Below are 283,144 nucleotides of genomic sequence, written 5' to 3'. Positions count from 1 at the left end.
TGGAAATAAAGCAAAGAAGAACTTCACAAGTTAGATCAATACCTTCTCCCTGATGACTGGCAGAGCAAGCCAAGCTTTTAATGGGAAGAGATGACACTCGGCACACAACGGTACAACAGTTGCGTACAAGCCACGAGTAGACAGAGCTACTCTCATCTCCAACGAGTTTGCAAGTAAAGCGTGGCTTCCACGCAGACTCCAAGACTCCAGCTTCATTCCAGAAACCCAGAATATTTTGGGCATCTTCTCAGGATATGCAAGATGTACTGAATCCCTGCTGTGTTTTGAGTAGCTTGTTAGCATTGTGAATCTACAAAAAAAAAAAGGTATGGGAAAAGGAACAGAAGAAAACAGACATGGGAAGGACAGAAGGAAGAACATATTTGTTCTTGCTGCTGGTAAAAATCCAAATGATTTGATTTTTACTTCAGTTGCAGAAAAACAATTTTCATGATTGTTGTGTTATTAAAATGGGGTGGCACGTCATTTTCCTTGAGTTGTACAAGCTGGTTTCCTGATATCATGGCTTGACTCTATTAAACAACTCTTCACATACACAAAGAAAGAAGCAGTTTCAGAGAGGGTACCAAGAGGACATTCACATTTGTATTCATAAAGATAAAAAAAAGTTTGGAAAGAGAATCAGCCCTAGCTGGAAAGGCTAAGCTGCAGGAAGACTTTCAAAATCTGTGAAATTTACCCAGAAACACCCATTCACAGGCAGTTTTTTAGCTGTAGCAAGTAAACTACAGTCAAGTGAAATTGTTTCAATTCTTGACCAGGACAAAAGAATAAAGCACAACACAATAAATTGCTTTTTTGACAAGTTTCGGGAGACTGAATTCACATTTCTAGGGCTCAAGGGAAATGATTGCACTCAAATCTCCACATTACCGTTGGATTTTATATCAATATACCCTTTGCAACAATCTCTTGTTCTAGTGACGATGGCAGCTGGTATATAAGATAACACCTTAAGAAAAGGATCAAAACAGTATGTAGTTTTAGAAGAGTTATTTTAAACCACCCCAAAAAGTTCTAGCTTAAGTTCTAGCTTAACTATCTACCTTTTCCCACACACCTACGATACAAGGACAAGGGTGGAAGAAAATACCAAAAGGTTTCATTTCAATTATTCCTGCTTTGCTTTCGGGGTTTCTTTGTGCACTCAGCAGAGCCCGTGTTTTTGCTGAAGCTGTTTCTTGAGGGTTAAGTGAGGGGTTACAGCAGCCTACTGAAGGCAATGGGATTTGCCCAAAAAGCTCTCGTGGAATTAAAATACAGCCACATTGTGAACCAGCTCCCCAGGCTGCTTTTCTACCTTCAAGCTTGGCTTTATGGTTTAAAGGTGTACGTTACCCCACACTTTGGCTCCACACTGTTCAACCAGCCAGGCGCTATCAGCAGCCTTTGTAGCTGGGATCATGGCTCCTGCATGATGGATCTAGCAAGAAAGATGTGGCGTCCTGCTCCTGCTATGTTGTAGGTCACCACTCTGGGTGAGTTTTGCCGGTCAGTGCAAAGCCAGATTACACCTGTGATGGACAACTTGGTTCTGCTGGTTAATACTAAAGAGAAACTGTTTCCTGTTCAGTTTTCCTTGGCTGTGCAGTTCTTGCATTGGGTCAGCTTTGCCTGCTGGAAGGGAATTAAGTAGCAGGTTTTGGCTTCTACGTTTTAACCAGATAAGAGAAATTGAGATGACTAAGGGTATGCTTGCATTTTTTTCCTTTGAGAACAAGCTATGCATGTTAATTACATTACAGGTATTCACAGAAAAATCAACAACAGAACTCTGTGGTTGCAAGAGAGTGCTCAGCAGCACACAAATTTAACTCCAGAAGCACTGCCAAGGAAGAGGCTACTTCTTGGCACATGAAAAACACTAAGAAAGCAGCAATAATAAAAGACTTCTGCTGAATCGCTCCTCTGCTGTCCAGAGAAACATTTTGATTTGATCACACCAAGTCCCAGGTGGCCCCTGCTCTTCATTGGCTCATCTCCATTGGAGACTGTCTGCTGGAGGCAGAGCTCTTACTGGCTCCCTACTTCTTCCCCATCCACATGCCAAAAATCTACAGCGCAAGTTAAGTGACACTTTAAGCTTATGGTGTGCTGGCCAGCTGTAAAATAGGGTGAAACTGCCATGATGTTAATGCAGAAGGAATTTGACAGCTTGAATTACAGCTCAGCTGCAACCCACGTCTCTATGCAGTGACCAGGAATCATTCTAGCCAGGCAAAACTGGCATGTACAAGTGGTGTTCATCATTGATCCAATGGCATTTGGGTCTTGGATGACAGATCAGACTGGTCCAATTTAGCTGGATAAAGCAGACAATGGTATCAGACACAAGGGTAGCAGCCCCTGCTTTGGGTGCTCAGGAGTGAGACGATGCTCAGGCAGCTGAAGCTGGCCAGCTTCTGCACGCCAGACCATGGTGGGACAATCTGGGTGGCATTTCTGGCAGCACAACCCTACGTGCCATCCCCCAGCTGCACTGAGACCTGCTTGCAAAGCCATGGGTGTAGCTTGGCCCCACAAACGCTCATGCTGGTCCTACTGGGAGGGCGGCTTGATAGCAGGAACGCTTTGTGCTGCCATCAAAGCTGCTTTAGCATCAGTGCAGGACCCAACAGGAGGACCGATTAAAAAGCCACAAGATGGACATTTGCTCCTGCAATAGCATCAAGCTAGTAAGTGATGGATGCTGAGACTCAAACACATGTAAGCTCTCCACAACAAGTCAAGAGATTGGCAGGGAAGTGTTACCCACACGGTCCTTCCAGCCTGAAGGAAAACCTCCCATCCCCTATTACAGGACAACCTCCTGCGAAACAGAGATGGTAAATAAGATACTACCTTCGGATATCATCTCTGTTTCACCTTAAAATAGCTGAGTACAAGCAGGTAGGAACAGAGTTCCAAAGGAAAAAACTGTGCCACATTCAGAGAGGAAAATTGTTACTAAACTGCAAGTCTCCACCCAGGGCAGAGCTTGTGGAAAAGTTCTCCTGGCATAGCTGGATCCATTACAGATTTGGGGCAGAGTCTATGGCTTATCTTTTAGAGATGGGAGGAAGTTTTTGAATAGCTGGCAGGGCACAGCTCATAAATGCAAACTCCAAACCCATTTAATAGCCAGTCTGGGAGGTGAGCAGCCCTACATACCAGAACTTCACTTGCATCAAACCTCCCTGGCATGGCTCAAACGTTTCTCTCTTTAAGGTGTAGAGCACCTTAAAACCTTCAGCATGCATAGGATGCTTCTAGTGCTTAGGAAGCACAAACACGTGAAAGGGATCCCACTAAATCAGGCACCCACCTTCCAAAAGGGAAGCAGCTTTGTTTCAATCGAGGCAGTACTCAACACCAGACACATCAGCTATCCAGAAAATGAATCGACTTTTATAGCTCTAGACCTCAATTAGTTTCTACGTGCAGCATCCCAACAGCTTGAAAAATTTTCATAGAAGGGCTAGGAAAGGGGGACAAACAGAACAGCAAGGCTAACCGGTTGCTGCAGCCTTATTAATTATCGGGGCCCTAATCGTCAAACTGAGTTTTTCATTCAACATATACACCCCAAATCTGAATTCCAAAGGTTATCTTCAAACATTCAGCATTTTCATTTCCTCGCTCAGATGGCTCAGGCACTCAAAGTCCCATGTACAACCTGGGCTGCTAGCAAGCACGAGATATTTCAGCTCAGGGTTTGCTAGAAAGCACCAGAAGCAGCACAGAGACCTTCATGATTAAATGGCCCATCCCTCTCCTCAAGCCCAGCTGGATCCTTACAGTAGTTGGGCCAGTGGCACATCACACAACCCACTCATAGTAGACATTGCCATCTATCAGAAGAACCCAACGAGGCATCTGGGATGACTCAGATGAGTGAGTCTGACTGCTACAGATTTATGACCACTGTTATGGGACATGTCAGGCTTCAAGGAAAAGCGTCTGCAGGAAAGGCATTTTTCAGCTTCCTAGCATCCTGCCGTTCCCCTCCACACACTGCCTAGTGTTGGTGGATTTTGATTTGTGATTACTGCAATGAATACCGGAAGAGTAAGAGATGCATGAGGAGTTCTTGAAATATAAAAAGGGAACTGCCCTAATCTCATATTCAAATATTAATGGCCTTGCTTTAAAAGCACCTGATAGGTTCCAGTTGACAAAGCCTAAATTTAGCCCAAGGAAGTCAAAACTTCTGATGTTAAAAGAGATGCTGAAATGTGCACATTCAGGAAAGTCCTTCCTAACAAGGGAACTGCCACATTAAAAAAAACCAAATATTTTTAGGTAGTAAAATATTGTTCCCCAGAGATTAACAGCAAACCACCTTTGAAAGCAGGCAGTCTTTAACTGGGTGTCTTACAGTATTCCACTACATTTTATTTTGCAGTTCAAAAGCTCTGAAGTCAGAAATCCGTCAAATTCTAAAGTTCGTTGGACTACCCTGAGGCTGCTGATCACCATTCTTGAAGGGTGCAGCTAAGTGTGAGGGACCTCCGGGAGTTGCACTTTTTGTTTAAAAAGGCCATTTTCAGAGGAATGAAACCACACCTCCTCGCTGAGGCATCTCAAACCTATCTCCAATGACGCATTTCTTTGCAAGATTTGAGAATGAAAGTAGAAGAGTTTTTCCTCACTGTTAGAAAATTAACCCAATAGCTTAAAATGAGTGCTAGTATCTATCGCAGGGATCTGAAGTAGGGAAATGATTAAACACGACATGTGACCCAAAGGCGCAAGTTGCTTTCTGTGCAAACAGATCTTAGTTTTGTATCATCTTGCACAGATTAATAAGTCACTTATTAAATACTTATAGTAACTGAAGACTCACATTCTAAAATATTTCCAAATATTTCAAAGGAGGAGGCTGCAGTGCTCATCCGGAGTGTTGCAGTGTGACAGCTATGAGCAAACCTTTCCATACAATGAAGCAGGACAAAAATGTGCCTCAGGCAATGGCCACGTGTCGCTCCACACCAGCACAAATCCACTTTGGGGTGCTGAGGGGCAATCCCCACCCAGCACCTCATGCCCCAAACCAGCACCTTGCTGTAGGTGACCTGCTGGCTCAACCTCCTGGCCATGGCAGTGTTTCCATCAAGGTGGTAAATATGAGTGGGATTTCTGAAGATTAAAGCAACCACAGCAACAGCTAATGCGTATGTTCACACTCCTTAATTTAATAAGGGTGTAGACATCTTGCATTAACCCTCACTTACGTGGCCTTGAGTTACTCCAGCTCTCTTGGGGAAAAGCATTGCACACAGGGAGTTCCCCATGAAATAGCTGGTATTGGCAGCATGCTCCACCACGGTGACTTGTTTACATCCATCCATATAACAAATCTTAGTGAAATGACCCCTACCTAATTGCTACGTGAATGACAGCATTGTGCAACTGGCATGGAAAGAATTTCTTCATAAAGGACACTGGTACGTACAAAGCATGCAGCAGGTCATGAGTAAAGCAAGAGCAACGCAGAATGAGAAAAACATGCTCAACGTAGGCAATCCCGAAAAGCTAACTTAATACACAGTATGGAGTAGCAGACAGCTCAGCTACATTGAAAAATATATATGCAAATATTGACTAGACTATGTAAAAGGCTTGGTTATTTATATCACCTTCATTTTCCTTGGTCCTACTTCCTGACAAGTAAACAGACTGCTTCGCTCCAGCAAGTTGTGAAACAGAAAGAGGTCCAAAAGTAAACACACAGACTCCATACTTCATTAGAGGTGAACTTGTTTACAGAGCAAGAATTAAAACAAAACCACAGAATCCATCAATATTCTATATGTAACGACATACCCCTCCCTGACTCAGTATATTCTGCTCGTACGCTGTGACTCATCTGTTGTGTGGGTGGGGAGAGCAGAGATCTTCTCCAGCGTATCAGACTCCTCTCCTGATTTCCACCATGACACTGTAGAGGCTCATTACGTTTGACATCCACTTGCCAATGTCACCTACCCATCCTGGGGATGAGCGCTGGCTACAGAGCTATCGCATGAAGCTCAATGCATGTTGACATCGGACTGTTTATGAATCACATGTGCCAAGGTGGGATTGCAAAGGAGTGGGGGAAGGTGTGACTCATCTGCCAGCTGATATAAAAATAAAATACTACTGAATCAAAAATGCATGACTTCTTCACACTATGTGCATAGGCAGAAGCTGTCACTATGCGGGAACTCAATCATCAGCTCAGCGCAGCCAAATGAAACCTGAAAATAAGCAGTACTCCATTTTACCTTCCAAAGGCAAAGCTTACAGGGAAGGCATTACGTATGGCATTAACAACCACAGGGGAGAGATGCCAGAGACACTTTGAAATGTAGTCACAAAAAAAAAAAAAAAAAAAAAAAAAATCATTCCTGTACATCTGGTCACTGCTGGAAAGTCAATACTTCCCAGGACCACGGTGAATTATTTATTTATGTGGAAGCACAAGATTAAAGAGCAGTTTCCTGATTGTGTGGAGATGTTTTTCAGCCATGGTCACATCCTGAGAGAGAGGAACTGGGCTCAGAGTGATACAGTAAGTCATGCAGCAGTGGGCTCCCTGTCATCAAGAAAAGGCTTAGAGTTCAGGGGACAAACATACTTGGGAAAAAAAAAAAATAGTTAAAGCTTTGCAAGTATACATCAACGCAGCAGACACGTTTGCCTCAACTTCTCAGCAAAGCAAGGCTTATAGAAAGAGCTAAGTCTTTTTTTTCCCCTCCAACCAGCATAGGTGGAGAAAAAAAAAAAAAAGCTTTTGGACCAAGCTCATCTTAAAGTCTCAGCATTTGGCTTCCATTTCCATTGGGAGGCTCTGCAGACACAGATACGTGAGCTCCATTGAATATGACAGAAGCTGGATGAGGAGAGGCATCAGCCATCCTCCTGCAGCGTGTTAAGTGACACGAAGCAGCTCCCTGGGCTCTGCTGCCGCGTCCAGGAGACAGGGCAGCCCAGTGCCCTGGCGTGCAGACAGCTTTGTCGTGCTTCTTTTCTGTGGAACACAACAGCTTTCTAGAAGTGTTCATGAATGGCATCTTCAGCTTCCCTTTGGCAAAGGGATGTTAAACACTTAGCAGATGAGAGACGTGCTTATGGCACTGAGTAAGGATACAGAGGGGTTCCTACAGCAGGAAACATAGCAGTGTCTTAAGTTTAAAAGGCTTCACAAATTTAAAACTCATTTAAAGTGTTTTCTACTGGAGCTCAGAGCAGTAGGATCCACCTTTCACACTACAGGCTCCAGCAGCACTGCACACAACCCCCATTGCCAGCCCAAATCCTGATCAGAGCAGTTAGTCAACAGAAGAGGCCGGTATCTCCATGTGTAACTCAAACTAGCTGGTTGGAAATACCAGTGTATGCAAAAAGATGTGTAGGAGCTGCAGCGGATTGCAGCCAAAACTCGAAATGATAGGATGAGCAGAGATAAAAGCGTGGCCGTGTACTCCTGTATGTCCACATTGTGCATGGGAAAGAGCAGCTCAAGCCAAAGGCTGCTGAAGAGAGAAACAGAGATTGGGAAATACGGGCACTGCTTGCTGATAAAATATGAGTTTCCAATAAAAACTTTGGAAGAGATGTTTCCCCTGTGAAGTCTGTAAGACAGTTTAACTTGAAGGAAAGGTGAGAATACGGAATAACCTTAAAACAAAAAGACCATTCCTGCCTCAAACCAGGTCAACAAACAAAAAGAGCCCACAAGACAAAGCCAATGCAATTGCTAAGACCTTAATGTGCCACCAGCAGGACCCAGCTGCTGAAGGTGGCCCAACGGGCCTGGCAGGGCTCCTGCAAGCTATGTGAACTGCTTTATTCACCCTAAACCAAGCAGGAGGGTCCTGGGATGCTACTGGGTGAGCAGGGGGCAGTTTGAGCACTGCCCAGGAAATGCAACCACCTCAGGAGCTAGGAGCTGAGTCTGTATGACTACAGCCAAAGTAACTCAGTTTTGCTCTGCCAACACCAGCTTCCACACCCCAATACTTATAGGGAACCAGACGCTCAAACATCAGCCAGCGGTGAGGATGGAGCTTCTCCACTAGTCATCCTGCAAGCTCTAGGGCATGATTATTCAAGATTTTTTTATGAATGATAAGAAGCCAAGCCTTTACTCCACAAACTTCAAGTACAGGGGATAAATGACATGCTCAAGTGACTGATCCAACACTGGAAACATGCTGGAGACTTGAACTGCTTCTGGCAGCCCTAGGAGATGTAAAAGCATCTAGTGAAGTCAGAGGGGGAGCTCCTCTTGTCCCCAACGTATGGAAGCAGCAGATTTAAGTAGCTGTACGAAGCCTCAGAGCAAGGGGAAGCCCAACAGCCGAGGAACCAGTCTTGAGGAGGAGGGGAACACCTGGAACAGCCAGTCCTCAAAGAGAATCATAAAGCAAGAGCCTAATTTTGTGGAATATCAATCACACTTGGATTTCTTGTGGATAGCTGTGCTATGTTCATACACAGGTAGGTACTATCCAGCAAGAAAAAAAAAAATCAGGACTGACTGTGCCACTACCAGTAAAGCGAGATCCTGGGGATAGCCCAGGCCAGGATGAATCTTCTATGTCAGGATGTTCATGTATGCTTAGATGGATTTTATGACAAAGAGCAACCATGAAACAGTTCATTATGACACCGGCATCTTACAGGATTGATGAGAGTAACACAACTAGTTTGCACAGAGATTGTTAAAACTACTCCAATTATCTTGGTTCAGCAAACAGACTGCATCCCAGACTACCTAAAACCTAAAGGAATTCTTGTCCTTCCTGAGACACCCTACAGACTGACCATCAGGTCTTTGACTCCATGCCTGTGGTTTGCTTTTTTTTGTTTCACTGCCTACATTAAGGTAAAGCAGTCATACACTATTTTAGGTTATTAAATATTTAATTCCACAGTGAGACAGAAGAAAGCAGCAGATGGTCACTGTGTAGCAGGCCCTTGCCTCTTCTTTTGGGGGGGTAGAAAAAAATCAAGGAAAAATCATGAAAACTCATTTCTATAAGCAAACATCCCTCCATTTAGAGGGGCAAGGCAGGAAATTATAGGGGAGCTATCAGTTTCTCTTACTACAGCGAGGCACTGAAACATCAGAGATAGCATCAATTACCTGCGGAAGTGCATCAGAGATGTCTGTTAGTTGGTTACCCAGGTCTATCTCTGTTAGCTACTTCTGAATCCATCTGATATATCCACCGGTATTGAGCTATTCTGAGAAGCACCAAAAAGAGCTACATTCATATACTTTAGATTCCTTTATAAACTTTTCACTGCTCCAGTATATCTTAAGCTAGTGCGAAATATGTCTTAAGATGTATGAGACACAAGAAATCCAGTCTTCTCCTCAGCTAATCCAAGCTGACTAGTGATCTTCATCTGAGTCACGTGGCAGATGAAGAAGCTGGTGCTGATGGGAGATAGCAGATGCAACTTCGGCGCCTTGTCAGAAAGTCTTTAAACATTGATGCTGATGGAGCATGTGGCACAGGACGCCACAGAGTAGCTGCAAAAGGAAGAGGCAGCTATCACACAACTGCACTGCTTCCTCTGTTCACGCGGAAACACCTCACGTGGAAGCTCATCCCAGGAATTAACTTCTGACAGAGCCCTGAATTATCAGGCTACTTGCTACTGTTTAACTACACCAAGGAAAATGCAAAACTAGACTGAATAGCTTAAAAAAAAGACTACTTTCACTAGTTTTTGATGATGGCAAAAAGTGAAGCAGGTAACTGATACCGACATACATCCTTCAGGCATTGAACTGTAGAACTGTTCTAAAACTTTGGGGCAAAAGCCCCCCCAAATTATTCTGTGCAATATACTGCAGGACCAGACTCTAAAGTCAGCATTACAGAGCTAGTGGCAAATTTCTCTCCAGAAGTAGCACTTGTCCTACCAGGGTGATCCTTAACAACACCGGCTGGGCTTCTGCAGGGGTTTTGATGCACAAAACCTTTAAGCTCCTGAGTTTGGAGGTTGCGCTTCTCAATCTGGTATGTTGCAAGCAAATCGTGACCAAGTTTTCTGCAGTCTTTAGCAGAAAGAATGGTGTCTTTATCTGAGACCATTCTCTTGGAAGGCTGACTGCCACAAAACGCTTCCCTCCAGCCTAGTCCCAACTTCATGTGGACACATCCAGTCACATGCCAGAGATGAAATATTTTTATCGACACTCACAAAGCTATCCTACAAGAAGGTTCCTACTTGATCGATGGCCAAGTAGGCTCGTCCCTTCCAACCTAAGTTTTCCTATGATTACTATCCAAGAGCAATTTACTTAAAAAAAAGTTTATTCTGAACATCCAGGAAAAAGGAAATCACCATTAAAATTCTTCTCATTAGGAAAAAAAACATTTTTCTCCAAATGCTGCAGGTGATGACAATTTTGACTTCTCATAGAGACACTGCTCACTGAGACCATCTGGTTATACATGCAGTTGAACGCAGCAGTTGCACTAACAAGAGGACCGTGCTGCTACTGCGGCATTACAGAAATGCTTTTACTAGTCTTACTTTTTAGGCTAACAGTGGGAGGTTTGCAGTCAGCCACATTATTTGGCAAGATTAATTGGCTAATTTATTGAACAGTATGTCACATGTAACACTACTGTTGTTCTCCTCTGAGTCATACACACCATGGGTTTCGACACTTTTAGTCTTCATTTGGCAAGTCTACGATAATTTCAAGTAACCAGTCCTGCTTACTGGAAGTTCAAGGCTGTCTGTTTGAGCAGTTGAAGTTTTTAAGCAAGGAACATTAAGGGGAGCCTGGCATTAACAACATCACCGAGAACAGACCCATCTATTTCCCCGAAGCTGGCATGTATTTAGCACCAATCTGTTTTTACAAACAGACGGGTCTTCCCCTAATTCTCAGTGTGGTGTGCAGACACCAAGTTAAGGCTCCCTGGTCCTGTTAGTCTGACTCCAACAAAATTTATTTTGTTCAGCTTCCAAGTTTCATGGAGAGACCAGAGATGCAGCTCACATCCTCCACCTGAGCATCTGGCCTGCTTCTAGTTGTTTTAGCAAAACTGCAGCACAAGAGCTTCTAATGGCATTCACCAGATTATCAGAGCTGGGGTTGCGATGCCCGTGGGACAACACAGAGATACAAATAAAAGTCATGTTGTTCATGAGGCTTCTCAACAGTCTCTTGACAAATACTGGCAAAAAGGCTTGAGATGACAGTCAGCACCGCCCTCCCCCCCCCCCCCCCCCCCCCCGAATGAAGGGAAGAGAGATCTTGAAGGCAGGATCTCCATGTCTGATGGCAGCATACACAGAAATACTTCCATTAGCGTGCACAGCATCATATAGGGCAGAAATGCCCTGCGTGGGTAAGTGTTGTAGGATGAAAAGTTTAGATTCATTAGGAACAGGAGAAAACCCATTAAAAATACTTAATCTAACCAAAATAAAGCCAAGCCTCCAATATTTGATCAGTTTTAAAATTCCCCAACAACTTCTTTAAAGAGCGGTTGAAAGCTGACAGGTGTAGAAAAAGCAGACTGGAATTCATTTATGTGTCATGAGACACATGCACTGGGGTATCACAGACATGGCAAGCATCAACAGAACTGAAGCAGGGAGCGAAAAGCAGAATTAAGTGTCTCACTTATTCTGTGAACCTACATTTGTTTTATTTACTACACAGGCTTCAGCAGAAATGCCCTAAGTCTCAAAAGCATAGGTAACTGGAATTAAGTAACAACATTAACCTATCAGGAGCTTTGCGCACAGTACCAGATGCTACCACCAAAATATGAAATACATAGAAAAGAGCACCTTATTTCAGTAGATAAGTCCTGTTTAAAAAAAATAATATTTTAGTGTTTCCAATAGTGACAACTTGGTTCCCACATCCCAGATTTTGCATACTATAAGGAGGAAAGCCGCCACAAAACGTTGAGTGCAACAGCACCCAATCTGCAGAGGATGTGCTACACAAAATGAAGGAAACTGATTAGAAAAATTAATTGGAACAAGCAGAAAGGAAAAAATGCAAGACAACTGCTCAGGCACTGCACATTATGAGCTCAGAGCAGATATATCTTTCATTCTGTTCAACTTAGTACTTTGGTTATGTGAGAGCACATCCTCTGCAGTGGAAGCTAGGTCCATCCAGGGAAAACAGGAAAAATAAAATCAGAAGAAAGTGTAAAAACATTACAGTAATGTAGGACACTTGTCAATATATGATCAAGGCACAGAAGAAGCAGAGAAGGTCTTTGCTTCAGAGAGAGTTCCTCGTGCAGTGGGTAGTCAAGGCTGTGGAAATCCTTGGCATGAGAAACAGCACAAGCTAAAATTCTATATACATTTAAAAAGGAACCATAAATTCAGGGAAGAAAAATCCAAACACTATTAGACACAAGCTCAAGTCTTATATTAGGGAAATCAGAGAGCTTGCCAGGGGGAAAAAAAAAAAATTAAAAAACACCTTTGGCTTATTCTGTGATATTCTTCTCATATTTGCTGTAGACTACTGTCACACAGAGGATACTGAGATCGTGGGCTTTTGGACACTCTTATGATTTAGTAAATACCAATGAAAACAGTATTTCAGGTTTTTATTAGAAAAGCTCTATGCTTTTTACAGTGTCCTAGATTTTAAGACTTTATGTCACCTTTTTGAAATCTGTCATTCTATACATAAATAGCTTTCCTTTCATCAAAGGTTCCTATGTTTTACAAACACATGAATACATGGGTATTTCCCATATCAATCAATCCTCACTAACTCCAGTTTCTAAGTCTGCATAATTACCCAATATCATGATGTTATCCTGACCAAATCTCTTCCTAAACTTGTGTGAGGCTAAAAGAATTTGCCCAGATCAGTAAGTTCAAGTCAGAGTTACACAACAAATATGATGGTGATGTTTGATTTAATAAAGAAATCACAAACTTCCTATAAGCTTAAGGTAGGTTCACTTACCTGCACTTCCGAGTTGTTTATAAAACCTGTATTCTAAATGAAGCTGTGGTGCACGTGATTTTATTGGTTCCTAAAACAGAAAAAAAATTTGGTTAAAATCAGTTTGACTGAAAAAAGTTCTATCCTTTATTTGAAGATTTGTGACTGTACATAATGCTTCAAGTTTCAAGATAAATCACTCTAGACTGAAAGTCTAACAACAGACTTCACCATTAGATGTTATTTAAATAAGTAGAGAACAAAAAGCAAAAAGACTTGCAATATGCACTCTGAAGGAGCTCATTTAAATACAAAGCTCATTCATGGCAGTGAAATTCAAGAATCGTTCAGCAAAGCTCCTGGTTCTTGAAGAATGACCCTGGACATTGGCAGGAAGAAAGTCAAAGCTGCAAAACATCAAGTCCCAAGTTTAGTTTGTGGACTGTGGTTGCCCACAGTACTTTTGTTCGTTACTAGCCTATATTTTTGAAAAATGTTGAGTCATATATCTGTGTTTTAAGTCAGACCACAGTTGTATAAACCTACAATCTTGTTTGCAGCAAGCGCTACAGTGCAGCCAGATATCTGGTAAAAACACAGGAAGAAGTCTCCTCCTTCATTAACACGTGTCAGTCAAACATCTCAAAGCACTCAAGAATATTCTATTTTTATACACGGAATAAAAAAAAAAAAAAAAAGGATAAATCTGCAATGCACCCAAAACATTCTCAACTGTTACTCATCTGCACTTTACACACAAAACTTAATGCCTATGATCCATAAAGGCATTAACATGCAAGATTACAAAGCTTCTAAAAATATAAAGTTAACATGGAGAGGATTAAGAGACTTGAGTAATTACATTTTCAGTAAAACCGTGCACTTGGGATAGGCAGTAATGTGGATTCACCTACTGCTCAGACATCCTTGAAACGGAAGTTAATACTGGCCTCAATTTTTGTTTGGATGTTGCTTATTTTCTTGCATTTCAGAAAAGAGATGAACTCATCATGTAGAAGTTTGCCTATAAAGGAGCCCCCTAAGACAAACACACACAAAAAAATCCTTTCGTGTTTCACATCAGCTCCTATGAGTTAGAGCAAGAACATCCAAAACAGGTTGAACGTAGACAAAAGTGAGCTAACATCTTCAATACAGTGGAATAACTCTTCTGTCTGCATAGGAGGACACAAAGGCTTTAGATGATCCACTTATCTTGTTTCACCTGTGGTCTGTACTGTAAGACTAATGACCACATTTGGCATGAACTCCCCATTAAAGACTTCCCTTTAAGTCAGAAGAATGATTTTTATGCAGGAATTCAGGCAATTCAACTTCCAGCCAAGCTGTTCATCACCAGCCCAATTAATCCCCTCCGTTTGCCAGCAAGGGGAGAAAATGGTCCTGGTTGCTTCTCAACTTCCTGATATTTAAAAGCTTCAGAAGTCAAATATGACTTAGAAAACAATGGTGAAAAATATTCTGAAGGCAAAACTGAACCTGTACTGAAGGCAAACATAAAGCAATGTAAAAACAAGTTTGTCATATAAGTTGCATTTAAATTAAGATAATTGTTGGTGGTGGCTTGAGGAAGAGTCTATAGACACCTGCACAGCAAAGGGATTTAGGGCAACAGGAACTCAGCCTGTTCAGTGAATAGTTGATTTATCCAAATAAACTATTTGGATAAAGGTAGAAGGATTAATGTATCAGGATGTGAGGCTGCTTGTGACAAAATCAGGGAAAGTAAGCCCAAGCCACTTCTGCATCAGGAGCTGCTGGAGCCTGAGCTCTGGATGCTTGCCAGAGTCGTGGCAGCTTCTGAGAAGATCATACCAGAACAGATGGTTGTCCTGTAGGCCAAGGGCTTAAGGATGCTGGCAGATGTTGCATTTGTAGCAAAAATAACTGAATTGCTCCTGCCTAACGTACAAAATCCACAACTCAAACCAACGGCATCGTGATCACTATGAGAGGGTACAGCTTTGTACCTGTGCTCAGACTACATCTGTATGTTCACGGGCTGGTTACATGCAGGGAAGAAATTCCTACTATGTGCAATTTACCATTAAAAACCCTCAGAAGATTAAACCAGTAAATACGGCTAAGGCATTTCAGAAGACAAACTCCTCTGTGAACTAGATGCCCTTAACCAAATAATGTTCAGCTGAAGAGCAGGATGAGAAGCTATGTGGTGACACCACACAAGTCAGAACACAGGCACTGCCAGCAGTTTTCCAAGACGCAGCACAATCCCCACCCCCAAAGAGAAACCGTGAGACATTAGCACTGAATTTCACAGCACTTTCTGATCAGCTCTTTGGCATCCATCACACAATTTTCTAATTTTCCAGCTTTAACATCAGGACAGGAGGCACGAATAGCTGAGACAGCAGGGCTGCAGTTGCAGAAGATGATCTCACACAGCTAGAAGGACTTGGAGCAGAGTTTTGACTTGGTCCAACAATGTAGATAAAAGAAAAAGTTGCCTTCAAGTACACTGAAAGCAGCTACTCTACCACTAGTCAGCAAACTATTTGAAGGATAAAGAAAACTACAGTTAAGTACACATGTAAGAGCAGCATATTTGTTGCTGAGGAAGCTGAGTAATTCTTACTCCTGGGGAATATGGTCTAAGACGAGGACACAAAAAAAAAACCATCTCTTCTACTGTTCCCTTATTAATCTGCTCAAAAACGAAGCAGGTATGCGAATGCCTGCATGGCTGCTGGATGGCAATTCCAGTTCTTCAAACATGAAGGACCAGAGATTTTTAAGCATGAATCACAACAGGGCAAATAAAACTGGAGTGTGTTGCAGAGTAACTGCTTTAACACTCAGATATTTTTGAGACAGGGGAAGAAAGAATGCTACTGGAAAAAACAGGTAAGATTAAGGTAGCAATAAAGGTAATGTCATTCAGCTCTGCCATATGGCTATTGAAAGGTTTCAGGTTACTGGGAGGTGTCACTGCAGGCACTGTTTTGAGAGAAACAAGCATCCTTTGGACTAATATCGCTGTGTTTTTCCTGTATTATTACTTCCTTATGCCTGCAATGCTGTAACTTTGTGGGATTATCTTTGAAAGCAAATTAGAAGCATTATTGATTCAATAAAACACCTCATCTGTCTATACAGCGCATTTTCTATTATCAGATCTGCCTAAAAAGTGAGCTACTCAGCAAGCACCAGTCCTCCTTCCTGATGCAGATCCATATCAAGGACATCCTAAGCTCCACTGAAGGTGTTTATTTATTTATTTTTTTTAGGGAATATCTTCTGAAATTTGCCAACAGGCTTGAAAACAAGTCCCTCCTGCAAAGCCCTAATTATTTTTCATCTGCTATGCATCATATAAGGAGAATGCTAGAGATATAAAATCTGTGGCACTTGAACGTGATCAGAATTAATGCACCAAGTTCATCTTGATCTTCCGTAACCTGAATGACTCCTGCCATTTTGCCAGACAACATCGGTTGGGCCAACAGGCATGTTTGCTGTTAATATCAAATTAGTGTTATAACTTTAACTTCAGATTCTAGGGTTTGAATCTGTGATCAAAGGCCATACAGATGACAAAAGAGCACATCAGATAAAGACATCAACTTTGAAAACCCCCAGAGACTAATGAAAGCCTTAGTTTACAGGTAAGAAAAGTTAAGGCATAAACACAAACTACTGGGCTACGATTTCATATAATGCGGCAGAGCTACGAGTTAGAGACTTTCCCCATCCCCTAGACTCCTGCTTCAAACCACCATTAACCACTGTGCCTTCATGCCCTGAAGCAGTCTTCAGAAGATGACTTTTTACCTAGGCCACTCACTGGTCCAGGTATAAGAAACGTGGAAGCTGCCATTGCATGCAACTGGGGAGGGCTACATCGACTGCAGGGCAGAAAATAACTTGGTAACTGGTACTGAGGCTTGTAATACTGGATGAGAAGAGAGCTGAGAACAAAACTCCTTGCAGAAGTTCTGGAGTTCACTACCGTTGGGACTTGTTTTTTTTAATGCAACTCCGGCAATGCTTTGGTGAGCCAATTCAATTCACTTTTACCATCCTATGATGTAAAAGGAGAAAATCATGCTGAAGATGCTGTGGCTATATATCCTCGGCCATCCAAATCAGCTAGAGGAAAGACGGACCTTCACTGAATCGGATCTTGTTTTGCCTGTTGCATCTGCAGTTTCTCCCCCAAGTGAATTTTAACCATTGAAACCCCCCCTTTACTGCCTCTCGACTCCAAAAACGTGGAGCAGCAGGTTGCACAGTGCCACACTCCTAAGCAAACTCTCTGACAACACCCCATCTAGAGAGAGATAAGGATCTGGAGAATCGATGGAGTCCAGAACAGAAAGGCCCAACCCAGGGAGTAGGAAGAGGTGGCAAACCCTCAATCAGTGTCATTCACCGGGACCTGGCAGCCAGCCTGGGAAGAGGGACAACGCTCTCAGTGGAATAAGACAGCTACAGACCATTTAGGTACCAAAAATATTCAGCAGGTGGAGGGATGGGTTCTTTCCTTGTTTTTAGTGTTCTCAAGAATTTATCTTAGTTTAAGTAAGTTATTCTGAGGGTGAGAGCAGCATTAAGCCCAAATTTAGAAAGTTGCTTTTTGTCTGAATTTTTAACATTAAGTACAAGACATTTAAGAACACCTGAAGCTTCTACTTACCAGTTTGATCGCTACATATTCATTGGTGTAGAGATTTTTACCTGCAAAGGAAAAAGAAAAAAATCTTTTAGTTCCACATTCGACACTTGGAGCTAGAGACACAATACAGCAAAGTGTCACTGATGGCAAAGAGCTGTCTTCTCAATTCCCTGCTGAAGTTCATGCCTTTAACAAAGTGTAAGCCTCAAAATAGTAAGTTGCAGCAATTCACCAGGGCAGGCAAACACTATCTTCCATTCAGCATAAGGTAATCATGTTTTATGGTACCACTCATGTTCGACGCAAGCATTTGAGGAGATATCCCAGACATATTACGTTTTATTATCCATATCATGTCAAAAAAGTCTGGGGAACAAAAAATGAAGAGTCAGAGCATTATTTCTTTCAGAAATGTCTTGAATCTGCTGGACACTGAACAATTTTATCTTACGATCTATAGGGAGTTTCACTAGCTTAATCGTGCTACACATCAAAGCGACTACTGCAAGGAAGCATATGAAAATAACCTTTGTACCAACACACAGCTTTTATTTCTTCCTCTACAAACAGGCAGGCAGCGTGTATAAAATGCCTTCTGTATGCCAACGGCACAAAGGCAATCCTTGTAATCTAGTAAGGCCAATAGCTCTCCGTTGCAATATGGTACCAATGATGTTAAAAAATATACTAAAAGAACAAAACCCATTCTCAGGACCCCAAAACACAGAGCAGTGTCTAGTCTGATACTAGGTCTGGCAAGCATGAAGGGCAAGAGCCTAGGACAAGTATAACCAGGCAGGAACACAGCCAGCTGCCAATATATTGTGGCTCCACGACTCTGAGACAGAGTTGGTACCCATATGTGCTACAGCTGGAGGTGAATTTTTCCTCCAGGAACCTGTCTGGTGTTTGAACCAAGCCCTTGGCCTCCTTAGTGATCTGTGGCAGAGATGCACAGCTACATGCATCAAGGAGCATCTCTCTGTGTGTTCTGAAGCTGCCAGTTATCATATCATTCAACGCCCTCCAGTTCCTCTGCTAGGTAGTCTGAGCAATCATTCCCCCTTCACCTTCTCCATGTTGCTCATGATTGACAGCAAACTCTCCTGGAAGAGATATCACTGGGGAAGAATGCTCAGGCAGTCCTTGTACCTGATCTGTCCCATCATCCTGACATCTCTCCTACCTTTCTGACCTCCTCTAGTTCCACCATATCCTTTGAGGAGGGCAGCCTCCACCGCACAAAGCTCCCCATGGTTTTACACAGGGGAGTACTGATGTTCTTAGCTCATCATTGCTAGTGCCACTACAGCCCAAGTCATGCTTTCATTGAGAGACTGTCTAGCTCCAAAATTCAACAGCAATCTATACTGGAAGTTATCAGTGCTTGTTTGTAGCACCAGCTTTGCCCAGCTCTATTACACATTTACTTTCCAATTCCGGTAACAGATATCAATGCTTAGAACAGACCAGGTACTGTGAAAGTCCAGGACAGGGAATTACATACTTCAGAGCAGGTAGGAGTTTGGGGAGCTCTAGCATATCTACATGACACCATTAAAAACCATGCCATGTCATCCCTTGCATACAGATACTCTTTGCATGCAGGAATAGCATTGGAAGACTCAATAAAATTAAAGACATTATGAACATAAGAGAAGACAAATAGTCATCTTTAAATCCTGAAATATTTATCAGGGGAAATTCCCCATTTATTTTACTTTGTAACAGCTTCATATTTTCTGCATTCAACTTCTTTTGATACCATTCCCACTATACTGTCGGTGTAGTTCTGGCCTCCGAATTTCAAATCAGGTACTCCCAGTCCAGGTCCAGCACCAAGCAGGTTGCTTTAACATTCATTGGGAAGCCAAAAAGATTTATGGAAAGCTTCAACCTGTTACGGTAACTGGCAATGCTGTTTAACACAGGGCAGGCATTTGAATGTGAGGTTAAACATCCTTAGAGGAAGTGTTTTATGCAAGCAGATGTGCAAGTTGAGCTCCAGCATTAACCCTTGCAACACAGGGTTGTTTGAATTTATTTCTTTAGATTTTTTAATAAAAACTATTATGTCCAGGCTGGAAAAGAAGGGTAGAAAGTAGGTTTTGCAGTCGCATCAGGAACACTCGGACATTAGAAAGTGGCTTCAAAGCACTGAAAGAGCTGGAAGGCCAAATCAGCAGAAAAGCAGGTCGCAGGATAAACTGTTTCACCCTTTGAGACAGATAAGGGCTCCAGCCTCATGCTATCTGACAGCTGGTGGGGGGAGAACATGCAAGGACATTAAAAGAAGGCAGCCTAAATACACTTAAATTATCTGCTCCGTATTAGCTACCAGCAAATGAGTCATATCAGCAGCTCCAGCTGTAGCTCGCCCACTGACACTTCCTCCTCCCCTCCTCTTGATAGGGATTGAACTCCTATCAAGATGCTCAACTTGAGGACACTGAGCCAAATGAAGGGAAGCTCCAGCCCAAATATGTGAGAAAGATACTTTAAACAGCAAGAAAACCAAGGAGGGAGGCATGGGAATGCCGTCCCCTACAGATCCCACAACCTTCATCACAATCTTGTAGATGCACCATTTCAAGGTAGTTTTTGCACTTAACGTGCAGGGGTGTAAGTCCATCCAGGGACTGATGACCCACAGACCTTCTAGCAACACTTGTGCTCTCCCCATCGACACAGGATAACGATATTGGGGAAACAGTGCTCTTCCAAGCTCATTTCAAGGCAGAGGACATTGCCAACACCCTCCATGTATATGGAGCCATAATCCATCCTATTATGGTCTGGTTCATAAGGCTGAGGACTAGATAAAAGATAATTCTAGTAATGAAATTCCTCAGTTAAAAAACTGGGATTAGCAAAACACTAGCCTGAGATATCAGGCCAGCAGCCAAAGGTAAATGAACTAATTAATCCTCCAGTTCATCCCCTTCAGAGCAGGCACTATGGGGAGACTGAACATAAGGGAGTGCCAATGGGTCCAGCTTCTGAACTCCAAACCCTTCCTAAAGCTGCAGCACGAGATACTTGCTCTGCCAGCTACGATGCCAAAGCAAATCCCCAAAATCTCTCCGTTAGCTTGCTCCAGACTGAGATCTACCCCTCAGTTTTGCTATCACACTGTCCAAGGTGTAATGGCTTCTTCTTCCTCCTTCTACAAGGCAGCACTGGTATTAAAATGGAAGAGTAAAGGCAGTACTGCTTACAGAAGAAAGTGAATCTGCACAGTAAAATAAGCCATGAATAGAAGCTGCATCTTATCTTAGTAAGACAAAAGATCTGTAATACAGCTGAGACGATATAGCTGTGCTAACAAAAGCCTTTCAAGTTCAGGCAAAGCTTTTGATGGAGCAGCAATTAAATTCATGCCTCAGTTTTGGGTAGTTCCACTGACAATTATGAACTACATATTCTAAACAAGAAGTGATGCACTAAGTCACTGACATTCACGTGGGAAACCTAACAGAGTGGATTTCTCAAGCCCTGGCAGTAAGATATGTCGAATATATGGACAGATTGGAGACTGGTTGAAGAGCCCAAAGTGATCAATCTCTCGTGTGCACCATTCCCACAGGTCAAAGTTAACAGCCACAAATACAAACGTTTCATGAACAACAAATTAAAAATGCTTTGACCCTTCCTTCTAGCTTGTCGCTATACGGACAATACATTCTGATGACAGGTCAGGGCTAGGTAATGGAGCAAACATCCAAACAGTCATCCTAAAGACCAAGGAGAGCTCACCCCAGGCAGCACGGCATGTGCAGAGAGACCAGATCCCATGGGCAGCTGGAACAAGTTCACATCAATTTTGTAGTGCCAGATTTGATGTCCCTTCTAGAGCACGTGCCTCCAAATAACAGCTCCTGGTGTGGATCCTACACCAGATCTACTCTTACCCATGCCTTCCACACCTGGCATTATTCTAGCCCTATATTCACATGATTATTTCGTTATTTGGGAAAAAGAGACAAAACCAACCGCAATATCAGATGCTATTATCATCCTCTTTATTTTTTTTATTGTTTTATTTGTTTTAAAGCAGAGCTCCTGGCTTCAAACTGCAGCCTAGGAGTCACCTGGGCAGTTCTTGCTTTTGGGGGGGACACCTTCCCAGATTGGATCGACCTGCTTTGACTTGGCAACATACAAATAAGCAGCTTTTCTTCTAGTTTGGGGCTTGCTGCTCGCTGCTGAGATGTGCTGAATCTTCATGAGACCTCTGCATGAATCATGCTGACATCTGACTTCTGGACACTATGCAATTTTTTTGGGTAGCACATGAAAACAGATTTCTCCAAAAATCCCTTCGGTGCAGCAGCCTATCAAGGGAGGATACAAGCAACATACAGGATCTAGCCCTCCTAGCATTTTTTTCTCCTCCAAACAGAGAGAAAACCTGTGTAATTGTCATTTTTAAATGATAATTGAAAGCACTGTTTTGAAAATACCAGATAATGTTTGCATTAGAGCAAAAAGATTTGGGCTCCAGTCTACAGGTCTGCTAAAATAAGACCCTGCTCCATCCAGAACTTAATGCTTATTTTAGAAAACTCTCCAACCTACTGAAACTGGAATAATTTTACATTAGTACCTATTTAATTGCTTTACTAAATAAGGGTGCCAAACTCTGGGAAAAATGAGACATTTGAAGAGGCTTATTTATCCCTAACATGGCTCATGGTTCAGGATTTCAGGCAAATACAAGAAATACCCACTGTGAAAGTCCATGAGTCAATATAAGGAGTCAGTTTGTAGGCTCAGCTGGTGATAATCTTTTCTATGGTGAAGTTTACAGCCGTGCCTTATCGTGGCACTAGATTTTAACAGGTTAAATCCCATTTTTCCTGAGCAGTGAGTACCTACTGACATCACACGATTTTACAGCCCAGTGAGCCTGTTCTCAGGCTGTTTTACGTAATGCCGCTTCTCCTGTCAGCTTGGGGTGGAGATAGAGGACCTCATAACAGCAGAAGTCACACTATAAAACTTCAGGCATGCTCCAGCTCCCAAGGCAGCACAAGAATTAACTTGACAGACAACCGGGAGCTGCACGACAGGACTTGGCATAGCACAAAAGGTAATGAATCCCCATAAGCGCGCAGAGTCCGTCCCAGGGACAGCAAGCAAGATCCCCTGCTCTTTGCTAGCACCATTCCCCTGCTAGTAGGTTGAGCTGCTTCGGAAACCAAAGCTCTTACAGACCACCTATCTGCAGCCTGTCCGAAGAAAGAGCATCCAGGCAACCCCATCTCATCTTATGACTCTGGGCCAGACCCTGAATTTTGCATTCATCTTCCCATTTCAGCTCGTCTGCGGGATGGAATCCAACTGTGCTGTTCCCACATGCTTCAAAAAAACAATATGCCCGGGGCTATCTGTATTTGCAGCAAGAAAGATCAACCCTAAGCAGCAAGCTTGATATTCACAGAAAACAGCTTTCGTACGTATATGCCATCCCCTCCCTGAACAATCAGTCCTCTGTCCGGTGCTGGAGTGCTATACAAGGGCAGCTTAGAATGAAAACACAACACCTGAAAAAGAAATTCTTCAGGGAACTGGAAAAATATATTTTCCCCTTGTTTATCACTGTGTGACTTTGTTCTTCCTGCATTACTAAAAGCATTCACTGGTGCTTAACTTCTCCAAAACAATGTAAAAAAAGCCAAAAAACAGAGGGCATACCATTCATCTCTGCAGGACAAAACTGCTATCAGAGACTTGTTCACTCATGTTTGAGATGCGCTGCTTCTCCTTTCCCCCAGCACAATTCAGCAATAATTAGCATCACATCTGTGCAATAGAAATATCTGATGTTTGAGCAAACAGGAGTTCTTAAAGCTATAGTAACTGGCAAAAAGCAATAGAAGTTTAAAAAAAAGTAAAGTAATACAGTTTCTATAAGGACATTACACCTAATTGCTGTTATCGGTCTGTACGGCCCATTGCCCAAATACAGCATGCTACTTAGTTAACCAGTATTAGCAAAACATTTACCAGTGTACTGGGAAAAAACAAGAGCCACTCAATTAACAGGTGTTGCTTTTTCCGCAGTTAAAATTGAATTTCTCTGTAAACCAACTTTTTCAGAAGCAAAATCTCTTGTGTAGCATCTGTGCTTTCAAACAATACATTAGTCAGAAATCCAATACCGCTAAAATTGAGAAACGTGAAAAGGAAGAACCATGGAAACAGGATCAGCATTTCAGCACCAGCTGAATAAACGCCAGGAACCATCTACCTGGAGGGATCCACTAGAGCTGCTGAATCTCAAAGCAGAGCTTGGATTACAAAGCAATTCAACATCTCCCTGGGGATCCTGCTATCGTGACATTTGCTGTTGCGGGCGGGGCTTTGAAAATGCAATACAGCTATTCATGTTATGTTACTGTAAGGATCCAAACTTATCTTCAGCTGCCAATTATGGTCATGTGCTCATGTTCATGAAGGTGTGAGTTTTTGTCCCTGCCCTTGGTTTCTCTCCACCTTTGGAGCATTATCTCTGTTCCTGCAAATCAATAAAACTTCTCTAATATAATGCTGAAACCAAACTACCTGTTTACTGAGACAGACCGTAAGCAAGCTGGTTAATCTTCACACTGTGGAGAAGTGGCACATCATATAGATGCAATAACCAAACCTTAGAACAAAAGATTAATTTATGTAATCTAAGATTACGTAGATCCTGAGCAGGAATCTACAAAGATACTATCAGTAGTTGTGTGTTATAACCCTTTGGTTACCTGAAGCGACTTCCTGATTGATTTATCATCCCTTGTGCCTGAATGCACAAATGATTTTAATTTCAATTCTAAATAGATACTGAATTTTGGGGAAATTATTTATGTCAGCCAGCCTGTCTTGAGCACCCTCAAGTTCACTACCACAGCAAACCAATTCATTCAGCAGAAGAGGAGAAATGCAACTGTTTTAAGTCAGGATCAAGACGATCACAAGGTGCTGCTTCTGATCTACAGCAACTACCCCAAAACTACGTATTGGGAGCTCAGGGACATGTAATTAAAAACACCGGCTGCTTCCCCCACCTCATTTAAAAAAACAACCATTGTTTGTTTAGGATGACTTAAGAGCCCAATGCACTGCGCAGTCCATTGGGCTCTTAAGTCATCCTATACAAACAATGCATTAGCATAGCCATCTGTTTGGGTGACCAGCTGCAAGACATGTGGTTAGAAGACCAACGGACCACGAAAAATCACGGGCTGCTGGGCCAGTTCAGCAGCTGAGAGGCAGCAGCCAGATGGCCAGTCGGCACACCCCACTCTTCGCCAGCCAGTGAGTCAAACACATGGGACACATCAGGGAGTGGGTGATGGGACTGAAACTAGGGCACTGAGGTTAGTGAGGGACATGGAATAGAGAAGATGTGGCCGAGTACTGGGAAAGAGTCTCACCCATTACTTTAATAGGGTGCCCTAGCTTATGAACAAGAAATTGAGAGCAAGATTTAGCAATCCAGGCAGTTAAGAAGATTTTTTTTTCACCTTAGGCAAGACATTCAGCACTGAGAACAGTCTTCATTGTTGAGGTTGTTCAAAATTTACATCTTTGGCCTCTCCAGTGTATTCACTTTGACTTTATGCAAATAAAAATAACTCTAACAGTTACATCTTCTGAGTCAGAAGCTTCAAGTAAGGCAGCTCGATGCTTGGGAAACAAGACAAGCACATGCATTTCTCTAGCCAGGGTTTTTATGTATTTAATACTCCAGTGGTGAAACGCTAATCTGGAAAATGCAGGCCACTAAAACTGTTACTTCTTACCTAGTCTGAGTTCTCCGAAGTTACCACACCCAATCTTCTTGCCCACTCTGAAGTTGGGTCCCACCATAAGAACGCCAGAAGATGCCGATGAGCTTGGTCGAGAACCATGCCCACTCCTTCCTGGCATTCCTTTCGTCGTCCGCTGCCTTTCATCCTTTTCCCTATTAGGATGGTCCATGATCTTAGTGAAATACCTCTGCCAGCAAGCTGGCAGAAAGGAATTGGAGTACGCACTCTTCTCCTTAGAATAGAAATATATATCCGAAAGTGTCTGAGTCAGGGTCCAAGAGAGTCATGGAAACACATGGAGTTCTTTTGGCACTGTATCCAGTTTCCTAATGCATCTTGATAATGTACCAAGGGGTCGATTATGTTCTTGAGAACTCAATAAAGGCAGGTTGCTTTTGGTCTCTTACCTGGGGAAAAGAAAAAGGATATATGAAATAAAAATCATTATTTTAAAATACCAAGCAAGAAAGGTACAACAGGACCAATGTCCAGAACTCTCCCAGCCTCGAGGAAATTAACAGCTATATGGGAACTTCACCATTTTCTTAACAATTTTCTGATAAAAAGCCCCAACGTCACAAAGAGATATAAGTGCTGCCCATCCACTGCTTGCTACTGGAGTTATCAGGACTCATGCCGCACACACTAACAAAAGCAATTTCAATTACACCAGCATGTCAGGTGGAAACTGCAAGAAGATCACATCCCATCTTTAAAGCAACTCTGAAGTGTAAAGTTTGTTTTCTTCTCACTTCATACATTTATAAAAGTATTACACTAAAGCCAGACAAAAAATAAAAAGTGGCAAATGAAAGGTGCCAAGAGAAGAAAATACTGAAACACTTAGGAAGTCAAATTCTCCTTCATTTTACATCTTTTAAAGTTGACCTCAGATATATTTGCTAGTTGAAACTGTTGTCTTACAGAGATGACCAAAATTAGTAGCCAAAGCAAGATTTATTATTTTAAAAAAGCTAGAAATTTCCTGAAAGCTGCATCAACATACAGTTCATGTTACTAACATGATTTAGTTGCCAAAAAAAGGAGGTTTTGGAAAAACAGATGTTCTAATGGAATTGGGTGAGGAATGCAAGGGCCAAGATCTTCTCCAGCAGCCTGCATTCATGACTGGCAAACAAAAGCCTGACAATTCTCCCAGAGAAACTGCAGTGCACCTTCCTCCTGCTTGTCCAAAATTGTCACCACCATAACCCCAAGGGCAGGCAACTCTGGACTACTCCAGACAGCACACTGGCGCATCTCATGAGCATCAGTCTGCTAATTCTGTCAAAAAAAGACAAGAAATAGATGTTTCTCAATGCATGTGACACTCTGGAGATGCTTGTGGTGCAGTTCTTCAGCAAGAACTAGAATAAACATACCTGGAGCTATCTCCCACATCCTAGGACCTATACGTACTGCATTGTACTCCTTTAGGGGACACTGTTGCATTCATGATTTTCCATATGCGACTGGACAAGTGCCTGAATAATTTTACCTACTTCAGCTGCAGGCATCCACACAGAAGTTTCAATGTTTGCACAGAAGTTAGCAAATACCTCCAAAGTCAGCAGAGAAGTGCTAATGAAACCATCTAAACAAGAGTCAATGTGGAAGGACATCAGCAATTGAACACTATCAGATACGCCCAGAAACATAACCATATTTACGAGGGTTCAAAAGTTACTAAGGCAATTGGCTCAGTCCTCCTGTAGCAATACATTTGTAGAAGATTTAGCAAGGGTTTCTTCTGTTCATTTCATGAGATGAAGCTAACCTACCCTACTTCCAGTTATCCAAAAAGAAAAGAGAAGCAGTGTTACCCATCCACAAAACAGTGGCATGGAACAAAAGCATTAGCCCTTGAGTAATATGAGTATGCTTTCCCTAGCCTTCAACTGTGGTGTACTTTTATTTCTGGAAACTTTTATTTTGATCTAAGGCATCGGTATATAAGGCAGAAGTCATTCACACTAGATCCAGAAAATACAGGTAGCTACCAGCTGGAAATTCCAGTTTCTGAATATTAAACTAGTCTTTAGCACAACTCTGCCCTTTTCTATCCATTTCCATTTGCAGTTCTGTGTGTTTGCACTAAAGAGGGCGCAGTACTCCCCAGCTTGATCTTCCTCCCTAGATTTTTTTTTTTAAATACTTCCGCAAAAAAAGCAAAGATTAAATGCAGAGAATGCACAACTTCAACACCACTTTGCAATTACTTTCCACTGCTTTTGTTCATATATTATTGCAGGCCTTTATGTCAGACAGGGAGTTTGCAGGACTCTAAACAGGCTCCATCTTCATAGGAAGGATGCTGTGTCCCTCCACAGTGTATTAGAAAGACCTTGAGGAACTAATAACAGCATAAAGAAACGTTCATACACATGAATGGATGCTTCATGCAATGTAACAATCCCACGAAACCACGCATCTTTAACAGTTTATACTAATGCTTAGAACCTAGCTCAGGTTGCACAGGTTACAACCCACAGGATATTTCATCTAGCCCGTGACTCAGCAGCCCTCTTTTCTAGAGTGAAAAGGAAATGAATTCTCATTGTCGCTCTGCACAAAGGTGGATCTCTGCAGAAAACATCATACAGCATGTTAGCAGCAAATCCAGGAGGTCTGAAAATCATCAGGTCATCTGAGAACCAATGTATCACATCCATACTACCACTTGGCCATCCTGACCCAGAAGCTGCAGCGTCAAGCTCCCAACGTGGTACTAAGTAATGTGTAAAACTCAGTTCATGATTAAGCACTGCTGGCCTAGCTAGAGACAGAAGGGCTGGAGATGTTCACATACAAGAAATTCAGTGTTTAGTATTACCAAGCTTTACTTGTACCTCAAATTAATTCAAAATTTAATACTTAAAACTGAATATGGATAAGCAGGAAGCATCCGTTACAGGCAAACAGGATGAACTGGTTTTTCATTTTAGACATCCCAACATACTTTCAGCTGCAGCGTTCATTTTGAGAGGGTGAGTTAGCATGGCTTCTCAAAGCTGTTTGCATAGACGCAAGCACAGTTGTATTTACTTTGTGAAACCAGCTTGCAGAAGCAATGACGATGCTCTATCAGATATCAGAAAAGCACTTTGATTGGACCCAACCCCAACCTGTCCTGGAAGGAGAGACTTGCTTCAAAACAAACAACATTAAAAAAAAAAAAGGACAGTCATTGAAACTAAAGGAAGTTTATTGCTGAACAGAAATCAAATGCAAGGATGATGATGGAGTGCTTCTAGGGCTGGATCACTAAGAAAGATGACCAGAACAGAGGAATTCTATGAATAAAAAAAGTAGCACTTTGGAAAACACGCTTGATCCCACCAAAGCCAGAGAGGACGATTTGTTTCCCCTGAAGACCAAAGTCATTATTTTCATCAAGGTTGGGTAATCCATGGGCAACAACTACAGACCTCACAAAAGGGTAAACAGAAAGAAGTCTCTAGCAAGAGAACAAACCCTGCACAGTTTATGCTTGGAAAAACCAATGCGTGGCATTGTGTGAGACACGAAGTGCAGCACAGCTCTGTAGACTGAGGAGATACTACTACAAAGGACTACATGGAGAGGGGCTAAAAACCCTGAAAGAAGGAGGCAAAATCTGCATGATGGGGATGGATTACAGCACAGGAAGGAGAAATGATACAATTCTTATAAAGTTGCAACCATTTTTTTTCCCCTTGCTCATTCAGCTAATAGTTACAGGGCCAGTAGAGAGCATAAGAAAAGTCAATATAAGCTAAAACCACCGGAAAGGGCTTCTAAACAACCCTGACGAACATGAGGTGGGCTGAGAAGAGACAGGCTGTTTAAGAATGCACTACAATGTTTTCCTGCATGATGCCAGAAGCCATTTAACCTTCCTTCTGCCATGAAGTACTACCAGCTTTCGACCTGCAGAGTAGATGGATCCAGATAGTGAGGCTGCTTTGCAGCAGAACCTGATGCCCAGGCACAGATCTTTTCAAAGCTGTTTGGCCACCTGCTGGCACAAGACAGCATCATTAATAGAAAAGCGTTTTACCAGCTATGATAAAATGGGGCTGAAAGCCACCAAAATGTAAAGGTGCATAATTTAACGTTTCAAATGGTTGACGTGAGTTGGCCTTGATCTTCAGTGATTGTAGGACAGGCAGTGCTCCATCAGTGCTCGATGACACAAGCACATCATTCCTCTAAGGGCTGCTCAAGCCTCTTGCGAGCACAAGCCCTCCTGAGCCTTGATACAGCTTCCCCCTCCTCCAGACTAAAGTCTGAACTCTGCTCAAGCCCTGTGTGCCAAGTTTCAGATCCAACATCAGAAATATACTGCTTGGTATGACACTTGCACCATCTTGCTCAGTGCATCTCAGATGGGACAAGCAACTCCACTCTTCTCAGGCAGATTAAGTACAGAGCTCCACTACACATTTTCTGGCTAGTGGAATAAGATGTTAATGGTTATAAGCTACTACGCCTCCATCCTTCCCCCGTTCCCCATCTGTATAAGGTCTCCCCAGGGAGAAAGATGAAAAGGTCACACCTGACAGTCTGCAAACACGGAACATCCGCTCTCTCAGCTGAAAGACTCCTGCAAACAGGAATTCAGATCAGCAGTGAATGAGTGAACCAAGCATTTGATAACCTCTTTATTACAGTCAACCCTACGAGCAGATCCCAGCTGCCGGTACACCAAATCACACAAAGATCTTTAGTATGTAGTAACAATACCAAAAAACAACTGTAGTAAAAATGGCATCAAATATGGCTTTTGAGGACTAACAAAGCGCTTGGCTTTGGAAGAGGAGTGGCAGAAGAATGAAGACTAGACTGTAATTTGAAGTCAGTCACATTAATATTTAAAGACTACTCAGAATGCCAGGACTATTTCCTGCCATGATTCAAACTTTTTCATAACGATTTTCCTTCCTACCTTTCCACCCACTCAGCAAGATTGCTCTTGAAAGTTACTTGCATTTAAACAAAACTGCATGAAGATATTTCCCTAATGGTGACTCAGTCCAATTCCAGTATTCATTTCACTACAATATAGTTGGAAGCACAGGAACAGTTATTTAATGAAAGATACAGGCTTGAAAGGAAATTATTTAAAGCACAGTTAGCAAAATAAAAAAAAACCACCTTGTGTCCTACACACTTCAAAACACCTAGGACCTGAGATCTAAATCACCACCTCACCTCCCTCAATAAACCCACAGTGCTAGAGCTACAAACCAGCTTCTAGGCAGCGTCGAAGGCCAGTGTCTTTCATATTGTGATCTGTAGCACAGTCCAGCATGAAGGAAGGCTTATCACTTACTGAGCACTCGTTACAGCACAGAGACATTGCTCACAGACATCCAAGTTTTCTCAATTAAGTCCTTATGTTTGAAAGCAGCAGTAGTAAAGGACAATGCAAACAAGAAACTGGTGTGAAGAAGCCAGAGCAATCCTTATTCCCACCCTTCAAAGGAAAAGCTTGCTTCACCTGCACTGAAAATTTCTTTGACCTACTTGAGATACTCTGGAGACCCTTCCAAGATAAGAATAAGAGCTGTGAAAGTCTTGTTTTGTGGCACAATTTCAGAGAATCTGTCCAAACTGAAGTTGCAAATGAATCCCCCTTTCTTCAAATCAAATCAAGCAGACCTGATCCAGGTCTGTGTGCATTTCTGATTCACGAAGGAGTCAAAAAGTGCTAGAAATCAAACTGCAAGCGCTTGGCAGATGGATCACCACCCTAACAAGCAGAAGTAGTTCAGCCCTACAATTCCTTTATCCTTCTTAAAAGACGAGACCTTCAATAAAGTCCCATTTTCTTTTGAGATGGGTGATCTCATCCTGCTCTCTACAGAAACAGGAACTCAATTTCTCAAAGCAACTCCAAGATTGTTGCTTTAGGACAAGGCACATGCCTTCTCACTGTATTTTCCAACATCCACCCCAGGTGCCTGTGTAATACTTTTGGTAAATCTCTTGATCTGGGGAGTGCTTTCCAGACAAGATCTGCTACTTCCCACATGACTTCAAAGACTATAAAATCCTCCAGGGCTCTCAACTGACATGTTATAAGCATACGGATATGAGATCACCAGCTTCCACCCTCATTCTGTGTAAAAAGTAGAGCCGTCAGCAGCAGAAAACTTTGCTTGCTTTGCCACTGATTGGGACAAACGGTTCACCGTCTAGAAAAGGTGTAACAGCCAAGATGCAGGTAATGAGGAATATTTTGAAACCAGGACATGTGATGTGTTCACTCACGTTCTCAGCATCTGCCAACTAGTGTTATTAGCTTACATCCTTAAGTCTAGAGGAACAAGCTGGCTTTGTGTCCTCTGCATCACTGCATGCATTAACAGCTTCCTAGGCATCAATGCTCTTTCTATATTAAAACACAATTAGTAAACCTTTCACTTATAGCTTTGCTCTGTTCTATGTGGACACACATCTCCATTGGCTTCAGGTCCCTTTGTGCCTTCTCATCCCACCACATCATCTCTTCCCTTCCATGACTTTCTACTTCTTGTCCTGCTTCTGCCCAATGCTACTTTCCAAGTGGCCCCAACAAAAATTTCTTTTTCCAAAGTCACCCCATTACTCGCTTCTGGTAAAGCTGCTGATCTACTAATGTGAAAACAACAGAGTTATGAGATCTGCCCTGTTCCCAAGCAGAAAAATTAACAGATAAGCAAATATCCTATCTTGGTCTGACCTAGAAGAGGGTCCTGCTCTGGTGCTTGGCTATCTACACAAATAGAAAGGGAGGATGCAGAGGCTGAATGCTCTCTCCACTCAGCCATGAGAAATATACTTCCCCCCCCCCCCCCCCCCCCCCCGCCTTTTTCTCTCCCACTCAATATGTTTCTGGTTACCTAGAGAGCGGTCTACTAGGAGATACTCGCCCAATAAGCTTCCTATTATGGGAGTGTATTTCAACTACCTACCTGTATCCCAGTAGCACCTCCACACAGAGGAGATCAGCATTTATCTGTGCTTTCCCAAACAGCACTAGACTGACCTGGTTTCAGTGTCCTCAATGTTGTGCAAAACAACAGAAAAACTGAAAAAGTAGGTCAAAATTCTCTGTTGCAGTTTAAAGCTGGTAGCAGCATCGACAAAGCTGGCTGCAGACTATGGCAAGCAGGTGCACGTCACATCAGATGTCCCATACTTGGGAGGTTCTTTTGAACCTTGAAGACTACAGATGCCTTTTAAACACTATGAGTTGGTTCTGTCGAATCATTTGACCCAACAATTTAATCTTCAGCTTGTGCAGTTAGTTTTGTTCAGCGTTTCACAGGCGGAAAAAATTGCCTTACAAGATGAGGCATACAAACAGTATTTAAGTCTAAATTGCTGGGAAGGGAGAAGGATGGACAACTGCGGATCACTACACTCATTTGTTACTCATGAGTGCACAGGACTGTCAAGCTGACATCCTGCAATTACACAGTTTTTACAGAAAGGGATGAACCCAAACGAACTTACACAATTTTCCATCCCAGGGAGGTGAACTTCCATGAAGTCTTTTCCTTGAAAACCTTGTGAACCTGCTAACACACATTAATTGTATAATCCTCAACTAAATGTGTTGGCAAGTTACTTTTCCAAATAAGTCTTGGTTGATTGCTTCACCAAGAGCAATCCAAGCACCCATTCTGTAAGTTCATTCCTGAACTTTGTTCTCGATACCCTTTACACAAGCTCAGCATGAAAGTCAGGAATGTTAGGGAAGGAAAAAGTAATTTAGTTAGTAATTTAGTTCTTCCACACGAAGAGAGTCAAAACAAAAAATAGACCATTCTTCAGGGAAATGGTTGGTGCGATACAAGCTAGATTCATTGACTTCTCTTCCCCATTCAAGTTCAAGCCAAACGTATGCCATCAGCCACGTACACATATTCGTATATGTTTAACAAAGCACTACAGATCATAACCTGCCAGAAAAAGAGGGTTAGTGTTCTTTATGAAGAGTTGCATTATACTGGAACAGCTTAAGTTGAACACTTAAATGAAATTAAAAATCCCCTAATGAAACCTGAGCTCTGCATATTTTAATTTTTTTTTAGGCTGGGAAAAGAAAAGACTGAAGAGCAACAGCCAGATCAGCTCCCCTCTATCTTCTGATGCTTGCTGCAGAAGTCAGACACACATCCCTCTGCATAAAAGCCTGACAGAGTGCCAAATCCCTGTTTGTCAGCAGCAAGCACCTCCAAATGATGCAGGTGTTCAGCCCACACACAGCTGTCTGCACACCACCAGCCCCAACGCTACATCCTCAGCAGCCCCAGGATCCTGCAGCCCTTGCTGCGCTGCTGCCCCGGGATGTAACTGTCACAAAGTTTTTAAGATCTACCTCTTGATATTACAGTAACCGACCCCAGCTTTAAAATCCAGCATTTGAAAGGCTTCTCAAAGACTAGCAAAAAGCATGACGTTTAGGATACCATCTCTGTTTGCAAAAATAGGCTGTGTAAGGCCATGTAAGATCAGGTTCCAGCAGAAACAGATATTTATGAGGATGCTACAGAGGAAATGAGAAAAAAACCTTGCAGTAGCAAAGGGTCTGCAACAGACCCAAGGCAGGATGAGAACCTTGCAGATGTTCTCTTCTCTGATATCGAGGCATCACATATGCCTGTATTTTTTCATCTTAAAATACTAGATACCTATACCACCCCCTTCCTTTCAGGCAATGGATTTGAAGAAGAAAGGGGCAAAGCCTACCGGAGAAGAGATGACTTCTAGACAGCCATGTGCATCTTCAAGGAATAAGGTACATTAGGCAGGTTCAGGCGCTTCCATGGTGGTTGATGGATGCAGTTTGCAGTTACTGGTATCAACAATGAGCAAAGTCCTCGACAAGACCACCGCTGTGGCTTAGGCTCTGGAGCAGGCTTGGATCACTGGAAGCAACATCACTTTTGCAGATTTATAGCATAATTTAACACAGATGCACCTCAATAGTCTACAACTGTTTTATCTGCACACCGCCTGGCAAGGAAAAGAAGCCTGGAGGATGAATTGCAGACAGGCTCAGAGAGCTTGAAAAGACTGGTAAATTTGGTGGTTAAACACAAAAAATCCCTTTGCACTATCCAAACCATGAAGTGCTTTTTTCTGCTTTCAGAAAGGAATGCAAGTATCAAGTTCAGAGCCAACTCAGTTTTCACGGTGTGTGCACGTGGGGCAGGGGAAAAGCCTCTTACTAGAAGAAGAGTCCTTGTGAACTTAGACAGGGTCAAAGAAAACTGAAGACCCCTTGATAACAAGGGGTAGGCAGAAGCTGCGTTAGTGAAACCCAGCTCGAGCTGACAGGCAGCCCTCACTAATTCAAAGAGATGCTGAGAAGCATTTGGCCATGTGGCAAGATGAACACAAGCACTCATCAGGTTCCTATTTCCCCTGTGGAAGAACACATTCATGTTGAGTGCCAGCCAGTATCAATAAAAACATTGTCATTACAAAACAGTAATCAAGTGGGATTCAGCTGTAGGCTCTCTGTACCCCAACTTGAGAAGAGAGCTCCAGGTTGCCAAACTTGGCTTCTGACTGCCTGATGGGAACAGGTTGCCTCTCCTCTGTCCCACCAATCCCCAGGACGCCTCAAAAAGCTGAGGACAAACAAGCAGAACAGTTTCTTGGTTACCTCAGATCAGGACACCAAACCTCTGCCAAGGCTCATGTCAGCTCCTAAAAAGAGCTTCAGACACGGCTGGTCAGATTCAGGATTCTCAGCCCCTGAAACCAGGTTAAGTAGAGACTTGGATGATGCTTGTTAGTGGTCTGAAGCAACAGTGCACCCTCTGCATGGTAATAATCAGCATGTAGATAATATTATGTCCAAAGCATAGCTGCAAAGATCAAAAGACTGTGTGTGCTGTGTCTTATCACTGTAAAACATCACGGTGATGCTGCTGAGCATTTGCACCTGATGGCTCAGGAGACAGAGGAAAGCTGGCCTCTCACAGCACTGAGACCTAAATAAGGATGCAAGGGCTCTCTCAGTGTCCAAGTGTCCACTACACAAAGCAGCAAAGCCTTAGAGAAAATACCACTTCCACGCAAACAAAATGAAGTTATGAAGGTGCATCAGAAATGGGTGCCTTCACAAAGAGAGCTTTATGCAAGTACCTAACTCAGTGCAAAGATTTAGGCATTGAGCTGCAAGGATTTAGGCCCTGAGTGCCAACACACACTATAAATCAGGCAAGATTGATCCCAGCTTAGGTGTGTCCTCCAGGGATGAATACCAGCAATCAGCCAAAGCAAATTTGGCTGTAAGAGAGACTACATGCTTTCATGTCCTACCGTGGGGCAATATTCAGCCAAAGCAAATTTGGCTGTAAGAGAGACTACATGCTTTCATGTCCTACCGTGGGGCAATATTCAGCCAAAGCAAATTTGGCTGTAAGAGAGACTACATGCTTTCATGTCCTACCGTGGGGCAATATTCAGCATCACAGACGCTGAAGAAGTTGTTCTTCACCACTGCACAGCCTCATATGAAGAGAGGACAAAACCAGAAACCTATAAAGGGGACATGACCAAACCCAACAGTTTAGGTGGGTAAAAGTCACAAGTATACTCTGTGCAGCCTGTATAGCTAAACTTTAAGACCTGGACTGGCAGGCAAAGCCCGTACTCCCAATAGAAAATGGTGAAGCAGACATCCCTGCCAAGTTTGCATGACTCCATCCCACAGACTCTCGCTGTTGCCCAACAGACTTGATTTGTCCCCTGTCTCCAGGTTGCTCATCACCAGAAACTCCTGGTAAGAGCTGGTTAATAAATTGGAAACACAGTGATGTAAGAGATGGTGAGCTGGAATATTAGCATCTCTTGAAAAAAAAAATAGTAATGGTGATGCCAGAAGGAGAGACAAGTAGTATATTAAGAGGAAACACAAGAAAACTTGATACTTAATGATTTAATGTATACGTCTTTTCATTTTAATGCCTGAACTTCACCTTCTCCGTACTTGAAGATACTGCCTTTTCCAGCAGTCATGGGACAGAAGATCAGACCATGCTGTCGCTTCATATAATTAGATGTTTGGCAGGAATTCAACTGACATTACCTACATATTTTGCTTGCAACTAAACTATGTCTCAAAGAGGAAATTATGCACCCGAGACCTATATCCAGAGAGAAATCTCCCTCAGCCTTTAATGTGCTGTTTATTTGGAGACAAATTGCTGTCAAACAGGGGTGACAAACCTTGCAACCACGTGCAGAGGTTAAAGAGCACAAGGTAGTTGAAAAGGTAAGAACCAAGACTCCTGGATAATAGATCCTGCTCGTTTGGGCTTAATAAATACATTGCTTCAGCCTAAGTAAACAAATCTCAAAGCTGCTACCAAGAAGGGGCAGCAGCTGCCAGCACCCCCAATTCCCTGCCATTGCCTCATTCTCTCCCACCCCACTATTTTTTGCAGGATAAGGTTTTTCTGGCATAGCTCACTTCCGTTAAAAACTGACGGAGCTTAATATTTAAGGCACCGTTACACTAAAAGCCTGAAACATGCTGCAACACTTTGTCTTCCCTTCCTATTACGGGATTATAAAAACTCCATGAAGTCAGCACTGCAGCTGTGCTACAGACCCAAAACTGGCTGTCAAACAACCCCCACCTATCCTACAGGGTAGCATCCTTACAGCATATGAAGGACAACCTTTTCCTTTCTCTGAGATTTATGACTCCCCTTTTTCAGAGCTCCCAACTGTGTATCCTTATGAAGTAGTTCAGCTGTCAGAAGAGATTGATCCGGATAGTCTACATGATTGAAAGATGCCAAGAATTACATGCAGACCAAGCAAAACACCCACTGGAGAATTACAGCCCCCTTGCAGGAGGGTTAAAAGATGCTTAGGAGCTCTGTGATAGCTTTGTGAAATAACCCTGTCTCTTGCTTTTTTTAATTTTTATTTAATTTATTTTATTTATTTATTTCTAAACAAAGCAAAGGTCACTCCGTTTGCTGGCAGCTATGAGCTGCCTCCTCCCCGGTGCAAGGTACAGGCTTGGTTACCAGTTTCGTTCTGTGCCCGCAAGTGGGAAGATAGGCTACACCCACACAAACATCATAAGCTCCATAAAACCTGCACTTCCTCAGCACAGCAATTAGGCATAATAATCCCAAGATACACAGTTAGATAGTTGCGTTTGTTCACAGAAAGTAAATGTTTGTGCCTAGTTATTTCCTCGATATGGCAAGGAAGCAGCCTGTATCACCAGCCCACAGTGGTAAGCCAAGCAGAAGCCATTGATACTCCAGAGAACAAGCTACACTGCTTTAAAAAATTGTAATACTTGAAGGTTTCTGTTGTTGGTTGGTTTTGTGGGTTTTTCTTCCTCAAATCTGAAGGTAGCAAGTTGACAGTGGCTTAAAAGTCTTCACATGCTGGATGGGTGTTTTAGCTTCTTCCAGACCTATTAGCAAGCACCGCCCTACGCCTGTAATTTTTCTACCTGTGCTTCACAAGATGCAGTTTCTTTGTAAAAAAATCACCTGCACCACTTGCCGAGATGAGGTCCATGCGCTACATCAGGTAGCACAGCATTGGGAGAGGCAGCTTCTCCACATTGCCATCCCATGTAAAACCATACAGCACACTGGGACATGTTCAGATGGCATGAGCAGCATAAGAGATGGCAACAAATACTCTCCAGTTTCTCACAGTGACAGTCTTGAGATGAGCTCTGGACGTTTCTTTTGACTGTACCCATCCAGCTGACAGCGCTTGCCTTCATGCACCATCAAGCTCATAAAAATTTCCCCCCTTAAGTACAAAGCAATTGGACAAATTTAAGTTTGCAAAGGATCAGCCTGGTTAGGAGACATCACCATCCCTTCCTCGTTCACACTCTTATCCTGAACACAGGTTCACAAATACAGGTGGCCAGACATCACCCCGCCTGTGTGCCAGGTGATGGAGAACGTGCCCAAGATGCGAGAGGGTGTTAATGCCAGCAAGGATATCTGGCAGTCCACAAAATCCTGCATACCAAGGAAAAACAGATAGTCATCCACCTCCACAAAAAGGCAGTCTGAACACAGGCAGTGACAGTGTCTCCCCACTGAGTGCCCAGTCCCACACAACAGGGCCACTTGGTGACCCTGCACACACAAAGCAGTCCGATTTTTCAGCTGCAAACAATAGTTCCAAAGCGACATCCAGCTTCTGCAGTGCGTTTATTTTCATCATCAAAGCCAGATGTATTCAGCAACGCTGCTGTGCTAACATCATGACAGTGGATTTAATTTGTGCCAACCTCTGCTGCTGCTACCAATAACCCTCTATCTACATCTCAGCACCATCCCACCACCTGACACTTATTTTTCAGATCAAGAAACAGTACTTAGGTAGTAAGTGAACATCTCGGCTACCTTTTTTCCAGGTCATCTTGCCATTTTGGTTACTTCCATTCAGATTCAAACTCCCCAGTGCCAGAAGAGGATCACCGCTGGTTATTCAACACCCAAACCGAAGATACTGGATGCCCACCTACAGCACGTTTCGGTTTGGCTGCAAGCAGCAGGAACAAACAGCACCAACACAAGCGTTCAAGCTCACATTGCATTTAATGGAGCAATGTCAGCTCAAGGAAACAGCATGCAAGTTCATAGGGAAATAAACTAAGAGAGATGTTTCAGTTTTGGAGACGTAATTTTACACGACAGCTTTTGCTAGCTCTCTCCTTTCCCTCATGTTAAGGACTTTGCACAGTTCACAGCCTGGCTCCTCTGTTTGCTGTAAACTTGAGACATGCCTATGTAAAGTGAATATTGTGCCAAAACAAACAAATCTTCCACCCACTTGCAGTCCAGCAATCTATTAGGAAGGGAAGGCAAGGCACATACCATTAAAACTACAAATACCACCTAGTATGAACAAGAGTAAAGTCTTGCAGCTAACAAAAAGAAATATTTTGCTCCATTTCTCAAGGATTAGATTTATATGTTGGCCTTAGACATGACAGTATCCTTGTTTTGCAAGCTTCTAACCCATTCATGTTTCAACACCATTTGACAAAGAATTCAAAGACCTTAAATTTCTCCAGCTATTATGATAAAGCCAGAGGAGAGCGATCCATATGTGATCCCTCACTGAGGAAAATAATGAAGCACAAGCTCAGTTATGCAGTGTAACACAAAGGAATGCACATGAGAGAGAAGTCGCTCATCCCTGTCCACAAGAAAAGCTTCACAACTTGAGTCTTCTTAGTTACTGGATTATCCAAACACTGAAACCACATTTCCTAAGCTGTTCTCAAAGTCATTTATTCTCTCTGTTACAGGATCAGCATTCAAGAGACATTAGGGCAAAGCACAGGTATTTATGTCTCTGCTAAGGTGTCCTGATGGGTGCAACCTCCCTCCCAAAGCACACAGTACCAGCGCTAGCTTTGCTGTTTTTCTTCATATAAAAAATGAACACACTGGTAACCATATAAGCTTGCTTGCTATTCAACAAGTAAGTGAGAGTGAGCATTTGACAGATATTTTAAACTGAAGCTGGCTAGCAAGAACATAAATGAAGGTTTAAGGACACACAGAAACAGAAGAAGCTACAGTAAGTGCAGCTCCATGCTACTGTATTTCCCATCCTAGCATGACTTAAAAATTAGTGACACTGCAGAGAGAAGCCTAAAGTTTTCTCAAGAACCAAATCCAGTCCCTGTGATAAGATTAAGGCAACTCAGATGAGTTTGGTGCAAAGAAATTAGAAGATACCTTATGGCTTCCCCTGGGTTAGCAAAGGGGAGCAATTGAAGCCAACACCCAGCAAAGAAATAAACAGTAAGCAAGGAGCGACTACCAGAGGAAGTCCTTGGTTCCTGAAGTTGGAGGAGAAAGCTATTTGTTCTACCCTTTCACGCTCATCTAGACTTAAGAGTTAAGTTTATCTTTTAAAATGAAGCAGACATGCAACACAGGTGCTAACAGAGATTTGTAGCCAAGGAAAGCACATCCTGATGATAACATTCCTTTGCCTTGCAACACACAGCCTTGGACTAGTTATGGCTGGCAGTTTTCTTCACTTTGAGCTATAGCATTTATTTCACAAGCACCAATCTTCTTGAGCAGAGAGATGACACCTTATTCCACCCTATTAGCTTTAATATCATGATCTAAAACAAGAAGTGTTGGGGTTTTTTTTGTCCCATGCAGAGACTTACCTCCTAACCATGGGAGAAATCAGAGTACTTACGTTACCAAGTGTCTTTGTGTCCTCTGAAAGGCACCAACCTCCCATCCAAATCCATCCCCACCCCCAGATCTTCAGTTAAATAAAGAAACAGATGAGCCTCTAAGAATTCATTGCTGAAACCCTGCCTCCCACAACTACAGATCACCTTTAGGCACTATCTTTAAACTGTATTTTCAAGATTAATTACTTCATTACAGTGCCTGTTCCCCTTTCACGCAAACAATATAACCTTGAGAAAGCTGAAAAAACAAGCCCAATTCTTCAGCCTACAAGGCAGTTCTTCCACAAGGAAAGACAGCACCTCTTGATAGCATCTATATACAATGCCCAGTAGTTGCCTGTGCATCAGGCACTTTTCAAAAGTAATCTTTTGTGGTTTGAAACCTGAAAATGGCTTTGTACTTAGCTACAAAATACCCCTTTGAATCACTGCATGCAAAAGAAAATTCATGCCATTTACAGCTTAGTCTTCTCAGTCAGATCGTGAAATCCAGCTGGTGGCGCAAGGACATTTGAGATTTTTCAGAAGATTCATGCCATGAAAGTGCAGGTGCAATCAGAGCATGAGCAAACACACCAAGACGCACAAAGGGTGAGTTTGGCACAATACCCCATCTTAGGTGGCCAGTAGCAACATCTAGCCAAGACGACAGGAGTATGGGAAATACACGGCAACCTATACTGGAGCTAAAGACTTGAAGATCATTTCACAACCTGCAGTGATACTACCGCAATGATGCTGGACTGATTTTCCCCACTTGAATGAACTTGTCCTGCTTCTTTCTGAATCTGTGTAGCCTTCTGGTACCCACAGGTCACAGAACAGTGCTCTGCATCTTGCATCAAGTGAGGTATCACCTCTTCTTTTTGAGCCTGCAACCACCAGAGTTCATTGGAGGTGAACTAGCGTCCTCATTCACAGGACCAGCACTACGTTCCCAAAGAGAGCATCCCAAAAGAAGTGAAACTCGATACACTTTCAGTGTGGCCAACTTAAACATCTACATCAGAAAAGTCTTTTCTTTTTCAAAGTGACATTTGCATTGATACATGAGAACAGGAAGTGGAAGAATACTGCTTTGTCACAAAACTGCACCAATTTGATTCTCATTCAGCTGGAGAAGAAAGTTTAGGAGAAAAGGACACTGAGGACAACTGACATCTCCTGCCTTTTAAAGGAAATGCTGAAAATTGAACTTCCCAGCATCTGAAGACCCAACATTAAAATGGAAAAAAAACCCAAAACCTCTCAACCATGGTGGTCTGGCCACCATCCCTCTACAGGACGTATCTCAGGACAAGGTGAAGGTACACATGTAAGAGGGAACAGCCTACCTAAATATAGTCAAACCCTTGTTTGTGATGGATCATTGCTTGACCATGTCTATAAAGTACCAGCCAGATGTCCAACAGCTGCCACAACCTCCCCAGGGGACCTCGCTTCATTACCTGCCCTCTCTAAAGCGACTTACTGCAACACTGCAATCTCTGCTGCTGCTTGAGGAAGAGAAGATGACAGTAACCATGTATTTGCCTTTAGAAATCGCTTACTGTTACCTGTCAGCTGGCTAGGAAGCAAGTAGGATAGTCCCTATCTGAAGCTTATCTGCTCCACAGGGTACACCTGCAAATACAGCAGAGTACAACCTGGGCCCTCTCATACCAAAGGACTTCTGAAAGGAAACGGAAGATGCCACTTCCAGGAACAGTTTATCTGAGCACAGCTGAGTTACAGCAGCCAGCAAACCAGTGCTTGTTAGTGGGGCTGTTCATCACTGATTCACCCACATAGGAGTCAGCTTTATTACTGCTCAGATTCTTCACGTTTCCCCTGAAATGGTACCAAATACAGGTGACAATGCCCACATACCCTCTGACCTCTCTTACACACTCGCGTGCTGAGAAAATAAAAGGATTTTACAGCCTTTTACAGGAATCATTTCCTGGATTACTGTGGTAGGTGCATGTTAGCAGTGGGGCTTTGGTTGTTTTAAGGAAAGGTCAGTTATACTGTACGACAATTTTTCCAATTAATGTATACATATAAGAAAGCAGCTAATACCTGATCTATGTGGTGATCAGATACATATCATATCAATTAGTAAGCTTTAGTTTTCCTGGTGGTGGGTTTTTTTCCAGGAAAGCAATCAGTGAGACTAAGCATCCATGTACCACCCAAAAACAGCTTTCACAGATCTATTTACGACAGCGCAACTACAGAATTTGGGTGCGAGTCAAAGCTCCATATGTACTCTGCTTCTGGTTTTGATCTTATAGTAGCTCAGATATATGGTGACATGTTTAATATTCAATCAGCCACAAGTGCTGAAGCACAGTAAGAGGGTTCAAGGTGATGAAAAAAACTTCCAAAACCTTAGAAGTGAAACAAATAAGCATTTACCTCCAGATTTCTCATGACCTGAGGGAAGTAAACAGCAGGCAAACCTTTCTCAGACAGCCATCGGTTTATCCCAGCAACATTTGTTAGCCACTTTCCATGCTCTTCCTAGTGGCTACCTTCAGGTGAATCCCCAAACGGCTCCACAAGTCCTCTACAGCACCCCACGAGTCCGAAACACTGCTTCCACATCACAGAGAGGTTCAGACTCCTCCACCCCATCCCCAGGGATGTAACAGACCATGATTAGTCTAGACCGCAGCAGCCTTAGTAGCTTAGTGGCTAGGCTGAGACAGGCTAAAAACTGAAATTAAGCAGAGACAAGGCAACTCCAGTCCAAAGGAGCCTCCCAGAGTCAGCAGCCATAGGTCAGGGTCATGGCTCTTCAACTACAGGCCAACACCCTGCCTGTAAGGTATAGGACAGCTTCACAAACAGTACCAGCAGCACACTGGCATGCTACAACCCAGGGAGCACAGGACACACAAGCAATGGGAAGCACCAAGTCCAAGTGCTCCCAAGCCTGGTGCTGGGTAGGAGGAAAAGATTTATGTCCTGTATCCCCAGAGATGGGCCAGGCAGATCAGAGCAGTGCCTGAGTGTACCACCACCTCCCTACTCCCACATGCCTCATCCTGATCTTGCCTGGTCCCAGCTTCCTACTCTGCCCATGTCCTAGGTACAGTGAAGGATGGTGGGAGTCTAAGCCAGGCTTTAGGTGTCTCCTGGGGGTTGAAGGAGACAGAGATGAGCTGGTTAGAAGAGCTGAGTAGTCCCCAGGTTACTAGAACAGCCATGGCTGGTACATATGCATCAGATGGCTTATCCTGTTTAAGATCTAGCTACCCTAAAAGGCATCTTCCTGCTCCTTCATCCACAAAATGCTCTCACGTCTCTCCAGCTCCAGCAGTTGTTTGACCTATAATTGAGCCAACTCCAGAACTGGTTCTGATGGCTTTCCATCGGGTTCCTGAGCTGAATCCCTACTGAGAGGTTAAAAAAAGGCTCAGAGACAGTCCAAGGAAAAGTACAGGTAGATGGTATCAGCCTTTTCAGCTGCACCAGGTTGTCACACACTGTTGTTCCATTAAATGGACGGCTAAGGAACTTGCTGACAATTGGACATTTATGATTCTTTTAACACCTCAAAATAAATGTTTGGTAATTTTCAGTAGCTCTTTTCATATTCTGTATAATAACAGAATGCCAAGAACATAAAGGCTTTCATTTTTGTTAACTGCAGTAGCAACAGCTTTCACTGAAACTGCAGCCACATCTTCCACCCTCACATGTTTTTGAAACACTGGGATGTTGCATAGCCTCCCTCCCCCATCCCACCAGGAGAAAACAGGATAGGAAATGCTGAATTTCAAAACTGGCAGATATTTAGTAAGCAAAATAATTTGGTAGCATTTTGAAAAGCAGTTATCTAGCATATACTTAAAGGAGAAACAAACGCAACTTGTTGTGCAAGGATGACAACAGCCGGTGACCACAGTAAAACCCAGCTAGTAGCCAGTGAGCACGTGGCCCATGAGCTCATTTCAGCAAGGCCTTACTGTAAGTATCCCCATGTGCTACTTTTGAAAATTATTGAAAACAAGAACATAATGCAAGCAGCACAAGGGAAAGGAGTTTGAGGCACTACTTCAAGTACCAGTCTCACATCTTAGTAGAAAAGGATATTCAAGTTACGTCCCGCTTAAGCGATGTCGAAATTTTGTGGTAGGCACCCAGAACTTCTGAAAAAGCACCAAAACAAAGTCTAACATACCAAAATCCCTAATTGTGAAGACTGGGGCATCCACACTGTGTCCTGAAGCATTTCCAGCACTAGGTAAGTATTATTTCCAGCAGATGCTTCTCTAACCTAAACCAGCAGATGCTTCTCTAACCTAAACCAGCAGATGCTTCTCTAACCTAAACCAGCAGATGCTTCTCTAACCTAAACCAGCAGATGCTTCTCTAACCTAAACCAGCAGATGCTTCTCTAACCTAAACCAGCAGATGCTTCTCTAACCTAAACCAGCAGATGCTTCTCTAACCTAAACCAGCAGATACTTTGACCTCTGAAACCTTGAAGCCATTTGCAGAGCCGCACCTCTCTACCCAATTCATACTTCTCAGGTATGGACTCGTCACCAGTGCCCCCAGTGAAAGACCAATAAATTTATTCTTGAAGACTACCTGTGCAGCTTTTCATGCATTCAGATTTTTAAAAGCTGCATCGTACCAGCGAACAACCACGCTGTTCACAGACTGACTGAAGGCCCAGCAAGGAGACCACCATTACAGCCACCTTGGCTGTCCAGTACACACACCTTCATGCCCAAACTGCACAACAAGGGGAAGCACAATGGGACCTGGAGCAAGGTATCCTTGTGGGGAAGGGAAGGGAAATGGCACAGCTCTGCTTTGATTATCTAGTCTCTGCAGACCCAGAGGAGAAAACAGACCCAAAAATCCAGGTACCAGATCATTCACCCCCAGCAGAAGAGTCCCTGCGCAGTCTTGGAAGGACAGTGCTACTTGAAACCCTAGAATGGGGATGTTTCAGAGACAAGAACTACTTGGACCTCCTAGCAGTCACCATCAGGACTACTCACCCCACGTCTCCCAGTCAAACATTGGGACATTCTTTTCATCCAGCTGTAAAACCGAGATAGGAGTTGGTTTCCCATGGAAATATGAAATAGAGTCAGTCTAGCAAAGCACAAGAGTTGATCACAGAAGACCTACAAGTAGGCAAGAAGCCTAGCTGAGAACCAGAATCCATAGCAGGATCACCATAGTGGCATATCCACCAGATAGACTTAGCCCATACCATGCTAATTGCCCAAGTAATGCTAATTCTCATAAGACAGCTTGATCCCATCCCCCCCTCCCAACAGTACATTTATGGAAACATTAAAAACCATGGAAAAGGCCTCATAGCATACCATAAAAAATAAGGCTCCATCGTTGGTCAAATGAAACTGCAAGGCTTGCACTGGGTTTTTAGCGAGAAAATGGAAATCATGCTGACATACAATTGTTCCACCCCCGTGTTCGCCTTCACACATTTCTTACAGGTCAATTTTAAAGAATTAAGTCTTGTTCAGCTAAACATCTGGTGGCTGTTGCTACAGGAAACAGACTATCTGCAACATTTGAGCAAAAATAATGAGTTACATAAAAGCCAGACTGCATAAGCAAGAACAAGCGTTTTGCCAGTTTATGAATCTCAAACATTACGTCCCATTATCTCAAACATTAAATCCCATGTTTAATTTTTGGGTTAGAATACAACAAAGTGAACCTGTATGCACTACAACAGCCACGAAGATTTGAGTTTTCTCTAAGTTTATGGAATATAATCATGCTGTATTGTAGTTAACCTTCTAGCTAGCAGCTGTGCTAAAGATTTTCCATAAACAGCAGAGACAGATGAACTACAGCTTAAAAACGGACCAGTTCAGCTCTAGGCATTTTCAGACTTAAGTCAGTACAAGTGAAGAGTTAGAGAAGATGGTTTTGGTTGTTAACTATTTGAGTTAGGGGCTCCCCCATGCTTAGTGGCAGAATATTTTTACTTAATGCTACAAAGCACCTTTTTGGTCACTGTCCCCTTTTCCCCAGGGTTTATCAGTGTTTGCAGACCAACATCCAACAGTTGGAGCTATGCTGCCCTGAACAGCAGGCATGATTTTGTGGAAAAAGTTGAGAAGGAGCTCTAATGGCATCACCATTCGAGACCCTAAGACGAACTAGAAGCTTTGCAAGATTACAAATTTTTGATTCGGGCTTTACAGATCATGAAGTCCCACAACAGGAGATGCAGCATTCCCGAGAACATCTTAAGCAGCGTAACTCTAATATACTGGAATTGCACTTCACATTATGTACCTTTCTACAAATAGATATTGCTGTTCTTTGAGGAGAGCTTCAGGCACTTAAATAATCTAGAAGCCTGATGGATGACTAATACAACTAGAAAGCTTCGCGTACAGAAGGATATTTTAGCTACCACACATCATTAGGACTGTTCTCAATACACAGCCAAAGAACAGCAGAGGCACCTATGGCTTTCATTGCTGTCTCCCTCTTTTTGACATAGACTCCAAGACTGGTTGCAGCTAGCTTCCTCCAGCACCGCCTGGAGAAGTCCACTCTGCAGTCAACCCCAATCACTTAGACAGCACAGAGTTCTCCTCTGCAAGCTGCCATTGGTCCAGGTCTACCACAATACCGCTATGTACTGTATCTACTACTATGCAGAAAGCCCCTCCAACACACCACTTAGTGAGCACAGTGGAGATGTACCACATGAGCAACCGTTTAAGACAAGAATTTAACCATTTAACCAGCAGCCACTGCTGCTCTTGTTCATTTATACCATCCAGGAAAAAATCTGCTCCTAAAGCCAGATTCTTCAAGCTGGACGTGGTTCACCAAGCACACTAGAGGACAACGTGGCAGAGTCGAGAGCTGACTCTTCACTCGCATGGACAATGCCTGTTTCTAGAGCACAAATGCAGGAGTGGAAGCGCCTGGCACTGGTTTCACCGGAGCTGGGAAAAAAGTCAGGCCAGCACACCTCTGCTTGAGGATCCTGAGGCAGGGAACACGCAGATGAAGACACAAATGCTCCTTGAATGAGTAATGACATGAGTTGGGGTGCTAGCTTATAGAGGAGTACAGGCAAGTAGAAGTCATGAAATGGGACAACCAGAGCTTCTTTAAATATTAAATATAAAGAAAGATAAAAGCAGGCAGGAACAGGATACAAGTGTAGGCAGCTTGGGAGGAAGATCCATGGCTGAGACAGCAGCACTTTTCAGTGTCTTGGAATTGATAAAAAATATCAGTAATGCATTATCAACTTCTTCTGTATTAAAAAAAAAAGACAAGATTGGTCTCCCCGCTGTATCATTTAGCATTCATGCTGCCTAGCAGTCTGTGCTAAGAATCCTCATCCTTGGGTGTAACTAGTTGAACAGAAAGCAAGAGGGGGAACAAATTAGACATTGTGAACCAGGTAGAAGTTTGCCCAAGTGAAAAAGCACGCTACGATCCCAAACCCCATAGAAATAGGTTGATTTGATAAAAAAAAAGTTCCCAAGATCCCAGACATCTTACAGGCAGGATAAAGAAAAACAAGCCAGTGACTTCAGGAACAAAAGAAACCCTCCACAACATCAATAAAGCTTTAGACTTCAGGGGCTTATCTTTAAGACAAAACAATATAAAATGAAGCATAGTCAGATGACTACAGTCTCCATTGGACTCATACGAAGATGTTAAAAGCACTGTACTGCACCAGTCTGAACTGCTCAAACGAAAGAGTTTTTGAACAATTAATGGCACTCCTACTACTGGCACCAAAAAAAGATAAATTGGTTTTAAGGGATGAAACTGCAAAATAATTTGAGATACCATAGCAAGCAAAATTGAAAACAGATTTCTCCTCCAGGTTGGAAGCTACTGAAAGCATGAAACTGTTGTCCATTCATCTGCCCCCCCTCAGCTGAAATTATCAAAAGGCAAGAGCTCATTAAGCTTTCTACATACAAAATGCAAAATGGAAATTAAAATTTTGAAAAAATGTTTTGTCACATCATTTTGTCCAAAAGTAGAAACAATATTCCCAAAGGACGATACAAAACCATGGCCCTAAACAAAATGCCCCAACTACTTAATCAGTATCATGTAGTCTGTACTGGCTTATGTTTGAACAGCAATATAGTTTGTAACTATATATATGTTTTTTTCAGAAGTCCAGAAAGGGAAATGTAGTGCCAGTTTCACTCCTGCAGTACTCATTATGTACACCCAAAAAAACCTCCTGCCAAGCAGAGACTTGCACTGCTCTCAAGGTCATCACTTCTATGAAATCAGAACACTTGCTTTTTTGTTTACTTTCATCACTATTGCTTGTTTCATGAAATCAAGGTAGCTATCCACACTGGAGTCAGTTAAACATTCTCACCTACAAATGTTATTCCCTTTGATTTCTCCTTTCCAGAACGGAATATTTTCCCAACACCTTCAGTTTTGAGTTGTCTGCTCATTTCATAGGTCAGTTGTAATAGAATAGGCAATCTAGCCCATATTTTACTTGTCACACTGGAACAAACACTTACATACAGAGCACATCAACTCTCCTCCTGGTAACAAAGTTAAAGCACTTTTAGGGAAGCTTCAGTTCACCACAAAAGACTTTGGACTCTCCCTGACTTTAATCCTACCCAGTTTCCTTGTTGAAGATATTCATCACTGACAAGCAGCATTGCAGCTACCTACTTCTCAGCTCAACACTTCTGTAAAAATAAAGCCAGGGAGCATAGATCAGGGATGCAAGTTCCCAGACAAGTTACTTCAGGTGAAAAATGCTGACAAAATTGAAAGGAAAAAAAATATTAAAATGGAAATAAGAATTCAACTTGCATTAGGCTCTCTAAGGATACTTCCACAGGCTTGACAGATACTTCACATACCCTGGTTATAAGTTACTGGATTTTATAGTGTCTTCCCTTATATATGGTTGATTTGGGTTTTTTTAGGAAGGAATATTTGAATTGCATGCTAAGATGCTCCAGAATATCAAAGGCACATGATACTCACCACACGTTTTGTAACTCAGTTCTTACATTTGTTATCTGAAATCACAGGGTAGCAAGTGCTGGGGCACAGGAGCAGCAGAGCAGCCAGCCAGTCATATCTGTAGCAAATCTGGAAAAGAAGAAAAAACATTTTTAGAAAGTCTTAATGCAACAGTTTATACCAGCAACTTCCAATCTTGCTTTATTCTGCTAAAAAAAAAAAAAGGCATTGTTTGCAGTTTTTGGTTTAATATACTGGCTTCCAAGTATACTATGGATGAAACAGAGCCGAACACCACTTCTTATAGTAAAATCTAGTATTTCTGCTCACCTCATGTCAGGGCAAACTAATAGCTTTCTGTGCAATAATATGAATTTTAGTTCAGAAGATGACAGTGTTTTCTTAAAATATAGATGTTTCTGGCTCTTCAGCAATTTTGGGTTTTGTTTTTGGTAAACTGTGCTTCCCCACCTTGGGAAACAGGTTCCCAAACCTCAACTCCCATGACACAGTATCCCTGGGCTGGCTCTGTCTCCTGCAATGCTCCAGGCACTTTGGTCAGAAGGAAACACAAGGGGTTTTTTTGTTTCTGCCTTTTTCCCCTTAAATAACACCCTCCAGAGCACATAGCTCATAGGGCAGAACAGGGCCCAAACAGCAATTTCCAAGGGGAAGTGCACTGTAACAGGGATGTGAAGGTTGAACCAAAATGAAACTATTTCTGGAAAACTCTGCCCAGGGTGACCAGAGACAGGCTATTCTGCATTCAAACTTGGGCATTTAACTTCCTTTGGAAGAAAACACATGGATTGTTCTAACAAAAATTAAAATTTTATAAAGCAACTTTAAGTTCTGAGAAACTCTGATCATCATCTATAAGTTCTTCTGACACGCTGAAATACCACATTAGACTCCTGCTCTGATGTGGGCTATAAGCCACCAGGCTCCCCAGTGCCTAACAGGCATTCAAAGTCTATGCCTAAGCTAGCACCTTTATCCTTATTTTCCTAACTATTACAGCAAGGGTAGAAGTTTAAGTGTCCATATTAACCTCTCAAACTGCTTGTTCTGTAAATGCATGGGGGGAAAAAATAGTCACTCTTTACCCTGACCACAGCAGAAGGAAACCCTGTAGAAGAGAGCATTTTTGCTTTCTCCAACATCAGGTGCAAGATAGACCAAAGTTGCCACCACCATGCTGCCAAAAGACACAACTCTGACTGAAGCATGCAGGAATTTGGTCTAGCTCTGCCCTGTACTTTCATAAGCTTGTTGCCGGTCCAGTCCAAGTCACATACGTGCTCTTCCAAAGTCGTTCATGATTTCTGTCCTCAAGAAGCTAGGATTGCTCAATGGCATTGTATGAGACTTCAAAAGTCCCCACGAGCTCACAACAGCTGTCATTACTTAATCCTTGTCTACAATTATCCAGCATCAGCTCCTGAATGAAACCAACCACCGGGGCGAGGAACACATCACTGCTTCACAGCTTCAGTGTACAAGCTGTGAGTGACACCCATTCCTCTAAAATGAAAAGGCACTAGGTAGTTGACTATATCCCCCAATAATAAGTTTATTGCAAAGCATTTAAAGCAAGCTTTTGTTCTACTTGATGTTAAAGTTGTTCCAAGTTATTCGACCAGGTCAAAGGCTGCAGCAAGGAGTAACCAGCCAAACTTGTACCAAACTAAGCCCTACAAGAAAGGGAAAACACAAGTGCCTATATTCACAGGGAAAGAGAGACTGCAGCTTTATTTAGTAGTATTAGTAGTATAGTTAGTATTTAGCTTTATTTAATAGGACATTGCAATCCTAACACCACTCTTGGGCAAAGAATAGGAGTATCCTATTAACATGACACTCCACATATTTAAATGCTGAACACCCTTTAATCTGGTGAAGTTTGCTCTTTTGCCACCTTGAACTTCCCAGTTAAACTTAGAAGGAAAAACAAAAGTTGTGCATAAAAATTCCAAATAGGGTTCATTGGCCAGAAACCGCATCAGTTTCTTTACATAAATACCAACCTCTACTAAGAAGTGGCATCTCCAAACAAAAAAGCTAAACAGAAGACTATTTATAACCCGCTCCATGGTACAATGATTTACTTTAGGAATAAAAGTAAATAAATCATCTCATGCTACCCTAAGGTTCAGGTTCAAACCAGGGGTTAGATATTACTCATAATCTGCTCAAAGAACAAGATGACAGGCGTGTTACAGAGGAGTCAAAGTGTAATGTGAGAAAATCCTCCACACCAGTCAGCCTCTGCCACTTCCTACTGGCAAGGCCAGGTGACAAAAACCCATCCTCACCTCATACAAAACATTTACTAATAGATCTTTCGACCTGCAGCACAGCAAACGCAACTCCTCCCATGTTCACATGGATGGGACTCCAGCATCTTGAGAGCACCTGAGATTCAAAAGGTAAAGCTCATTTTCCATCCTTTCCCTGGCCGTACACTGATGGTGCTGGGCTCACCCAGAAATCCTGCCCGGTAGCAAGATAGCTCAAGCAAAGCACAGGGGAGCCCAAAGTAATAAAAGGATTCAGCTCATGACTGCAGCACACGTTAAACCCGGCCGAGAAGCCAGGAACCTTATTTAGCTGCAAGCATGGCATGAAACAGAAAGCCACCTCTTGCAGCAAGAAAAAGCAACGGTTAACAAGTGAGAATATGTGGACAAACCGGTTGGAGCACTAGTTTATCATGATAACGAGCTCCAGTCTTTCCTTTTCCAGAAAGCCTCCCTGCCCAAAGCCTAACATTATGTAGAACCCAGGGGACCACGTCCCTTCTTGAAGGGAAGACGAAGGCAGCTGAAAGACCTGCTATGGAAAGAAAAATGACAATGAAAGAGGCAGTCTGAAATCAGCAAGAGGGACTCCTTCTAGCTTTTGACAGATAATTAAACTTTTCTTGTGTTTAATTAGCACCTCCAGACACCGAGCCCATTTCCTGTGACATCTCCTTGATAGCACTAGGCAGGCCTTAGGCTTGGAGACACACATCTCAGCTTGAACTCAACAGGCCTTGGCTTCATACGACCATGCAGACGTAATGCAGAACCCTTCAATGAGGATGCTCTGCTTCCCACCAGGCAACTTGCTTCAGGAAGAAGAGTTATTTATTTTACAGAGTGCCAAAACCAGAAGGATATGAAGCATTCAGGCATGTGGAGCCAGGCATGGGTCCTATGCACCTGTATTCCGGATGTGCTCCTCTGCATCGCTTGGCATAACCACGGCAAAGCCACCTCTTCTCAGCACACTGCCAACAAGCAGACTTTCCATTTCAGCCTTCAAAGGCCACCATAGTCAGATAAACACCATCACATTGGCTGGAGAAGCCCCACAGACCCCAAAACCTCTTCCAGTTGTCAGTGAGAGAGAACAAGGCTACACTAGAAGCTTTAAGCCTTGCTACATGTTTTTCCCCATTACTTTTCAAAGCAAGGAGCAGATGAGAAGCTTGTTTCAGTTTCAGAGTAAAAACTAACATCCCTGAATGCAGCTCGTGAAGAGATAATATTTGCTGCCTTAGAGTACACAACCAGGTCTTTCACCTCCTCTGGAGGCCAGAGAAATCTGTGCCAGCCTGAACCAAGAGACACAATTTCTGAGGCACAGCACTTGAAAGTTCGGGGTATACCACAGACACATTTTGGCTCCCGGAGGAAGACATCGCTTCTGCCGCAGCGAGGAAGATGACTCTACCAACCCGTTTCTTATTAGTTCTGTTGGGAAGCTGATACACAGATAGATTTTGAATCTTTTGTACTTCAGCTCATTATTATTTTATTATGAGTCAGCAGCACAAAACTCTGTGTAATAGTTAAAAAAGCTTGTCATCCTTCGGCTTGAGGCCTTCATAGTGTTACCAAATTCAAGCAGGGGAACAGTATTAACATTCCAACCTAATGGACACTGCCCCACTCCAAAGTCTTCACACTGTCCAGCATGGCAAAAAAAGTAAGACAGTTCCCAATGGCATTAGATGATGGAACAAAACCTCAAGAGCATCAAGAGCAAACACAATGCTCCAGCACTCACATCAAGCTCGAACAATGAGAACTTTGCTTAGCAGTGCACAGAATGTTTCTGGAGAACTATAGAAGTGCCTTATTTGAAAAGCGACCCATCAGACCTGAATCAACATATGTTTAGGTGAGCAGATTTTCAATCAAAGAGTTCCACACCCATATGGAAAAATAAAGTCTCTGTAAACAATTTCTGGTGCACAGGAAAGCCTTTTCGGGAGACCTCAAAACTGCCAGACAGTTTCTGTTCGAAGTCAAATATATAAGCATTCAAAAGCCTTGTCTAGAAAAAGGCTTGCCTTCCCTCTTAGGGGGCATCATTCTTCTGCATGATAAAAACCACGCAAACTATCTCAGAGTAAACACCATGTTCTCTAGTTTCATTTCACAGCTCAGTATTTTGTTCTCCCCTCATACAGACCTGTAGCCAGAGCTATTAAAAGAAAGCCTAAAACACTTAAAACAGCAAAAACAAACCCCAAAATATTAAGACAGTTTCAAAATTTCAAGAGGTACTAACATTTTTAGAGACTTCACAGGTAATACCTTCAGCGGCTGGGGGAAAACTAGCAAGAGCATCTTAATGTACTAAAGCCTCACCTCAAACAAGCAAACTCCCAAAGAAAATGGTTAAATGGTTTAATGGTTAAAACCATTAAATAGATGAGTTTGTAGCATGAAACATCCCTCTCCTATCCCGCCAATGCATAAGGAACAGCTCTTCAGGACTAATGAAGATATGAGTATGACAATTCAGGAAATCCAGCAAATTTATGCTGCATGTTGTCTGAAAGTAAACGGAAGGACCAAGTCCCCGTTTTTAAGTTCAATCAGACAAGAGTAGCTAGAACATATCACCTGCACCTCCGTCCACACAGTGCTCTGGTTGCTGAACAGTTACAGAAATTATGAACGGATACAGCTCAGAGGACAGCAGCAAAACACCTAAAGCTGCGTCCTTTGAGAGCCAAAGAGGTGAACCGAAGAATACGGCCCATCTAGCTTAACCTCCTGCTTGAAATAGCAGCCGTAAGCAGATGTCTGGGAAAGGGAAAGGAGAGGGTAAGCATACATAACTTCTCCATGCACTCTTCCACCTCCAGTGGTTTTTATTTCCAGGCCTTCCCAAGTCAGTCTGGGCTTCTGGGTGTTCAGGAACATTCAGTGCAGCCTCTTCAGGAGCATGTCCAGTTCATCTCTGAACTTGCCCAAACTTTTTGTAGCCACAATAGCCCCTGGCTAGTTCAACAAGTCTACTATTTGCTGCCTCAAAAAGAACATCCTCCTGCTTCTTCCGAACTCACCTCTTGTTAGCTCCATCTGATCCTCCCCGAATCTCATGGCAGAAGTGGACCAGCCTCCCACATCTACCACTGATGATTTTGTTGACCTGACCTAACCCATTGCTGACCCTTTAATGTTAGCTAGATATAAATAACCACTTCTTGTCAGAAGAGAAAGAATAAGACACTAACTTTGACTGCATAGAATAAATAAGCAGCATTATGTGCCAACTAGCTGGGAATAAATAAGCAGTATTATTTGCTAATTATCAGTAGATATTAAAACCTATGCCTAGTGGACAGCAGAGCAGCAGCACTGAGTAACAGTCTGGGTGCCACAAGTTCAGAGAGGACTGAAACGGAGCATCCACCCTGATTAAACATTGAGTTATGATAGATATTTAAAAGTGGGATTTTTGAACTCCCACTATCTTATAGAAAGAGGCTTTAAGGAACACTCTGATCACAATCTGTCTTAAGTGCCTCTACACAGCACTCGCTCACCTTGCATCTTCCTCCGAAACACACAGTACCTGGATCACACGCTGCGTGTTACTATTATCACAGTGCACTTTGCTATTTTTTTTTTTTTCTTCTTTTCCAAGGACCCCTTTATGGGTTACATGAGTCACACAGTCGATATTCTTGTAGCGTCTGCACAAGGAACGTTTCCACTCCCAGTCCCTCTGGGAGAAGAGGTAAACCCCTCCTAAGTCAAGTCTAAAAGAAGTCATCGCAAATGGCATTTCTCTTATTACACATGGTCAAGTTCACACTCCCAGGTTTCAATCCCAGCCTGGATCATGCAATAACACTTTAAAAAAAATATCACCTAGTCCAAGAGTTTTCTTGCAAGATCCCTTTGATTCTCATCTGAAGATGAGTTTCTTCAGTTCTTCATATGCTTTTGAAAAGGGTAACCAAGCTCTCTTATAGAGCATTCACCTCTCCCAGCCTTCACAGCAAAGATGATTTGCTTGGCCTTCCTTCTCTTTCTACATTGGTTTACTAAATCATTAACAAGACTCTTAATTTAATGCTTTTTAGAATAGCCTGCTCAGCTGATACTCCTCCTCAAACCCAAGCACAAGCCAGTAACCCAAATGCAGATATTTGAGAGCCTTTTTCCCTACCTGACAGATTCAGAAAGCTTGCCATAGAATCATTAAGGTTGGAAGAGACCTCCAAAATGCCAGGTCCACCTCTAAACCATGTCCCTAAGCACCACATCCACACATTTTTTTTTTAACACTTCCAGGGACTGTGATTGCATGTACTCAGGTGGCACCACTGGCCCTCTAAAGAGAAGAGGTGACACTTTCCAAGAAAAGCCCACTCATCTCCATTTGTCAAGGCCTCTGCTGCTCCTCAAGAGTTTTTGTAGACTTTAGCTTCTTTGCAGATTCTGGTTATCCCTTGTGGTTCTCCTTCTCTATGTGTGAACCCCATTTAGGAGAGACCAACAATCCACACGTACCCCAAAAGGTGGGAAGATGCTTACAGTCTGGAACTTGCACCAGGATGAAAGAGATCTTTGAAGGAAAACCCAAGAGTGTTCTCCGTAAGATGGAACAACCGAAGAGCTGCAGCAACCCCCAGCAGGAATTCCTGCCAGTTTCTCCCCTGCCTGTGCTTATCAGACCCATTCGTGAACAAGTCTAACTCATTATAGCAACAGGAGAAAACCAACCCAACAATACCTGGAAAGCTTTGTGCCAGGTTAGAGAGTCAGGGCAGCTCAGGAACAGGTTTGACGAGCACCAGCAGCAGTACATGGGAAAGGCAGGACCAAAACCTCCCCTTCTGGGCACAGAAGTTACCACCACAGCCTTGCAAGCTTTTAACACTCCACAACACAACATTTCAATACCAAGCAAGGTATTGAAACACCAGGTTTCACGTTGATGTAGTTTTGTACCTAAACAGCTCCTCAAACATGCTAAAAAGACTACTGGCTTAATAGTCTGACTTCTGATTAAAACTAGATTTTTAGCAGGCATGGGTCAGCAAGCTAAGAAACTAAAAGAAGCAATCCAAAGCTCGTCAGCCATGACAGGAACACAAACCAAGCACCAGGGAAGCATTGCTGTCATAACTATATAAACTTCATGTAATTAGTATGACACAGAGCAGGACATTAATATGTGCATGCTTTACTCATTGTCCCTGCCCCATCCTGGGCTATCTGCCAATCACCACCTGGAAGGAATGCCTGGCTGCCTGCTGCTCATGATCCCACACTAGGAAAGCTGAAGAGAAACATTATTAACACCTCCTCCCACTTTCTGCATAAAAAGGTGGAATTTCAAGAATTTTTTCCCTTTTAAAGGGACTGAGAACTTCATGTTCAATTACTATCTTCATCCCTTATTTCTATTTTTTTTTTTTTTTTTTGCCTGGTTTCAGTTTCTACTTATCCTACCTTGAAATGCTTTTACATATAAGCCACAGCATGTTGTACAGCAAATCTCTTTGAATACACACAGCATGGAAGACCTGTAGGTACGTACAATATGCTGAGAAACACTGAGATTTTTCTTCGAGTAAGTATCTGTAAGCCATCTTCCAGAGCTTGTCAGAAACATTGCCTCCCTACCCTGCTCAAATAGTCCAGAAAGGCAAGGGGTTCATAAAGTCAGAATAATTGAAACAAGAAATGCCCTCCTGCTATTCTGTCTCCATCCACAATGATCGCAGGTGCTACAGGGAGCAGTAAGCTTCTGCAGTCTGCTCCAGCATCTACAACTGCTGGATTACAGATGCTAGTATGGACGTGCCTGCCCAGTCCAACCAGCATTCGTTTTATGGACCTGCTGACCACAGGTTTGTCTAACCACTTTTTGAATCCATCTAAGCCATCAGCTTCCGCAAACTCCTAGAACAAGATCCAGAAGTTTGTTGTCTGCTTTTTAAAGAAATGCTTCCAATCCTAAGAGTCTCAGACATTTTAGAGTCCCCAGGACAGGCAGCTGCTCCTCTGCCTTCAACTCAACTGCCCTTCTCTGTACGTTTTCCAGCTCCGCTGAAGATGCAATGACCAGAAACACACAACGCAATACACATAGTCACACACTCACCTACTGAAATTCACTCAGCATATTACTCAACAACACTAGTCCTTGGTCAGATTAATATTTCCGCCCTCCAAAAAATAAAACAATGTGTATTACCTGTAGCAAACAAGAGACCAGCGTGCCAAGAATAACCAAGTCAATGCCAGGGAGATAAATCCTGACAGTCCCAACTGGCAAGCCGTGCCAAACAATAAGGGTTTTGCCCACTCACCTGCAAAAGAGTTTCTTTCACAAGCCAAAAAAAACCATACCACTCACTGCACTCCTAAACATAAGCAAGCATGACAGACACTTGAAAATCCTGTTTGACTTCCCAGCAACTTTTCCCATTCAGCTGGCAGCGTGCTACCAACTTCAGAGAAGTCTGGCATTTTTTGAGGATGGCAGAAGAGCTCCAGAAGCCTGATTACCCACTGAAGGCATCTTCTTCATTACACTTGTAGGATGAATGATGTATTTAATTAGAAGCAGCCTTAACGAAAAGCTGCTAAAGTTGAAGACGGAGGATAAGTCTCACTTCACACAAGGAGGCAAACCCACGCAATAAAGCAGATGCCAGAAACCGTCCACCTCTGTGCACTGTCTCACACACTCTAAGAATTTCTCTCAGAAGCTGGAGTAAAGCGCTATTTTGTACAGTAAACTTAACCTTACCTTGAAGGCAAACATTACCATTCACACGGTTAGGAAATTGCATCTGTATGAAGCCACTCTGATTCAAGTTCCGCTTTCAATCCCTAATCTTCAGTGTAGCTGTCAGTTAGAAATGTTCATTACCAAGTAATCTGCTCTACGCACCAAGTTGCATCTGTCTTCTTTGAAGCCTTAATACCCACCGGTGAAGACTGCTTTGCACCAGTAGGTCACTTGTGGACCCTCTGAACTACCTCCAGGTACGGAGTTAATCACTGCCAACAGCAGCACTGGAAGTGGCAGCCAATGATCCAACACAAAAAGCTTTTTGGCGTCATCGAGCCCCAAAGCTCCATTCACCACAGAAAATCAGCCTTTACATTTTGATATAGATACAAGTAGAAAAAGTCCTTGTAACATGAGGTCATACCAAGCTTGCTAGAAGACTAAATTTAGCCACCTGTGCCTCAGGCAAGTCTATTAGTTGAAGCTCAGATACTGGTGTTGAGCACTGGTCCAAGGGTCCCTTGGAAGACTTGACTCCATTTAATTGCAAATGATCTCAAACCTATTAACAGGGAGCCCAATCTCAATTCGTCAAAGAGGAGATGTATTTGAATACCACACAAAATTAGCATCAGGACTGCGATACTGTTTTAAGGTTGGTTTGCTCGAGTGGTGCAAACTACTACTACGTTCAATGTTAGAGTAAGTAACAGAAGAGCTCAAGAAGATTTAACAGATGAGGTTTCAGCACAAGTGTATTTCAGAACACCTCCTTAGCAAGCATATTTCCTACTCTAACGTGCCTCGCACTACAGTTATAACACGCTATAGAAGAGCGGATCAACGAGAACACAGGGATTATTCCAAGCTTTTGTAAATGTTAGCAGAGATTGATTGAACAGTTTGTGAAGACAAGCCCCATTTTACCAAAAGGTGTCACAGCAAACAGCCTTGTCAAACATTTAATAATTTTCCAAGCCAAAAAGATAGTGATGACTCAGATTCTTCAGCTGTGTTAGGTCTTAGGATCAGTATCAGCCATGAGCCCACAGAAGGACCACAGCACTCAACTGAGGTTCAACACCCAGGATCCCTGCAAGCATTCAACAGAATCTACCCGTAGGGGAAAAAAAAGTGTTATAGAATTTGGTTTCAAGACACCGCTGGGGAATATCTACACTACCTACCTCAGCCTTGCAGGCCTTCAGAGACCCCGGAGAACCTATTTTGGGGCAAGAAACTCCAGTAGGAGTATTAGCTCAATCACACACACAAAACCAGGATTACTGAGATCACTGCACCAAGTCCAAATGAGCACAAGGTTTCTTACAGCAGATGTTGAGTATATATGGTCCAACTAGACACCTGTAAGTCACACTCCATCCCCTCAGGTCTCTGCAAACAGATGGTAACACAGAAGGCTGCCTGAACATCTGACACTCACCCCACGCATCTTACATCCGAACCTGACCCTGCAGCATCCCCAGCCAGGAGGATGCAGATACCCTCAAGTCCCCCAGCCTATATGCTGCAAGCCAAAACCCTATCACCACAGCAGCCAACAAGTTACCCCCAAAGCCCTGTCTTTGATCACGTTGCCTCCTTAATGTCGAAGCACTCATTTTTCTGTGGAGACCAGAAAGAACAGAACAAGTGGTTCCAAAACACCATGCTCCCAATCATAGATCTTGACAAGTGAAGGCACTCTGGCACACGCAATAACTACTAACATTTAGAAACGATAAAAAACAGCGAGAACCAGTGCTGTATCCAGTAAATCTAGACAAAACCAAAGGACTGCGTATTGGTTTGAAGCCTAATACCGGTTTTGGATCTTAACCACTGAATAACAAATTTCAGCAGAGATATTCTTCCTGCAGAAGCAGAGCACAGTCTAACTATGATTTACCATCACTGGTGTTGCATCTATCACCAGTAAAACTGAAGCCGTAGCGCTGCCAACACTGCACAGAGCTTTTTCAGAATTAGAAACCTGTCAAAACCTTTCCAAACAGAGGACAGGTGGGAAGCAGTATCAGATGCTGAAGTGGCTGCAGGCCTGATCTCAGCTGCAGGATGATCATCCAGAGAACCCAAGGACCTCCAAACCATCTAACCTGGCACTGCTGCTAAGCTAGCTGAGGTAGTCCATGGCTAGCAAAATGGGACTGCAAGCATGGAACAAACATTTTTCAGGGTGGGCAAGAACCTCACTACCTGGTGGATGCACACATAGCACGTATTTTGGAAACGCTTATTTCCATCTAAGAAGTTACTTAATGCATGTGTTGCCTCAATCCCTCGCTCCCAGTGCAAATCTGTGTGTGGTTACCTGCTACTGCAGCCCTGCCAAAAAGTGACAGCAAGAATGAGTCTTCATCAGCCTCCTCAAGGTGAGACCTTTGAAGTCTAACTTGGACTTGAAAAGAAACAACTACAAAGTATGTGGTCTCTGCTTCATTAAAATGTTACAGGATCTTAAGTTTCATTTGTTCATTGAAACTTGTTCTTTTAAGATCTAGGAAATAAAAACAAGCTGTAGAGACTAGCCTTGCACATTACAAAGGAAGACAGTTCCAAGGTACCTAAGGACAGCCAGACTAGCCAAAGCCAGGGTTGCTACAGAACTTACAAATAAGCAACTTGTACCAAACTTCATAAAAGCTGAATTGTTTCATTACACTTACCAGAATTGGCTCTGTCAATGGAACAATATTATAAGCCATATTTTAGAGGACTCCCTCTTATTTGTTTTTAATGGATCTAAATAAGCAGAAGTCACATCTACAAGAATTTCAAGTCACAAGGAATGAAAGCTTGAAGACCCAGTAAGTCTGAGATGCTTGAGACTGCTACATTTCAGAAACCCACCTAAAGAATTTCATCCGAGAGTAGTACTAACTCAATTCATATGCCCTTCCTTGCTATGAGGAAGACTAGACAGATACAGACAGATTTCCTTCAAGTCAGTTTTTTCTGTAGTGTGCTCTCCATCAACGTGAAGGAAGAAAAACGACAGCATCTGAATCTACATTCTGATTTATAACTCAAGAGTGAACATGCAGCAGCTAGCAAAGGAACACTGAGTTTGGTTTGTTTTTTCTATGAACAAGATGTTATCCTAATTACAGGTGCAACAAAGATAAGCGTTTAAGAAAAAACACATGCAAATTTCAACCTCCTAAGCACACAAGATTTTCTGCTACACTGGATGAGTTAAATTATGAACTGAGCTCCATAGCAAATTGCTAAGATGGAAGTGATCATATTTTGCAACATAAAATAAATAGCTTCAAGAAACACATACTTCAGACTGGTTGGCTTCACAGAGTTCAAATAGGTTTCTCTTACAACTTAATACAACCTAGCTTCAGCACTGAAGCACAGCGATTCCTTGTGGGTTGGAAAAAAGGAGTAGCTACAGAGAGCAGGTATTCCAGAGTCGTCTTAGCCTCATCACGAACTGCATGAACTCATCAAGCTTTATCAATAGACATTAAAACACATATATAGGACAGCAACTACTCAGGATATTTAATAAATGATGTGGCCTTCTCTAATGTACCATGCACAATATGGTCAGCTCATCTTAGAAGACTACAGAAACGCAACGGCTTCAGAAAAATGCCAGCAGATTCAGGACTGCAAAGAAGCCTTCACTTCTTTGTAAACACCTGCAATTTTCCCAGCCTAAAGGAATGTCATAATATAATCATAAGAAGAGGAAAAAGGGAAAAAAAAAAAAGAAAAAAAGAAAAGAGGAGCAGGATAGCAGAGGCAGACAGGAAAACAGTTTTCCCATGTCACCACTGAATGTCCCCAGTTCTCGCATTAAATGCTAGGAGTAGCAAATCCAAGCTACTCAATTGTCTTCCACAAAGCAGAAACTGTCAGGCTCATCTTCAGGGTAGAATTGCTGTCAACTCTTCAGGCTATTAAGTTATTATCCAGAAGAGATTTACTCACAGACGAGCAAACTAAAACAGAAGATTCAGACAGGTAAGAGACACCTATCCATTTCGGAAGATGAGCTGCTCTAAATAGATCTTACAGGAAGGAATAACATATGAAAAGCCAGGAGAAAACGGTGGTAATCTCACACTGATTGCGCTTCATTGTTGGTTTTGCCAACTTCTAGAAATAAGCTGTCTTTTAAAAGGCAGGTAGTGTCTGGTGGACCAGAAATCAAACAGGTGTTTTAGCAAGGAGTTAAAATACCTCCTCCCTCTATAAAAAAAAAGAAAGGTCTAGGGGGATTTAATATGGAATATAGTGATGGAGCAGGCACAACAAGCCTGAGATTTTACATCTCCATAGAATCACAGAATGGTTTGGGTTGGAAGGGACCTGTAAAGATCACCTAGTCCAACCCACCTGCCATGGGCAGGAGCATCTTTCACTAGATCAGTTGCTCAAAGCCCTGTCCAACCTGACTTTGAACACTTGCAGGGATGGGGCATCCACAACTTCTCTGGATGACCTGTTCCAGTGTCTCACCACTCTCGTCATAAAAAGTTTCTTATGTCCAATTTAAACGTACCCTCTTTCAGTTTAAAGCCATTGCGCCTTGCCCTGTCACTACAGGCCCTGGTAAAAAGTCTCTCTCCATCTTTCTTATAAGCCCCCTTCATATATCGAAAGGCCACCACAACAAGGTCTCCCCAGAGCCTTCTCTTCTCCAGGCTGCACAGCTCCAACTTTCTCAGCCTTTTTCCATAGCAGAGGTGTTCCAGCCCTCTGACCATTTCCACGGCCTCCTCTGGACCCGCTCTAACAGGTCCATGTATTTCTTGTACTGGGGACCCCAGAGCTGGATGCAATGCTCCAGGTGTGGTCTCACAATAGCAGGGGGAGAGTCATCTCCTTTGAGGTGATTCCTTTACATCCTGCAGACCGTGCTTTCCACGCTGGCATTTCTGCCACTGTAGACTGAAGCCTTCAGCTGTCTCAGCCCTCTGCAGGTCAAGGTGACCACTGCCATAATTTCATCAAAACCAGGAATTTTGCAGGACTCCAAAGGGTGTATCTTCAGTGACTACCTGTTTGTGCAGGAAAACACTACTAAATAACATCAGGAAGGAGCTGCTGATTGTAGTCCATAAGGGTACAGCTAGCATATGATGGAGGGAAGTTTCTGGAGGCAAAATTCAGGCTGAGAATAGGAAGGCAATGACCAAGAGTTGTGTGACAGCATCTCAAAGAGTTGCCCCCACACTCAGGCTTGGATTCATTAGGAATTGAGAAGGTTTTTGGACAACTGCAAGCCTGTACAAGAATGAGGACTGAGTTAACCAAAATAGCACCAGGACACTGGCACTTACAATGAAGATTGAAGGCTCCTCTGACACTTCAGAAGAGGAGCAGAGAAAGCCAGCAGATACAGAGGAGCATATATTTGAGGACGATGCAGCTTTTGGGGGAAGGAAGCTGATTCATAAGAACTTCATCTCCTCAAAACCCCCTACAGATGGAACAAGAATTAGCCATGTTAAAATCAGAAGCTAGAAAAATCAGTACAGTACAAGTAAAGTAAGATGGGAAGACAAACCCAAGGTACAAGTGTGTTTCTACACAAACACTGGAAGTCTAGAAGTAAGATGGAGAAACTCAGATGTCTGTTTTTAAAGTGATAATATGGATGTAGCGGGTTCATTCAAAACACAGTGGAGGGCAGACAAGTCAATGGGACATTCAAAGCATACAAGGACTAAGCAAGCTTTTAGAGGATCTAAGCACCACCATTCCAGTAATCTAAGCTTACTGTGTCAGCAAGAAATATACCCTGTAAATCAGAATTCCAAGCTTAAACTAGAAAGCTATAGTCTCAGCCACCCAAGCAGTGATAGCAGCTGTCATGCTATCACCAGGCAGTTGTACAAGCAGGAAACATGGCATTAAATAGAGACTTCAAATGCTTCCATGTAAACTGTGCCAGTGTCAGGTCAATATATAATGCCAAGACTAAGTTCTTAAATAGCATAAAGCGACTCCTCCCTGGCAGCAGATGAGAGAAGCAGCAATTCCTGCTTTCACCTTGAACAGCAGCTGAAGTATTGGTGTGAGCCCCTACTGTGCGATCTGACCAGGCCGTAGGAGTAAGGGAAGCCAATCCAGCCAGTATGGCAAGGCTAAAAGTCCAACAAGGAAACTAAATACAAATTAGTAAGGTTTTATTATAAAAAAACCCAACCAACCAAAAAAAAAAAACCCACATCCCACAATTTATTACTGGGTTAAATAATCATTAGACAATATCTCCCAAAAGTTAAAATTGTGTTTTACACTCAATGTACTGAGCTCGGCCATCTCCGCTCTCCCTGCTTGACCCCAGTAAAGCAAGCCAAGCAAATAAGGCTTCAGGTGGCAAAGGACCACTCAGAAGACAAGGCAACAACAACCACCTCACTTTACATACAAAGTCACTCAGGAGGAGGATGGGGAAGTTCCTTGCCTAGTTTCTCAGTTAAAGCTGCACCAGAGGACCCGAAAGACACTTACTTGCTCCAGCTTTCACAGAGCAATTCAGAGGCATCTGGGCAACCACGCCATGCAAATCAGAGTTGTCCTAAGGAACGGACTAAATGGACGCAGGGCTAATTATATTTTACAAAATGAAGTCATGTCTCAGGAGTCAGTTGGAGGTTGTTGTCTTTTATTTTTCTGTTGCAGGAGGCAGAGCATGTGAACAAGGAAAAGGCAGCTGATACACTCCATTGAAAAAACCAAGCATACTACATAACAAGATCCTTCAAAGCTCTTTGGAGAACAAAACTCCATAAGATACAAGGAAAAGTCCTTCACATATGTAAATAACTGGTTAAAAAAAAAGATAAGGAAGAGGGAAGAAAGGCATCACTGGTCAATTTTGTAGTGGAGGGGACTCACCAGAGGATTCTGCTCTGCTCAACTATATTGAGCCGTGGCAAGAGAAGGCAGTACTAAGATGACAACATTTGCTACTCTGAATAATTCAACATGATCAGTAAATAAGAGCAATGACTCTAAGGAATTGCAGTAAAATCTCGTGATACGAGTGGGTGATACAATTCAAAGCGCAGCACATCAGGAACAACCACCCTAACTTAAACTTAAAAAAGATGACAGGCTGAACTCAAGCCAACACTGGGGAACGGGACAACAGGGCTACAGCAGAGTATTCCACAAAAACCGTAGCTCCATGGTTTTTTGATCACTAACGAACAAGCAGAACGTCTGTAATTGCACAGACAATAATACAGAACAAAATACAAAGCCACAGAGTACGGTGTTTTCTAAAGAGGCACCCACACCATAAATATCACCTGCTGATCTGATCAGCACCTCTGCCAACCTGCCCCATTTGCCTGTGCCGCCCCTCCTGTCATCCCTGTCTCAAGGAGGCTGGAGCAGAGCTGGCAATGACATAAGGAGCAAGGAGAAGAGACGTGGAAAGGAAAGCCTAAACAGATGAGGACAATTCAGCCCAGCCAAGACACTGCCAGGAATGGAAGAAGTAGTTTCCTAAAACTGTGAATGTCATGGAGAAACTGAAGAAGTAATTTGTTCCGAATTTGTTTCTTGCTAGTTTTTGTGGACACTCGCAGTTTTTGTTTTCCGTCTCTTCCTCATGTGTAGACCACATCAGAAGTAGCCTACACACTTAGTGCCCAGTTTTGTGTCTCTCTGTGCAAGGTTCAAAGTGAGAGGACAAATCCGTGGAAGAGAAGTGTGAAGGTTACTAAATTCAAACACCTGGCTCAGGGAGCTCATAAACTGCTGGAGAGAGAATAATGAAGCAATATTTCCCCAGATTAGATCTGCTGTATTTGTGTACTCCCCTCCCCAGGCATCTGCTACTAGTTAGTAGTGAGCAGGATACTAGGCCAGATGGATTCCTAGTCTCATCTGGTAGCACTTTTTAAGGCATTATACAGTATTTCATCTGTTAACCTGAAAATACACAGCAGCCGATAGCTTCAGAAGAGCTGGAAATTAGTTTAAAAAACACAAAAAAGGGGGCAATCTCAGTGTAAGGAAGGCAGCAAGTGGCTGTGGACTCGGTTGCACTAATGACCTCACCCAGCTCATAACTCCCCTCGCAATGGAGCTCTGTGAACCTGCCTGCTTGATCAATCCCATCAGAATATTTTCCATCAGCGACTTTGGCATAGAAAGTAAAATTGTTGTCGATACAGAGAACTGGAACAGCATAAAAACTCCTACAGAAGAGTAATATAGATGGGCTGGAATGAAGCAAGCTCAGACTTTGCAAGAAATGCTACTATGAACTGGAAAGCTCTTTAATCCAAGGAAAAAAGAGAGACAGACAGGATATTAGCTTGTCACTGTGACCCCTGAGCCACCAACCTGATTCAGACACAAAGGATACTGGCACAAAGAAATCACCTGCAGCACCACACGGCATCCCAGAGAAACCTCCCCTGCCATTCTGTGCCCCGCTCCAGTCAGGGGCATTCAGGGATTAGCTTTAAGCAAACACGCGCACAGAAGAGATCGACAGAGAACCTGGAAAAGAGCAACTGCAAGGTTGGTGTGCGTGATTTGAACATAAGAAGCCAAGAGTTCTCAAAAGAGAGAAGAGCTGTTTTTATAAGAGGCAACACTGGCACAAACACACACAGATAGGTACATACCGGCCACAAATAAATTTATTGTGAGAATCTGGTTTCCAGCCACCGTGGCCAGAGGATAACGGAAGAGCTTTCCACGTTAAAAAAAACACAGCAAGAGGTCCAGATTGGCCTAAACCAGCATGGACTTTAGGTCAGCAGTCAAAAATATGCTGTTATAGACTTGCAGAGTAAAGCAGAGAGCTGCGCCTTGTCTTCCTTGCCGCCCAACAGCTCTTAAAAAATAAAAAAGGCACCACCTGGGCACTTTTGAGTCCAGAAAAAGCCATTTAAGGGCTGGCAACATTTGAAGAAATACTTGTATCTAAACAAAGTTTAGGTACTTATGCAAGGCGTAAGTGTAAAACACTGATTTTTATCAAGTGGATAGTCTAAAATTTCATTGGAGTCAGCAATATTTATGCCAAAAGGTTGCAATATCAGCTGTACTGGGGTACCACTACACCAGCATCTGGAACTTCAACATGCAGAACAGATATTTGTCTGGCCAGTTCTCACCATGATACTCCATGCTGTACAAGTATATCAGGTTTTTTTAATAAGTATTATTTTTTTTCTACACACCATGATATTTAAATTCCTTTCTTATCTGGTTGCACCTTGCTGGCAGTCACTTTCCCCATACAAGAACTCTTGCTGATATTTATCACTGACAGCATCTCCAGCTCATCCCTGACTCAGAGAGCTCCAGTGTCAGCCCAGCTTCACATGGAGAAGACCACTCTGTGCTTCTCTCTACAACAACAACATAATGAAACCCGAGTTCTCCTATCAGTAACATTTTACCGCATAGGCAACACTTCCAAAACTTCAGCAACTGGCAAGCAGCGAGGAATCCTCCACGGCTTTTGCAGCCTGAAGAAAGCAATCCCCCCCGAACTCGTAACTCAAAGGCGCTCTTTGTATTTTTTGGAATGCATTTGTGGGAAAGCACTGCTAATATTTGATAAGAGCTTCTCAACAGGAACAAAGCTCACGCTTCTCAGTTCACCCATCGTCCCCTCCCAGCAGGTTGGCAGAGACCAAGTTATGAACACAGCATTAAACCGGGGATGTAGAGAAAGTGGTTTATTTAGGTAAATCACAGCCAGTAGCTGGGGAGCTGCAAGAAGGAAAAGGCAAGTTCTGAAGAACTTCGGGAGTGGCAGCACAAGCTGGTTACACATATGCATTAGGTCACTGATAAAAAAAAAAAAATCAAGTCTGAGATCACACCCATGACAGTGTGACTTCAACCAGGCCACTGTGATCCCAATAACGAGAAAGGGGGAAGGTGGAAAACCTCACATGAAGTCGGGCCACAGGAGGCAGCAGGTATTAATGACTGACTGCGAGCTTGGACTCAATACATGACACTTCTTACGAACTGAAAAGTCAAGTCACTGTTGAAAAAGGTAGAAGAGGATGGTCGCCATCAGTGAAACAGATTGGGAAGGGAAGACAACAATCCTATGAGCGATTTGGACAAGACAACAAACCTCAACCCTTAAAGTTTCATGCTGTGCCAAAGAGCACATACGTATAAGTTTCCCAGATATGGGGGGGAATGCACAACTTCTTCACACAAAGAAGTTGTAAATACGCTTACAGTTACATACAGTGCTTTGTTTCCCTTAGCACTAGGAACACGATCAGGTTTAGAGTCCCCGAGCCACCCACAGCTCCTCCCGTGGCAGGTGCCCGGCCCCGCGCTCCCAGCCACGGGGAGAGCCTCAGCCCACCCGAGACGCCTGTCAGCGGGCACCCCTGACGTGCGCCCACCCCTCCTGACCCCCACCCTTCTGAGCAATGAGCCGGTCACAGACAACACCCACACCAGAGAGCCGCCCGTGGCGGGGGTCACGGCACCCCTCACCCGGCCGGTTCCCCTTGCCCACGCGCCGGGGCGCGGTGGGGCCCCCCCGAGGCGCAGCTCGGCCAAGAGCCGGGCTCCCTCGGGAGATTTTACGGAAGCCCCCGCGGCCCTCAGCGCCGGCCCCTGCCCTTCCCCCGCCGCCGGGGCCGGCCCGTCCTCCGCCCGGCAGGAGCCGTTCACGCCGGGAGAACCCGCCGGGGAGGGCTGAAGCGGCGAGCCCCGCCAAGCCTCCTCCGCCACGGCGGGAGGCGCGGCCCCGGGGAGGCGGCCGGGCCCCGCCGCGGAGCGACCGCCCCCGCCCAGGCCTCGCAGCGACGGCGACCCCGCAGCCCCCGTACCTGGTTCCGGCGGCGCTGGGTTCCCTGGGCGGGCAGGGCAGGGCAGGGCAGGGCAGGGCAGGGCTGGGCTGGGCTGGGCTGGGCCGGGCCGAGCCGGGCTGAGCCCCGCCGCTGCTCTCCCCGCGCCCCGCCGCGGCTCCTCCCTCCGCCGCGCTTCAGGGGGAGGGCCCCAACCCGGAAGCGCTCACCCCTTGCCCCACCCCGCGGCCAGCACCGTCCTACGGTAGCAGCGCGCCCGCGCCGTCGGCAACCGCTTCCGGAGCGCCGCGGCGGCGGGCTCGCCCTAGCAACCGCGTTCCGTTGCTAGGCGGAAGTAGCGGCCGGCGCGGCGGCGGGCAGGCCTCGGCGGGTCTGCAGGGAGCCGCCGCGTCTGTGAGAGGGGAGAAACACCGTGAGGAAAACCTTCCTCCCTGGGATGCAGCTCACTGGCCCCCGAGCCCGTGGGCAACCTCGTTAACCAGCCACGCGTGTCACAGCTCAGCGCGTGGCCCCTGCCAAGAATGAGCCATGGGTTAATTTTGAAAAATCACCTGGAAAAATTTGTTTAGATCCAGAATTTAGGCCTTAAAATTAATGTTTTCCTTGCTACCTCATATTCCCAAGGCCGGGCTTGTAAATTTTCCCCTGGTGCCATAATTAAGCTGAAAATAAAGCCCAGTTTTAGTAAAAGTTGCTAATATTTCACTTCTGCTGTTTTGCTTACTCTTTTATTATATATGTGCAGTCTGCTGACTTAGTTACAATATCATACCTTTTAACTCAGCAATATTGATATAAAAAATAAAATGTCTTAATCCATCCAGCCACCTAAACAGCCTGTCCTGGCATCATCATGTCTAATGCTATCCCAAGCCTCTGCTCTGGGATGAGCTTATTTTGCACTTTTTGTCTCTTTGTGATACTACTAATGAAAAAAAAAATTGGTGTCACCCCATCTTTGACAAAAGTAAGAGGCACCGCGAATTAAGCACTTTTGAAACGTCAAGATTCAGCACTCCCATTTTTTAGGTGCCTTAAGGAGAAAATGGTACTAACTCCCTGAAGCAGCTTATGTTATTCTGGAGCAGGATGTGCATCCCCAGAGGGCTCGGGGCAGCCACATCCCTGTTGGCATTTTCAAATAAACTTCATCATTCAGATAGAAATTGCACCATTTTCTGACTTTTCCCCATTTCTGCTCTGAACCATCTGGGAGCTCCCAAGGAGTATCTTAATGCTGAAAAATTGTTTAACATTGAACAATTCTAGTCCAAGTAATTCTTTTGGTAAGTTACATTAACCATGCAGATTCTCGTTAGCCCTGTGATAATCCCTTGGGAGTTTAGCAGAAGAACGACCAGCGTGTTGAAAGATGTATGGGGGTGAAGGGAGCTCGCTGCTGACCCAGAAATGTTTTGGGTGCGTTAGGACCACCCCACCTGATGTTTTACCGGCAGACACTCGCCCAGCTCCTCATCCTCGACCAAGACAGGTGAGAAGCCGGACCAATTCCCATGCGCCTTATTATTAACAGAAATGAAACGTCCTGCTTTTATTCTTGAAACTGCTGCAGTGTCTCTGGTTGGGATGAACCGGTTCGCTGCCGCGGAGTGGCTGGCGGGAGCTGGTGGGCAGGACAATACCCCTTTGTCTGGGGCAGTGGGAAGGACAATGACGGCCCTGTTCAGGATCAGGCACAGGGAGGCACCACCCCGACCGACACAAGCACCGCAGCAGCGTGGGCAGGGGGGACCTCACAGGAGACAAGCGCAAAGAGACCTCGTATCCTTTTGGGTAATGCTGGCCGTGAGCGTGCAAAGAGAAAAAAAAAACAAAGCCAAAGAAAAAAACAAAGACTGAAAGAGCGTATTTGGCAGGAGCATGAGAGCAGAGGAGCAACCACACAGAGCGAGAAGGTACCAGGGTCTCGTCCTTCTCTCTCCTGATGGAAACGGCCCCTGTAATCATTCAATCCAGAGCAGGAATATCCACGAACAGGCTTGGCATTTACCAAAATTAATAGCACTCCTGTGCGAGAGGGCATCCTGTGCAATTCCCTTAGCATGAGCAAGCAGCATCTGAACTCAAAACTGCAGTGTCTGCAGCAGCGAGGCTTTATTTCAAGGACTGGGCAGTAAAAAAGCCAGCGGTATTAAGTGGACATCGTACATGCCACAGTGCAACATAGTCTGGTAACAGCTTTTTTTCAGGAAAAGCCTTGAAAGTCAGAAAAATATGAAAACCCCTCATCTGGGGGGCAAGGTCCCCAAGGTTTCACGCTGGATTTCCCACGGCAGGGCAAGAACGCGGCAGCCCAACAGCGGACGGCCCCTTCCCCCCTCCCCTCTGTCCGCGTCCCCGCAGCAGGGACTTCTGCTCTCCCCACCAAACAGCTGCCCCCCGCACGGCCCCGGAGGAGATTCTTCCAGCCCAGCCTAGCTAGATCCAACAGAATTGTTTGGTCTGCCCTGTTTCGGACACGAAGGCAGAAGGACTGTGCCGGGAAAAAGCTTGAAAATGCTCTGGAGCAGCAGGACTTCGTGGTTATCCCACATTACTTGAAGAGGGAAAAGCCTTAGGCCACAGGGATGGAAAAGGATGGGGTCCATCCCGCCGCTCTCTTTTGCCCAAAAATAATTTTGCCCCCTAAGATTTAAAATTCAACGTATTAGACCCTTAGGATTTCTTATCTTCTGAACATTACCAACATCTCTCCTAAACACCCTGTTTGTGCTCATTTTGCAGATGCTTGATGGGCCAAGAGCCATTGAGGAGCCAGGACTAGCAATGAACTGCTCGCAGCGTAGGTCCCTCCAGCATCCCCCAGGGAAGGTCCGGGTGCCCCCCGAGTGCTCCTGGACCTGCAGGTGTGGGTGGGGGTCCCAGCTGAGGCTGTTCAGGGCAGTTCAATGCTCATCAGTGCTCTCAGGGCTGATGTTCTCGAGGTCAGGGGTCAGAAAAATAATTTGGACTATCTGCAGAAAACTCCACGTGTTAGAGATGGGAAAAAAACATCTGTTGGGGGAGCGGGTTCCCCTCACTGCCCGTCCCTGCCCCTCCAGCGCTGGGTTTGAGCAAGCTGCAGCAACTTCACCAGTGAAACAGCGGGCAATTTTGCTGATGCCATTTTCCTGGGGAGACCATTAATTAGCGAGATGATGCTGACTCTCAGGAAACAATGAGCGATTTCAGCCTCTCATCCACATGCTTATATGTTCCCTGCAAGTTACCTAAATAAATATATTGGAAGAAGGCAAAATGAGTGTTGCCCCGGTCACTCGCACAGTCCAGCGTTTGGTAGCTGAAGGTGCTGCTGACATCTATTGTCAGCTCTGGGTATTTATTTTTTTTTAAGTGGATGCTTATAAGTGTGTTGGTAAGTTGAGATTAATATATTGGTAAGTGCAGGGTCACGGCAGCGGGTCTTACTTTTGCTGGAAGGTCTCAGCTTCCTCCTGTTCTCTATTTGATAAATTAAATTGAAAATCCTAATTACGGAGGACATTCACAAGCACTGGGCTTTAGCTGGTTTTGTATTCTCTTCTTTTATTACCCCATTGAAAAACTGGGGAGTTGTGGTGTTCATGTGGATTTAACCAAAAGAGCATCGTTATCAAATAACGCTTTAAACTTACAAGAAATGAGCTCAAAAGTGAAAACTGCTTTGTAGTAATAATAACTGACTGGATTTCCAGCTGATTGTTCCCTTTACACCTCTTGCATTACGACTCTAGAAATCCCACTGCACGGGGAAAACGTGTTAGGTGGTGTAATATTACACCAAGCACAGTGATCCAGCCAATTTATCCTTGTATTAAATTTATTTTCAACACCATACGTGACCCTGCTTTACCACGTTAAACTTTACTATTAATTATATAGCTGGATGAAAGCATTTATAGTGATAGATAGAAATTGTTCAGCAATATATTTGGGGTGGCACAGGGCAGGTAGAGCTCCCCAAGCAATTGAACACCTACAGACCTGCAAAACGCAGTGCTGTTTTAAGGAGATTTTTTTTTTTAATTAGAGCAATGATAGCTGGAAAAAAAAACAACACAAAGCAGGCAAGCTTTTGACTGTGGAAACCTTCTACAAGTCTTTGGGGTCTTATCTATGAATTTTATTTCTAGTTGTCTGGAGCTCTTTTGCTTTAGCACTCTCTCCCTGTTAGAATTTTCTTTCCTCATTTTCAGAAGAGCTGGGCTCTGTTCCAGTTTCCCCTTCAAAGCCACACTCAAAGGTGACCAGCAGGGGCACAGCTGGAGCTAAATCAGCTGCCCCAGCCACGGCGCAGCATTCCCGCTCGCCGAAGGCTACTCTCCCGTATTCCCAACGGGACCGGGATGCACCCAAGCAAATGCCTTTTCCTGCATTTTGCCCAGAAACTGCTGTTCCATGGAAAAAATTTGGGCCTTGTCTTTAAGACTGCAGCTCCTGATGCATTAGGGTTTTCTCCTACCTGTGTGGAGTCAGCATATTTATTTATTAGAAGCAAAAGTGGTTTTGGCAGCTCCTTAATACCAAGTTTTGCTCTTTTATGAGATTTTATGGCAGGACAGATGTGAACCACGTAAGAAACTCTTTGATCGTAAGCTCCTTGTGTGCACATCGCGTCCTTCCCCAGCCTCTTAGGTTCCTGCTACATCAGATATTAACTTTTTAATGACTTGTATGTCAGAGCAATCCGGAGCCTGTTTGTTAAGGTCTTCACCAGTGTTGTTCCTTGACCATCAGCCTGGGAGAGCAGCCTTGATCTAATTTTGTCAGGACTAGCTGAGACCTTAGACCCTTCCTCAGCTTCCAAACACAATTACCACAGGAGTCGATGCAGGCGAGGTGCAGATCTGATAAGCGTGCAGTGTTTTTTGCTGGCTCCCAGGCAGCTTTAGAGGAGTGACCCTGATTGAGGACTACAGCTGGTTTGGCAAGTCAAATGGCAGAGGAAAGAGCCACCCATGGTGCCTCCGTAGCCACAGGACCTGAAGCAGCTCGGGCACCGCACAGCCATAGCTGGGATTCCCCATTCGGGAATGCCTACCCCAGGTCTCTAAGCGTGAGCATCTGAACTACAGTGGCGCATTTCCTCGTGTGAACAAGCCTTTGGCTGCACCAGGAGTACCACACTCAGGCTAACAAAGGGGTAGGAGAATATTTCTGCAGGCTGAGAATTTGTCCTTTGCCAGAAAGGCTGAGACAACTAACAAAGTCACTAAGATCACGAAGATCTTCCTGGCCTCTCTGCACCAAGAAAGAAAATACCTGCAATCAGAGTGCTAGCCGGCCCATCTCCTGTACGACACAGGTACCGAGCAGTTTGCAACAGGGAACGCAGATAAACATCTTACGCAGGTACTTTACAGAACAGCCTGTTCAGTTTGTTCTCTTACTAGCACTGTGCTTCAGTTCACTAACAAATAATTAGAAAGTAAGGTTTTTTGTTATTTTGTGTGACATCAGGGCAAAGAAGTCTGTAGTTTTTACAGCACATTATCACAAGCTTATTGCACTTAATTTAAATAATCTTTTTTTTTTTAATTTCTATTAAAGAGAAATCTTCACTTGCTACTTCTCATTCAAACAACTTTAACAGCTTTTCCGTAACAACCCTCCTTTTTATTTGTAGAGTTTTTAGGAAAAGGCTTCTAGACAGTGTTAACCACTTTTCCCAGGATAAATATATCAGACTGACCTACTCGAGCTGCCACTAAATTCTCCTCATGTGCAAACACTCATCCTTTCATCAGCTCAACTGCACTCTGATCATTTGTGGTGCTTCTAAGAACCCCTGAGAGTAGGACCCATGGCTTCCTTTCCACAAGACCCCACGCACTCCTTCACATAAAGTACCCCGAAAGTTGTCTGGCAGCCTCAGGCCCTTCACAGTAACAAGTTTTATTTATTTTTAGCAGTTTATTGCTCCCCAAGCTTTTGGGGTTTTGATTCATTAGAACAACCTGGTTTTTTTAATTAAACTTCACCTCGAAATCGTAGCAAGTGACACCTCCCTGTCCACCTCACTGGTGTCTTTTTAAATCCGGCTTTCTCATCTTCAGACAAAGAGGCTGTCATTAACAGTTTTTACTTCAATAAGAACATGACATGGATGTGTTTTCAGAATGTTTCAGTGTATTAGAAAACTGAGGATCTGCTTTCTAAACACAGAACGAGCATGATCATGCAAGTGTCAGGCAAGCACAAGGCAATCAAAAGATAAAAGCTGCACGATCTGCAGGAGTCACCGAGGAACTCAAAGAAACCAAGATAAAAATTAAAACAGTGGCTTATACTGAATGCTAAGCTTCAAAAAGTATATATTAATTTCACCATAATTTTACCACAATGTTCTTGCATTCTCTCATACTTTTAGTTCTGTACAACAGCTGAACACAAGCCATAACAAACTGTAAAAAAACTATACAAATATACCCCAAAAGAGCTCAAGTATAGGAGACGCGGTTTGTCATTACAGTCGGGATCAGATCATGTCTACTCTTCTTCAGAGGACTCACCATCTTCTGCAGGATCTGGTGGCAGGGGGCGAGCTCTGTAAGAAGCATTATCAATTCAAGAGTTAGGAGAACTCAATCAACTCTTGTTTGAAAGGCTAACAAAGCCCTTTTCCTAGAGGCTGGGTGACCTAAATGACTTTAATTAGCCCCAGACTGCACCTTGAGACATTAGGACCAATACAAGCTACTTTATCCTAGGCCCGAGCAGCCCAGATTAAGCAGCACACACCTACCTTTCAAACAGGAGAGCCTACTTCAGTGCAGAGAGCACCGTACACTGATATATCCTCGTCATCTTCTGTGTGTCCTTCTTGACCCAGAGGGCCACATGCAGGTTCCACATCACTTCTAGGAAGCTGAAAATTTAACTCCCATTTCACACCTGAGTTTCAACCTGACTAACTTACCGGTGTGACTGAAAAACAACGTTGCACAGTTAAGCAAGTACAGCTCTTGCTTCCTCCAGAACATATCGGGAAACTGTGAATTGTTTTAGATGGTGACACTGTGTGTTCTCTGCAGGGTTGTCACCACCTGGTCCTTACTCAGCCAAACAAATTTCAAATGAAAGTTTTGCAGCACTACATTGCACATTTTATGTTTCTCCAAGAGGTAGGATGTGCTTAGAAGTCTGTGTTTGTTTGCTTGCCCTTCAAGACAATTCAGGACTCATTCTTATGGGGGGCCCCCAGACAGTTTAGGATTATCTATATTTGGTGAAAAAAAAAAAAAAAGCCAACAACTTGGTCATTGAGAATAGAGCATCTGTAAGACAATGTTTTGCACTGCTACCTTTTTAGTCAGTAACTCAGCCTACAAGTTAATCTTTGAAGTGACAGCTTGGTAGAGCAATTCAATTTCTGATGTAGAGAAGTCGCTAGCAGTCTCCTAAGCTTTTCTGAAACAGAGCTGACAGCTACGGGGAGTCACATTGCTCTCATCTGTATGCAAATGAAGCATGTCTGAGCACAGAGAATTTGCCTGAACTACCAACTATTGCACCCATTTTCAGAAAACCCCCATGAGGTCAGTGGAAATGGATGCTGCACTTTACCAGACTTTGCTGAGAAACATTATTTCAGTGAGGATATGAAGGTTAACAGACATACTGTCTGCTCCTTCAAGAATAAATTGTAGCTTCAAAGCAGTCATGGAGGTAAACTGGTCACAATTTGTTTCATCCTAGGACATGCTGACAGCCCTCAATACACCCCTTGCAGGCAGCCAGGCATGCCGTGCTCAGTATTATTTGAAAGTGCCAGGGATCTTGCTGTTTAATGTCACTCCACAGACCACGCTGACAATACCGGTGCACACTTTAAAGCAGCGCCCCAGAGCGCCAGGTGCAGTGATGGCAGCTGCATGCGTCGCTGCTGCTCTGTAGGCGGTTTCAGTTCTGTCGTTCTTCAGACAGCTTTTTAAAATTTTTTTCAAAGGAAGTGAACATTAAGTTCAAGCAGCGTGTCCCAAGAGCTGGGCTACAGCCGACCACCAAAACTCCTCAAGCGTACAAAACCCTTTCATTATTGCATTTTGCCTGTCTGAGACACCGAGCGCCCCTTCCCTGTTGTACCCCGAGGTACAACAGTTCTGCGCCTTCTTCAGCCCCACCTCGTTGCAATGTCGGTTTGTAGGGACTTACACTGTGGCTTCCCAGGCTGAGAGGAAACCCGCGATTAAACCCTCTCCCGAGAAAGCCCCAGCGCTTCGCGTGATGAGCGGAGGGCGGACAGATGGGGACTGCGGGGGGGCAGACGGGGACTGCCTCCCCCGAGCCCCGGCGGGCCGACACCTACTCTGTGGCGGCTGGCCCCAGGCCGCTGCTCCCCGCCGCCTCTCCGCCGGGCGCCAGGTTCTCCTTCTGCGGCAGCTGTAGGAACTCGCCGATGCCCCTCTGCCAGGCGGGGACGGGCCTCAGGCACACGGGGTTCCCTCCCACACGCCGGCCCTCGCCTGCGGGGAGAGCGGCCGTCAGCCCCGCCGGGGAGGGAGGGAGGGAGGGAGCGAGGGAGGGAGAGGAGCCCCGGCCGCGCCCCGCTCTCACTTCTCTTGGCGGTCGGCGACGGTCCCGCGTTCAGGCTGCTGGAGCCCAGCACCTTCCGGGGAGCCCGGGCGGCCAGCACTGAGGGGAGAGCGGAGCGGGGAGAGCGGAGCGGTGAGCGGCTGCTCCGCGGGGCGCCCCCGCGGCTCCCCCGGCCCGCCCCGGCCCGCACCTTTGCGGTAGGCCCCGCCGCAGCCCGCCTTCGTCCGCGCCATCCGCACCCGCCGCCTCCCGGCCCGCGCGGGAGAGGCCGCCGCCCGCGGGGACGCGCTATTGGCCAGCGCCCGCCAATGGGAGCGCGCCGGGGCGCGCGGGGCCACTCCCCTCCGGGAGGCGCGGATCCCCTCAGCCCCGCTCCCTTCAGGGTCGTTCTCTTCACCCGCTCCCCTCGGACCGCTCCCCTCAGCCCCGTTCCCCGCAGCCCCGTTCCCTTCAGCGCTGCTCCTCAGCCCAGCCCGGTCCCGTCAGCGCGGGTCCCTTGAGCCTGGTCCCCTCAGCCCGCCCCCCTCACCGGGACTCCCCACAGCGCCTCTCCCCTCAGCCGCCACCGAGCGCCAGCAGCCGCGACTCCCGCCCGGGGCCGGGGATCGCTGTCGCGCACGCACAGGGCCGCCGAAGGCTGCAGGGCCGCGGCCCCCGCCCCAGCGCTGCCCCCGGCAAGGAGGTGGCACACAGGTGTCGCGGGCCTCCCCTCCGGGGCAGCAGGGCCCTCGCTGCCCGCTGCTCCCTCCTCGCTGCGGGGGCTGGCACCCACGCCCCACAGCTCAGCGCGGCACTCGTCCTTATAGACAGGGCAGCAGTCCGGGCGGGAGAGGAGGAGGAGGGATATTGCTCCTTCCCGTGACAAATTGCGGTGGCTGTGCTCACCCGCGGGCAGGGTCACCAACACCACCGAGCCTTTCCAAGAGAGGGAAGAGTGCTCCCTTCCCAGACACTTGCGGAGATGAAGCCTTGGCTCCCAACAGTTGCCTGTCTGCCTACAGCATTTTAAAAATCACATCATCGGGCGACAACGGCTGGGAGCACGGAAACACCTGCAACGTGTCACGTTTTTGTCCAGGACCACCGTTAGATGCTTTTTTTTTCAGCACCAGTGTGAGTTCAGGTGGGTTTGGTGCGAGCTCACAGGGAACAGGGCGGGAGAGCTGCTCTGGCTGAAAAATGACATTCCTTCAGGGTCTTTTCCAGCAAGATCTCTTCCTGGATCAAACACGGCGCAGGACCGTGCAAGCGTCATGGTGGCACGGTAACAGACGGGCAGTGCCCGTGGCTGACCCAGGGCCCCGTCAGCAAGGCGGCATGGCGGGAGGGAGGCCGAGGCAGCTCCCAGCCCAGGCGCTGGCCCTGCAGGGACTGGGATGGGACCACCATCATCTCCTGCCTCTAGGCCATGCCTGGAGCTCCCTCTGACGTGCAAGTGAAGCCTTGCTGTGGGAAGATTTAGCTAAGCAGCACATAGGGAGGAAGGCCAGGCACTCCCAATTTCAGCAAAAGGTCGTGTCATGACAAACGAAATCACCGTCTCCCCAGTGTCAGGCTCCTTTGTGGCCGCTGCACCCCGCGAACGTGATGTGAGCTGCGCGGGTGGCTGAGGGTCTCGCTGTGCTTCAGTCCGGTGGTCGCTGGGGCTGGAGGCTTTTGCCTTTGCGGAGGCGATGAACCTTGCTCCCCAATACCCGGCTGGAGCTGTTTTTTCTAAGAAATCACAGTGCCCTTCTCCAGCGTGTCCAGTGTCTCAGTGATGTCGGTCCCAAACACATTCCCTCCCTTTCCGACAGTTATTGCTCCCTTTATCTTTTAATGTTCGTCCCAGCATGTGTTTCCTCAACCAGGATTTTACTCCTGGCTGTTTTTTTTTTTAAATTCTCCATTCACTTCTATCTTGTGGTGCTGGCTCATGTGAAACGTGAGCTAAGAATAACATGTTATTGCTGTTTGGGATGTGGTTTTGTTTGTTTTCTAAAGAGTGGACTACGACACCCTAAGCCTACGCCTAACCCTAAATATTCCCTCCTTGTCCTGCAAGCCTGCATAGAGCAGTGAGCTGCACTTTTTCTTTCATGCAAACTTACACCGCTTTTTTTATGTCATGCAAACTTACACCGCTTCTGCCCTTTGATTTCAGAGGAGTTTCCCGAGCACGGGAAGAGCCGGCTCCGCAGACGTTTCCTAACCGTGAGCAGAGGGAAGGCGCTGGGGTCCACCCCCCAGGGACCCCCTCTCCTTGCTCTGCCGGGCTGGGGAGGATGCTCAGCGAGGGCAGGGGCTGCTGCCGGTCCCCGAGGCTCAGCTCGCCTTCCTGCCCCATCTCCTCAGCAGCCGCGGCGGGACGAGGGCCGCTTTCCCTCGCCTTCAGCCCCGGCGGACGCCCCGTGGGGAGAACCGGAGCCGAGGCCCGGAACCGTGGCGCCGCGGCCGCGTTCCCGGGGGGAGGGGGGTGGGAGGGTGTTGGGGCGGTGCGGCGCTGTTTCCCTTCCCCCGCGCGGAAGATGGCGGCGCCTAGCCCGCTCCTGGCCTGGTGCGTCCAGCACCTGCGCGGAGACTTCGGGCTGGACGTGGGCGAGGAGGTCGTGAGGTGAGCGGGGCCGGGGGCGCCGAGGCGAGCAGGAGCCGGGGCGGGCCCCGCTCGGGGCCGTACTCTCCGCCGGGGCCTAGCGGGTCCCTCCGTCCCGGCCCGCTGTGACAGGTCGCGGTGGCCCCTCGCGTCACCTCCAGGTGTCCCCCACCCCGACCCCATGGGCCGACACAGAGGGAAAATGGTGTTTTCAGAGCCACTCTCGGGAGACCCGAGGATCTGCGCCTTGGGTTGCCCCTCGGGTGGGTGCCCCGTGAGGGAACCGGGCAGTGGGAGGTGGTGGGGTCACTGTGGGCAGGTGAGGAAGGGCACACTGCTGTCTCCTTGTGTTTAAGCAGGAGCTTGTTGGTTTGTGGTTGGATTTTTTTATGTGAGTCGGTGGGAACCGGAGTCTCAGGGTGAATTTTTTAGTGTTTGGCAGAAGGGTCAGGGGGGATGTCACTCTGTGCTGGAGCAGGGGGAGAAAAATAATTTATCTTACTTTTTTTTTTTTTTTCAGTGAAACAGCCACAATGGGTTTCCTAAAGTGTCTGTCTCAATATCCCACAAGGCTTTCCCAAGGTGCCTGTCTCAAAATTTGACTCATAAACCCATTTCTTACCATGGTCTCTACAGAAACGTGGTCTGAAGAGGAGAGATAAATTGCATACGTGTACGATTAGACCATTGGTTTCCTCAGAACAAAAGCTCCCTTACCCATTTTTCTCCTTTCCATGCTTTTGCAGGTACATCTTGTCAATAACAAACGAGGACGAGATCCGGGAGTACGTCGTTGACCTCATTCAGGGGACTGACGGGAAGAAGAGTCGGTTTGTAGAAGAACTGCTGGCGAGGTGGCGGAAATCCTCCCAGCTGCCGTCTGAGCCTTTGCCAGTGTATCGGAAAAAAGATGGTGAGTGGTATGGGGAGGAAGGAATGAAAGTCTCAAATAAGCTTGTCTTAGTTATTCTGTTTATAAACAATTACATGCCACGAATGCCCTTGACTGGTCCTATTTGTGTTCTTCATGACAGCATAAAGCCCATTTTCATTCACCAAGTAAGTGTTCAGGGACATCTTTCTCTTGCTGGTAGTTACCCAGCCTTTCTTTGTGCTTACGCGCACTTCCAGAGACTTCGGAAGTGCCTCGGGCTGGAGACCAAGCGAAAAAGGGTAAACGCAAAGGAAGGAACAAGCAGGAGACGCCTGCGTCTGCTGAGCCAAGCACACACATAGAGGAAGTAAAAACCCCCCTTGACCTGGCCAAGGTGAGTGGGTCTGGCACGCAGGGGTGGGCTGTGCCTGATGGCGTGTCACCGGGTGCTGAGGGCAGGCTTTGAACCTGGGTCCCGGGGAAAGGTCATATCAAACACTAACAAAATATGTGGCTGGAAAGTGGAAATAAGCTTTCAGAAATGCGAATCCTCTATCAGAGTCCTGATGAAGGGGATTATGTACCTGAAAGCATGTTTGTGTTTCACAGCTACATCACAGGCTCTAATGAATGCTTGCCTCCCCCTGCAGACCCTGTCTTGTCTTATATACAGCGCAGCTTCTGTGAGATACACGTTTGTGTGTCTTTGTTCGCTCATAGACAGCATGCAGCATGGCAGCGATGAGAAAATACTTTGGCAGCCTTTGGGATAGGCAGGGGTCCCACACTGCAAGCGCACTGTCAGCACGTTGTATGGTTGCCCAGTTGCAGTGAGAGGGGTGGCTGTTCCTGTGCTTTGACTGTTTAGAGCTGACTGCGGATTTGGACAGGCTGTGCTCATACTCTGTGTGTGTGTACAGGAGTCTCACTGCTGCGGGGCAAGTAATATGAGGATGGGGAGAAAAATTGTGTATGTTTGTGTCTATAACGGAGAGTAAAATAATCATCAGGTAGTGACTATGTCGAACTGGGTTTTACTCCCCCCAAAGAAGCCTCGATGAGAGAGCGGACAATAGAAATAGATGCTGTAATTTGTAACAAAAGGTATTTCTTTAAAGGAGAGGTGTGAAGATTGAGGAATTAAGGAGGCCACCAAGTGGGTAGAACATTCCTTCTTGCTGTATTTAAAACGTTGCAGTCACACTGAATAAAACTTTCATTGGCAACTGAAATATTTCAGGCTGCTTCAGAGAGGAAGTCTTGGGTGCTAGACGGAGGAATCTGAGAGCCGTAGCGAGTGCCTTTCCACTGAGCAGCAGCTCTGGTTTGGCCGTTGCCCTCTCCTGTTCAGCTCCACTCCTGTACCTTTAGTGTTGAGATTGAGATGTTGTTCAGTTTTGCGGAGACATTTTTTTGCAGTATTCATAAACTGAGCTGCAATAAAAGAAGCTGCAAAACAAGAGCATGGAAACACTAAACAACAGGAAATCCTGCTATTTTCAAGCAGCACAAGGCCATGCAGCAAGCAGTAGTTGCCTTTCTCTGTGATAGTTAACTAACTTTTTGCAGCAGACTTGCTTTGCATTCAGCAGAACCATTTCCCACAGTCAGCACATCAAGTATGCCAATCTTTGCTGTTAACTGTCGTAATTTCCTAGGCTGAATTTCTGGATTTTATTTCTGGTGTAGTGGGTTTTGAGTCAGAACTACTTGCTGGGAATCCAAGCTCCTTCCTTAGGTACAGATCCAGCTGTACAACTATGGTCCCAGGTTGCATCAAATGTAGCAGATCACTGTCTGCTCCGCAGAAATAAGCATGCGGATGTGCAGCACGCTTGACTTGCATTGTTAGACTTGCAGTGGAGTCCTTCATGCTATAAATATCGAGCATGTTGCACCTCCCAAAATTTAATTCCATGATTTATCCAGGTGCAACCTTGACTGAGCAGCATCCAAATCCTGAGAGTCATGGTTGCACCTGAATAAATATCAGAACTTAAATGTATGTTTTTAAATTGAAGTTTTTGTAGCAGAGAGGCTGCAAATGCTTAAAGTGTTTGTAAAAGTACTTGTTTGTAAGATAAAAAAGCACATTTTTTGAACTGGAGGGTTAAAAATGGACAGTAATGTTCCACTTCCTAGTACTTATCTTCTAACTTAATTAAAAAAAAAAAAAGCGAGAAAGCTCTGCCAAGGTTTGCTAACCAAAGTTGCTTTATCTGTGTTTTTTTGTTTTTTGGTTTTTTTTTTTTTTTGTGACAGTAGTGTTTGGATCTGGTAGTGGCAGTAAAACCAGTTGAGTGGAACTGGAGGGACTGGAAATGCTGCATCCACTTGTCCCTAAACCAGTAGCCTGCTGCTACTGAGAGCAGGTAAAAAGAGTCAAGACAAGAGGTGTCCTAATGCCACAGTATGGCACCGTCACTGAGAAAAGCAGCGTGGGAGGACGTGGGATGTAGAAGCGGTGCTAGCTGAGGTGTGGGTTAGGGAGCAGCAGCGATCCTTTAGTGTGCAGCAGGCAGAGAAAGCAAGTTGTTGTTCTGTGGTGAATGAAAACAGGGTTTCTGGGAAAGGGTTTCTGAGAAATCCTCTTTTCTGTTGTTGAGAGAGACTGTGGAGAGGAGAGGCAAAGAACAGCTGCGCTTGAGCTGCAAGAGGATTTTCAAGTATGTCACAGATATGACAACTAAAGGCCAGAGAGTGCATTTATATTGGAGTGCTGTTCACTGAAATAGATAAGGGTAATAAGTCCTAGTCTTTCGTGGTCATGGCTAGCTTGCAATTCGTGGTTGAAACCAGTCTCATCTAGTGTTATGAGATAGGTTTGTGCTGGAGTGTGTTGTGCTTTCTTTTCAAAGCCTCTTTTTTTGAGTGTTGCTAGAGAAATGGTAGCAGTTGGCTTTGTTCTTTTTCCCTGGAATGATTTCTGTGCTGTAATTAATTCCTGCAATTTACTTCTCAACAATTCACTTCTCAGCTGGTACCTGCTGGAGATGTCAGGTAGGAGTAGGAACCCTTTGTTTCTTTGATCAAGGTGTAAGGTCTGAGGGAGAAAACAGAGAACTCCACTATTAGATTATTGATCCAGCCGTCATCTGAAATATCTTGCTTTGTTTCTGATGAAGATTTCTCTACTTCGGCCTGACCCAAAGCTTAGCTCCTGCCCCAAAGCCTGACCCAATGCAGTCCCTGATTGAAACTCTGAGAAGTGCATCACAGAATCACTGATGCCAAGTCATGAAATGAGGAGAAGAATTTACATTACAGCTAAATGCTTGAACATGCAGTGCATGGAAAACCTCTGCTCAGGTGGCTGTGCCGGGTGGAAAATGTAAAAAATGCTGGGAGGTGAACTGGCTGTGAATGAGGAAGTCTTGCTGCCACCAACAGCTCTGTTTCTGGGGACAGGCACACACAGGACTTCATAGTTACAAACAGGATGTTACTATAATCTAAATAGCCCTTGAAAATAAATCTGGGAGTAGCTGAGCTGTTAAATATGCGTGAGTTGATATTGCAGTCTGGAGGACTGACAGCACGCCTGCCATCTGGACCCAAGCAGTTTTAGCTTTCACAGACAGCAAACATCCAGTGGATCAGCAACATCCTTACGTCCTTGCTTTGTTTAGATTCCTTGGACCTTTTCTGGCAGGCCTAAGCTTTTCTTTCCGTTGAATCTGGGGTCTCGTCCAAGTTTCATCCCGGTTAGGTGCAATAACACTTGTCTGAGTCTCCCCAGCCTGTTCAAGGGTCAGTGCTTTCTTTTTGCTGCTGGTATTGCACTGTGAATACAGTTTGTTTGTTTGTTTGTTTGCTTCTCAGGCACAGGAGAACAGCAGTGGAGTCAGCAGCAGTAGCAGTTCCTCTAAGAAGAAGCCCAAATATGTCAGCCTGTATACCAAGGAGGGGCAAGACAAGCTGGCTGTCCTGATCCCTGGGCGTCACACCTGCGAGTGTCTGGGCCAGAAGCACAAGCTCATCAACAACTGCTTGGTTTGCGGGCGCATTGTCTGCGAGCAGGAGGGCTCTGGACCCTGCTTGTTCTGTGGTGCTCTGGTTAGTAATGAGGTGGTTTTTATATGCCATGCTTGAACGTGGCGTAGTTTGCTCAGGGCTTTGAAATGGCATGGGGCTGAATTAGCCTCTCAGATCAAAGTTCCTTTAGCAAAGTTCTCCAAACTCTAAAGCTGGCCAGGAAAGAACCTGTACTATCTCCTTCTAGGGGAAGGAGAACTGCTGTGGCTTTAAGTCACTTTGTGTTTCTTTTATGGTATGCTGCATCAGAGAGCAGAGAGGTTTCCCTCATAATTTACATCACTTTGGAGCTCGCCTGATTTATGACAGTCTCCTGTGGCTGTCTTGTGCATCACACTAGTGTCCAAAATGTGTGCAAGGCTTCAGCCCCATCCTGGGCATAGCCCTGGTAGCCTTGTGAGGGGCAGGAGACATGGCCAGGGCCAGTGTGCTGACTTTTCTTCAACACTTGTGTGGTATGCATCATTTGGGATACCTGTTACACCCTGTATTTGGTTGGAAGGGCACCTTTTGGAGAAAGGCGGCAAGTTAATGACTGCAGATTAGGTAAAGTTAACTTCAGGAGAGAGGAAAATATTGGTTGGGTGAAGAAAATGTTTTAAATCAAATTGGTTGCTATTTTTAAAGATCTGTTTAACTCCAAGTGGCCAGCCAAGAGAGAGGACCTTTGTGTTAAAGCATTGTTCATCCGCTCGTGGAGGTTCTGAGTGCATTTCTCATCCTTTGAGATCACCTAGCAGTGTGCCCACCCACAGAACCGAGAAAGACCAAGCTGTACATTTCTCATGGATTGCTTTTAGTAAAGAACGAGCTTTCAGGATTCTCCCTGTGTAAATAACACTGAAGGGAAGGAGGTGTGGACTATCTTGGCCATTTTAAACAGCTTACCCTGAGCTGTTGTCCAGGTCTCTGAAGCTGGTCAAGCATGTGATGCCCTTCGTAAGTCTTCATTTTCTTTTTTTTCTTTAGGTGTGCACTAAAGAAGAGCAGGACATTCTTCAACGGGACTCAAACAAGAGCCAGAAGTTGCTGAAGAAGCTCATGGCAGGTCAGTAGCAATTACATACCTGTAATATAATGAATCCAATCAGTTATGCAACAGCAGGAGCCCTCCTCTGCCTCACCATGCTCCAGTTGCCTTGATGTTGTGTAGGAATGAGAGTGTGTGTGTCTTGGTGTGTAAATTGTCTAGATCCAGTCATCCGAATTATAAAGGATTGCTGGCAAAGTCTGAAGGTAATTCTTTCTTGGGAGCTGGCACTTGAATGTTTCTCTGGGATGTAAATTGCCAGGACAGTTTGTGAACTCTGTTTGCTTCAGACTTTACTGAGCCACCTGCCCACGTTTCTGCACAGTGTTTGTGGTGGGCATTAAAAGAATGGCTGGGAAGACAGCTCCTTGTGTCCTCTCAGCAAATACTCGGCAACATTTCTGGACTTCAACAGAGGTGATAACTGTGACTATCAAATGGCAGCGTATAATGTCCTTACCCAGAGGCCCCAAGGCTGCTCATTAAGCATTCCTGAATCAATCACATGAACTGGATCATTGTAGCAGTCCTTGAAAATTAGGATAAGACTCACGTGGAATGTGTGCTGTGGAAGATGAAGTGCTGCTATCTGATTTGCTGGGTCTAGAGAGGTGGTGGTTAATATTTTCTAATGACTTTTCTTGTCTAACACTTATCTTGGGAGCTAAAAATAGGAACAGAGCCAAGGAAAGCAAGAGGAAATAATACCCGGTCTCCCAGCGAAGACCTGTGCATTATGGGGATGTTTGTCTGAGTTTAGCTGAAATATAGCCAAGGTCACAGTGTTCTTGGTTGAAGAATATGCTTTGCTGAAGAACTGGGGAAATATTTACTCTGGGTCTCAGTGTCAACTTCTCTTTAGAGCTGCTGGGATGGCAGGTAGTTCTGTAAGTCCTTGAGAGTAACAGCCGATCACAGAGTCTGTCTGTTTATAATCTTCCTGTAGAGCGTCTGATATACTTCAGGATCCCCTTTTCTTACCCATTTTATCAGTCTTCCCTTGTGCCCCTGCCAGGTCTTGCTTTGTGCATTGTCTGTGTAGGTGAAAGCTGAAACGTGCATAGCTATTTGTCTCGTGAGTGGAAAAAATGTGGATCAGCGGTGATAGCAGAATACAGGCTTTTTTGTTTCCCCGAAATAAAGGTGTTAGCTTCCACGATGTCTTCCGTGAAATACACTGGTTTGTTCCATTGTGGCTTTGATGCAAACCTTTCCCCCCACACTTTTGTTTGTTTGGTTGTTTTTTGGCCCCTTGCCAGAAATGGTAAGAAAGAAGAGATCATTGCTGGGAATAGATTTCTTCATCTCTAACAATAGCTGGTCTGAAAAACCTGCTGAGGTGTGCTGGGGGAGGATTTCGTTTGCAAGAGGCTCATACAGCAGCAGACGGAAGGCTTGCTCTGCGCGTAACAGGCAACTGTCAGTGATCTCTCCTGACCAAGAGTCTCTTTGTGGAGGTAAAAACACTTAGGAGAGAATTTGGCTTTTAGGAGGGGACTCACGGCCTGCGGTTGGTGATGGGCAGAATTTGGGCTGCCCAAATTGTTAGGGAAGAGTGAAGGAGAATCAAAGACCAAGACTGTCTCTCTAAACACTACCTAGACATTGTCACCGTAGTATTTAAATGCTTCCTCCTGTTTGGAGGAAGGAGTCTGTGAAAGGGGCTAGAGGGAAAATTGAGGTTTGAATCTGGTTTGGAGAGGTGCTGATCTTGGTGCAACGTTCTTCTTTTAGCTCCTTGAATGACATTTGTTTTAGGGGACATTTCTGCAGACAGCTGCACCAAGACTGGGCTTTAAACAACTGGCCTGTCCCTGACTGTTGAGCTGTGATTTATTTTCTATCTCAGGTACTGAAAGTTCAGGGAATTTGGATGCCATAAGCAAAGACTTACTGCCTCGACAAGAAGCTAGACTGAAAGCAGGCCTGGAGATGGCTGTGAAACACAAAGACAAGTTGTTGGAATTTGACAGGACAAGGTAAGATACTAGCTGTGAGACTATTGTGAAATAATGTAAATTATCTGGCAGGCTGAGCTGCATTTAACAGAGATGTTAGAGTTTTCCATCTAAAACCTGGGCTGTAGCTAGATGCCTTAACGTTGGTGTTTGGTAGAACAAGAGTGAACCCCTCGAATGGGTCCTGTTTGGATGTCCTTGCTTTATGTCCCTGACAGTCCAGCTCTCTGGAGAGAACAGAAAGGAGCCAGTAGGTTTGGAGCAGGCAGTGCTGTGTCACTGTCCTGCTGTGCTCATCTTCTACTGTGTTACGGTTGTTTCTCACCAGTGTGCGTCGAACCCAGGTTATTGACGATGAATCAGATTACTTTGCCACGGACTCCAACCAGTGGCTCTCCAAGCAGGAAAGGGAGGCCCTCCAGAAGAGAGAGCAGGAACTGCGGGAGCTGCGTCACGCCTCTCGGCTTGCCAAAAAAGTCACCATCGACTTCGCTGGCAGGCAGATCCTGGAGGAAGACAACAGCATGGCTGAATACCACAGCAAGTGAGTGAGAACTGGCAGCATGAAGGCATGCAGGGATTTGAAAATCGTTACGGATGGTGGTCTGGCTGAACGTGGAAAAGCAAGTGTAGGGAAAGCTGAGCAAGCCCTTCCCTTGAAGGGCGCTTCCGACACTAAGATGCAGTTTTGCATTCTTTTCTTCCTTGAGGGTCTTTTCGGCTTGCAACATATCATCTCTTTCAGCACAACTCTGCTGAGACCCCTCTCCAAAGCCCAACTGTGCGAGGCTTGCGTGGGGTTTCAGTAGCTGGCACGTCTGTTAAAGATAAAGCTGCCCTGGAAAGAGATGTTGCAGAAGGCCTATCTCAACAGAACCAATTAATCTCAAATTCAAACCAGGTGGAGTTTCTGCAGTAGATAAGAGTGACTGTTCAAATTAGAGATCGGACCTAGCAAGGAAATCATTTAGCTAGGGGAGGTGGTAAAAAAATGCTTTGGGTTTGTGTGGGGAGAAGGGAGACATTGCCGGGGGAAGCGGGGAATTTTCATGCCTCTTGTTTGTCCTTGCAGACTGGATGAAACCGTTGAAGACATTAATTGTGGCACGCTGAGCAAGCCAGCTGGAGGCCCAGAAGCAAAGACGACTCTGAGTTCTGGTGTTTTAGTGAATCCTCGTCTTCTTCAGCCTGCTCCTTTGGTCAGTACGGGTTGAATGACTTATACTGGAGTAATGACTAACTTTGGGAGAACTGAGCTTAAGAATTGTGAATTCTAGCATGTTTGTAGTACCTCTTTCCTCTCCTGTGTCTGGGAGATCCTCATTAGCCATCTGAGTTGACACAGAAAAGGTTTGCCAACGCCCTGCTCTGTTCCCTGCTCTTGGGAGGTTTGGTTTATCTAAGTTTTAATTTGCTACCTCCTCTTCAGGAACTTGAAAGAACTTCTGAAAGTCAGCCTGAGGTTGTGTCACTTTTTCAGCTCTATTTATGAAGCTTTTTCTGCCAGATTTCCAGTTTCCAATGGGCATAATCTCTGCACTCTAATTCCAGTTTAGTTGTGGTGTTCTTGGTGCATGCTAAGCATTTGGAGGTTGGACGATTCCCAGCTTTGAGTGTTGGTGTCTGTGAATATGCTTTGAAAGTTGTGTCTTCCTGTGAATGCTTTGAAACACCAGCAAGTAGATTTATCCTTTAAATCCATAGTTTAGCTGTGATGCATAGAAAGGAAAAGCTACACAGAGTGGAGTGTGACCTTGCTTTTCCTCCTGCCAAAGTATCGCATGTAAGCACAACAAGCTTGCAAGGAAGGAAGAGCAATCCCAATAAGAGTAATACCTCTGTCCTTAAATGAAGGAAAACTTCAAATAGGATTTGCACTTGATGTACATTTTTCCTAGAGAGGTGCTAACCTTGTTTCTTTTGAACACACTGAAGTGGGTGGACCAAACCAGTTTGCCCCCGCACCGGAAAGCCATCCATTCCCTGGATGCTGGAAATGAGTCTGGCTTGGAGCGGAACAGGTTGCGGATTCAGGATCGAGAGTTGCAGGAGATCTCAGATGATGGTTGGTGCCTCAGCATGCACCAGCCTTGGGCTTCCTTGCTCATAAGAGGAATTAAAAGGTAAAGGGGTGGCCTGAACTGTGACATATCTTGACCAGCTCTTGCTTAGTAGGTGAGCTGGGAAGCTGTGTTCCTCAGGGGACCTCTGTGGACTCGCTTGCTGTGTACAGTGACTGATACCTACTGATAACTCCAGGTTTGGAAGCCATGCTTCCTCATCCACCGTACTGATGGTTTGAGAAGCCTGAAGAATTGGTTATTCATGAGAGTAGCTAACCTGGAAGGTACAAGTTTCTTCACAGTGGGTAATTTTAGGGAGAGGATGAGATATCTTCACTATAGTTGGAGCGTACCTTTCTGGAATTTGAAAGGTAAATAAGCTGAAAATGTGAAATATGTTCTTCTGGTCTTTTTGTCCATTATAAAGAAGCCAACAGTGGCACCAGGCTTTGTTTAAAAAAAAACAACCACATTCACACACCTCTTGCCATCACCTTCCCCCTCTGGGCTAGGAATCAGGTTACAAAGAGAAACTCCTTCAGCACAGCATCCCTGACATATTAATTCACCTTTTCTACCACTAGCATAGAACAAAGAATCTTCTTTAGCCTTTTTTTTCCTTTCCTTCACAGAATTTTTCAGTTTACAGAGCAAAGCTTTTTCACTTCCCCACCTAAAGGTGCTGTAAATCTTAACATGCGCAGCTTCTGCATCCAGGTGGTCTGGGGATGCTGTCAGCCGCTCCGATGCAGCTGCAGCATTGATGCCCAGTGCCTGTGCTGGGATCCCTAAGAGCTGCAGCTAACGACTGCTTCATACGGATTCGTCCTCCTTTATTACTCCCTAGAGTGCATGCTTACTGTGCGTAACTTTTTGAGCTTGTAATTGAATTGTATGAGCAGATTGTCCTACACACGTGTCCAACGTACTGCTGTATTTGCAGGGGATTGATGTCCTTTTTTGCTGTTGCTCTAAAGCAGTGAGGACATGCTCTGCTTGTCGCATTATTTCTTGCCCATCTCAGCTTTTGTCTGTTGTGCTGACACGTTGCTTGAGTTTAAGTAGTCAGGGCAAAGCTTAGCAGCAGGAAGTGCATAGCGAAATGTTCAATTGAAAAATCTGTGTGCGTGATTTCTGCTGAAATTTAAGTCCTAAATTCTCCTTTGTTCTCTAGGGTGGAGGGCAGGACCTGGTACACATCTCATAGAGGGAGGTTATGGATTGCAGCTACTGCTAAAAGACCTTCCCCTCAGGAAATCTCTGAACTGGAGACCACCTACAGAATGCTGCTCCGGAAAGGTGAACTTCTCTCCTTGGATCTTTGTATTATTTGGTACATTGAGCCACGTAATGAGCAGTGTCAGAAAGCCCTCTCTGCTGAGCAGTTATTACTGCTTTGCTTTTTAACCTTCTGTTCTTGAAATTCTCTTCATCCTTTCCGCATTTCGTCAGCCAAATGGGTATGGTGGCAGACTTTAACTCTGTCCTTTAGCTGGTCACATACTGCAAGCACAAACACTGGCGAATTGCACCTGACTTCTGCGATAGCTTTTGACAGGAAAATGTGATGTTAAAGGCTTTTCATGTATTCTGACCTTGTGGAAATCAGGATTGAAAAGCTGCAGGTTCTCAGGAAGATGTTACTCTCTCATGTGGATAGGAGGATGCTGGCGGCTGCACTGCACGCCTGTTTGTGTGGTGTTTCTGCATGTCACCCAGCTTAAATGTCATACAGCAGGATTGTCTGCTCCTTCATCAGAGCCAGGAGCTCTTCCTGCACTATATGTTCCTCTATCAGAAGCTAAGCAGGGAAAGATGTATATATAATTAAATCTCCCAATCTTAGTCCTGTTATGGTGAAGATCCTGAGAAAGAACAACAGGGTGTTAAAATTGCTGTGGGTTTCCTTGTGCCTCAAAAAGTAGAAGTGCATGTGGGAGGGAAAGGCTCCTGGGGGTTAGAAGACTCCAGCTATGTGTGTGGGGATGTAGGCCCCCTTAAGAGATATTTCTTTCGATGCAGATGTGGAATTTCCAAGCGATTATCCCTCAGGGTGCCTCCTAGGCTGTGTGGATGTGACCGATTGTTTATCACAAGAGCAATTTAATGAGCAGGTGAGTACAGCAAATAAACCTTTACGAGCTTGCGTTAGCCAGCAAACTTTTAAAGTAGTGTAACTTGCCTCCATGAGATGCTCTAGAGAAGACATTGAATGGAGATTTTAGACTGTGTTGAGAGAGGACAGAGCTACTACGTGGTCTTGTATGGCTGGAAAGAGAATGTATCGAGAAATGCATTTCAGCAATGGTGGACTAATACAGCCTAAATCCATCATCAGCCTCTCTGGCAGTGAGGTAGTTTGGTTGAACCTAGTTTTTCACATACTCTGAAACGCTTTTCAATAAGGACTCATGCCTGTTTAATTAAACCAACACTAGCTTGAGAGGCCATGCTGCGTGGGCTCATGACAGCTGTTGCTTCACTTGCTGCATGAACAGATGTGCACCAGGATGCTGTGGCTGGGTTGGACTGTGGAAGACAGGAACCTGCAATGCATTAATGTTGTATTTCTGGTTTTCAGGTTTTCATCCTCATTTGGCAAACTCAGGAGCTTACATCTTACCTCGATGTGACTTCTAAAGCGCTGATTGTTTCTCTTGAAACTTAATGGGGTCCTAATAGAAAGAATTGCTCCAAGTTTTGCTCAGCCAGGCAGCAATTTTTTGCTGCCTCTGGGTATAACTATGCTGATCGTCTCATCTCAGGGAGGACTCTGGATTAGGAAGGGTCAAGTACCTATTCGGCCGCTTTTGGAGCGCAGCAAACAACTCCCTGAGCACAGCCAGCAGAGACTTTGCAGTTATTGCAGTGATTTGTGTGGCAGAGGATGTGAAGGGGCCTGGAAACTCAAGACAGCGTGGAAACACAGAAAACTCGGGAGCAATGGTGGTGATGTGCCATGGGACCTTGTCCCTGGCCCTGTGGTACCAGCGGGATCAACTACTCTGTATAAGAGAGGGTAGCTTGGCTTAAGCGGAGCCATCTCGGTCTGTAGCTGCTGGGACTGCCTGGGGCTTCTTCCTGGAGCTGGACGTCACAGTGGCCTCACTGGTGAGAGCTGTGCTCTCGTTGGGTCACCGAGTCACCAGGAAAAGGAGCTGTGGGAGGAGGTGAGCACCCTCCCACGAGGGAGGACAGGAGAGCTGCAGGGTCTTTATGGAGACCCTGCAGAAAGGACATCCAGAGCCCCTAGGTACAGGGAAGGAGGGACAGCTGGAGGTTACAGTGGATCAAGACTCCCAAGGGTGTCAACGGAGGTTTGAGTGGCCTTTTGCTGAATGAGGCAAGTGATTTGGTGACCAGGGACACAGATAAGGTTGAGGTATTGAGGCTTTCTTCGCCTCAGGCTTCCCCAACAAGATGTCCCAGAGATCTCATGCCTAGAGGCAGTGTTCAAGGAGGAGAGGGACTACCTGTAGTGAAGGGAAGTTGAATCAGGAGTCTTTTGAGAAATCTCAACTCAGACAAGTCCATGGGTGCTGATGATGTGCATCCAAATGTGCTGAGAGTGTTGGCAGATGTCTTTGTGAGGCCACTCTTACCTTGGAAGGGTTACGGAGATCAGGAGAGGACCCTGATAACAGTAGAAAGGTGACTATTACATCTATCTTTAAAAAGGGAAGGAAGGATGATCCTGGACACTTCAGGCCAGTCAGCTTCACTTTGGTCTCTGGGTAATTCATAGAGCAATTCCTCCTGGAAGCCAATTTTGGGCACATGGAGAAGAAGGGCATTGGGAATAGCCAGTGTGGATTTACCTAGGGGTAAACCCATGCTTGACTAACCTGATTACTCTCTGTGATCCAGTAGTTAGAGCGGTGAATATCTTTTACTTTGTATTTAGCAAGGCTTTTAGCCTGGTCTCCTACAGCATGCATGTATCCAAGATGAGTCATTATAGTCTGGGTAGGTGGACTTCTAGGGTTGACAACTGGCTGGGTCATTGGGCTTCGAAGTGCAGTGGGGGTTGCCTTGTAATCTCCTTGGAGACTGGCTACAGGTGGTGTTCCTCAGAGCTTTTTCCTCGAACTTCTGTTTAATACATTTAGCAGTGACCTGGAGGGGGAGATGGAGTGCCCCACAATGAGTTTTCAAATGCTGCTCTTGGGGGGAGCAGTGGGTATGCTCAGCAGCACGGCTGCCATTCAGAGGAACCTCGACAGGCTGGAGGAAAGGGCTGGCATGATATTCCTGAAGGCCCAACGCCAAACCCTGTGCCTGGGGTGGACTAACCCCCTGCATCAGTGCTGGGCAGCGGCTCTGCTGAAGAGGCATGGGGGATCTTGGCAGCCAGCGAGCTGAATGGGAGCCCTGGCAGCAAGGAGGGCTGGCAGCATGATGGCCCAGTATGTCCAGTAGAAGTGATTATTCCTCTTTGCTCAGCATTGGTTAAATGACACCTGGAATACTGTGATCACAAAAAAGATACTGATAAACTGGAGTGAGTACAGTGGAGGCCACCAGGATGGTTGGGGGCTGGAGCACGTGCCCTGTGAAGAGAGGCAGGGGAAGAATAGAGACCTTCCACTTCCTGCAAGGAGACTATAGAGAGGCAGAGGGCAGAGCCAGGGTCTTTGCTGATGTACATGGCAGGAGGATTAGGGACCAGGGTCATAAATTGAATGGGGAGGTTTCAGTGTGACTTAAGAAAAAAAATTCCCCATGAGGACAGCCAAACACTGGAGCAGGCACTGCCTGGAGGGGTTGTGTGGTCTCCACCCATGAAGATTTTCAACACCCAGCAGGACAAAGCCAATGAGCAACCTTGCCTGAATTCAGTGTTGACCTTGCTTTGATCGGGAGGTTGGACTAGAGACCTCCTGAGGTCTGAGGCTGTGATGCTGTGACTGACTCCATGCCCAAAATCTGGAGCAGCAGCTTTCCTTGGGGTGTGTTTCATTATCTTACAAAGCCTGCGCTTAGTACCAAGCACAGCATGGCTGTTGTCAATACCATTTCATGTCTAGTCACTCCACTGCCCCTTGGACAAGTCAGGTTTGGTCTGATGGGAATCACCAGACCATGTAGAGCTTGATAGTGAACCAAGACCATCTTGTGAGATGGAGTAAATGGATTCCTTGGGACAGAGGAGGAGGACACACCAGGCTGATGGGCATCTTCTTGCATGAGGAGTTGGAGAGGCATCAGCAGCTGGGGGCTGTTTCTCATGAAATATTCTTCTGGCTTTCCCAAACCCTGTGAGTTTTTTTAGCAGAGAGAGATGCCTGGAAACTAGAGATGAAGAGAGTATTTCTGATGAGGTTGTGTCTTTTCTTAGTTGCGGGTGGAATGGGGAGAGATTGGAATATGAGCAGCAGAGGGAGCTTTGGGACTGGAATACAAAGAAATCTGCAGGAGTGTTTGGCCTTGTATGGGAGCAAGCCTTGGGAGAGAGAAGAGGAAAGGACACTGGGGCCAGTGTAGTGGTTTTTTTTTTTTTCCTGTAGCATCCACTGATTTACAGTTTGGTTTTAAATGCAGAATCTCATCCTTATTCTGCTGTGACGGTGGTGGAAAAATATGTCCTGGTCTCTCAGAAGTACTTTTCTCTGCCTAACAATTCCCCCTCTTCCTTTGTGGATATGTTCTTCAGGCATTGGTAAAATGGCTGTGACAGCTTCTTACAATCTGGAAATTAGGCTGGAGGTAACTAGCTTTTAATCTTCCCATAGAGGAGCCTCACAATTAGCTATGTTCTCTATAAATTCCTCCCAGTTTGCTGGCACTGCTTGGCCACAGAGACACTGGAGGAAGAGTAGCATATTCCAGTAGCACTGTTATCAGACCTATAGGTGAAAGATTTACCTCTCTTCTCAATACTACGATGCCATGGCACTTCCCGGTTTATATCTCACTGGCTTTTTGCTGCTTCCACGTTGCAAACTATTTATAATTCCCAATTTTTTGTCTTTTTATAGTGGTTTTGTCCATTTTTTTTCCCAGGCTCACTTAATGCGGTGTTCATTTCCCTAGCTTGTAAGATTGAATTCAGAGATCTGGGCATCGTTCTGAAGCTGGTTTATGAGGAAATGTATGTTTTTGTGGACTATCATGAGCAGCAAGTGCATCTGAAGGAAGCTGAGATTAATTTAATTGCGAATGCTAGCAAGATGAAAAAGTGTGCAGCGCCAGCTCGGAAATCTGAGTTGGATCTCACTGGGAGTCGGAAATCCCTGTTGCTCACACTGATGATTCAGCCCAGATTCATCAGCAACGAGCACCAAAGCCACTTGTCAGCAGTGTAATCCAGCCATTTTTTGGTGTACAAAGACTCCTCCATGCTTCAGGGGGAGCGGGAAAGGAAGATGATGTGTTTTCACCACTTATGGCATGCAAAAAACATTGAATATTTTCTAAAGATCTGCAGTATATTAACAAGGAAATTAACGTGAGGCAGCAGCAGAGACCTCTCGGAGATTAAGCCACCGCAGAACTCTTCAGGCACTGTGCTTTGACTCACACCTCTCCTCTTCACCAACTTGTATTTGAAGCTTCTGCATTCTCTGGAAGCAATCATTTCACAAGTGCAGGGCAAGCCACATTTGCAGATTATACCTACCACCTGAAGATGAAATAGTTCCCTGTCTTGCTCATTGTCTTTTGATGGTGGCCCTGCCTTTTTCAGCAGCCGTGGAAGTTTGTTTTGAGTCTTGTGACCATTCGTTCCCATAGGCAAAGGACACTCTTCTTGGTCTGTCCCTCCTGCAACTTTTCTATTATTTCTCAGTCCTTTTGGTGCTGTCACCCACTCCCTATTTAGTACCGTCTGCAGATTTAATTTCCTTGCTGTTTGCATCCTCTCTCAGGTTGCTAATGAAGATGTTAGTGGCACCCTGCTGGTATTTTTCTATCATTATCCTCATTTAATATTTTTTTTTACACTGGCGCTCAAAAAACAAAATCAAGCAACGATGCCCCACTTTGCTGGATGCTGCACCAGCAGACTCAGACCAAGTCCCTGCCCCGAGAGCTTGCATTATTATTAGGGACTGGTTATTTATCCACATTATTACCAGACTTGTAAGTCTGGCCTTGTGTAACCCCTTCAGAGGGGTCAGTCTTGCAGCTCTGCCCTACATACAGTATTTGAAGACCGATTGACATTGTTGAAGTGGTTTGCAGATCTGCAGGGCCACGTGAGAAGTGATGACAGAAGAGAATCTTGCATCCAGTAGCTGGCAGGGAGCAGAGGAAGAGCAGAGAAGAGATGTCCTTGTGATTAAAACGAGCATCATGTCAGATGACATTGCCCTAATCCTAGTTGTGCTACTAATTGCATGAACTAGTTAAATCCATTCCTCTGGGTCTCCTTCTCACGTGGAAAATAAAGCAGTGCTTCCCCATCAGAGGTTATATACACCTAATTTTGCTGCTCAAAGCTGTGGTCTTTGGATCGAAGCTGCTCTAGGAGCAGAAGTTATTATCAGGTAGGAAAGTCCAACCCAGTTACCCAGTGTCACCTGCTTTGTTTGCAGGGAACTGAAGCAAAAGCTGCTTTCTGAATTCAGCCCTGCTGCTGAGGGCGGGTGGTTGGCTGGTGCCAGGAGATCCCTTCGCATCGCTCTTAAATCTCAGTATTTCCAGTTGAGCTTTGCACATCTTGCACCTCCTCGGAGTGCGTTCAGGGCTCGTTTCCTTCTCTTCATGGCAGCCACCCAAAAAGCCTTGGTTGAGACCAGAATGATCCCTTTGTTACGCTTTGCGGCGCTAAAGGTGACCTGGAAACTTTTTTCCTTCCCGTCTGATCTGAGCGTTGACGATGCCTTTTCCTTGCTCTGGGGCTGACGTCACTGACACCTTGAGCAGAGCAAGGAGCTGCCTTTCTTTTCCTGCATGAGGTGTCGGTGACTTCAGCAGCGCTCACTGGGGAAACATGGGATGGTGCAGGCAGGGCTTGGCAAGAGTCTAAAGCAAGCAGGGAACTATTTACATTTATGCCATTTTAATGTGCTCTGAAGTCCATGTTCATTTTGCTAATGACTTGATCCCAGAGACTATTACTTTAACTGGAAAAAGAACATTTCTGCTGCTGCTATTTTAGTAGCTGATAGGTGTGTTTGGACTTATTTTGAATGCAAGCGTGCACACATGCTGATACCTAGATGTAGCTATTATCTCAGGTTGAAATATTGGGTAATTATGTTTGACGGGAGTAAAGTGTTTATTTTTCAGTTCTAGGTGTTCACTTAGTGTCCTAAATCTGCACAAGGGAACACATCTGAGCTATTTTTGTGCCACGAGATCGAAACCATCATTTAAATATGCTCCATCTTTCCCTCTCAGGAAATTTGTGTTTAATCTCTTGCCCTCCTCTTCCCTCCCCGGTGAAAATAGCAGCAAAAAAAATGAGACTTGGGCGCCAGGCTTACAGGACTTGCTTTAAATTCTCAAACAGGAGTGAAGAAGAAGGGTAGAAATTTTCTATATTTAGACTCCAGAAGGTGCCTGTTTAGATTATCTCCAAATAAAGGAACAATAGCCCGCTGGTAATATTTTCCTAAGAAAGAAGTTAATGAGAGGGAGAAACACAAACATACACATTTATTTCTACTTTGAAGAACAGTATAAATACAGAGAGACTTTTTATGAGGACCATGTCCCCAAAGTAAAGGTTTCCTAGCACAGGCTCTGAGTGAGACAAATGCTTGTTTGTGCAGTGCTGTGGCTGTCCTGGCACCTTTGCTCACCCCCCACCAACGGGATATTTGCCTTCTTGTTCCTGAGGCTTAGTTATTGCACCTCTACCAATGAATGATTTTTAGCAGGGTTTTAAAGCCTGGATCAGATATACTTCCTTCTGCAGCAATCTAGGTGGCTGTTAATGATTGCAACCAACAAAAGGCCTTTGAACTTTACAGGTCCCTGAATTCTCCTAAGCTGAATTTGTCTTTCGCGTGCAGCCTGATGCCAGATCAAGAGGTACCAGGCATTAGTCTGGCTTGCGGGGACCTATGGGTGTTGCATCTCTTTATTCAGTTTCTCACCGCATAAAGCCCCCCTTGGTTTGTGGTTCTAGGAACAGAGCAGAGCAGTCATGCAGCTGGTTTGGATTATAGACAGTAAGAGATGGGGGAGTTTTTCCTTGTGTGAAGTGCTTTGGTTTTCATCATACTCTTCTAAGGCTTCAGCTGCCTTGCATAAGCCAGCAGGTTTACTGAGGCCACTGCTCAGTCTGTTAAGATGAAGGAGAGATTGTCACTTGATGATGATTAATTTAGGAATGCATTAACATGCCAAAGAAATCGAATGATAGAGGCTAGCTTGCCCTCTCCTCTCGTTTCCTAGACCCTAGGGAAAAAATGAAGCCAAGGCTGAAGCATATGACTTAATTAATGATGACTGTGGACTTAGCCTCTGCTACCATTTCAGCAAACTAGTCAGTGATCTGTTGTTTTTTTTTTTTTTCTCCTTTCAGATGTGGTCACTGATACTTGCTGCCTTCTTGGTGTTTGTTTTTTTTTAATCCTGAAACCAAATGTTAGATAAAATTGACCTCGAGCCTGGCTGCTGCTCAGGTGCCCCACACCCTCGCCGTCCGGTTGTAGCTCCACCAGGTTGAGCCATCACCACCATTTAGGTGGTGACCCCAAATGACAGGGGAGCTGGCAGCTACAGGTTATAACCACCACGGTAAATGTATGAGTGCCCAAGGACTACGCTTGCTTAAGCTTTCTTCAGTGTGTCATCGATTTCATAACCCTGAACAGACCGGTTGCTCAGATGCATATCCTGGTTCTGCTGCACGTTGTGCCTTGAGAAATCCCATCACTTGGTGGGATTGAATCAATAGCTGGAAGCAGCTGCCGGTGTCACGCCTCCTCAGGGAGTAGCAGGAAGGGTCAGGGCGGGCAGTGGTGGCTGCCGAAGTAAACCAGGGCAGGGACGCAAATGCCTTATCTGTTCACCAAAGTTAGTTTTTTTCCAAAGTTCAGCTGATCTCTGTCACTTGCTGTGCTTGGCCATGCCATTTTTACCCCTTGGCATTGCAACTCTGATTTATGAAAGGACTTCATGAAGCTGCTTGAAAACGTCTGGCTGTATCTGGCAGCGTGCAGGCGTTCTGAGCTGCTTGAGCAGAAGCAGGTGCCCTGGTTTCCCCTCGTCTCCTCCTCCCCGTCGCTTCTTTCCTCCTCCTTGCCAGCTTTCATCTGACAGCGCGGGTGGTGGGGCTGCATTGCAGCCTCCACCGTCCCTTGGCACAGGAGGATGAAAAAGGCTCTTTCAGCTGAGCCTAGTACACTGCTGAATATTTTTCCAAGTCCACCTAGTTTACCCCAACAGTCGTCAGGCACTCTCGCGCTGCTTGTAGGGTTTACCATGGGTGGGTGTTTTCTCAGGCTGGGATTTGAGCCGCAGAAGGGTGTTAGTGGCTGTAAGTCTTGTGACGCTGGTTCAGGGAGAGCAGGGGGGTTGCAGTGTGCCTGGTGTTTGGTGGCACCGCTGAGTCCTCCAGGTCTCCCTTCAGATTGGAGCCCTGGCAGACTGCTCAGCATTTTAAAAATCTGAGTGCACCAGCACAAGTTTGAATATTAAATCTACATTTCAAAGTCCTGTTATTACTTACTACATTTTAATTGCTTCCCCTGCCCTTTGAATCAAAGTACAGCTTGTGGTGTAGGAACACGATGAGAGCCGGGCTCAAGGCTGGGAGGCGGAGAACACCCACCGGATGGATCCGACCGGCTAGGGGAAGGATCCTGCGGCGATCCCAGCCTGCTGCGTCTGGATCTGGTTGCGTACCAGCTAAGCATGCGAGGGGCAGAGCAGGCAAGGACTGGCAGGCATCATTGTGGGAAGAAGGGGAAAGAAAGGCAGGCTAGCAAAATTCCTTGCGCATCCTCGTGAAGGGAGTCTATGCCAGCGCATGATCTGCCAGCAGCAGATGTAAGCTCTCAAAAACAGCAGGGAGGATGTTGACTGCAACAATGCATCAAGGCTGCGGTTTGTAACCTCAATAGTAAGGCAGTTAACTTTTTTTTTTTTTTTTTTAACAAAGACATTTTGATTGCCAAATCCATAACCATTAGCAGCTGTGGTTTCGAGCTGTTCCTTCCTCACACGTTGCAGTCTAGACCTGACAGGCTTTCAAACAAAAGTTTGGCTGCCGGCTTTTGTTTGTGTTTCTTTGCAACCCTGCTTTTTTTTTTCTTTTTTGCCTGTTGATTTGGATTGAATGTCAGTGCATATCCCTTTTCTAACCCAGACTCCATGGAGTGGCTCCTCTGCATCCATATGGTCTTCTGTGGCCAAGGGCAGCATGTAGAGTTCCTTGGGTGCATGTTCACAAGGCTGCAGCACTGGATGTTTCTGCCTCAGGCTAGAAAAATTGGCGTTTCTAGAAAGTTGGATCTGCTTTGGGGTTTCTGTTTAGGAAAATGTTATGTTTCTCACAGGCCAAAGCCTGGTTGGCCTGTGCTAAGGCAGAGGGAGCGGATCCTTAAAAGATGATGCTTGAAAACATGCTGAAAGTTGAAAGTGTGATGCAAGACCATGTCATGAGGGAGATCAAACCTCGAAGTGAAGCACTTGGTGCTCTGCAAGCTATTTCCAAAACTGGAGGTCTGAGTCAGGAGAAGGTGGCACAGAGCAGTGGCAAACCTGGATCTCCTAGCTCAGGCAATGGCTCCTGTTGACAGTCAGGTGTCACCTTTGGGCAAACGTGCCCTGGAGTGCTTTAGGTTGAAGGCTGGGTTGGGAGATTGGCTAGATAATCCCCAAAAGTGAACGTCCATGTAAAGAGGCGGTGGAGACTACCGCTGTTACAACAACAGACAGAGAAACAATGCTTCAACACCACTCTTCTTGGAAAAGCGACAAGGACGGATGCCGCTTGGGCGCAGCAGTTCTTGAAGGCTGGTCCTGCAGACTGCGAGCAGGGTGGGATTTTTTTTTTCCTCTTTATATTAAATAACTCCTACCTGCAGACAGACTGCAGAGCCGATAACTGAGCTTCAAGCGCTGGATCACTTTTGGCTGCAGCTGTACTCAGGCAGCTCTGCAGGGTATCTGCGGGCAGGAACCGGGGTTATTGCTGGTGGTGCCTGAACTGGAATCAGAGAGTTTGCAGCACCCACAACTGGATAAGCATAATCTCTCTCATTTTTGAGGGCTCCATTTCTCCTGCATCCATATGTCCATGTTGCAGGCACTGCAAATGTCCCTCTTTGGCTGCGGCACCCCTGTTGCTCGCCAGAAACTCCCAACTTTCTTTTCCCCTTTGCAAACCACTAAAGAAACATTTTCTAGCTGGATGGTGAGCAATTTCCCTCCGGAGAGAAGGAGAAAATGGCTGTTTAGTAGTTAATTACCTGTTACGTTAGTCTGACAGCTATGAAGCTTATGAGGCGTGAAGGAAGAGCGGATCCACCTTTCCCACAAATCACCAAGAAAACTGGGTGAAGGAAGTTGCACCTGGCTCCCAGGGGGATGTCTCGCATCCCACTCCCCTCCCTTGCACATGGCCAAGGGGCTTCTCATAACGCCCGGGGAAGAGCCCAGTGCATGTTTTTGCCTGCTGGGGAAAGCTGATTTATTGCCACTGCTGGTTACAGCAGCCCTGCTCTTTAGGAGGGGTCGCTGTCTCCGCCAAGATTATTATTTTCCCCTTTGAATGCATTTTACGGTGAGCTCTCTTGCCAACACATGGGCCCCGCGTGCATTTATTCTTTCCAGACAGTGTTGCCTTCCAGCGCTACCTCTTTTATTTCGAAGCTCTTAGAGAGCAGCGGGGAAATGAAGGCTGGAGCTGGTGTCCTGGCCCGGCACTGCGTGGCAGAGTGAGCTGTATTTCCTCTGTTGTTCACTGAGGAGGCACGCCAGGAAAATGATTCAACCCTTTCCATTATTAACCTTGCAGAACATCTCAACCACCTCCTTGCTGTTCGGTGCCAGTGCCCTAAGGCCACCCCCCGGCAGCTGTAAGATGGAGAGGATGGTGGCGACCCACCAAAGCACTACAGGTTCCAGCGTGCAATTCTCCACCGCGCTCTGGCTAACCAGGATGTGCGGTGGGGATGAGCGGTCATGCGCTTGATGGGCAAGAAGAGTGGAGGAGAGCTCAGGCTGCATTGCAGGGCTCTGTAGGCCAGCCTGTGTAAAACGCCGGAGCTGTTCCCACCTGGTGTTAGCATTCGGTCTCTTGCACCGCATTTGCTTGTCTCCTTTTGTGGCCAGAGACCTTAATGAGAGTGAAAGATGCTCTTGAAAGGTCGCTAACGAAGCTGCTGGGGAGTGTTCTGGCTTTGTGCTGCGCAGAGCTGCTGCTCCGTTGCACGCGGTGCCTTTGTTCCTTCCTCAGATGCAATGGAGCAGAGCTCATCTTGTTAGTGATGGTTTGGCTCCCGCCTGGCACGTTTTCCTTTGGCTCTTTCGATTCCCCTGCCTTCAGTTCACTGCACTCGGGTTCAAGGGAACGCAGCTTATCAGGGAGGGGTGAAGAAATTGAGGTGCTCAGGACAGCCCTTCCATATGTTTTTTTTAACACTGCTGAGATGGAATTGGGATGAGCTAACGGTCCTGAACCCCACATTGTTACCGGCGATGCTGGGCAAGCCTGCATGGCCCCCGCATCCTGCGGCAGGCTTTACCCAAATCAGGGAAAAAAATATTTACTTTAACAGATTGGTGTGTGGGGGGGAAATTAGCAAGATTTTTTTTTTCTCAAATGTCAGAGAACGTGGGTTCGTGTTTCTGCTGGCTCCGAGCTGGCTTGTCCCCTCCTTTGCTCTTTTGCTGTGGGCTGCGGAGTGGGGAGGCTGGGCAGCCCTGCTGCTATTTCTGGTGGTGACGAGCTGGTGATGGGAGACTAGGGATGGTGAAAACAAAGTGTAGGGAACATTCATTAGCAATTATCCCTGCTTGCAGCTTGATTGGGGTGGCTGTTGGGGACATCTGATAGCCACTTAATGTATGTTCAAAGCACTAGCTCCAGCGAGAGGGCAAATCTAGTGGCCAGTTTTCGGAGGAGCTCAGTGCTCAGCTCCCTTCTCCAGCTTGTACTCAGAAGCTACATTTAACCTTGAGCTCCTTCTGCGTGTGTTAAGCTGCCTTGAGATCTGCTCCCTCCACCCCCTCCCCCCCGCTAATCTCTTCACAGCTAGGATCTTACAAACCTGTTAGCAAATTGAAGCCCAACCGGTGCGGCCACAGAGATGCGATGAGCAAGGAGGGTGCTGGTTGCGCGGACACTGGTGTATGGAGAGCGTACGTGGGGTTTTTGACTGTGCAAAGCAGTGGGCTGGAGTAGCAGTTGGTAAGCCGTGACGGCTGTTTGCAGCCCACGGAGCCCACCGTCCTCCCAAATGCCTCGTCGCAAGACCGCTGTGAGGTGGCAGAAGGTCTGAAAGGAGGCTGAATCATTTTTTCATTTTTTTTTTTTTACACCATAGTTACGTTGCATAACCCCTCTCTTTTGAGCTTTCCTGCTCATCTGCAGGATTGGAGGAGGGTGGGTTTTCTCCTTCTTGAGGACAACCTAGCTTCTGTGACTTTATTTGTTGTGGAGGGCCTTTTTAGCCACCTTCTCCTAAATGCTGAGTTGGTTCCTGGTAGAGGCAATGTCAAAGCCTGGAGTACTGGCACCTGTCTTATTTACGCCCTCAAGATTATGATGAGTACCATTGAAACGAGGAAGGAACATCCCCCATCAGACTCCTGGCTGGGTTTGATTCTTGGTCTCTTGTAGAGAGGGAGTGTGGTTTCCATCTAAATTGACCTTTTATTTAAAAAATTGCTGTTGCAGATCCTCTTTATGGGGAATATGCTCTGTCTTCTCTCTCTGGCACACTGGATGTGGCTTTTGGGCTTTTACTACAAGTTTCAGATTTGCTGAAGTGCTGATGGGCAGTGGCTGCTGTCTGTGGGGTGTAGTAGTTGGGAGTAAATTTTTTCTCTGTCTCCTAAACTTACTGCGTTGCAGATTGTAGAGTGACTCGACTGACCTCTTAAAGCAGAAACATTGAGAAATGAGTTTTTTACTCATTAGATACTTGGGCAGCTTTGGAAGATGTAACGGAAGCAATTGTGTTTGGTATCTTGGTGTCAGTGTCTCTGCTGAGAGTGTAAGTCAGCTGAGTAGTTGCCGAAAGGAGAGGCATCTTCGGCGCAGAGCTGAAGGTACCAATGTCCTAGCGCTGAGCTAAGCTGCAGAAAGAGCTGTAGAGGCGGAGGAGTGCCACCATTCAGCCACGCTGTCTGTCTTGATCCTGTTGATGACGAGACAAGATAGTGTAGATACAGTCTGTAGGTGTCTACAGGCGACATTGCTCATAGTGATCATGCGTGACGTTGAGAGCGAGCACTGTTTAGGGGACTGGATAGCAACAGGGAGAGGTTTTGGGTAAGAATTAGTAACAGCTCCAGTGACTTCTAGGGATGAGATCCATGGAGGTGGTTTCTAAACATGTTAAATATTGGCAGCTTGTTGCAGGTGCACTGGGGAGAGGCTGTGCTCTTGGTCCTGGTGATGTGTCATGTGGCAAAAGAATATCTCACTATTTCTCTGTTCGGGTTGCAGGCAGTGGTTTCAGAAGGTACAGCAGGCACATCTAACCTCTGGCTGCTCTTTGAGAGGAGTCTCAGTTCCACACCCCAGCCATGTGCTCCTGACATTCACCAGCTTCACTGGACCCTTCTTTGAGCAGTTCAGCCCATTAACCCAATAGGAAACTGACTTTGCCCAAAATGTCCCTAAATTTCTGCAGGGGGAACGAGTTGAATTGACTTGTGGAAGGGACCCAGGGGAAGAGGGGAGCCTGGCCATTAGGTTGGCTCAGAATGTTGTGAGGGCTCAGCATCTTGTGGGAGCTCAGCCCCATCTTCTCCACCTGGGAGCATCTTGTCTCTAGGCAGAGGAAAGGGTTACGACTTTTTCTCAGCTCTGGCAGGCAGGAATATTCTGCTTTTGTTGTTTACCAGGATGGGACAAGAGGTTTCTGGGATAGGTACAATAGGAAGCTTTAAATGTAGCAGCTGGACGAGGGGATCCTTCCCTGCTTCCTGGGAGTGAGATGCCAGAGGAGGGACTGAGGCTTTTAAAATGCAGGACATGGACAGATTTCGTACACATACAGAAACGTACCCTGGGAGCAAAGATGAAAGGCTGTGGCGTAGAAGCGTAAACCTGAGTTGCAGCTGTGGCATCTGCCTCGGCCTTGGGATCAGATTGAGCTGGAAGCTTTTGGAGCTGAAGGTTTGATCCTGGTTTCAGATGAAAGCTGTCAGTGAAGAAACCAACCGGGCTGTTGCTTTCACTGCCGATGCCTGGGTACCCATTATGGGGATAGTCCCTGTGTGAGGGCCTGTAAGGTGCCTGAAGGGGGACATGGTGATGTCCAGGTCAACCTAGGAGATGGTGGCTGAGGAGATTTGGGAAGCAGCTGTACTCCAGGCAGCAAGACCTCTACAGCACACAGCCTGGCTGAACTACATGCAGTAGAGCAGGGATGGACCATCTCTGCGACCAGGTCTGGATGGTGGCTTATGCCCCACCGCTTTATGGTGTGACTTTTGGAGGCCATGCTAGTGTGGGAGCTGCTGGGTAAGTCAGGTCCTCTGGCTATGGAGGGGCCACCAGTCACCTGCATGACGCTGAGAGCAATAAAGCAGCGCCAGCATTTCGCACTCACCGGGAGTTGGCTGGGGGTATTCACATTGGCTCTTTCTAACCTTCCAAGATCCTCCTTCCCTGCAGATGGGAAATGAAAATCCTTGGCATTGGCATGGAGCGGTGGAAGCAAGTCAAGTAACGTGGTTCAGCCAAAAAAAAAAAAAAGAGGAAGAAACCTCTCCAACCTCAGATTGGTACAGCAGGGCATCCGCGTACGATGCAGATCAATGTGGCTCTTTCTCCCCCCGCGCGGGTGTTGTACAGAGCAGTTAAGTGCACGTACATCTCTCTCTTGCTTGGTGAACAGCTCTTAGACGCTGTTGTAAAATGAGAGGGGCTGGAAACGCTTTCCCCGGTTGATCCAATCCCAGTGTTGGGCTTCTGTAAATCTCCCCTAACTGCTGGCAATGCTGCCAAACCCTGCTACAGCACAGGGAGAACGGGTTGCTCCCTGCTCCCCTCTCTGTGCCCAGCTGTTCCAGGGCAAATCCAAACTCATCTTGGCAGGTCGGTGAGAGCTTTTCAAACACTCAGCCTAGGAGTCATTTGTTAGTAACAAATGGGGGGTTTGCCAGGACACGCTGCTCCATCTGGTCTGGCATCCTGTCCCCTACAGCAGCCTTGATGGATCTGCTCGAGGAAGGCAGGGGAGCAAAAAAAAAAGAGAAGGCAGTTTTCCCATGGAAGGAAAACCGCTTCAGCACTCTGAACCGGTTTTCCTGGGCTGGAGCACCTTCATGGCATGCCCTCACCTCTGCGCCTGTCAGCGCAAGGTCTGCAGCTAATGGAGAATGTGAAGTGATGGTTGGTATATACATTTTTTATTACTGTTTTGCATTTCACTTCTGAACACCAGTGAAGCTAAGCTGCATCCAGACAGGACTTTGGTGCACTTCCCTTGCTGAGTGATTTTTTTTTTTCTCCTTTTTCCCCCATGGTTAATGAGAGAAACAATCTGTTTATGCTCTTCCTATAAAATTCCCTCATGTCTTCATCGCAGTGAAATCTCTCCATAGACTCCGTACACAGAGCCAGCCCTGCGTGGAGACAGTCGGCTTCTCTGAGCCATCGACCTGGCATGTTGCAAGCCGTTTTTCTATCGCTCACCCTTTAGATGTAGATGAATCTCAAGGGCTGCATGTCCCACAGCAGGATGGTGCACACTCTCCAAATCTCAAGCCCTTGTGTTTGGACTGAGCTTTGTGGGGAAGAGATGGGGATGTACCTGTAGCTGGGACAGCTGCTTTGGTAGAAGACGTGGCCACCCTTCTGGTGGTCATCATCTTGTTGGGTTGGCCAAGCTGTTTTGGTTGAGGTGCTGGTGTGCTATCCACAACTGGCTGGGGTTTGGTGAGGGTACCCGCGTCCATGGTCAGCTGAATCCAGGAATGCTTTGGGCTGAAAATCGGTCCCATGCATCTCCCAGTGCGAAGCTGGCAGTGAGCTTGGGAGGGCAGGGCCCCCAACCGCCTCTCTATCAACACCCCACACATTAGATCAGCTTAAGCCAAGTGTGAAACCACACCTTTTGGGTGGCAAAACACAGGTTGGTGCTAAAGGGGGCTGAAAAGGTTTAGGGTGCACACAGGGAAGCGGCTCGGTGAGCAGATCCGAAAAGGGAGCAAGCTCTGGCAGAGGCACAATGAGAAGAGGCTTAACGAGGGGCTCACTGATTAAGACCCAAATGTACAATTGTTTGGTTTTTTTTTTTTCATTAGAAGTTCTTGAACTGGTTTAGTCTGAGCTGCTACAGCCTAGATATAACCCATCTCTTAAATAACAATTTCTCCACTCCTGACCGCCAAGCTCTTTTCACACCCGTGGCAGTCGGTCTGACTCTGTTTTGTGTGTGTCTGTGTTTTGCAGTATCCGGATCTGAGCCAGGAGTCCGGGTCTCCATTTGTCTTTATCTGCACTAATCCCCAGGAGATGGTTGTGAAGTTTCCCATCAAAGGAAAACCCAAAATCTGTAAGTAGTAAAGTTTCCACAGATGCCCCCTTTGGCCTTTCGTGCCTGCTCTCATCACCACCTCTGCTTGCCTTTGCCATATGAGTTTGCAACCTTTGCCCTGTGCTCTTTGATCTGTAGGTGTTTGTTTAATGACTCAAATACATCTGTAATATTTTTTTTGTCTTTGGTTCCCCTTTCCCCAGATGTTGCTTCCTTCCAAATACATGCCTCTTCCTGCCTCTGCAAACACTCGGGAGTCAAAGAGCGCTTGTGTCTGCAGCTGATCCGCTTCTGGCATCAGCCTGGGTCAGGATACAAGCTGGTGCAGTGATGCTCAGGCAGATCTGCACTAGCTCCTTGCCTGCAGTTCAAAACTGCCCTCTTGCCTGTGAGGATGGTGAGGGCTTGAAGCAGCAAGAGCTGCAGGGCCAGATGGATGTTCTCCATCCGCAGGACGGCAGGATGGGATGTCCTGGCAGAGCTTGTAGGGAAGCGCCGCAGCATCTGTCCACACTCCGCTTGCCAGCGTCGTTAGTCCCTTTTATGAGCCACCAGCCCCTCCGCAGGCTGCCAGTTATTCCTGCCCGCTGCCGTAAAAAGGATGGAGGAGGGATGCAGCAGCTGGGGAGCCTGCAGTCAGCTCCATCCTTATTAGCAGCCTCCCCACCACACAGCCTGGGGAAGGCACTGTACACGCTTTCAGGGGATGTGAAAAATTAATTTGACGGGCTAAAAGCAGCATAAGCAGAAATAGTCTTGGCTGTTTGTTTAGCAGAGCTGATGACTGGGTTTTCTTTCTTGTTTGCAGCGTGGTTCTCCGGGAGTATTATCTAGCAGCACAGGAGTGGCAGAATTTCTCAGGACCTGTTAATAACGACTTTTGAAGCACAGTGTAGGGTTATTTTTCTTGTTTTTGAGGTTTTTTTTCCCCCTCTCTACCCAGAGAAGCACTGTTCTTCCATGGCTTCGATCTCTCCCTGGATGTTGGGGGTACTCCTGCCCTGCCGGGGTATTGAGCAGGGCAAAACGATTTGGTTTCTTCCCTGCCTTTTGTAGCAACGTCTGGGAGGTGTGTTCAGCTGATGGTGACAAACAATGCTTGGTGAGATGCAGCACTCTGATCTTGCTGGCGGCACTGGCCCCCCCAGGGATGGGTCTTTCCCAGCATGCTGGTGAGCAGGCAGGGCTGCACTGAGTTATTTAGGATGCAAACGTCTTTGCTGTGGTGGAACAGCCTCGTTGTTGTTGCATGCTGGAGCAGCTGCCGCATCCTTTTTTTTTTTTTTTTTCCCCTTGCTTTAACCTCTCCTTGCTCTAGTACAGGCTCTCTCATGCCCTTTCACTGCCACATCTGCCTCCATCCCGCCGCGGTTAGGAGGAGAGCTGCTGGCGGTGGCTGAAGGGGAAGCTGCTGTGCGGTGTGAGTGCAGGGTGGATGGCTTCTGCGCGTCCGCCTCGCTGGGTGCAGGCACTGCCGGTCCCCTCCCCATCTGTCACATCGTCTCCTTTGTGTTGTGACACTTTCCTGCTTGGAGAAGGATCAGTCTAACAGCCTGGAAGGAAGCCGGCTGTGCTGGCGGCTGCCTGCGCTGCCTGCTCCTGCTGCTGGCCCTGCCTTTCCTGCCCTCCATCCCGACTGGAGCTGTCACGAGAGCAGTGGCAGGAGAGACTGTGGAGTTGCACGTTCCCCTCCCGGAGGAGATATCATCTGTCTGGGTGATATTTGTGACAGCCTAGGGAAGGAGCAGGGAAGGCTTTGACCTTTCATCGGGGTAAGGTGCTGTTTTAATAGGAGCTGGCATCACGTCCGGGGCAGACAAAAGCTTAATTCTCCAAGCTGGAAGCGGAGCAGGAGGAAGGTGCTGGCTCACCTGAGCTCACGTCCCCACCTGAGCTCACCGGCTGCCTTGGTCTCCTTGAAGCCTGGCTCAAGCCATGACAAAATGCCCGTTTGTCTTGTTGGGAAGCCAGGCTGGAGTGGTTTTCCTTGCCAGATAACAGCATGGACCTCGCCATGATGACATCCGAATGCTTCTTCATTGCAAATTAGTTGTTTCTAACAGCCCGGGGATGGGGAAAAAAACCTAACATAGCTTGATTTTTGCTGCCAGGGTTATTGTTTGTGTGGAAGGGATGGGCACTGTGTTTGCATCGTGTTTGGGAGCACGGCTGTCCCCAAACATATCCCCTCTTAGTTTCAGTACATGAGGACAGAGCTTGGTGGCGGTTCTCGTGGGAGATTTCCTTGAATCCGGGTAAAGCTTCCCTGAAGCCTCCCTCGAGCATCGCTCAGAAACCTCCCTTCAATAGCCGACAGCTGGAAGAGCGTGGAGGAGTGGGTGAAGGGACACATTGCAGTGTGAGATGAGAGTCCTTAAATCATTGAGCAGAAAGAGAAGGGGACCCTGGGGCCATTGCCTTATTTTTAGCCTTTTCCTAAAGGTTACCCATGTAATGTTTTATCTTTGCCAGCTGATAGAGCCGAGGAGCCTCCTGATTGCTTTTGGGGTCCAGGAGGAGCAGGCAGGTGTGTTAAATATGAAGCTTACAGCCCCAGAGGTGACACAGCGTTGGTGGTGGGGAACCAGAGCGTGGAGCAAGTGTGAACTCAACACCTTTCTGCTGCTAAAAAACCCACAGCTTGGCACACGGTGGTCCGACATGCTGCTTCTGGACAATCTGGCCATGCTGGCTCACCCCTCTTGGGTGCCCATTGCTGTTTCCAGCCATTTCAAGGAGGGGGCTTCTTCCCCATCCTTAGGCAGGTGGGGAAAGTCTTCTTCCACATCGGGTGGCAGAGAGGATGGTGGATCTCCCAGACCCTGTAGGAAAGCATCTTCCAAACTCTGTAGCTCAGGGCGAGAACATCATTGTCTGAAAACAGACGATTCAAGTAATGCCCTATTTTGCCCTTTTGCTTGGCCTCAGTTTTAATTTTCTCATTTTTGATGGTGGAAGAGTTTTGCAGATGCCCTTTTGTGTCCCACGGGCTGCAGGTTGGCAACTGCTGCACCGAGACATTGGCAGCGACTGGTCCCTTCTTCCAATTTTGAGCTGACTGCAGCTGCGTTTCAATTTGCAGCTCTATGGCACGGTGACTTGCAAACCCTCGCTTACATTTTTTTTTTTTACACGTGTTATGGGTTTGGTGCATTGAACTTCCCTCTCAAGCTCAGACAGGAGCAAGGCTGGCCCAAAACTCAAGCTGAAGGAGGAGGACTGGTTTCAGGGAGGCTGGGTCGTCCTGGTGGGACATCCTGAGCGAAGCGGTTTTGTAACCTGCCTCTCCTGGGAAAAGCATTGTCGGACTCTTTGTTGAGCTGAAATTGAGAAGTTTTCTTGGTTTGAAGAGAAGGTGATGGTCTCTGGCTGGTTTGGAGTCATTTTCTCTGAACAAGCACCTGCTTCTCACGGCGCACAGGCATTTACCAGCATTTTTTGGAGCAGTGGCCAAAGCAGGACTGGTTTGGAGTCTGGTGGATCTGGTCCCCACCAGGGGTGAGATCTGCTGTGTGCTGTAGCTGGGCTGGAGCAGCGCAGCTCTCCCGGGCACTGCATGGGCTGTGCTTCACCCACAGGGTGACACTGGGCTTGATTCCCTGGAGGGACAATGCTGTGGGACCTGGATGAGGTGCCTGCCAGCTCCGTCTCCATCCACCTCACTGGGGTTTCACTGGTATGGGCTCTGTCTGTCCATCTCTGTGGGATCAAGCTCTGATCCCTTTGCTTCCCCTCCTGATGGTGTGACCACGGTGGTTGCCCATGTCCCTCCGGAGGGACGCAGGGGATGCTCCCCATGGACTGGGGCCATCCTCCCCAGCTCACCACAGACTCTGTGGTTTTTCCTGCTGGCTTCTGCAATATGGTGGAGCCGTGTCCCTGCTCCTAGCTACAGATAGAGACAGGACGAGGCTGGCATTTGGAGGATGGGAAGAGTCAGGGGAGCAGGAGCAGGAGGGCGAGTTCCTAGGGAGACGTGGCATTAGAGGAGGTGACCGGTGCTGGCTGACAGCAAGGCCTCTCCAGGAGGCTGGCTCGTTGCTGTGCTGCCTTGCTACCTTCCCTTTCTTCCTCTCCCTTTTGGAGGAGGCAGCTTTGTATGGGAGAGTGGGAGCATCCTTGCTTTTTTATGGGCAGTGAAAGGGAGACAGGGACGCTCCTCCAAGGCAGTGCATCACCCTCCTGGCTTGCTCACCATGCCTGGCTTTTTTGGCTTCTTCTGCGGGATCTATCCAAATCCCATGTTCTGGTGTCCTGCTCCTCTCCCAGGTGGGAAAGCGGAGCTGGCAGCAAAGCCACTGAGGGTTGTGAAGGACAAGGAGAGGCAGCGTTTGCTCCAGGTCCCACCACAGCAGCTAGTCACGGGCTCCTGGGCTCCCTGAGGTGCTCCCCAAAGTGCTCCCTGGTGGCAAAGACAGCACGTCCCTCCCAGATGGTGCCCTTGGAGGCCACCAACCTGGCACTTGGAAGCACGGAGCGGTCGGTCCCCATCACCTTCTGTGCCCCATTGCATTATCATCCCCAAGCTGGGGGCTTATTGTCCCCAAGCCCAGCTTTCTGCCATGCTGTGGAGAAACATGTCCCTGACATGGTGCTTGATGGTCCCCCATCTCCTTTGAGCATGTCGACACGCATCCTGCGTGCAAGTGAAGGGATCGGTTTCCCCCTGGTAGCGGCGGGCAAGTCCTGGATGTTAATTTACTCTCCTCACTGAATTTCTCTCGCTCCAGCATCTCTTTGCCACGTCAGACACACTTGCCCCCGGCTCCCCGGTGTCGCGCCTGCAGAGGAAAGCCACGGCGGCTGGAAACGCCTGGCTCCTCAAGCACGATAATTGAATGTGACAGGAACACACTAACTAGGAGACCTCGCTGCCTCCAGCTGATTTGCATTGCAAAGAGCATTTAAAAATATAGTGATGAGGGCTTGTTGTGGTTTTTTTTTTTTTTTTAATCCCCTCTTTACAGGGAAGCTGGATGCAAAGATCCATCAGGGAGCAAAGAAGGGGTTAATGAAGCAGAAAGCAATGGGGTGAACCGCTGGGGAGCAGCGCTGCATTCCCACGCAGCACCCGACTGCCACCGAAGGGTGCCAGGATGGTCCTCGACTCTGGAAAGCAGGTGCAAGACGGATCCAAGAGCGCTTTTAGGTATTGCTTTATCCGTTGTATTCCAGAAGCATTAAAAGAGACATGTTTTCACCAAGCTCTCGCCCAACAGTCCTGTGCTTCCCAGAAAGTCACACACTGCAGACAAGGGTGGGTGGGAGATGGGGCTTGGTGGGATGGGTTTCAACCAAGTGCTGGCATCTCTGCATCTCCTGTGAGCTCCAGATCCCAGGACAGTGGCCAGGCCAGCTCCATTCATGTCGGCAGGCAGGAGGTAGCTCCATCCTGGCTTTGGCAACGTCTCCCTCCCCAAAATGTGCCTCAAGGTCTTTTGGCCGGATGGGGTCAGACACATCGCGGTGCCGGCCTCGCAGGAGAAGGGTGAGAAACAGGGGACGAGGGGGATGGCTCCCAACAGCTGGAGAGCCCAAGCCCTTTTGAGCGCGTGCTTGGGGATGCTGGGGACTTGGGGTGAGAGGTGGGCTCTGTTCCTGCTCGGAGGCTTTCCGCTCACAGGAGCGTGCCCTTGCAGCTCTTGGCATTGCCGGGAAGTGCCCAGCCTTACATCTCTCTCTCCTGATTTGTATCAAAGCAGCAGCCACCCTGCAAAAGCTGACCCCCCCTCTAGCAGCTGTGTGCATGAGTTAAAAACCCTCTCTGCCTTATGAATAAGATTAATTTCTCCTTTTTCTTTAATCCTTCATATTCAGCATCTCCCCACATTGCCGTGTCTGTGCTCATTATGCATTCGTGTTCACTGGGCTGTGAGCCTTTCATGCCACATTGCTCCAGGCTCTGCCTTGCCGTGGTCTAAGTGCTCCTCGTTCCCCGGAGCCCACCCTGCTCCGGAGGGGACCAAGCAGCCCCCGAGCACTGCCAGCATCCCTCCTCCTCCTCCCTGGGGACGTGGCAGGGAACAGAGCAGGGCTGCAGGCTCAGCTGCTTGGCACGGTCACTGGTTGCAGGTTGTCTCAGCCCTCCACCTTGGTTTCTGTTGCTACCCCATCAGAGAGGAGGAGGAGGAGGGTGTGAAGCCTTCGCGCCAGCTGCCTGCCCACCCTGAAACTTGGCAGCTGGACACTGCAGTTCTGGTGTTTGCCCTGGGAGTTGTATTCTGGCTCGTCTTTTAGAGAATCTCCAGGATGCTAGAGATGGTGGATCTGGATGCAACGCCCACCCACGTCATTCCTCATTTGGAAAACCCTGGTGGGTGTTTCAGCTCTGAGTTGCCTGGGCTTGGCACGGAGGTTATGGTATGGGAGCTGCTGTTCGGCGTGGCAGAGGGTAATGGGCTTCTCCTGCTTCCTTCCTCCTCTGGCTGCGTCCTGCCATCCACCAGCCTGTCCCTGTCCCTCGTGTCCCACCAGTATGGTCCCAATCAGCTGTGCTGGGACTCCTGGTGACTTCCCTGCACGTTTCTCTTCTTGTATGATGGAGGTCCTTCTCTCTTGGGTGAGTGTGCCTTGAGAGCGAGGGGAAATATCTGTGCTGCCCGTAGGGGCAGAGCTGGAGGGGGACGGGGGGCTTGAGGTGGCATCCTGGGTCCTGGTGCCATGGAGAGAAGGAGGCAGAGAGGACTTGGCCTTGGTGGCCACGTGGGAGAGGCAGGGCATTGAGGTTACTTTGCCCGCTGCCTGCAGCTCCCTTGAGCATCTCTCCTAGAGGTGGAAGGGGTCGACCCTCGAGCAGCCAGCGTGAAGGCAGTGCTTGTGGGACGAAGGTGGGGGAGATGCTCTTCCAGGCAGAAGACGGGCGCATGGAGAAGGAGCATCTGGTTACATGGCGGACAACGTCTTCCACTAAACATCACTGATGTCTCTGCTGCCCTGCCCTGCGCCTCCCTGGCATGGCCTGGGGTGAGCGGGATGCTCGGGACACCGAGCACCCGGGGTGGGATGTGCTCAGCACCCAGGTGTTGCACCCAGGCTGGGCTCCACGTGCTGCAGCCCCAGGGTTTCCAGCTCCTTATCCCAGGAGCGCAGCAGCATCGGACAAGGCTGTGACAGAGTGGGATCTTGTAACCATCCCCATGGGACAAGGGGACTGTGGGGCTCATGTCCTGCCCATCACACCTCATGCCTGCCAAAATCCCTGTCACAGGGCACTGCTTCCCAGGATGAGTTGCCCGCCCTGTACCTAAGCCACGCTTTTAATGCAAGCCCGCGATTTGGCTTTGTGTTAAACCAGATCCATCTCCTGTGCCTACCTCCATGAGAGCAGCAGATGCTCTTTGTCACCTCCCTGTCCTTTGTATCCCTTACAGCTCACATTGGTATGTCACCTGAAGGTTTTGTCCCCAAGGATTTGACGTTCTCCACCAGTTGTTGGTAAAATCCATTGAGTCCCGCGGGGGGCTGGCGGCTCCAGCGCTGGGGCTCCAGCAGCCCTGGGCAGGCTGGATCATGAGCACCACTCATGGTCACAGCAAAATGTGCCACTGGAGAGATGCTGAGATCGTTTCCAATGAAGCTGCGTTGCCTGACAGTGTTTTTATTTTCTGCCTGTATTAATTACATCATTTATGGTTTTGCCGGGAAACGAGCAGGCTGATGCACCGACTCATCCCTGGTTTGTTGTGCATTCCCGGCAGAAGCTGGTTTTCCCACTCTCAGGAGCATCCTTCCTGGTCCAGGATGTGCTGAAAATCAACACCAAATGCCCAGAATACCTTTTACCCAATCCTTTAAAAAATTTTGGTAAAAACTGACCTGAATTTGTTAATATAGGTTGTCTTGGGGCCCACCAGCACTGGGTTTGTGCTGTGCGAGGACAGTTTCTCCTCTTCATCGTGATAAAGAAGAATTTATCCTCTTCATCTCTTTCAGGCTAAATGAACACTCCTCTCATCCCTCTTTTTGTACTGCTTTAAGCCTCTTCTGGCTCCCCTCCCACCTGCCCCAGCCCCAAAAGCCAGAGAAATGAGGTAATGGTCCCCAAAACCCAGCCTTTCACAGCGTCCTACCTCCTTCGCCAGGGTTTGGGTCTCGCATTGTCCTCGTTTGGGGGCAAAAAGCATTGGAAGAAATCGGTGTCTCCTTCGGTGTCTTCCCAAAACTATGCTGGAGGAGGAGACCCGCCATCCCCAGGCATGGTGGCACCTTTCCGGGCTGGGATGCCCCACGCTGGAGACCAGGTGGGTGGGTGGAGGTGATGGTCCCCGCTCCATCACCTTTGCTGCAGGACCATATCCCGGCTCCGAGCTTGGTGCTGCCGGGTTGCTGGCTTGGATCCTGCACCCCATGTTCCATCAGCACAGCTTGCAGTGTCGGTTCACCGTGCTCAGGGCCAGCTGCTCCTGTGCTGGCTTGGTTTTGGGGTGTCCTGGAGGCAGGGCTGGGACACCCCCTGCTGAGATGAGCCAAAATTTCCTCACCGGCAGGTGCGGGGATAGTGCTGGGGCTTTGGGGTTGGGCGTGGAGGGTTTGGGGGACGTGCCACCTCCTGGGGACGAGGAGGGCTGGGGATCCGGGTACTTTTGGGAAGGAAGATGCTCCCTCTGTCCGGCACCAGAGACCCAGCTGGTGAGGAAAAATGACCACGTGGGGCATGACATCGTGGGTTTTTGGGGTGGATGCAGGTACCCCAGGGCGCATCCTAGGTCGTGATCCCCTCCTGCCTGCTCCTGGCAGGTCTTTCTGAGCCGTACCTGCCCGAAACCCAGCCTGAGTGGTTCTGTGCCGGCTCAGTGAGCCAAATTGGCGGCCGCTGCTGATGCCAGCGCCCCCAAAAGCACAGCGATCAGGGGACCGTGCCGAGCAGGGGGTCTCACACGACATCCCACAGAGCGTAAAACACCCCCAAAAATTTGCTACCCCGCCCCCTTTCCGAGGATGATACCGCGGCGGCTCCGGTTCCGCAGGGGAGAACGCACTCCGCTCCGGGGTTTGCTCCTGCGCCCCGGCTCCCGATGTCGATCCGGTCTCCGCGTTTTGCGGCCGCGGCTGCCGGGCCCTGGCGCCCCCTTTGTGCGCGCCGGTTTTTCCTCTCCGCTGGGGACAGCGCTCCCCGCCCTCCCGCTCCAAACTCCACCTTCCGGGTTTTGCGTCTGCCCCCCGCCGCCCCGCTCCGGCTGCCGGTGGGGATCCGGCTCCGGGCTGCCGCGTCCCCCGCCGAGCCGAGCGGAGCCGAGCGGAGCCGAACGCCCGCCCCGCCCCGCCCCGCCAGGCGGACACCGGCGCGGCCTGCGCGGCGCGGCGCGGCCCACAGGCGCGGGCGGCATGGCGGCCGCGGCGGCCGGCCCCTAGCTGCCGTAGGAGCGGCCAGGCGGACCCATGGAGGAGACTTAGGGCCGCCCGGGAGGGGAGCGGAGCCGGGTGAGTGCGGGCCCGGCCCGGCCCCGGCGGCGTGTGTGTGTGTGTGTGTGTGTGTGAGGCGTCGGTTAGGGATCCCCCGCGGCCGTTGGGCCTGGCCCTGGCCCCCCCGCCGTGACCGTTGGGCCCGGGTCGTCGCTTCCCCCGCCACCGTTGTGGCCCGGGTTCCCCCCGCGGTGGCTGTTGGGGCCTTCTCCCGCGGCCGTTGGTGCCGAGACCCCCCCCCCTCGGCCCTTGAGCCCCTCCCCCCCCCCCCCCCCCCCGGCGGGTGTAGACCCCCTCTCGTGGCTGGGAACGTCCCTCCGTGACCGTTGGGCCGGAGGGGTGCGCTCCCCCCCCCCCCCGCTGTGGGTCACCTTCTCCCGCGGCTGCCGTGCCGGGGGGGCCCGGCCCACCCCCCCCCACCCCCCCCCCCCCCCGCCGGGCTGGGTGATGGGGGGCTCACCGTGTGCGCGGGGTGCGGGTCCCCCCAGCGTGTCCCACCGCCCCACGGTGCGGTGGGGGGGCGTCGCGGAGCCCCCACGGCTGCGGGAGGCAGGAGGGGATCCCCCTTGTGTGGGGTCACGGTCGGGGCTGGGATACACACACGATGCGTCCGGGCCGTGGGGTGGGGGCAGGACGCGGGGATGCGGTTCCCGAGGGGACAGTGGTGTACCCGGGGGGGGGGTCTCCCCCCTTGACCCCCTGTCCCTGTGCAGGGAGCGTGTGGGGGACGCGCGGTTCCCCTGGGATGCTGCACCCCAGCCCTTTTGGGGTGCGGGGGGACATGCAGCCCCTCGTGGGGGGTTCTCGCCCCAAATCACGGCAGATTAGATTTTCCCAAAGGCATTTAGCGAGCACGAGTTTTCTGTGTGCGTTTGGGGGGGGCAAACACAGAGAGCACATCTCTGGCCCTCCTCAACTGCACTTCAGAGAGGGCCCTTGGGGCCCCTGCGTGACAGTGACCCGGTGCCGCAGGACACGAGCGTCTGTCCTTCCAGCCCCCGCACTACCTTTTCGGAGCCCCAGTCATGAGGGCCAGCATGTATGGGGCCGATCCCGGGGGGTGACACCGTGAGTGACGACGTGGCTGTGCCGGCAGTGAGGTGTCCCGCAAGGTCTGCGGGTTCCTCTTGCCATGAAGCTCTCCCATCCCTTATGTACATGGGGAAGGTCACAGGTTCAGGTCTGGTCTGCGAGACTTGGCTCCCCTCCATCTCCCAGCAGCTCTCTTTTTCTTTTTTTTTCTTTTCCCCCCCTTCTGGGAAGGCCCTTTCCCTTGCAGGAGGTGTTAGACACACACATTTTTTGTGGCACACACCGAAGAACTCACAGGCCCTTTCCCCGCCCCCCCCCCCCCCCCCCGAAGAATTAAGGATGCCGGCATTGGGGCTGGCTTTCAGGCACTGGCGTGCACAGGGGCAGCACGAGTGCTCACAGCCTTCCTCGCCTGGACATCCTCAGGAAAGCCTATTTCCACGCTTTGTGCGATGACTCCGGCATCAGATTGTGCTGCACATTTCTAGCTCTTTGTTGGCAGTACACGGCTGCACATGTATGGCACTCAAAAAATCCAGTTAGCTTATTTTATTGATTAGCTCTTGACCAGAAATAATGTATAATTTTTTATTTTGAAGCCATTTCGGTCTCAAAACAAAAGTCTTTGCCCTTTTATGCCCTCGTTCATCCAGCAGCGGTTTCTCCTCTTGCTGCATCCCTGCAGGGTAGAGCTCGCTGGAGAAGGGAGATGTGCGCAGCACCGGGAGTGCGGCCGTTTCGGTGGTGCAAAACGACAAGGCTTTAATGTTTCACCTAAACTGGCCTCGCGTTCAGGACAAGGGCTGCGAGCCAGTTAGAGCCACCAGAGGAAATTAATTATCAAGCAAGTTGTAATGATCTGTAATTGAGTATGGCCAGGACACTTTTTTTTTTTTTTTTTCCTTTTTTTTCCAAGCTGGGTGCTTGGACTTGGTTTCCAGTGGAGGGTCTGTGTGTTTTGTGAGTCGCCATTAGGCTGCTTGTTAACGAGAGGGGCTGGTGCGTGCATGTATATGCATGTAGGTGTCTCTTAATACACGTTATCCTATCACGCTGTCCTTTGCGCGTGCCAAAAATGGTGTTATTTTTTGGGGGGGAGAAGCTGCTGCAAATAAGGGATGTTTGTCTGTCTGTAGCCCCGTGCCACAGGCTGGGTGGTAGTCGCAGATAATCTCTCTCCCTCTCTGCAGTTGCAAGGTTGCAAAGTCCCCTCGCGCTCACTGCACCTGACTTGTTGGACGTTGGTGGGCACAGCATGTGCTTCTACTGCCTCTAAAGCTTTTTCCCTTTAAATTGTTAGGCTAGCTGAAAACATGCCTTTTTCAGGAGGAAGGGGTTTGCAAAGTCTAAAGGCGGTTGAGGGGTTCTCATGCTGTGTTGGAGCTACTTAACAGCTTGTGTATCTTTATTATGTATGAACAAGAAGGAAGGGCTAGAGTTCACTCTGTCTGGTTTATTCTCTTTGAGAACCGGGCTGTGTTGAATCGAAATTTGCCTCCAGATTATGTTTACGGTATCTTTTTAATTTTAATTGCATAAATTACAGAAAATCAGAAGCTGCCTCGTCTTTCTAGCACTTCCACGCGGGTGTCCCTACCGAACCAAAGTTGATGTCCGTGAGTCGTGTCGACGCCGTGACAGAGGTTGGAGGCCAGTGGCTGGGATCATGCTCCCGGGGCTGAGCTGCGATAGAAAGGCAGTTGCGACCAGAGTCACGTGTTGTGCCCAACGCAGTGATTTACTCAGTATTTCCTGGGTGTATGCTCCCTGAAAAGGGATCTTTCTCTGCTTGCTTGTGGAGGGAAGGGGAAGAGCTGGATTGTACCATGTTGCTCTCGACCTTGGACGGGCTGGGAGCGGGCATGCACCTTGCTGCCGTCCCACTGCGCCCCACGCAGCAGGGCTCCGATTCAGATTAGGGCCTCTGGGCGCTGATGCAATACTAGTCCCAGATGTAATGCAATAAGCCTCTTTGTCCCCTTTATCCAGAGTATTATGTAAATAAGATGGTATTTATGGTCCCAGGTATGTTGTTTCAGGGATGTGTGACAGCGTGTGTGCGCAGCTCTGCCCTTTGAGTGTTGACGCTGCTGCTTCTGGCCAGCTTCCCCAGCTGGAGGCAGGGCCCTGCTGGGGGCAGGCAGCAAGTGAGCAGATGCTTGCGGGGAGTGCATCACGTGCCGGCTTCGTACCGAAAGGAGGTGAGACCACAGGTGACCTTGCTGGGGCTGGGGACAGTTTAACGGGTGGGCTCGGGTGAGGAAGCGGTGCTGCTTGGTTTTGGGGAAGGGAAGGAAAAAAGATTCCGCCAGGACGTGGCTTCTTTTGCCATGCCATTGCATTGAAGATGCTCTTTCCTGCTAATGCGGATCAGTGCCTTGTGGTGTGACGTGGTTTCAGAAGAAAGAGTAAAATTTTGCTCCAATGGTCGTATAGTAAAGAAAATAGGGGATGGATGGCTGCCTGTCTGGGAAACTTGCTCTGTGGCTCTAGTTGCTTGTGAGATTTCTTTTTTTGAATTTATATAATTTCTTTAAAGGAAACACCTATTTAACTTCTGGGTTTTCCAGATGAAACCAAGAAGTTGTTTTGCTTTTGCAGCTCAGTGTCCTTCACGTGCACAAAAATCACTGACATAGCTGTTTAAGCGTCAACTCAGATGTTGTGTGAGGGGGGTGTGTGTGTGTAGAGAGAGGGTATAAAAGGATATAAGTGCATTTTTGTGGATGAATAAAGATAATTTCAGGAGAATCTTGATATTTTGTATTTAAACATTAAATGCTCAACTTCCACCATTCATTTCCTTGTTTATGGAGTAAGAAAAGAAACAAAAAGGAAAGATGATGTTGTCCCTTTATGCTGCTCCTTCCCCGAGCACATTGTGGACACAGAACGGTTTTTTGGCAACGGATTTTCCCTCTGAGCCATTCCTGGGCCCGCTTGGCCGCCCTTCTGAGGACTGGAAGGATGGTATGTTTGTGCAGTGCTACATCCCATGCGACATCTTGTCTCTTTGTGTGGCTACGCCGATTTATTGATAAAGAAAACAAGGCAGTTTGAGAATGATTTTAATAAATTTGCTGAGCTCATTTGTGGTTTTGATTAAATAGAGCATTTCTGGCTTGAGTGAGTCCAAAGATTTGGCTCGGAGTCATCCTGGTCCTTCTCTGGGAGAAAGGGTGGCTCCGGAGGAGTCTGCTTTGCGGCTTTTAAAGGAGTGAAAATGAGGTGTGTAATGACTTGGCCAACGTTAGCCGCCATGAATTCAGTTGAAGAGGTAGAGTCTTGCTGATCTCCAGGAGAATTACTGCTCCTTCCCCAAAGATTTAGTAGCTGGTGCCATGGTGAAGTTTCTTGTCCTGAAGATCTCCTGTTTATTTTTTTGGGGTTGCACATCTAATCTGTCCTTTCCCTCTGTACCTATTGCCAGAAGTAATTAAAAGTGAACTATTACTACCAAAATAAGCCAAGTGCATTCTGATGCATGGTTCTTGCTGTTTTTTATTGTAGTTCTTTACATGCTGGCTAATTCACAAAATTTGGCGATTTGCAATGGGTCATTAGTGTGAATTAGCAACTTTCTGATGTATATCATAGCTTTGCAAATGTGCTTTATTAATCTGTGAAATACACCTATTTCTCCTGGGGAAAAAAAAAAAGGGGATTTCTTGGCATGGTACTCACTGTGCTTGCATTTGCCCCTGTCTGTGTATGCCTTCTGTCCTCCTTTACTTTGCAGTCTGGTTGGTTTTTCCCAAAGTGTTCCCAGGCTGATGGCTTGACAGCAACAGAGATTACAGCTGCACGTACGGTCCTCTGCTGCAAATGAAGCTTTAGCTCGTGTAGCCAAGGTGCCCTAATTGGTTATTGAATGAAGGAAATTAAAGGCATTAATAGGTGAAGTGGTTAGGAGAACGGAGATGTACGTCCTCTTCTGAAGCCTGGGAAGCAGCCAAGGCTGCCTGTGTGCTCTTCTAAAATTAAAAATAAAGCCCAGAAGCTCTCCCTTCTCTGGGAGCAACCTGGGAGCGAGCAAGCGAGCGTCTGTCCGTCCTCTCCAAATTGTGCTGCTGCATACCCCTCCCCTGTTGAGGTGGGGCTGTGGCTGGGAGCCGCTGCTCAACTGACCATCACTCAGCTGGGACCACTCCGGTGGTCTTCCTTTGGGTGGAGAAGACAGAAATGAGATGTTGACTTTGGCACGGAGCCCTCCCTGCATCTGCCAGTGCAGCTGGTGGTTTCCCTTTCTGGCTGTACCTCTCTGGAGGGTGCCCCTCATTGGAAACCCATGTGGCTGCAACCATGGGAGCCCGAGCTTGGGACTGGGACCACCATGGGGTTGGGGGACAGCAGGGATACCAGGGTGGCCTGGAGCGAGGCAAGGAGCCTTGCCGCCTCCAAAGCCTATAAGGGAAGGGTACAAGTGGCCAGGTCAGAGGTGCCTGCTCTGTTCCCACCGATGCCTGGGAGCTCGGGCTGCTGCCAAAACTGTGGGTGCCTTTCTGTATCCTCCTGATGGCATTGGGCAAGCAGGGGGGAAAAGGGTGAGCTCCTTTTTTTTTGGTACTTACTCCAGTAGTTATTTATGCCCATTGGTTGTCTTTGGTCTTCGCCAGCTCTTCTTTCTTCCCATCTCCGTGACTGATGCTTTGGGGATCTTTCCTGGTCACATCGATCTTGCTGCTTCCTCTCACTGCTGACTTTTTTAGGCTGCTGGCAATCTTCCAGCCTGCGCGGAACTTTATCTGAAACTTGTAAGCCTTTTTGGTTATTTTTACATGCTCTCTACCCCCTTCTAGGTTGTGCGTGAGGACAGGCCACTGATTCAGATATCTTTAAGCCTCTTGTAAATCAGTTTGCTTCTGCGTTGTGGTTAGCAAGGGTGTAACCAGACTGGTTTTCAGTCTGCATGTCTGCTTCACTTTCCCAGTGGAAACCAGCTCTCTGGTTGAGGGACAGTCAACCCCCAGGTTTGTCCCTATGGGAAGCATCACGAAGCAGAGCTTGGTGCCAGACAGATTTGCTTAGATGTCCCATTTTGAGTGTTTAATGTTATTTTTGGCAACAGCCAGCAACAGCATGGCTGGCGGGGTTCAACAAAAATGGGCTTTGCGGTGGTAGGAGAGCACCGGGGCTGCGTCTGGTGCTGCCAGCAGCGCCTCCGATGAGCTGTAGCGTGCCAGCTTGTCTAGCTTAGACTCATCTGAAGCGCTTCCGAGTTAATCCTGGCTGGTTATTGCTCACAGGGTTGCTTTTTGCTTTTGCCACTGTGTAGCTGCCAACGGTCCGTGTGTCAGCCTTCAACAGCCAAACCCCGCAGTGATGCCTGTCTGCTCCTGTGGCACTGCCCGTGCCTGCCAGGCACCAACTGGGTGCTGCGTGCCGGTGATGCCCTGACACCTACACTCACACAGGGTGGCACGTGGGGATAGCGGGTTGAGCAGGGGGTGCTGGTTTTGGGAGAAGATGGGGCTGTGATTCTAGTTATTGTTAAACCATCGCATGCAGATCTGGGTATGGCAATTACATGGTGGTGTCTTCCAGCATGCAGACACAATGGTGAGAGGTAAATCTCTCTTCTGTGTCTCTAATTCAGGATAGATCCGAGAGCTGAGCTTGCAGGAAGGAAGCTGCCTCTGTTTTACCCACCGAATGCTTTTTCTCCCATGCATCTGGGTTTTTCAATTCCTCATCCCCAGTACAGCTGAAAGTTAAGAGTGCTGGGCACCAGTTTGTGTTTATGGATGTGGATCTGAGTGCTGGGGTTGCTGAGAAAGCTTTTGGCCATTTTCAGCTGTCAGAGATTTTGAAGTCTGCAAGGTCACGCTTGCTGGAAGAAGTCTAGCCTGGCATTTTTGGACAAGCAGGCTATGGCCAGGCAGTGTCCAGAGGAAGAGCCAAGCCTGAGCCTTGCTGCTACCTGCTGATCTCTGCACTGGAGACAGAGGCTTGGGAAGAGGACGTGCCTTGCATGGGATGGTGCCGTGGGAGTCGTAACGAAGTGCTGGCATGGCTCTCATCTGCCCTAGCTGTGCTTGATGCTCCTGTAGTCCATGCTGCTGCTTTATGCCACTGCTGTGACCCTTCCTGCAAACCTGGCTGCTGCCTGGCAGGAGGTCTGTCAGCTCTCCATGGGAGGGCTGTGCATGCAGGCAAGTCACTGGACTTAAAGGGTGGCTACAAAGAGGATGGAGGCTTTCTCTTCACAAGGAGCCACATGGAGAAGTCAAGGGGCAATGGATACAAGTTGCACTGGGAGAGGTTTCATCTCAACGTAAGAAATTCTTTACAGTGAGAACGATCATTCACTGGAACAACCTCCTCAGGGACATGGTAGAGTCCACATTGCTGGAGGTTTTCAAGATGCAAATGGACAAAGTGGTAGATAATCTCATCTGGGCTCCCTTTCCCATGAAAGGTTGGACCAGGTGACCTTTTGAGGTCCCTTCCAACCTGGGCTGCTCTACAGTTCTATGACTTGAGTCGTGTTGACACATAAGTTCCGGCTTCTGTGTAATGATGGTGCTTGCTCAGCTTCCCACTGGAGAAGTGACTCTAGCAGTGCGATTCAGCAGAGAGCAAGCGGGAGTACAGAGAAGGTGGCATTTGCCTGCTGTCCTTCACGGGAATGAAATGAAGTGATGTTTGGTGCCTTCGTGTGGGTCTGTAGGTATTGATGTGCCTTCCGCTTGAGCTGAGGATCTTGAGTGATGTTTCTCTCACTGTTAGTTTTCTTGAAATATGAAGCTCTGGACTTCACTGTGTGTTGGCAGAGGAAATCTGAGTTGTGTTTTATTCAGTATAGTAGCTTGAAAAAAATGCCGGCGTTGAGAGACATCAAAACCAAATAATTATAAATCTGAAGAACTGCAGGCTCTTGAGACACGAACAAATGACAAATTGGGACTTTGGTGATGACGCTTCCAAGAGTCATGGGGGGATTAAAGAGGAACTTGTTCCAGTTTTCCCGATTTTCTGATATAAAGGAAGGCCTGAAATGTTTCCTCTTTTTAATTTTCCCCCTTTTTGCATACCTCACATATTGGTGATGTTGCCGCCGGTTGTGTTTGGCTTGTTGGGAGTTGAGGGTAGTAACGGGGTCTGCCGAGGGCGGCTTTGCTATCGAGCCCTGTTCAAGAACATTGGGTTTTTCAGCCCTAGATCGAGTTTCTCCTCAGCACCTGTTTGGCATTGATGATAAAGAAGTGTCAGTAAGAAGGAAATGCTGAGTTTTAGCTAATCTGGTGAAGTGTTTTCTTCAAACGCAGTCAGGTTGAGTTCTGGCACCATCTGCCCTTATCTTTTATCTACAGTTTTGCTGGACATCTTTGTGTGCTGTAGTCTTGCTGAATGTTGCTGTAAAGGTCGTGTTTTAAGGTCATGAGCGGGTGAGGGCGGGTGTGAGGTTGAATTTTGATCTGAGCTGCATCTTTTTACTGATGATGAATGTGAAGTTAATGCTGGAGTGTGTATTTAGTAGCAGGTGGGTATTGTGGCTGGTAAATCTCTTGAGCTTTGCTCCAGGTAGAGTGATTGCCTGGTCACCCCTATGCCAAAGAGGTCTTTGCTAACCTCTCCCATCTTCCTCCATCTCCAGCCTCTTCCAGTGACCTCATGTGTCCTGCTTTTGTAATGCCTGGACTCAAATATTTCAGGCTTTTCTCAAGAATGCCAACAAATGACTCATGACTGAAATGCTGCCCTGTGTCAGGTTCATCTCCAGTATCAAGGCTCAGCCTCCGGAAACTTGGAGTCCCGGCATAAGTTTCTCGATGTCTCTCTGGGCACTCCGGTTGCAGTGCATGCTGGAAGATGTAGTCTTGGTGGGGTGCACCTCCATATTAAAAAAAGAAGGGTGGCTCCATTTTATTCAAATTGGGTACAGCCTTCTCCCTCCTGGCAGCTCTCCAGCACCGTCCCACTCGGCCCCGAGAGCCACCGAAGTTCTCCCAGCGCCTTGTGTGAGCAAGGAGGCGGGAGCGCAGCTCCTCCATTCAAAATCTTGCTTAATTCCACACTGAACAGCTTGTTTTGAAGCCCTGTGCTTTGGCGTGTTTTGCAACAGCTCGGACTCCTGCCGGGTGAAGGCGATTGAGGGATCCTGCCCCCGTTGGGTGGCAGTTCTGGAGGGTGTCATGGTAAATCTCCTTTGTCTGCTATGGCTTGACTGATGTATGGGGGAGAGCAAACCCTCCTCCCCTGCGTGATTTCTTGAGCTGAAAGCAGCAAGTGAGTGAGGAAGCTCCTTTGTGCAGATTTCTCCGTCTCCTCTTGTGCGTGCCAGCTGGCTCGCATTCAACATTTCTCTTTTTTCTCTTTTTTTTTTTTTTTTTTCCTCCCCCATCTCTAGAGAGAGGGGGTGGGGAGAGAGGGGAACATCTTAAAAAGAAATCTGCAGAAAAGACATGGGAGTTACTTAACAAAAATCGAACCCAAACAAGCCCAGCTGGGGGATTACAAATGCAGTGGTAGGAGCTGAGCAGGGAGCAAGCGCTGCAGCTCGGGAAAGGCAGGCACGTTTCCCGCCCCCCCCCCCCCCCCCCACTCCCCCGAGTTTCTTTAGTCGTAAAAGGAAACAAAAAGGGATCTTGTGCGGAGGCAGCGTATGGGGAGAGCTGCCGGCTGGCTGCCAGCGGAGAGAGGAAGGGCCTCGGCACGCGGCCCCTTGTGCCGCTGCCTCGGCAGAGCGGGGCCGCGGGCTCGTGGGGAGCCCTTCGGGGTCTCGGCAAGTGGTGGTGGCCAGCATCTCTTCCATGGATGCTCTCCTCCAGCTGCTGGTGATGCCTTTGCCTCCCCCTGGGAGGGAGCGGAGGGGTCTGTTTGCTCTCCAGGGTTGCTCCTGGCCGGGGCAAGCATCTTGCTGAAACCCTCTGCTCCCTGCCTTGTGCCCCGCTGGAGGAAACGCTGCGTTGTGGAGATTTCCCGGCCCCCCCCCCCCCCCCCCCCCCATCATCTTTGCCGCTCCTTCTTGCGGGCATTCCTGAAAGTTAATCAGGGTGAAAATTGCGGTCGGTCATGTCTGGAAGCCACCAGAGGCTGATCCTGGAGCGCTGCAGGCTGGAGCACATGGGTATGAGACAGTCTTCCTACGTGTGGGCTGGTTGTTGCCAGGAGAAGTGCTTTCTCCTGCATCTTGCCGCCCTTGGGCATTCAGTCCTTCCCCGCTTTGGTGTTTCGGCCTCCAGTAACCGGTAGAGAAAGCCTGAGCGGCGTGGCTCGACGGGTTTGCTGCTGAGCATCCTGCGCATGTTTTAGCACAAAGAGCCCGGGGCTCGTGTGGCTTCCTCGCTCCCTTTTTGAAGGCGAGCTATTCTGTTTGAATAGCTTTCTCTAGGCGTGTTTGCAGCTTCGAAAGTGAACTTTCAGGTTTGTCTCTTGGTTGGCTCCATCCCAGCTCGTAGATGTGGATTGTAGAGGTCTCAGCACCTAATGGAGCTGAATTATTCATGTCTGGTGCTGTGTGTGCACAGCATTCCCAAGCAGAAAGCTGTCTCCTTGTAGGATCTGCACTCCAGGACTGCTCTTAAAATGCTTTGTTGGCAGGTCTCCAGGCCAACAAGTGAGCACATGCTTTTCATGTTGTGCGGGGATCAATCCCACGATGGCAGGAGGTAAGGGGAAGGACACGTTTATAGCTGAATCAATCTCCTCGGTCTGTTTTCTGAGATGCTGTGATTTGTGGCAGCGTTACTCCCCCCCCAGCAGGAGAGCAGGGAGGATCTGGATAGTACCCAGTGCTTCTCCAGCTTGGGAAAATCAGGCGGTGGGAAAGGGACCACCTCCTCTGGACTGTGGGCTGCGGTAGCCAGGTGTTCCCGTCCGCCCAAAATAGCAATGGCGTGGCAGGTTGGGGGTCCCTGGGGGTCTTGCTTGGGAGAGGGACCCAAAACGCTCCTCTGGCTGTGGAGGTTGAGCCTGCGAGGCTGGCTCTTAAGAGAAGAGAAATTGGGAATCGGGATGGGAATTTCAGAGAGGGGGTGTTTGAGCTGCGGGAAAGGCTTTAGAGCCATGTGCAATGGACGACATTCAGGGGATCCCCCCTGGATCACGTACCAGAGTCCTAGCCTTCAGCCCCAGGCTGGAAAGGGCTGATCCCTGCCCCGGTCCCTCTTCCCGTGGTGGCACATCTTGCGCTCCCTGCCCTGCTCTTGGCACAACGTGCCTTTCCTCCGCTCTTGCAAATCCAGCCTGTTCTCGTCTGTCCTGTTTGTGGTTCACTTCCCTCCGCATTAGCAGAGCTCGGGCTCCCTCGACGCCTCCTCCGTAGGGTGAATATTTTTTTCTCCTTGTGTTTTCTAACCCTTTGATTGTTCCTGGCTCTCTAATCGCCAGGGATTCAGCGGACTTCTGGGCTCCTTCTTCCTTTTGTTGTGGTAGGAATTGGCAAACGCTGCTTCTGTTTGCATAGTTTAAGACCAAAGTCCTGCTCATCTGCTCTCCTTATTTCATATATATAAATAATATTTATGTATATGTGTGTGTGCATGTATATATGCACACTTAAAACAGCAAGACGAGCTCCCTGGTGTGAGCTGAGAGCTGGCCAAGCTGGCATTGTGGAGGCGTTGCGTGGAGCAGGCGATGCTGTGCCTGTTGCAATACAACCCTTCGGATTGTCCGTCGCCTTCCTGTGACTGTGAGGCCAGATTCTGGTCCATCTGTCCCTCTGATCTGAGCTGGCCATGGCCCTTTGTATGCTCCACCTGCTTTGTTGGGCACCTCTTGGAGTTGGAGGCTGAGCCTCATCCTCTCCTGGTAGCTCATGTGCGTTGGTCCTGCGCAGCAGCGCCGTGTGGTTGTGGCTGGATGCTGTGCCTCAACTTTGGGCTGGGAAGAGGCTGTTACCAGCTAAAAATCTAGTTCATCCACCTTGTTACCGGCTTTGCCCATCCAGACAAAGGAATTGCTGTGGATCCACGGCACAAAGCGAGCCGGCTGCAGCAACACATACCAGATGAGGAGGTCTGTGCCGTGCAGAGATGAGATGGTTGCTGCCAATCGCTAGCCCCATCAGTGGTTCAAAGAGGGGCTCTGGAGAGACAGGTTGGTGGGGTCGGGCTGGATGCCCTGGCTTGGGGCTGGGGAGCGGGTGCTGGGGCAGGAGGAGGAGGAGGAAGAAGAGGAGGAGGCGGCAAGAGTAACACACGGTGCGGCTTTGGGAAGCTGTTAGCGACTCTGGTGCACAAAGTGATCTCCTGATTCGGCACTTTCTCTGCCACTGAAATGAGAGGTCAGTGCTTTTCGTTTCCAGCCTGCATGCTAGCCCCTGGCTCCTGGGGTTAAAAATATCCGTAATGACCTGTCAGAGAGCAGATTATTAGCTGTACAGAGCTGAGGATGCTGTGGGGAGCAGATGGAAAATGGTCTGGCTGCGGCAGCCTGTCTGATGAAAGAATCCCTGGCATTTTTACAGTGTTTGCATCTCTGGAAACGCACCATGAAGCTGCTTTCCAGGCTCTTGCCTGCTGGGGTTTGAAGAAATTTGTGCGTGTGTGGAGGTGTTTTTTTTTTCCTCTCTTTCCTGCTTCTCGTTTCTCTTTAAGTCACCTGTTTTTGAAGTGTTGCTCGTAAATAGTACCAGGAGCCAGCAGGCCCAGAGCTCGGTGGGGAAAGGGAGGACAGTGCTGCTGGAGAGGAGCTTCATCCAAATGGGTGGCCAAGGATTTCTTAAGAGATCTGGAGAGCGGGCAGCTGGGGCTGAGTAGCTGGCTGGGTGGCTGCTGGGAAGAAGCTGTTTCTTGTGTTAATGATGTCTCATCAGTGAGCTAATCTCGGTGAGCAACTCCGGTTCTTTTTCCGGTTGCGCATTGGTGTCCTTTTTGTTTTCCTCCCCCGCTGTTGCTACCTCTGGGGACAGGGCAGTGTACAATGCATCTGAGAGCAGGGAGGGCAAAGGGCTGGGAAGTCAAGAGGAGAAATTTTGGGCTAGCTGAGGTTGGCCATGGTGCGGACAGGTATGGCTGGTCCCTCTCTTCCCAGTTAAGACCAGGTACCCATGCAATTGTGCCTTGGTTTCCCATCCTTCGGAGCCTGCTACACAGTCATCATGCTGGAGGTGATGGCGGTTTAATGTCCCAAAGCCGGCTGCTGTGTGGTGCTGCCTGGAGGTGCAGGATGGAAACCTGGCGCTTCCTGCTGCCATTTGGCCTTTGGCGACCACTTTGACATGTCCCAAGTGTCACAGGCGCTCTGAAGCTCAGGATTTATTTCCCACCGAGGCACTCAACTTTCCCAGCGAGTGGCTCTCGTCCCTCACAGTGAGGCTGGTGGGGAGAGAAGCCCTCCCCCCGGGTGGCATTGGCAGGAGAGGAATCAATCCTCCCTCCCAGGGGCAGCACTCGATAATTCAGAGGGAAATGGCAAGCGGGGAAACGTGTGAGTAATGTCTTGTTGGAGCCAAGAGCCGTGACCTGCCAGGGCCAGTATTGATCGAGGGACTGGTGCCAGATGGCTGCTGCTGCAGGGACAGCCGAGGAGCAGCCCCCAGCCTGGGGGGGTGGCAGGAGGATGCTGCCTCGCGTCGTGCGATGGGGGATTTTGGAGGGTGGGGGCTTTCACCCTGCCCAGGACTTTTCCTGCCTGCATGTGTGGCTACCGATGAAGGCAGACCTGCCTGCCCGGCGCTCTTCATGTGTAACCCTGTTTTCTTTGCTCTCCCTTCCAGCAGCGATGCCGTCACCTGGGCAGACCCCGACCGCTGGAAGCCCCCTGAGGACGTAGGTGACCCCCAGGGCGTGGAGGCAGGGAAGAGCCTTGAACCGTGAGGGGCCGTTAACTCTAAGATGTCCTTGAGCAGCGGAGCTTCCGGAGGGAAAGGAATTGATGCGAACCCGGTTGAGACGTATGACAGTGGGGATGAGTGGGACATTGGTGTAGGGAATCTCATCATTGACCTGGACGCTGATTTGGAGAAGGATCAGCAGAAATTGGAAATGTCGGGCTCCAAAGAGGTGGGGCTCCCGGCACCCAACGCGGTGGCAACCCTACCGGATAACATCAAGTTTGTGAGCCCAGTGCCGGGCCCGCAGGGCAAGGAGGGCAAATCTAAGTCGAAGAGGAGCAAGAGTGGCAAGGACAGTGGCAAGCCAACCCCGGGTACCTCCTTGTTCAGTCCCACTGAAGGAGCTGGTGGCAAGAAGGAGGCTCAAGGACGTTCTGGGGACAGTGCGAACTCGGGCGGCTTGGTGCCTGCTGTCACCCCAAAGGGCTCGGAGAAATCAGCCAAGGCATCTCGCAGCGTGGCTGGCTCCAAGAAGGAGAAGGAGGGCGGCTCATCCAAAAGCAAGAAGGAAAGGAGTGAGGGTGTGGGGGCTGTGGCAGAGAAGGAGCCCAGTATGCTGCAGCCCCTGGCCCTGGCGGTGAGGGTGGGACAGTATGATGGGGGCCAGGGGACAGAGCCTGCTGCTGCTGAGCAGCTTGGGAGTATAGCTATTGACACGGGAGCTGCGCTCAATCCCTTGGGAGTTAAGTCGGAGCTGGAGGATGGGGAAAGTGAGTGCCGGCAGCTGAAAAAGGTGAAGTCAGAGAAGGTAAGAAAGGTGTCAGGGTGTGGGTGGAGGTGGCGTTGCTGCTCGGCTCTGGCAGTTGCTCCTGCGCCAAGGTGTGCCGCTGTGGGTGATGAGGGAGCCAGAGCTTACAGCGGGGCTGTCTGTCTTGTACCATTGTGGGCCAGCACTGATGTATGGCTGGTGCCTCCTGGTTCTGGTGTGAAGACGGTTTGGCCGTGTGATGTGCTGGGGTCTGGATGCGGTGATGGGAGGGCACCAGTCGAGCTGCGCCTTGCTTCTGGGAACTGTGCACCAGCAAATAGCCTGCAGTCACTGTGCATCAGGGTACCATCCTGCCATATCCTTGGGGATGTGGTTTCTTCGGCGTTGTGGCTGTGCCAAGCAGGCCCAAGCCTCTCCAACTCTTGTTGCTCTGCGGGAGGAGCCTGGGCTGGTGGTGAAGCTGATGTCCTGGTCCTGTGCCCATGCCAGCTCCTGACAGGGCAGAGCAGCAGTGTCTGTTGGTCGCCATGCTCTGCTTCCTGGTGGCTTCACCTTGCGTGTCAAAGCTCCCTGCAGCTCCCGGAGGAATTAATTTCTCTCTGGTTGCTTCATTTTCAGAGAAGACCTTAACGTGTTAGTAAACGAGGGATCTGTGTGGGTGTGCAGGCAAGCACAAGGTGCAGGGTTGACAGGAGTTACCACCTCATTTCTTGGTCTGCCATTGGTATGTGGGCTTTGTCCCACTTGTGACGATCAGCTTCAGGCCAACGGGTTGCTGTGGGTGATTTTTTTATGTCGCTCCTCCACTAACATGCAGCAACCATGCTGAGCTGGTGAAGCTGCTCTTCCAGGTCACCGGGGGTGCGAAAAGCCCTGCTAGTGACATGCGGCCGATGTGGTGAATGGCTGTCTGTCTGAGTGGTGTTTGGCTCTGGGTGGCTGCACAGCCATTTCTGGATACGGCTGCTGGAGTGGCAGCTTGGTTAGCGTGTTTCTTAGTAATTGCAGTGGCTGATATGGTTTCTGCAGGTGGATGGAGGAAGACTTTGAGTGTGTGGAGTTCTTTGCGCTTGGAGCAGAAGCTCCTCCGCGCTAGCTGCATGCTGATGTTGCCGGTCCGTGCCCTTGAAGCCATGTGTTTGCCAGGCACAGGGTGAGCATCATGAGCATGTGCGTTCAGGTTGGCTCAGCCCTATTGCCATCAACACGTGCTGGGGTGTCAGGAGAGTGACTGGGGGGATATTGGGGTGTGCATTGCTGTGTTTGCAGCTAGTGGCTCCCTGGGAGGATTTCTGCTTTGGCGTGGGGATCACGGTGCTGGGCACTGGGAAGAGATGGGTGGGGAGTGCTCAGTAGATTTGGGAGAGTTGCTGAGACCAGGGAGATGTTGGGGAGATTTTTTTTTTTTCCCCATCTGCAAAAACATAGAGCATATATGGAGAGAAGGGTGTTGGGGATGGTTGGCCATGGGATAGCTCTGGGAGAAGAGCTGCTAAGTAGGTCGGTGCTTCCTCCGCTCAAGAGGAAGACTCCTGGGGTAGGTGACTGAAGCCTGTAAAATTAAGGAGTGGTGTGGAGATGACGTGTTGCTTCCTTGTCCTTTCTGGCAACAGAACCTGAGTGAATGAAACAGGGAAGAGGAGCAGATACTGTTTTGTGCGATGGACTTGAATGCTGTTGCAAAAAGCTGTTGATGCTGAAAGCTCACCAATGCTCTGGGGCACCTGGGTGGGTTTGTGGAGGAGAAACCCACTGGGGGGGTGTACAGGGCAATGTCTTTTGCCTTGGGAAAAGCCCAAGGAGGGCTGGAGCTTGGGAATTGTTTTGGGAAATATCTCAACCAACATGCTTGGCTGTTATGTTCCTTCATAGCCATCTGCTGCTGGCCAGCATGGGAGCTGGCTGGACCTTTGATTGTACCCTGCGTGGCTTTTCCTGTGTTTTTACTATTAAAGATTTATTTCTTTCACTGATGCAGCTGCAGAAACCCTCTGCCAGGTAGAAATGCCAAAGCGAGGTGGGGATTACGAAGGCAGGGACCAAACATCATGGACCTTGACAGGCTGGAGGAGTGGGCCTGTGTGAACCTCACGAAGTTCAACAAGGCCAAGTGCAAGGTCCTGTACCTGGGTTGGGGCAACCCCCAATATCAATATAGACTAGGGGAAGAATTGATTGAGAGCAGCCCTGCAGAGAAGGACTTGGGGATACTGGTGGGTGAAAAATTGGATATGAGCTGGTAACGTGCACTTGCAGCCCAGAAAGCCAGTCACATCCTGGACTGCATCACAAGCAGCATGGCCAGCAGGTCGAGGCGGGGGATTCTACCCCTCTACTCTACCCTGGTAAGACTCCACCTGGGTTATTGGGGGCTTATAAGAATGATGGAGAGAGACTTTTTACCAGGGCCTACAGTGACAGGACAAGGGGTAGCAGTTTTAAACTGAAAGAGGGTAGGTTTAGATTGGACATAAGGAAGACATTTTTTATGATGAGGGCGGTGAGACACTGGAAGAGGTTGCCCAGAGAAGTTGTGGATGCCCCATGACTGGAAGTGCTCACGGTCAGGTTGGGTGGGGCTTTGAGCAACCTGATCTAGTGAAAGATGTCGCTGCCCATGGCAGGGGGGTTGGACTAGATGATCTCTGAAGGTCCCTTCCAACCCAAACCATTCTATCATCTCCATACAGATATCCCGTGATGACGGTTCTGCCATTTTACTTGTCCAGATTCAGGTACATCCACATGGATGAAGGCTTAGCCTGGAGGGTTGAGCCCTGTTTTGAGAAGTGATTGAAGGTCTGGATCTGCAGAAAAATGTGTTGCGTTTGCGCTCATGAGGAAACATTGGCTGTGTTTTGTCAGCTTCCTGGGGGCAGCTAGATGGCTTCCTTTGGGTCGGGAAAGCTGTTGTCACGGAGAAGAAAGGTGGCTGCATGGCGAGGGGTGGGAAAGCAGTTTTATTTCTTGAGGAAGAGCCTGACAATGGGCTGATGGCTGGGGCAGGGTGGATGACGGAGGGGATGAGATGGAGGTGAGCAGTGGCATTGGGCTCTTCCTGTCTCCTGAAGGCTGCAGAGATGCCCCAAAAATGGCATGTGGCGTCTGAAGGACAAGCGAAGAGCAGAGGTACGTGCTGGCTGTGGGAGGGCAGCTTCTCTGGGGAGTGCACTGGGGGGATGAAGGTGATGAGTTCCTGCAGGCCTGGGGACAAACCCTGCCTGGGAAGCAAGAAAATTGCTCAGACTGAAACAGGAACGGCCACAATGTGACTCAGCCCAACCTTTGGTCTCCGACAGCTTGTCCTCTGCTTAACCCTGTGCTGTTCCCGCTTCCGTTTCGGGTAGAGAGGCTGGTCTCCATCTGGGGATGAAGAAAGAGAGACCGTCTCTCCCTCCATCGGCTTCAGCCCAGGGTAGATGATTTCCCTGTACATATGTGCATGCTGAGCAGTCAGCCGCCAGCCAGGAGGTTTTGTTCTATCACCTTGGCTGGATTAAAGAGCACTTCAGTAGTGAGTATTTTTCCTTGACAAGGTGCTTCAGTGCCACAGTTACCTCACTGTTTGCCCCTCCTTCTGCTTTTGTGCTCTTTAAATATCTCACTGAACGTTTTGCAGCCTTCCAGTCCTTGCTGGGTGTAGGAAAGAGCTTTGCTTTGGTTTTTTTCAGACACCCTTTCATGTCAGCGGGAGCTCGAGCTGGCATGGTGTCCATGGGCGAGATCACCCTTGCTCCCGTGTCGACGGAGCCTGTGGACATGGCCCATGGGCTCCATGGGACGTATTTTGCTGGTATGACCCCATGGCTCTTCTGATCGCTGCTTCGATCCCAGGTGTGTATCTTGGCTGTATCCAGCCTCCTGTTGCAGCATGCCCTGGCTTGTTACATACCCTCCTCGAACCTGATGCCATCGGTGTGTTGGGACACAAGCGATAACTTCGCCAAGGATGGGGCTGATCATGATGAAACCTGTTGGCAAGAACTGTGCTGAGACCTTCTGGGGTCTCTGGGGTAGGCTGAGCACCTAATGCAGGTTTGCCTTGGGCTGTGGTTTGGTGCATGGGCAGCTCCTTGTGCCAGCCTGGGCTGCTGGAGTCCCAAAAGATATTTGGGGGGGCAGGAGTGGGAGCTTAATACTTCTTGCAGCAGCAAGAGAAATGAGCCTGTGCTGATGCACCCGTGTCTGGAGCACATGGACCAGCAAGTGGGTCTGTCCCCGACTTGGCGGATGGCAAGCCATGGGTCATTGGGTATGGCCAGAGCTGAGCTGGGGTTTGGTCTGGGGGGGCTGTGTTCGGGAGAGAATGGCTGTTCTCGGCAAGCAGCCATGCTCAGCAAAATGGCCGTGCATGGAGGAGCAGCGCCGGCCAGGCTTGGGAAGACTGTTTTTGCCGCCTGCCCCACTGGCTGCTTTCATGTGGCTGAGCTGGCCTGGGGGTCCATTCGCTGGGGCGGCGGGTGCTTGCTTGCCGGCTCTCCACCCTGGCTCACTGCCCGCGCCATTGCCCCTGGCACCCCGCTCCTTGGCATGCCGGGGCAGGCCGGGCTGGCCAGGGGATGTTAAGCATTAAACAAAAGAGCCTCCCAGCTCTTGGCTGCTGCTCTGGCTTTGTTTTGATTGAGAGGTTGTTCAGCAGGAGGAGGGCGTGTTCTCTCTCCCTCCCTCCCTCCCTCCCTCCCTCCCTCCCTCTCTCTCTCTCTCTCCCCTGACGAGGGTCCAGATGCGACGCTGCTGCAAACAAGGGAAAGGCAAACAGAAGCCGCTGGAGACTCAGCTCTTCTGAAAAGCCTTTCTGGGTCACGTGTGTTGCGGTTTCGGGCAGCGAGGAGAGTGGATTCGGTTGTGTCCCTCTGTGGGAGAGGGGATAGAAGCCACTGGTGCATTTTTTTCCCCCCAAACACAGTGTGGTTATGCCCTGTGTGTGCTCCAAGCAGAGATCCCCTGCTATGCGTGGCCTGATGGTGAGGCGACATTGTAAGGTGGAGGACGCTACGGTGGACAGGCCCCAAAGCTGGTGTGAAAATACATTTCTGGTTCTGTGGGAGGACAGCGTGGTGTTGGAGGTGGTGTTCGAGCAATGGCTGGGAGGTCAGACAGCAGTGGAGGAAGTGGGGTGGCTATGCCACGCTAGTGGCAGCTGCCAAATAAAAAATACTCCCCAAAAATACATTCCTGGGCTCTCCCTGCTGTCCGGCAGTTTGCAATGTGGCTTTGGTGTCATCTGTGCACACCTTCTTCCCTTAAACCCGTAAAGGCAGATCTGCATGGTGTCTTCAGCATTGTTCCTACAGTTGTGACTGTTTCAACCTGACTGGGGGCATTAATTCCTTAACTGGAATCAAAACATGGTTGCCTTTTTTTTTTTTTTTTAAAGCCATTTTTGGTGGGAGGGATGAGGTTTGGTGGTGGATGGAGGGGTGAGAGTTGGGGTGAAGAGGTGCTCAGATGACTCCAGCTTGAAGAGGCGAGATCTGCCCAGTAGGTAGTAGCTCTGCTACGTCCAAGCCCAACAGGAGAAGGCTGTAGACTCTTAGGGACATTTCTGTACATTTGACCTTGTATTTGCTTCCAGTTTTGTATCTCAAAGAGAGACAGGTGCTCTGTGTAGAGCACACAGACTGCCGCAGGTTTGGCCCCAACCTGATCGTGGAGGCAGCTCCTTGCACGTGGCTGTGGAGATGTGGCCACTAATCCTATGCTGCTGCTTTGCATCATCCTGCTGGTGGGTATAAACGTCTCCAGCTCTGCTGTGGCCTCTTCTGTTGCAGTGTCCCAGCCATTGCCAGCTTCTTGCTGTCCCTTAGCGCTTGTCCTCTTCTCCTTCACTAGCTGACGGTGGCACCAGTGAAGCAGCCCAGCAGATTCACGTTGCTCAGAGCTTCCAGCTCTGCTCCCTGTGCATCCTTTTAGGACTCGATCTTACCCTCCACTGGTAGGTCTTTGTGTCTTGCTCCTGTACAAAATGGTTCAAATGCAGTTTGACCACCGAGCTCCCTGAGGAATGGTGTGGGAGTGGGGAGCCACCGTGCCAAGGGCTTGATCCCTCTGCGTGCTGAGCACATTCCGTGGTCACAAAAAAACCCCAACACACCAAAATAGCTTTTTCCACCCTAAATGTCAAGACATTTGATGTGAGGCTTTGGCAAAACCTGAGCTGCTCTGACCTGAGATCCTCATCAAGGTGAGGATGAAGAGCGGTCCTCTGTGTTCGAGGTGGTAGTTTGGGAAGCTGAGTCACCTGATGTGCGGCGAAGACAGGATGGGGCATTGCAGGCTGATCCCAGCCTCGTGCTCTGAAGACATGGTTGTGAATTCGACCCAGATATGATGGATAGTGCCTGGCGTGAGTTTGCTTGTCTTGGGGCCGGAGTTTGGGAGGAAAACCTCCTAACAGAGGTGTTTCAGTGAAACCACCCCTTACTTTACAGCCCCCTCTGAAGCTTGCTCCATCCATCCCTTCAGAGCTGGCATTAATCCCGTAAATCCTTTTCCCCTGGGATTTTTAGGGCATGCGGGAAGCCAAATGCTTGGGGTAGGGACCCGCTCATACTGAAAACCCCAGGCAGAAGCTGTTTTCCTGCCATCCCAGTGCTGCTTCCTACCACTTGCTCCACAGGGCTCCGCTCTTTCTGGGGAATGGCAGCCGGAGCAACATTGGGAGCTCAAGGAAGTGGCAGGGGGGTGCAGGCAGCTGCTGGCTCTTGTGGGCTCCTCTTGCCATGGTTTCTTTTTTCCAGCCACGCTGGAATCAGCTGCCTCCAGAGCTGCTGACAGGGCTGGGTTGGGAGGCCTTGGGAATTACACTGCTCGTTTCCTTATCGTCCCCGGACCTGCCGCCTGGAGCCTTCTGCTGCAGGAACAAGGCAAGAAGGGGGCACGCAGCCAACATGTGTCAAGAGCTACAAAGGAGGAAATTGGCCTTGTTCACTTAAAACCATGGGGTTAGTCTTTGAGTTTTGGCTCCTACTGAGAGGTTATTTATATGTGAGCTTTTTTTTTTTTAATAACTGCTAGATGTAGCGGGCTGGGAGTTTCAGCTGATCCCACCTCTGAAGGTTTTATAAAGGAAAAATTTCATCTCTCCCCGTTTGCTTTCCCATCTGGCAGCATTAGGAAGGACTAGTTAAGGGGTGAGTTAGTTTTGATGCCTGATGAGTTGGCGTTGCCGTATCCTGTTTAATGATTGTGCCGAAATGCAGCCCCATGTCCGCCGGAGTGGGAAGCAGGACCTGTGGCTCCCTGTCAAGGACATGGCGGTAGGAAACAGAGCCGCATTGGGAAAGCGGAGAAAACATCTCCCCATTCCCGAAGCACAAGAGCGGAATGACAATGCACTAGCGAGGAGGCTGACAGGGGGGACAGCTCCTTCTTGACGGGGTCCATGCACTGCTTCCTTGGTGCAAGCAAGCTACAAATCTGCTCCCCTGACGCTTTGATTTGAGATTTTGATGAAAAGGCTCCTGGGTGATTGATCCTACTGACTCATGGACCTGATTTTTCCTCTGATGGAGACGGTAACTGCTTGAGATGGATCAGATTTTGAGGCTAACCAGCTCTGGTAGACTCTGGTGTTTGTTGCTTTGCTTCCAGGCTGGCGGTGGCTGCTTATTAGCCTAATGACCCCAGTTACCCAGCACCATTTATCTGCCTGAGTGAGATTTCTTTAAAGGAAGATTCGCACATCTTGAGCGCCGCACGACCCCGAAGGCTTCAAAACCCGGCGAGCTGCTCCTGTGGCCCTGCCGGGAAGCTGATGCAGGGGGAGTGTGCCAGGAATAACCCGCTAATGAGCAAAGCTGTTCCTCCACCCAGCAGTTGGGGAGGCCGCTGGAAAGGGCTGCGGAGCAAAGTGCTGCCTGTTTTTCCCTTCCTCTGCTTTAAAGGCTGGCTTGTTGGCAATTCACCACCTTTTCTTGGTTTCCTGCAAGCACGACGTCTTCTGTGCATCTTCTGTGCCACTGCTTTCCTGACGTTTGCTGTGCAAACACAGTGCCGTGTTGCTCTGCCCCTGCTCTTGAGGATGCTTCTTGCTGGAGCTGTGAAATACATCTCACCTGTGAGTCCTCGTGTGCAGGCAGCTTTGAAGATGTGCTGGGTGAGAGGGCACCCAAATATTCAGAGCTGGTGGCAGGCAGCACCCCCATGTGGGAGAAAAGGCAGCTGGCAATTGCAGTGGACTTTTTGGGGTGACTTGTTGTGATGCTCTCACCTCGTGGTGATCAATGCCTGGAGCTGGAGACCTTGCCGGACTGCAAGGGGAAAGCCACCCCAGGGCTCATAGATGTTGCGCCAGCGGCTGGAGTTGGAGAGCTGGGGAGACGCAGCCCAGGGCTGGAAAGAAGTTGCCGGGCTCTAAAATGATTTAAAGCTACCAGCAGCCTGATGATATGTTGTATTTGGTGACAACATCTGCTCTAGATATTCCTGTCCCTGTTACTCATTCCTGCCCACAGACCAGATCAGGGAACTGATCTGATGTAAATAAATGCACTTGGGGTTTTCTAGGGTGAGCTCAGGTTGTGGAGCAGCACGGCTGGGCATGCTATGCCACTGTGCCAGATGGGATCTTGGGCAGTGGTGATGCTGCCTGGGGCTGGAGACAGTGACTTTGGCCGGCACCGCTCAACGCAGGAGGGCACGTGGTGCCTGTGCTGTCTGTCTCTCCTCCTCCCATGCCCCCATCCTTGCCCTTGGTTGGCTGAACAGTGCCGGCTCCATCCCAGTGCTCTGCGGACAAGATAAATCCCTTTGCAGGAAGACATTAACCACAAAGCTTTTATATGGTGTGGTAATGGTGCGTGCTCATACCTGCTGATGTTTCCCCTGTGCTTGACACTGAAATTGGTTTAAAACTCGGTAAGTGTCTAGATTTATTTTAAAATATTGCCTGGCCCTCATTCACTTGGGGTCTCTTGAAGTGTGCCATGATGAATAATGTGAAGAGCAAGCCTGCTTTGCAGGCTTAAGCTTTAATTCTGGTCACGACGTGGAGGTTGCCATGTTTTACATCCCGTCAAGAGGGTAGAATGTGATACAACTCAAAAGCACTTTCTGTCTGGTGCTGAGGGAACAAGAGGAGCCGTTGGGGCTTTTGGCTCCCCTTCCTTGATGCAAACGGTGGAGCCTCTGTGCCTCAGTTTCCCCCATTCTCTGCACGGATTGGATGCTCCCGTTAGGCACGAGCATGGAGTTTGTTGGGGAGAGCATGCAAGGTGCTCCAGGTGGAGAAGGCACCATTACAGCTACAAATCCTGTGGTTGTAGTGTTTTTTTTTTTCCCAAGCCAGAAAGTAATTTCATTCTGGGAAGCTTGCTCCCCCAATGAGCTATGTAAATGCAGTGTTGTGATTTTTTTTTTTCCCCAGGTGCTATGCAAACGAACACCATTCCCAGACATCCCCTGCTTGTGCCCTCCCTCCCTGTCTCTCCCTTCAGTCGTGGGGATGCAGGTATGCTGCCTCCTGTGCTGGGAATGGCCCCGCTTATCTGTTTAACAGATGGATGTGGCTTGTTCTGGAGTGAACCACATGCTGCGTAGCTGGTGGCTGCCATCCTTGGGCTCAGCCCTCGAAAGAGTATCCCGGAGCCGGGGCTCAGTCCTGGGTTCAAGCCGGTCACCGGCCAGGTTGGAGGAGGGGGAGCTGCATCCGCCCGGGGGCTTGTCCATGGATAGTGGCGAGTTGAGGCATGGGGTGTGTTGTTTGAAAGGGGCTTATTCCCTGGGGAGGGCATCCCAAAAATAATTGCTACTGCTAAAACTGGTGTCAGTGCCGGGATGCTGCATCACTGGCGTTGTGTGGTGAAGGGGCTGCAATGTCCTTATGGTCCCATGCTGAGCATGGTGCGTGCCAAGAGCCGCAGCTAATGTGACTATACCAGCTCCAAGCGAGTATTTCCAGCTGGCGCTGCCCTGCCAGCTTGGGATCCCAACCCACCCTCCCCAGCGGGATGCACAGTCCCAGGTCTCTGCTCCGGTCCCTCTGCCAGTGCTCATGTGTCCCCTTCACCCTTCATGGTGTAGATGAGAGAGGCCTTTTGCAAGGAGAAGGGAGGAAAGCCATGGGAGAGAGGAGGGACATCAGTGCTGGAGCTGAGCTCCAGCAGCTGAGTGGGGAAGGGAGGCTTGGAAGAAGAGGAAAGAGCTGGGGCCAGGCTGTGTGTGCTTGGGGGCTGGGGGAGATCGATTTGGAAGGCTGAAAAGGATCCTGTAAGGGGAGGATGGCTGGGTGCCAGCCAGCTCTTTGAGGTGGTAACTAAGTCATCAAGAAGAGCTGATGTGTGCTGGTGAAGCCTCTCCCGGGTGCTGGGGAGATGTGCAGATCTATAGGATGCCTTGTAAGTAGAGCATCGTTTTAGTTTCAAGTGCTGTTTGCTGTTCTGTGGCTTGGAGGGGAGGAGGGCAATCGTGTGTGTGTGTGTGTGTGTGTGTGTGTGTGTGTGTGTGTATCACAGAGCCGAGAAGTTTGCTAACAGGAAGGTTTCTTTTTTTGCTTAGTATTAACATTTCAAGTTACAGGAACTCTTTAGAACTCTTTAGTGTTTTATGGTCTTCCAGACTGGCTATTAATACTGCGCTTTCTGTACAGGGTGAAGGGAGCTGGAGGGGCTGAGCTTTGAATGTCCCTTTGAAGGAAACCAGCCTTTTGGTAGAAACCCTATGGCCATGAGCAGAGCATTTCTCAGCTGCCCTGACCTGGGGGAAGAGTTAAAGCCCCTTGCTAGCGGGGAGGGCGGGTGGTTCATCTCTCAGGCCGTGCTCTGCAGGGAATGGATCTTGCATCAAAAAAGCAAAGGCTGCATGTGAAACCACCCTCCAGCATAAGGGTGACCGAACATGTCATGGCTTTGCTGGATCACTGCCTGGTTCATTTGAGGAGGAGCCACATCCCAGCAAAAGGCTCTGCTTTTGAGGGGTTCACAGCCTGTGCTTCTCTCTGCTTCATCCTACAGACCAAGAAAACAGGAGTTGTTGGTGTTCTCTGCGATGGAGAACTCAACAGTAGCTAATGGTAGCTTGGACCAGCTTGTGTGCTGTCCATGTGGTCTCTGTAAGTGGGTTCAGCGTTCACCCGTTCCCCCAAGCGTGTGAGGAGGTGCATGGCATTAAAAAAATTGAAATTTTGGGATTTCCAGGCTGTGTACTCAACAGTAGAGCCTTGGCTCCTGGCAGGAGCACCTCCCTCTGTGGGGCCCTTCAAAGGTGAAGACGTGGTGGAGAGGGCAGCAACAGATCTGGTTCTGGTTTTTCTTGTTTTGTGAACGGAGGCTGTTTTGGGGTTCCCGTTGCACGACCTCTGTACCTGATGCTCTCAGTGTGCTTGAGCCCTGGGGTCAAATGCATCTCCCTTCCTGCAGGGAAGGGGCTCTCCTCAGCTGCTCTTGGCCGGGAGAAGAGGACGAGTGAGATGCACCACATCTTTGTGGTGTCCTGATGGTCTCCAGCCTTTGACCACGGAACAAGAGTGACCAGACTTGCAGGTGCCTGTTGTTTCTGGGCAAGAAACCAATGGCTTCATCCTCCAGGCCACAGAAGCAGCCAGATTTTCCGGGCAGGGAGGGGGATCCAATTTGGCGCAGGTTCCAACTTGGTAGTACAAGGAGCCTGTGATGAGAGGTTGGCTCCTCTTTTGAAGCCGTTGTCATGAAGCAGAGCATGTGGAGTTGGGGCAGGGGACGGGGGTTTTGTTAAATTAGACATTTCCGGGCATGGAAACCTGTGTTATCATAGAATCATAGAATGCTTTGGGATGGAAGGGACCTTTAAAGGTCATCTAGTCCATCCCCCCTGCAATTGGCAGGGACATCTACAACTAGATCAGGTTGCTCAGAGCCCCATCCAGCCTGTCCTTGAATGTTTCCAAGGATGGGGCATCTACCACCTCTCTGGGCAACCTGTGCCAGTGTTTCACTACGCTCATTGTAAAAAATTTCTTCCTTATATCCAGTCTGAATCTACCCTCTTTTAGTTTAAAACCATTACCCCTTGTCCTATTGCTATTGGCCCTGCTAAAAAGTCTGTCCCCATCTTTCTTATAAGCCCCCTTTAAGTACTGAAAGGCCGCAATAAGGTTTCCCCGCAGCCTTCTCTTCTCCAGGCTGAACAACCCCAGCTCTGTCAGCCTTTCCTCATAAGAGAGGTGCTCCATCCCTCTGATTGTTTTGTTTTTGTTTTTGTGCCGTGTTTTGCTCCTTACCCACTGCTCCACCGTTGTGCATTGCCTTTGGGAACCATCCTCATTGGTCAACCCATTTCAAACACGGCTCTAAAGCAGTGCTCGGCAAGAGGTGTCTTGGCAGCCCATGTCGACTGAGCAATTCCAGCCTCCTGCCAGTGAGTGGGGCCATTAAAACCCAGTCTCCTCTGGGAGCTGATGGTCTGATACGGGAGATGGGAAGAGAATTGCTTTCAATTTCCTGTTGATCCTAACAAGTTGGTGTGGGAGACTCGGAGGGCCTGGCTGTGTTGGTGGCTATTAGCTCCAGCACTCAGTGCTGCTCTCAGGTCTGCTTTACTTATCAGTTCTAGGAAGTCGAATAAAGAGAAAACCACTAAGGAGGATTTTAATCAGAACTTAGCAGAAGAACTTAAGGAAACCCAAGAAATCTTCTGACAACCGTGCTTCATGCTGAGATTGCCAGTGAACGGAAAGGGCAAAGATGGGGCTGTGGCTTGCGTGGGTTGGGTTTCTTCTGTCCAGTTTAATGGGATCATGTTAAGTGTTCCTGCCACCCCTGGGCTGGGTGAGAGGAGGGAGAAAATAAGCCACCTTCAACATGCTGGAGACTTGCTGTCAGCCGGAAATGAGGCAGAGTCCTCTGGGAGCAGTTGATTAAAGTCATCCCAGACCTGCTGGAGATGGCCAGCGTGGCTCAGGAGGAAAAGATTGCTTAATTTATAGTAATGGTGGCCTTGCAGATTGGGGCAGTAGTGTGATACAGTTGGATTTCTTCAAGAAGTTGACCTTAACAGGCTTCAGGAACAGGCCTGTGTGAGCCTCATGAAGTTAAACAAGGCCAAGTGCAAGGTCCTGCACCTGAGTCAGGGCAATCCCCACTATCAGTGCAGACTGGGGGGTGAATGGATTGAGAGCAGCCCTGCAGAGAAGGATTTGGGGATGCTGGTGGGTGACAAATTGGACATGAGCTGGCAATGAGTGCTTGCAGCCGAGAAGGCCAGTCATCTTCTGGGCTGCATCCAACGAAACGTATCTGGCAGGTGGAGGGAGGTGATGCTCCCCCTCTACTCTGCTGTTGTGAGACCTCACCTAGAATACTGCGTCCAGCTCTGAGGTCCCCAGTGCAAGAAAGACATGGACCTTTTAGAGCGGGTCCAGATGAGGGCCATGAGAATGGTCAGAGGACTGGAACACTTTTGCTGTGGAGAAGGGCTGAGAGAGTTGGGCTTCTTCAGTTGGAGAGGCTCTGGGGATACCTTACTGTGGCCTTTCAGTATATAAAGGGGGCTTATAAAAAAGATAGTGAGAGACTTTTTACCAAGATCTGTAGTGACAGGATAAGGGGTAACAGTTAAGGTAAGGGTAAGGGGTAACAGATAAGGGGTAACAGTAAACTGAAAGAGGGTAGATTTAGATTGGAAATAAGGAAGAAATGTTTTTATGATGAGCGTGGTGAGACACTGGAAGAGGTTGCCCAGAGAAGTTGTGGATGCCCCATGATTGGAAGTGTTTACGATCAGGTTGGATGGGGCTCTGAGCAACCTGATTTAGTGAAAGATGTCGCTGCCCATGGCAGGGGGTTGGACTAGATGATCTCTGAAGGTCCCTTCAGACTCAAACCATTCTATGATTCTATGGTGCCAAGTTTTTGATGGTAATGGTAAATGCTGTTGGGTGTGGGAAATGCTGCTGTGGGGTTCAAAGCCCTCATGGGTGACCTCCAGGTTCAAACTGAAACATGCATGACGAGTGTCTCCTTGCTTGGACAAACTTGTTGCTGTGATGGGAGATATTAACCTGAGCTGATGGCAAGTTTCCCATAACATCTTCCCAGCTTGAGTTTCTCATTTTGGGGTTTGGCTCAGTTGTAACTCCTTCTGTAAATTGTTATTTTGGAAAATTTGATTAAAAATCCATTGAGTGGTATTGAGTCGCTTGACCATTTAGGGGAAGGAGAGCTGCAGGAGCGGTTCTTGTGTGCATATCCTGCAGATGGGTAACCCAAACCAGCTTTTATTTTCCAATTCCAGGCGAGGTGAGCATGTCATTTTGGTTTATGAGTGTGGGCCTGGCGCTGCTGAGCAGAAACTCCCCAAAGTTGTGTTTATTTGTAAAGGGCTCTTCAAGACTGCATTGTACCGTTGCTTTTTGTTTTATTGATATTCCAACATCTGGACTGTTTCTCTAAATGTGCTTTCATCCAAGAAGAGCTTAAGGGAGTGAGAACTGTTCTGATAAAGCTGCCAAAAATAATCTTTGTTTGAGACTAAGTACCACTCTCGGGACTTTCTCTTGTAAAACAATTTGTGGGTGAGCACAATCAACAACCCTAGGAAGCCCCCAAATGCTCCAGCTGGTTGTTCCTGCTGGGGGTTATAGGACTATAAATTCTCCGCGAGAGCGTTTGAGTTTGTCACGTGCTGCGTGAGATGATCTAATAGTGGTCGGGGAGGTTGCAGGAAATTGTGGTTGAGGTGACTGAATCCTTGAGAGGAGGGATCTGCATGCACGTGGTCAGGTTGATGGGAACAGTCTGGAACTTGCTGATGCACACATCGATCTTCCTCGCTCCCCCTCCTCCTGCAATGAATTGCTTTTGCTCCTTCAGGATGCCGTCTGATCCTGCGACAAGCTGACGTACTGAGTCTGATAGCTGGCATAGCTTTAGGTGTTGAGGATGCAATGGTGACAATGTGATACGGATGATCTTTAGGGTATTGTATGAAGAGCCATCTGAAAAGTAGGTTGGTGCAGCATTGGAGTTGTGTTTGGCTCTTGGCACCTGTGAAGTGCAGAGCTAAGCTGAGTGCAGCAGCCTTAACTCTGCCCCCTTCGTCATGCTCCTTCTGGCAGTGTTTTCACTAAAAATCACACGTCCGTATGCTGTGACTTTGTTTGACAACTTGTGCAGTGAAAAGGAGCTACACTTCTTCCTTGATGAGATGTGTAGGTATACACGGCATGTGTTCTCCAAAGTTGTGTGGCCATGAAGCAAAATATGTTTTTGATGCCATCTGCTTCGTAGGGGGGCAGAGTTAGATCCTCTGGAGGAAGCTTAACGTGCTCCCCTGGCTTGCATGGGATCCAACCCTGGCTTTGTGCTGTACTGTGCTTCTCCCAAAGGACCCAGGATTGGTTGTATTGGGTCAGCTCGATTAATTCACACTTAACTGAATATAGACAACTCTTAAGGCGCTATTAAGAAAAGCGTTCTTGTAGGAGGACTTCTGAATCTCTTGGCTGGTGGCTTGCATATCATGTCAAGCCTTATGGTTCATGTTTTGTAGGTGGGACTTTCCTGGTGAGAACGTCGGTGGCTGTCATGTCCATTTGAGTAATATACAAAGCCATGCCTTGGGCGTGCTGCCGCTCGAGTTCATTTAAAACAACCAGGGGCTTTGGAGGGCGCAGGAGCAAAGGGTGAGTGCAACCGGGGGATGACAACCACCACTGGTGAGCAGAGGATTAAAGTTACGACCGATAGCCTTATAAAACATAAACAATTTTGATACTAACCTGGAGGAGGTTGTATTGGTGAGACAGCATGTTCCTTCTCAGGGGCTTCTCTTGGCTCTAGAGACATGAAGTCTGGAAAGCACCATCAGGCTCGGTGGCTCTGCCCACGGAGCTCCTCAAAGTCCTAGGGTGGCTGAGCACATCCATGTCAGCCAGGAGCCATCCTGGTTCCTGCCTGGGGTTACGGGGAGTGGGGCAGGATGGGAAGTCTGGCTCTGGAGACTCACTGGAGGACTCTATCTGGCTTGTAACCCAACGGGGCTGAAGGCAGCTGCTCTTCCATCTGGGCCAAGAATTTGTAGGGGCTTAATTGACCTGTCCTGGCGCTGGTGTCAGATTTATTGCTATTGGCAGGCGGTTTCCTGAGTGCCCGGTGCAGCTTCTGCAGCTTGTGTGTTCCTGGTGGGGCAAATGCTGCTTGCTTTTTCTGGACCAAAATTAAAATCTCAGCACAGGGTGGCTCATTAGGCTTTTTGAAAGTCCAGTACTGCAGATCTTGACACTTCATGTTGTTTCTTATGGAGAGGTGATTGTACAGTGTGTATTTTTGAGTGAAGTGTGATCAGTTTGGGGAAGATTTTGGTCCTTCCTCTTACTCACACCTTCCCTGTGTAGGGGGAAGGAATCTTTTATCTGTGTATATTTTTCATGAGCACATTAGCAGTATGTGTCCTGGGCTTCATGTGTCTTCCGCCATAGCTACTGGGCAGTTTGAGCCTGGTGGTATTTTGCTGGAAAGAAGCTAGCTGCTGGAGCAGAGCTGCCTGGGCTTCACCTTGGAGAGGAGCTGCTTTTTGCACGGGACAGGACAGGGGGACTGCCTTGGGCTTGCAGCTTGATCTAAAGGATCATCCTTGAATGACAGTGGGATGTGGGATGCTGGCATGTGGATGTGAGTGCACTGCCTGGTGATCATTTCAGAATGGTGGTGTCTTATTCTGCATGTCTTTGCCCTGTCTAAGCCTGTCTTCTCGCCTCTGACTGCTTCAGTGCCTCTCCCATTCCCTCCTGTTGTCCTTGTGGGGGAAGCAAGGGAACTGGAGGAGCCAGATTTGGTTCCACCTTCGGTCTAAGCAATATCTGACTTGCAAAGCCCTTCAGATGGGTAGTGCTTTCAGAGCCTCCCATGCTTGAGATGATGCTCAGCATGCAGATTTTATGTGAGGTGCTGGATTGGGATTCATTGGTAAAAGAGGCAGGCCAGCCACATAAAACACTCCCTAGAGCAGGGCAGCCTGCTCTGGGCGGCCCTGCTTGAGCAGGGGGTTGGACCAGATTACCTCCAGAGGTCCCTTCCAACCTCAACCATTCTGCAATTCTTCCACATGCCCCAGCGGTTCGTTACTGGAAGGGTCTCCCACCAAAGCCAACTCATATGCGAAAGTGGCAGTGTCAGGATGTGGGTGCACGCCGAAGCCCGCCTGCATCTCAAGATGCTGCTTTCCCCTAAGCCAGGTGTGAAGAATAGCAACCAGTGCCGTGGACAAGTGAAGCTGCATTTTGTGGCATTTGGTAAACCGCAGCTGTGCTGACCAGCTAAATTGTCACAAAATGAAAATCTGCATTTTCTTAGCTCCTCCATAAATCTGCCTGGACATCAGAAGTGGACTGTTCCACCTCCTCTGCCACATTGTAGCCTGCTCTCCTCGACGGGCATCCTCTGAGCGCCTACACACAGCTTGCCTGTTGCTCGGGGGCTTACCACTACTCTTTGTACCCTTATCCTTAAGAGTCGGGTTGTCCTGGATGATGACTGGCTGAGATGTGAGGTCTTGCCTTCCTCCCTGCTGCCCAGGGGAAGACCACAGCCATGATCTTCCTACTTGGTGGCTCCTACCTGGAGAAGGGAGTGGGGTACATGGGGATGGGAGGCAGTTTTGGGGTTGCCTGTTGCCCTGAACTGCTTTCAGCCCAGCCACATTTCAGGAGGCAGCTCTCTGGACACAGCAGATATTTGGTTATGATCTCTTGGAAGATGAGAAGTCTCACAAAGTTTGTGTTCAGCCTGAGCTCGGGCACAGGAACTTTCTTGCCTATTTGCGTGATCATTGGAGCTTTGCTGCTACACTAGGAGGTGTCCTGCCTCCTCTTGGCCACCTCTTCCCACACTGATGCTCAAAGGCTTGTGCAACCATGTGGGGAACTGGGTCAGGGAAATGATCCAATTAAAAGCCTTGCCGAGCAACATCAAAAGCAGGTTTTAACTAGGTAATTTCCCAATGCTGCACAAATGCTTGTGTTGGTAAAAGAGGGCTTTGGGCCAGGGTAGGAATGGGCGGCCATGGTTGGAGCATGATGGCATGGTTTCTTCTGGTGGTGGTGCCGGTCCACAATGACTTGCTGAACATGGCCTGTGTTGGTAAGCAACTCTAGGGACAACAAACCTGACTCCTGCTGGGATTCTGGCTGGTGAGGCTTCCTTTTCTTCCTGGAGAGCCCAGTCTTGCTCCCCTGCGGATGCGTTGATTTTTCAAGACTGCTGTTGCTCATGGAGGGCCTCCTCACGATGCTTTTAGTAGGCTCCTTCTCTCCCAAGGGTGCAGCGCAAAGGGCTGTGGGCGCAAGAGGGAATGCTGGACCTGCGCCGCACCCTTGCCCATCCTAGCTGCCTGGGGCGAAGGGGGTTGCCTTTAGTAATCCTGACTAATCCTTTAATCTGTATCAACACTGATAGGTATTAAAGCAGCAGATAAGGTTCAGACCATGGCTTGGAGCTCAGCGATATCCCCACCCTCTTCCAGCTAAATCTGTGCTGATTGTGCTTTCTCTTAAGGGGACCATGCTTGTTTGCTGAGCAACTGGAGTCGGTTGAGCGGGTAGATTAGCTGCTCCCAGCTGGAGCATGCCCTTGTCGCTAGGCTCCAGCTTGCCAGACAAGTCCATCGGTCTGTCTACGTATGTTCCTGGAGACCAGCATCCCGTGCTTGCTGGAACGAACCCCTCCAGTTGCATGTTTCTCTGCGCGTAGCTGAGCTGGAGCAGAAGATCTGCCACCTTCTGCTTTTTATCTGTTATGTCCACCTGGATATAAGCCTGATTTGGCTGTAAACACTTTGTGCAGCTTTTAGGCAACAAACGTGAAGCTTTCCTGGATCAGCTGGTGCTGCCGATATGTGGTTCCTTGCTGCCTGCTGCTCTGTAGAAAGATTTCCCTCCTATCCCACCTGTAGACCAGGACTCCCACCACCATGTCATTCTCCTTCAGGCCCCCTGCACTCTCTTCTTTTTGGGTACCTTTACTCATGACTGAGGGCTGTGATATTCTCACTTGTACACCACGTGGGCACCTTCAGTTCCCCAAATGATCCAGTGCTTTCCCGTGAAGATGGCACTCCAGAGCTGTCCACCGTATTTGGTGGACAACAAACAAAGGTTGTTAATGCCTGGAAGAGCAGCTCCTGGTTGAGTTCCCTACACAAAGCAAACTGTCCCTGTTGTTTTTGCTGTCGTAGGCTAGTCCCCCCTTTCCCTGTCCTCTTCCAGCTTCTCCCCATTCTCATGGGATTGCTCCGAGTTTGCCACTGGTTCCCTCATCAGCAAAGCCATGGTTAATCCTTCCCTTAAATCCTTTAAGCTCTCAGCATACATCCCCCTTCTTAAACTTCTAGCACGCAAGCTCGGCTGGGACGGAGCCTGGCTCACAACCCCAAGGTCTTATTTTTATTCCCTGATCATCAGCTTCTGGTCCCATTTTTGCACAGCACTGGAGGCTCCCCCCACCATCACAGTGGAGTGATGGGTGGCTTGCTTGTGCGTGGCCTACAGTGATATATATCCTAGGTGTAAAAATATTCAGGTTCTTAATTACCTAATGACAGGTTCCCAGTGTGTCCTGTTGTTTGAAGTCGCAGGTGAAGATTTGTTGCTTAGATTCAATGCAGCTGAGGTCTCACTTCTCTGAGGAGCCTCCTGTCTCACGGGGCAACATGTGTTGGCCTTGCTTCTGGCCTGCATGGGCTGGACATGCAGCTGGTGGGGCCAAAATGGGCTAGAAATCTAGAATAAAACTTTTTGCATAGGCATGCTCACCTCTCTGTACCTGAACCCTCAAATCTTTGCATAGCCGTTTCACTCTGAGCGATGATGATGGTGCATTGACAGTTTGGCTCTTCTAGGTTTGTTTATTTCTTCAAAACACAAGGTTGTATCGTTGTTTTGGGTCATATTTTCATCAGTGATAGGTGCTTCAGTTGTTGCACATGTTCTTTTGGAGGATCTCTGAATATCCCCTCCTTGGAAAATCAGCATCCTCTAAGGCATTCGGCAGAACCCAAGGGAACAAAAAATTAGCGCTTCTCAAAGTCTCAACCTGCGTGTCTTGAGTTTCTCTCCTGTGTAATTTGGCTTCTCTCTTAAAATTCTGGATGAAATACACTTCGGAAGTGATGGGATTTGTATTGCACTTGCTCTCCAGGGCCATCAAACAAGCACCGCAAACCTTTTCCCACTCTTGAACCCAGGGGGAGGAAAGGCTCCAAGACTCCCTGAGGAATATCAAATGGCGTCTTGCTGCAGAGTGGCTGTGTCTGGGGATTACTCGGTAAAACAGAAGGAAGGAAAAAAGATTAATACAGCATTGGCAGCCGGCAGCTCCAGAAGCTTGCGTCCTTCAAGCTGCGATGGTTCAGCTTGGTGACTCTCAGCTGACTCAGGTGCAGGTGGTTCTCAGCTTATCCCTCCGGTCTGGCAGAGGAAACAGGATTTGGAGGAAATGCTGTATTAAATTTGAATTTCTGAAAAACTGATTTCTTAAAATTGATTTCTTAAAAAAAATCAGTGCACTTGTTAGCATAGACTAATTGTGAAAGCCACGTGGCTTGTGAGAGTGGACCTATGAACACCCTCTTTTTGCACAGGCTGTTTTGCTGCTTGCTCCTCGCCTGGCAGCACAGGAGAAGGCACTGCTTCGCTCCGTGTTCAGGCAACGTCGCACCAGCGGCGAGATTTATGGAGCAGCCAGCTCTGCCTCTGAAGCCTGTAACACCGTGAAAGCCCTGGGGCTGAATTTGGGGTGAGTCGAGGTGGGAGAACACCCACAGGCAGGTGTCGGGCAGCTGCAGAGCTGCTCCCATGAGCAGTGCTCCTGCCTGCTGGTTGCCATCACTCTTTCCAGGAGCTCAAGGGAGGATCAGCCTCCAGGCGTTACATGTTTTCATGCAGGCTGACATGCTTGCTTACCTACCACCGGCAAGCATGGGCTTGAACAAAAGCGGGTTGCCTGCATGTGCGTGGTTTTATTTATTTATTTATTTATTTTTGCAAACAAGCTGGGTGATCTCAGCTTGGCTGTTGGCACTGCGTCTTGCAGCATATGACAGATAATCGGCCTGGCTCCCTGCCTGCAGAGGAGGTGAGGCTCCTGTCGATATGTGACCTGGAAAGGCACGTTGGCTTTATAAATCACTGCCTGCTGCTGACGGTGCTTCGCGCCTCTCTCCTGCTTCTTGGCAAATTCAGTATCCGCTGCGAAGCTACCTGATCGCTCCTTGCTGCTGGGCAAATGTGCTACTTGCGATCAGAGTCTGCCCGGGACGAGGACAGGGCAGGCTTCCCTTCCAGTCCCCTCTCCTCTTTTAACGTGGTTTCTCAAGGGACGAGCAGAGAAAATAACTCTAATAAACTTCAGGCTGGAGGCATGGATCACCCCTCTGCCTGCACTGCTTATGACGTGGAGGACCTCTCCTTATGAGCGCTGGAACTGCCACCCAACCCCAACTGACAGCCTAAATCTTTAAAAGCCAAGGATTGGCGGGTGAAGGATGGTTTTGCTGTAGCAAAGCTTGGATTTTGAGCAGTTGGCTGGTGCTCAGCCTTGGGGTGCATCAGGTTTCCAGCTCATAGCGTTTGAAGTACACCAGCTCCCCACTGATCTGCCACGACTGGTCACGAACCAACCCAGAAGAAACCGCGTGCTGGAAATGGGGTCTGCACCTCTGATCCTTTTTCTAGAAAAAGTGAAGTCAATGCAGTGAAGTGTTGTGGTGTCTCCTTTGGGGGTACCAAGTGGGCTGTTCCCATGGGTATCCTCAGAGAGAAGCCTCTGCTGCCAGCTGAGCCTTTCCTGCCAGATCCCCGCTCAAGCTGGCAGCTTTCTGGCACAGAGTGCCTTGTGCCTTTCCTTCAAGCGTACCTGAATTTGCAGCCCAGCTCGTTTGATTGTTGAAGCCAAGCAGGAGGAGGGCTTGGGACCTGGCCAAGGACTCTGCTTGGCTCCATGCTTGATGGGTTGCCGGAGCTGAGTTTTGGGGTGTCTCAGGCTGTCCTGTCTATTGTAGGGAGCTGGGGGGATGAATCCCTTGATCTCAGCACAGTCTTGTTAATGAGCCGAAAGCCATTTTCTGTTGCTGGATGAACTGCAGCAGGAATTGCTCAGCGGGGGCATGGTCAGGCCCTGAGCTTTGCAAGTGCTGGCAGTCCCTGGCACTCGCTAAATGGAGCAAAAAATTGCCATAGCACTTTATGTCAACAGCAGGAGCAGAGGTGAGTGGAGCTGCCAGCCTGCCTGGGTTTGGCTGAGCACAGGGAGACCACCGCTGCCTGACTTTGCCATCCTGGAGCAGGCAACATCACCGGGCTGGGCTGCCAGACATGATGAAGAGGAGGGTTAGGTGAGAAGGCTGCAAACCGATTGGTGGACAATTCCCACGGATGCTTTCCTCATTTGTCTGCCTTCCTTTCAGGGCCGGCTTTTCAAGCTGGGGATCAGACCAGCAGCTGCTGCCTGATTTCCCCTTCCTTGAAGGTTTTTGCTCCAGTTGTTGGTGCTGCTGTATTCAGGCTTTTCCTTAAGCATCTGCTCCTTGTGGCTAAAGATGCAGAAAAGCTGGTCTCGGATCTTGGCACTTGGTTTGCTGCTTTTTGGTAATGATGCTTTTCTGGCATCCCAGTGCCTCCGTTTTCCAGGCTGCATTTGGGGAGCTGTGATCTCTGGGATCAAGCCATGGAGGCTTTGAAGGATGACATCTCCCAGGGATGAGCTTCACTCTCCTGCTTGCTGCGGTCAGTGGGACAGGCAGGGGGTGATGATGGGGACTGGGCAGCACTTTGGGTGGGAGCTGCGGTGCCTTTGCAGACCAGAGCACCAGCACGGTGGTGGGAGGCTCCATCCTCCGTCCCTGCTCTCCCTTGGCAGTGGTGTTTGCCTGATCCAGAGTTTTGCGATGGCTTGTGGCTCTTGGGAAGCGTGTGGGAGGGTTTGCACACATGGAGGGGTTGGAGACCTCTGTTTGGGGTTAAGAGATGACTTCAGGAAAAGGACTTTGGGGGCTTAAAGCATAAAGAAAGTCTCGTTAGTGGTCCGGGCACCACTCAAGAGATGAGCTGCAGTGGGTGAGGCCACCACAGCTGCAGCGGTAAATAGGGCCCCTGTCCTTAGGAAAAGAGTAAATTGTTTCCCCTTGCTTGCTGCATCCCTTTCTCTCTCCCAGTGCCCTGTTCCTCCTCCTCCCTGCTATTAATTGCTGAGCAATTGCTGATGCAATTAAAACAAGATGTGTCTGCAGTCTCTGTGCTCGCCTCCCTTCTCTGGGGTCTTCTTCTGTCTGCATGCGAGGAGGTGGGAGCTGCTGGCTTGGGAAAGCAGCTTAGGTCCCCGTGTTGGCTGGCTCCTGCCCGCAGCATTGGGCAGTGGCTGCATGGTCCTCCCAGAGTGGGGGAAGCGGCAGAGCCAGGGCTGGAGCAGGGATGTCTCTCCTGGCCCGAGAAGGTGGCTGTTTGACTCTTACTGCTGCTGAGGACGCGAACAAGCTGGGGCAGAGGCTGGCTGGCTGGCTTCTTGCAGCTGATGTCTAATGGAAAATGTGTATTTTTCTTTGCTTGGGGACCAGGGTTTGGTTTGCAAGTGCAGTGTTGTATGTGTCAGCCTGATGAATTGCTGGGCAAAGCCTCCAAGGTGGGGGAAGACCTATGTGGGGGAAGCAGAAGGTGGGGAGCCCACCCCTTTAGGTTTTTTTGGGTGGTCTCCATGCTCCAGAGCAGTCTCCTGTTCTCCAGCTGCGGTGCATGTGCTCTGTCGGCCTTGGTACAGTCATGAAATGCTGGAGCTGAAACCCTGATCTGGGCTTGGCCCCTGGGAGGACTGTGGCACTGGTTGTCCCATCATGGCCGTATCCACACTGGAAAGCATGTAGTGTTGGATGGGCCAAGGCAGGGCTCGTGGAGGAGGGTGGGCGAGTGGTCTGGCAGAGTGAGTTTTAGTAGAAGGGTGGGGTGCAGCTGCTTGTGCTGTGATGGCTGGTAGAAACACTCCCAAGGCAGCAGAAGTAGGGGCTCCTCTAAGTCTTGTGTTTCCAGCTCCAGAGCGGCCTTCGGTTAACGTGTGCATGAGGTTTGCGTGGGTCATCGCCTTGCCAGCAGAGCCAGGGCTGGCCGCACTCTTCCTCTTGCCTCTGCTCCGGGGTGTCTCGCAGCTGCCAGGCTGAGGTTGTGATGACTGATGGGTAGGACATCTTGCGGGGCTGAGGATCATTTGTGCAGCAGCTAAAGCTGGATGACTGATGAGTCACGGTCTCTTGGCTTTCAAGGGAAGAAGAGTGACAGCCGTGGACCATGGGAGATGCTCAGCTAAAGGAACAGGACCCTGGTTCAGTAATCTCCAAGGATGGCAACTGCAGAGGCTGCTGGCATGGAGGCCAGAGAGGGCACAGAAGACATTTGCTCTGCTCTGGGTGGGAAGGGAGGTTGCTAATATAATGGAGAAAGGCTTTTCTCCTCTACTAGTCTGCATCTCACATCTCTCTCTGCTTGCGTAGCTCTGCCCAAGGCAGTGTCCCCTGGCATGACTCCAACTGGGCGCCCTCCTCTCTGTCTCTGAAACCTTGTGTGTCTTCCGGTCTCTTCACTTGTTCCTTCTGGAAGTCGGTGCTGTTCCTCCAGCACTGCCTGTTGGCTTTGGTGTGTCACTTTGGCTTTTTGCATCCTTATTTGTGTTCCTGTGGTTACTGTTACCTTATTCAGGGATGTTCTTCAGATCCCCTTCTCCATCGTGTCTGTGGTGGTGTTCCTTCACATGAAGGGAGTAATTTCTTTGCTTTTTACCAGGTTTTAACTCTTTAATCCTGTTGAATTCCTCCCAGCCCCTGGTCCTTTCTTAGTCCCCATGCAGGTTTCCTAAGGCATTCATTCCTGCAGCCATCAACTTTCTTCCCCGACGCAGTGCCATTCAAATGCCAGCATTTTGTCTTTAGTCTCCATGGTCAAGAAGCATCTCTTGGATCTGACATATCAGCCATGCCCCTCTCCTTTCCTGGCAGCCTCTACTGCCATGCACATTTGATTCCCTGAGTAGAGGCCTCCCTGGCTTCAGGTCTGGGGCAGCATGGCCTCTCTGAAACGCTGTGCTTTGCTTCCTAACTCTTTTTTTGCCCCTGTACTTCTGCTTTCGTGGTGGGAGTGGGTTGGGTTGGCCAAAGACTGTGTCCTTGGGTTGTGCCACTGGGCTGTCGTTGTGCTGGGCTGCGTTGTGTTAGATGCCCTCAGGGACTTCCTTGGTGTCCCTGCATGAGCTACACGATATTGTTTAGAGGATGTGGCTGTGGCATCTGCTGTGGAGAGGAGCTTGGCGATGTTCAGACAGGCACCGAGGTGTCACCTTCAGCCTCTGTTTGACAGAAGCCATCATCAGATGTAGATGTTGACAGAGACTCAAAGCAATGGTTGGTGAGGGCAAGGAGGGCTTTTGCTGCCCACACCACTCTAAGTGTGGGAGTTGCCCCAAACAGTCGTCCGTCCATCTGCCCCTTGCCTTTGTGTGTACCTTCCTGCCCACTCCCAGGGTGTCCTACAGTCGTGCAAAGCTTTGCTGCTCTCCGGCCAGTGCCCCACTTCATAGCCCTGACCTGGGGCAGCCCTGCTGTCTGCAGGCAAGTAGCCCATTAGCATTCCCTGGCATCCTGAAGCTGCTAGGTGGGGACCTTCTCCCTCGGTCCAAATGATGTCTCACATGATTATTGTCAATAAGAAGCTGTTATTCCTTTCCATCAGGTACAAGGCAAGAGTAGATGAGTGTGTACAGACACGCCACCTCCATGTTTTCAAGAGAGATGGCGTGATTAAAGGTCAGATGGGTTTATTCCAGGCAGAAATGCATTTCTGCTTCATCAGGCTGAAGTAGAGATATCTAAAGCTGTTGGCCAACCGTTGCGGTAGTCCTGTAGCTTCCACTGCAGGCTCTGGAAGACTGTCCCATTGGCAATGGGGAATCCTCTCTTATGGGGTGCCACTGGGTCATGACACTGATCCAGGACAGGCATATGACAGTGACATTCTTGGGAGGGACTCTGGTATCCTGCCTTGTCCCACTTGCCTTGGTTTTATATTATTATTGGTTTTTTTTCCTCCCCAAGAACCTGGACTTGATAAAAAAATCCCTAATTAGGAATCAAAGGCCAAGAAACACTGTGGGACCGGCTTCCCAAGGAGCCTGGGAATGTGGTGCTGTAGGGTAGCAGGGTCCTTATATGATAAGGGCATCCTTTTTATGGAATTGACCAGAAAGATGACTTGAACAGCATAGGATGCCCACCTGTGGCCTCCAGGCCAGCTCTGAACCCTCAGCATTTCTTTGGCAAGATGACTTTTTAATCATCCCTTGAAGCCAACCGTTGGGCGTGGAAAGCCCTGGGGAGCAGATAAAGGTTCCCCGGTCCCTTTCCACCTCTCATCAAGGCAGGAGGGGAGGATGGAGGAGATTGAAGCATGCAGCCAGCAGGTAATTAACCCCAGCGCTTGCTCCTTGTTGACTTTTTTTGCCTTGGAAGAGCTCTCCGCAGCTGGGAGCCTCTGTGTGCAGGCATTTGGGTGCTCAGCTTCCCTCACTGAGTCCATGGCTGCTTTCCCAGGCCAACTGGGGTGCTTTGGGTGTAGCGTCAGCACTCCTTGTTCCTGCCAAGGGCCCTGTCTATTTATACCATTCTTGCTGGGCATAAAACCCCTCCAGGCTCCAGCTTACGACTCCGTTGCATCTTTCCAAACAGGACTTGTGTTCTTCTCCATAAGTTGCCTGTTTTGGCTGAGAGTGCCATGATCCCTCTTGGCCCTGGGGGAATGGTTGGTTTGTAATCATGGGTGTCTGAGCTCAGGGCCACAGTGGCCAGCAAAGCCTGATACGCAGCAGGGTGCCTTGAGTGTGGCGTCCTTGGTGCTAAAATGCCTATATTTATTATTATTCCGCTCTTTTTCATGATGTTAGGATTGTTCTGCCTTAGCTGGCTGTTAATTTGAAGAATCAATTAAATTTCAACAGGGCGGGGAATAAAATCAGTGAAGATCTGGGCTTGCTTACAGTGGGTCTATCTCTAGCGGCATCTTTGCTTTATTTTAGGGATGCTAGCTAAAAATCCAGCATGTTGGCTGAACATAACCTTGGCTGGCTTTCAGCCCTGCTGCTGCCCTGACCCGTGTGCCTGCCAGCCCCAGCATCTCATTTTCGCTCCTTCCTGGAACTTAATTGGGCTGGAAGAAAGCTTCAGCTGTGGGTGGTGCCAGCATCCCCCTTTGGTGGGGGCTTATTTGGATTTCAGATACAAGCTCTTCTCCTTGCTACGGTCCGGAGGAGCCGATGAAGCAGCCACTTGAAGCTATTCTTCTATTTTTACATTGAGTGCTCTCAAGGAGGAGCATGGCTGTGGGCGGCATAGTCCTGTGATGTGAATCGTGAAGCTCTGCTCCCTGAGATGTGATGAAAGTCCCCAGCCTGGCTCCACTGCTCTCTGGCTGATAGGTAGCCTGCAGGTGATGAGTTACGGTATGGCTCAGCTCTAGCTTGTCTCCTCTTCTCCCCAGCTGCTCAGCTTCCCCGCGAGCAATCGATCCTCTGCAGTCGTGCTGCTCGACCGCCGGCGGCTGTTGGTTGTCAGCATAAAACGTGCCGGGTAGGACCTTCAGGCATTGCACAGCTGTGTCCAGCATCTGGGGCACCGGCTTGTGGCAGTGCCAGCAGCACAGGATTTGCAAGGCACTGCAGTTGACACAGGGGTGTTTTTTTGGCAAGGGCAGCGCAGGAGATACTGGACCCAGGACGGGTGTCTGGGGCTTGACTCATGCTGCGTGGGGAGGTCGGTGGGAGCAAAGGTGCCTTTCTCGACACCGTTATGCTCGAGGTGTTACAGATGGGCAGCACTGAATGCTGCAGCTCTGAGTGAAGCTACGGTTATCAAGCTGGTGGGTACAAACCAGACATACTGCAGGAGGGTTCACCGACAAAGCCTGGCTCGGGGTGGGATGTTCCCCCTGGCACGGTAGAAGCCCATGCTCCTGGGGCAGAGCCTGGCTCGGTTCACCTGCCTCCTGACAAATGCTTTTGATCAGACCGGAGGCACCAAGAGGTATTTGAGTGGAAGAAGGGAGAGCTGCTTTTTGCCTCCGAGGCTGGAATTAAAATCCAGAGTGATGGTAGGTGATGGGAGTCCATTGGTTCACTTGCAAAGCTCTTTCTTCCTCCTCTTGCGACTCATCAGTAGAGATTTCATGGCAATGTAAGCACATGTGCGGCTTTGGGGTCGGTGGATGCGACTGGGCACTGTCCTGCTTAGGGGTTAGAAAGAGAGCAGCTTGATGTCAATGATTAAAAAACCCTTGGGAATTGGCTTGAAAAACTTTCTATTGAGATTGCTGCGTCCTGCAGGCACTGATGCCTGTGTGTTCCCAGTGGGAGCTGATGGACATGGGTGCAAGCCATTGCTGGAGGGATTGGGGAGAGCACAGTGTGTGTCAGCCAGAATAGGAGTATTGGCTTGTGCTGCTTTAAAAATAGCATGTTTGAAAAAAATTGCTGGAAAGCTGGGATTTGGGGAGTGGAGGGATTTGTGGACCCAGCACAAAAGTGAAGACATTTGTCATCCCCCATCTTAGTGTGAGGTTTCTGTATTGTGTGCCAGGGAGACAGAGGCACGCACTCAATAAGTGATGCTGGGAGCTGCTTCTCCAGGTGGGAGTCCCCAAAGGGCAGCACTGTGCTCGTCCCTACTCTGTGGCCACCTTGTATGGGACATGCGTGGTGACACCCTCCTCTTGCTTGCCTACATCCTCATATATCATGTGATTGGGCTTATTTCTTGCTCATTCCCCTCCTGTAATCTCCCCATCAGGCCATCGGACAGAGCTGACTTTGTGTCTGGAAACCACCAGGATCTCTCCTGGCAATTTGAGAAGAGGAGATGAGAGCCAAGCAGGCAGCTTCCTAAACATGCAGCCTGCAAGGGCTGGGATGTGAAAATCATACCAAAATAGGTCTTTAATATTAAATAGATGGAAGGAAGATGTCTCCTCTTGCCTGAGGGATAAATAGATCTGAAACTCCTCCTAGACTTTACTGCTTATCGCATCTGAAATACATGTGTCTTGCCCTGGAATTGAGCCTCTCCAGGAGCTGCCAATACACAGCTATGATGCATGTGTAAAACGCTCCTGCTTTTGCGGCATGTGTGCAGCATGCCAGCAAGTCTCTGAATCCAGTGCCCAGTAAATGGATTTGCTTCTTTTCCCCCAGATCCATAGCTGCATGCACCCTGTGGTCTGGACAGGGGAATGAGATGCCATGCTTCACAGCATGCCACCAAGGCAAGCATCAAAGCTGGCTGCGGTCCTCTGGTGCCCTCAAAGTGATGCTTCCCCCACACTAGATCTCCTCCAGGAGCTGTGCAGGTGGCTTGGGAGATGCACCCTGCCTTGCAGAGACCTCATGGCACCTCATTCCCCAAGCAAATTTTCTAGGTATGAGTGCTGAGTGCACAGCTTGGCTTCTCATGCCTTAGAGACAAGAGTCCACGAGAACTTCAAGACCAAATGTTGTTTGTTGCCGCAGGCTAGAGTTTCTTGCACGGAAGTGCTTAGAAAATACTCCAGCTCACCTACTGCCATTCATAGGTAGACTGATGCAATGAGAGAATGATTTTTTTCTTACCTGCTTGCTTGGCCATGGACCTCCTGGTTCAGCCATAGAGGTGGACTTCTGTGCTGAAGCTGCTCTCTCATCGCAGCGATGCTTGTTATCATGGTTGCAATGTGGAAGAACCTCAGGAGAAGATAACCCTGCCAAAATTTGGCCAGCCTAAGATTTGCTGGTGCCTTGTCTGAACTTTGACAAGTCCAAAACAGCTGGATGTTGGCTCTCTGTGGAAGGATGAGGACCACTGCCATGTATTGGGAGTGCCGTGATTGTGGCTGTTGGTGATTCAGAGCCTAGCATGGGGGGGATCTGGGATGTCAGCAGCACTTGGGTGCTGAGGGGGTGCCATGGGGAGTGATGTGGGTGCCTTGTGGTACTGAGGGACATGGGGAAAGGGGAAGGATGAAGGATTTTCCTACTTGGAAAATACTGGTGTGTTTAGGAAAAATTTCACTGCCGGGAACCTGTGGCCAACATCTTTCTTAATGTTTCCATCCTTGATTCATCCCATTCCTCCTTGCTGTCACCTTCTGCATCACCCTGTGTAATTCTTCTCTCCTTTTGCTCTTTTCATCCCCTGTGCATTTGTAGATACGACTGTGTCCCCACATAGCTGTTGCTGAACCCAGTTACCCATATTTAGCTCTTTTAATCTCCTCTTCCAAACCAGTGTGTTCAGCCTCCTTGTTATTTTTGTTCCTCTTCTCTGAACTTCCTCCAATTTGTTGATATCCTTTTTGGTCATGAGATTTCCAGAGCTGAGCGCAATCGCTGCTCTCCTGAGAAGAGCCATCAGGGCTAAACTGTTAAATTCTTCCTTCTCCAATACTGTGTCCAAACTGAATTGGAGTTGAGAGAGGCGATGACGGTTTGGTGTAGATGCAGCTGAGCAAAGTACTGTTTGCTGCCCCTGGCTCTGCCTCTGTGTCTCTTTTGCAAGCTGGTCTCACCACATTAATACCTGGTTTCCCAGTGGCTATGGAAGATAGGACAAACGTAGCCATGCCAGCTTGGTGACACCACTTCGTGCCTCTGTGCCATCTCTGTGCTTAAAGGAACCTCTAGGTCATGTTGCATGGACCAAGACCAAGAGGATAGATTTAGGTTGAACATAAGGAAGAAAAGTTTTATGATGAGAGTGGTGAGACACTGGAAGGGGTTGCCCAGAGAAGTTGTGGATGCCCCGTAATGGGAAGTGTTGAAGGTGATGTTGGATGGAGCTTTGAGCAACCTTATCTAGTGGAAGATGTCCCTGCCCACAGCAGTGGGGTTGGAGTAGATGATCTTTGAAGGTCCCTGCCAACTGAAATCATTCAGTGATGCTAAGGTGGCATCTTGGAGATGAGCCCCTTCTAGATCATCAGAAGGACCACCTTGGGGTAATGCTCGACTCACTTATGAATGTATGTAACTCCGTATCTCCTCTGCTTCTCTTGCATGGTGACTCGAAGTGTGACTGATGCTTGCTTTTGGACCCATTTGCATCCCTTGGATGTTGGGAGATGCAAGCCAATGTTGTAGTTCTGGCTGTTGTGGAAGGTACAGCCGCCCCCATGCCACATTGATAGCTTGGCTGATGAAAACACCTGCAAGTCAAGTCCATCTTTCACCCCATACCCCTTCTGTTCTTTCTAGGCTCTTCTCTGAAAACACAGGGCCCTTTTTTCACATCATCTCTTGTGCTTTACCAGATGTAAAAGTTGGTTTCTTAGCAATGTGATAAAATCACATCTGTGCACGCCATTATGTTGTCCATCATGGGTCCTTTGGCTTGGCAGCAACAGCAGAGTGTTTGCAGTGGCTTGTGGGCTGTGCTTTGTCCCTTCTCACCTGGGAACGGGCGCTAGCAATGCAGTTGCTCTGGATACTGGGATTGATGGGGAGAAAGGTAGTCACTAGACCATGTGCCCAGCAAGCAGAGAAACCCATCCTAGATGAGGCAGATAGGAGCCTGGCTCATTTTTACTGCAAGTCTTGGATCTATCTCCTCCCCTCTCAATTTACTAGAGTTCAGTTTTATACCGAAATTGTTAGTAAGTCCTGAGCTGTGTCTCCTCTGGTTGACTTGTATATACTGCAGCTTTCCAAAGATAAGAACTTTGCGCAAGACATTGTGCCTGGATGGGCATAATTAATTAATTAAATGATTTATTTATTAATGCTCCAAGTTTGCACACCGGTGTATGGGCTTGCGTGGCCATGCCCTGATGTGAATTGCTGGGGTCCCAGCAGCCACAACGTCTGGGTGTTGGAGGTTTAGACTTGCAAGACTGAGGTGGAGAAAAATTGGGGGAAAAAATGAAGAAAAGGATGAACCAGGCAGGTGGAGCTGTGCCATTTCCTAGCTGACAGCCAGCTTCTCATGCTCAGCCCTGACCTACCAAGTGTCTGCCTTGGCTTGTGGTCCTTGTGGTCCTTGGTCAAGGTTTATTGGTAACTTTTGGGTTCTCATCATCTCCAGAGGGCCTGTTTTCAGTCTCTTTTATAGTGCACAGCAAATTGTGCGTACTATGTTTTTCTGACCTCTTCGAAGATGGCGGAGGAGTCGGGTATCCTCTGAGAAGGACCTGGCCTGGGGTGTTTACATGAGGAACTCTTAACTGCAGTGGGAACCTGCTGTCTAGGGCTTGTGCTGGTGTGTACCTGGCATGGCAATGCTTGCAGTAGGAACTTCAGTTCAAGCATAATATCCTTCTCCTTAAAAACAGAGATTAACTGCTTTCTTTATAGCCTCCTGGGAGTTACAGGATTACCCACGCTTACTGGCTGACCTGTTGATCTGCCTAAATGGAGATGCCAAGCTCTGTAATATGTTCTTTGTCTGTAGAGCTGCTTGGGTTGTGGGTCATTCCTGGATGAACCTGTGGCCCTGGTGCCCAGGATCCCGGCCGGGGTGCTCTGTAGCACGAGACAGACCCCATAGGTCTTGTTGCCTGCTGGGGAGTTGGCAGGGTTAAAACATCTTGCCACCAAGATGCTGCTCTTTCATGTGATTTCCCTTGCCTGCTTTGCAGATTTGTGTTTTAGGGTTGTCTCTACCTTGGCTGTTTGCAACCTCTGTATCCTTTGGCTGGGTTTTATGTAGCCAGTGGTTATCAGTGGGCTTTTAACAGCGGCTGGAGCTGCATCACACCATGACGAGTGGTTCGTGAAAGGCCTGCTGGATTTATATCCTCCTTCCAGGAGACTGATGCACCAAGGCACTTGTGAAACTTTTTATGTTGCTCCTTTGCCTGCTCTAACATGCTGGTCAGAGAGTGCTAGTATTAACAGTGGCCACTTGAGCGCTGCTTGGATTTGGGCGTGAATTTCATGTGGTCCAAGGAAGAAAATGTGTCTGCCTTGCTGTCATCATGGCTTTGGTCCTCTTGCTTCTAGTCTTCCTACGTGAACATCTTTAGTGGGAACAGACCAAAAAATGAATGTGTGGGTGGTTTGTTGAGAATGGCTGGGGAATGGCAGCTGGAGGAGCCTGGTGTAGATGGACATGATGAGCTGGGGGGAGTTTCAGGGACTTGAAGAGCTGTGTTCTGCAGGAAGGTTGAGTGTAGGACTGGGACCTTGCTGGGAAGCCAGTTCCTGTGGAACAGATGATGGCCTCCAGCCCAGAAAGCAAAAAGAAGATGATATGTACGTTTCTGAAGGGGAGCACTGCGGTGGTTGAGAAAGGCCCCCAGGAAAGGGGCCTGCTCTATCTCCCACAGAGGGGAAGGATCCTTTTTCTGCTTGGGTAAAGTTGCCTAGTTATTTTAGAATCATAGAATCGTTAAGGTTGGAAAAGACCCTTAAGATCATCAAGTCCAACCGTCAACCTGTCACTGCCAAGTCCACCACTAAACCATGTCCTCAAGCACCACATCCACACGTTTTTTGAACACTTCCAGGGACTGTGATTGCACCACTTCCCTGGGCAGGCTGTTCCAATGCCTGACTACCCTTTCGGTGAAGAAGTTTTTCCTAATATCCAACCTAAACTTCCCCTGGTGCAGCTTGAGGCCGTTTCGTCTCATCCTATCACTTGTTACTAGGGAGAAGAGACCGACCCCCACCTCGCTACAACCTCCTTTCAGGTAGTTGTAGAGAGCAATAAGGTCTCCCTTCAGCCTCCTCTTCTCCAGACTAAACAACCCCAGTTCCCTCAGCTGCTCCTCATAAGACTTGTTCTCTAGACCCTTCACCAACTTCGTTGCCCTTCTTTGGACACACTCCAGCACCTCAATGTCCTTCTTGTAGTGAGGGGCCCAAAACTGAACACAGTATTCGAGGTGCGGCCTCACCACTGCCAGGTACAGGGACACTATCACCTCCCTGGTCCTTCTGGCCACACTATTCCTGATACAAGCCAGGATGCCATTGGCCCTCTTGGCGACCTGAGCACACTGCTGGCTCATGTTCAAGCGGCTGCCAACCAACACCCCCAGGTCCTTTTCTGCCAGACAGCTCTCCAGCCACTCCTCCCTAAGCCTGTAGCATTGCATGGGGTTGTTGTGACTGAAGTGCAAGACCTGGCACTTAGCCTTGTTGAACCTCATACAGTTGGCCCTGGCCCAACGATCCAGCCCATCCAGGTCCCTCTGTAGGGCCTTCCTACCTTCAAGCAGATCGACACTTCCACCCAACTTGGTGTTGTCTGTAAACTTACTGAGGGTGCACTCGATCCCCTCATCCAGATCATCAGTGAAGATACTGAACAGGACCGGCCCCAACACTGAGCCCTGCGGAACACCACTCGTGACCGGCCGCTAACTGGATTTGACTCCATTCACCACCACTCTCTGGGCTCGGCCGTCCAGCCAGTTTTTAACCCAGCGCAGAGTGCACCCATCCAAGCCGTGTGCAGCCAGCTTCTCCAGGAGAATGCTGTGGGAGACCGTGTCAAAGGCCTTACTAAAGTCCAAGTAGACAACATCCACAGCCTTCCCCTCATCCACTAAGCGTGTCACCTTGTCATAGAAGGAGACCAGGTTAGTGAAACAGGGTCTCCCTTTCATAAACCCATGCTGGCTGAGCCTGATCCCCTGGTTGTCCCGCACGTGCCGCGTAATGGCACTCAGGATGATCTGCTCCATGGCCTTTCCCGGCACCGAGGTCAGGCTGACAGGCCTGTAGTTCCCTGGATCCTCCTTCTGACCCTTCTTATAGAGGGGCATCACATTTGCTAGCTTCCAGTCATCTGGGACCCTCCCCAGTTGACCAGGACTGCTGATAAATGATGGAGAGTGGCTTGGCAAGCTCCTCTGCCAGCTCCTTCCCTCCCTCCCTAGCTTGTTGAGTTTGGGGGAAAGAAAATAAATAAAAGCAAGACTTTGACCCGTGGTGGTTTTTCCACTTAGCATCCTGGCTTGAAGGACACATGGCTGGTGTCGGCGGTGCAGGGGGTTCTGGAGGCAGAGCAGCAATGTAAGAAGCCAACCACATGTCAGTGATGTTGGCCCTGTTGACAGGAAGGTGGGCACTGGATGGGGGAGCTTAATGTGAGACCTGAGCTCCCAGTGGGAAGCAGCTTGCCATCGTCAGAGCTTTCCTGCTCAGACAGCACTGCTGGAGGTGAGGATGACTCTGGTGACCAGGAGCAGCCTATGCACAGCAGCGCTAAAGAAGGGGCCAAGGCTGCGTTGGTCAGCGTGAAGGATGCTTGCAGGCATCTGTGGTTGGGCTCCATGTTTCCAACCATCTCTGCCCTCCCTTGACCCAGACGCATCTCTAGTGCTTTCCTGCTTGGGACCTTTCCCCTTTTCACCACCAACCGAGCAGCTTCGCGTTTTAATTCAATAAAGGAGGTGAGCCTGGTGCAGCCACTCTGTGGGATATTGGTTGTTGGTGGTAGGTGAACCGAGACCCCAACAACACGTCCTCAGTCAACTGGTGGGACCGATGCATGGAGGTCCCAGCTTGGATTTCTTCTTTCCCATGTCTCTCGCTTACATCAACTGTCCCCTTTCATCACTGTTCTTTGCTACCTCTCTCTTACTGGAGACACCTTCCCTCCCGCCCCCTCCCCCCTTCCTAGAGCAGATCTGATAGTCTTGTAAGTGGTTGGAGCAGATGACTTGGTGCCAGCACGTCTGTCTTGGATACTATTCCTGGCTTTATTGAAGATGCAGTAATATGCAAGACTGTGCTTCTGCAGTGTCTGCCTTCTCTTGATCTCGAAACACTGCAAGCGCTGAGATAAGACTCGTTGTGTTCAAGCAGGGATTTTATTCCCCTCTACACTGGAGAGTGGCGGCCCAGGGAGAGAAAGCAGCTCATTGAAGGTCATGTTGGGTAATATTTGAATTTCTCCAGCAGCGCTGCTGGGGTTGATATGCATATGCCTGTCTGGATCAGGCGGGAGCAACTTTTGGATCAGTCCCTCATTGCTGGTTTGGTGGGAGGTTGTACCTTCAGCATTACTGGATGGGTTGTTGCGCCCCAATATACCTGTTACCACAACTGGGTCTATTTTCAGTGGTGCCGGTGGTGGGGCCATGAGCGTTGTGCAGAAGTCCTCATCCAGGCTTTGGTTTTTGTGGTGTGCTCACATGCATCCACGGCAGGCTTCCCCATCTGGGTCCTCCCCAAAATGTTCAGATAAAGATGAGTCTGGGTTTGAAAAATGCCTGCTGACCCCAGCTGGCATGCCGCGTTGTGCTCCTCCCACCGTTCTGCGGGGACTTGCCGGTCAGGGAAGGGGTTTGCATGGATGGAGGCAAAGCCCCTCTGTGCAGGGGACAGCTAGACCTCGGAGCTGGGACGTGGGTGCTTGGCATGGCTGGGAGAAGACGCGCAGGCAGCCTTTTGTAGGCAGAGCCTCATCATCACACCATGCCGTCAACGGCCTTGCAGCTGGGAGATGCCGTGAATCTCAAGCAGGTGTCTGGGGGGGTGAGAGCAGACGGTGAGGAGCACCGGGGACAAACCGCCAAGGAGCGTGGGGGGAATTAGCATCTCCCAGTTTGTTTTTGGGGGGATGGTGAGAGTCCTGAGTGGCAGAGCCAGTCCAGACCATCTGGGTGTGCAGTTGCTGCCTCCCTCCCAGCCTGCCATGCAGCCTGGGGCTGGCTTTACCTGCTGGCTCCCAAGGACAAGCTGCATCATCCGAGGAGGGAAATTGGGACTGCTGCTCCTCAAAAATCATTAGTTCCTGTCCAAATTCCCTGGCTCATCTAGTGGTGGCCCTGGCCACGAGGTCCCATGCTCGCTTGTCCTCTCCACAGAGCGAATTCAGGGAGTGCAATGCTGAGCCTGCTCCACTCTGTGGCATGTAGAAGCATTAATCCTTCCTCATTGCAGCATTTACTGCTTCTTGCTAGAGGGGGCTGTTGGAAATGATGATCCTCCTTTTTTCTTGGACCAGCTTCCCAGATGTCCCGTGGGCTCAGATTTGCCGACTAAGAAACCCAGTGGCCTCCCTGAGCACGTTCCTGTAGAAATAACTGGCTTCGTTTATTTAAGCTGGTGTTTTTTCAGGGAACGGAAACTTTCTTCTAAAACAAATTTCTTTTTTTACATCTTGATGTCAGCAACCTTAGCCTCCAGCTAGCAAGAGGGAAGAGCAATGGGCAATAGTGTCAGGATCGGTGCCCCAGACCACACTCCCGGCTCCATCCTTGGGCCTGACACTTGAGCCACCATTATTTCCCTGCATGCAGGGTTTTGTTGGAAGCTCTTGTTGGCTACTTTCTTGCTGGGGTCCAGACAAATCCAGCCAGCAAACAGTCAGGGTTCATTGCCACCCATGGTATTCAGGGAGGGGGTCTTCTTCTGGAGCCTCCTCCACGTGGCCTGGGGTTGTGTGCTTCCAGTGTGTGGAGATGTCACTGGGGGACGTGACTGGGAGCTCTAGGCGAGTCTGTTGGAGCCTATTGAGCAATGCTTGCAAGTAGATTCAAGATTAAATCATAGGCGTGGTAGGCACTGGTACCAACAAAGGGATTTGTCTTCAGGCTCTGCATACCCAGCTTTGGGGGTCAGATTGGTGAAGACTTTGGTTCCTCTTTGAAATCCTTGCCGAGGTCAATGGCAGTGGGGGAGAGGCACCTCAGGTGCTGTGGTTTTGAGGTTTGGAGATGCCCAGCGGAGATGCTCATCAACTGGATGGATCTGCTCCCTGGTTATCTCTCTCCAAGGAGTTGGAAGCTCATGTTCCCAAGTCCTACTCTGAAAAAGCAAAGCTGTTGGGGATGCAGTGACCAAGCAGTACAGGAGTGACAACATCAAAGCTCCCAAAGGTTGGGCTGAGCCATGTAGTGACATGGGAAGTCTTGGCTGCAGCCTTGAGCAATGCTCCTGTGATGGAGCAGTTTTGATCCATGTTTTGTCTCCTGACACATGGCAGCTAAGAGTTTGTGACCAGTAATGAGGCTTCCCCTTGGCTTTTATTGTCTGTCTGCATTTGCAGGAGTTGAAGGGGCCCATGAGAAAAATGGGCCACTGCGCTCATTAACATGGGGATACACTGGAAGCCTAGCACCATCTCAGATGCATCAGTGGTCTCATGCTGACCACTGCAAGGTCCTTGCTGACAAACTGGGTGCAGCTCTATGGGTTCCCTACACCATGTGGTTGTTTGCACCCTCTCTGTCCTTGTAGATGCACCATGAACACCTCCTCTGGTTGCTCTTCTCCACATTTTTGGTGTTCCTGTTGGCTTTTATTACTCAAAAGCGCACTTTTCTTGTCTGGTTGACTTTGATTATTGGGAGCAAACCAAAATATTCCTAAATATGAGTGGGTGATCTGGGTGGTTTAGGGGTTGGCATCAAAATTAGTATGGTGTTTTTGTTTTTGTTGTGCCCTCTTCTCTTTCTCCCATTAGCTAATTGCTGCTGTGAAGTCTCCTTAAGGGTGACTGATGTTAATGAAGCCACACTGGTATAGCGCTAAGATGGCAGGAGCTGCTTTGTGTGCGTCTCCCCATGCTGGCACCCACCGCAGCACTTCCCTGCACGTGGGACCCTGTCCCACCTTTGAGTGAGGGCTATGACAAGGGGTAGGTTTTAATTACCCACCCGGAGCTCTTTCCCCAGGACCAGCGTCACATGGCACCATCGACATCGCCCTGGGCTCTCGGTGGATTTGCTTTTTCCTCATTGAGCAGCGCTTGTGCTGGCCGCCGCCTGGGCTTGGCTCCATTCCACTTCTGTCCTCGGCAGTGGTGAAAGCACATTCCTCGTGATGGGAAAGCCTCCGCGAGAAACACAAAGGGCTTTCATTAGGGGAGGCAGCGGCGGGCGGACGTGGACGGCCAGCGCCGGTACAGGGAAGTTTCACCCTGTCTAACTCTCACGGAGGGGCTGCTGGAAATGTATAAGCTCCCTCCAGCAGCAAGTGCATAGCGGCTGTGTTTGCACTTGCCAGCATTTAATCTTAGAGCCTACCCGGCAAGGAAAGAGAAATAAATTTTCCTTCTGCAAAGGGGATTTAGGGCCCAGAAGCGTTAAGTGATTTGCCCAGTGGGGGGAGCATGCATTGGAGCTGAAAGCCAGGAGGGTGTAGGGCTTGCTTTGGGGAGCTGGAGATCTCCTCTAGCTCTATCCTCGCTAGCTGGAGGAGATGCGAAAGCCAGTGCTTGAGGGTACGAGTGCTGCCCAGCAGCCCCAATGCCAGCATCTCCTTTGGCTTCTGGCCCAGTGGAGGAAGCTGGGCGCCAGCTGATGGTGAGAGTGGCCAGCAGAGCCGCCCCGGCTCCCCCCAGCCGTCCTGCAGCCACCAGTGGGTGAATTTCCTGACCTTGTTCAATAAAGCAGGAGGATGAAAAGCTGTGGCACTGGGAGATAAAACACAGGCGGGGGGTGCTGAGTTCAGGGATTGATCCCTCTGCCTCTTCCTCTGGCGTGGCTTTTGGCTTTTTTTGGATGTATCCCAGTGAGGTGGCTCCATTCCTGCCCTCACCCTTGGAGAGCCACCCTGGGCCTTTTTATTTTGCTCTTGTGCTTTGGGTGAGGGAGCAGGAGAGCTGCCTCATCTCCCCATGGTTGCTAAACGAGGCTCTGTTTGTTCCAGTGCAGGGTGAAATATGAAATCCCATCAAGCCGCCTCACTTATTGGAGAGATCTCAGTGAGCTGCTTGTTATGCACCGTGGTGTAATGCAGATTACGAATGTGACCGGGTGATAATTAGCAGAGCTGGAACTGTAATTAAACGCTCCTGTGCTGCACTGTGGTTTCTGTCACAAAGTGGAAGGAAGCTGAATGGTTTCAAAACCTGCAGGTCCTCGGTGTGCACATGTGGCTGCTGCTCCTGGGGTGATGGGGGCGAGTGCTCCCCATCACCACCTGGGCTTTTGCTTCTGCCCACCAAAGTCAGGCAGCCCTGTCTGGTTCCTCTCTGGCTATTTCATTGCTGGAGACTTGCTTTTGGTTTGCAAAATGTGGCGTTGAGGAGCAGCTTGTTTTCTTGAGCCCCTTCAAAGGAGCCTCACGCTTCCTTCAAGCATCTTTCTTGCCCTGGATCTGCTGAGATGCGCAGGACGAGGTTGCTGTATTTTGGGGCGGTGATTTGTCTGTGGGAGCACAGCCCTCCTCTCCGCAGGCTCATGGGGTTTTTTTTACACCAAAAAAAACCTTCTCAAATCCCATGGGATGCAGCTGGAGCACCGGCCATGGGGCAGCCTTGGAGACGGAGGTGACGGAGAGCTAGGGATGGGCTCCAGTGGGACGTTGGAGGCAGCGCATGGGGAAAAGAGCCACTGAGCAAGAGCTGTGCTGCTGGCAGAGGGGACCTTGTGGTCCAGCCACTGCTGGACTAGCCACCTCCAGGCCATCTTTAACACTCAGTGGAGTGAATGTGCTCTGATGAGCCATCCGGAGGCAGGACGGGTGCAGGAGGACAAGGAGAGGGATACAGGCATGAGGACAGAAGGTGCTTTGTGTTCTTCTGCTGGAAAAGCAAATCCACCCACCCTGGCAGAGCCAGAAGATCTCTGAGTTCTTCACGGGGGTCACATTTGTGTCCCCCACCAGCAGCCACCCCCGTGGGAGCAGGCAGAAGCTGCTGGGTGGATGTGATCTCCTCCTCTCTGCTCCTGTGCCTAAAGATTTGCCTCTTGCACCTTCTCCACTTGCAAATGGTGTTTGTGTTGCTGAGGTTGCGGAGAGGCTTTGTGGGGTCACAGGTTGCTTGGGGAGATGGGATGCTCCAGCCGCTCACTGCCCACACCATACTGCATGGGGGCAGGCGAGGTTGGACATGCAAGCTTCTGCTGGGGTTATTTATCTTGCTTAAAGGATGGAGATATGTGAGCAAGAGAGCAAGCAGATAATTTTGGTGGCGGGTCAGGACCAGGATGCCAGTTCAGGGTGGGAGTCTTTGGTGGCTGTCAGCAATATTGGCCAAGGAGGGCCAGCAGTGAGGTTGGACCTAGTTGTGGGCTGGTGTCCCTGTTCCTGCTTGGTGACCAGGAAGCTTGGCCTCTCCAGGATTATAATCATCTGTCCTCAGCAGAGGCTTAGGATATCTCTTGATGTAGTACTGGATGCTCTAGAGGGATCTTCCCTTGCTTGAAACCAAAACCCAGGTCAGTGCTTGCTGATGATTTGATTAGTTTCCTCAGTTGTCTTCTATTTTGAGGTTGCTCAGCATCTTGTCCAGATCATAAACCATAAAGAGAGGAAGTCTGAGCAGAGGATGGGTAGCTAGCCGCAAAACTGCTGCAAATCCTCGTGAGCCAATGTGAGGGGATGACTTGACTGCAGCTGGCTTGGCTGATGAACCCTGAAGGGGACAGGAAGGTCTCCACCCTACTCTTCCCTTGGCCAGCAGCAAAATCAGCCCGTCAGCCATCCTTCTCCTAACACTACTGTAATCTGCTAGCGTGGCACTACGGCTGAGGATCTTGGCTTGTCAGCAACAGGGTGACTTGGCCACAGTTTCGCTTGGCGTGTTGGCTTGTTGGCTTTCCAAGCCTGGCTCTGGCTGTGAGATGTGGTTTCCATGCGCAAGGAGAGCGCCATGGCTGGCACTGAGTTGGCTTGGCCATCAGCCGGATCAGGCTGTGAAGCGGATGCTTGTGCAGAAAAGAGGGTTGTGATCTGAACGCCTGCATCTTCAGGTGGTCACAGGGTAGATTTGGGAGGAGGAGGATGTTGGTTTTCATGGGCGCTGGAGGGAGACTACTACTCGTTTGTCCTGTCCTGCCAGTTGAGCAGAAGCCTGTAATTTTTTTTCTTCTAATGAGCCATCAGGTCCAAAGTCATTGACTGTGTTAACATCTGAGCGATAGCCAAAAGGCATCCAGACCGGGGATGATTACACTGGCAAAAGCCATTGGGGAAGGAACTTGGCACAAACTCTTTCAGCAGGAGAGCAGATATCTCCTGCGGAGGGACTTTTGGGTGTGATCTATATGACTACAAAGTGCTGGCTCTTCAGGGTTATGTGGGTATGGGCATGCCAGGGTGGGAGAGACCTGTGAGATCCTTGTTGTCTGACGGGGTGTGGGACTTGAACTGCCTGCTGGCACAGGCATTGAGAAGGTGGCAGCCCTGGTCTTGAGGTTCTCCAGGAATGTAGGTGCCTGTTGATACTTGCTCTCCTTCCCGTATTCCTGATGGTGACTGGTATGTTTCTCCTTCCCCACAGATGGAGTCTCCGGTCTCTACGCCTGCAGTGTTGCCCTTGCACCTCCTTGTCCCTGTCGTCAACAATGACATCTCATCGCCTTGCGAGCAGATCATGGTACGCACCCGCTCGGTGGGAGTGAACACCTGTGACGTGGCCCTGGCCACCGAGCCTGAGTGCCTGGGCCCCTGCGAGCCTGGGACCAGTGTGAATCTGGAGGGCATCGTCTGGCAAGAGACGGAGGATGGTAAGTGTCACCAGAGAGGTTTTTGCTCTCCTACAATGTCATTTTGGAGTTATGGCAATCCCTTCCTTCCCATGTCCCTTCTGTGTTGCTTGTTGGCATGTCCTAGGCTTTCCCTCCACCATCTGGATGGTCAGGACACAGGAGCCCTTAATCTGTCCAGCAAAAGGAGTAATGGGCCAAAACTTGCATCAGCCCAACGTGTTGCATTATCCCCTTTCCCAGACAGCGGACAAAAATTCTAAGCTGCCATTTCTCTGCCTTTCTGCAAGAGCTAACTTGTTCTGGAGGTGCCAGAGGAAAGGCCGTGCCAGCCTGCACGGGAACTCAACAGAGTTGACTTCGTTTCTGCTTGGCAACCTGCAGGTCTGTCACAAAAACGCTCAAACCCTCGGAGGTGGCAGAAATCTCCTGCTGGATTAAAAAACCCCAGCGGAGCTTTCAAAATCGACTCGGTGGGAGATCAGGCTCTCGTCTCTCTTGCCAAGCCAATCAAACCTTTTTTTTCCCCGCTGGAGCTTGTCTCATCTGCACACAGCTTGGTTTGCTTTCCCAGGTCCTTTGATGGGTTTTTGTTGCTGTTGGGGCTCTGCCAAGTAATGCGGGGATGAATAGGTGGCTCAGTGGACCATGGCGAGTGCTGGAACCTGGCCTTCCCTCCAGCCTTGTTGGGATGCTGGACGTTTCTGCTTCAGGAGGCTCAGAGTGAGCTCCTCATATTTGTGTCTGGCTTCAGGTGGGGTCTGGAAGCACAAACAGAGCCCAGAAGCACAAAGGTGAGAAAGAGAAGCAGTGGTGGAGGCCAGCTGGTGGTTCACCTTGGCTGGATAACCAAGAGCTCGTCTTGGACTTCTGCTCCTGCTCTTCCGTCGCTGCTGTGTGTGGGGAATGAAGCTATTGGCCTTACTGCCCTGGCCGCTCCTCGCTGTGACTGTCTTTGTTATCTCCGATGGAAGCTGAACTGAAACCCATGTTCCCATGCACTGCTGTCAGGGGGTTTCCCGTCTTACCCCGTGCTTTGGGAAGATGTGGATGGGCCCAGTTTGCCTTTCATCTCTCCCTACTGGGAAACTGGTTTTGAAACTGTGGTTGATGCAGGACCGAGTGCTGCAATGGGCCCCCATGTGGAGCTGGTGACCGCTGAAATTGTTCCTGTTGGGAAAAGCATTGTGACCTGAGCTATTTGGAAAGAGAGGAGTGCATGGACCATGCTGGGGGAGACTGCTAGCTTGGAGTGGGAACTTCCACACTCCTCTACCCTCTGTGTTTCACCGTCCATTCAGGATGGACAAACTCACCCAGACTGAGGCAGCCAGGAGCTGTACATGTGTTTTTTCTGCTGCTCTGACACAGAAAGATGTCACACATAAAATCAGACCCAAGGATCCTCTTCTTCAAGCTATGCTTGCTGGTGAGGACAAGGAAACACAAAGCAGGAGAGCCCTGCTCTGCGCACCCCAGGACTGGGGGATCTGCCAGGGGAATCTGCTCAGAGGAAGCCTGTGGAAGGTTTTCTGCTGAGCTACCAGCACACTGGCACTGCTTGTTTGGTGTCTGCAAAGAGCTTAATTCCTTTACAAGATGCAATACCTTCAGCTAGGGAAACCGAAGCATGGGCGGGCTGACTGTTGGGACACACAGCAGTGCAGAGGAGCATCAGCACTCTCCACTTTTGGGGCTGCACACTAAGCCCCCCACCAGCATGCCATTCTGGTATGATTTCCCTCAACCCAAAAGCCCTGGAGCTGCAGAGCTGCTGAAAATCCTAGGACTGCTGGAGACCCCCACGGGCAGCAGCGAAGCCAATGAGAGCTTGGACCTTGTAGGGTTGGGTTTTTTTTGGGTGGGAATCAGGAGAAGAGGCTTGTGGTGGGCAGAGAAGCCCAAGTGGGCATGCCAGGAGGGACAAACAGAGCATCCCTGAGGCAGAGAGCACAAAAACATCCTCCCTGCCAAATCCTGGTGAAAAGGCAGTGATGTGGGGGCGGTTTCTAGTTCTCCTCCCTTTCCTCCTGCTCCTCACCCCACTGCAAAGCTCTGCGGCCCGTCTGCCTGTCTATCCACATTACCCTTTGCTTCCACAGCCACTGTTTTGGAGCATGCCTTGGAGGTGTCCTGTGATTTCCCACAGCCTGACTATTTTTAGTCTGCAGTAATTCGATGAACTCACACAAAGATCCTTCTCTGCCGGCTGCTGCTTGGTTGCCACCGTCGGGAGTGATGACTTTTACGGCCAGCCCTGCAGAAGACAAATCCTGCCATTGCCTTTGGTTGTTTCTGGTCTGCTATGTGCATGAGCTCCTGTCATAGTGGCATCTCTCATCCTCGAGTGAAGAGTTAGGGTGAAACTGTCCCTATTTCTTGCCTGGCATCTCTCTCCTGCCTTGCTGTCATTAACGGGGGGGTCAAGGGCAATGCTGGAGGAGATACTGGACCTGGCTGTCCAAAGCTGGAGCTTGTGAAATGTATAGGGACACAGTGAGCATCTACCCTCACCTGAAGGAAAGCTACGCCAAGGGCATGTCTACAAATCCAAATGAGGTGCTTTCAGCACAAGTGAGCATGCCTGTGTGGCTGGAGACCATCCCCAAGATCTCCAGAGGGATCCCAACAGCTTCACCAAGAGGGATCCACCTCTGCCTCTGCTCCTTGTGATGCTCACTGGACTGCTTGGAAAGATGCCAGGTCAGTAGGAGCAGTGGGATGGATCCTTACCCCCGTGGGGCTGGTGGATCCCAATGTGCGGATGTTGCCTGCTCCAATGAGGTTAATGATAGCAGAACTTAATTGCAAGAGATTTGGCAAAGCAGTGGGTTCAGCAAGCTCTTTCTCGCAGTTCTTGGCTTGCAACAAGCATCCTCTCTGGTGGTGGAGAGGAGCTTCCTTCTCAACTACAGCAGCCGCTTTCTCCCCAGGGATGACATCCCTGAATCCCCTGGACCAATTGGCGCTGGGAGGTGCAGTATTATGGTTGCTCCCACTTCTGTCCCAGCTTCCCAAGTAGGATGCTGTGGGCACTTCTGGGTCTCGGCAAGCCCCCCACCACTGGGCAGCATTGCAAGCGGTTCCCACCAAGTCTCTCAGGAGACAGGCATCTCTTCTGAGCGGCGCGATGCCTCCTTGAAAATTGGATTTGTGTCAGATGTACCCCTTAGACTCCCACGGTAATTGCTCTGATGTGGACCTTTTTGCAAGCTGCTATTCTCCCAACTGTGTGTTAATGGCACGCGCCCCCAAGACGAGGGGATCTGCTTTGCTCTGTGCACACTGGCAAAAGCATATCTGGGCTTGGATGGCTGCAAAAATTCCCTTCCTGTGGGTCTGGGTAGAGGAAGGCAATGTGATTCTTTGACCAGAGCTCCCTTTTTGTAGAAAATGGCTTTTGGGTTGGCTGTGGGGCTGTGAAACTGGGGAGAAAGGCTCTGAAAGTGAAAGCCCGGCAACACTGGAGTGACCTCGGAAGGACAAGCTGGAGCTGACCCATCTGAGATAGGAGTGTGAAGCTCCAAGGAGCCCCATGATGTCCCTTCTGTCTCAAACACCAGCTTCGTCCTCTCCCCTCTCTAGAAAACCTGCTGTGAGACTGCGATCACTGCCAAAAGCATCCCGGCGGGCTCGCACCACCAAACGTCTGGTGCCGGGCTCGTGGTCAGTCTGCTCCTCCACCACTCCAGGTTGGCCTCGGGCTGAGGTCTGGTCTTGCCGGCCGCAGACACCAGTCGTATGCGCTCTCCCATAGCCACGCTGGTGACACGGTCACTTTGCCGAGCCTGTCTTGTGCAGGGAATGTGTTTTATTGAAACACTTTTGGTGGGAGCAGCTGTCTCAGCAGTTCCCCTAATTCTGTTAGGTGTGATTTCAATCTGCAGGAACTATTAACTGATCTAATTATACCAGAAAGCATCACTCCGTTTGGTTCCGTTTGCTCCGTTTGCTGTGTTAGCTGCCAGGTCTCCTCCATCCCCCTTCGTGGAGCTGGTGTCACCTGGCTTGGAGCATGTCACCTCCTTGCCTCTGCTTGCAGCAAGTGAACTGCATCCCAGCACCATGCTGGTGCCATTCGCAACCAAAACAAACCAGCATCTGACACACAAACCCTCTGAGCAATGAGGATTGTGGTGTGGCAGCACCTCAGCGAACTCTCTCTGCATCCCTTCCTCCAGCTCTGTGCTGGAATGGCAGCAGCAGGTCACCCATGGCCGAGCTTCATGCGCTCTGGGTGTTTGGATTGCACTTTTGCAAACATCTCGTGAGGGTATGATGGAATGTGCGCGTCCTTGGGGTCTGCAGATGCCAATGTGGACATCTTCTTGCACAGAGCAGGAGAGAGATGTAACAGATTGGGAAAAGATGGGGAAGGTTTAGAGGGTGAGGGCTAAGATTGGAAGATTTTACCATAACTGTGAGAAAGCCTGACCCCAAATTTGATGGCTTTGCACGTTGAACGTGCTGCCTCACTGTTACCTGCAGCCTTTGGTTGTGACTCTGGTTGCTCTTTGCCTCTGGGAGTGTTTTAGAAGGGGGATGTGCCAAGGTTGCACTGCTTGTGGGTGGGCTTTGGGGCTTCAAAGGGGGCTACACCGTATGCACTCCAGTCTTCATAGTCGTGTGTACTCAAACCCAGGAACAGGAGGTGAGTTTTTAAGGCTGATGCAGCAAGGGTGAGGAGTGGAAATATGGATTTCTCGTTTGCTTTAATGGCATTTTCCAAAGTAAAGAGCAGTTGTAAATCCCCTCCAAGGTTGTTGAGCCAATGTGCAGGCTCAACGTGGTCCTCCGAAGCCTCCTAAAGCTGTGACAACATGGCTGTGACCGCTCACATCTTCAGATCAGCAATCTGGCAGCTCGGTCCAGGTGGGAGCGTCATCCAGCACCTCTTGGTGATGGGGCATCTCATCTCTGCCGCCACGAGGGTTGCTGGTGTTTTGGGCTCCTGCCTCGTACCCTCCTCCCATTTCGCCAACGGATGGGGAGGCTGCAAACCCCCTGAGCGCAGTGGCTGCTTGCATGTCGGTTTAGAGAAGCAGAGGTTTATTATGCATCATTCCCCAGTGCTCCCCTGGCACCACTGCTTCGTGTCTAATATCTGCCTGCTTGACAGTGCGGGGAGCTGGAGGAGAGCTAATGTGCTGCTTATTGCTCTCAAAGCATCTGTCAGCTTTGTACAGAGGCTGTTTTATCAACAGGTGAGCAATATTCTGCTCCAGACAGGACTATTGCTTGCGTCCATCTCCCTAAGGCACATCTGTAGCCGCCCTAGGTAATACCAGCTGGGGCTCCTGCTTTAGCTGCCGAGTGCTGGATTAAAAGGCTTGTTTACAAGGAGGCTATCAAGCTGCAAGCTGCTCTGCCATGCTTTCCTGGGAGGTAAATTGGTTTAGATTCCTCTGCCTCCCTTGTCTGGGAGCATGAGGATGGAGGTCTGGGCTGCTGGCAGGTGGCCCCAGGGCTTGGTGCCGTGGCTGTGCTCTGCCTTCCCTGTCAAGCCTTGAGAGGCACCAAGGTCCCCAAAATCCTGGAGGCATCTTCTGGATGGGCCTCAGGCCATAGAGAGCTGTAGCCCCCAATTCCACGCGAGTGCTGGCCAGTGTGAGTCACAGTGGGATGGACCGTCCTCTTTCAGGACAATGTCAGGACCTTGCTCAAAGTCACATCATCACTGTTACTAGAGGTGGACACTTGTTGCAGGCTTTGGGCAGGAGCATGGCAGTGGGTGTTGTGCATGTTCAGCAGGTCCTGGTGAACTAAATGCCCGTCCCATGGGATCAGCGACAAGTGGTGTAACTTCCTAGGGTCACTTTGGTCACTGGGACCCACAAACACAACCTTACTGGCTCCTTGTCCCTTGGTGTGACCAAAGCTGAAGGTGTTCCTGCTGCTTTTTCCATGCTCCAGCATCTGAGGCCCCTCTCGTAGCCCTCCTATCCCTTGGAAAGCAGGGCGTTAGAGGGCCACTGAGTAATCCACCATCCAAGCATCCCTGCGTGGTTTAATGGAAAGATCCTGTGTCCGTCTGACTCTGCCTGGGAGACTATTGGGTTTGCGTGGCAAGGTTTCGGTAGGAGGGGGCTGCAGGTGTGGCTTCTGTGAGAAGCTGCTAGAAGCTGTCCTCGTGTTGGACAGAGCCAGCTCCAGCCAGCTCTAAGACGGACCCGCCGCTGGCCAAGGCTGAGCCTGTCAGCAACGGTGGTGGCGCCTCTGGGATAACATATTTAAGAAGGGGGAGAAAACTGCAGTGCAACAGCAGCTGGGAGAGAGGAGTGAGAATATGTGAGAGAGACAACCCTGCAGATACCAAGGTCAGTGAAGAAGGAGGGGTAGGAGGTGCTCCAGGCGCTGGAGCAGAGATTCCCCTGCAGCCTGTGGTGAAGACCATGGTGAGGCAGGCTGTCCCCTTGCAGCCCATGGAGGTCCATGGTGGAGCAGATACCCACCTGCAGCCTGTGGAGGACCCCACGCTGGAGCAGATGGATGCCTGAAGGAGTCTGTGACCCTGTGAGAAGCCCGTGCTGGAACAGGCTCCTGGCAGGACCTGTGACCCTGTGAAAAGGAGCCCACACTGGAGCAGGTTTTCTGGCAGGACTTGTGACCCCACTGCACCCTGTGGAAGGGACCCGCACTGGAGCAGTTCATGGAGAACTGCAGCCTGTGGGAAGGACTCGCGTTGTTCGTGGAGGACTGTCTCCTGTGGGTGGGACCCCACGCTGGAGCAGGGGAAGAGTGTGAGGGGGAAGGAGCAGAAGAGACGATGTGTGATGAACTGAGTGCAACCCCCATTCCCCGTCCCCCTGTGCTGCTCAGTGGTGAATTTGGGAGTGAAGTTGAGCCTGAGAAGAAGGGACTGGTGGTGGTGGGGAAAGTGTTTTAAGATTTGGTTTTTATTTTTCATTATCCTACTCTGATTCAATTGGCAATAAATTAAACTAACTTTCGCAGTTGAGTCTGTTTTGCCCAGGATGATAATTGCTGAGTGATCTCTCTCCTTGCTGGGCGAGGTGGCCCTTGTGCTGGCCACCCCCTACCCCATGGTGTCCTCTGCTCTCCTGACAGCAGCAGTGGAGTGTTGGGTGTTGTGTCCTAAAGCCTGGGCACTACGGGTCAGGCCAGGCTCCCTGCATGCAAGCAGGGCTTATGGCAAAGCTGGAGCATCCTAAAAGTGATGCAGCTGGAGGAGAAATTCATGGAAGAAGGGGCATCCCAAAGGGGATGGAGCTGGAGGAGAAATTCACAGAAAAAGGGGCATCCCAAAGCTGGGGCCGTCTCAAAGCTGGGGCCGTCTCAAAGCCAGGACATCCCAAAGGTGGGTGCAGCTGGAGGAGGAATTCATGGAAGAAGGACCTTGAATGCTTCCACGTGCTGGAGACTTGGTCATGCCCTGGAGCAGGATCAGTGCAGGATCGATCCCTGCTCCTGCTTACCAGTGCAGGTGGGATGTGGGACTACACCAACACTGGATCTGAGCTGCTTCATGAACCTGTAGGCAAACTGCCTCTCCTTGGGGTGGGAAATGCCACCGGCTGTTGTCCCATTGCCTTGCAGAGGTCCACTTCACCCCAAAATTAGCAGAAAGCTAGCAGAGCTCTTAGTGGGTATCCTCTCCAACTGGAGAGACAACATCTCCTTGTTCCTCCAAGCACCCTAGCAGTCCCCATGATGCTTGAGGACCTGGCCTTGCTGGAGACAGCTCAATAGTGTCATGGCTGGGTGATGTTGAGCCATGTGATGAACCGACTGTGTGACAAACCAAGAACATCCCTGCTTGCTGCGGATGCTGGCACCCTGGTTTCTCAGCAGGATTTGGAGATGTTCTTGGTGGGCTTGGGGGCTTCATCTTTGCAAAGGGGGGAAACATGACCCAGGTCCCCCCAAGCGCCAGGGCTTGGGGGATGTGATGGCTCCTGGTGCCCACGGCCCCGGTATGCAAGACACCACCACCTATGTTTTAGCATGGAAGAGCTGCGCCCCAGCAGGGACTGTCCATCAGAAAGGCTTAGTCTGCTCTAATTTAGGGCTGTGTTGGGACAGAGGACTTAATGCATTGTTGTCCTTGTCCATCCCACATCCCCACCAGCTGGGTGCACATGCCAAGCCTCAGCTCTGCTGCTACAGAGCACCCATGTGGGGTCCATACAAGGACCAGGTGGTGCTTTTTTGCATCCTCCAGCTCCCGTCATCTCTTAATCCCGTCATCTCTTAATCCTGTAAAAATGGATAATCTCGTACGCTGTCTTCCTAGACAGCAACACAGCACCATCAACCTACTGTTAATTTTTCTTGCTGGGGTATGACTCTGCAGTGACGTGAGCACTCGGTGACCGGGATGCTGAGCAGTTTGCACCCAGATTTGGGTGGTATCGATTGCTTAAGAGTATCCAAGGTGTCACCTTCCTGTGAAACCAGGTGGGGCTGGAGTGGGATTCCTCCTCTAGAAGAGCATCTCCAGCCTTGAGGATGTGAGGGCATTGCCTCCTCGCTGCCTGCCCTCGCCCTGCCCATGCCTGGTCATCATTCTGCTGTGGGAGGGGGACATGGCGGGTGAAAAAAGCTGCTTAGGATCTATCCCTGGCGTTTAAATTGTCCTGGGTTATTGTTGGAGGATTAGGAGGGGATTTGGTATGATTGGTTGCAGCAGGTTAAATATAGGCTGGTGTGTCGGCTCACTTTGCCCCTTCGTCTTTCATCTCTCTCCTGTGATCCTGGCAGCAGGGAAAAAAAATGCCAGTGCGTCCTTTCTAATATCACATGCAAGAGCCTCCAGTGGCTTGTTGTGCAATTAACTTCCAGTGGCGTGAGGTGTCTGCCATGAGGGCACAGAGAGCTGCTCCTCTGAGCCCTGCAGCCAGGAGGGATGAGCTGGTCCCCGGGATGGGGTCTGGTTTGGGGCTGCTGGTCCCTGAGCTGCTGGTCCCTGAGCTGCTGCTTGGTGCTTCTGCAGCTCCTGGGAGCAACCCACTGCGGCTCCACAGAGGTGTTCTGGGCATGGTGGGTTTGGGCTAGGGCGCAGGACACAGCTGGCAGCTTCCTTGGGTTTTAAGGAAAGGGGGAACAGGTTCCTGCCTGCCAAAAAAAGCTACCTTAGGAGGCATGGAGGGTGAAGACCACCCTCTGCACACCCTCCTTGGGATGCCTGGGATCAGCATCCCCCTCTCTTCCTGCGGGGGGCTGCAGGCTCCCAGCAGTTGGTTTTGCCACTTGTTTCTACCCCGCATTGTCTCCGGCATCGTGTCCTGGCCACATCCGTGTTAAGGCATGTCCCCAGCACCTTCCTCCGAAGGCAGGACCCAGCCTCTCCTGCTCACTGGGATGAGCCGGAGGTCTTGGCCATGTGCTGGCACCGTGTCTTCCCATGACCTTCTCCCACCAGAGCATCCAACATTTTCCAGGAGGAGAAGAGAAAAGAGAAGACCTGCATTTCATTTCTCTTTCTGAAGGAGAACTATGTGTTGGACCTCGGCTCTGTATATTATCCCCTCCAAAGCTTGCAGCTGGCTGCTGGCACGGCACAACGGGGGATACGGGCTGAGATTTATAAAAGTGCTTCAGGCACAGCTGCTCTGGGCTCCCTTGGCTCCATCCATCTCCCGGGGCTGCACGGCTATATATCTCGCGGTGCTCATCAACCCTTGGAAACGAGTTTCCTGTCTCCTGAGTTTTACCTTGCTCAGATAAATGTGCTTGGCGCAATGGACTCCGCTCCAGGTCAAATTAGTTCTGTGGTAATCAGAGCAGTCCGTGGCGGGGAGGAAATATCCACAAAGCTGAGTGATGCTGCGAAAGACCCCCCCACCTCCAAGAACAGATGTCAAGGGTCCATGTCCTCAGTGCGGGTGTGATCCAGGCTGCTTCTTGTCTTGAATTGGCGTGAAAAAGCTGAAACCACCAGGTTTTCCGAATGCCTGATGCCTTTGCTCCATGATGGGAGGACATGCGGTCCTGTGGATGGTTCTCCAGGCAGAGATATGAGGCTGATGGGTGTCCCGGGGGTGCGGGAGGAAAGTGAAGTGGGGAGGACAAGGCTTGTTCCCCCAAGGCTGGGTTTTCCTGCGCGGGGATGCTGGGCTGAGCTTGCCATCTAGTGGCAATAACAACCTTTTCTGGAGGGCCATGGGGTTCACGGCCACACATGGGGGGTCATAGCCCTGCTGGGGGGTCTGGAGCTCCACATTGGTGTCCACAGCCTTGCTGGGGGCTGTCCGCATCTCCCCCAGGGGTTTCCAGCCCTCGGTCCCCAGAGATCACCTTCCCTACCCTACCTGAGTGTACATGGAGCCAACATGGATCTTCAGGCCCCCCCAAATCCTGCAGCCTTTTGGGGGTTGCTGGTTTTAGCATCCCCATGAAAGTAGAGAAGAGCACTGAGCAGCTCAAGGAGGAGAGGTTGGGTGGATGCCAGCCAGAGCTGTGCCGAGAGAGGGGATGAGCTGGGGGTCTCCAGCTCCCATCTTCATGCGCCTCCAGCCCAGAGCCTGGGGTCTCACCTCTCACGAGAGCCCAAGACCATTTGTCTGCCTTCCTCTGTCCCTCGAGCTGAGCTCTTCCTCCTGCCTATCTCGAGGAGTAGATCCCCCTTTGCCCTGATGCCCAGGGAAGGGTGAGACACCGTGGGGTCACGCCTGGCCCCGTCTGACCCTCTCCCCTCGCCTTCCAGGTATGCTGGTGGTCAACGTCACATGGAGGAACAAGACGTATGTGGGGACGCTGCTCGACTGCACTCAGCACGACTGGGCACCTCCCCGGTAAGCAGCTGGTGGAGTCCGGCAGCACTGTCTCAGCCCTCTTCGCCCAGGCACAGAGTGCAAACCCAGTCACATATGGCCCCCGTGGTATCCGGTACACTCTGCTCTGTGCCTGTGGGGCTGCCGTGGGGGTTAGCATCTCTTCCTTGTCCAGCCGAGCTGCTCCTGTGGCTCTTTGCCCCTGCAGTCACAGGCTCCCTTCTCCTGGAGACTGGAGATGGTTGAGCATTTGCTGATGGACCTCTCTTGCTGATTCCTCTTTACTGGAGTAGTGGGGGGGACGAGCCTGTGGGATTGACAGTGAGGGGAGGAAGGGGGTCCCACCGCACAGTGGGGACAGTGTAGCCTGGTACAGCCATCTCCCCATTAAAACCTCCTTGTCCTCCTCCCCACAGGTTTTGCGACTCTCCCACCAGCGACCTGGAGATGCGCAACGGCCGGGGCAGGGGCAAACGCATGCGCCCCAACAGCAACACACCCGTCAACGAGACTGCCGCTGCCTCGGACAGCAAAGGGACCAGCAACAGCAGCAAGACCCGGGCGGGAGCCAACAGCAAAGGGCGCCGGGGTAGCCAGAACTCCTCAGACCACCGCACGCCGCCCGGCGGCACAGCGGAGGACGTGAAGGCCAGTCCCTCCTCTGTCACCAAGCGGAAGAGCAAACCCCTCTCCGACATGGAGCTGAACTCCAGCTCGGAGGACTCCAAGGGCAGCAAACGCATCCGCACGAACTCGATGGGCTCGGCAGCCGTGCCACCTGCCACGGTTAAGGTGGAGCCGGCTGCCCTTGACCGAAACTGCCCTTCTCCCATCCTCATCGACTGTCCCCACCCAAACTGTAACAAGAAGTACAAGCACATCAATGGGCTGAAGTACCACCAGGCCCACGCACACACAGACGATGACAGCAAGCTGGAGGCGGATGTGGACAGCGAGTACGGTGAGGAGCCCTCCCTGCATGCGGACATTGGGAGCTGCAATGGCGCTGCCATCTCTCAGAAGGGCTCGCTCTCACCGGCTCGCTCGGCCACCCCCAAGGTGCGCTTGATGGAGCCCCACAGTCCCTCCCCATCCAGCAAGTTCAGCGCCAAGGTCCCCTGCAAGAAGAAGCTGGGTGGGGAAGGAGACACCGACCCAGGTGCCCTGTCCAATGACGGTTCTGAGGATGGTCCCTCAGTGGCCGATGAGACGAGTAATGATGGCTTTGACTCTCTGGAGAAGCGATGTGTTGATAAGGACAAGTCAAAGAAGGCATCTGGTGCTAAGCCGGAGAAGATCCCTTCCAAAAGCTTGAAGTCCGCCAGACCCATTGCGCCAGCCATCCCCCCTCAGCCCATTTACACCTTCCAGACAGCCACCCTCACCACAGCCAGCCCTGGTTCCTCCACAGGCCTTACCACCACTGTGGTCCAGACCATGCCCAACAGCCCTCAGCTCAAACCCATCCAGCCCAAGCCTACGGTGATGGGAGAGCCCTTCACGGTCAACCCTGCCCTCACCCCTTCCAAGGAGAAGAAGAAGAAGGACAAGAAGAAGAAGGAGCCCAAGGAGGTAGAAAACCCTCTGACTCCCAGCAAAGCCTGCAGAGCGGAGGAAGGCAAGAGCCCTTTCCGGGGGGAATCCAGTGACTTGGGGACGAAAGGTGAGGGGCTGCTGAATGGTTCGTCCGACCCCCACCAGAGCCGGCTTGCCAGCATCAAGGCCGAGGCAGATAAAATCTACAGCTTCACTGACAACGCCCCGAGCCCCTCCATTGGTGGTGCCAGCAGGCTGGAGAATACCAACCCAGCCCAACCCATGACCCCACTGCATGTCGTCACCCAGAACGGGGCAGAGGCGAGCTCAGTGAAGACCAACAGCCCAGCCTACTCAGACATCTCTGATGCCGGGGAGGATGGGGAGGGCAAGCTGGAGAGCGTGAAGGCAAAGGATCCAGAGCAGCTGGTCAAGGACGGCGCCAAAAAAGCTCTTTTTCCCCCGCAACCACAGAGCAAAGAGTCTCCCTATTACCAAGGCTTTGAAACCTACTATTCCCCCGGCTATCCCCAGGCAAGCCCGGGGCCCTTGAACCCCGGCAGCCAGGCTGCAGCCGAGACGCAGGCCTTGAAGCTGAAGAAGGACGAGGAGCAGGAGAACCCAGAGGTGAAGGTGAAGAGTGAAGGCTGTGAAGAGAAGAAGGCAGAGCTCGGCGGCTCCAGCCAGCAGCCCTCGGTCATCCAGCAGCGTCCCAACATGTACATGCAGTCCCTCTACTACAACCAGTACGCCTACGTGCCCCCCTATGGCTACAACGAGCAGGGCTACCATGCTCACCTGCTGAGCACCAACCCTGCCTACCGCCAGCAGTACGAGGAGCAGAAGCAGCGGCAGAGCCTGGAGCAGCAGCAGCAGCGAGGGCTGGAGAAAAAAGCAGAGCTGGGCTTGAAGGAGAGGGAGGCAGCGCTCAAAGAGGAGTGGAAGCAAAAGCCACCCATGCCCCCGACGCTTACCAAGGCCCCAAGCCTCACAGACCTCGTCAAGTCGGGGCTGAGCAAGGCCAAGGAGCAGGGAGGTCCTGACATGGCCAAATCTGTCATCATCCCCAAGCTGGAGGACTCGTCCAAGCTGTCCAGCAGCCAGGTCGCAGAGGGTCTCAAGGTGAAACTGAGCGAGGCCAGCCACCTCGGGAAGGAGACTGCCGAGACAAAGGCTGGCTCCGAGTGTGGCCGGCAAGCGGAGGTGGACCCTGTGCTCTGGTACAGACAGGTAATGCCCGCCTGCTGCTCACTCAGCTCTGCCTGCCAGTCCGGCAGTGGGCTTTCTCCTGGAGGAAGCCCCTTGCCGTGGCTTCACTGCATGGGTTTGCTGGGGCCATCACCTCAGAGAACATGTGTTGTCCTCTGCTTGTGATGCGACTCATGAGGCTACCTTGGGGCCAGCAAAAGGATGGGGCTGGGAGGCCACGGATGGGCCAAGGAGAGCCCAAAAGGGGAGTGGGGTTTGCTGGTCTCCTCCAAATCCAGCCTGGTTTTGGGACAGGCAGGGCTGGGGGGAGGCAGCTGCTCTGATGGTTGGCTGATTCTTGCAGGAAGCTGAGCCCCGGATGTGGACATATGTATACCCGGCGAAGTACTCAGATATCAAGACAGAGGATGAGAGGTGGAAAGAAGAGAGGGACCGAAAGTTGAAGGAAGAAAGAAATCGAAGCAAAGAAGCCGCGTCCAAGGAGGATGGGAAGGAGAGTACCAGTTCCGAGTGCAAACTGACCCCCACTGAGGAGGCTCGCATGGTGGGGAAGGACCCCAGACCCAGCGTCCACGTCCCTGTGTCTTCACCCCTCACGCAGCATCAGTCCTACATCCCCTACATGCATGGCTACTCTTACAGCCAGTCGTACGACCCCAACCACCCCAGCTACCGGGCCATGCCCACTGTCATGATGCAGAATTACCCAGGTAGGGAGCTGGGGCGTTCTCCGGGATGTCCCTTCCCAGGCTGTCCCTGCTCCCGGAGCAGGAAATGGCTGTGGGACATCCTCTCGCTTCCTGGAGGCACACATGCAGGGCCGCATGCACCTGCTGTGTCGCCCAAAGACTCCTCATGCCCTGACTGCTTTTTCTTGTCCCCCCAGGATCATACCTACCCTCCAGCTATTCCTTCTCCCCGTATGGGAGCAAGGCATCTGGCAGCGATGACAGTGACAAGTCCCGAGCAAGCCCCAGTGTGAGTTGTAAATCCAGCTCGGAGTCCAAGGCCCTGGACATCCTGCAGCAGCATGCCAGCCACTACAAGAGCAAATCGCCCACGGTGAGGGTCAGGAAGGCGCTGGCTTTGTCCAGCTCTGTGCATGAGCTTCAGGATGGTCCCTGGATCCTATAACCAGCCTGGAGCAACTCTGCCTGCCGTGGGTTTTTGCCATTCCTGCTGCTGTAGGAGACCTGAGGCCGAGGAGTAATCCCACAACATAGGCCCTTTGGGACGGACAAGCCAAACCTGCGGGCAGGGCTGGCCCAGAGGAGCACCAGGGCTTCTCCAGGCCTTGCAGTGACTGGGCGATGCTTGTCCTCAGCCCTGGAGCTGGGGGCGTGGGATGCAGGAGCTGTCTCCATCCCGCAGCAGCGTAGGGTCACAAGCTCCTGGGCTGAGCTGGGATGACACAGTGGCAGCAAACCCTGGTTTTGGGCAGGAAGGAGCTGCCTGAAATGGGACCTGCGTCTGCCCTGCTGCTTTTGGGCTGGTCACTGGCCATCCCGTCATCGCCCAGCAGTGTCGTGGGGAGCTTTTGGGCAAAGGCAGGGAGAATATCATCCTGATGGGGCAACCTCGAGTGCCCGGCGTGGGTCCAATTCTGCCCTGCGCCCCGGGGTAGTGGGTGGCCTCCCTCAGCGTGTGTCTGCTTTCTCCTCTCCAGATAAGCGAAAAGACATCTCAGGAGCGGGACCGCAGCGGCTGTGGGGTGGTTGGAGGTGGCGGGAGCTGTAGCAGCGTTGGAGGAGCTGGCGGGGGAGAGAGGAGCGCCGACCGGCCCCGCACCTCACCATCTCAGCGTCTGCTCTCGACACATCACCACCACCACCACCTTGGGTACTCGCTGCTGCCAGCGCAGTACAACTTGCCCTATGCAACAGGTGAGAGCCAAACCCCACCCTGGCACCCAGCTGGGGCTGCAGGCACGGCTTGGGGGGAGCCGCAAAGGAGCCATAGCCATCTTTGGGCAACGTGAGCCCTTGCGCTGAGCTTTGCTTTGACCAAATCGGGCACTTTCCAGCTCCCCTGGCACAGCTGGGTGCCCATCCTGGGCTGCTGGCTCCTGATGCTGCTTCTCCTCCACAGGTCTCTCCTCCACAGCCATCGTTGCCAGCCAGCAAGGCTCTGCTCCCTCCCTATACCCACCTCCCCGGAGGTGAGAATGGTAAGGCTCTCCTCCCGTGGCACCAGCACGGCCACCCTGCTTCGCCTGTGGGCAACCGGGCTGGGGCGGAGGTGGCTGGGATGGGTGCACTGGGGGTTACCCTTGAGGGCAAAGGGTTTGGGGTTTGCCTGTTGCCCCAGGGTTCATGGGGCTGCTGGTGGCGGGCGCTGACTTAACCTTGGGTCATGGCAGGACGTGATGCACCGGGATGCCTGGGCTGTACGAGACATGTGACTGGCTCACATGGGGAAGCGCTGGAGACTCCTTTAGACATCAGTTGAATGGTGTTAATTGTTCTGCTTGACGTTCCTGCCGTGATCTGAGGCAGACTCTGTCTTGTCCCCACCCCCATCGGACACACACTGACTCCCCCCTCTACACCCTCCCCTTTGGTGAGTGGGCGAGCTGGTACCTGCGGAAATATTTATTCTACTGGGCACCGGCGCTCAGGATGGAGGTGACTCGCCTGCCTGGCGCATATGAAGAGGAAACAGAAGCACTGAGGTTTCTCGATGGATTTGGGACCCCACCGAGTCTCTGCAAGCTGCTGCTTCACGATGGGGCTGAGTGCCACGGGACTGGGAGTAGGCTGGGGCGCTGACTCCTGCTTGCTCCTTGCCAGGGCTTGAAGTGCGGGGCCAAGGCCGCCGTGGAGTCACAGTCTCAGGAAAGGAAGAGCTGACTCACGTGGGGGTTGGGGAGGCTGGTGTGAGCTGGGGGTGGAGTTTGTCAGCCTGACCAGAGGCAGCTGTGGGGCATGGGTATGTGCTGCATGTGGGGCACACCCTCTTCCAGCCCCATGGCTGCTCTCGCACCCCATGGCCCTCACTGCTCTGTGCCTGTGTAGGCAGGAGCCACCAGCGTGTGGTCGATGGCCAGAGCAGTGGGTTGGGGGAGCTGGGGGCTGCTCTTGGCCCCAGTGAAGCAGCCTCTGTCCCCCCCCATACCCTGGGTGGCTGGGGCTCATCACCCAGCTGGCTGTCAGGGTTCTTCCCCAGTGCCTTGCACGGTCCAGGCCTGCCTGAAGCTCATGCCCACAGCTTTTGAGTTGGTTTCTGAGCTGTGACTTTGCAAATCCTCGGCCTCTCCTCTGCCCCCCCCACCCCAGCAAGTGCTCCCCAAACCCTGGGGCAATGCATCCCACTTGGGGGGGGGGGGCCACAGGCTGTGGCTCCCCTTCACATCTGTCTTCTGCTTTTAAATCGGCTTCTTCAGGCCATGGGCAGAGCCCAGAGAGCAGCAAGCACATTTAGGCTCTGCCAGAGGCACTTGGGGCCATGCTGGGTCCCCCTCTGGCCCCGTGCTGGGGCTCGGAGCACCAGGCCCTGGAGGAAGCCAGTCCCTGCTCCCAGCTGCTCCCCAGCACCTGAAGACAGGGGCTTTCTGGTCCTCTGCTCCCCCAGCCCCGGAGCGGCTCTCCCTGGGCCAATGCTCTACCTCGGCCCTGCAGCAGCTGGGCCGCCCGGCTCTCTGCCCTCCACTCCCCACGGCCTGGCCAGGGGAGCATGGGGGGCCGTCGGTCTCGGGTGTGTCTGTGTGTGTCTGTGTCGCACCCGGCCCCGAGGGGCCGCTGTACCGGGATGCTCTGCCCGCTGGGCTCTGTACATACTGTAAAAACCAATTGTTTGAAAGTTGTTGTTTTGGGTTTTGTTTTCTTCCCCGTTTTCCTCCATCCCACTTTACCCAGTTGGAAAGGAGATGTTCGCTGGTCTCAGCTCTGGTTCGGGTGCTGGCAGCGTGGCTGCCCCAGCCTGCTCTCGTCTGACTCATTTTTCTTCCACTCTTCGTTGTCTTTGCAAGGAAGACAACATGGCCCAGCCTGGCACGCTCCGTGGGGATGGGGCAGGCGATGCCAAGCAGCAGCTTGACCCACCCCGTGCCTGTTAAGGAGCCACATGCAGTCGCCGGGCTGGGGACCGGAGGGGTCGGGGTGATGGGGGGAGCCCTGCATCCCACCTGTGGAGGAGCATCCCGCTGGCTGCTCCTACCTCCAGCCATGGCCGGTCCAGCAGAGCCCGGCTCCCGGCACAGCCAGGGCACACCAGCGGCTCCAGGGGCGCAAAGGAGGGTGTCTGGGCTGGGGCAGGGGGTGACGGGGGGTTGCCACAGGCTTTGCTGGCAGTTGAAGGCGGTTGGGGGGGGGGGGGCCGCTCCCCACATTCCCAGTTGGGTCCCAGTTGAGTCTCCCTTTAGGTGTTAAATGAAACAACGGTTTATGCAGAATAGGTTTGAGGTTTGACGTTTTTTCAGGTTTTTCCTGGTCAGTTCCTGCTCGTGGGGCTGGCATCCCGACCCTCTGCGGCGGTGCTGCTCCCCTACCTGTGGGGTCCCTGCCCACCAGGCCCCCTCCCCTGTCCCTGCCCACCGGGCCCTGTGGGTGGCTGGCCAGGGCGTCAAACCGTTGGTGTTTATAGCTCTTGTTTCCATTGGCGTTGCTGTGTTGGGTTTCATTTCAGTCTTCCTGATTCTGCCCTTCTGTAAAGTGTACATTATTACCAAGTTCCTTGTTTTTTTATATATATATATATAAATATATATATATACAAACTGTACTCTTCTTGCCTTTGTACATTTGGGCAAGGAGAGAGAATAAATCTTTTTAAGAGACAATCACAAACCTGTGAGGGTGGCTTTTTCTTCCTGCTCCCCCAAATTCTGGTCCTTTGTCCCCATCTCTGGGACATCTGAGAGGGCTTAAGCAGACATGCTGCTCCTGCTGCCAGGCTCATTGGTCCGCAGCCACTGAGGCTGTGGCAGGGTGGCCCAGCGGGGCAGCAGATCTGGCCCCACCAGCTTGCTGGCAGGCCCTGCGCACGCGGATCTGGCCCCTCTGCTCTGCCACCAGCACACACAGCCCCGCCTGGGGATGCTGCAGCCAAGCTCAGCCATGACAATTTGGGTCAGAACCCCCCAGGCTTCAGCCCCGGAGCACCACCAGGGTCCTCTCCTGCACCAGGCAAGCCCATCTGCATCACCCCAGGGAGCCAGCCCCCTTTGGGGAGGCAGCTGGGGGACTGGTGTGCTGCAGGGCAGAGCTTGGCTCCCCCAACATAGCCATGGAGGTGACCTGTGCAGGAGGCAGCAGCCAGAGGAATCAGAAGCACCTTCTACATTTTCAAGAGGGTATTTATGAAGACACTCAGTGATCTGAGACCTCTACAGTTGACCACACTCGCTTAAGCCAGGGCAGGAGAGTGTTTGGTACTTGTCAGAGAAGCACAGCCTAGTAACTGCAGCTTATTAACAAGCTCAGGAAATCATGCTCACTACCAGCTGCCATGACCAGGACCTTGCACTTTACCAGGAAATTTTACCAGTAAGGAAGGAGCAGTGGTTCCCACCCTGTCACATTAGGGATGTGCCAGTAGAGAACCATGGGGTGGCAGCAGGGCCCTGGAGCATGCAGAAACACCCTGAGAGGGAAGGAGTGGGAGCAGCTCCAGCTACAAGAAGAGATAACACTTGGCATTTCAAAAGCCAGAACTAGAAATCAGCATTGTTTCAGCTAAGGAATAAGTGCAAGGTCTTCTCTGTCTTGTCTGGAGCAAGGACAGGAGGGGTAATGCCTGCACAAGAGGGGCTGATGGCCCAATAAAAGCTAGGGCAGAGATGGTCCCAGCAGCACAGACCAGCCTCTAATTTTAAACCAGACTTGGGATTTAATGCTCCATTGAAGGGGGAGTAGAGCCACCAGCCCTTTAATTTCATTGGAGGGGAAGGAAGGAAAAGAGACACAAACTTTAAGATGATTTATTCACACAAACTTGTATCCCAGCCCCACATCTCTCCCCCAAACAGAAAACACTGACCATGATGTTTATGGAATGGCTCGGCTTCAGCTTTTAACAAAATCCTCCACAGAAGGGCGAGAGCACAACAAAGCACACAAGGACAATTCCACACGCAAGCAGCCAGGCCAGGAAGAGAGCTCACGGCACGCCTCTGGGGCACAGTTTATAAATACACCCTTCTCATGTGGCCTTCAAAGAAAGCCAGCCAGGTTACATCCACATGGCACGAAGACAAGAGCACAACCTCATTCTCCAACATTAGAAGGGGTAGGGATGAAATGCGAGATACCGCCAGCACTGCAGCCCCATTCCTCCATCCCAGGAAAGCCCCCGGACAGGGAGAGCATCCCACCACGACCAGCAGAGCCACCATCCACGCCTGCCCCCACATGCAACTCCCTTTGGTTTGGTTTGGATACAGCTGTTCGCTTGGTGTCTCAAGTCTTGAGATCATCTCTTTGGAAAAGTGAGGAGGAAGAACAGAGGCGACAGCCACGGGCCTGCTCCTTACCCGTCCTTGGGCGGAGGATAAAGGTGTGAGCTGTTCAGGCTCCTTGGACCATCACACCACAGAGGCAGGGAAGGAAATGTTCCCCCACAGTGGAGGTACTGCTCCAATCACTCACTTGACCCTCTGAAGCCATTGCAGCACTACAGGAGGCCCACCAGAGGCTCTGTTCCTTTCAAATAAGCAGCACCAGCTGTGTGAAGTTCATCTGAATGCCCCTTTTATTGAATGCTGTGATAGTGCAGTGGTAACATTGAACAGAGTTAAGACTGCTTAAAACAAAAGCTGGAAGAGCAAGAAGTTTTTAAAAAAAAAAAGTTAGACCAGTTAAAACAGCATTGGTCACCCCAAAGCGGAGATGCATAGGGGTTTTAATGTAGTGTTAAAGGTTAAACTCGAGCACGTCTCCTCCATGTGCCTAACACCCAAAACATGCCTTCTACTTAAGAGTCTGAGTGAAAAATAAAAAGGTAGTCTGTCAGATGAGCGCACATCCGGTGATCGGGAAAGGACCAACACGGGTTTAGAGAAGTCAAGGAGTTGACACTGCATCTACCACTGTGCTCCCCCACACGTGGCCTGGGCACCAGGCGTCCCTAGGCTAACACACCACACAGCTGCACGTAAAGAGCTCCTATGCCAGTTCATAAACATCTTTCCTTTACTATTTGGTGATTACATGTGTGTATATATAGTTCTCTAGGCAACACATTTCAATGAGATAGTCAACTCTGAGCATACACAGGCCAATCTAACAATGAGAAATGCAGTTTCAGTCCAACAGAAGCTTGTTTTCCCTTTCCTCAAGAAAGGAGATGTAACCCTCTCTCCCCTCAACAGCATTTTCAGGTCACACTGGAGTCCCCCGCTGCATCTATTCTTCATCAGAGGAAGAGTTCTGATCCAGGGGGTACACCATGAACATCACATCTGGCCGCGACGGGACAGAGGGGTGACCAGGCCTCACGATTTCAAAGCCCAAGAAGCTGAATGTCTTCAGGAGTGGAGCTACCAAAGAGAAGGAAATCCGTTACCACCAGGAATAACCCTCTGTACCTGCGTCACCCTAGAAGCCATAAGTATCAAAGTATACTGAACACCCTCTGTGAGAGCATCCAGAGCTTCCTGCACAGAAAGAAACCATTTTAATGTGACAGCCCTCTTGAGTAGGTTTTGTCTCTTCCTGCATTCATCACAGCTGCTCCTAAGCGTGAAGGGGATTTTAGTTGTGCAGCAGAGCAGGTTTGTCCATGTTCATCCTGTGACGTCTGTTCTATCCCCTCTGAGAAACAGCGATGATTGGTTATCTACCTGCACCATCCACACAGACCCGCTTTCTCAGGATGCACGTGGCCATCCCACAGCACGTCAAGGTTTTTATTCTATACTTACGTGGGTCCCAGCACCCTTTAGAGCCCTGAAAGTGGGTCAGACAGCAGTAAACAGAAATCTGCTTACTCGGGGTCTAGGCAGAAATTTGCTGTTTCTGTGAGGAGGACCTGGAGCTCAGTGGAACCTCCAGACAACTCGGCACAGCTCGGTGCAGTCCCCCAGGAAAGCCACCCTCAGACCATGGGTCATGCACAGAACAAATTCAGAGTGGGGTCAGTCCCCACACGCACCTTGTCTTGGTCAGACAAGGTTATATTACACAGTGACTGGATGCATGCCTGCTTGTTACTAACGCGATCACTTCCCTGTGACCCGTGAAAGTTACCACAGTGCAGCACCTGAACTCTACGGCACCCTCTGATGATCAGCTTCCAGCCACTGAATGGTCACGTGGAGGATCTCCTATATATTTTCAAGACAGCACTGAATTTCAACTGCATAGACAAGGACCCAGGATCTGGAGCGCTCCAGAACTCGTACAAATGAGCCAGGTCCAAGAGCAACACCTAGCCTGTTTTTAAAAACAAAACCCAGTACCAGATGTCTCCTGTAACCAGCCGCTGCAGAGGTCACCTATGCAACCTGCGGTGGTGGTGACATTATAGCAAGAACTTAATCTAAGAATTATTCTTGGCATCATAACACAGAATGACATCTTCCTGGGCTCAGCACAGCTTAGCTCTAATAACGTGCTTCGTTTCAGAGAAGACAGTGCAGCTTGTGAAGCAGCAGAGTAAAATTAGAATTAAGGTTTGAATTACTCCTGCCATGGCAATTGCTTGGTTACTAGCCTGCGTCTAGTAAGACTTAAAGTGACACATCCACAGCTTGGTACATCACCACAAATCTCTTCAAACTTCCGTGCTGTAATCACTCATCCAACACGTCTATCTTTAGATCCTAATGCAGCCCCCTTAAGCCATAAGCATTTATAGCCAGGGTCAGGATTACCTGTAGGTCTAGGAAGGGCAAAACTGCCGGGAGATCTTTAAAAAGCAGATGAGCACCAGGACAACAAGCTGTAAGTGTTCATTTCCCATGTAATAACCTCTCCCTGGTTTCTCCTTCCAAATCACAGAAGCTTGGTGCCAAATAGAGACCTTGACTCCTTAGCAAGGAGAAATGTTAACCAATTTCTGGACAAGAAAATATTCCAAGGAATTCAGCAGCAGCTTTCTTCCTGAGAGTACTAGTAATAATTTAACAGCAGGACAGCAAAGCATATCTGCTGGAGAAACCCAAATACTTCCTCTCCCTTAGTCTCAAGAAGGGTCTTATTTCCTCCACAAGAAATTATTTCCAATTTCTAAGAACGCCATGAGAATTACGCACATAACGATTACTGCAATAGGAAGCGTCCCGTGGAGCCTTGCCTTGGGATTACCAGATTTTTGTACAACTTAGGCAGCGCCATTTTAGATCTAGGGAGCAAACCTGACAGTGGGGGTAAGTTCTCACCTCTGTCTTCTCTGCTTTTTCTGAAGCAAATAAAAATGTAGTTTACTTTCATTTTTTCTTCAGCAAACTCCAAGAGTGCTGATAACCTGCCAAGGAGGAAGAAGACAAAAGAACATCAGCTATAGGAAGTCCTGTCCTGAGGAAGCCTCTGAGCATTATCAACTGTTTGGGTATTTTCAGGCAGAAAGATTACTTGTTTACAGACTCCTTCCAGTGAACAATGGGTGCTGAAACAATGGGCTTCCTGCTTTGCTATCCAGCCCTGCAAAACTAAGAGCTATCCTCACACCAAGTCACCCAACAAGTCACTGTCTTCAGCATCTGCATGCCAGCGTGCACAAGCACCCATCACCACCAGCCAGTGTTTTTGTACAGAAGCCTTCATACTCAGGAAGCTGAATGCTGCAGCTGATCCTGAGCCAGGCTACATCCCCTCCGCTGGCAACATAAATGATGGGATCTGCGAGTTTTGTGCTTTATGGGAAGGAAAATAAAAAAAAGCGCTATGCCATGCAGAAGAAAAGAGAAAAACATCACTGAAGTAGCGTGTGCACAGGCAAAGCTGTTCCCTGAACACATCAGCTGGATGGCACAGCTGATGCACCCTGAATCCACGCTTCCTGCCTTTCCAGCTAAATTACTTCTGCCACCTCTTGATGGGAGCAGCGCTGCATTAACCCCTCTCTGAGCCCCGGGGATTGCACGGCAGAGCCATCGCTGTCGCGGCTGGCCTTGTAACCATTTACAATGCAGGCTGCTAGAGCAGTGACAAACAGGGCTTCAATCGACATCTAATTAAACAGCAGTTAGTGAGACTGAAGTGCAGCGAGGGAGATTAAATTTGCAAGGGTTTTGTTAATATGGTAATGAACTATTTTATTTATAGCCTCTACGAGGCTGTTTTACCTAGCTAAAAATAATTTTACAAAATTGTGCTTTAAGTCACTATGACACAGGTGGGTAAATACCCTCCCAGAAGAACACGCTCCCAAGAGAGCAGGCACTTGGACAGCTAAAGGATTTACAGGCCAACTGAAGAAATTACCCAAACATTTATCTGGACTCAGAGTCAAATGAGACAAGTGTGAGACAGCAAGAATATTGGCACTTACTGAAGGTGCCCAATGAGGTTTTTTTTCTTAATTAGCTCGTGTCATTTACAGATAAAGCCCACTTGGAGATTTAGGAGGACTTCAGAGAGCTTTGCAGAGGAATCCAGTAAAGCCACATCTATGCTACAGCGCTCCCCACCAGTGGGGATCTCTGGCAAAGCACTTGGCAGGAAGTAGCTGCTCTGGAAGCTGCGTTTACACAAACTTCCCAGAGCAGAGCTGTCTGGACAAAACACTACCGTATTCTGCCAACAGAGAAAAATCAGAGACTCTGGCAGAGCCCAACGCCTGCGTGGCAGCACTCCAAGAGTAGATCTACCTACTGATGAGAAGGAGCACATCAATATAATGGAGTTTTTTCCCCTGAAAGAGAGGAAAGCGCCTGCCAAAATAAGCTTGCCAAGTGGCCAACAGAACAAAAATCAGAGAAAGGCTTGTGATTTTCCATACCAAAGTATGCAAAGAATCACTCCGCTCATTTATTGCTTATTTTTCATTAGCATAGGGACTCAAAAAAACAGTAACCCATCTGAAATGATCACTAAGGGGGAAAAAAATATCTAAGGAGGACCAACAGGAGGACACTTCTCTGAAGACAAGGGAGTAAGGACATACTTCAGGTACACAAACCAGGAACAGAGCTGCCGTACATACAGCCCATTCTCCTCACATGCACAGCATCACCCATGTAAGCAAAGCCCTGCTCCCTTCGGAGCCACGGACACAGCTCTGGGATCCTGAACTTACTTACCCTTCTTTGCTTCCATCAGCTAATAATCCATCAGGGATTTCCACAAAGAGGCTCTGATTAGAGAGCACTGCATCCCAGGAAGAGGTCTTCACCTCTGTGACCTTGTACTGGAAGTGGACAATATGAGGCTTCCCTTCGTGCACTGGGACATCTTGGTTAACAGTGATCTTCTCATCCTGCGTAGGGGAGGGAGGAGAGCTCATGAAATATACTTCAGGGTTAAAGAAAACTATCCATAAGATTGTAGAACAAAAAAAAAAAGTAAGAGACCATGCTTAAGTGAGCATGAAAAGGACTGTTTTCAGTGGGAGTGCCCTCCTGAAAAAGGACCAGCCCTTACAGACTGGTGCGTGTCCAGAGTTTCAGCCTATCACTAAAATAGCTTGTGAAGGTATGCACAGTCGTCTGCAAGCTCATATCTGAGTCTCAGCACTCTAAACAAGTAAGTGGTTACGGGCTATTGTTCTGAACTACCGGTATTTTCCAAAATATCTTGCTTTTATTCTAACCTAATACAAATATAAAGAACAAAAAAGTAATGTCCTACATACTCAACAGCCAGGAGAGTATAACTAGACAGATGCAAATACAAAATAAATGGTATTATAGTTTCATTAAGAAGAACATTACACTTTTCCCTTCCCCTTTCACGGGCTCAGGGACACACCACAATGAGTACTCGGACCTCGGAATGATTTTCTAGTCATGTTTTCCTATTCACGGGAATGCAGTTTTGTATATTTACATTATATTAAATTTTTGGGTAGTGAGAGTCCATTCATTCACCGCAGGTCCCAACCACATCTTTGAAGGGCAGTTCATGAACTACCCTTCAAAGAACACAACTTGAACTGACAAGCTGGAAGAGCATCTGCTGCCGCAGTCTGACCAATTTCGTTGTCTCCCCAATCCCCAACACAGTCTTTTTGTTTAAGAGATGACCACAAATTGCTTTCCCAGATTTTACAACCAACTGGTATGGCAAATGGTTTGCCTCCTAGTATAAGGGAGGAAAGTACACAGCACAGAGAGAATCCCAAAACAGACAGAAGCTACACAGATTTTGAAGATTGTGACAAGGTCTTTTCCAGATACCACAAATGTACATGTCCCTCTCCAATACTACTCTAACTAGAATGCCAAGCATGCAGACCGCCTCAGATTCAGCTCAGCAGTTCCTAGAAAACAATTTAGTGGTTAAAACTCCGTTCCTCCTCTTGACAATTTTTGCAGGCGGTTGGCTTGCCCAATAACGATTTCCACATTTCACTGCAAAGAGCCCCAATGAAACGACAAAGAAATTCATTAGGTTCTCGAGTTAACGTTGTCAACTGCAGCGAAAGTTAAACTCTTCCCATCTGCTTGGTTACAGGCTCACACATCCTGATTCTCTCACATTTACAAAGTCACCTGCACAGCTTTGAAGGGCAGAAGGAAACTAGATAATACAAGTCATGTCTGCTCTGTTCCCGAGTCACGGGAATGCCTGGGAAAGCTGTGTGCCCCCCTTTCATCAACAGGTGGGGTGGGAGGTGGTTTACTCCATTGGGTCATTAGGTAGGCAACCGTCCAGCCTCCGAGCATTTTATTTTATCAGGGTGATTAATTCAGCAGCTCATGATGAACTCTGATCTGCTGACGATCAGCTGGACTGACAATGAGACAAGTGACATTGCTGCAGAAAGACAGCACCTCACCAGACAAGGTTTAATAAACGCTTTGTAGTGACATGTACTCATCTCTGACCATAACACAGAGGCAGCCAGTAGAGCAAAAAAAACTTAGTCCGGTTTGGATCTGCAGTGAAGAAGCATTTACAAGATGGGCAGTACAAACACATCGGCAGCCAACAGTGCCCAGTAAGAGGGTAGAAGACTCTTCAGTATCACTGCTTTTCAAGCAGATGTTTTCTTGTAGGTGTTTTAAGCTATTAAGGTATAAGCATTGCTGAAAGACCAGTGGTTCAGCAAAAACACCTCTGAGACCCTTTCTAAGCTCCTCAAACATGTGTCCCAGTGCTTTAATTCCTATTACCATGTGTATTAAAATAGATCCCTCTTGGTTTGGTTATTGTGACAAGGAAGAAGCCATCGAGTACGTTAATGCTGGTGACAAAGTAACACCGCATGCAAATCAGGAACTGCCTGGCTTTGGTAACTGGAGCAGAGGAAGCTGCCATTTGTTTAAAGCCCACAAAGCTTAGCTGAAAAACAAGTTTACACTTCATCAGAATAAATATCCTGTAGGAAATAAGTTTATTCATTGAGTCTGAAAGAAGTTTTCATGGCTGTGCCTGCTGTCGGGTTGTACTAGTTTTAAGCCAAGTGCGCTAAGAAAACCCACCGACAGCTGCTCAAGTTAAATCAGACTGCTGTTGATAAAGCCACCGCAGAGCCAGTGGCAAGAGTCGACTGGAGCCCAGAAAGAGCTCTGCACTATAGAGGTGTGTGTAAAAAAAAAAAACCAAAACCAAGGGGATTATATGCACATCCTTCACCAGTGACTTTATAGGAGCCTTTTACAGTTGCTGCTACTGTGCAGAAAGCGTCTCTGTTTCAGAAAAGATCCTTCTCTCAAGAAAAGCTCACAGATGCTTCTTTTCTTACAATTCGTGAAAACAAAAACAGGGTGAGGAAGTTGAGAAAAGCAGGCTGGGATTGACACATCGGAGGGGGAGGCACACGCATGCATTTGTGCATGAAGACTGTCAGAAGCCTGCAATAGGAGTGGAAAAGCCTTCCAAGCCTTCTGGTTTAGCCCTTCTGTCACCAGAAGTTATGCCCTGCACTCCAAACCTAGCGAGGTTTTTCCATTTAAAAGCCCCTTAATGCAACAGCCCATGAACCAAAGGCAGCATAACCACAGGGATTAAGAGAACCAGTTCCCCTGGTTCAGTGGGAATTATGTTTACACAGCCTGTCTTGGGCAGCTGACATTTTATTCCTAGGCATCAAAATAGAGACAGCAAGATGTTCGGGAGAGAAGCCGTTCCTGTGATGCAGCAGCCCAGAATTCTTTGGAAGCTGCTCAAAGCAAAATCCTGTTTACGCAACAAACGTTCGGTTTTAGTTCACCCCTGCAAAATCCCCCCACCATGCTATTGCAGGGAGAAAAAAAAAAACCAAACACTGGGCTATCTTATATACACAGCTGCCTAAACCACTGGCTCTCCAGCTTTGGGCTCCATTTCAATGAAGTAATGCCACAAGGACCAGCTTCCACTTGGTTACAATTCATTGAGCACAAGATTTTCCAACCCAGCTACACTCCTCAGATGTCCCGAGAAGGACGGGGGGAGACCCCTATGTGTTGGCAGCACAAGAAGAAAGGATGTTATGATCTACCATAGCCAAGCGACTCGAGAAACCCGTGTAAGCAGCCTACTGTTGGCATGTGCTACACCTGCAGCCTCCTGCCAAGTTTGCTAGCCAGAGCACGTCCTTTTGCACAAAGCCCATCCTGGCTGTGCAGCACCGACACCAATCACTATTGCGTTCCCGGCTCAAGTAAAGCTCCCTTGACGAAGGGACGAGTATTAAGTCTCTTAACACAAAAATCCCAACAACTATAGGGAACCCCAGCTGCTTAATTTATAGCATGGTTGTACACAAGCACTGTGCTGCATACTCTGAAGGAGGCATGCTCATTCAGAAAGGTCATCCCTTGAACTAGAACAGCTGATACAGCTGGAAAAAGTACTTAAGCTTTTGGGTCCAGATGCCTTTCCAGGTCACGCTGAAGCTTGCTGGCTGAAAAGCTCAGCCTGATGTAACTACAGCACTGAGTTAACTACAGCATTGAGCGGGCAATGGAGAGGGGCAGAGAGAGTCCCAGTAACCTCTGTCTGAGGTTGGACTTGAAACCACCAGGCAACACAGTCCACCCTGCTCTGGGATCAGCTATATTACAGAAGAGGCTCATTTTGTGACAGTTTCTGCTAGGTTTTTATCAGCAATAAACCCAGAAAGAATTATATCTGTATTTCTGGGATACAGCTATCTAGATGACATCCACAGGCAGCAACCCCTGCCTACACACCACTGCCAAAAGCTTCTGTGCTAATTCAAGGCCATACTGAAATCAAACACTTCAAAGCCTCTGAACTGTGATTCTTTCCACCAGCATCTCCTCCACGCTGAGGCCATTTTCTGCCTTCGGACCACGCCTGGTGTGTACGCAAGGGTTGGCAAAGCTGGCCTGCAGGAGTTCAAGTTGCAGGGTCCCCTATTTCTCATCCCCTCCCACTCAGAGGGAATTAATTATTTGTCCTGAGCCTCTCTTGAAGCTATTTATGTATCTTCTTTATGTGGCAGGAAGCCCGTTGTGCTCTGCTGCTTCTCTGGATTTCATACCCCTCTAACATCTGTGACAATTCAACTCAATAGCATTAAGCTGATGTTACATTATTATTAAGAGGCTACAGAGGCTACATCTATTCACAAGGTAAGCGGGTCAGACACATGCTAAAAATTCACCGAGGCTGCATTAAAGAAAACTCCTCTGAAAGCAGCCGTGAGGTCTGCGATTCTCTCATGAATTTCAAGAGGAGACTTTGGTAGCTGTGACCCAGAAGGGCCTGTATCTTTTCATCGTATAAAGTCTGTGTGCCTCCCACAGGGTAATTAAAAATCAAGTCTAACACCTATGACAACACTCCTGTCTGAAGAGCCAAATTTGCAAGCTGGGCATAAATTTAGGCTGCCTCATCTGATAGCACTTAACTCCCTGGCTTGTGGAAAAGCTGCCCCTATCCCAGAAGGGAGACAGATGTGTGCCATCATAACCCAACACAAAGTTGCACAAGTGCTAATTATTCTACAGCAGGGAACAGCCAGGTCTCCTCATTCAAAAGGAAAGGTCCCATAGAATGAAGAGGGCCAAAAAATGAGAGCTACACAGATCCATGTGCTCCTAAGCAAGTCTGCAGACACAAAGTCTTCCTGATCTTGCCTCATCCTATGCACATGTTCTAGAAACTTTCCCGTCTGTGAGGTGGACGGCCACCTCACCCTTTTGTGAGGTCAGGAGTTACTCTGTACGTTGGTTCAGGCAGCTCCCAGGCCCCGACAGCTTTACCTTCCGGACTAGGGCACAGGAAGGAGCTTACCAACCATTCTCTCTCTGCATTTCACCTTTCTGCTTCCCACTTCCTCTTTTTGCAAGACATTTAAGAAGTTGTTTCATGTTTTGATAATGCTGGCTCCGCATACAATAGCTGAAACAGACCTCGGGGAACAGGGCTGGTGAATTATTTGCAGCACACCTTTGAGAAAAGGTCTCTCATTTCTTAATAAACAGGTGATACTTAAGCAGAAGAGCGCTGCATGTAGCTCAGCAATCTGCCAACAGGGCGGCTGAGAAAGTCAACTGTTCTCCCATTTGGAGTTATTTGCATTTATTCCCACCAGACTGTGAAAGGAACCGAACACAGTTGCAACATGGGTACAGGTCATTACTTAGACATCTTTCTCACCTTATATATCAGAGCTGAAAGAGAAGGATCCCTGCTACCCCCTCGCCCACCGGGGATCTTCGACAGTGGGTGAGGGGCATCAGGAGCACCACAGAGGCCCTGGAACAATGTGCCTGCAGCACTGCAGCTGGGGACAGTTACTCAAAGGTAAAATACTACTGCAAGAAAAAGAGAGAGAACATCAGGTTACATTAGCAGGGATGACATTTCGGATGCTATAGCTCCTCATGACCCCAAACTACGCGTATCCCTGCTCCTCCACAGCACGTCAGAGGCAGCTATCAGGGCTTCAGCGCCTAGACATCTACATTAAAAACACTCACTGCCCAAGTCGTATCAGAAACCAACGGTGTTTTGTTAGAAATGGAGGAGGGGCTTTGCAGCCAAGAACCCGGAGAGAGTGCTGAGCAACCTCATGCTAATAAGGGACGCCTGGAAGACTGCCAATAGCAGATGGCTGGAAACGCATGACCAGATGAGCACATATTTTCTATAAGCAAATATCTACAAATAGATCAACAGGACCCAGAAGGAGGAGGTTTAAGTTTCACATTTTCAAAACAGGGAGGAGTGAAAGGGCTGGTTCTTCAGATATTTTCAACATGTTCTACAACATCCAAGTTGACATTTTCACATGCAAATGAAGCATCATAAAAGCATCCTTCACCCCAACCCTAAAAATTACAAGTTCACCTCACAGACCTACTTTTAAGAGCAAGAAAATAAGTTTTCCTTGGAGCTTCTAAGCTTGTTTGGATGTCCTACACATGGTATTTCAGGATCACTTTGGACGCAAGCTTTAATATCTGCCCTAGCTTTTCGGAACTTCATGAAAGCAAATTATTTTATTTCTGGAGCATTGCTCCCTTTATCAGTACCACAAAAGCTCTTTGCTGAGGCACGGCACAGCAGCGGTATTCCTCTAACAAAGCCTGCAAAAGCAACGCAGACACACCAGTTGTTCCCCAGCATTCCCATGATGAAACACACCAGCACAAAGCTATGCAAACACCACCAAAATAAAGGGGAGTGTGAGGGTTTTCAGTAAGTACATGGAGTGAGGAACAAGGCTACAAGGGGCAGACTCTGTGGATGTATTGACAACTTACTGTCTGTCCTAAAACTTCTCACTTGAGCTGTTCCCAAGACAGTGTTTTTCCACTCTAATCCCTCTCCATGAGGGAGACAGGCTTAAGTATCCAAAGACCACGTACCAAGCTGCACTATCAGAATCTCCTGAACCACCAACACAGTATGCTAGAATGTATACCAGAGTGCAAACAAACTACTGAAATCTGGCATTTCTGAATGCCAAAAAATAACTCACAAACACAGTTATGACACAGGCAGAATTTGCTAAGATCTTGGCTTGCCATCTCATACCAAAATAATCTTTCTACAGGAAACACAAATATTCTTCCTCCACATAGTTCCTCCTCCTCCAGGTTTGCGAGACTGGGCTCTTCAGCAGCGTTCCCATGTGCCAGGGCCCACAGCAGAGACTGCTTGGAGAAAAGGCCGTTTAAACACACTAGGAAAAGACATTAAGCAGTTGCACTGAAGATGCCTCAGGGCAAACCCCTTTGCACACATGCTCAGTGGCATTCCGTGTTAATACAGTCCCTCCTCACGGCATGACTGGGGCTATCAATGGACCAGTGTGTATTCAGTAGTAGTGGATGTCGAGAGGCATGACAAAGCACTTTGCTGTGCCGTTCCCCACCCCCAGAAAGCTGTTGGCAGCTTTGTTATTCCCTTCCCTCCTTCCTCACCCCCCAGTCAACAATGTACTATTGATAGCTCTCTCTAACTTGTGGCCAAGGCATCAAGAAGCTGGATAATGAAGTGTAGTTGTGTGAGGGGGGGAAGGAAAAAAGAAGAAAAAAAAAAAAAAAAAAGAGAGAGAGAGAGAGAGAGGCAGTAGTTTTCATGCAAAGCAGTTCAAGACACTTCCCAGTTTTGCTTCCTCTGGCACATACAGAAGTCAAAACACAAGACCCCTTCAGCCGCTGAGCCCTGCCTGCGGCACTGGGGCTTTGCCTAGCCCAGACCTGCATGTCACTGCTATCCTCCCCCAAAACTTCGCAGCAGCATCCAGCTAGAGTCCCAAGAGCAGCACGCGCAGGGCAGCGCCATCAGGCAACGCTGAGAGCCAGCATGTGCGGGGAGGGGGGGGCACAGATTAAGAGTTAGCACCCTGGGAAGAAGCTCATGCAAGCACCCAACAAAGTCCTACTCCTTGATGCATCTGCGTGCAAGCAGCCCACTGCAACTCTGCTCTCTGAGGCCTGTTTATAGCTTGAAAATTAGGATTGTACTCCCTTCTAGCCTCTCTTCTCTTTTGAGAAGCTGCTTTCCAGCAGCTTGATTTAGATTAAGGTGCGTTTAGATCACCAAGGGCCTTTCCTTGAAGAAACTACCAAGGAAAAGCTTCTTGAGCAAGTCCTGCCTGAAACGGGAGCTGGAAGCAAGCGTACATTTTCAGTCAGCGGGTATAATTTTAACTCGCTAAGCTTCCAGCGACCTCAACCCTGTGCCCTGTCCCTGGGAAGCGCAAAAGACAACCCCTCTCAACTTTTGAACCCCATCACGGCTGCTCTTCAACAGCCCTCACACTTGAAGCCCCAGGCCAGCGCTGCTTTCAGTCCACAACAACAACCAGCACCTTTGGGTCTAGAAAGCTGCACATTTTCTTGGGTTTTTTTGGCATTTTTATTTGCACAGAACACTTGGGCCTGATGGAAGGATTCACACAGCTCCCTTGACATTACAGAAATGAAGTATTTTTGTTTGTTTTCTCTACCCCTCCCTTTGAAAACAGGCTCATAAGATGCGGTTGCACTTAGTCCATAATAATAATAATAAGATATTATGCTGCCAGCCACTGCAAGTCATATATTAAGGAACCTGATTTGAGGAGCAACTTGTAAATAACCATCTGATGCACACAGCATAGTTCAAGTATCTACCCTACACGCAGTGGCCAAGAAACAAGGCTGGTTTACACACATCCTCCAGGCGCTTATCTACGCGGTAGGATAGAGGCTCAGGAAATGACACTTTTCAGACTCTAAACAAGGAACAGACACACAAGATAATTTGGTCAGCTGAGAAAAATACCCACAAATCGAGTAAGTCCATGCCTGCTCATAACCAACCTGCCAGGAAAAAAAAAAAATCCCCTTTCCCTAGAAATGCGCGGGGACTGCGGGGAGGGAGGGAGGGCACAAACCCTCCTCGGGTTAGCAAAAAGGCTGTCAGGCTTATTAGCAAAAGGGTGCTCGGGCACTCGCTACTGAGGTGGCCGCCGCCCTCCCTGCCCCCCATCCCCTGGGACCGGGACCCGGCCCCGCTGCGCCCAGACAACGGCCCGGCGGTCTCCCCCCGCGGAGGAGGGACGCCCCAATGGGGATTTTAACTCGGGGAAGGCGGAGAGCCTGCCCACCCCTCCACCCCCGCCTCACCGGCCGCCCGCACTCCAGGCCGGGCCGCCGCCGCTCTGAGGGACGAGCAAGGCCGCGGCGGGGTGGGCCCAGCGGTGCGGCGAGAGCGAAGGCCAGGCCGCGCCGCGCCGCCCCGCACCTGTCCTGGGTGTTTATCATCCTCGGCTCGGCGCTCTTCGGCTGAGCTGAGCTGAGCTGAGCTGGGCTGGGCTGGGCTGGGCTGGGCTGGGCTTGCTCCGGCTCGGCTGGGTCCGCCCGCTCCGCTCCGCTCGCCGCCGCGCTCTGACTGACCCCGCGGGCCCGCGCCCGGCCCCGCCCACACCGCGCCGCGCACCGCCCGGCCCCGCCCCCCCGGGCGCGCCGGGCAGCCTGGGAAACCACCGCCCCAAACAAAGGCGCGCGCGCCGCGCCACGCCCACCCGGCGCGCAGGCGCGCAGGCGCGCAGCGCCCCCCCGCCCCCCCTCCTCCCCCCCGCGACGCCACCGTGTCATCGGCGCGGGGCACGCGCGGCGGTCGTTGGGGCCCGCCGGCTCCCGCCGGGCTGCTGGCACCCCACGAGTGTGCGGGCCCTCGTCGCAGCCAGGCGGGGCCCTGTGAGGTGGGGCCTTGGGGAGCGCCAGGCCTGAGGGCTGGGGTTAAGCCCCGCACCGGGGCAGGGAGCGGGTGGCCGGCAACTGTGAGGGGAGGTGAGAAGCAACAACGCCGTGGTGGGAAACCAAAGCATGTCTGCATTGTTTCTTATAGTTGAATAGGCTGGGGCCTCTGGAGGCGTTTTGGCTCCTGTTGAAGTGGTGGGAGAAGAGGTTAGGGAGCAGCGAGACTAAGTAATGAAGTGCTCGGACCTGGTGGTACCACTGCAGAACAAGCCGCTGGCTCTGATGTGTAATATCCTGTGTAAAGTACGATGCTAGTGCTTAAAAGGTGGCCTGGGGAACTGCAGGCTCATACTGCATATGAGTAGGAGCTAGAATAAAGAAGAGAGGAATGAATATGTGGATAACAGGATGTTGAGCTGCCCATGGTGAGGCTCTGCAGGAGCTTGTGATGAGCAGTATACCCAGACGGGAAAGGCAGCGGCAGTCACCCGGACAAAGATGAGCCTGGAGAACCAGGCAGTGTGAGTAAGCTGTGGGATGCAGTCCCACAGGGCTTGGTAGTCACTGAGCCTTCTCGTGGGCTGGAAGTAGCCCAAGCAGCTCACTGGAAGAGAAGTTCTTGAGACCCTTCAGACGCAAGCCCTGCAAGTCAGACTCCTCCTGGGAAAGTCTCACATCTACTTGCCTGTTCTCACACTGTCCATCTGCTGACGTTCACAACCCATCGAGAACATAGGCCTGGCCCTGAGTGGGAGTGGGGCAGACTCCCAAGTGACCTACATGGCAGCCCAAGGCACGATGGCCCTGGTGAGCTTGCAGGCTCCGGGATCTGACAGGCAGCCCTCGGCCTGGGCTTCCTGGTTCCCAGCATGGCAACGCTGGTCTTCGCTTGGCAGGAAGTGACCAGCTGTTCTGCAGAAAGCTGGACGCTGGCCAGAGCCCGAGTTCAAACGGCCTGTTAAATGGCCTTTTCCCCGTTCCTCTGTGTTTAAAGCCCTGCTTGCAGCCGTAATTCTATTTATAATACCCAGGAAAAGCGAGCTGAGACTTTCCCACAGTGCTGGCTTCTCAGGCGATTGTTGTTCAGGAAGCTGGAATGTACACAGTATTATTTTTGTATCCCCCTGGGAAGTTTTTTTCTTTTTTTTTAATGTGTGTCACGCTGTGTCCCCATCTGCGCCGAGGAAAGTTTGCAAAGCGCAAGGTCTCTGGCTGCTGCTTAGAGCTCTGGAATGCTTTGCCGAGGTGCCGCTCGGTGCCGTTCAGGTGTCTCTGCCTGTGTGCCCCTGTTGGAGAGAGTGGTGGGTGCTCTGAGAGACATCCTAATAGCCACGGAGCTCGAAGCCAAAGAGGGTATTGCTGATATCCCCTGTTCTCATTACTGAACTCTAGGAGCACCTGGCACGTCGCTGGCTTGCTCTCTGCCTCAGTGTCCCCCGTGTGCAGAGGAGGGAAGATGACAATCCTGCTCAGAGAAACGGGCTCATTGTCACTGCCCTGCCTGGGGTTTCGGCAATGAGAAGTGCCATTGTGCTATGGTTTTGGGGTGGCACAGAGGTGCCGCGTGAGGCTGGGCATAGCGACTGGGTCATGGTGTCACCATTTGCTGGGGTATTGCTGCCAGCGGAGTCCAGCAGGCGCTTTTTTTGCCTTTCTTGGCCATGCGAGGCCATTCCCCACACGGGGAGCTCCTATGGGATAGTCTGGGCAGGCTGTGGGCACGGATGGGCTCTGGCAGCTCTGTACCGCCCCTGCCCTTTGTGAGCTCCTGGCAAGCACCCGCAGGCCCTGTACCTCTCGGGGAAGGCAGGTATTTTACAGAGCGAAGAAACACCGTGCTTAGACTCTTATTCCGGCAGAGAGAACGCCCTGCCTGTCCTCTCCTTAGGCCCTCGTCATCTGGCAACAATGCCTGCAGCGCTTGTGGCTTTCCCTTTCCCTGCGCAGGAAGTCCCTGTGCCCCTTTCGTTCTCGCATGTCTGGGAGGGTGTTTCTGCTCTCCCTTGTTTGCTGCCCTCACTATCAGCAGTGAGGCTCTGCCGGGCGCCGTCACCCTTCTCCCACTGATCCGTCATCCTTCTCTCGGTTTTTATTTCTCAAATAAAAGCTCTTTGCAGGCAGCTTCCCAGCTCTGATTGCTCTGCACGTGTTTTTAGACTGGTACCCCAAGCGGCAGCCCAGCAGAGCACTAGCTGTTTCTGCCATGCTCCAGTTCTGCCAGCACTGCATCGCGCCTTTGCAAAATCATTTCTGTCATGTCCTCTCCTAGCCTGGAAAAGGTTTTATTGCCCTGCACAGGGTTTTGGCAGTGAGAAGTGCTGTTGCACCACATTTTTGGATGTTTTTTTTTCACTACAGCCAGTCTGATGTAGGACGGGCACCTCTGAACAGCTTTGCTGTTTGTTGCACCAGGTTTTGGGATTGATTATCCCAAATTCTACATGTGGAACAGATGACATCCACAGCCTTTCTATTTTAGAGGCTTGCAACATTAGTTGTGCATCTCCTTAATTATTCTCATTAATTATTGTGATTAATTGTGGACTATGTAGCTCTTAAACAATACTCCATCAGGACAAACTACAGAGATGCAGTTTTTCCCAGCTGGGGAATGGTGACCCAGAGCTCATCTGCACCTGGAGCTGGTGACCACTTGTGGGCTGCGGCTGGGCAGGCAGGTAGCCCAGCCTCTTGGAGCTACCTGACACTGAGATGGAGGACGTAAGATAGAAACAGGCGAGGACAAGAGGGCAGGAGGACAACCGCTCAGTCACAGCCTTCTTGTGTACAGGACTGACAGCAGAGGCGCTGCCCAGATGTTTGGGACCATGGAAGAAAGCGGGGTCCCCGCGGGACAGGCTGTCCCTTGAACATTTGCTCTGTGCTCTTCCTTGGCTGCAGTCCTGGCCACACTGTCTTTGTGTGAGAAACGGCCAGAAGCGAGTTCACCCGCTCGACCGGCTCCATGGCAATGCAGTCACAGGGTCTCTTACTGACCTCGCAGTGATGTGGCCACTCAGATAAAGAAAATGGTGCTATTGCAGAGGCAGTTGTACCAGGGAAGCGGCATGCTGCAGCCCTTCCCTGTGCCCGTTCCCCCAGTGAGTACCACATATCTGTCCCTTGGCTGTGCCCTCCCCATTGGAGCAAAGCACAGCCAGCGTTGGGGTGCACGATGGGTGCCACGTCCAGCCAGAGCCTCAGTCGCAGTTCCTTGGTACCTACAGCAATGCTGCATAGCTGGCTGTGTTTGAAAGGTGTTGCCTAGTGGAAAACGCTTCCAAACAGAAGTTTCAAAAATAAAGATAGAAAAGGGTTGGTAGCTTTATATGTAATTAATACCCTGTAGTTATTTAAAAACATCTTTAGAAACATGTCATTCAACTTTCTAGGGCTGTACGTGTATCTGGGAATGTAATTACGTTTTCAACAGCAGCCTTTTCATCCCCTGTTCTGTGATTGCCTTTTTTTTTTTTTTTTTTTTTTTTAACATGAGGATCTTGTTTTGCTGGGGGAAAAATAAAAATGAACACTGCTAGGGAATTTTGTTTTTATGCCTCTGTCCTCCCAGCCCAGCTGCCAGTTCAGTCTTCCTGTGCCGACATGTCTATATCATGTTACAGCCATGGCAGCACCAGCAGTGTTCCTGGGATTTTGGCTCCCTGTGTTTCTAGGTGAGCCATGGATAAATTCCCTAAAGCTGGTCCATCTGTGCAGCTGTGAGGCTGGAATTGTGTCTTGAGGTTTTCATGCGAGTATCTGTCTCAGAGGTGGATTTTAAGTGTTTAAACTGTTGGACTGTTTGGCATCACTAACCTGTGTCTTCTGTCAGCTTCACATCTGTAACAAAAAGAAGAGGTTCCTTCCAAGCCATGCTGATACAGTTTTCTGCTGTTCCTTTCTGTTTCCAATGGGATGAGTTGATTCCTTGGCAGACCTGCCTGGAGCTGGGGGTCAGATGTAAGGCATGTTGCTTGACATCAATGGCTTTCTTTTTTAATCAGCTTTGTCAGAATTTGTTATTTAGCCATTAAGCAGTGGCAGTGCAGAGTTCACACATGAGCTGAGTTGAAAATTTGCTAGGTGTGAATTAGTGATGAGAGAAAAGCAGGTCAAGGAACTCTTTGTTTCAGGGCACGCTTAGCGTCAAGCTTAGCTTGAGCGATAACTGGCGCGTCCAAGGCCTTGAACCAGGGTATGAGCAGAAAGAATGTAGAAATCACGGCAATGGATGACTTCCCTCTGCTGTGCTCTGAAGAGGTATCATCCTTCTTCGAGCCAGTGGGATGTGCATCAAAGGTGTTCTCATGCAGCATCAATTTGGGGCGTGTTGGGATGGGATGAGGACCTGGATGGTGTCAGGGGGATGAGAGCTGGTGATATGACACCGCAAGATGGGTCTGTTATGGACTTGTGTGTCACTGATGAGCCCGGTGCTCTGGAATGATGCTCTGGGTCAGCGGCAACACCTTTGCAGACACTAGAGAGGGCTCTGCTGGGATGATGGGATGGGCACAGGGTGAGATGCTAGTGCAAAAGGCATGCTAGAGTGAGTCCCTAACAAACCTGCTGTCCCTCCAAGCGCAGTGTTGGGGTGGGTTGCCCTGGAGAGGCAGGCAGGGGTTTTACTGGCAAACACTGGAAAAAAGGCGGTCCCTCCACCTGTAATCTCCTGGCGTAACAGAATCTGGGAATGGGGTGTGATGGAAAAAGTAAGCCATGAAATACAAAGCCTACAGCAAAGATGGGAACGTGTAGGTGCAAGGTTCAGGCATGCGGCTCCCAGCTGGAGACTGTGTCAACCGAGAGCTGGCGGCAACGCGTACCTGTGGGAGCAGCACTCTCCCAGCAGAGGTTAGCTCAGGAAGTCACTTCTTTCTTGCTCAAAATAAATGCTCCTGTGTTTCCCTGCCTCTGTTTCCCCTGAAAGAAGCTGCTTCTCTGCATCATCCCTGCTCTTCTGTGCTCGGAGCTCTTTTCCTTGGCTGCTCATGGAATAGGTCATGCTCCAGGTCACGGCCAAAGGTGGCACTGAGATACAAAAAAGGGTAAAATCTGAGGACAAATTGGTAAGAAAGAGCACACAGGAAAGCATGCAGGTGGTGAGGAGGTGTCTTGCTGCTGGCATGTTACACATCTGAATCCACCTAGGTCTCTGTATTGATTTTTGTAAAAGCTCTTTCAATTATTTTTACAATGAGCTCATCTTTTCTGGCACATCTCTGCTCCCTTGTTCTTTTAATACAGGCATGGCAGGCTTCGTTTCACCTCTCTTTAGTCATCTGCATGTGAACCGGGAACAGGCAGCTCTGCTTGTTGTCGCTGAAGAAAAACAGTTACCTTCAGGGTGTCTTGTCTTGGCTCCTTTTAGACGCTGTGTGAAGATGGGATGAATGGAGCTGGAGGTGTTTCTAACAGAGCTGCCTGAACTTAGCCAAAATCAGGCCCATGTACTGCCTCTGTGCAATGGGACTTGCTCGAAAGCTGGTTTTACTTATCTGTGTAGTTTTGGTGGTTCGGGATACGCTCCTATGAATGGAAATGGAGTTGTGGAAAAGGATGTCTGAGCGGTGTGTCAGCATGCAAAGGCACGATGATGATGGGAACCACTGCTAGTCCAGCCAAAAATCCAAAAGGTGTCTTGGAGTTGCATTTTTAAGACCACAAGTTGACTGCACATTGCAAGTACAATCTGAAAATTAAAGCCTTGCATCTGCTCATGGCATTTCTCAGTGTCTGAGTGATGCTGCTTAGAAATTTCATGGGATAAGAAGTCAGAACTATGTCTTAGGGGAGCTTGTTTTGTATCATTTGTCTTAACCTATGGCTATACCATAAACTAAGAAATCTCAGAAAGGATATCTGGAGTCCCTGCAGATCTGAAACCCTTAAAGTGCTGTCTCAAAACTCCCTAAGCAGAGGGTGCGTGGTGGTGAGGTGTCACAGGCAGCACAGTAAACCTTGCTCTCCCATTGTGTTAGCAGCACAGATTTAAGCAGACTTAGCCTCAGAGCGGGTCCCATGGATCTGACACCCAGGTTTTGGTCCCGTCCTCCTGCAGGGCCCGTGTGTTGGTGGCTGGGGACAGGTCTCGGCGATGCTGCACAGCAGCACTGGATGCCTCGGCGTGCCTGTTCCCACAGGGCAGCACGGCTGGTTCAGGGCTGAGGATTTGCTCGCGGCTGCAGTGCGCCTGTTTGCTGACACCTCTCGAGCTGGTGGTGAAGCTGTTGGAAAGAAAGAGCAGAGAAGTGTAAGGACCTGTCCAGGCAAAACACCTCCTCCATTTGCTTTAATAATTTTGTTTTTCTCAATTCTACACCCCCGTAATAATGTGTCCAGGCCTGTTTTAATGCACTGGATCACTCAGAGGCTTCAGTTGAGGTCTGGTATCCAGATATTTCTAGAACCTGATCCTGCTTCTGTCCCATCCTCTGGAAAAGGTAATGTTGTTCCTCTCTTTCCGTGTCACATGTGCAAACATGGACTTTGCCACCTGGGCTTGGGGACGTGCTCCCTGCAAAAACCCCAAACCTGCGTGCTTGGATTTGTCTCTTTTGTGGCTCTCTGACCGTGTGAGACTTCTGCTTGGTGTGTTTCCGTTCCTGTGCAGTCGGATTCTTAAAGCTTATGTTTTTGCGGCCCCGCAGGAATTTGCAGGCTCAGTGAAATTGCTGGGGGCTCCCTGCTGAGGCTGGCTGGGTGTTAGCCCTCCAGATCATTTGCAAACAGAGGCAAAGAGCTCATGGAAGAAAATTTTGCTGCAAAGCTGCCTGCCTTGCACGCAGCCTGGGAGCCAAAGCATGGCTTCTGGCTCCTCTCTGCAGCCGCAGCGTGTTAACCGCAAGCCAGGGCGCTGCTAACCCTCAAGTTGCTGATTTTCTCGAGATGAGCTCCTTTATATTTTCCAAATACTGTTAAAACTGTTCTCTGGATAGTTTTATTATGGATGTATATATACGTAGGTGCTTGTCTCCTAAAAGTTTGTGGTTCTTTATGGTCTAATGGATGTTTTTCCAAAAGATGCAGGTCAATTATTTATTCACAATATGGATAGCTGAATTGCTTCATACTATATAAACTTAAAAACTTCTCCTTTAGGAAAAGGGATAAAACCCTTTCCTTTCTGTTGGCTGTTTCAAACCCACCAAATACACCTTTCCCTAGTGATTTGAAGTTGCTGTATTCTTTTTTTTTAGATGTGATTTACTTTACTGTTATAAAATTACATCCTTTATTCAAAACAACCCCAGAAGTCACTTCTTGGGCACGCAGAGAGGGGAAAAATGTCTTGGATTCTGGAGGAGTGGAAAGTTTAACTTGGCAGATGGAGGGCAGTTTGTGATAAGAATGAGAAAAATGCCATGAGCTCTTTTATGACCGTGGTCTGTACTATCTTCATAAAAGACTCAAAAGCTCAACAGTTAGATCACCTGTAACTCTGGTAGCAAACTGGTAGAAAGGAAGTACAATCTGGGTTTCTCGTGCAATTTCCTTTTAAGACTGATAATGAATGGCTTGGTTCTTATCTTGCAAAGAAGACTGCAAACCCTTTTGGGGGTTGTCGCCACATGTCCGTAGCATGCCGGGTGGGATGCGCACCCAGGCAGGAGCAGGGAACACAGCTGGGCAAGTTTCGTGTGCCCTCAAGGTGGGAGAGGAGGATCTCCAGTGTGTTTCTTTTGTCCACAGAGCACCCACGAGTGTTCGTGGGTGCCTGAGGTGATGTTCTCTGCTCCGCTGCCTGCGTCTGCCTGATGGGCAGTGCCTGCCCTGTCTCGTGCAAGTGCTCTCTCTGGTGGGTTTGCTGCAGGGATGTGTGCTGCATATTGTTTTCCAGCATTGTTGTAACAGCAATGGAAAATGGGGTATGTTTGTTAGCTCAGAACACGTCCAGATGCCAAAACTTGTCATACCGGTTACCTTGCAGTTCTCCTTGTTCCAGGAGAGTGTTACTTGAACACAGCTTTGCACGAAGAATGAAGAGAGGAAAGAAACAAGGGGGAGACAGGAAAAGGGCCTCCCCGGGCTCTGCACAGCTTTGCTTGCAATTTGGGGAAGAAACACCTTTGTGTTGCAGGTGACTCCAGCTGGATTAATCCCAATGTGTCAGCCACTGAGAGGCATCCCTGAGAAACCAAATGCCTTTTTCTTCAAGAGCCCACAGCTAAAAATATTTCCAGAGACCTCCCTCCTTCAGGAGACCCAAACCAGGTGCACGGCTGGGCTGTAATGCTGGTATCTTTGTGTACAGGGACAGCCTGCCCTCCTTGGGGCTCTAGTTCCAGCTGCCAAGCAAGCCCAAGCTTGGGAAAGGTCTAAATGTTTTGCAGGAAGAAACTTGAGAAAGTGGCCATCAAACAGCCAAGTAAAGGATTCATGAGCAGGTCATCTGTAGTCCTTTGAAACACCGATAAAAAGCTGCACAGGCTATCTGCATGGAGGACATTCTCAAATACAGTACCAAAAGCTGAGCGTACACGTGATGCTGGAGCTCACCCATAGGTTTAGGGTATGGATAAAGGTATTGCACCCACTGGAAGTGGCATAATAGCCTCACTACAGACCATATGACCTGGTAGGAGAGCATGCTGTCCTGTGAAAGGGACTCATGAAGCCTCTCAAAGGGAAGCTGGCGCTTGGATCCTTTCGATTTGAGTTTTCAGATAGCTCTGCATTGCTGTGTGTGTGATGGGTGTTACACAATGTCCCTAAGACAGATGCTGCTAGCAGCTCTGGTGCCCAGTGTGCAAGGGCTGAGCCTGACCGGGAAAGCATCCTTGCTCCCTGCCTCCTCCTGCACATCTCTGGAAGAAGGGATGGGAATTGCTGCAAGACCAGTAGCACTGACATCTGCCTCCCGGAGTACCCCCTTCAACCAGCTCTTCGGGAGCGAGAGGAAGTGGTTTTGGGCTGGAGCCAACCCTGGGCATTCTGCAAAATGTCATATATAACGGCTTTGCTCGGGGCTCAGCCTTGCTCTGGATGTCGAGGAGAAATCACCTGAGACTGAATTTCCCAAGACCTGCTCTCCTGTGGCATCTGCAGACCAGTTGGGTAGCAGGCAGACCAATTCCTGGCTGTGAGTGGATCCCACCCCGGGTGTCACAGCTGGGGGGCACGCCGTGTGGAGGCTGTTCCCAGGCTGGGGCCAGCTCTCAGCCTCTCCTTCCACCCGGATTGCAGCACTTCCGCTACCACGTTCCAGAGCGGTTCAGTGGCCGCCAGCCGCAGGAAGTGCAGCAGGTCATGGGAACCAGCCTGAGGACAGGAGGCTGAGCCGCCGCGGGAGCCAAGAGCAGTGCCCCGGCATGCTGCCTTCACTCTGCTGGGCGAGGAAGTGCGAAAAAACACAAGGAGCTGGGGTGCATGGGGTACATGCGTTACCAGCTCAGGCACGTGGCCCCTTGTGAGCCAGCATCGTGCACAGATGCATCCTGTGCACGTGTTCCCGCCATTGCACTCCACGTGCCCCTCACCAAAGTGTGGGTGCCCAGCACCCCTCTTCAGCCTGTTCCCTTCTCAGCCGTCACTCCCACCAGCCATATGCCCCGTCTGAGTGGGCGCTGGTTGCTGCATGAAGCCGGGCAAAGGGGCAGGTTATTATGGACCAGCTGAAATGTCTCATGTGCCTTTTAATCTTTTCCTCCTTTTTTATTAAGCGAGGAGCCTCCTCTGAGCACTAAAACCTCCGAGTATTTGGGAAATATTAAAGTGCCACTTTTGGCTCTGCTAGTATTTTTTAAAGCATTTTAAAAACTATTTGCCAAGTTCTGCTTCCAGTTGACCGAAAAATGCCATGTTTTGGAGTTCCTCGTCCCCCAGATCTCTCCCAGGACTTGCTGAGGCCATCACCCTGCCAAAAGAGCCCTGGGAAAGTGGGCACAGCAGTGCTGCGTCCTTGTCCCTTTGCTGGGCATGCTTTGCCCTGTGACCCTGTGTTTTTTTTAGGGGATATTCAGCTCAGCCACCATCTCCTGGCTGCTTTGCTTGGTGCGTTTCCAGCTCACTTCTCTCACAGCGGGGCTGGATGCATGCAGGGAGGGTGGCTTATTTGGGACAGGAGTGTGGGATTGCTTTACCCCTGGAAAAGGCCTGGGGGGAAAGGGAAGATGAAGGGAACAGCAATGGGGGGATGAAATGAAGGCAAAATGCAAACACAGTTTTTCTGTAGAAATTTCTATTGGTGAACAAGTAGGGAATTTCTGTCCCAAAGCTGCAGTTGCCCCTCTCCGTCTGCCCCCCGGGCTGTGGGGCAGGTGCAGCCACGGGATGGCGGTGTGCTCTTGCACGCGCAGCACCATCCGGCTCTGCCATGTCTGGGTCCCTGGCCAGCTTTGCTGCGAGCTGGGTGTCTTCCATGTGGGACTGTGCCCAGTAGGCGCAGGGGGGATTTCCAGGCACTCGGTGGGTTTATTATTTTGCAGCGCTTCCAGTTTGCTTGGTATTTCCCCGGCTTGTGTTGGTCGCTGAGGGTATCCAGACTGAGTGGCGATGAAGTGAATGCAGGCATCAGAGGGATGCTGAGGGGGCTGCACCTAGTCTGCTCCACTGCCGGAGGGAAACAGTGGAGGGTGGAGGATCCCCGGACCTAAATCTGCACCCCATATTCACCCTCCAGCCACCCTGCTCCCTCTGCACCCCAGCTCTGGGCAGCCCCCCATCAGTGTCACTTGTCACCTCATCCATTATGCTAAGACACCAGATTGCCTTTGTCCGGTCCTTTGTCCCCTCCTTGGTCCTCTGCCCCCTACATTCCCACCAGTGATTGTGTTTTCCTCCATTTTATGCGGTTTATATCAACTCCTGCATGATCTGGCTTTGTAGGGGCACAGATGGCAGGTGTGGACCAGGAGGGTTCCTGGTCCCAGGAAGGTGACACCAGGCACAGCAGCATGTCTCACTGCTGCTGGCGGTGCAAATGGAGAGATCAATGCATTTAAATCCCACCTGCTAACACCTGAAATTTTGGGGGCTCAAATACATTTTCAAATGTTTTAATGCAAAGCCAGGTTCTTCTCCTCACCAGCCTCCTTCGTCCTGCCCTGCAGTGAACTCCTGCTGGAGAAGGACACAGGGCTATGTCACCTGCAATACCCTGTAACTTTTGTTCCTGTCTTGTGTCTCCCCACAGTGGTTTTACACTTTGCCCTGGAGATGTTGGCTCTTGCTGTCTGGCGTTGCTCCGGCTGAGACGCAGCTGAGGTTTCCTTCCAGCACGACAGTTGGGGTCACTCTTTCACAACGAGCGTTTTTCTGCTGAGCACAAGTTGTGCTTTCCAATACGACGAACTCTGAGCATTGCATCCTGTTGATGTTGTGCTGGCCAGGATTTCAAGCTCTCGGGAATACGTTCTCTGCACGAATGCAGGGTCAGCAATATCTTTGATTTTAAATCGTGCAGCCACACAGGAATAAGCTTTTTACGTGGCCTCAGAAGCTCAATAAATTCGTGTTCAAGCTCCCTGGGCTTCTCTGGGTCTGGATCCAGCAAGGGAGCTGAGATCTGTTCATCGTCTGGCCGCTCCCAGCTGTCATCGGTGGGGAGGGAGTGATGTGGCTTAAGCTCACAGCGTCATCCCCGGGTCTGGCACATGGCCTCACACCGTGGCCACTGTCACAGTCACTGCAGCCCTCTTCATGGCACCCCAAAACCGCTGCGGTCCTGGGACAGGGGGAGTGTGGGCTGATGTCAGGACCCTGCTGGGCTCCCTGTGGGGAGGGCCCATCCCACGCTTGGTTTCCCCCACTGTTGGACTTATGATTTCTCCCGAAAGGGCCAGTGGAAAATATAATTAGAAAGCAGCAAAAAAAGGTCATGGCTCTGCCCTGGCTGGCATACACTAGCTGGCAGAGATGGAGGATCTCCCCCCAGCTTGCTTTCCATCCCTTCCCTCACCCCTGCCCGTCTCAGTCCCTTTCCTGCCTGCTTCCCTGACCCTGGCAGTCCTCAAAACACCTTCTTGGTGTGAGCAGGGCACAGACCCACTGAACCCATCCTCAACCTGCTGGCACGTGCCCTGCGGCAGCTGATGCTGCTGCAGTGTGCGGGTCTGGCTTGCAGTGGGCACAGCAAGGTCCCCTCCTGGGGCCAGGCTGAAGCCTGCAGGCTCTTCCCTAGTGTCAAGGGACCAGGGGTGGCTGGGCTGGAGCATCCTCAGGGGGTCCATCCGTGCTGCTGTTCCATGTGAACGCGGCCTCTCCCAGCTGGCCCGGGGCACGCGTGACCACGTGGGAATGTCCTGTCCTGGCGGAGGAGGTGGGGAGGACGGTGGGGGAAACGCGGGGGTGGGAGTGAAGCATCACCCGGTGATGGGAACCGACTGCGCTGAGGAGGGGGTCTTCAGGGATAAATTTAGTGGCGGCAAAAGAGCCCAGCTGTCTCTGGCTGGCTGTGCGACGAGCCAAGCGTGCCAGGAGCCTGCATGGCTCCTGCCGTTGTTGGGTGCCAAAGCCCTGCCAGAAAGCCCCAAACACCCGATGGAGGCAGGAAGATAGGGTGGGAAGGGGGTAGCACTGACCCGTGCAGCCCCAGCCAGCCAGACCCCATCTGCGATCCTCCTCAGTGTCTCAGTTATCGCTCATGGAAGAGGAGCTCGGAGAAGACGTGCTGGGCTGATCTGGGAAGCAGATTGCGCAAGCACAGGGTGCTTTGCAGTTCCAGGGCAGTGGCTTTGTGGTATCAGGCCAGGGCCCGACAGTGTGGTTCCTTGGAGGATGTGCCCAGTGCCGGGGAGCCAGCCCCAGCCGGGCACCATGAGGAGCCACGAGAAGATAATTACTTTATTAACAGCGTGGGGATGGGTCCCATCTGAGTGTGGGGACCAGCCAGGCCCAGTGACACCCTGCCTCCACATCATAGGGGACATGGCGCCGGCAATGTCCCAGGCCTCACTGGATGGCCAATGCATGGCAGCACCGGCCGGCCGCTCCTCCTGGTCTTATGGTGTGGTAGGGAGGTGTGAAGTGCCATACTTGCTTGGGCAAAATCGTTTCCCCCTCTGGATTTGATCCTTACACAGGGGCAGCCCTGAACAGTGCTCCCTTGGGAGATGGTGCTGGCAGGGAGCCTTTCATGCCTTTATATATTTCCCTGCACTCTGTGTCGTGCCAATCCTGGAAATCCCATCCCCTGGCTTTTCCTTCAGCGTTTACACCCCTGGGCCATGTCAGTTGATGGCTCACCCGCTGCTCCAGTATTTATCCCATCTCTTTTCTCCTTACCTCGTCCCTACACCTCCCTTCTTGCGAAGATGTTCACGTGTACACCTGAACATCTCCCTGAGAGGAGACCAGGCTCAGATGCCGAGCTGTGCCACCCTCTCCTTGCGCCCCCTGTGTTGGATCGGCCGTGGAAAACCATCCTCTTCCAACGGTGCCGGCTGAGACAGGCATCGCTTCTTCCCTGCATGGGTGCTGCTGCCTGGGGCTTTCACAGGCGACTTTCTGCTGGCCTCTTCAAGCTGAGCAAAATAATTTTGTGCTTCTTTCCTGCATCAGGCAAACACTTGCCATGTTATTCATTAACCTGGTTAGTCATGTAACTGTAGCACTGGACTAAATATTGTTTAAACCGGTGAACCCGAGCCTCGATTCACTTGCTTCTTTCAGCTCTGAGGTACCATGGCTCCATGGAGAGGAGCTGAAATGCAACGGGCACCAAAGGATTTGCAGGAGGTGAAGGAGAGCTGGTGCAGGCTCTCAGTGGCTGCAGGGCTGTGGGTATTCCCAAAGCCTGGACTTGGTTTCGGTTTGAATGTGGTTGGCTTTTGCAGCTGTGCCAGCACCCTTTGCTGCTGCATGTGCCAGCCCTGCCCCATGCCGGCAATGCTGCCATTCCTTCCACCTCGCCAAACAGCAGCTGGCCTGAGATGGAGCCTGTTTAATTCAGCGAGTCATAAATTCATAATGCTTATTTACCGCACAGGGCCATGAATATTTGATAGTGGCCACCAGTCCGCTGCAGCGCGGCTTGCAGAGGAAAAGGGGGCGGCGGGTGAGGGGCTGGCAATGGGGCTGGCACGGACCAGGGCTGCTTGGGCTAGTGTGGCTATGCCGAGACAGGGCTGGAGAGACATGGGCTCCTCCTCCAGCCCTGCAAACCTGCCAGCAGTGGGATGAAGCCGTGATGGCTTTTCAGAGAGATGCGTGGGGGCCGGGACGGCAGCTGGAGGCTGTCAGGTCGAGGGAGGAATGAAGCAGGGAGCTGGGTGCAGAGGGGGAAACCTGGTGATTGGTGATGATCGGGGAAATTTGGAGACCTTGGGGGGGACTTGGTTGTCCCCAGGGTGTCCCAGGGATGACCATGGGGGGCTGCCCCGTGTGCACCGCTCAATGCCGGCTCTGCTTGGCAGCGGTTTGGTGATTAGCGCCATGAACTCGGGAAGCCCCTTGACCCCTGACCCCAGCTCACTAATTGGCTGCGGGGAGGAACGTTGCCATTTGCGGAGGGGTAAGGAGGAAGGAAACCTTCTCCCCGAGAGCTGCCAAGACTTCAAGGAGAAGGCACGGGTGGGGGAGTTTAGCTGTGCAAAGACAATATTTTGCAGTTCACTGCAAAAGAGCCTCTTCCTGCTTATGGATCTCGAGCATTTTGCCCATCATAAGCAAAAGCTGTTGCAGTCGGCAGCCCCCCCGCAGCTCCTGCCAGGCCCCTGCTCCGTGCTGGCAGAGCCCAGGGTTGCCTTTCTGGCTCTTTTGGAGGGGGCTGCTCTCTCCTGCCTTCCCTTCACCCAAGGTCCCCGCTCCCTTGGGTGCGCGAGGGTGATGGAGGGAGCCAGGCACGGGCTGTACCCCTGGAAATTCTGGGCTCCCCCATGAGCAATCCCAGCTTCCCACCAAAGGGCCACAGTGGCGGGGGGATGGTGTGCGGAGTGGGGGCTCGGCGGCTGGTGGAGCCTGATGGGATGTGACGGCTCCAGCCGGGCGTGTGGCTGCAGGTTGCCATTGCAGCGGGGATGGGGCTGAGGCAGCTCAGAGGTGCCCCAGTGGATTGATGCCTTCCCCAGCATCGCTCAGTGAGCGCCAGGGGCTGTGGCATGCCGCCAATAAGGTGACCCTCAGCCACTGGAGCTGCGGTGGCACCCGCTCGCTGAGCGGTTCACCACTCTCCCTGCCATGCTGAGACAAGCCAGGCCAGCCCGAGTGACAGGTCTCCCCTTTTACGGTAGCTTTTATCTGTCCCTGGGGAATGCGGCCCCAGCATCGGCTCAGCCCGCGGCGTCACCATCGACAGCCATGCCGCCTTCCCTCCTGCTACCCCAGTCTTTCCCATCAGCTGGCCGTGTCCCTGCTCCACCAGCTCCTGGACTCACCACACCTGGGGGATGCAGCAGGAATTCAAGCCCCATCCCAGCATGCCAGGGGTCCTGCCCTGCACTGGCTTCACTGGGAGCAGAGGGCACGTGTCCAGTGGTGGCTTGCAGCTCCATGCTGGATTGGGGACAGCAGGGTGCCAGTGCATCCCTGGGTGTTGCATCTCAAACCCCGCAGCCTTTACTCTGCCCCGGAGGCTTCCCCAGCTCAGACCTGAACTTTTCACCCAGGACGTGACTCTGCATACTCCCCTGGTCGTTGCAACACTGGCGCCAGTGGGGCTGCTATCGGGGCTGTGGCTGAGGGGATTTGGGAGCGTGGCAAATGTGGGCAGCTCTGTTTTAATTTACAGTGATAAATGTTTATGGGCCTCATACTAGAGCCCATACTTCACTGTCTCTGTGGTTGGCTTCCTCCTCTTACAGCCTAGAAAGGACCAGATCACCATGGGCTGATCCGGGCGGGGTTTCCCATGATGGCATGCACATCCTCCGTACCAAAAGCTGTCACCTTCCCCCTACAGTGAGCCCAAAACATGGAGTGACAGTGTAGGAGCACAGTGACCACACTGCTTGGAGGGAATGAGCGTGATGGGGGTCAGCTGGGAGGAACTGGGAAGATGGGGTCTGTCTCAGTGTTTGCTAGGAACCAACTCTGAAGTGACGTAGGATGGCTGATGGGTGAATGGACATGCATATGGGAACAAGCCCTCGCTGCTGTCACATCACTGGGAGCAGAGTGGGAAGACACCAGACACCTCTAGGAGAGGTGTCCTCCTCGGTAACTGCCCTAAGCGGCTGTTTCCAGGCTGTCCCAGAGCTCTGCTCTATCAGGCATCTCTGCCAGCACGGCCTGATGGTCCCAGTTGATCCCCAGCAGCATCCCTGCCAGACCACACCGTGGCTGCTGTGGTTACAAGGTGGCTCTTTGGCGAAGCGCTCAGCCAGCTCCCAGCCCTCCTTCGTGTGCCTGTTCCTCTGAAATATTAATCAGCGTGCTCCGTGGGAGACACTGAGTTGCTCTAAACCTCTCTGAATATTTCATCCCCTGCCCTGCGAATGGTACCGCCATTCTGCTGGAGCTGGTGACGTCCCCGGGCTCAGATAGCTGTGAGATAAGCTGCAAAAAAAGGCAGGTTGGTGTCCCACGAGCCTGCCCGCTCACTCGGGCCATGACATCGAGGTGCTGGAGCATGTCCAAAGGGCAATGAAGTTGGTGAAGGGTCTAGAGAACAAGTCTTATGAGGAGCAGCTGAGGGAACTGGGGTTGTTTAGTCTGGAGGAGGCTGAGGGGAGACCTTATTGCTCTCTATAACTCCCTGAAAGGAGGTTGTAGCAAGGTGGGGGTCAGTCTCTTCTCCCAAGTAACAAGCCATAGAACGAGAGGAAACGGCCTCAAGCTGCACCAGGGGAAGTTTAGGTTGGATATTAGGAAAAACTTCTTCACCGAAAGGGTAGTCAGGCATTGGAACAGGCTGCCCAGGGAAGTGGTTGAGTATCCATCCCTGGAGGTATTTAAAAGATGGGTAGACGTGGTGCTTGAGGACATGGTTTAGTGGTGGATTTGGCAGTGACAGGTTGACGGTTGGACTCGATGATCTTAAGGGTCTTTTCCAACCTTAACGATTCTATGATTCTATGACACCAGCCTGCCCCGCCACGCGGCCCCCTTCTCCTCCTCTTCCCCACTCTGTGTCCATAACACCTCCCAAATGCAATATTTCTTGCCCATGCCATTCCCACGAGCGACTGTTGGCATTCAAGGATCTGGCAGATCGACTTAATGCGGACACCAGGAGTGGGTGGGGGCAGCTCTGCCTGTCCCACTGGGTGCTGCCCAGGGTGGGTTTGGGTGCAGTGGGTGGTGGGGTACAGGCATCAGGGCTCCTTGGGATGCAGTGATTAGTGGAGAGGTAGGGTGCAGGGATTAGCATGCAGGAGTTGCAGGGATCAGTGAGGTTGCAGGGATGGCCAGGGTTGTGAGGATTAGGGATTAGCGGATGATGCATGCACTAACAGTGGGTGCGGGACTGTGCAGGGATGAGCAGGAGGAACAGGGATTATTGGGGGCGCAGGCATTAGCACGACGCAGGGATTAGCAAAGGGTGCCAGGTTTTGCACAACAGCTCTGCCTTTCAGTGTTCAACTGTTGCTGCTGAGCGCTTTGAGGCACCCAAGTTACTCATTATTCTGATTAATTTGTCAGCAATTTTGACCAAATAAGTCAAGAAAGTGGAAAAGTATCTGAAGAGCTTCTTGCCCCTTGCTGTCCTGCCTGGGTTGGGAGCTATCACTGCAGTGTCAAGGCTGGTTGCCGGCCCCCCCACTGATTTTGCTGGTCTCGAGGATGGGGGACAGAGGGAAACTGGGGTTGCTTACTCTGGGGACACAGAGAAACTTGTCTGGCCCTATCGCACTGCCTCACCCCACTCCTTGGGGGGGCTCTTTCTCCACCTCCCTGCTCCAGGAGTTAAAACCTTCCCTCCAGCCCGGTGTCGCTCATGGAAAGTTTATATATAGCCTTTTGTTTTTGCCAGCGTCCCCCTTGAATTTAAATAGCACTTCCCTGTCCCTGGTGTTGACCCCGGATGTATTTATAGAGAGCAATCAGATCTGTGCTCAGCACCGAGCAAAGCAAGCTCGTGTCATCCTCCCATGGGGGGCTCTTACATCAGTGTGGCTTCACGTTTAACCTTGCCCCTAAGAAGGAGGCCTTGAGGACTGGAGAGGCTGCTTGGAGAGTTCATAGCTGGGGCTCTGCCAGGATGTGGATGGCTTCCTTTGGGGTGGCTGCACCAATTCTGGCCATGGAGCAGCTTTTTGGATTGCCATCATTAGGGTTCAGAGTGAACGTTGGCTTCGAGGACCAGTGCCGCTTCTCCTAAGACTGCCATTTCATGTGTTTCATGTCGTGGAAGTGAACCGTGTCTCCGGTGCCACGGGCCACGCAAAGCCAGGGCTGCGAGCGATCCTGCAGGGTGGTTTAACTCCCCAGGGTTAAGCGGGAGACTCCTGCCACCTCTCCTCCAGCCAGCCAGCTCCCCCCGTGGATGCCAGCTCTGCTCCCACACTGGAGGTCTGGGCTGCTGGGCGGCCTCCCCTCCAGTCTCATCTCTTGACTATTTAAGGCAAATCTCCTCGCTGGACTTTTAAACAAAACTCGGGCTCCTCTCGCTCTCCTCGTTTTAAATAACTCGCCTGGCGTAAACAGAACGAGGCATAAGACTATAAATCAGGCATTCCCGGGACCTGCCTGGCAGGGCGTGCACGTGGGGGGCTCGCCAGACCCCCAAGCTTCACAGGGAGCTCTTTTCAGTGCCTGGGGAGGAGCGGGCGTATGCGGGGAGTGATAAGAGGGCAAGAGGGGCTCTCGTGGGGCAGGCGTTCCCAAGGAGACTAATGAGATTACAGGGTGAGAGGCGCTGCCTGGGCTGCCGGTGTTTGGGGTAAAATAATTAAGGTTGCAAAACAGTTTCCATCACAGTTCCTTGCTTGTCATTCCCCACCGAGGCTGGAATTTTCCAGGTTGTATTCCCTTCCTGAAAATGAATTTTTCCTGGGAAGTTCACACTGGCGATGGTCAGTGATGCAATGTGTGTTTCTCAGGAATTTGGGATTTGAGGGGAAATGCCTAGACTGCAGGCGTGAGCCCAAGGTGTTGGTTGTGGGGGCATGAGCACTTTGCACTGCAGCACGTCCCATCCCATCAGCCGAAGTGATTTGCAGTGGCCAGCTCTGGAAAATCGGCCCTTGCTGCCATCAGTCCGTGGTGTTTACGTGCTGTGGTCGAAGCAGAACAGAAGTAATTATAGCTTGTCCCAGGGACCAGTGCTTCCATGATAAAACTCTTCATTATCTGTGGTTTTAGGGCTTTGCCAAACTTTAATTGTGAGCTGAAGTCTTTCATGCTGGGTGTCCAACATACCAACATACACTAATTCATCTAAACAGTCCAGTTTAAACAAGTCTAGCATTTCTGGGACTGAGAATTGAGAAGATAGATTGCTTTGGTTTGCTGCCAAGGCTTGAAATTCTGAAGGGTGAGACTTGGGGTGCCCTGGGGATAGGGACGGGCCATGCACTGTGCCCGTTGGGAACCCTGGGCTCTGACCAAGCCAAGGAGCCCTCGAAAACCCCGCAGGTCATGCAGGCTCCTTGGCTTTGCCCGACTGAGCTGTGGTGAGCATCCTCTGTGTAGGGACAGCACCAGGAAGGGTGCTGCTATGGTGCATTGGCTTTTGTACCCCCAGCTCCAGGAGGGCTGGAGTGACTGCGGAGACATGCTGCTGTGCCTGGCCTGCCCACTAGTGCTGCCCCCTGCTCTCCCTTCACCCAAAGACAAGCAGGATGGATGGAGCAGCCTCTTGCAAGGCGACGCTTCATTTAGCTCTCATCCTCCCCTGACTTGCTAATCCCTCTTGTTATTCACATGACCGAGGAGCAGCCTTCGAAGTGCCGAGGACGATGGGGCAGCAGCTTTTACAGAGCAGGTTGTACCCTTGGCCAGGAAGCGTCATCTGCAGGAGGAGGGCATGGGTTCTCCCTGAGGAGATGGGAGGCTGGTGTCAGCAGGAGGTCTCCTCCATCCCATGCTTGGTGAGCTGGGATCTTCCCCATGCTGGGCAGTAGCATACAGGGTCTGAGGATGGAGGTGTCCTGGGCTGCCCTCTGTGGTGCTCAGCACAGTCTGGCTTTACATTCGCCTGGAGAACAGCGGGGCTGAGGAAGGAGGCTGCAAAGAGACTTCTTCCCTACCCCTGAAGCAGCCCACGGACATGTGTCCCTGGGGTTTAGGTGCAGAGGGCTGGCGGAGGGGAGCCCATGGGAGCAGGGAGGGTCCTGGGGAAGGACGCGATAAATGAGCTGACAAAGGGCTTTTCCAGGCTTTTGGCTGCCACAGAGAAAGTGCCACATCCAGGCTCGAGTGATGCTCATCCCACATGTCCCCTCTCACTCACTGGCTTGCTCCATCAGGCTTTGGGAACCGCAGTGCATCACGGCCTGTTGCCTGCAGCCACGGCGGCAGGGGAGCTGAGCCATGCCGCGTGCGGTGGGATTGCTCGCTTGGGTTTTTGGCCATCTGTTTTCCAAGTCAGAAGGTCATGTGTATGTTGGTTGTGTTGCCAAGGATTCCTCCACAACAAGTCCTTTTGTTTTATTTGACAAGGTCTCCAGTGTGTAGAAGGGCTGGACATTAATAACCTTCATGAAAATGGGATGCCTTTCCTCTTGGGAGAGTTTGGGTAATGCTTTCTGTGACGACCAGGGAACATATCATGCGGCAGGGCTCAAAGCTGCCCACCTCCTCCATTAAAAAGGCGGCTCTTCTTGACCGTCTAGATGCTTAATGGCAAAGTTTGGGAGCATTTCTGCCCTCCATAATGTCTGTTAATTAGGTATAAAGATAATTTAACAGAGGATGAAGAGATCTGGTCTGGAGAGGCCATGTTCATGGTCAGAGGTGGGTCGGCTGAGTGAGATGGGTAGCACCTGGCTGAAGGCAGAGGAGGATCCTGACTCAGGCAACCTGGATTTGCTGATGCCCAGAGATGCCTGGGACAGGTCCAACACACGAGGGCTCAGGACACCGGTGACATTGATCCTCTCTCAATGCCACAATCCCATCCCTGCTGCTCTAGCCACCCATGTGGGTGCCAAAGCCAATGTTTTCACTGAGCACCTTGTCAAAACTGCAGTCAAGCAACTGCAGAGGGTGGGAAGGGGCAGGATGTGGCCCAGCAAGTGCGCTGTGCCTTTTTCTCTGCCGCTGGGATGGATCTGGAGACTGTTGGTGCCACTTTGTTGGTGCCGAGTGCCAGATGCCGAAACAGAGCTCCACTTGCTGATGGAGGCAGTGATAGTGGGGCTGGGGGGAGCCTTTCCCCCTGCAGAGCTGAGAGCCTGTCCCTCTGCCAGCGGGGCAGCTCCTGTGATGGCTCAAATGAGGAGGGACAGATCCAACTGCAGAAGTCCCTCCGTTATGGCCCGTGTGGGACCTCAGCAACCAGGGTGGCTACCAGCTCCTCTGTGGACAAGGCATCATATTTGTCATATCATCAGTGAGGTCCAGCTGCAATATGGGGAGAATTTTGGCCCCCAAGAGCACCATGGTGGCTTCAGCTGCTCTCCTCACTGAATGGCGGTGGAAGGAGCTACAGGGGATGGACACGGAGGGAGAGCCCTGGTGCTCAAACGTGTCTGCAAGGTCTGGGCACGTTTCACGGACCCAGCGCTGAGAGCGCCCTCACCCCACACTCGGCAAAGGTGGGTTTCTGCCTCCGTTAAGGGCCAGCTATCAATGCTGCTTGGGCAGCAGTTCAGTGCAGGACAAGTGCTTGCAACCACCCCATGCATGGGGTTGGGCTGTCTCTGGGGCCTTTAACAAATTCCCGTATAAAAGATTCCCACTGGTTTGTTCCCCCATAATTAATACGCCTGGACCATGCAAATAACACATTAATTATGAAACTAAAGAGATAACAGTATGTTGTTTAAGCACTGCACAAGCAAGAAAGAGTGCTGCCCTTTTTATCTTTTTATTATCTACAAAGCAAAGAACTGAAGAGTTTTGGGGCAGACTAAAGCACTGTCTTCATTTCCTAGGTGAATAAATGGCAAAAGCCCTTCATGCAGCAGCACTTTTTCCACTGGGAGATTGCTGGCATGCTGCATCTGCAGCCCATCAGAGGAAAGCGTTTGGGTTTATTGTTCCCGCTCCTGGCTCGAAACAGACTTTTCTATTTGACGGCATTTTTTTATTCAAATTTTGTAATCACAAGCTCTCCTCGCCCCTTTTTGGTCTGAAGCCCACTCGGTGGGTTCACGTCACAGGGCGCGGTGAGCATCCTCAGAACTCATCTCCAGCGGTGCTGCCAGGAGCTGCTCTGAAATGCCCATAAAAGCAGCTTTGCAGCGATCCTATGTGTCTGAGCAAATATTTGTGCACACCTCCAAGCCCTTGTCTTTCTCAGTTAGCTTCAGCTTGTCCTCCTGGGGAAAGGCAGAGCTGGGGAAGACGAGTGGTGACGTATGGAAAGGAATTAAAGTTTGAAAGCGCTCACTGCCATCCTCAAAGCAGCTACTCCAGGCATGTAATGTTGGATGAGCCCTGCTGTTCCCTCACTCCTCATCTCTGCCCAGCAGCCTCCGGCCCAGCCGAAATCCCATGCAGCCCCCAGGATGGGGCTATTTGCATCCCATCATTCAGTACCCAAATATCAGTGGTCACTGGTGCCAATTTTCCTACCGTGACTTTCATCCTCTACCTGTTAGCAGTGCTACTAAATCAGTCCTGGGGATATCATGGGTTTTGAAGGGGAAGAGGCTGGCAGTGTCTTGCTGATTGATTTGGGGCATGGAGTGGATGCCCCGAGAGGTTGCTCTGGCCATTACATGGGGTGACCCGCTCCTGTCCTGCCTTCAAGCGTCTCCCTGTTGCTCCAGAGTCCTCACACGTCTTACAATGACCTTGCCTCTAACTGCAGTTGGCGTGCCCATGCTCCAGGGCTGCCCATCCGCTTCTCCCAGGAGTGACGTGTCCTGCAGCTATCGCAGTTAAATACAGCAAAAGAACTGGGACCAGCAGGAATCTGAATGGTTTGACTGGGCAGGAGCAGCCCTCCACCACCTGAACCTTTGTGGTGCTTAGGACTGGTGTAGCCATGCGGCGTTCGGCCCAATGCATGGAGGAGGTTGGGAGCTGCTCTTCAGCCTGGCCTTAGCCAAGTGCCATCCCTGCTGTTTGGGGACAGATGGGCCAAAGGAGGTTGTGGGGCCAGGAGAAATGGCTGGGTAGGCTCTGCGTCGGGCGGAGATGGGGACTGGACAGTGGGGGAAGCGCAGAAGGGACAAGTGAGGAGTGACCAAGGAGCTGGGCTGGATTAGTCTGGCCAAAAGGAGGTCGAATGGGTGTCTATTATCAGCTTAGAACTCCTAGAGGGGTAGTTACAAAGATGGTGGAGCTACAGTTTCCTTGGTAGCGGCAGATGATATAACATGGGGCAACAGCTGCAGATGGTGGCTTGGGAGGGTCGGGCTGGGTGTTAGGGAAGACTTCTTCCCTGCGTGGTGGTGCAGCCTGGATGGACACCTGGAGAGGTGAGGTTGCTCTGTCCTTGAGGGTTTTCAAGGCAGGACCGACCTGATCCAGTGCTGGTGACAGTCCTGTGGGCTGTTGGATGGGAGACTCCAGAGGTCCCTTCCCGCCAATGCTGTGTGATGCTGTAACAAGTCTCCAGATGTATGGGTGCTGATCTATACCAAAAGCAGCATCTCAGCCCTAAAGCCTCCTCCTGCCTATCGCCAGAAAGGTCTCAGAGGACTCATTTGAGGTCCTGTAAAGAGTCTTCGGTGATGCCAGCACCCAGCTTACACGTGCCCATCACTCACCGCAGCAGTGTCAGCCAGCCCCATGGCACAGTGGGGTTGGCTGGTCTGTGCTGCTCACTTGGAAATCAGGGTTTCTCCACATCCCATGGTTAGTGGCATCTTTCCAGCTGTTGTTGCAGGTCCCAGTCCAGAATAATTAACCAGAAAGACTAAGGGTGTGAGGCAAGAGCAGCTGGGATGGATGGAGGGGTGTACAGGGGCGTCTCTGGGAGAGGGTGGAGGAGAGCAGCAGAGCAGTGCTATCTGGCATGGTCCAGGGAGACATGGAGCGTCCCGGGCAAGGACAGGAGGAGGAGAAGTTGGCACCAGTGCTGAGCAGAGGAAATTCTCCCTTCACCATACCTCCAACCTGTTGGAAGTGGCATGGGAGCGTCCTCTCTGCCCTGGGACAAGTGCCAAGGCTCAGCTGTTGTCCCAGATAAGCAGTGAGAAACAGCAAAACAATACAACACCTCATCCAAAGCATGGCACAGCCTGCGATGGCCTTGAGGATTAGCAGGGACCCAAGGTACCCCCTATGACAACCCCCATGATCCACGAAATGAAATTCATTGCCTCTCTACAGATGGGTGAATGAGTCCTGGGACCACAAAATGAATGGGCAGCAGATACAGGATGCAGTAGCCCAGCCAGAGAGAGACATCCCTCTGTTATCACCTATAACCAGTGTCCAAGCAGGTGAACCACACTCCTGGCTATTCTGTCTCCTGCACCGGTGACCTGCATGTTCCAGGGCAAGAAAGAGCCCTTGGAAAATGTTAAGCTGAGAAACAGTGTGTAAAAACACTAGATTGTCTACAGGTGGTTGTCATTCCAAGTCCCACCTTGATTTCTCAGCTGATTACAACCTGTTTCTATCTCAAGTAGTTAAGTAACCCCCTCCCCAGGACCTGCCTGATGGCTGTGAGCACCTCACAGCTTTTACTGCCTTTCCTTGGTGAGGTGCTGCAGTTGCCATCATCTACAGGCAGGACAGCGCAGTTGGAGCTGCTTGCATGGGACATTGTGGCAGGGTACCTGGGGACACGCTGCTTATGCCCATGTGTGAAGAAGTGCAGAGGGGAGCTGGAAGTTGCTCTGGAGATGAGGTGCTGTTTTCCACTGGCAGTGACCTGGCTGGGGCTCATGGCTTGGAGGCCTTCCCAGCAAGCTGCTTTCTGAGCCCTGCCATGCACTTGCGGCAGCACAGTTGGTTTTAGGTGGGTGTTGCTGCTGAGTTACCCTATGTGTGCTGCATGCAAGCTAAGAAGGTTACAACGCTGCAAGTGATGTGCATACTCAAATGACTGCAGGAGACCATGCAGTCTTGGGCATAAGAGTAACTTTTTGGTCTCACTTAGGTGCTTTTCATCAGTGTGGATTTGGCTTCACTGCCAGCTCATTCACCCCAAACAGGAAGCGGTGTGGGAGAGGTTGGGTGGGTGCAGGGTGGATAGTCACAGCATCACCTCTGGTCTTCTAACCAATGCATCTCTGTGGATGTGGCATGGCAAGGACAGGGCCTCTGATGCAGACCTGGGCTAGACTGCAGAGGTAGATGCTGTTGGGTGGTAGATGCCTCAGGGTGAAAAGTGTTGGTGTAAAAACACATTGCTGTAAAACTTGGATAAGCATGGTCCAAACCAGTGTCACCCTGGTCCTGCACTGGTTCAGCTGATGTCGTCTCAGATCACACAGTTAAAGCTGAGCATCTCCGCATGGAAGTGGAGAACGACACAAAGAAAAAAATCCTCAGCCAAAACCACTGCGGAGACATCACAATTTTCTAGTGGACTGGCTCACACGCACAAGCTGGTAGCAGTGACTGCTTCATTTGTCCCACCTCTAGTCCACCCTTGTAAGCTCCTGGGAACAGGAGCTGGTTGGACAACACACCTCCCTGTGCAGTTGGTTGGACCATCAAGGGCTCCATGTGCTGATGCACATGCTGCTTCACTGCAGTGCTTTGGGAGGGGAAAGGCTGCCTGGGTCTGATGTTTATGGGGACATCAAAGGGACTTACAAGCCACAGGATGCTGGGACATAGGGATGCTGCCACTACATACAGCTCTGAGGTGTGGTCATGCAAGCAGCATGCTTCTCTCATGCTCAACAGCAACACGATGAACTTGCCTACAGAATGAACCACAGGTTACAGGCCATCAGTCTGGCAGTGATGTGGTGGACCTGCTGTTGTTGGCCCAGCGTGATGGACGCAGCAGCTCTCCTGCTTGCGGTGGGTGTTTTTCCTGCTGTGGAAGAGGTGGCGTGTTTCCTCCATGTGTGAGTGCAGCATGGCTTCCTCGGGGGTCTGACGAAAACCTGCTGCTGCTGCTGACTTCCACCCCTTTGTGTCTTCCTCCGCTTGCCGCAGGCTCTGCGTCTCCTGACTCAAAGTCTGTAGAAAGTAAAAAAAATAAAACCCTAAACACCAAGAAAGCTCTGTGAGGTCACACTGGTTTTTGCTTAATTAGCAGAGAAAGCAAATATTCCTGGTCTTCATCAGGGTGGGCTTGCTTTGAGTCTTTTCGGCATGGCAGGTAATGCTGTTCCTAGGAGTTATTCCTGCACAGCCTTATACTGGGGATGAAGTTACGGTGAAGCGCAGCATCACTGAAGACCTGAGAAAGCCCTTGCTCTGCTGAGGATCCGGCTGTGCCGAGCTCCGTGGGTGGATTGGGGGCTCTCACTGTGGTTCGTCAGGGCTGGGTGTATTCTTTGTCTGAAAAGTCTCCCAAAAAAACACCCTGTAGGACAACATTGTAAATAAGTAAATGTTGTTTGTTTGTTTTTTTTATTAAAAAGTGTGTTTTTTTCCTCCCCTCTTGCAGGACCTGGCAGGGATCGGGCTCTCTGGCTTAGCATCTCATTATGCAACCTTACAAAAAGAAATAGTTGCTTTGCAGCTGTCTGTATGAGAACTCAACACACAAATCCACGGTGCCGCATGCAAACAGCCGCTGCTGCTGCTAAAAGCCCTAACCTAGAAAGCAAGGAAATGCAAAGCTCCCAAGAGGACGTTTCCTCCCCTCCAGCACACCTCCTGCCATGAAACTGCACGGCCCCACAGGCACTTGCTTGACTATGGGAACCATCTCAGTGATAGTGCTGCCTGCATGTCCTCTCCGGTGCTGGACCCAGAGCTCCTTGGGTTGTGCTGGATGATGCTTGTGCATGGGGATGGCTGAGTTTAGGGTTAAATTTTCATGGGGAGCTGCTGCATAACCAGGTAGCAAAGCAAGTCAGAGGCTGGGGCTTGAGCAGGGCAGTAAACCCAGGTGTCAGCAAATAAAATCAGCTATGACTGCCCCCAGCCAGGCTCACACCTCTTCACAACATGCACATGAGCAAAATGTTATCCCTGAGCTACTGCTGGAAGCAAATGGTCACTCAGAGCCAGTTGTGGACTCAGTTTGATTTTGAAGTGACATTCAATGCAGCTGGGGCCATGGGTGCACTGGAGCATCTCCAGCCAGGGCTAACCGTGGCGAGCCAGGAACTGGGAGCACGCATTGCTTTGGCAGCTCAGGGGAGCTGTGGGACCACTGGGGCAGGGTAGGGCTGATGTTTCCCCTCACTTTCACCCAGCCTCGGCACTGAGGAAGCAGTAAGGACTGGGTACAATCAACGCTGGTGAAGCTAACGTGGCTCAGATCCCCTGAACATCTGCTTGGCGGGTTGACCCTGACCCCTTGGGTTTTTACATGTTTGCCTCGCACAGGAACCAAGCTGTGGGATGCTGCATGCAGGAATGAGCCACATACCCCATTTTCAGGTCCAATTACACATCCCCAACTGCAGGCTGCCCTTTTGCACGAAGGCCTGCAAGAAGGCAGGACCCTCTTCATCCTCTCCAACTGCCATAACAGAGATGGGAATGGGTCAGGCTGCTCCCTGGGCATGGTGGGGATCTCTGTGCAGGCTGGCACGTGGCTGCATTGGGGAGCCTGGCTCCAACCTGTGCTAGCCTGCCTGCCTGCTTTGTTAGGATGAGGCTGGTTAGGCACCGTTGTGGGCAGGGAGAAGGGCAAGAAGGTGGATGTGCTTCAACCCTGCTCCTCCTCCCAGGCCTGAGAGCAGGGCTGTGCTCCTGGCACCCGCTGGCTGCCCACGGGGACGTGGGGCTGCTCTGGCAGGAGGAATTGGGCTGCTGTCCCCAGGGAACTGGAGGCTGCTGTCCTGGGGCATGTGGGGCCACTCTTCTGGGGGATGTGGGGCTGCTGTCTTAGGCTCATAGGGCCACTGCTGTCCCGGGGTTACAGGACCCATGTTCTGAGCTCCTGGGGCTGCTGTTCCTGGGGCTCAGGGGGTTACAAAGTCGCCGGGCCAGGGCTGTGGGGCTGCAGTCCTGGGGCGCTCGGACCCCCGTGGGGTTCAACCACGGCCCCCCCGCCCCGGGGATGCCCGGGAGGGAGCAGCCCGGTCCCGCTGCGGGCGGAGAGGCCGGCGGACCCTTTAAGAAAGTCGAAGCCCGAAAGTTCATCGAAGTTGAGAAAGTTTTTCGTGGAAAGGAGGGAAAAAAAATTAAAATAACTCGAGCCCAACAACAACAAAAAAAAGCCCCGCGCCCCCCCCGGGGGGGGGGGCGGGCCGGGCCGGGATTGGCGGCGGGCGGCCCGGGGGCGGCCCCGGGCGGGCGGGGCGGGGGCGGGCGGGTCCCAGCCCCGCTGCTCGGTGCGCGGCGGCGGCGGCACCGGGAGCGGCGGCGGGGGCTGGGGCGCGTCGGCCCCGCAGCTGCGGCTCGTTGGGCTCCGCTCGGCCCCGCTACCCCCGGCCCGGCCCTTAACAGCGGCGCGGTCCCGGGCCGCCGCATGTGAGCCGGGAGGGCAGAGCCGCCCCGCACCGCTCCCGCGCACCAGCACCGCACCGGCATCACACCGGCACCCCGCTCCCGGCCCGGCCCGGCCCGGCCCGGCCCCGCGGAGCTCCGGAGCAGCCGGCAACACTCCCCCGTCCCCCCCTATCCCGGCACCCCACCATGAGCAACCTCAACAAGGACACCGAGCACACCAACGGCAGCGGCAACGTCGAGGAAGAGGTGGGAACCGGGGACGGGGCGCGGCGGGACTGGAGGACTGGGGCTTCGGGGAACCGGGGATGGGGCGTCGGGGATGGGGGGACCTGCGATGGAGCACGGAGGTGTCGGGGAACCGGGGACAGAGCGCGGCACCGTGGTCGGGGAACCGAGGACACGGCGTCGGGGCTGAACCCCTGGGTCGTCGGGGGACAAGGTGTCGGGGCCGCCCCGGGCTGGGGAGCCGAGGCCGGGAGGTGGGAGCCGTAGTACGGAGGTGTCGGGGAGCCGGGGCTGGAGCAGCCCGGGCAGGGCGCCGGGAGCGGCTCTCGGGGCTGGAGCCTCACGGGCCGTCCCGGGGAGGGGGCAGGGGCTGGATCGGGGCTGGGCCGGGCGAGCTCCAGTTGCCGACTGGGAGCCCTTGTCAGCCTAGTGTCCCTGTAGCCCCGCGGGGCAGGGGACTGGTAGGTCCCTGCAACCCCCAGCCTAGCCAGTGCCTGTGGGCACGGTGTCCTGTCCCCAAGCCCCTGTGGCTGGAGAGCACCAGGCTCCTGCGTCCAGGCAACGCCCTGCCCACGTCGGCTGCTAGGGACACACTTGGACCACGGTGGTGGAGACCTTGCTCTGCTCCCCATGTGCTGGCAGCCTGGTTTGGGCTGGAGGGCTGTGAGCCGCCCTGCCAGCAGTCCCCTTGCCCTGGATGGCTATTGCAAGCTAGAGCCTGGATGCTGCTGGACTCTGTGCTGGGAGGGCTTGCAAGGGTTGCATATCCGTAGCCACATGCCACAGCCAAGCATGCAGCCCTGCACGTTTGCCCTCTGGCTGTTGGAACCACTGGCTGGGTGGTAGTATTGCCGCTAGCGCGGCGCCTATCTCGTCACACCCCTTGAGCAGGCGTTGGCGTAGTGGTTCACCAGCTGCCCTCCATCTTGGAGAGGGTGCTGGAAAATGCTTGGACTTGATAGCATTTTGCTGCAGTCCTCCGTGCCTGGCCCTTGGGACCAGGGAGGTGTTCTGCCCCCTCCCCTCGCTCTCCTCCAGCACGCCGTGCGCTCGCGCCGCCGCAACATGGCGCCTGGCTTGCTCCACCACCCACCGGGGCTGGACCGTCCCTGTGCACCAGCTGTCTTGGGGCCATTGCACCCGCTGGTCTTCAACTCTGGTGTGGGGGGACCTGGGTAATGGGGTGGAATGGATTGACAGACAGTGGCCGTAGCATTTCTCTCCCCTGCGCAGAGCAGGGCTTAGGTGATGTGATGTGGATGTGATGCTGCTGGTGACATGTCCCAGCCTCACTGGGTGGCACTGGTGTGGGTGGGTAGAGAGACAGAGCACCTGGCGCCCTGTGCCGCTTCCCTGGTGCGGGGAGGCTTGGTACTAGGGGGTTTTGCAGGCTGTGCACGCATGCGCAGAAGACTCAATGCGGCTCCTTGATCCAATTATTCACTGGCCTGCAAAGCTCCCTGAGGTTGATGCCGTTTGGTGCATCCCAGCAGTGTTTCTCCAGCTGGGCTGGTGCCTTGTGGGTGGTGGCCGGGTGAGCTCTTGGTGCTGGGGCAGAGCCGGCCTGTTCCCTGCTGCTGGGTGGTAGTTTGGAGAAGTGGGTGCTAGAAGCTATTGCATTTCAGGAGCCTGGAAATCCTAGCCCTTTGGGGAGGCTAGTCCTCCCCAAAGTGAGGCTTGGTGGCTGGGAAACCAAGTTAAAGATTGTATCCCTGGTGAACAGGGCAGGGGTTGAACAGAAGCGGCCCCTGCTCTCTGTTGTGTTGCCTCTGGGTATGTGTGGGGAGGGGGACGGTCCAGTCCGCCCTGCTAGATGGTCTGTAGCCTCTCTGGGTGCATTTGTCACCCTGCACCCAGGGGTGCAGCAAAGGACTGACCGCCCTGGAGGTGCCTGAGGATGCTTGGGACGTGGTGGGCTGGGACTGGTGGGGGGGTGTCCCCATACCTGGTGGGGTTGCTGTTGGAAAGCCCTCTCTCCACCAGGATCCATCACAAATGGTGCTGTGGGTGATGAGCTGCTGGTTGGGCTCCATGGTGGCCACTCTGAGCCTGCGGGAGCCCTCTGAGCGCTTGTTTTTCCTGTACGTCCTCCTGGCTGACCAGGAGCCATTCCTTGCTGCAGAAGAAGCTAATGGTGGCACAAGCAGTGACCTTGTGTTCAGGGTCCTGGCATGGTCTGGGGGGCTTAATCCCACATCCTACCCAAATTCTTGCCCAGAGCTCCCCTTGATACAGAGTGATAAATACATTTAGTGCAAAGTCGAATCTTTCCATCCCAACATACACAGGAGGGTGTGCTGGAATATTTTCCCACACTGTGTGGATAACGCTGCCAGATCCTGGTGCTGCAGACGCTCCTCCATTTCCCCCCTTGCGAGCCTCCTTCGCCATCTCCCTGAGCGCTTGCAGAAGGGTGCCGTGCGCCCCAGATAAGGCGGGACGAAGCTCCCAAATTCAGCCTTTCCCTTTATCTTATCTGCAAGCCCCTGGATCTCGCAGCCCCTTCCTGCCCGGTGACATGCGGAGGACAGGAATGCCTCTCGCTCCTCTCGAGGTCGTTAACGGGAATGTTAAACAAACAGGGCCTAATGTCAGTCCCTGCTGTTCCTCACCAGACACCTCCCCAAACTCAATCCCTCCCCACTTGCTGCTATCTTCTGTTTAGTTTTCCAGGCAGCTGCCAATCTGTGTGACAGCATATATCCCAGTGCTCCGGAGGGGTAGTGCGGGACAGGCAGATGCCTAGGTGCTACACACCCCTGTTGCAGGCAGAGCTTTTTCCGGCAGCTGGAGGAGCTTGCTTGCTTACCATGGACGCTGCATGTTGTGTTTGTGGCCATATTGCAATAAGGATCCTGTGTGTTCACCCTGCTGTCTTGAGTGTCTGATGCAGAAGTGTTGCTTCTACTCTGGAAGTTCATCCTTGCTCTCCCAGGAGGTCACTGGAAAGTCCGTGGGGAGCAAGGGGAATCTGGAGCTGTCTGTTTAGGTGCCCAAAGCAGGCGGCTGAAGTCTGTGGTTATCCCATGTGTCCTCTTGGCCCCTTCCCTCTGAATGATGGAGTGGCTAGTCTCAAGGGCCTGCTTGCAGCTCTGTGGGTGGTGGCTGCTACTGTTGTGGTAGAACTCGGACATCGTGGACTGGTGAACACGGAAAGCATCAAATATGAGGTTGTGCTGGGTGGGCAGAGCCTGGATGAGGAACAGGGGAAGCTACCTTGCTAAGCTCTGCTAGGAGAGGATCATCTTCCCTGTTGGTCCATGGCAAGGCTGCAGTATTACCCATTAGAGTCAGAAAATGCCCTGTTAGGGGAGGCAGAAGGCTTTCAGCTCCCAGACAGCCTCCTTGGTAGCAAGTACTTCACCCCTGGCCTTTCTTAGCTGTTGCACACTGGGATTGCCAGAACCACCTGAGAATGCCACTGGTGAGTGAGTGGCCTGTGTTACGTGCTGGATGTCTGTAGCACTTCATGGAGTGGTGCCAGGCATCTCTTGATTTCTGTAATCTCTGCTTGAGTGGACCTAGATACCTCTTGCATGCATGGATTCTAGCTCTCTGACTTGAAACAAATAAGGTTAATATAATTTCTGAAGTCAAATGACTCTGATGCTGCTCTTTGCTACAAAAAACTTGAGGGTGTAGTAGCTATGGTCACCACTTGCTAATCTTGTGCTTGGTCTGTCTGAACCTGGATGGTGCTTCAGAGCTGTTTTCATGCATCATAGAAGTCCTCTCAATGTTAGATGCAGCTTTCTGTTAGTGACAGATTGTTGGCTGAGCAAATAACCCTGAAGTCACCATGCACACAGAGGTTCTGGGAACTGGTGTGTTCCCAGACCTCCTCTTGGTCTATCAATGAATTGCTCTTACTGGGGAAGCGATGTTGGAATGCCCCTGTTATCTGCTCATGTCCTGGTGCCTCTGTAAATACCCTGTAAAGGAGCTTTCTTCTCCTTTCTTGCTCTTTCAAGTCTAAGTTTCTTAGACATGAGTCTAAGTTGCTTTGAGCATCAGTTTCCCAACTAGTCCCCATGATGGGGTAACTGTTTGTTTTTCCTCCTGCTACCTGGCTGTGTAGCTGGTCTAGTAAATGAGACCCAGCTTCAGAAATGAGTCTTCATCCTTGGCTAATCTGAGGAGTTGCTGAGCAGAGCTTTCCCTACTTGGCCTCAAAATGAAGGGGTTTCTGGTGGTGCCTGCAGACGTTATGAAGGGCCGAACCCAAAGGCTCCCTTGCTAGCACAGGACTCTGCTTTCCTCTCACTAAAGTAGGAAGGATGCCTTTGGAGATGTCTGGAAGGTAGCTAAAAGTGGTTCAGGCTTTGCTGTCCTTCCTCATGCCTCTGATAGAGGAACTGGCACTGTGGGAAGTCAAGTATGACTCTTGCTGGAGCTGGCACAGGCGGTTTTGGAGCCAAAAGCTTTTTTGGGCTTATTGGTCTTGGCTATGCCAAGTCATGAAGACTTTGCTACTTCATTCATGGAGCAATGCTTCTGCCTGTCGTGGACCTCTGAGTGCCCGAAGCTTGAAGCCTCACCAGGGCATGTGTGGAAGCACAGTGGTCAGCACCTCACCTACAGTGCTCAGCACCTTCTCTCCAGGAGTACCAGGCACTAGCTGGGACCCAGAAGCCTTCTCAGATCTGGAGGTGAGCAGTCTCAAAAGTGTGCTCCCAGCTATGCCTGTACATCACAGGCCATGTGTGGAGCAGGAGCCTTCTGCAGCAGCAGCCACCATTACATGAGGATGGCTCACGTGGCAGAGGCTGGAAGTGGAAAGAATTCATTTGTGCTTTAAAAGACCTGTGTGCCACATGGGATGGCTGAAACTGAATTCCTCCTGTGTGCCCAGCGCTGTGAAGTTGGACCTGGTGAGAGAGCAGGGCAGTGGGACGCAGCCCCAGCACTGGAGCTGCTGAACCTGGGCCATACTGAGGTGTGTCAGTGTAGCTGTGATCCTGAGCCAGCCCAGCATGTCTGGTGAGGAGGGACCCTGGGGCAGGCAGTGATACCAGCACCATGAGGAGATGCGTACTAGGTGACCCTGCCCTGGGCATGGCAGAAGTGGATGCTGCAGGCTTGGCAAGGCCACTTTGACCACTGCACCATAGGGTCATGGCGTGGTTGAGAGGCTGCCTGTCCTAGGGCCTGCTGTCTTCCTCAGTTCCGCCCCAACAGAGAGGGGTGTTGTGATGCTTTGGATGATGGCTGGATGGCAGGTGAGTGTGGAGGTAGAGGCTTACACAAGGTCTAGGCTCTTCTTGGTATGTCTGGGGTGGTGAGGCTTTCTTTGGCCCCAGGGCTCACCCACTGGCTCTTGCTTGGAGATGGGAGCAGGGATGGTGCTGAGGCTTGCTCTGTCTATCTGTCTAGTGAACATCATCTTCTGCACCTAGTCCTGTGGACAGGGACAAGATGTTGACCTCTTCTGTGTGCCCTATGGGAAGGAAAAGTCTCAAGCCCAACTGGCCAGTTGTTATCCTGTGATAGGGTCGGGTGGCAGACCATAGATATGAGATCCTGACTCCAGCCAGCCCAGTGGCTGCTGGGGTGGGTTTCTCTAGAGGACAGTTGCATGGGACTGCATGTGCCGGCCTTGCACATTGCTCTCCTTGATCACTGAGCCCAAGCTTATCTGGCCACAGGCTGTGGTTGCTGGAAACCCAAGGACCCAGTGGGGCAGTCTTACCCATGTGGAGGATCTCCAGCCCTGCTGCATAGCCCAGAAGAGGCTATGGAAATGTCGCACCTCCTAGTTTGGGATGGTACATTCCCTCCTGTGCTGTGAAGGATGTGGTGATGGGCTCTTGCATTAGTGTGGGGCTGGATCTTTGTACATGGTTGTGTGTCAGAAGCTGTTGGCCTAGGGATGTGTGTCCCTCCCATCTGCTTTCAAGTGCAGGAGGCCAGTGTCTGTCTGAAAGTGTGACTCCCCTGGGTCATCTACAGCAGTGGCTTGAAGTGCAGAGCAAGCTATGGACTTGGAGAGAGCACCCAGCTCCTCTGGGAGGTACTGGAGGAGGGAAGGAAGCTTCACCTCCCAGGGTTTCCCTTCCTGCAGTAGGATGACAGTGGGGAGCTGGCTGGGACATAACCTGTTTCTAGTGGGGGCCTTAAAGCTTGGGCTGTGCGTCATATCCATTCTTGCTATGCACTCTGCCCTGCTGCCCAGGCTCTCCTTCTGGGCTGGTGGTCTTACCTCTGCCTTGCCCTCTATTTTGTACAGGCTGGGTGCCTGCCTGGGGTCTTATGGGGAGAGTGCCCTGTGGTGCAAAGGGAGATCAGGGCATGATGCTGGTTAGGGTTGGCATTTCTGGTCCATTTTTGGGTAGCACGGCCCCTCCCCACTGCCTAGTGGCGCTGTCTTGCCAAGAGCTGGACTGATGCAATGGTGGCTTAGTCCTGTGGGTGCTTGTCATCCTACTGGTGTCCGCAAAGGTCTCCCTGCGATTAGGGTGACACTCAGTAACTACTGTCAACAGCGGAGAGCTGCTGCAAACTTTCAGCTCACCATCACTTGGGTTTTGTGGAAGACTTGCTTGCTGTTGGGCTGTGGAGATACCAGGCATGCTCCATGGGGCTGTGGCATGGCCATTAGTGTGCTGTCCCAAATCAGGTTGATTTGGGAAGAGATTCATTTGCCTCTCTGGATGTGTCCTGGCTCTGTGGGCAGAGGGGGCATATGACTGAAAAGTGCCCAGGAATCACCTTGTGGTGGGGTGAAGCAGACACAGCTGTAGTTGCTTAAGGACTTCAGGTGAGAATGTACCTTGTGAGGGTCCTGCATCCAGACCAGTGTCTTCTGCTCAGGGCAGAGGCTGGCAGGAACTTGCCTCACCTTTGTGTCTTCTGCTGGGAGAACAAATGCTTGGGTGAGGGTAGGAGGAGCTGGTCTGCATCAGGTTTACCTGGTGTGAGAGCTGTCCCTGTGGGTAAGGTCCATGGCTCCAGCTGATGGTGAAAGGTGTCTGTAGGTCCCTGAACATCAGAGGGTGGCAGATGTGCCGCTGGGTCTCTGGAGCCAGGGGCTTAGTGCAGTGGGCTGGGGAGTGCAAGCATGGATGTGAGTGTCCTTCAGAATGTTTGCTGTGATACTTGTGTGTGTCTCCTCTAGCTTAGCAGACCTCTCAACAAGGTGGAAGGCTGCGACAGTATCCTGAGGATGCTCAACCAGCATCTCCCTGAGCTGGGGAACTGCCCAGTTTGGATAGTAATCTCTTGGGAGCTGTGGAGCTGGCCTCCCCAAATATTTCAACAGCTTTGAACCCCTGCTGTGGCCCAAGCACCCCTGGGTGCCATCCTTTCCATGAGATCCCGCAGAGACACAGGGGATGGGACTTGATAGTGGGGAGCAGAGGGGAGTCTCCATTGCAGAGCTGCACCAGTGGCACTTCCTCTGCCAGGGCCATGGACTATTCTTGGGTGCTGCCCTGTTGTGCCCGGCCTTATCAGCTCCCATGTGCTTCCTGCTCCCCCAGGCAGGGGCTGGTGCCTCTCCCTGCTTCCCCCTCACTCAAACGCCTTCCTGCCCTGACCGCAGGGGTGGCTGAGCCCCGTTGACATCCCCCTGCCTGACATGGAGGAAGAGCAGTGCTGGGGAGGGGCTGATCCAGCTATAAGCAGTGTCACATGTGAAATGCCCCAAGCCTTGGGTACAAAATGCTTGTGCACTTGGGCTTCCTTGTGGTCAGCCTGCCTCCCCTCTGGGTGAGCAGGATGTTGGTCCTTGGGTACCTTTTGTGCAAAAGGCTGACTTCAGAGGGAAATGCCCGAAGCCCTCCTTGCTTCAAGTGCTGGGGAAGGTTCAAGGCCCTCTTCCCCTCTGGAGATGGGTGAACACTTTCTGGTGTGTGTGGGATGCCCTGCGGCTGTGGCTGCTCAGGGCTTCCTGGCTGGAGCAGCTCCTGGTCTGATCCTGCACTGGGGCTCAGTGCTACCCTGCCTGCTGGCCCCATGAGCTGCCTGAGAATGTCAGAGTTCTGCCAGTGTTGGAATTGCAAGCAGGCAGCCAGCTCTTGCAGCCTCTCTGCTGTTGAGCCCTGCTGGTGGGGGGGAAACTGAGGCACCAAGCAGTGAAGGAGCCTGTTAGCAAGCCCCTTCCCCTTGGGAGGCATGCTCCATGGTGCTCAGGCTCCCCTGCTTTCCTGCTGAGCTGTCCCTAGCACAGATCAGCTGTCTCTCTCCCCATTTTCCCCTCCCCTGTGTTTCCTGGGAGTTTGTGCTGAGGAGCAAAACTGCCTAGGGCTGGGTCCACCCAGTGCAGTGGCAGGAACCCTGCAGCCCCATGTCCCATATGGGGCAGTGAGATGAGGGTACTGTCCCATTTTTAAGCCCTGCAGCTGAGCTCCTGAGCATTTCCTTCCCTGCAGCCCTGTTTTGCAAGCTCGCTTCCCCACCTTTTGCTGCTGTGCCTTATAAGTCCTGGCTCCCAGGGTAGCCGGCAGCCTCACTGCATTCCAGCAGCCTTGCGTCAAGTGGCCCTAGCTGCATCATGGTGGCTAGGGCTGGGGCTCTGTGTACCCCCTGCGGCTCTGCTGGTGGCCCTGGGTGCCTGAGAGGCACCCCACTGGGATGCTCTCTCGCAGGAAGAGCTCTAGCCTGTGTGCCTGAGCTGCTGGGATCTCAGGGTGGCTGCCTGGAGTGGGGACTGCCTTTGGGATGCTGTGGCAGAGCTTGTCCCTGTCTTAAGCAGGATGGTGCGGGGCTCCCTTCTGCTGGTGGCATAGGAAGAAGGCTTGGTGGCCATATTGGTGTGAACGAGTGGGTCATGGCTTGTCTCCAGGAAAAAATGACATGTAGCTGGGGGTGGCTTCCTGAAGAGGGGGGGATGACCAGTGGCATGGTGTAGATGAGGCACTAGAGCATGTTCCTACTGTAGCTGTCCTCAGATGTCTCTTAACCACTGGTGGTAAAGGCTTGTGTGCTCCAGGTGCTGGGATCATGGCCCCAGGACCCAGCCAGCTTTGGGGAGCTGGAGTGGCCATAGCTGTGCAAAAGCAGGGCTGTGGGTAATGCAGCTAAAGGGCTGATCTTGCAGAAGGGGAGGGTCAGCCTCTTTGGCTTCTGGGAGGATTTGAAGCAGTCTCTTAGCAAAGGTCCAGCACTGGAGACCTACCAGAGCAGCCTTGCTGGAGGTGGGTACTCGATGTCTTTGCATCTAACATTTCTGATGTAACTTGACCCTTGCTGGGCTGCAGGGCAGCGTCTAGTTGTAGTTCTGTTTGGGACTCCCTTTCAAGAGCTCTTCTTTAAAAGCAGACATGGCCAGGAGATGTGGATGTAAGACCCATGCTGACCTCCTGGCAGTGCTGGAGCTGTGGTAGGAAGAGGCAGGTGTTGCTGTTTGGCTTCTTGAAAGTCTTGGTGCTAAGTACCTGGCTGTGCTCGCACTAGGTGTGTGTCTCTCTTGGAAGACACAGCTGTGTAAGGACTGCTTTAGAGCCACCAAGGACTTGAACACTAAATGGGTTTGTCCTTGTCCCTCCCTCCTCCTATGTGGGAAGCTATGCTGGGATCCTTCCACTCTAAGAGATGGCCTAGATGGTCTTGTCCTTCCTGGCACAAATCCTGTTTTCCATGGCTCTCCACCTCTGCTGGGTGTTTGGACTGGGGACATCCCCAGATGGGGCAGGGACAGGGAAGGGAACGTGTTTTCTGCAGGGCCTCCAGCAGTGTGACCCCACTGGGCTGTCCTAGGTGAGAGATGCTCCCTGCCCTGCTTCTCTGTGAGGAGCATTCCCTGCCCTGAATAAATTGGGTTCACTTTCCCCTTACTCTTTTCTGGATTCCTTATGGATGTGTTGAATTGCAGAGATCTTGGAAAACCAACCACTTGGTCTCATTGCTTCTAACAAGCTCTGAGACCTTCCTTAGTCTGTCTTGAGACCCTTGAGAAAACCTTGTTTGAAGATGTTAGCTGGTGGCATTTGGGATTGCCCAGGCTTTCTTTGGGGCGATGCCAGCCCTTGATGGGTACTGTGGGTTGGCTGAGGTCCCCTTTCCAGTGCTGTGTAAGGTGACAGACTGGACCTGGAAGCCAAGGGAAACTTTTGGCTTGCAAGAGAAGTCTCTTGCTCCTGTCCTTGGCAGCAACTTATGGGGATGGCATTAGGAGCTTGTTACCTCTGACAAAGAGCTTTCCTAGGCACCTGTGTTGCTCTGTTCAGGCTGTTGTAAGGGCTCTGAGTAGCTGACTTCCCCTTCCCTGGGCAACTGTGCATCTTCCATTCTGTCACGTCTGTCGCAAGGACTTACTGAGCGACGCATCACCGGACCATTTAGAGACCCAACAGGGATGCAGATTTCTATCTGCTTGGAAGAAACATCCATGCTGGGGTCTGAGCACACTCAGATCCTGAAATATTGAAAAGGGATGGTGCTTTCACATGGCTGAGGCACATGTGTGCCACCACACTCTGCACAGTCCTCCCCTGCAAGAGATGGCTGTGCATCTTCTGGGAATGCACTGCAGGCACTCCATGTAGCTCATGCTGAAGTGCAAGCACCAAAGTCTTCGAGGCAGCCAGCAAGCTGAGAGAGAGTGCCATTGCCTGCTCTGTCTGGGCATGAGGTGGCCCTGGCGTGATGCACTGAAGCATCACATGAGGGGCTGGGCTGGGTAGGGAGAATGTAGGACTGAGCCTGGGCACGGAAAGTATTTCTGGAGTGCTCCAGATAGCATCCTGCTTACTCAGACAGGGCAGAGCAAAAGCTGGGGTGTGTGGTAGGGCCATCCATACTACGGGATCAGGGAAAGGGATAGGAAGGCTGCCAGCGTTGGAGGGAAGGATGCTCAGTGGTTGCATTCTGCAGCAGTCTTGAGATGTGTCAGGCTGTGTGGAGAAGGGGTCTGCATGTTAATGGGGGGTGGTAGCAGCCTACTGGGGCGTTCACCAGGTGGTGGCAGTCCTTAGTCTCAGTGTGCATGGAGAGCAAGTAGGGCAGAGGACCCCAAGGCTTTCATGATCACTGTCCATCCTGGAGGGCTTAAGCTGCCCCCTGAGTTGATGTGAAGGGTATCTCTCTGCCTTGGCAGGACTTTCTTGAGCACAGGAGCTCAAGAGGTGTGCGTGTTCTCCTGTAAATAGGAGAAACTTCCTTGCTTGGAGGAGTCTGAATCTGGCTGCTGCCGAAGAGTTACAGGGTGCAGAGGCTCTCCTGCATGCTCCTGTATTTTCAGGTGGCTGCTGTCTCCAGCCTGGGAGCAGGGCAAGTGTTTACTGCTTGCTTTGGTGGCAAAAGAGGTTTAATGAGGTGTCAATACAAACTACTTTGTCTGGAGAAGGGTAAATGGCTGAGCAAAAACTAAAATGTGGGAGCAAAGTGCTTCTGCCCTGCAAATGTAATGGAGTCACTCCAGACTAGAAACAGGCCAGGAGATGGCCTCTGGCTTAGGGCTCCTGGTCCTGCTGCACGTTTTGCAGCTCAAAAGCATCTGGCATGGTTTGGTGCCATTCTGAGCATTTGGGCACCAGTGCTGTCCCATGACCTTCTTGTGGCTTGTTTGGGACTGGCTTGGTGAGTGGCATCCCCACACAATGAAAAGCAAGGAACACAGAGCTCCATCTCATTCCTGTAGTCTTCTGTCTTCCCTTGCCTTTCTGTCAGTGCTGGCTGAGCTGTGCTTCTCGTCTCCTGGTCCTTGTTAATGATGACTAGTGTCTTGGTGACCTCTGTTGTGCATAACTTCCCTTTGCAGCTCTGTGCTGATTTACAAGAAGCCTTGGCAGCTTCATCATGCTGCTTCCTATGGAGATAGATTGCTGGCTGACATCTCCCAGTGCAGGGAGAAGGTGGCCATGATGGTCTGACTGTTGAGCAGAGTTCTTCCAGGCCATGAGCCTTCACCACTGTTTCTTCTTCCTGGCTATTCATGTGAACTATTATAGATAAATTCAACAGACTATCTGTTGAAATATTCCTCTGGTACTGTATTTTTGCTTATACATGCTGGTGCATTTGGACTTAGTATAAGACTTCTACAGCTTGGAAGGAGCAGCAGCCTGCATAGACCTGGTGCAGCACAGCTGGCTTTTGGCTGGGCACAATAGAACAAACACTGTAAGAGCTGGTTTGGGAGCAACTTCTGAAGGGTCTGATGTGTGTTGGTGAAGAAGATGGGATGGACCCAAAAATCATCCTCCCAATGATGTTCTGGGGCTTTTGCGGAAGTCAAAAGATGTGAGTATAGCAGTGAGGTATTTTTCAAAATTGAAGGCTGTCTTTGAATCAGTGGCTGAAGTGCCAGGATAGGCTAAGGAAAGGAGACCTAGTGTATGATCTGTAAAAAGAGCTAGAGAGACAACTGTGGTTTGTACTGGTTTCTTCTGGACCTTTGATATGTGTCAAACTGTGTTAGTGCTTTTGGCAGTGTATGGTCTTCTAGTCTTTTCAAGTTTTAGTTATCAAAGTCCAGTCAGACTGTGGGGCTGGTGTCCATGCCCTAATCAACTCAATCAGACTATTCTGTTAGAGACTGAATTTTTGTAAAGGTCTAAATCCTTTGTTGCAGGGAGGAAAGAACTGGGTGTATTTTATCCTGGACAATGCCCCTCTAATGTAGGGAAGGGTTAGTGCCTGCAAGGCCACCTTTGGTGCAAGGTGTCCTACTCTTACTGCACCTAGCTTCTGAACTGTGCTCTGTACTCCTGCTTTGGTACTAAGCATCTCCTTTCAGTAGACCTCATTGACCTCTCTCCTAGGTACGGACGCTGTTTGTCAGTGGCCTTCCTGTGGATATCAAGCCCAGAGAGCTCTACCTACTATTCCGACCATTCAAGGTAAGGTGGTCTTCAAATTTGGTCTTTGGTGGGAAAGATGCTGTCTTGTGGCCAACCTTGCAGCAAAGATCTCTGTCGGAGGGGAAGCAAGGATGAAGTGGGAAGGCAGGCTTTCTGTGAAAGCTTGGGGAACCTCGTATGAAACCAGCATGGTATCCCATGGCTTGTGCTCAGCTGGGTAACTTCCCCTGGAGCCTGTTGTTGAAATCATGCTGTCTTCAAGCTCAATGAAGGCTGCTTGGTCAGCCCTACTGCCCAACTGGACCAGCCCTTCCTTGAGGATGTGTCCTGATCCCTCACTGTCCATCCTTCACTAGATCACCACATAGGCTGTCCTTGGGGGAAGTGGGGTTCCCTTGTTTGCACTCATCTAGCACAGGATGCTCTGTGCTCTCTAGGCATTAGCCAGGCAGGGTGCTCATCTTAGTAGCTTGATGAAGAGCTAGAAAATGGGATTTCTTCCCAAAAGGCCAGAATGGACTAGCTAATATACCTGCTCTGCCCTTAGTCTAATCTCAGTCTTCTCTTTTGGTGGGAAAGAAGAGAAGTGTTAATGTACCTACTCCTGCTGCAAACCCTGCCTTATGAAAGGTTTGGTGCTACAGGAACTCCTGGAGCTGTCATGTCTTGATTGTAGCTTGGCTCCTTCAGGATCCTGACAATGATTTGCTTTCTTCCCTTCTGCAGGGTTATGAAGGGTCACTGATCAAGCTAACTTCAAAGCAGGTACCTCCTTCTTCCAGCTTGGGTATTTTTGGCTTTTGCTAGAAAACCAGACATGCTGGGAGGGGAGGGGGGGACAGATACCATTTCACTATGTAAAGCATTGTCTGTGTTCAGCACCATGTGTACAGCTGGGTTCTTCTCACACCCACTGTCCTGGTGGCTCCAAGCTCTGAGCATGTGCTGAATGGCTCTATATCTTCTATTGCTGCCCAGGGCTATATGGGCTGGGTGAGACCTGATGCTTCAGCCTCAACCCCTGTGCTGCCAGAAACCTTCCCCAGTCCCATCCTAATCAAGGCAGTTGTTCCCCTTGTGGGCAAGGGGTGCCCTTGCTGGGGGCTATCAGGGTGAGCAGCACCCCCACATGTAAGAATGCCAAAGCATTTTGGTGTGGTGGGAGCAGACACAGAGCAGGAATCTTGGGATGATGACCCAAGACCCTTCAAGCTCTGCTTGAAGGCCCTCTGTAGCTTTAGATGGTCTCTTCTGCCTGCTGTAAGCTGTCTGGGGCAGAGGGGGTGGCAGGGTAGTCTGAGGAGTTGGAAAAGGCTTCTAAACTGAAATCAGCATTATTTCTTTTAGCCAGTTGGTTTTGTGACCTTTGACAGCCGGGCTGGTGCTGAAGCAGCAAAGAACGCCTTGAATGTGAGTACCCGATGTGCGGGGAGGGCTGGGAGCCATACGCCCTGCTGTAGCTAGACCTGGAGCTGTGGGTTAGAGTGATGCTTGACTTGTCCATAGCATAGGAAGGGTCAGGGTATCTCAGCTGTGCCCTTGAGTATGGAAGCTAAATGCAGCATCCCACCAGGGAAGAAGGAGAGCTGTTTAAGGCTGACATCAGCCTCAGCAAATGGATGCAAACTGTCCCACGCTTAGTGGTAGGTGTAGTTTTTGACCACTGGAAGACTGCTGCAGGGTCTCTGAGGGTGTGGGGAAAGAACAGCTACTTTTCTTGAGTTGGCATGTACCTTCTTACTAAACAGTTGGCCTCTGATAGCAGGATCCAGGCTGTGAATCCTGTTCCTTACCCATTAAGTGCTCCCCTCTGTATGGGGAAGAGTTGTGGACTGAGAGACACCCCCCCCGCCTTTGTTCAAGTGAGCATGGATTACCTATGTGTGTTGATGTGCAGCCAGAACTGCTCTTCAAGGAGCTTTTCCTCCTGCTGTCTGCACTGAGGTGGGGGCTCATCCTAGCTCGACTGCTTGACTTGAGCTTGGCTTGGAGTACCAGAGCAGGCAGGTCTTCTCTGGAGAACCAACCCTTAGGAAACAGATGAGAAGAGAGATGTTGGGGGCATAGGTGGTTCTCAGGCATATACAGGCATGGATGATACCCAATTGACACCCTGTAATGCCTTCATGACGCATGTGGAGCTCAACTTGTGTTTAGCATCAGCTTTTTGAGACTCTAGGTCAAGCTCACCAGGGTATGTCGGTAGTGAAGCAGGCTCATTGCAAAGCTGGTCTGCCATGTGGCTGTAGGACTTGCTTGGTGCTAGTGGCCTTGTTAAAGCCTCGCTTACCAAATGCCCTGATGAAAAGTGTGTGGCAGTTCAGCAGAGCAGGTCCTTGTCCTGGACTCTGGCCTGCCAGGGCCTCTGCAGCCAGAAGGTACTTGCTTCAGAAAGGAGGGAAACCAGCCTTCCCATGCTGCTGTTTCCATGGCAGGGCATGAGACAGGGCCAAAGCTGTCTGGTACAGGCTCTTTAGCACATGCACAGCATTTCCAAACTGTTGCAGCTCAAGAAAAAGACTTGAGGATGGTCAACATGGCAGGCACGCACAAAATGATCTCCATCCCATGTGGGCCTGCAGAAGTTAGTGGGATCTAGGCAGCAAGGCATGCTGATCTGGTGCTGCTCTGCTGTAGACCTTGCCTTGGGCATTGGGGCATGTGCTAGCATCTGTGCCCAGGCTGGCAGTACATGTAGCAGCACCACAGACAGGAGCTCCAGTATAGATGGGGTTATCCCAGCTCCAGCAGATGGATCTCTTCTGACCAGTGTTGGTAGCCATCACTGCTATGCTGGTTGGTGAACTGCACATAAGGAGCAAAACTGTGTCCCTCAGGTTGGAAGCAGTGGTCCTAGGCCAGCTAAACATAGAAATACAAGCATGTGGGAGTTTGAGTGTTGCAGTGAGGCGACAAAAATCTGGGCATGTGAATGCAGTGTGATGGCCTTGGTTCCCCAGTTGGGCTTTGCTCTATGAATAGACATAGCCTGTGCTTGGACTGGAAACCTCGCTTCTCAGATTCCTGTGCTTTCTTCTGTGACAGGGCATCCGCTTTGACCCAGAGAACCCCCAGACCTTGCGGTTAGAGTTTGCCAAAGCCAACACAAAGATGGCCAAGAGCAAGCTGATGGCCACGCCAAACCCCACCAATATCCACCCTGCCTTGGGTGCACACTTCATTGCCCGGGACCCCTGTGAGTATGCTGGGAGGGACTTTTGAGGTTGTGGCTGGTCCAACCTGGGAGATGCCCAACCCTGGGAATGCTGCCAGGGTGGAAAGGAAACCATACCTATGTATGCTCTGGCTGAAATCTGCCTGGTGCGGGAAGGCCAGCATGTTAGGGTTGCAGGAGAATAACAGGCATATGGTAAGGCCTCTGGCCAACACCAGAAGTGTTGGGAGAGCAGAGTTGGTTTTGGTAGTTCAAGTTGTACCATAAGTCCTTTAAACCATCCCTAGGTATGAAGCAGAAAGGATGAGTTCTGTGCCATGCACCCACAGCATAGCCTGGTGGGGTGAGCAGCCCTGCTGAGGCTTGCTGGGCAGCCTGTAACGTGGTGCTGAGAGCCCTGTCTTCTGTCCTGCCATGCTGTGCCACCAGCCCTGTGCTGTGTGTGTGAACCAGCCTGCCCAAAGCCCATGTGAGGTGCTGAGCAGTGATGGAGCATGCTCCTGGCCTCTCTTGCAAGGCTGGGAGGCCAGAGGAGCAGCTGGTCACAGAGATGCTGCAGATGTGCTATATTTTATACCTCACTGAGATGGCAGTGCAAAGCTTTAGTTTGGGTTTGGAAATCCAGAGCCTGTCCCTGAAGCAGACTGTTGAGGCCAGCTACTGAGATGCTGTCACCCTGTTTCCTCCTCTCTAGATGACCTGACTGGAGCGGCTCTTATTCCAGCATCCCCAGAGGCATGGGCTCCCTACCCACTGTACACCACGGAGCTAACCCCTGCCATCCCCCATGCTGCCTTCACGTACCCGGCAGCCGCTGCTGCGGCCGCTGCTCTTCACGCTCAGGTGAGTTGCTCCCCATGTCCCATGCCAGGAACTGGGCTCTCCTCTCTCCCCTGCCCTGGTGCTCGCTCCTGTGGGTCTCTGCTTGGCTGGTTCAACCCTGGCCTCTGCACTTTGGCTCCTGGGCAAAGCCTCCTCCTGGCTGAAGTGCATGGGGGGGCCTCTCAGCCCTGAGCAAACCACAGGGGAGAGGTCTATGTGGCCAAGAGTAGTCAGAGCTGGATGATGATTTCTGACCCTGCAGGTCCAGCCCACTTCCCTGTGAGAGGCAGGCAGATTGGAGAAAGCCAGGGCTCAATTTCTGGCTGGGTTTGCTGGTCCTTGTGGCCAGAGAACCATGTTGTGGGGCTGCTGGGAAGAAACACTATCTGCCAGCAAGTAAAATAGCTATGAAATGTCCTCCTTGAAGTCACAGTGAAGGCAACAGTCTTAGCTTGGTGCTGAAGCTGAGCGGCTCAGCTAGGACCCCCTTGGACCAAGCAACTCAAATACTTTTGAAGCTGGAGGAGGATGTCCTGCAGGAGATGAGTGATCAGAGCCTTGCCACAGCACAGAACTCTGATGGGACAGTGGTGTTTAGCCACCCTGGATGCAGGCTAAGAGGGTCACTCCGTGTATGAGCCTCTGGAAATGCTGGTGGTGGTGCAGCCAGCTGCCTGGTGTCCCAGGGTGTGCTTGCTGACAGCTGGAGGTGTAGGGATGCCTGTACTGGTCTGAAACTGGAATGCTTTAATATACTGAGACCAACACCCCTGCTAAGCATGAAGTCCCTGAAACCATGGAAATGCAAAGGGAAAGCTGAAACAGAGTAGTGTCCTAATTCCAGGTTAAGGTGCTTGGTTTGGAGCACTTGTACAGGAGAACCTGTAGCTCCTGTCCCTGCCCTGCTTGGTGTTACCAGCCAGCTGTGCTCTGCCTGCTTTGGTCTCTGTTCCTGTAGTGGTGCCATGGGGGACTAGGGCAGTGGGACTCTGGGCTTAGACCTCAGAGCATTGGGGCTTAACCTCTGCTTTTTGCCCTGCCAAGCAGGGTGTGTAGCTCCACTCTTCCCTGCTTAAATTGAGAGGAAGAAGAGCTGTGTCCACTCACCTTGTCCACCTGGCAGGTGGTTAGCTCAGCTGGCCCTTCAGCATCCTCTTGCTTCCTGCAAGTGTCTTGACTGTAACTGCCCAGCTTCAACCCAAGCTTGTTTCCCAAATGCAATATGGAGTCAGTGGAGGGGATGCAAGCTCCTGGCCTGTGTAGGCTTGTCTGTCCTGCCCCTTGCACACCTGCAGGTCTCTGCTGCTTTTGCCCTTCTACTGGTGAGCTAGTGTTGGGCTGAAGCTCCTGCAGAGCAGGCAACAAGTAGTGGGGCCCAGGTCAGGACCAGACACTGGCTTGTTCTTCCAATGGCCTCCAGAGCCAGGCTGCTCCTTCACTGGGAGGGTTGTGCTTGCTGGTGTTCTACAAAAGTTAATGATGGTGCCCACAACTACAAGTGTGCTGTGCTCCTGGGTAGCCCCGCAGAGCAGATGTCTTCCTTTCCCTGCCCCTTGTGTGTAGGGTGGTGGAGCCAAGGGCTGTTGCTGGTTGCCCCTGGCAGGGAGGACCAGGAAAAAACCCCTCTGGCCTGGCTGAGGTGGTTGAGGGAGATAAAACCACTACTGCACTTCCTTCAAGGATGATCATCAGTGACTGTATGGGGACCCTGAGCGTAAGAGCTAGACACCAAAACTTTATGGTGCATAGTGGGGGAGACAGATCTCTGCTCTCTTAAAGTGGAGGATATCAAGGAGGCCTTTAGCCAGATCTTTTCCCTCTGGGGTCTTAGTTCCTGCTGTGCAGTTGGCAAACTACCAGCTTTCAAAGAGGTCTTCTGGCCTGAAAAATGACCCTGAGGCTCCAAGGAGCTCCCTGTATAGGTAGGACTCCTTGCCCAAGGAAGTCCATAAGTGGTGATGTGCCCCTAAGCCTTAGGGAGCCAGTGTAGCCCCTCTAGGCTGTGGCCATGGCTGGAGCTAGCTCTCTTCTGAAGAGCAGCTGGGTTGGCTGAGCAGTTACAGCCGCTCCTTGCTGTGTTGTGCTTGAGCCGGCGGTGACCTCGCAGGGCGACATTCTGGCGCAGTATATGTTACCAATAAAGTTTTATGGGGTTAAACATTACTCAGGCTGACAGCTCTGAGCTACCTGGTCTCTAGGCTGGAGCCCTCTCCCTTGCAGAGCCGAGGCAGGGTGAAGCAAGTCAGTGAGATGACTTTTCGCTCACAAACTGGGCTAAAAGCTGTAACCTTAGTCTTGGTGTGCTGAGTCCTCTGCTCTCACTGGTAGGGGCTGGTTTGCCTTGCTGGCGGGGTGGTGGGCACATGGGTTGTTTTTCAGGACAGCTGCAGTTCTTCCTCCTGAGACTGGTGTTGGCTGGAGGGTGTTCATGGGGATGGCCAGAGCTGTAGCAGCTCCACAGCAATCAGTTCTGAAGCAGGCATGAAGTTGGAGGCTGTAGCTAAACTGAGAGCTTGTTGCAAAAGATTTAAACCTGAAGTCCTCGTCCTCTCACAGCTGTGTTCAAGTCTGGTAGCAAGCGGGAGAGGAAGTGGCTGCCCTCTGTGATGCACCTATGCAACCTCCTGAAGAGCTGCCCAGAGGGCTGGCAGGAGTGATGAGGGGCAGGAGATGGTGTGAGGCTGGCCTGGCCTCAGCTCGTGCACTGGGAGCCATCGGTAAGCTGCTCGCAGATGAGACTGATGGCTGCTGCTCCTGGCACTGCTGTACCATGGTGATGCTCTCGGCAGGCACCAGGCTGCTGTAGATGTGACTGTGGCCTGACTATGCATCGCTAAGAGCCTCTACCTGTGGAGGCTCCGTGGACTTTAAGATTGTCCCATCTGCCTTCCCTCCCTCCCACCCTCTCTCAAATCCCTCCTTTGATGTCCCTAGTGAACTCCAGCCATGATGCCAGCGCAGGCTAGCCCTGAAGCTCAGAGCTGTCCCTGGAGATGGGACACCCTAGTGATGCCTTATTGCAGCTAGTGGAGTGGCTGTACTACAGCTCCATTCCTAGAAGTGTTAAGCATGATGGCAGCCACGTCTGGAAAGACTGGTAAGGTAACCATCTCTCCTCCAAGGTGCACCATGGGATTTGCAAGCTTCTGCCCATCTCTGTAGCCTGTATCTCCTTGGCAACCCAGTGCATGGGCCTCACGCTACCCACCCACCAGAGCCTGGGGAATGAGATACCAGGCCTTCTTTCTAACCCACATCTCCAACTTGGCAGCACATGACATGGCGCACACAGCATGGCACCATCTTACATCAACTCCTCCCAGCTGAGCCAGGCTCAGCCAGGTCCTGCCGGTGGGAGGGGAGCAGCCTGGTTGAGCCAGGGCAGAGACAACCCTGCCACTTGGTGTGAAAGAAACCTGGTTTCTCCCCAACCATGACCCTTTGAGGGCAACCAGAAATACACCTTGACCTCACTCCTGGCACACGGTGGGGGAGGTGAGTGATGTGATAGTGATAGCACACAACTAAATTCTAGTGGGCACGTTAGACAACAGCACTTGCCAGTCACTTTGTTCCAGAATTGCATACCGGGACAGACCCTGCCTTAATCATGGGTCTAATCTCGCCTCTTTCCTCTCCAGTTACTGGAAACGGAGCAAGTTCCTACCTGGAGCTTGGCTTCTCTCTTGCAACCTGAAATCACAGACAGGACACAAGTCTTGTGAGCTGTAATGAAGGGAATCGGCAGCCTGGGAGAGACGGGAGTGGTGTAGGAAACTGGGAGCTTGGGAAGATGGCCTGGACTGGGACTGGTTAGCAAGGAGGATGGTTGCTGTGGTCAGCTCTAACTGAAGGAACAGAGTCCTGGCTCACTTCTCCTTGCAGTGGTTCTGGGTAGACTTTTTTCTTGTGTGGTAGTGATGTTGGGGAAAGAAGTTATCAAAGATGGGGGCCCAGGTCTGCCTTTGCCCTTGGAAGACTGTGAGGTGCAGAGTTGGTCTCCTGGGAAGATGGGTAGAGCTTGACACAAGCATAGAGACAATGTCTTGTTCTGCTTGGACCTGGTGAACAGTTTCATCTGTTGCCTGTGTGATGGGGTTGAACTGCATTGCCTCTGATGTGAAACTGCTTGTTTTGGAGTGCCTCTAAGCCAGGCTCTGAGTCGGCAGTACGAGACACCAGGGGCTATCAATGCTCCTTGGAGCTCTTCTGCAAAGACGTGCTTCCAGCTGTGGCAGCACCCCTGAGGGCAGGACTCTGCTATGGGCAGGACTTGCCCTGGAAAGCAGGGGCTGGATGCAGGATTGTTTCATAAGAACATGGGTGAGGCTGGCAGTGGTTACCACATGGTGCTTGTAGGAGACTAGGCTGATGTGTTGGGTACCCAGAGCTCAGGAGACTGTCTGTGGTAGATGCTTCTGAGGCAGGGAGCAGGTTATGGACTGAGAGCTCACAGATGTCAGTCCTTTTGGGGGTGGGCTGCCCAAGGTGCCCTCAGAGCATCCATGTCACTGCTGCTGGCAGCAGCCTTGTCTGGAGGCTTTGAGGAGATGGTGGAGGTGGGCCTTTGAAGCTGGGACCTGTCCAAGCAAGTGGTGGGTGGAAGGAGCAGTCCTGGATTATGGCATGGTGGTGGTACAAGAGCCCAGCAGGACCCTGAGGCTTCCCAGCACTGAGTTGAGGCAGACCCCATTGATGGAAGGAGAGAACAGTACTCAAAAAAAACCCTTTCCCTCTTGTTTACTGCCTGAGCTGGCTCAGAGCAAGCTGGATCTCCTGAACAGTGGTGGCTGTTGTGGATGGACATGAGGCAGATCCCAGTGGCTGTGATCTGGTGCTGGCCCTAGAGAACTGAGAGTGTGGGGAAGATCTGCTGGGGTGGGCTCAGGTGCTGTGCTCCTCCTCAAGTACTGCCTTCTGTTGGGATGCTGCTGTTTGCTCGGTGTGTGACTGCTTGGGTGCCACCAGCCTGGCTGAGCCCTGGAGCACCAAGCAATGGCCACCATGGTGGATCTGCTGGATAATGGGGATCCTTCCTTTGTGCACCACTGACTTCTGGACTCACTTCATGGTCCCAGCTGCAAAATCTTCTGAACTTCATGTTGCGGCAGTTAAGCTCTGATTGACCCTCCCTGGGATGGGAGGCTGGAGACAGTGACAGATTTTCTGTGCCTAATAACTTGCTGCCTCTTTGTTGGAGCTGTCATGTAGGACTTCCCAGTATTACTTTTTCTGGGCAATCTCCATGCTTCCTGGAGGTGTGAAGCACTCTTCAAGACCTTCATGGTTATGGTGTCTTCCTAAACTCCAGTGACTTAGTGCTGGCATAGCTGGTCAAGCAGCCCTGAGCAAGCTCTCCCCAAGCCAGCCATTTCCTCCTAGACAGAGAAAAGCAGGCAGGAGATGCTCTTAGCTCCTCCAGCTACCTGCTGAGCAGCCATTCTCGCTAAATCACACCTGATGAATGAACTGGACTGAGATGCCGTCAGAAATGACTTCCTGATCTGTGGCCAGCACTGGCTCAACCCAAAGGAAAGCAGCAGAACTCTCTTCCACTCTGGGAAAAGGAGAAATGCTTGTTTGCTGCCATCTGTGAGATGGGTATGTCTCCACCAGCTGTAGCATAAGCTGCCTCAAGGCCCAGAGGGGTACCAAGCATTGGACGGATGCCTGTTAAAACACTCCTAAGCAACAGGATGGATCAGTGCCTGTCTTCTTCTGCATGCTCCTTAACTTGGTGTGAGATGATGTGCTGATCCCCCAGCTCTCCTTCACCATAGCTGCCTGAGGAGATGTGTGTGCTTGATTCGACTGCAGCAAGGTTTTCTTGGTGGTGGTCTGAGTTGCTTGGGTCTTACACTGCATGCAAGCATTTGGATGCTCATCTCCTCAACCCAGCCCCCTGAAGGACCCTGGAAGCAGGTGGCTTGGGTGAAGTTCTTGCTGCTGAGGCTGGAAGTGTGTGTCCAGAGAGCACGAATGGATGATGTTAGTGCATTGTGGGTGCGCCTTTGCAGGCTGTCCTTGCCTGCCCTGGGTCATGTTCCTATCAGCTGTGCTTCTAGCTGGAGCAGAGCAGCTCTTGCTGGCCACCAGTGTAGTCTGCCCAAGGCTTGCACCCAGTGACCCGCAGCCTGGGGGAAGTGGTGACTGTGAAGTGGTTGTGGCTTGCTGGGGTGAGGCTGTCTCATCAGTGCAACTGAAGATGCCACTCTGCATGTCAGCAGCTGGTAACTAGATGCAGCTCTTGGATGTGCTGTTTGGAGTCCTACCAGCTCCCAGGAGCACAATGGAGTACTTTGTTCCTGTCTGCATAGGGCGCCTTTCTGGTACCTGGGGAGGTGGCTGGGTCCATTCCAGTTGTAGGGATAGCTCTGAGCTCCACAAGATGCTGGAGCTGACTGCAAAGCAAAGACAAGCAGACCTAGAAGTAACTAAGGAGGAAAGGCAGGCCATCCAAGCTAAAGGTTGCTTGAGGATGGATCTATGTATTCAGTCCTCCCTTCTCCCCTCTCTTTTTCCTGCTGAAGGAACTGCTCTCCATAAGGATGGTGGGCAAGATAGGAAACTTAAATTCAGAGGGTAATTGGGAGAGACAATGGAGGACTTGACAAGGAGAGTGAAGGGCTGATGGGGTGTTTATCTGCCCTGTTTATCATTTCATTGTGATTTTTAGGTAGCGCTGGTCTTGTGCTGCAGCAAGGGAGGGGCTCTTCACTTCTGGATGTTTCACTTGGCCTCTGGAAGGTGGCAGGCAGAGGCACAAATTTCTCTTCTCCAGCTGTTTTCTGGGACAGATGTAGAACACGGCAGCACGAGGTTGGCTGCAGTCAGCTGGTGGTGTCTGTCTTGTCCCTACGGACAGGCGAGCAGATGATGTTTGCAGTGGTGTGGCCAGACCCCTTTCCAACTGTGAGCTAATGCAGCTCCAGAAACAACTGTCTCTTCCAGTAAAAGCCTCCCTTGCTCTACACTTTCCTCACCCAGTGTTGGATGTCTCCATTTACTCTTTCTCAGCTTCTTTCTTGACAGATGTAGTATTTTGAGAAATAATGGATCTTCCGAAAGCCCTCAGAAATTTGCTCCCTACAGGGAAGTGCTCTGGCTTGGCCTGCCAGATTGCAACCCTCTTGGGATAACCCTACACAGTCTCTTGTGGTGCTGGTCTCCTCTTCCAGGTGGCTCCAGGAGCCCCCTGTTTGCAGAGCCTCTCTACTCCCTGGCAAAAGCAAGGTTCCTGAGAGACACTGAGGGAAGTGAACAGAAAGCTGCCTTAGCAGGTGCCACTGTCCTAAAGACCATGTCCTCTTGGCTAGCTGCTGCTTCTGATCTGGTTCTTCCAGTGCTTTCTGCTAGTTTCAGAAACAACCCTCCTAGTGGGGGGAAGAGGGGGGGAGTTGCTGCCTCATTCCATCAAGCCCCTAATCTTTCTGTGGGCTGAAAGACCTGGCAGGTCATTCCCTTACCCTGCCAGCATGTCAGAGCCTTGGCTTGTACCCAGGATGATCGCATCTGCACAAGCTCCTGCCAGCCTCCAGGTAGAGCCCCTCTGGCTGCAGGGCTGTGCTACTGGCAGGTGGGGCCACTGCAAGTCAGGCTGGTTGGGTTTGCATGCACAAGCATTGGAGACCTACAGGAGGAAGGCAAGGAGAGCTGGTCCATCAGAAGTGGTGGTTTATTAGTGCCAAGCTACAACAGTGTTTTAGGAGAAAAGCAGGATTTCTGTTGAAACTGGAGGTGCTGGAGGCTCTGGCCAGGCTTGAGGTGGGGTGTGCACGTGGGGCAGAAGCTTGCTCAGACCCCCTGAGGAGGGGATGAAGAGCCACCAGGCTTGGGGAGTGGTGTGGGGAATGGCTGTCTTGCATGTGTGCAGCTGCTGTGCCTGCTTAAGTAAAGCCGTGCTGCTCATGCTGAGCCCAGTGTGGGATGGAGGCAGCTCTTGGGGTTAAGCACTCTCAGCCTTGTGAACAGGGGGAGTTTCCTGTTACTGCTGGGCAGGAGGAAACTGCTTCCAGCTGTTGAGGGGAGTGGTGCTGGAGTGGGAGTCATTGGCTAGGGAGGAGGACCGCTGGCTGCTGAGGAGATGTGGCTCTGCTGAGCGAGCACCTCCTGGTGACTGGGCTGGAGGGGAGCAAGTAACCCCAGTCCTTGCACTGGCAGCTGCTGTGGTGGTCCCATAAGCTGTCAGTGATGCCGCTCCCCACACTGGGCTGCGATCCTTCCTGGCCTGTGTCAGTGCAAGGAGACAGCCATGCCCTAGAGCAGCGTGGTGGCCCCAAGCTGGGGAGCAAGGGTATGGCAGAGCTAGGTTCCTCTCACAGGCTAATGGAGAAGTGAAGGCATGGTCTAAATGGCACCAAGATAGCACTTTGGTTATGGCACTAGATGGAACCCCTCACTGGGGAAGACGGTATTTTACTGTCTGTGCCCTTGATTCCCTCCACCCAAGGCTGGACTGACTGGGATGCACCTGGCTGCTGTGTCATGGAGCAAGCTATGGGGCCAGCTGGGAGCTGAGTTGGTGGCATCCACTTGCCTCATGAAGGTGTCTGGCAAGGATTCTGACCAGCCCAGTGTGCCTGGCTACAGACAGCTGCCTGGAGCTGGTGCCTGAACAGGAGTCTGGGATCTAGCAGATCTAACCTAGCTGATGAGAGGCTCCTGCTAGGACAGAGCCTCTGAAAACTTGCAGGCCTCCCTGTAGGAAGCATCACAAGAGGAGGGACTTGAACAGCCCCAAGCATGAGCTCAGGGACCTCAGTTACTGGCATCACAGCCTTTGTCATGGTGGAGGGAGGACTTGGCCATTGCAGGCTGCTGTGTTTTCTGGGAGGCATGTGCTTCTTGTCCCCTCTAGCTCCTGTAAGGAAGCTGCAGCTCAAGGTCTTGGCCATTTGCTACATGTGTCTGTAGAAAGGAATGAATGCAAAGCCTCTGGCTTTGCACCTCCATCAGGTGTCAGACTTCTGATTCTTACAGGGGTAAAGGGAGTAGGATTTGAAGGGACCCATTGAGGATGTGTCTAGCTTGGAGAGTAATCCAAGGGCTGTCACTGAGTCTGGGTGTCCTGGCCTCCAGCTCTGTCTCTTTCTGAAGACCTGTGTGCAGCTTTTGGAGGTCTCGTGCAGCTGGGGTTGGGGGCACAGGTCTGCATATCCACTCTTGGATAACTTTGCAGCAAGACTTGTATTGCATGTGCCATCCAATGCATTGGTCGGGCAGCCTGCTGGCTGCTACACAGTTAGAAAACACCTACCTCCTACCAGCTGTCATCTCAACCTGGAGTGGCTTTCTTGATGTCTCTTGCACTCTTACAGCCTGCAGGGGAGACCTGACTCTGGCAAGAGCCCTGTTAGAAAGAGGCTGGCAGAATCACCCTTGCTGGTGTGACAGTGGTGCATCAGCCTTGTAGGGGTTAGATGAGCTCTAAAGCCTCTGCCAAACTAGATGCTTTGGCTATGGCTGCAACTTTTCCTTTGCCCAATTGACCTGGGACCTTGCTTCAAGAAAGTCTGCTTGTCCTTGGCCAAGGATTCCTTTCAGTGGGAGAATGAACAGGGCTTGGAGCTGGCCTGGGATACTGGTTTTTTTTTTTTTTTCCTTCTGGCCCTGGAGTGGTGCATGTGCTTGGGAGGGGAATATCTAGCCAGGCTTGTTCAGGCAAAGGGACAACCTTGCCAGGATGGTCTCAGTTCATGCTAGGGGGTTTTCTGCCTCTTTCCTACCCATCTTAAAGCAAAGTCCATCATTCTGCTGGTACCTGAAGCCCTGAATGTACCTGCGGCTCTTGATGATGGTCCACACTGATGCTGTGCTCTCCTCCCACCAGCTGGGAAGGGAGAAGAGGAGGGGTGGCCACTGTGTTTCAGCTTCCTTTGCAAACAGCAGCAGGATCAAGCTCCGCTGGCTGCTCCTGCCACTGGATCTGTGCTCAGTCAAGTGGCACAGATTTGTCTCCTGCTGCTCTGAGGCATGAAGCTGCTAACTCAGCCCAGTCTGATGCACCAGTCTTGCCGACCAAACGGGAGCATCTGGATGTCTGATGCTATTCTACTGGATGTTGCCAGCTTGCTGCATCTACTGACAGGCTGGAAAGTGTCTGTTCAGTTACTGTTCCCACGTCTGCTTGCTGGGTCCCCATCCAGCAGTTGTTCCTCAGCAAGGAGCAGGCCTGAGCAGTAGGTGTGGTAGCAATAACCTGTCTGGGGAGCCTCCAAGTCTTGCTGGTTTGCAGCTCTACCAAGTTCTTACCATGATGTGGTCTGCCTGGAGCCTCTTCTGATGGCTGGGTTGTGGCTTAGGAAACTTCATGGGTCTCTTCTGTGATGGATGAGCCCGTTCTTATCCTGTGTGTGTCACGTAGAGGTTGTCTGGTTTAAATGTGTGGTCTTGAGATGCCTCCTTCGGCTGGCTGAGGGCAGAGTGGCCACTATCTTGGGGTGCTGCATGCCCAAAGTGAGCCTACTCTGCCCTGCCTGAGCCTAAACAGAGGGTAAACTTGGGGTGTGTGGGGGAGTGGGAGTGTGCTGGGGGGGGAACAGTCCCTCCTTGTGCACACTTCTGCAGTGGTAAACTTCATAGATAGTTTGGTGGTGAGGAGCTTTCCTAGCTTGAACAGTGGTGTTCTGCATGTTGTGGTGAGCTGGGACCAGGCATGGGTGTGAATTTGGGGGCTGTCTTCTGGTTATGCCAATAGGCAGAAAGTACTTGAAATGTTGAGCACCCTGAGATGGGTGCTAGCTTCCTTCTTAGATGTGTGGGATCCTGCTGTCCTCCTTAAGGGAGGACCTGGTTGGGTCCCAGTACCTGGTGAGCCTGACCCTGTCCTTGCATGAGCCATCAGAGTTGGCCAGTGTGGGGCTGGCACACCAGGTAGGGCTGGCACGGTGCAGCCCCAGGTTGGGATGTTACTCAAGTAGTATTTGGGGCTTGCCCTGGAGCATTCTTTCCCATGCTGGAAACATCTCTACTCAGTGTACCTCATACAAGGCCTGAAGAACCTCCAGGTTCGGGCTCTGGTTGAGATAATCCTGGATCATGGACCTCTGGCATGGCTTTCTTTTCTAGATGCGCTGGTATCCTCCCTCTGAAGCTACCCAGCAAGGATGGAAGTCTCGTCAGTTTTGTTAGTTTGTTAGTAAGTAATTAATTACTTTTGGAGCTGGGTCTGTGTCTTGCTCATTCCTGGGTTCCTTGGTCTCTTCTGGGGAGGAGGGATGGGAGCTCGGGCTCAGCCCCCTGCATCCATCCAAGGATGCGGTTGGGTTATGTTGGTGGGTGATGGGGCCAAATACACCCCAGCGGGAGCAGGGAGACCCACCAAGCCCTGGGGCGGGGGAAGGGCTGCAGGCCCCGCTTGGGGAGTGGATCCAGTCAGCCCCGCTCACCAACGCTTCTCTCCTGCAGTGTCTCTCCTCGGCTTGTGTTCCTCCTCCCTGCCTTTCTGTGGAGGGATGTGCCAGGGACGATTGCTCAGACTCCTCTCGGTTTGGTTTGTGGCCAGCGGACAGGGCGTCCGGCCTCAGTGCGCTCCCCCCGCGGCTGCCAGCATCCCTCCTCCCTGGACTGTGAAGCTGCTGGCCCCCCGCTGCAGGCTGTGCGCTGCCTCCATCTATCCCTCCATCCCTCCCTCCATCCCCAGGACATCCTCCCCCACTGAGCTTTGCTGTCTGGCTGTGCTGAAACCCAGCTGGAGGGGCTTGGTCCTGGGCTTCCCCGGGCTCGCCCTGCCCTGGCGGCTCGGCTGAAGGAAATGAAAGGCAATGAGTTTTGCATGTTTTCTGGCATGAATTAAAACACTTAACTTGTGTATGTGTGAGCGTAAGTTTGTTTGTTCTAGCGTTTGTGTAACCGTTAGCAACAGGTCTTGGCCTAGCGGATTGATCCATCAAGGTTTTCATCTTGCTTTGGTGAAGACTTGGCCTTGAGAAATACTAACTGTCCTTGTCTCACCCCTTCTCCCACCTCTGCCTTCCCCTTCCCAGTACAACCAGAAGAATTTGAAAAATGTTTCTTTTTTTTTTTTTCCCCAAGTATGATGCACTGGGTTTCTGTTCTCATCCATTCTTCTCCGGTTTTAAAGTCAGGGTTATTACATTATTTTTTTTTCTTCTTCAGACTTCTATATATAGAATGGCTGTAAAATATCTAACTTTTTTTTTCCACATCCTTCTGATTGGAGAGCATCCAGTCCTGCCAAATAATCAGTCATCCTTATGGGAATACCGAACAAAAAAAAAGTTACGAGTATTTTTGTACCATGTGTAATAAGGAAATATTTATGCATTATAAAGAATTTCTTGTGTGTTTGTGTGCAATTAATTATTATTATTAAAGAGCAATTGTAATCCTGTAAGATAAGTTAATGTTTAGTTAAAAGCTTGAAAGAGAAGGGTTGTCTTCTGTAACAATGATTCAGTCAGGCATAGTAAACAAAAATTGTGCAATTTTTGGTTTAGCATCTTATTGCTTGGTATTGAAGTGCTTTAAGTAGTATACGACCATGGCTGTCTTGCTTGTATTAAAAGATTTGAGAATAAGTTGCTATATAATTGCTGATCCTATGAGAATGTGAAACTGGATAATATATGAAATGCAACAACAACAACAAAAATATACTCAGAGGCTGCTGTGACTCTTTTTCTGTTGTCTGTTGTGTTTTCTTCTGGGGCTAGGTTGGGATGCTTCAGGCTCGGTGGTACTAGCACCCCTTCCACTCCTTGCCCAGGTCCCCAGCCCTGTCCAGAGGGATGTAGGCTGCTCTGGGATGCTGCTGAAGACCACGAGTCGAGTTTGGGCATCTTTCCCCCTAGAAGGGCAAGTCCTTGCCTGCATGTGTGCGCGTTGATGGGGCTGTTGATGAGCTCTTCTGGAGGCCTCCAAGAGGGCAACCATGAGCTTTTTTTGGGTGTTTTTGTTTCCCCTCCCCAGTGCCTGCAGAAGCTGAGGGCCGTTCCTCTGTGCCAGCACTGTTCCTCCCTGCCAGCAGTGCAGTGAGGAGAGATGGCCATAGAAGGCAAACGTCCTCTGCAGCATCACCTCATGCCTGCCCAGCTCCTCCTCCAGTGCAGGGTGCCCTGGCTGGGGCTGCTGACTCCTTTTGTGGCATTATCTGTACCTGCTAAAACAGCCATGGGAACTGCAGCCCTGGGACAGGGGGTGGTTGTTCTGGCGAGATGAAAGCAGGGCTGGATGTTACAGTGGGAGCTGCCTACAGTTGCACTGGAGGCAACTTGCTTAAATCCCAGCTGGGTGGCTTGGGGGGTCTCCCTGCTGTGCCAAAGGGGTCCCTGTGGCTTGACTCAGCGAGTCCCTGTGATGGGGTGCTCCTAAAGCCCTCCCACACAGCTTCCCACCCCAGGGATCAGTGTTTTCCTCTCTCCCCAGAGCTCTGAGGGCAGCACTAAGCAAAGGCAAGGAGCAGGGAAAAAAAAAATTAAAAAAGCAAAAGGCAGGTCTAAAAATAGCCCTGCTGGCCACTGTGCCTGGGAACAGGCTCGGCTGAGCTCTGCTGCTCCGGGAAGTAACTCGCTGTGGGGCCACGGCCTGCCTGAGCCAGAGCAGTGCTGCCAGCCGCTTCCCCATGGGAACCCCCCACCCGTGGTCCAGGCAAAGCTTGCTCCTGCCTGCTTCCCAGCTCCTGCCTGAATTTTGGCTCCTGCCTGAATCCCAGCTCTTGCTGGACTGGCTCTCCCCTGCCAGGTCCGTCCTTATCTCACAGCTCTGCTCCCCTAAGTGGAAACACCCCCAAGAGCAGTCAGGGCCTGGTGATGGGAGTGTGCAAAGCTTTAAATTATAGAGGAGATTTAAAAAAAAAAAAAAAAAAAAAAGCCTTTAGCACATGCATTAACATGGCCAGGCAATGAATAATTTACGCCCAGCTCTATTAAGCTTTTACACTGGGACCCATGCAACATGGCTTGCCTTGGAGCTAAAGTAGGTCACGTCTGCTCCAAGGGTCCCTGGGCATCCCCCTCCCTGGCTGGTGCGAGCATGGCGCAGGCATGTGTGCACATGTGTGCGCTTGCTGCCTCTGTCTGTGTGTGCGTGCAATGCCCCTGCCCCTCTCCAGGCTGCTCCCACTTGTGTTCTACTCAAAGGGATGCTCTCTGGGCAGTGATTTGGGGATAGGGAATGTCCCTGGTCTGTGGGTGGGATGAAGCTCCAGAGTGGACAGCAGCTCTGGATGGGGCACAGCCTGATGGCCTTGCCAGGAAAAAGGGTGCAGGTTGCTGGCACCCAGGTCCTTTGGTCCTTGGCGCTGCCTGGATGTGTTGGGCAGTGGCCGCAGGAGAAAGCGGCCAGAGAAGAGAGGAAGTGGCATTCAGGCTGGAACAAGAAGGAATGGCTGGTTTGGGCCCACTTTCATTTTACATTTTACTGGAAACTCCCCCTCTTCTTTTCCTTGTTTTGCAGGTGGGACAATAAATAAATAAATAAATCTGGGAGCTTTTAGACCATTTTCTCCCGAAAGGGTTGTGTTCCACCATGGCGTGTGGTCCAGGTGCTGCAGCAAGGAGCACTTTGGAAATAGAAAATCCAGCTTCTCTGATGCAAACAGGCCTCAGCATGGCTGCACTGGACAAGCTGCCGCAGAGCTGGCTTGGGCCCCCTTTTGAACTGATTAGACATGCTTGCAGCAGGCCAGGGCATCTTCAGGGAGGCCAGTGAGAAGCCCAGATGCAAAACTCAATCACTGCTTGAAACCAGAGACATAGGAAAGGAGACAGGTCATTTAAAATTTAACATTAAGCATTCATCCAGGGACCTGCAGGTCACCTGCAGAGCTCCTGTCTCCACGGTCAGGAGTGCCTCACAGCACTGATGCTCCCCTCATGGTCCTGCATAACTTTGCTGATGATTAAGGGTACCCAGATGCAGCTCAGACGTGCAGGTTGCATGATTTGGTGCCTTCAGCTCATTTCTACAGCAAATGCTGATGAAGAGCAATTCAAATGGCTTCTGCAAAGGATCAAAACGGCTCCTTGCAAACCCCAGCAATTTCCATCTGCTGGTCTGCACTGGCAGCGCAGGGAGAAGAGCCTCTGTCACCATCTCCTTTCCCCAAGGCATCCCTCCTTGCTCAGGCTGAAGCCTTTCATGGTTGAAGACCATTTTGACCTCAGGCTGGATGACAGCTCTTGTGAGTCTCCAAGGAGAGAGGCAGGGGTGTCTCCAAACCTGAGCTCTGCCTTCAGTGCTGTTTCTCCATTGTTAGTTCCAATCCTGCTGGTGGCCTCTTTTCTGCAGTTAAACTCTACCCAAATGGTCAGAAAACCAAACTCCATGGGAACACTGATGTCCTCCTAGTTGTTTGTCCATTCAGCAGACATCAATGGCCACAACCATGAAGAGATGTCTCAGATGGCCCCAGATCAATCCTGCATCAGGGACTGCCAAAATTTCTGGCTTTAGCAGCTACCACTCCCAGATGATTTCCAAGAAGCTGCAGCTCACGTAGCATTGCTGGGATTTCCCTGGCAAATGTGCATGGTCCAGCCCTGTGGGGATGAAGAGCAGGTCTGCTGCAGCCAGGGAGCATCACATGTACTGGCTCTGTGGAGCCCTGGCCTGGCGTGGCATGTGGCCAAATAAAATGAATAGCCAAGCTGCTTGATGAGGGATGAACTTGGTAGCACACCTCTGGAAGAGGCAGGATTGACTGGTGGGTGTACAAGTAGGCTTACCCAGGCCAGAAACATCACCAGGAGGGCAGAAAGAGCTGGGAAATGATGGAGAACAAGCAGGGAGGAGAGAGCACACTGTCTGCTCCTTATCTTGTGTTTCCTTATTGCACAGTGCCCCCCTCGTGTGTTCTTACCTGCCAGACTCGTGTATCACCACACCATCTTGCAGCTCCAAAAACACCTTTGCCATCCCTCTGCCAATCACCCACTTGTTATATTATTCCCCAACCCAGAAATAAGTTTGTAGAGACTTGGAAATGGTGTCCCCAAACAGCGAGCACGGAAAGACACAGGTGATTCACAGCAGACTGCACAGGGGTCATGTAAGTTTGTAGGGACAAAATACAGCCTGAACAATAACTGCTGGTGAAAGGTGAGAGGTACTAGGGTCCACCCCAAAGCGAGGGATCACAGCCCAGAGGGGCTGTGGGAGCTAAGGTGCTGCTGCGATGGGATCCTGCACAAGAGCCTGTAATATCATAATGGCAAGTGGGTGACTGGGGGGTTATGTATTAGTTAGAGGAGTTGCCTCTATCCTGATTCAAAAATACATGGGATCGAGTCAGATCGTCGAAGAATAAAAGCTGCTCTGAGTCAGTAAGTCTTGACAAAGCTTTGTTATTTCTGATAGTGTGATGGGAAGGGTCCTCGCAGCCTCTGTTGAGTCACAGCACGTTAACGAGATGCGCAGTACAGTGGGAAAGCCAGGAGGTGGCATCCTAGACCTGAGCAGACGAAACCAGGACACTTCCCCAAGCAGACGCTTAACAGGAGCTTGCAGCTTAGGACAGAGGAGAAAACATGCATAGATTTTGTCCTGCACCTTCCTCTCCCCCTTGGAACGGGGAGAGTGTATGTACTTTAGACAAAGAATCTCTGTATTAAGTTAAAATCTTTTTACTTTTCTGGTTAGCTAGATCATTGTTACCAAAAATACACTGAATCTCAGTAGGCTTGCTGGGAGGTGGGGTGGTGTCCATAGCCCAAGCTGGCTGTGGTGGGACCATCACCTGCACTGACTGAGGCCAGTCGTGGCTTGGTCCAGCTGAGCCTGGGAAACCCCTGAGGATGGGATCCCCCTCTTCTGGGTGCCTCTCCCAATGCATAGCTTCTGGTATTACTCATTTAACTAAAAAAGAAGAAAATGTAAGAGTCTTATGTGATGACACGGCGATGAGACATTCAGCTCTTCACTAGGCATGGAGCAGAGGGGTCCACCCAGGCTTGGCAGTGGGTTATGTGGTCCAGCTCTTTTTTTGCAAGTGAGGCTGAGGATTGAGATGGCCAGGAGCATCATCACCACCCTACGATGGTGTTGGGTCAGACAGCAGATGGCACTAGGAGGTTAGCTCAGGAAGCACTGAGCAAGTTGGGACGACTGCGGTAGCAGAGGCCACCTCTGGACTTGCAGATCTCAGCCCAGCACAGACTGTATAGCTGCTGGGCAGGAGACCAAGAAGAAAGAAACAGCTGCAGCAGCCCAGGCCCCTGGGAGAGGGAAAGGAGGGAAACACCAGCCCCTGATAAAAACCTAGAAGTGCCTTCAAATACATCCAAAATGCTCTACTCCCTTGGTCTGGGGCACTCAAAATAGGAGAAATCCCAGGTTTTCCTCTGTGGTGCAGATGGATTGGAGTCTCCAGGGTGTTTGTCCTGCTATGAGAAACCACAGCTCTCCCCTTCCCTCCATTTCCCATGCTCTTTGGGCATGGCAGATGGAGCATGCTTCATCTGGTGGGTTTCATCCACTGGGTTTCATCTGGTGGGCTTCATCTGCTGGGTGTCACCTGGTGGGCTTCATCCACTGGGCTTCATTGTGATTGACACACTCTTTTTATCCTCCTCTGGGTCACAGGAGTGAGTAGGAACTCCTGAACCACTCTTGCGGACCAAATTTCCATGCTGCTCACCCAGGACAGGTGTTTCAACAGGCAAAGAGAGGATGCTAGCTTGCGCCAATGAGTCAAAGCCAAATGGGTGGTGCGGCAATTACTGACTTTCAGGACATGCTGGTACCACAACCAATGTATTTTCATCTGCCCTTCATCCTCTTGCTGTCCTTGGCATCCTGCTGAAGACTGGATTGGTTGCTCAAGGGTTTGTGGGTGACAGCATGGTCCTCCTTCTGCTCTCTCGGTGAGGTGGGTATCTATCTGCTGTGCTCCATAGGGGCTTTCCCTTCTCTGCTGGCAAAGACAGCAAAGACAGCCCTCTATCCACCACCAACGGTGGGTTGAGCTCATGCAGGGTGTGCTGGAGTTTCTTAGGAGATCTGCCAGCCCCACCAGAAGGAAGACAGGGTCTGATCTGAGAGGCTCTCAAAGGACCTGCCAGCCTTAGGGACTGGTGCTGGGGAGTCATGTGCAAGGCCTCAACTGCTTGTTGGGTGTTTCCAGCTTGGATGATAACAAGTGCTGGAAGTCCTCCTGCAACCGGCTTTTCTGGGTGTTTCCCCAAGGCAGCAGGGGAAAAGCTGTGCACAGAGATCTGGACTGTGGTACTTAGCGCTGCCTCTCCAGAGGTGGTACAGAGTTGCCCTTCATGGAGAAAGCACATACATCTTATTGTTGTCATTGACTTTCAGGTTACTGTAAGTTCTCAGCACCAGCAGCAGTGGCCATGACTTGCATATGGCCTTCTGGGAGAGAAAGCTGAAGGGAATGAGTGAGCTTAGACAGGTTTTGGCAGAAGAGCCTGAACACTGAAAATGGCTGGGAGAGGCTGTCAGCTCTGTCCACAATGTCTCTGGTTTCAACCTGAGCTGGATCACGCCCTGCTTCTCTCAGCAAGAAGCATCATCGCTACCCAGCTCCAGGAACATGAAGTAGCTGCCACCTTCCCCCTGCCAGGGGCCATGGGCTGGTTCATCTCTGCCAATGCTCCCAGGAGTTCTCTGTGCTGGTGGGTGGCCACGTGTGGCATTTTACAAGGTGCCTGCTGGCACAGGTGGATGCCAACCAATTCATCCCAGCACATTACCCTGGAAACAGGTTCTGCTAATGCAGACAGTCTGAGCCATGGGTGCCAGTGTTGGCCAAAGTCAACACCATTCAGCACTGCTTCTGTGTGCTTGGCTTGATAGGGTGCCTGATGGGTCGATAGACAGCCTGATAAGACATCCCCACATTCCAGGAAGCTTTGTGCCTACACCCACCTTCCTGCCAGTCACCTGCAGTCAGTGTTTTTGCTTTCCAAACCCAGACCTGGTTGCCATGAGGAAATATGGCTTCTGTGCCAGAGGACCACTTCCTGAAAAAAACAGGGTGAACAGTAGGCAGTTGGGACCTGGGTGGAAATGGCTCCCTGGGATTGGCCTTCCTTTCCAAGATGTAGCAGCATGAGGGTGTGAGCATGTGGCCCTTGTGCTGTCCAGGAGATGCCCGTGGGTTTGGAAATCAGGTGTCACCTCCAGTGAACCTGAACAAATGCACTCCAGTTCCCTGACTGGCTGTTGGGAATCAATCACCCCTGCAGAAGATCTCCACCCCTTTGTCTGTGAGGCCAGACCACTCAACAAAAAACTTTCAGTTTTCATCCTCACTCTAAGATGAATGAAGACCAGTCGTGATGAGGGCTTCACTGGTGAAGCAGCTGAGACCTTTGGGAATGGGAATCGCTACCTGCCCTAATTGCCAGCTGCCATGCTTTCAGAAACACATCCCAGGCTCAGAAAGGGTCTGGATGCCACAGTTACGATATTCAGCCATGCTGCTGCATCTCTAATTTTTTTTTTTTCCAGCTATGCTAAGTGGTCTATTTGCCTTTACCCAAAAACTCATGCCTTTGAAAACAGAGCAAGTTGTTCCTCTAGAAATGAATGCATTTATTAGCCTCACCACCACCATCCTGAACCCCACAGCTCAGTCTTTACAGGGATATTAATTTAAAGAGCACCTCCAATCCCATTTCTGCAAGAAAACTACTCGCAAACAAATCACTGACCACAAGTCACGACTATCCTGTTCCTGAACCAGCCCCTGCATTTGTGTCCTGAGCACATCAAAATGCTGACAAGGGTAAAATTAGATTAAAGTTTAATTAAATACCCATATTTTTAGGTTACCCCTCTGGCGTAGGCACTTAGATGTGGGCTGGTAATCAGTAAGAAAATATTGCTTTTCCATGGAAGTTGCCACCTGTAGGTACATGGCCTCTTTTGGGGCAGTTTAGGGGAACTGGAGAGAAATATTCCTCGTTTGTGGATGAGCCTGGCTGTGCCAGTGTAGTTCTGAAATATATATATATATATAAAACTGGATTTCAACAGATGCGTCTTAAAATGACCCTTTCTTGGCTTGAACTGAGCACTTTGACATGGACCTCTGTTCTTAATACTTATGAAAAAAGGCTTACCTGGAAAGCCCAGGGACCACTGGGCCTGTTGTCTTGGTTTCTTTTCTCAAAAAAACGCTAGTTCTGAAAAATTTGTTACAGATTTAAAGGTTAGAAGGGCATCACTTGGGAAGATGCGCTGAGTTCATGTGATGGATTTGGCTTTATTAAACAGACACAGGAAAGCTTATATCCAATATATGTCAAAAATTTTGGTGGTGGAACCTTAAAAACTCTTTTAGTACTTTCTTAACATTTAACAGTTTAAAATTATTATTTTTTATTTCTGATGGAGAGGTCCTGTGGCTGGGGAACAACCAACCACGCCTCTTGGGAAAGGGGGGGAATTCCAGTCAGATACAAGGGAAAAAATTCACATTGAGAGCGGTGGAGCCACTGGACAGGGGACACAGAAGCTGAGAGGGATCTCCATCCTTGGAGACGTCCAGTGCACACCTGATGGACTGGGACCTCCAGAGCTCCCTCAACCCTCAAGCTTTCTCTGACTCTTGCAATTTATGGGGACATTGCATGGGAGAGGGGATAACTCTGGCTAAGCAGGTTTGTCTGGCCACATTCAGTCAGAAGTCACTTACCACTTAATATATGTGGATGAATAGATTTTTGCCTTAAAAAAAAGTAAGTTTCTAGCTCAGAACAAAAAAGACTTGTTGTTTTAGGGATTAAATTTATTATACTCACTGAATGCAGCCAATGTTTTCCAGAGGGTTTAAGCATTACTTAGCGTTCAAGCACTTCTTGGTGTTCACTTCTCATCACACCTGCCCTTAAAAAAAACACTATATAAAAGAAAACTGGAAGCTAACAGCTTTTTAAACTGTTCAAATTCTTAAAAAAATATTATTACAAACACACACACAAATCCAAAGCCAGTAAGTAAACCTTGGGTGGCTAAAGAAAACAGGTTGCAGTTAAGAGAAAGGGGATCTCCCAGAGGTGCGTGTTTGTGTATCAGATCAGAGTAAAGCTGCAATGCACGGGAAGGTTCCTAAACTAGAAAGTGGAAGCAAATACTGATGAAACCACAGAGGGCAGTATTGGGTGAGCCCTGGAAAAAAACAAGACAGGTTTGGGAAGAGAAGAGAAGAGAAGAGAAGAGAAGAGAAGAGAAGAGAAGAGAAGAGAAGAGAAGAGAAGAGAAGAGAAGAGAAGAGAAGAGAAGAGAAGAGAAGAGAAGAGAAGAGAAGAGAAGAGAAGAGAAGAGAAGAGAAGAGAAGAGGAGAAGAGGAATCGTTTAGGTTGGAAAAGACCTTTAAGATCATCAAGGCCAACCATTAAACTAGCACTGCCATGTCCACACTAAACCATGTCCCTAACCACCTCATCTACACATCTTTGAAGTACCTCCAGGGATGGGGACTCAACCACTTCCCTGGGCAGCCTGTTCCAGTGCCTGACTACCCTTTTGGTGAAGAAATTTTTCCTAATATCCAATCACAACCTCCCCTGGCACAACTTGAGGCCATTTCCTCTTGTCCTATCGCTTGTCACTTGGGAAAACAGACTGACCCCCACCTTGCTACAACCTCCTTTCAGGTAGTTGTAGAGAACGATAAGGTCTCCCCTCAGCTTCCTCTTCTCCAGGCTAAACAACCCCAGTTCCCTCAGCCACTCCTCGTAAGACTTGTGCTCTAGACCCTTCACCAGCTTCATTGCCCTTCTTTGGACACGCTCCAGCACCTCAATGTCCTTCTTGTAGTGAGGGGCCCAAAACTGAACACAGTATTCGAGGTGCAGCCTCACCAGTGCCGAGTCCAGGGGGATGATCATTTCCCTAGTCCTGCTGTATTTCTGATACAAGCCAGGATGCTATTGGCCTTCTTGGCCACCTGGGCACATTGCTGCCTCATATTCAGCCAGCTGTTGACCAACACCCCCAGGTCCTTTTCCGCCAGGCAGCTCTCCAGCCACTCTTCCCCAAGCCTGTAGCATTGCATGGTGGTGTTGTGACCGAAGTGCAGGACCTGGCACTGAGCCTTGTTGAACCTCATACAATTGGCCTCGGCCCATCGATCCGGCCTGTCCGGGTCCCTCTGTAGGGCCTTCCTACCTTCAAGCAGATCGACACTTGCGCCCAACTTGGTGTTGTCTGCAAACTTACCGAGGGTGCACTTGATCCCCTTGTCCAGATCATTGATAAAGATAATAAACAGAACTGGCCCCAATACTGAGCCCTGAGGAAATCCTGCTATTCTCATCAATAAGGGAGGTTTCTCCAAGTCCTTCTGATGCTTCAGGAACTGGAGTTTTGTGCAGCAATCAGCCAGACATAAGGTCCAATCTCCACTGGACCCAGGAGGACCCCTGTCCCTGCTCCTTCTGTATCCAAGTCCTGGGGATGGGGATGTTCACACTATGGACCACTTGCATTCATTGCATCTGCTCATGGGGCAGAGCTTGTTTCTTCTCTCAGCATCTTTCCCTGGGACATTTACTCAGATACCCTAAATTGTTTTTGTTAAAGTCTCAACCTCTTTTGCCCACATGGGCTATTAATGCTATCCAGGGTCCAAGATTCCACTGGGGCCAATACTTGCCCTCCTGCTCATACCTGTCTCAGAAACGGGGTCCACACCACATCAGAAACAAGAGCTTCAACCCCTGCAAAGAGGAAGTTACTCAGCCCCCTGTCAGATCTATCATGCATTTCTAGCTCTGGGTGGTTGAATTTATTGTAAATAGGTCACCTCGTTTCACAAGAAAGAACATCAGCACATTTTTATTAACTTCCCAAACAAACCTTGAGGGGTAGGGCAAGAAACTAGTACCGAGCTTCCTTGCTGCACTTGATGTTTTTGCTTCCCTGTGTTTCCTCATCTGTTGAGGGAGTGTGGTTTATGATTCATTCCACAGTGCTTAGTTATTTGATATGTGTTTGAAGACATGTGGTTTTATAGCATTCCTTTGTATTGCTGGTGTGAACTTAGTGGTGGATGGTGCAGGCATGGACTAGATATGGCTACAAAACAAAGCAAATAACGATCTCCAGCCCGGTGCTACTAGTGCTAAAAAAGGCGAGGTTCTTCCAGGAAACACAACCTGGGGAATCACCCAGCAAAAAAAGAGAGACAAAATGCAAAAATCTCTTATCACCCAGAGCCTATCTTGGAGTATTGAAGCCTGCTGAGAAGTAGCTGGACCTTCCGCATAGCCTGATTTCTGTGTGAGAATGTAGTAGCTTCCTTATGCATTATCCAAGCTCTTGCTGCTCCTCACTACCCTCCCTGTCTCCATCACACCATGGTCCCCTCTCTGCCTTCAAGCCTCCTTGTAGCTAGTCCTTCAATTACTGACATGCATCTCTCACCAAGCCCCACTTGTTTTGTGCTCTGTTGTCCCATTTCTCTGCTTCACTCACAGGGAGCTTTCTGCTTTTTCAGCTGGTCCCCCAGGTATGAAACAGCTCCCCCAAGACTGGTTTCATCTCTCCCACATGGATCTATCAGGGCGCAGCTGCCCATGAAGCCTTAATGATGATTTCAGAGAGGGCTATATCATGAACTGGGGAAAAGCTCTGAAAAGCATCCAGGCAGTTTCTCTGTCCTTCCTTCATCAAAAGTCATGGTCCTTTCTTATGGAAAAATAGAAATACTAGAAGCCCAAAACATAGGCTGTAGCCATTTCTCTGGGGTTGAACGTGAGTACCATGTGGCTGGGTCTTAAACCATTCTGTAGTCAATGGTGTGTGAAAAGTAGCAGAAAAAACAGCAAAAAGCCAAAGACACGAACAAGATAATCATGCTTATGCAGACAGATAGCTTCAGGGTGGTACACGGAGAAAGGGATGCCGCAATGGAGGGGAAGTAACATCACTGATGACTTGATTTTGCCTGTGTTTGTGGAAGCAAGACTTTGAGTATATCCTTCCAGAGGGGTGTTGGAAAGGTTGGTCGACTGCAAAGTCCAGTGGAGGGTCACTAAAATGTTTGAGACTGGAGTACACAGCATATGAAGAGATGCTGAAGGAGCGGGACTTGTCTCACAGAAGAGAAGGTTTCTGGGGAATATAATTGCTGCCTTGAGTTATCTAGAGGGACGATACAGAGAAGACAGACACAGACTTTCCTCAGAGACACCCAGAGAAAGGACAATAGGCAACAGCTCAAATTGCAGTAGGGACACTCCAGGAAAGGAAAAAATTGCTCAACGTAAGCATGGTGCAGCTGTGGGACAGGCCCAAAGATTTGGAAAGGGATTGCCAACCATGAGAGCATCACCACCAGACTGGACAAGGCCCTGAGCAACCTCATGTGGCTTTGAAGTTAACCCTGCTTTGTCCAGGAGATGGATGAGAGACCCCCAGTAGGTTCTTGTAGGCTAAATCTCTCTCTGATTAGATGGTGCTAGGTTCTGATGACTGTGTTTCTTTGTCCCACTTATCTTGTGTTAATTCCATAAGTAAAGCTTCTGTGGGGCCAGAAAGGTCAGATAGCTGGGTTATATTTTGCTGCTGTGATGCATTGCAGATTAGCCACAGCTAGAGAGAGGACACGGGCAAAGGTCATTGGGCTCTTAGGGGCATTTGAAACACGACTGCTGGTGTCTTTTGCTCACCTGCGCAGGGTTAATACCAGGTTTGAATTCAGGCAGGAATTTCAGTAGGGTATTGCATGGCTGTGGCATATGGGTGGTCACGGATTAAACATTAATGATTAATCCAGGCACGTCTCCTGAATTAAACACCTGCTACCCAAGTGCTATGTTCTGCTGGTTTGGACTAAGAAGCAGATATGGTTATAGTCCACCAATGTGCAGCATGAGCACATGCAGGCAGACTATTAGCCTAGGGAACTGATACTAGTGCATGGCTCCCATGAATGGTAGTAAAGCTTGGGAAGTAGCTGCCAGAGGAGATTTGGCAGTCTCTTGAGGGAAAAGTGGACATAAAGTCAGTAAAATTGTATTTCAAACAGAAGGGGATCAGAGCAGGTGGATGGGGGCACAGCAACACTGCTAACAGAACAATGCTGTTGCATGGATATGGTAGGGTGGGATTTATCTGCTCTTGGGGTGGCAATGTCAGAGCAAGGAAGGAAGCAGTGTGGGAGACTTCAAAATACATTAGCAAGAAGATCTTGCTGTTTGTAAAGCTGTTTTATAACTGCAGATGTCTGGGAGAACGGTTTGTCCTTATAAGCTCTCGGGAGCAGGACCTCTCTGCTCCTATCAGCCCTGGGTTCAGTCCCCTCCATACTTGCACTTGAGACAGTGCTTTAACCACTAGGCACTTATGTAAAGGTATAGAGCTCTGCCACTGTCCATTGGCTTAGCAAATCTAGCTGAAGAGGGGTGTTTCTGGGCATGTGAAGTGAGAGTTAGTCATGGAGTAAAGCAAAGTTTGTCTGGGATGTAGCCCTGGCCTCGAAACCCTAAACTCCACCAAACTGTCTTGGGTGACTATATGGCAGTTTGCACCCTGCCCTTGCACAGCCTGCAAGCCTCTTGGGTGACTCACACTACCGTGTACGTGGGCCCGGGATATTCCAGGAAAGGATACACAAAAAAAATTGGTGGACACATGCCCCAGCACCAGCTGCGCCAACACACGTCCCAGATCCACTGCTGCCATTCAGACAAAGCTTGTTTGCAGAAGATGTTGTTTGTAAGCTCCGTATTACTGAGAAAAAAGACACTGTGCAGAGGGGCTGTTTCAGCCACCAGACTTCTGGTCCTGCCTCAGGCTTGGGGACAGGACAGACCTGGATGGTTGACATGAAGGGTACAGCCATCTCTCCCAGGATGGGGGAAAGTACATGCCTTCACGCTCTTAAAAAGCTGACACATGATCTCTAAACGATTGTCTCACAAGGAGATTTCAAATTATTCCCCGAACTGTACTCTCCTGGGGAAAATTACATTAAATACTAATTGATGGGATGATGTGAAGTGTGATGTGTTATCAGCATGCAATGATGCAAGCAGGTGTGGACAAGGAAGTCAGTGGCTGAGGATGGCTTCTTGAGGAAGTTATAAATCTGAGCTATACAAAGAACTATGTGTTTAGCAAATATCTGACTGATCAAATCACGGCATCCATAGAAAAGGCAGAGTGAGTGGTTGCATGTACATCCAGGGACGGCTGAAGGTCTTGACCCGGAACAGAACAATGCTGCAAAGATTTATAACCAGCAGCCACAAAGGCTTCCAGGATCTTCTCCTGCCCTTATGCAGATGGCTGGTGTCCCGATCCAATATCGGGAGAGGTTTCGATACGATCCCAAGGACGAGATTAAGACGCAAACGAGGTCAAATGCCGTACAACCTTTTACTTTTATTAGAGGGGAGAAGAGAACGGAGGGAGGAGGGAGGGCAAGGGAGGAGAGGAAAAGAATTGGGGAGAGAGAGAGAGAGAAAGAGAAGGAGAAGGAGGAGTTTGTCACCACCACTTCGAGTCCGGTGATCTTCTGCAGGGTCTTCGGTGGCCTCGGGTTCCGGCGGGGATCGAAGCGGGGCGGGTGTGAGCCTGGAGGGTGCAGGAACAGAAGGAGTGGTCTCGCGCGTGCCGCTGCCGCCCCCGCCGAGGGGCACGTGCGCTCCTTATATAGGGGCTCCCACGCATGCGCAGATCACGAGTGTGTACGTGCAGTTCGCCACGGCCGTGCTGCCCCCGCCTCTGCTCTTTTCGCGCCTTTTTGTCCCCGCCTCAGCTCTTTTCGCGCCTTTAGTCCCTGCGCAGGCGCACGAGGTTGTTTTTTCTCAAAGCTGTGGAGAAGATGGTCTTCTCGAAGCGCTGCGCTGGATGGCGCTACAGCAGCAATGTCGAGACAAAACCGCATTTGGTACCGGTTCTCTACAGCTGGGTGGTTGGAAATGTTGGATTCCAATATATTCCTCTATCTATCTTCCCAGCGGAGCATCTTGTAAAGTGCTCAGAGGACAAGGAGCAGGGCCAAGCTCTGTGGTGGTGCACTCGAAAACCCAAAACAGCAAAGGAATTGTTTTGGGGGGTATGTGTGTGTGTGTAAATATTTAAAAATAAGGACTGCTGATAGATATTTTGAGCTGCAGCCCTGTTGGCACGTTCAGCAACAGAGGCTCTTTTTTTTTGGAACAAATCTTCTCAAGATAACATTACTGGAGGGCTTGCCTCTTCAGGGAGTTAATATCTGAAAATACAACGTGGTGTTATTATTTCAGAATAGAATTGCCCACACTTGGAGCTATTCCATAGGATTATTGACCTTCATATACAGACTTAATCTGAATCTAGGTCTGGTGGCTGTGACCTACCATATGCAGCCCTAATGCTCGTGATCACTTTGATTTGGAAGTGATATAAGGCTGTCACAGGATGGTGACTTTATGGCTGAGGTGCTGTCATGGCATTTCCTCTCTTTGGGAGAAAGAAATTATTACTCTATTTTTTAATTGTTTCTAACTGTTGTCAACGGTGCTGGTAGATCTGGACAGGCATCTTAGTATTTTCTGCATAAATTTGGGAGAAAACATTTGCTCTACTTGGTGAGAAATAGAATTGCTACGCTGGGATGTGCAAGAAGCTTCAGGGGGACTCCACAGAAATCCGTTCTAGGGTAAATAAGGGGTGAAATGAAGTAGCTGCTTCCGATGTAAGTCCTGCTTGGGCTGTGCATGGAGATGGAGAACTTAGGAAGGTGGAGAGATCAGGCTTAGGCTACATGGAATTCAACCCTTTGGTTACATTGTGGACGAGGCAGAGGCTTGCACTGACATCTGATATTTGGCTGCTCCACACAGGGCGCCCAAGCCAATACTACACCCAAGGCTGCCCCACCACGTGGGACTGCTGAAGGATCACTGCAAGGAGCCTGGGGTCCAAAACACTGTCCTCACCCTCCATGGGGAACCAGCGGGTATGCGACCTGTGACGCTGCCCTCCTCTGGGATGTGGAGATGAGTCCCCCTGAGGTCATGTCACCCCTTTCCTCACCTGAGATGGTCCAGCGGGGTGTTTCATAACTTGCAAACAAGGAAAATACATGCTATACTGACTGCTATAAGTGAACTCAGTTATTTATAGTCATGTCAACAACGCACCAAAGTTACCTAGCGAGGCAACAATGATCCTGATCATTGACTAAAAAGGCAAGCATATATTTTTGTTGAGCTAATGCAAAGTGAA

At 50.0% G+C, this 283,144-nt stretch overlaps 6 protein-coding genes across 12 annotated transcripts in view; 3 read left to right on the top strand and 3 right to left on the bottom strand.

The window, feature by feature from the left end:
- CSNK1G1 (casein kinase 1 gamma 1) overlaps positions 1-69,604 on the bottom strand; it is a 107,630-nt gene extending 38,026 nt beyond the window's left edge. The window contains 5 exon segments of the mRNA XM_082322524.1: positions 12,971-13,040; positions 17,628-17,668; positions 25,403-25,818; positions 49,623-49,730; positions 69,464-69,604. Coding sequence (XP_082178650.1) covers positions 12,971-13,040; positions 17,628-17,668; positions 25,403-25,580 — 289 coding nt within the window. The 5' untranslated portion in view covers positions 25,581-25,818; positions 49,623-49,730; positions 69,464-69,604.
- A 6,134-nt stretch (positions 69,605-75,738) lies between these two features.
- Positions 75,739-78,210, bottom strand: PCLAF (PCNA clamp associated factor; the record flags this gene model as incomplete). The annotated part of the gene is made up of 4 exons (XM_082321738.1): positions 75,739-75,989; positions 77,751-77,907; positions 77,999-78,076; positions 78,168-78,210. The coding sequence occupies 4 exons, from the start codon at positions 78,208-78,210 to the stop codon at positions 75,932-75,934; spliced, it is 336 nt and encodes a 111-aa protein (XP_082177864.1). The 3' UTR covers positions 75,739-75,931.
- A 2,254-nt stretch (positions 78,211-80,464) lies between these two features.
- TRIP4 (thyroid hormone receptor interactor 4) lies at positions 80,465-114,228 on the top strand. 3 transcript variants are annotated; one of them, XR_014229204.1, is made up of 13 exons: positions 80,465-80,570; positions 81,296-81,462; positions 81,681-81,817; positions 85,246-85,479; positions 86,428-86,506; positions 88,338-88,467; positions 88,775-88,990; positions 89,519-89,645; positions 90,382-90,569; positions 91,684-91,808; positions 92,532-92,623; positions 93,091-93,679; positions 99,985-107,774. XR_014229204.1 is itself a non-coding variant. In XM_082321951.1 (13 exons), the coding sequence occupies exons 1-13, from the start codon at positions 80,485-80,487 to the stop codon at positions 114,159-114,161; spliced, it is 1,752 nt and encodes a 583-aa protein (XP_082178077.1). In that variant the 5' UTR covers positions 80,465-80,484; the 3' UTR covers positions 114,162-114,228. The 3 variants fall into 3 exon arrangements, 2 of the variants coding, with proteins under 2 accessions (XP_082178077.1, XP_082178078.1); XM_082321951.1 differs by lacking the exons at positions 93,091-93,679; positions 99,985-107,774 and adding exons at positions 109,042-109,144; positions 114,094-114,228; XM_082321952.1 differs by lacking the exon at positions 99,985-107,774 and having other exon boundaries at positions 93,091-99,972.
- On the top strand, positions 114,194-193,126 carry ZNF609 (zinc finger protein 609). 5 transcript variants are annotated; one of them, XM_082321947.1, is made up of 10 exons: positions 114,194-114,275; positions 132,225-133,089; positions 175,195-175,420; positions 186,066-186,153; positions 186,549-188,898; positions 189,221-189,587; positions 189,764-189,939; positions 190,544-190,760; positions 190,966-191,044; positions 191,237-193,122. In XM_082321947.1, the coding sequence occupies exons 2-9, from the start codon at positions 132,343-132,345 to the stop codon at positions 191,037-191,039; spliced, it is 4,245 nt and encodes a 1,414-aa protein (XP_082178073.1). In that variant the 5' UTR covers positions 114,194-114,275; positions 132,225-132,342; the 3' UTR covers positions 191,040-191,044; positions 191,237-193,122. The 5 variants fall into 5 exon arrangements, with proteins under 5 accessions (XP_082178073.1, XP_082178072.1, XP_082178074.1 ...); XM_082321946.1 differs by lacking the exon at positions 114,194-114,275 and adding an exon at positions 118,434-118,546 and having other exon boundaries at positions 132,228-133,089; XM_082321948.1 differs by lacking the exon at positions 114,194-114,275 and adding an exon at positions 118,434-118,546 and having other exon boundaries at positions 189,764-189,855.
- A 1,672-nt stretch (positions 193,127-194,798) lies between these two features.
- OAZ2 (ornithine decarboxylase antizyme 2) lies at positions 194,799-209,121 on the bottom strand (the record flags this gene model as incomplete). The annotated part of the gene is given in 6 exon segments (XM_082321299.1): positions 194,799-196,351; positions 198,194-198,279; positions 200,057-200,232; positions 205,530-205,610; positions 205,612-205,687; positions 208,994-209,121. Coding segments are annotated over 6 exon segments (681 nt in total), but the record flags the coding sequence as incomplete, so codon positions are not given.
- A 28,838-nt stretch (positions 209,122-237,959) lies between these two features.
- Positions 237,960-267,603, top strand: RBPMS2 (RNA binding protein, mRNA processing factor 2). Its single transcript, XM_082322456.1, has 8 exons — positions 237,960-238,288; positions 250,969-251,046; positions 251,734-251,772; positions 252,355-252,417; positions 254,053-254,203; positions 254,877-255,025; positions 266,072-266,141; positions 266,411-267,603. The coding sequence occupies exons 1-7, from the start codon at positions 238,229-238,231 to the stop codon at positions 266,132-266,134; spliced, it is 603 nt and encodes a 200-aa protein (XP_082178582.1). The 5' UTR covers positions 237,960-238,228; the 3' UTR covers positions 266,135-266,141; positions 266,411-267,603.
- Positions 267,604-283,144: the final 15,541 nt, after the last annotated feature.

This window comes from Platalea leucorodia, assembly GCF_965183815.1.
Source record: "Platalea leucorodia genome assembly, chromosome: 9".
In the NCBI taxonomy this organism is placed as follows: Eukaryota; Metazoa; Chordata; class Aves; order Pelecaniformes; family Threskiornithidae; genus Platalea; species Platalea leucorodia.
This window is presented reverse-complemented; position numbering and strand designations above follow the sequence as displayed.

Bases quoted from the DNA above. Each gene is read 5' to 3' on its own strand.
- TRIP4 (XM_082321951.1), top strand. From the start codon at position 80,485: ATGGCGGCGCCTAGCCCGCTCCTGGCCTGGTGCGTCCAGCACCTGCGC. The intron at 80,571-81,295 runs GTGAGCGGGGCC...ATGCTTTTGCAG, and splicing joins GTGGGCGAGGAGGTCGTGAG to GTACATCTTGTCAATAACAA. The intron at 88,468-88,774 runs GTAAGATACTAG...GTTTCTCACCAG, and splicing joins TTGGAATTTGACAGGACAAG to TGTGCGTCGAACCCAGGTTA.
- ZNF609 (XM_082321947.1), top strand. From the start codon at position 132,343: ATGTCCTTGAGCAGCGGAGCTTCCGGAGGGAAAGGAATTGATGCGAAC. The intron at 188,899-189,220 runs GTAATGCCCGCC...TGATTCTTGCAG, and splicing joins CTGTGCTCTGGTACAGACAG to GAAGCTGAGCCCCGGATGTG. The intron at 189,940-190,543 runs GTGAGGGTCAGG...TCTCCTCTCCAG, and splicing joins ACAAGAGCAAATCGCCCACG to ATAAGCGAAAAGACATCTCA.
- RBPMS2 (XM_082322456.1), top strand. From the start codon at position 238,229: ATGAGCAACCTCAACAAGGACACCGAGCACACCAACGGCAGCGGCAAC. The intron at 251,773-252,354 runs GTACCTCCTTCT...TATTTCTTTTAG, and splicing joins TCAAGCTAACTTCAAAGCAG to CCAGTTGGTTTTGTGACCTT. The intron at 255,026-266,071 runs GTGAGTTGCTCC...TTTCTTTTCTAG, and splicing joins CCGCTGCTCTTCACGCTCAG to ATGCGCTGGTATCCTCCCTC.